The 221937-nt window shown below is 59.0% G+C and overlaps 24 protein-coding genes and 1 long non-coding RNA gene across 60 annotated transcripts in view; 7 read left to right on the top strand and 18 right to left on the bottom strand.

Moving 5' to 3' along the window:
- Positions 1-16419: 16419 nt before the first annotated feature.
- POLR2A (RNA polymerase II subunit A) lies at positions 16420-40608 on the bottom strand. Of its 2 annotated transcripts, none has more exons than XM_045045017.1 (29): positions 40100-40608; positions 29845-29977; positions 29593-29729; positions 29303-29476; positions 28910-29191; positions 28492-28653; positions 28174-28394; positions 27905-28037; positions 27299-27423; positions 26991-27201; positions 26185-26394; positions 25880-26048; positions 25616-25710; positions 25303-25506; positions 24955-25177; positions 24292-24475; positions 23747-23918; positions 23549-23654; positions 23248-23453; positions 21353-21577; positions 20969-21215; positions 20621-20721; positions 19631-19735; positions 19366-19548; positions 18974-19177; positions 18607-18793; positions 18399-18512; positions 18103-18252; positions 16420-17998 (listed from the first exon to the last, which is right to left on the bottom strand). In XM_045045017.1, the coding sequence occupies exons 1-29, from the start codon at positions 40190-40192 to the stop codon at positions 16842-16844; spliced, it is 5913 nt and encodes a 1970-aa protein (XP_044900952.1). In that variant the 5' UTR covers positions 40193-40608; the 3' UTR covers positions 16420-16841. The 2 variants fall into 2 exon arrangements, with proteins under 2 accessions (XP_044900952.1, XP_044900953.1); XM_045045018.1 differs by lacking the exon at positions 40100-40608 and adding an exon at positions 39776-39914.
- A 942-nt stretch (positions 40609-41550) lies between these two features.
- On the bottom strand, positions 41551-45435 carry SLC35G6 (solute carrier family 35 member G6). The gene is made up of 4 exons (XM_023244501.1): positions 45309-45435; positions 44460-44686; positions 43573-43767; positions 41551-43085 (listed from the first exon to the last, which is right to left on the bottom strand). Exons 1-4 carry the CDS (start codon positions 45433-45435, stop codon positions 42072-42074), a joined length of 1563 nt encoding a protein of 520 aa, XP_023100269.1. The 3' UTR covers positions 41551-42071.
- ZBTB4 (zinc finger and BTB domain containing 4) lies at positions 44773-59868 on the top strand. 4 transcript variants are annotated; one of them, XM_023243605.2, is made up of 5 exons: positions 44781-44909; positions 52640-52727; positions 52989-53059; positions 53452-54548; positions 55202-59868. In XM_023243605.2, exons 4-5 carry the CDS (start codon positions 53461-53463, stop codon positions 57186-57188), a joined length of 3075 nt encoding a protein of 1024 aa, XP_023099373.2. In that variant the 5' UTR covers positions 44781-44909; positions 52640-52727; positions 52989-53059; positions 53452-53460; the 3' UTR covers positions 57189-59868. The 4 variants fall into 4 exon arrangements, with proteins under 4 accessions (XP_023099374.2, XP_023099373.2, XP_023099371.2 ...); XM_023243603.2 differs by having other exon boundaries at positions 44796-44909; positions 52632-52727; XM_023243604.2 differs by lacking the exon at positions 44781-44909 and adding an exon at positions 47211-47242 and having other exon boundaries at positions 52632-52727.
- On the bottom strand, positions 59448-69619 carry CHRNB1 (cholinergic receptor nicotinic beta 1 subunit). 2 transcript variants are annotated; one of them, XM_003996172.5, is made up of 11 exons: positions 69475-69619; positions 69250-69389; positions 68611-68655; positions 67823-67932; positions 67625-67733; positions 66912-67059; positions 66368-66577; positions 62962-63185; positions 62284-62465; positions 61814-61961; positions 59448-61523 (listed from the first exon to the last, which is right to left on the bottom strand). In XM_003996172.5, the coding sequence occupies exons 1-11, from the start codon at positions 69533-69535 to the stop codon at positions 61383-61385; spliced, it is 1518 nt and encodes a 505-aa protein (XP_003996221.2). In that variant the 5' UTR covers positions 69536-69619; the 3' UTR covers positions 59448-61382. The 2 variants fall into 2 exon arrangements, with proteins under 2 accessions (XP_003996221.2, XP_044900955.1); XM_045045020.1 differs by lacking the exon at positions 69250-69389 and having other exon boundaries at positions 69475-69581.
- A 101-nt stretch (positions 69620-69720) lies between these two features.
- On the bottom strand, positions 69721-76251 carry FGF11 (fibroblast growth factor 11). Of its 3 annotated transcripts, none has more exons than XM_003996171.6 (5): positions 74908-76251; positions 73143-73253; positions 72833-72936; positions 71845-72043; positions 69721-71561 (listed from the first exon to the last, which is right to left on the bottom strand). In XM_003996171.6, the coding sequence occupies exons 1-5, from the start codon at positions 75098-75100 to the stop codon at positions 71491-71493; spliced, it is 678 nt and encodes a 225-aa protein (XP_003996220.1). In that variant the 5' UTR covers positions 75101-76251; the 3' UTR covers positions 69721-71490. The 3 variants fall into 3 exon arrangements, with proteins under 3 accessions (XP_003996220.1, XP_006939818.1, XP_019672656.1); XM_006939756.5 differs by having other exon boundaries at positions 73143-73209; positions 74954-76251; XM_019817097.3 differs by lacking the exon at positions 73143-73253.
- Positions 76252-77127: 876 nt separating this feature from the next.
- On the bottom strand, positions 77128-81109 carry TMEM102 (transmembrane protein 102). The gene is given in 3 exon segments (XM_045044434.1): positions 77128-78460; positions 78587-78778; positions 78781-81109. Coding segments are annotated over 3 exon segments (1530 nt in total). The 5' UTR covers positions 78800-81109; the 3' UTR covers positions 77128-77141.
- A 154-nt stretch (positions 81110-81263) lies between these two features.
- Positions 81264-85168, bottom strand: SPEM3 (SPEM family member 3). The gene is made up of 3 exons (XM_019817096.3): positions 84955-85168; positions 84775-84832; positions 81264-84674 (listed from the first exon to the last, which is right to left on the bottom strand). Exons 1-3 carry the CDS (start codon positions 85090-85092, stop codon positions 81277-81279), a joined length of 3594 nt encoding a protein of 1197 aa, XP_019672655.3. The 5' UTR covers positions 85093-85168; the 3' UTR covers positions 81264-81276.
- A 621-nt stretch (positions 85169-85789) lies between these two features.
- On the bottom strand, positions 85790-89293 carry SPEM2 (SPEM family member 2). 5 transcript variants are annotated; one of them, XM_019817093.2, is made up of 4 exons: positions 87681-89293; positions 87455-87566; positions 87301-87358; positions 85790-87011 (listed from the first exon to the last, which is right to left on the bottom strand). In XM_019817093.2, the coding sequence occupies exons 1-4, from the start codon at positions 87714-87716 to the stop codon at positions 85862-85864; spliced, it is 1356 nt and encodes a 451-aa protein (XP_019672652.1). In that variant the 5' UTR covers positions 87717-89293; the 3' UTR covers positions 85790-85861. The 5 variants fall into 5 exon arrangements, with proteins under 5 accessions (XP_019672652.1, XP_019672653.1, XP_019672651.1 ...); XM_019817094.2 differs by having other exon boundaries at positions 85790-86873; XM_019817092.2 differs by lacking the exon at positions 87301-87358 and having other exon boundaries at positions 85790-87159.
- A 149-nt stretch (positions 89294-89442) lies between these two features.
- Positions 89443-90768, bottom strand: SPEM1 (spermatid maturation 1). Of its 3 annotated transcripts, none has more exons than XM_011288861.4 (3): positions 90553-90768; positions 90398-90455; positions 89443-90189 (listed from the first exon to the last, which is right to left on the bottom strand). In XM_011288861.4, the coding sequence occupies exons 1-3, from the start codon at positions 90694-90696 to the stop codon at positions 89471-89473; spliced, it is 921 nt and encodes a 306-aa protein (XP_011287163.1). In that variant the 5' UTR covers positions 90697-90768; the 3' UTR covers positions 89443-89470. The 3 variants fall into 3 exon arrangements, with proteins under 3 accessions (XP_011287163.1, XP_019672654.1, XP_023100472.1); XM_019817095.3 differs by having other exon boundaries at positions 90562-90768; XM_023244704.2 differs by having other exon boundaries at positions 89443-90214; positions 90553-90637.
- A 378-nt stretch (positions 90769-91146) lies between these two features.
- On the bottom strand, positions 91147-105829 carry NLGN2 (neuroligin 2). Of its 3 annotated transcripts, none has more exons than XM_023244702.2 (8): positions 105084-105828; positions 101972-102670; positions 99069-99119; positions 96781-96930; positions 96422-96607; positions 96095-96287; positions 95147-95743; positions 91147-94245 (listed from the first exon to the last, which is right to left on the bottom strand). In XM_023244702.2, the coding sequence occupies exons 2-8, from the start codon at positions 102423-102425 to the stop codon at positions 93372-93374; spliced, it is 2505 nt and encodes an 834-aa protein (XP_023100470.1). In that variant the 5' UTR covers positions 102426-102670; positions 105084-105828; the 3' UTR covers positions 91147-93371. The 3 variants fall into 3 exon arrangements, with proteins under 3 accessions (XP_023100470.1, XP_044900339.1, XP_023100471.1); XM_045044404.1 differs by having other exon boundaries at positions 101972-102104; positions 105084-105824; XM_023244703.2 differs by lacking the exon at positions 99069-99119 and having other exon boundaries at positions 105084-105829.
- A 737-nt stretch (positions 105830-106566) lies between these two features.
- Positions 106567-107638, top strand: TMEM256 (transmembrane protein 256). Its single transcript, XM_003996169.4, has 4 exons — positions 106567-106706; positions 106948-106979; positions 107230-107310; positions 107405-107638. Exons 1-4 carry the CDS (start codon positions 106622-106624, stop codon positions 107546-107548), a joined length of 342 nt encoding a protein of 113 aa, XP_003996218.1. The 5' UTR covers positions 106567-106621; the 3' UTR covers positions 107549-107638.
- Positions 107639-114552: 6914 nt separating this feature from the next.
- Positions 114553-119415, top strand: PLSCR3 (phospholipid scramblase 3). 2 transcript variants are annotated; one of them, XM_011288867.3, is made up of 8 exons: positions 114553-115080; positions 115301-115477; positions 115736-115971; positions 116086-116128; positions 116228-116448; positions 116694-116855; positions 118401-118562; positions 118765-119415. In XM_011288867.3, exons 2-8 carry the CDS (start codon positions 115471-115473, stop codon positions 118819-118821), a joined length of 888 nt encoding a protein of 295 aa, XP_011287169.1. In that variant the 5' UTR covers positions 114553-115080; positions 115301-115470; the 3' UTR covers positions 118822-119415. The 2 variants fall into 2 exon arrangements, with proteins under 2 accessions (XP_011287169.1, XP_019672649.1); XM_019817090.3 differs by having other exon boundaries at positions 115297-115477.
- TNK1 (tyrosine kinase non receptor 1) lies at positions 119372-126122 on the bottom strand. Of its 6 annotated transcripts, XR_891038.3 has the most exons (14): positions 125993-126106; positions 124711-124937; positions 124463-124533; positions 124154-124348; positions 123862-124017; positions 123486-123769; positions 123030-123303; positions 121836-121930; positions 121341-121505; positions 121032-121111; positions 120430-120728; positions 120253-120348; positions 119937-120169; positions 119372-119841 (listed from the first exon to the last, which is right to left on the bottom strand). XR_891038.3 is itself a non-coding variant. In XM_011288864.3 (13 exons), the coding sequence occupies exons 2-13, from the start codon at positions 124871-124873 to the stop codon at positions 120056-120058; spliced, it is 1992 nt and encodes a 663-aa protein (XP_011287166.1). In that variant the 5' UTR covers positions 124874-124937; positions 126055-126122; the 3' UTR covers positions 119372-120055. The 6 variants fall into 6 exon arrangements, 4 of the variants coding, with proteins under 4 accessions (XP_011287166.1, XP_003996216.2, XP_011287165.1 ...); XM_011288864.3 differs by having other exon boundaries at positions 119372-120169; positions 126055-126122; XM_003996167.5 differs by having other exon boundaries at positions 119372-120169; positions 124711-124875; positions 126055-126113.
- Positions 126123-134321: 8199 nt separating this feature from the next.
- On the bottom strand, positions 134322-136409 carry TMEM95 (transmembrane protein 95). 3 transcript variants are annotated; one of them, XM_019816989.3, is made up of 7 exons: positions 136044-136409; positions 135859-135915; positions 135573-135653; positions 135450-135470; positions 135230-135310; positions 135012-135099; positions 134322-134878 (listed from the first exon to the last, which is right to left on the bottom strand). In XM_019816989.3, the coding sequence occupies exons 1-7, from the start codon at positions 136249-136251 to the stop codon at positions 134845-134847; spliced, it is 570 nt and encodes a 189-aa protein (XP_019672548.2). In that variant the 5' UTR covers positions 136252-136409; the 3' UTR covers positions 134322-134844. The 3 variants fall into 3 exon arrangements, with proteins under 3 accessions (XP_019672548.2, XP_019672550.2, XP_044901000.1); XM_019816991.3 differs by lacking the exon at positions 135230-135310; XM_045045065.1 differs by lacking the exon at positions 135573-135653.
- Positions 136410-136673: 264 nt separating this feature from the next.
- On the bottom strand, positions 136674-138560 carry KCTD11 (potassium channel tetramerization domain containing 11). The gene has a single exon (XM_045045064.1). It carries the CDS (start codon positions 138528-138530, stop codon positions 137832-137834), a length of 699 nt encoding a protein of 232 aa, XP_044900999.1. The 5' UTR covers positions 138531-138560; the 3' UTR covers positions 136674-137831.
- Positions 138561-140036: 1476 nt separating this feature from the next.
- Positions 140037-152800, bottom strand: ACAP1 (ArfGAP with coiled-coil, ankyrin repeat and PH domains 1). The gene is made up of 22 exons (XM_023244544.2): positions 152283-152800; positions 151672-151729; positions 147496-147615; positions 147254-147307; positions 147104-147162; positions 146657-146840; positions 146499-146543; positions 146278-146373; positions 146088-146162; positions 145888-145997; positions 144308-144359; positions 144116-144216; positions 143635-143758; positions 143324-143535; positions 142735-142804; positions 142496-142590; positions 142242-142411; positions 141631-141803; positions 141080-141189; positions 140887-140997; positions 140514-140563; positions 140037-140221 (listed from the first exon to the last, which is right to left on the bottom strand). Exons 1-22 carry the CDS (start codon positions 152333-152335, stop codon positions 140121-140123), a joined length of 2223 nt encoding a protein of 740 aa, XP_023100312.2. The 5' UTR covers positions 152336-152800; the 3' UTR covers positions 140037-140120.
- Positions 152801-153056: 256 nt separating this feature from the next.
- On the bottom strand, positions 153057-156416 carry LOC102899307. 2 transcript variants are annotated; one of them, XM_006939750.3, is made up of 9 exons: positions 155853-156416; positions 155387-155494; positions 155180-155251; positions 154863-154951; positions 154511-154765; positions 153974-154180; positions 153745-153882; positions 153343-153499; positions 153057-153191 (listed from the first exon to the last, which is right to left on the bottom strand). In XM_006939750.3, exons 1-9 carry the CDS (start codon positions 156275-156277, stop codon positions 153188-153190), a joined length of 1455 nt encoding a protein of 484 aa, XP_006939812.2. In that variant the 5' UTR covers positions 156278-156416; the 3' UTR covers positions 153057-153187. The 2 variants fall into 2 exon arrangements, with proteins under 2 accessions (XP_006939812.2, XP_006939813.2); XM_006939751.4 differs by lacking the exon at positions 153343-153499.
- Positions 156417-156475: 59 nt separating this feature from the next.
- Positions 156476-169674, top strand: NEURL4 (neuralized E3 ubiquitin protein ligase 4). Of its 8 annotated transcripts, none has more exons than XM_045045061.1 (29): positions 156476-157803; positions 158731-159175; positions 159411-159476; positions 159628-159926; positions 160094-160205; positions 160290-160378; positions 161161-161233; positions 161350-161614; positions 161863-162044; positions 162366-162451; positions 162573-162735; positions 162831-163029; positions 163120-163196; positions 163296-163374; positions 164173-164342; positions 164436-164567; positions 164956-165101; positions 165202-165426; positions 165523-165621; positions 165705-165866; positions 166061-166225; positions 166772-166930; positions 167334-167513; positions 167619-167706; positions 167792-167899; positions 167988-168132; positions 168295-168407; positions 168491-168656; positions 169035-169674. In XM_045045061.1, exons 1-29 carry the CDS (start codon positions 157522-157524, stop codon positions 169237-169239), a joined length of 4680 nt encoding a protein of 1559 aa, XP_044900996.1. In that variant the 5' UTR covers positions 156476-157521; the 3' UTR covers positions 169240-169674. The 8 variants fall into 8 exon arrangements, 7 of the variants coding, with proteins under 7 accessions (XP_044900996.1, XP_011287170.2, XP_044900994.1 ...); XM_011288868.3 differs by having other exon boundaries at positions 164173-164348; XM_045045059.1 differs by having other exon boundaries at positions 162557-162731.
- Positions 169675-169798: 124 nt separating this feature from the next.
- Positions 169799-172501, top strand: GPS2 (G protein pathway suppressor 2). Its single transcript, XM_023244734.2, has 11 exons — positions 169799-169928; positions 170089-170251; positions 170609-170718; positions 170797-170909; positions 171039-171118; positions 171210-171292; positions 171495-171648; positions 171749-171838; positions 171926-172005; positions 172102-172197; positions 172327-172501. The coding sequence occupies exons 2-11, from the start codon at positions 170158-170160 to the stop codon at positions 172408-172410; spliced, it is 984 nt and encodes a 327-aa protein (XP_023100502.1). The 5' UTR covers positions 169799-169928; positions 170089-170157; the 3' UTR covers positions 172411-172501.
- A 192-nt stretch (positions 172502-172693) lies between these two features.
- Positions 172694-177419, bottom strand: EIF5A (eukaryotic translation initiation factor 5A). 4 transcript variants are annotated; one of them, XM_003996163.6, is made up of 6 exons: positions 177278-177419; positions 175213-175398; positions 174001-174105; positions 173700-173831; positions 173528-173601; positions 172694-173368 (listed from the first exon to the last, which is right to left on the bottom strand). In XM_003996163.6, the coding sequence occupies exons 2-5, from the start codon at positions 175375-175377 to the stop codon at positions 173539-173541; spliced, it is 465 nt and encodes a 154-aa protein (XP_003996212.1). In that variant the 5' UTR covers positions 175378-175398; positions 177278-177419; the 3' UTR covers positions 172694-173368; positions 173528-173538. The 4 variants fall into 4 exon arrangements, with proteins under 4 accessions (XP_003996212.1, XP_006939810.1, XP_019672647.1 ...); XM_006939748.5 differs by lacking the exon at positions 177278-177419 and adding an exon at positions 176957-177086; XM_019817088.2 differs by lacking the exon at positions 177278-177419 and adding an exon at positions 176914-177049.
- A 13124-nt stretch (positions 177420-190543) lies between these two features.
- On the bottom strand, positions 190544-191545 carry LOC105261155. Its single transcript, XR_891039.3, has 2 exons — positions 191403-191545; positions 190544-191021 (listed from the first exon to the last, which is right to left on the bottom strand). It is a non-coding gene; the product is annotated as an uncharacterized LOC105261155 (long non-coding RNA).
- Positions 191546-193170: 1625 nt separating this feature from the next.
- Positions 193171-198641, top strand: YBX2 (Y-box binding protein 2). The gene is made up of 9 exons (XM_023244733.2): positions 193171-193475; positions 194074-194137; positions 195534-195567; positions 196428-196517; positions 196786-197070; positions 197214-197317; positions 197608-197785; positions 198109-198193; positions 198277-198641. Exons 1-8 carry the CDS (start codon positions 193211-193213, stop codon positions 198157-198159), a joined length of 1071 nt encoding a protein of 356 aa, XP_023100501.1. The 5' UTR covers positions 193171-193210; the 3' UTR covers positions 198160-198193; positions 198277-198641.
- A 357-nt stretch (positions 198642-198998) lies between these two features.
- SLC2A4 (solute carrier family 2 member 4) lies at positions 198999-205043 on the bottom strand. The gene is made up of 11 exons (XM_023244732.2): positions 204760-205043; positions 203367-203483; positions 203078-203250; positions 202866-202990; positions 202632-202747; positions 202368-202530; positions 202045-202232; positions 201769-201873; positions 201554-201655; positions 200643-200846; positions 198999-200160 (listed from the first exon to the last, which is right to left on the bottom strand). The coding sequence occupies exons 1-11, from the start codon at positions 204790-204792 to the stop codon at positions 199954-199956; spliced, it is 1533 nt and encodes a 510-aa protein (XP_023100500.1). The 5' UTR covers positions 204793-205043; the 3' UTR covers positions 198999-199953.
- A 10249-nt stretch (positions 205044-215292) lies between these two features.
- Positions 215293-217611, top strand: CLDN7 (claudin 7). Its single transcript, XM_011288873.3, has 4 exons — positions 215293-216043; positions 216787-216951; positions 217048-217132; positions 217228-217611. Exons 1-4 carry the CDS (start codon positions 215821-215823, stop codon positions 217388-217390), a joined length of 636 nt encoding a protein of 211 aa, XP_011287175.1. The 5' UTR covers positions 215293-215820; the 3' UTR covers positions 217391-217611.
- A 263-nt stretch (positions 217612-217874) lies between these two features.
- ELP5 (elongator acetyltransferase complex subunit 5) overlaps positions 217875-221937 on the bottom strand; it is a 5738-nt gene continuing 1675 nt past the window's right edge. For both annotated transcript variants that reach the window (XM_045045055.1, XM_006939746.5), the window contains 5 exons: positions 221265-221485; positions 219742-219923; positions 219119-219214; positions 218864-218964; positions 217875-218245 (listed from right to left, as the gene is read on the bottom strand). In XM_045045055.1, coding sequence (XP_044900990.1) covers positions 218131-218245; positions 218864-218964; positions 219119-219214; positions 219742-219923; positions 221265-221485 — 715 coding nt within the window. In that variant the 3' untranslated portion in view covers positions 217875-218130. The remainder of the gene's footprint in view (positions 218246-218863; positions 218965-219118; positions 219215-219741; positions 219924-221264; positions 221486-221937) is intronic.

Raw genomic sequence — 221937 nt, 5'->3', positions numbered from 1 at the left:
GGACGCCGTCCCGGAGGCGGAGGCGGAGGCGGAGGCGGAGGCGGGCTCTGGCGGCTCAGGCCTCTGGGTGGACGTGGGTGCCGCACGGACAGGGAGCCGCGGACCCCGGGGGAGGAAGGCATTGCAGACAAAGGCGCTGTCCTCTGCGAGATCTGGCCGGCACCCCGGGTGTTCCGGGCTGCAGCCAGGCTGAGGGTAGAAGCGATATTTTAAATACATGGCATTTAAAGCCCAGGGAGAGGATCAAGGGGGGCGGGGAGAGTCAGGCTGAGCTCCCTGCACCCCCGGGAGCTCTGAAAGCCTGGAAGGGGGGGAGCAGTACCCCCACCCCCACCAGCAGAGGGAGGCAGGGAGGGGGAGGGGTCCGCCGTGCAGATCTCACAGGCCGGTGAGGACAGCCTGGGCGCAGGTGGGGAAGCAGCGGTTGGACCCCAAGGGGAGAAGGTGGCAGATATTGGGGGCAGGGGGTAGCCAAAGGGCCCCCCCCCCCCCGCCCCTGGGCCGGTGGGAGGGTGTTATCTAGATCTGATCAGTTTGTTGTTGTTGTTTGGGTTTTTTGATCAAATATTTAAAATTCTCCCCTTCTGTTTTACTTGCAAAAGGGACGCATGCTTCTGGGAGATGGCGGGAACCCCAGGGCCCTTCATCATAGAGGAATTCAAGGGCGCAGAAGGTCTGCACTGAGAGGGGACCCCATCCGGAGTTTCCGGGGTTGAAGCGCAGTTTTGTGTATTTGGGCTGTTGGGAGCTTACGTGGGAGGGATCAGAGCCGGGCTGTGGGTTGAAGGCGAGGGCCTGCAGGATTGGAGGTCTGGAGGGGGGGAAGGCTAAGTCCAAGCTGACAGCTGCGTTTTTCAAACTCTGGAGCCCGAGGTGAGGTCCTCAGGGGAGAGGAGACTCCAAACAGGCGGCCGGCTGGCTCCTGGGGTCCCAGCATTGGCCTCCTGTGGCTCCTGTCCCGCCACTGACACAGCCCTGTCTCCCCGCCTGTTCCCGACCCAGCAGCCAGCTAAGCCTCTAAAACATTCCGTGAGATGACATCACTCCCCGACTTCAGATCCTTCCTCTTGTCACAAAGAGCGCCTCGCAGGGCCTCCCTGCCCTAGGTCGGGTGGCCCATCCCCTCCCAACTTGGCTGCTGTTGTCTCCCCCCAGCCCTGCGGGCTCTCAGCAGTTTTGCAACCACCAGGTACGTGAGCCACAGGCCCCTTGCACTGGCTGCTCCCTGCACTAGGCCAGAGTCTCTCAACCTGGGCACTACTGACTCTTTGGGCCAGATGATTCCTTGTTGTGGGGGCCGTCCTGTGCATTGTAGGATGTCAAGGGCCCCTCCCTACTAGACTCTCCTCCAGCCTCAGTCGTGACAAGCAAACACATGTCTTCAGACATTGGCAAAAATCACCCCTTTGGGGTAAGAGGGCAGAATCGCCACTGGCTGAGAACCACTGGCCTGGGGCAAGCTTTCACTAGACACTCACCTTACGTCCTCCTCTTTCAAATCAGGGACACGTGGCTGGATCAGTGGGTACAGCATGTGATTTTTTTTTTTTTTAAGTAAGCTGTATGTCCAATGTGGGGCTGGCTTGAACTCACAACTCTTGATCTTGGGGTTGTGAGTTCAAGCCCCCCATTGGGCGTAGAGGTTACTTAGGGAAAAATCAAAACACAAAAAAAATTTGGGGTGCCTGGGCGGCTCAGTCGGGTAAGCGACCAACTCTTGATTTGGCTCAAGTCATGATGTCATGACTTGTGGGATCGAGCCCCACATGGGGCTCTGTGCGGAGCCTGCTTGAGATTCTCCATCTCCCTCTCTCTCTCTCTCCCCCTCCCCTGCTCGCACGCTCTCTCGCTCTCTTTCTCAAAATAAACAAACATTAAAAAAGATGGAAAGGGAAGGAGAAAAAAATGGGCAAAAGATTTTCACAGACATTTCTCTAAAGAAGATGTGAAAACGGCCAATGAACACAGTTCCTCAAAATGTTAACTACAGGCTTCCGTACGACCCAGCAATTCCACACCCCGGTGTCTATCCGAGGAAATTAAAAACATGTTTACACAAAAGTCTGCACATGGAATGTTCAAAGCAGCATTATTCACAACCGCCAAAAAGTAGAAGCGACCCAAATGTCCATCAACTGACGAAAGGATACGTAACACGCGGTGGGGCCCTACAACGGAGTATGATTTGAGCATAAAAAGGGACGAAGTCCTCATGTGGGCTACAACATAGATGAGCCTTGAGAACATCGTGAAAGAAACCAGACCCAAAAGACCGCATATTACGATTCCACTTATATCACACTTCTGGAACAGGCAAATCCATAGAGACAGGAAGAGCGGTTGCCTAGGGCTGGGAGAAGGGGGAATAGGGAATCGATTGCCCCTGGAGTTTCTTCCTGGGGTGATAAAAATGTTCTGAAATTGGCTGGTGGTGACAGTCGCACAACGTTGTGAATATCCTGAAAATCACCGAGTCTTAACACCCCAAAAGGGCAGAGTTGATGGGATACGGGTTACGTGTCGGTAAAGCTGCCATTCAAAAAAAGAGAGAGAGACTTCCAGTTTCCCGTCCTGCGTGTTAAGGAGCTTGGGGGTTGTCACTCCAGCCTAACAGGTAGAAAGCTGAACAGAGCAAACACCGACAACTCTTAGACTCATCTGAGAACTGAGGTCACGGCAGCAAACTGCTGTCACCTCGAAATGGAGAGATGGACGGGCAGATACAAAGAATTACAACTTGCGTCTGACTTCCGCTCTCAGGTCACGATCTCACGGTGTGTGAGTTCGAGCCCGGAGTCGGGCTCTGCGCTGACAGCTCGGAGACTGGAATCTGTTTCGGATTCTGTGCTTCCCTCTCTCTCTCTGCCCCTCCCTCGCTCTCTCTCTTTCTAATAAATAATAAAAAAAAAAATTTTTTTTAAAGAATTACAACTTACCAGAGCAGAAACCTCCATCAGGTTGGGGGGCAACTGAGTGGCTCTTGAGGAATTGCTGGGGGCTCAGTGTAGACAAGTCCGAGAGTTAAAAACCCCAGGGAGAGGGGTGCCCGGCTAGCTCAGTGGGAAGAGAACTCAACTCTCGATCTCGGGATAGCGAGTTCGAGCCCCCCTCCAAGAGCCCCGCTAGGTTCTTACAGTGAAGATGGGGAGGAAATCCCCCTCTGCGCCTCGCAAGGGAGGGAAAAGTAGCCGTTTTGAAATTCATCCGGAACATTCCGTCCTTCTTGCCAAGGCCTGGCCTCCAGAGAAGCTATTTTACCAGAGCCTAACCTACTGAAATGTAATCACAACCTAACTCACCTGGCAGAAGGGAAGTACCCACTCCCAGCCCTCCCTGGTGGTTCTGGCCCTCCCAAGGGGGAGAAAGAACTGGAAGCTTGCTGCACCTGAAACTAATGTGTGTGATACATGTGGGTCAACTAGGCTCCAGGGTGGCTAGAGTATGCGACTCTTAATCTCCAGGTCGTGAGTTCAAGCCCCGTGCTTCAGGGCCTGGAGCCTGCTTCGGATTCTGTGTCTCCCTCTCTCTCTCTGCCCCTCCCCCACTCGTGCTCTGTCTCTCAAAAATAAACATTGAAACAATTTTTTGAACAAACAAACTTGGGGCGACCGGTTGGCTCAGGGGGTAGAGACTCTTGAATTTGAGGTCCTCAGTTGGAGCCTCATGCTGAGCGTAGAGATTATTTCAATAAATAAAACTTAAAAAGTAATCAACGAACAAACGAAACTCCGGTTAAAAACAGTAACTGAGAAGCACCTGTGAAGCTTACAGCCCAGGGAACCCAGGCTCGCTAACAGGGCTCCCCTCCCCCACCCCTGGCGGCCGCATCACTAAAGGTCTATTTATAGCCGTCTCTTTCACCCCGTGCCTGCTGTCTGGCTTGCGGACAAAAATTTACAAGCCGTACTAAAAGTCAAAACACAGTATGAAGATAGACTCAGATACGGCAGAGAGGAAAATGTAAAACTGCGGCCGCCACTCGGAACCCTGGCTCTCTTTCTCTGCTTCCAAAAAGGATTCGCGTCTGATGTTGCAATTTTGGAAATTTGGACACAGAGTAGACAAGATCACATTTTTGGTGCCTTCCGTGGGAACCCGGCAGAGGCCTGCTTGGCAGGGGGCGTGGCTTCTTCCCGAAGTCACCCTTCTGCTTCTCAAGTTCCCAATGTCCTTTCCTGCCTTTCACAAATGGGATCTTTTTCAGAACTTGCCAGCAGAGGAGGCATTTAGGGTTTGTGGGAGTCTGGCATTCTGGTGTCTCTGTCGCGCAATTCACATAAAGGTCACGAAGGAGTCTGAGCAGGCTTTTTTCTTGGAGAATGAAGGCAACAGAGGCCACACTTGTCTCATTCCAGATCTTAAAAAGAATGTTTCTCCAGTCTCTTTTTTTCTTTTTTCTTTTTTTTAAAGCTTTTCTTTTTAAGGGAAGCCTGAGTGGCTCAGTAGGTTGAGCGCCTGACTTCGGCTCGGGTCATGATCTCAACAGTTTGTGGGTTCGAGCTCCGTGTTGGCTTTGTGCTGACAGCTCAGAACCTGCTTGGGATTCTCTCTCTCCCTCGCTCTCTGCCCCTCCCCCACTCTCACTCTGTCACTCTCAAAAAAAAAAAATAAATAAATACACATTTAAAAAATTAAAAATAGGGGCGCCTGGGTGGCTCAGTCGGTTGTGCGTCCGACTTCGGCTCAGGTCACGATCTCGAGGTCCGTGAGTTCAAGCCCCGCGTCAGGCTCTGGGCTGACGGCTCAGAGCCTGGAACCTGCTTCCGATTCTGTGTCTCCCTCTCTCTCTGCCCCTCCCCCGTTCATGCTCTGTCTCTCTCTGTCTCAAAAATAAATAAATGTTAAAAAAAAAATTAAAAAATAAAAATAAAAATAAATTAAAAATAAGTAAAAAATAAGAAAACACTGATTATAACTCGTGTCTACCTATGTGCCTCTCACCAACCAGCTTCCCTGACAGCCCCAACATACAGTGATCACCATCCTGAATCTTGCATTAACTCTTTCTTGCTCCCCCGCCTTTATTAAAGTATGATCGACAGATTAAATTATATATATTGAAGATATACAGCATGGGGGCACCGGGCTGGCTCAGTCAGAAGAGCATGGGGCTTTTGATCTCAGAGGTCATGAGTTTGAGCCCCACGTTGAGTATGGAGGTACTTAAATAAATAAACAAAACAAAATTTTTAACGTGCACAACACAATAATTTGATATATGTATAGGCTGCGAAATGATTACCCCATCAAGCCAATTAACAGATCCATCACCTCACGTGTGTGTGGTGACAACAGGCGAAATCTGTTCCCTTGGCAAATTTCAAGCACACAATACATCGTTATCAACTCTAGTCCCCGTGTTGTACATCAGGTCTCCAGAATTTGTTCATCTCATAACTGTAAGTGACCAACCTGTTCCCATTTCCCCCTTCTCCCAGCCCCTGGCCACCACCATTCACCTTTTTAAGATGCCACATGGGAGTGAGATCGTGTCGCTTTTACCTTTCTGCAACTGGCTTCTCTTAGCATTGCGTCCTCTAGTCCCATCCACGCTGTTGCAAATGGCAGGGTATCCTTCCTTTGTGAGGCTGAAGAATACGCCATTGTATATACGCACCCCATTTCCTTTATCCATTCATCCATCAATGGACATTTGGTCCACTTCCCCGCCTTGGCGATCGTGAATAATGCCGCCGTAAAGATGGGGGTGCGGCTACATTTTCGAGAGTGTGATTTCATTTCCTTTGGGTATATACCCAGAATCACGAGTGCCGGATCATACAGTGGTTCTATTTTGAAGTTTTTGAGGAAACGCTAGACTGTTTTCCACGGCAGCTGTAAGCAATTTACCTTCCCACCAAACGCACACCAGGTCGGCCTTGCTCCACGCTGTTGTCCGCACTTCATACCTTTTGCGGTTTTGATAGTAGCCATCCTAACAAGTGTGAAATGATGCCTCGTCGTAGCTTCGGTCAGCATCTCCCTCAGGTTCAGTGACGTTGAGCGTCTTTTCGTACACCTGTTCTAAGCGGCGTGGGGACAGGCCTCCCGACGGATGCCTTGAACACTCTGAGGTTGGCAGCCCTTTGCTGACTTCTGAGCCTCGGTTGCTGTGCTCTCGGCCTCTCCCCCCCCTTCTCCTGCCAATACCTCAGGATTGCGGGAGGGGTGGGGAAGTAGAGTGTCCCTTGGGCAGTGTCCTGCACCGCTGAGGGAACTGGGTACCCGCTCACCATGCGTTCGCCTTAGCCCCTGGGAGACATCGCGGGCTGGGGTGGGAGGGTCTCTCTCCGCGCTGGGCTGTGCTGCCTTCGGGAAGGCGCCATGAGGGAACGTGAAACTGATCATCTTATCCATTTCAGCGTGTCTCAAATGTTTTCTTCCAACAGGGTGCTGGAACTTCGCTGGACTCCTGGACTCCCACAAAGATACTCTCATCCCTGGCTGGTTTCCAAAATCAATATTCTGTGCCGGGATGATGTAGGTAACCCCTCTTCTGCCAACTCGTTGACATCACTTGGCGTGGCTGTCTCTTGCGTGTATCACATACGTGCGTGGTGCTAAAATATTGCTTAATTTTAGTTAACTATTAGCTTTATAAAAACGCTATCAAAAATAAAAATAAATAAAAACAGTATCTTCTGAGATTTTTTTTTTTCGTTTAATATTCGATGTCTAAGATTCAACCATGTTGTCGTGGTTCAAATGACTGTATAATATTCCATTTGGCGATTACGCCATGATGTACATATTCGTTCTCCTGCCTGTAGGCACTTGAGTTGTTCTCATGTGTTTGCCATTATAAACGCTGCTGTCGTGAACGTGTTTATACATGCTTCCTGGTGCTCAGATGAACTCTGAGCACAGAGTTAGGATTGGAATCCGAGGTCCGAGGGTGGATAACGTCCAACTTTGCGAAGTGACGTCAAACTTTTCCAAACAAATTTACACTTCCTCCCTTGAGCGGGACCCACCCTCTTGATCCTTATCCCCTCGATACTCGCTATTTTGCAAAATTCCTTATTCTGCCAGTCAGTTGGATGTAAAATAGTATCTAACTACAATTTTGATTTGAATTCCCTACTTACAGAGAAAGCTGAACATCTCATTGTTTGTGGCTTATCTCTGAAGTGGTGAGATCTGTGTTTTTGTCCATTGTTTCTATCGGGTGATTAGTTCTTTCCTTATTCACTTCTAAAAGTGAATAATTTTTATCCGAGCTGTCAGCACCGAGCCTGACGCGGGGCTGGAACCCACGAACCATGAGATCATGACCTCAGCTGAAGTCGGACGCTTAACCAACTGAGCCACCCAGGCACCCCATTTTTAGAAGTTTTTAATGTATACTTTGTCAGTTGTATGGGTTGCAAACCTCTTTCCCCAGCTTTGCAACTTATTTATTCACTTTCCTCATGGCATCTTTTGATGAACAGATGTTCTTGATTCTAATTTTTCTAAAAGTGATCTCTGCACCCAACATGGGGCTCAAACCCACAACCTGAGATTGAGAGGTGCATGTTCTACTGACTGATCCAGCCAAGTGCCCCCTTAATTTCAATTTCTTCGAATGTATTTTTGTATTAGTTTGCACTTTTTGTGTGTCATATTTAATAAAAGTTTCCCTAGCCCAACCTCAGAAAAACATAGTCTATTTTAACTACAAATTTAAACTTTTTCTTTTGACATTTCAGTTTTCCATCCATCTGGGATTGTTTTTTTTTTTTTTAAAGTTCATTTAGTTATTTGCAGGAGGAGGGGCAGAGAGAGAGGAAGACAGAGAACCCCAAGCAGGTTCGGTGCCGACAGCACAGAGCACGATGTGGGGCTCGAACTCATGAATCGTGAGATCGTGACCTGAGCTGAAATCGGGAGTCTGATGCTTAACCACCTGAGCCACTCAGGTGCCCCTGGGATTGGGTTTTGGAGGTAGGATCCAATTTCATCTTTTTTCCCCATTTGGCCAGTTTTGTCCCCTCGTTAATGGAATAGTGCCTCTCCTCCCCACTGATCTGCCATTCCATTGCTATCGTGTGTCATAATCTGTGCACGTGTAGGTCAATTAAGTAGGCTCTTAATTCTACTCTAGTACGTCTAACTCTCTGAGGGTACTAAGCCATTTTATTTACAATAGAATAGAATAGAATAGAATAGAATAGAAATAAATCTTGTTCTTTGGGAAGGTTCCCCTTTCTTACTCCTCCACCCGGTGGGTGTCCGGGGTTGGGAGAAAGGAGAGCAAAGGTACAGGGTTTTCTTTTGAGTGACGAACGTATTTTGGAACGAGACGGAGGTGGTGGCCGCGCCACCCCGTGAACGTACTGCACGCGCCCGGCTTGTATACTTTAGTTCATTTTAAGCTTTGTGAATTTCGCCTCAATTAAAAACAAAAACACTTGGATTCCTGATCCACAGAAACTGTGATATAATAAATGCTTTTAAGCCATTAGATTTGGGGGTAATTTGTTACACCGCAATAGATAATATAATACACTCTGGTTACATTATTGGACTTCAAAAATATAGAAATAAGGGACGTCTGGCTCAGTTGTAAGGGCATGTAACTTTTAACCTCAGGGTTGTGAGTTTGAGCCCCACGTTGGGTGTAGAGATGACTTAAAAATAAACAAATAAATAAACGAGGGGCACCTGGGTGGCTCAACCGACTGGTTGAGTGTCCAATTTCTGCTCAGCTCATGATCTCATGATTCATGAGCTCGAGCCCCACGTCGGGCTCTGTGCTGACAGCTCGGAGCCTGGAGCCCCCGCTTCGGATTCTGTGTCTCCCTGTCTCTCTGCCCCTCCCTTGCTTGCTCTCTGTCTCTCTCTCAAAAATAATAAACATTAAAAAAAAAATTAAAAAAAAAAAAAAAGATACTCCTGCAAACCAACGGGACAGAACTGAACTGGTTTTGATTTGCATTTCCCTTCAACTTGTGATGTTGACCATCTTTTACGTATATATACCCGTTGGCCAATCATATATCTTCTCCGGGAAAGTGTGTATTCAGGAATAGAACTGAGAGTCCAGAAATAAACCTATGTTTTATATCATCCATACAATCTATGGTCACTTTCGGTGTCTTTAAACAGACACACATAAAAACCCAGGTTATATATTGACCAGTGGATGAAAATGTTGTGACCAGAAGCTTTTAGGAATCTAACCCTGCTTTTCTCATCTGAGTAAAAGTTCAACATTTGCTAATTCAGTGTCCGTGGTGACTTCATAAAACATAATTATCAGGGGCACCTGGGTGGCTCAGTTGGTTGACCGTCTGATTCTTGATTCGGGCTCGGGTCATGATCTTACGGTTTGTGGGTTTGAGCCCTGAATTGGGCTTTGCACAGGCAGTATGGAGACTGCTTGGGATTCTCTGTCTCCCCCTCTCTCTGCCCCTTCCCTATTCATGTGTGCTCTCTCTCTTTCTCTCTCAAAAATAAATAAACATTTAAACAATAAAAATATTGGGGCACCTGCGTGGCTCCGTTGGTTAAGCATCTGACTTCGGCTCTGGTCATGATCCTGTAGCTTGTGAGTTCGAGCCCCATGTTGGGCTCTGTGCTGACAGCTCGGATCCTGGAGCCTGCTTCAGAGTCTCTCTCTCTGCTCCTCCTCAGCTCACTCTCTGTCTCTCTCTCTCTCTCTCTCTCTCTCAAAAATAAATAAACATTCAAAAAAATTTTTAAAAACCCAAAATATTAGTAAGAGCCTCAGAGACATATGGGGAGAATCAAAAAGTCTAATGTGCATATTAGTGACTACCAGAAGGAGAGAAAAGAATGGAACAGAAAAAAAAAATATTTGAAAGAATAATGTCTGAAAAGTTCCAAATATGGTGAAAGACACACATTCACAAGATCAAACTTTTCTCAGGGAAAGCCAAACAGGATACATTTTTAAACTATGCTTAGGCACACCAGCGTCAAATGGCCGAAAAATCACAGATTTAGAAAGAAAAAAAAAAAAAAAAAAGGCTTGAAAGCACCCAGAGGGAAATAACACGAGGAAGCAATAATTCTGCAAATTTATCACAAGCCATGCGAGCCAGAAATCTAGGACATCTTCAAAGTGCTGAAAGATGAGCCCCAAAGCACAAGCAACATAATACAAAACAAGCAGAACCACATCAAACCAAAAAGCTTCCGCGTGGCAAAAGAAACCATCCACACAACGAGGGGCGCCTCGGGGGCTCATTCGGTTAAGCGCCCTAGTCTTGACTTCGGCTCAGGTCATGATCTCACTGACGTGGAATCGAGCCCCACATAGGGCTCTGTCTGAGGGTGGAGCCTCCTTGGGATTCTCTCCCTCTCTCTCTGCCCCTTCCCTGCTCTCTCTCTCTCTCTCTCTCTCAAAGTAAATAAATAAAAATAAATAAAGAAGCAATCAGCAACATGAAAAGACAGCCTACAGACTGGAAAAAGTGTTTGCCAATCATACTCTGATAAGGGGTTCATATCCAAAATACATAAAGAACGCATACATCTCGATAGCAAACAAAATAAAACCCAAATAATCCAAGTAAAAAATGAGCAAAGACCCAAATAGACATTTTCCTGAAGAAGATATATGACTGGCCAACAGGTACATGGAAAGACGCTTGATCAAGATCACCAGTTGAAGGGAGATGCAAATCCAAACCACGGTGAAATTGCCTGTCAGGCGTATCGGAGTGGCTATCATCAAAAAGACAAGAAATAACAAATGTTGGCCAGGACGCGGAGAAAAGGGGATCCTCACACATTGCTGGTGGGATTGTGAATTGGTGCACCCACTGTGGAAAACACCATGAAGTTTCTTCAAAAAATTACAAATAGAACTACATAGTTCCACTTCCGGGAACATATCCAACGGAAACCGAAACACTATGTAGAAGAGGTGTCTGCACCCCCGTGTTCATTGCCTCATTATTTGCAATGACCAAGACATGGAAACGACCCAAGTGTCCATTGGCAGATGAATGGAAGACAGATAAAGAAGTTGTCGGGATATAGAGATAGATAGATAGATATAGATAGATATAATGGAATATTATTCGGCCAGAAAAAGGAGAAAATCCTTCCATGTGCAACAAGATGGGTGCATTAAAAAAATTTTTTTTAATGTTATTTATTTTTTAGAGAGAAAGAGATACAGAGCACAAGTAGGGGAGGGGCGGAGAGAGAGGGAGACACAGAATCCCAAGCAGGCTCCAGGCTCCCAGCCATCAGCACAGAGCCCAACGTGGGGCTCCCGCCCATGAACAGCGAGATATTGACCTGAACCAAAGTCAGACACGTAATTAACCGAGCCACCCAGATGCCCCCAGATGGGTGCATTTTGAGGGCATTCTGCTAAGTGAAATAAATCAGAGAGTAGAAACTGTACAATCTCACTTGTATATTGAATCTAAATAAACCAAAGTCCAGACTCATAGAAAAAGAGATCAGATTTGTGGTTATCAGAGGAGGAGGGTGGGGTGGGGGATTGGATGAGGGTGGTTTAAGGATACAAACCTCCAGTTATAAGACAAATATGTACTGGGGCTGTGATGTATCAATGACTATAGTTACCACTGTATGGTATATTTGAATGCTGTGAAGAGAGTAAATCCTACGAGTTCTCATCACAAGGAAAAAACTTAAAAAAAAAATCTATGAGATTATGGATGTTGAGCTAACGTACTGTGGTGATCGCTTCCCAATATATGTAAGTCAGGTCTTTATGCTTTAAACTTCTATATGTCGATTGTATCTCAGTAAAACTCGGGGGTGGGGGTGGGGGTGGGGAGAATGGGAGCAAAGAAAAAAAAAAGGGCTAAAATTAAAAAATAAACCTCACACCAGAATCTAATATCCAGTGAAGATACCTTTGAGGAATTAAGATGAAATAGGCAGGGGCGCCTGGGTGGCTCAGTCGGTTAAGCGGCCGACTTCAGCTCAGGTCACGATCTCGCGGTCCGTGAGTTCGAGCCCCGCGTCGGGCTCTGGGCTGATGGCTCAGAGCCTGGAGCTGGCTTCCGATTCTGTGTCTCCCTCTCTCTCTGCCCCTCCCCCGTTCATGCTCTGTCTCTCTCTGTCTCAAAAATAAATAAAACGTTAAAAAAAATGAAATAGGCATTTGCGGATAAAAGAAAACAAAGATCACTCGTTGACAACAGCCTGACTCTTTAACAAATACTGAAGGAAGTTGTTTCGGCTGAAGGGAAGACACCAGAAGGAAACTCACACTTTGGGGCAAGGAATGAGAGCTTGGGAAATGCTAAATCTCCAGGCATAAAAATCAATTGATCAAGCAATCAATCAATCAATCTCTAAGTAAATACAAGACTCTTGTTTTTCTGTTCATTTCTTTGAAATACGACATAACTGTTGACAGCAAAAACAAAAACAAAACAAAACAAACCCCAAATTAACGAAACCATGACAATAGTGGAATGAATCCAAAGAAAGTAGGAAACAATAACTAAACAGAGAAATTAATTAGAATTCAAACGTGTAAAAATCAACATGGCCAAAAATTCATTGTTTAGAAGTAAAGAGACAACCCTACGGCAAGATGGCTAAACGTAAACGAAGAATAAATAAACAGTACAAGGCACAAAATGGTAGAACTCCAGAAACAGAAGAAATTAAGCAGATAATAATAATAAATAAAGATGATGGAAATAAGATAGAAATAACTTTATTTGATAACATGTTCCTAGGGAAATATGCCATTTACTAAAACTAAGTCAAGAAGAGGGGCACCTGGCTGGCTCAGTTAATGGAGTGTGCAATGCCTGATCTTGGGATTATGAGTTCGTGTCCTGTGTTGGGTGTAGAGATGACTTAAAATAAAATCTTTATATATACATATATGTACTTAAAAAAAAAAAAAACTAAGTCAAGAAGAAACAGAAAAGATGACTAGTCCTATTGATAAGGAGACTGAATGGATATATATCTGTCTTCCCACAAGGAAAACACATCGCAGTTGGCCCTGACTATTTAAGGAACAGTGTTGCCAAATAGAGGACAGGTAGTCTTGTATTATTCTGAAAGGTCAGGAAGTGAGGAAATAATCCCAAACGCTTTTGAGGCTAGGAAAGCCTTGGACAAAAAAAGTTTCATAGGAGTGCTTGGCTTGTTCAGTCGGAAGAGTGTGCAACTCTTGACCTCAGGGCCGTGAGTTTTAGCCTCACCTTGGGTGTAGAGATTACTAAAAAAGAGAAATGAACTTAGGAAATTTTTAAAAAGAAAAGACGTATGTTTCATAAAATTTGATATTTATTCATAGTTAGATCTTACGGCAAACTAGATGTAGAAGGATACATCCTTAACTTGATAAATGTTTATTTAAAGAAAAATAAAACCAGGGGCCCCTGGGTGGCTCCGTCGGTTGAGCGTCCGACTTCAGCTCAGGTCACGATCTCACAGCTCGTGGGTTCGAGCCCCACGTCGGGCTCTGGGCTGACGGCTCGGAGCCTGGAGCCTGCTTCCGATTCTGGGTCTCCCTTTCTCTCTGCTTCTTCCCCACTTGCACTCTGTCTTTCTCTCTCCTTCTCTCAAAAATAAATTTAAAAACATTTAAAATATTTTTAATAAAAAATAAAACTATAATGTACATCATACTCATGGTGAAATAATGAAAGCATTCTTTTTAAGATCAAGAGCTCACGAAGGTGAGTCATTCTAGTAAACAACTTGTGCAAATTCGTCAGAGTACATAGAGTAACACAGGGAGTAAAGGGTTTTTTTTGTTTTCCTTGTTTGTTTTTTTCTAAGTAGGCTCTACACCCTACAGGGGGCTTGAACTCATGACCCTGAGAGCAAAATTTGCATGCTCCACTGACTGAGCCAGCCAAGTGCCCCAGGAATAAAGGTTTTGATAACTGGGAAGATAGAAACAGAATCGGCATCATGTGTATATGACATGACTCTTTATGTATGGAGCCAAAGTACTACATATAAATTAAGAGATTATTGCGAGATTACGGAGTTTGCTGGATATAAAATCAATATACAGAAATTATTTCGTTTCTGTACATCAAGATGTGAGAAAATGAGGTATGACAAAAGATACTGTATTATATCTATAAAAAATATAAAGAATCAGAAATATAAAAAATATAAGACTAGAGAGAATATAAAGGTGAGAGTCTGACTCTTGATTTCGGCTCAGGTCATGATCCCAGGGTTGTAGGATCGAGCTATGCGTGGGGCTCTGTGCTGAGCAAGGAGCCTGCTTGAGATTCTCTCTGCTCCTCTCCCCTGCTTACATGCATGATCTCTCTCCCTCTCAAATAAAAACCATTAATACACACAAACTATGATATATTAACTATATATAAATACATTAATTACATGAGCTATAGATTTAATGAAACTTTATTTTAAATGTTTATGTATTTTTGAAAGAGAGAGAGACAGAGCATGAGCAGGGGAAGGGCAAGAGAGACAGGGAGACACAGAATCCGAAGCAGGCTCCAGGCTCCGAGCCGTCAGCACAGAGCCTGACGCGGGGCTCGAACCCACGAACCGTGAGATCATTGACCTGAGCCGGAGTCGGACGCTCAACCGACTGAGCCACCCAGACGCCCCCCGTTTACTTTTTTAAACTGAAGCATAGTTGGCAGTGTTCCACTGAAGTCAGGTGCACAGTAGTGAGTGGACGTGTCTATACGTTATGTTGCCTTCTCCACAAGTGTGGCTGCTTCCTGCCCCCGCAGGATACCGGGGGCTAGAATTCCCATGCAGCTTTTCATCCCCCAGGACTTCTTCATTCCAGAACTGGAAGCCTGGATGGGCCTCTCACCTCCCCTCCACCCACCATCCCCTTCCTCACCCCCTCTGGCCACCATGTTTGTTCTATTTATGGGTCTGATTCTGCCTTTCGTTTATTCATTCGTTTTGTTTTCACACGTATGTTAATGGGGAGGGACCTTTTAGGAAGATTTCTCGTGGAGATTTATGAATTCGCCGAAGCGTTTTCTTCTTAAACATGATTGAGTTTATTAAATAGTATGTGCCATGTGCTGAATGTTGGTCTCCCCCAAATGCCCACGTTGAAAACAAATCCGTTAACGTTATTTGGAGGTGGCGCTTTGGGGAGGTGCTTAGGTCACGAGGGTGAAGCCCTCTTGGGAGGGGTGTCTCATAAAAGACCCCCAAGGGCTCCCTGCCCCTTCTGAGCGTGAGGACGCAGTGAGAAGATGGCCATGTATGAACCCTCCTTGGGTACCAAATCTGTCAGTTGCCTTGATCTTGGATTCCCCAGCCTCCAGAGCTGTTTCGAGAAATCGCTGTTGCTTATAAGCCAGTCTGCGGTATGGTTGTAGCGGCCCAGATCCAGACAGTATGCAAACAATCCTATTCTTACATGACTTCTGTGCAACCTCCTATCTTCCTACGCAACCCGAGAGACGTCTGCACTTACATTCACCAAGTGCTGGCGCTCAGTTTTTGGTGGTGGGATTTGGGAAGATTTGGCATTTCTTTCTACAGTGTTTCGATTTTGATAATAAACGTATACCCTTTTTATAAAAATAAGTCATTTCTGGGCGCTTGGGCGGCTCAGTTGGTTGAGTGTCCGACTTCGGCTCAGGTCACGATCTCACAGTTTGTGGGTTCGAGCCCCACGACGGGCTCTGTGCTGACGGCTCAGAGCCTGGAGCCTGCTTCAGATTCTGTGTCTCCCTCTCTCTCTCTCAAATATGAATGTTAAAACTTAAAAAAAAAGAAGTCATTTCTTTCAAAACAACTTAAGATTGGGGTTAAATATACCCCAATGGCATCTACATAATCTTGGTGATGTTAATAGATCTTGGTCATAATACTTTCGATACCGTTCTTTGAAATACTTCAATTTAAAAGATGAATTTAAAACATTCAAAGTGAAGCGGAAATAACTTGCAGAGGACAGAGGAATGTTGATCTCCAAATGAACAAGAAACTAATGAAAAAAATATGAAGTGGCCAAAAACAATAAATTATTCCCAAATCCTTTAATTTTAGTTTTTAAACGTATTACAGCATCCAGAACCTTCTCATTGTTGGTTGGAGGCCAAAACAAAAACTGGTCGGTAGTGACTTGAGAAACGTGTAGAAAAATACCAAAAGAAAACGTGCCTCCTGGTGGCGGCTTGAAGGGCAAGACGTTTTCTGCTTCTGTGGCGCGTACGTTGCCGCACTTGTCCAAACTCCGGACCGGGAGAGGCAGACGGGTTAAAAAGCTGTCATGTGGAACACGCTTTAAGCTAAGGCAAGGGCCTGACCTGCTCGCCCAGCAAGCTGGTAAAAAGCACCACGGAGCACGTGGTAGTATTTGTTCAGAGAATACGTGTACCCTCGGGGGGCATCTCCCCGCCTCTTCCCGGTCTGGGCAGAGGTCCCCACACTCAGCAGCAGCCCAGGCGAGTGGGCCAGACACAGCTGCCTCCCAGTAAAGCACTCAACGTCACGTTTTTGGCCAAAATTAGTAAACTTTATTTGAACTTCAAAAAAATAAAATAACAGACGAAAGGCAGCTTTAGCTTTGTTCTTCCATAGGATCAGATAGAATGACCCAAAGCAGGAACTACCCCTAAGAAGTTAAAATACCCTTTACCCCCAATCAAGCCACAGGCAAGGAGGGATCCTCAATTTGGGGACGGGCCCGGGGTGGGTGGGGTAGGAAGACCACCAGAGCCAGGCGAGTGGATTCTGAGACAGCACAAGTGGAGAACGAGACAAGAAGCCCCAGCGGAAACAGAACCAGAACGTCAACGAGGAACTTTGTCACAAGAACTATGTACAAGGGAGGCGGGCCGGGGGCCTGCGCCTCGTGAGGGCACCCCCCGGGCTGCCCTTCGCCCTGGCCGATGGCCGCTGCGCCCCGCTCACCCTCAGTTCTCCTCATCACTGTCGTCTGGGCTGATGGCCGGGCTGGTGAGGCTGTAGGTGGGGCTGGTGGGCGAGTAGCCGGGGGAGGTGGGCGAGTAGGTGGAGCCTTTGGGGGAGGTGGGCGAGTAGGTGGGGCTGGTGGGCGAGTACTTGGGGGAGGTGGGCGAGTAGGTGGGGCTGGTAGGCGAGTACTTGGGGGAGGTTGGGGTATAGACCGGAGAGGTTGGCGAGTAAGTAGGAGACGTTGGGGAATATTTTGGGGTGGTAGGTGAGTAGGTGGGGCTGGTGGGTGAGTACTTGGGGGAGGTGGGTGAGTACTTGGGGGAGGTGGGTGAGTACTTGGGGGAGGTCGGGGTGTATTCTGGGGAACTGGGGCTGTAAGAGGGACTGGTGGGGGTATACTTCGGCGAGGTGGGGCTGTAGCTGGGGGAGCTGGGGCTGTAGCTGGGGGAGCTCGGGGTGTAGGTCGGAGACTGCGGTGTGTATCGTGGGCTTGACGGGGAGTAGCTGGGCGAGGTCGGGGAGTAGCTGGGCGAGGTCGGGGAGTAGCTGGGAGAGGTTGGGCTGTAGTTAGGGCTTGTCGGTGTGTAGTTGGGGCTCGTCGGGGAGTAGCTGGGTGATGTTGGGCTATAGCTGGGGGACGTTGGGGTATAATTGGGACTGGTCGGAGAGTAGTTAGGGCTGGTCGGGGAATAGCTCGGGGATGTTGGGGAGTAGCTGGGGGATGTGGGAGAATAGCTGGGGGATGTGGGGGAGTAGCTGGGGGATGTGGGGGAGTAGCTGGGAGAGGTCGGGGAGTAGCTGGGAGAGGTCGGGGAGTAGCTGGGAGAAGTGGGAGAGTAGCTGGGAGAGGTCGGGGAGTAGCTGGGAGAGGTGGGAGAATAGCTCGGGGAAGTTGGAGAGTAGCTGGGAGAGGTCGGGGAGTAGCTGGGAGAAGTCGGGGAGTAGCTGGGAGACGTGGGAGAGTAGCTGGGGGAGGTTGGGGAGTAGCTGGGTGACGTGGGGCTATAGTTAGGACTGGTGGGAGAGTAGGACGGAGAGGTCGGGGAGTAGGAGGGCGAGGTAGGGGAGTAGGAGGGGCTCTGGGGTGTGTAGCCCCCGGGGGAGCGAGGCTCGTAGGCAGGAGACGTGGGTGAGTAGCTAGGAGACATGGCACCACCTGGAGGAGGAAAAGCCGAGAGGAGCCACGTGAGGGAAAGTCACCGGAGGGAAGGACCGGGACGAAATGAACTTGGCCCCCACAGACGGACAGGGCCTGCTCACCTGGTGAGGGGATGTAGGGGCTCGAGGGGCCCGGGGAGCCCGGCGAGCCTGGCGTGGGGGACCACGCAGGGGAGTAGCCTGGACTGAAGCCGCTGGCATCCGAAGCAGCGCTAGGGGAGAAGCCAGCTGCCCCCGGGGTCATCCCACTTCCTGTGGAGTGACAGAGGAAACAGGCATTAAAACCAGAGCTGGAGCCCCCCCCCCCCAACTTGCCCCACCCCACGCCTTCCGACACGGAGACTCCTCACCCTCCTGTGACCCCCCAGGGGGCCCCTCTGCCAGCCGGGGTCACTCACCGACACTGGGAGACCAGGCGCCATAGGCCGGAGTGGCACCCTGGTTCCAGGGAGTCATGGCCGGAGAAATCCCTCCCATGGGACTGGGCGCTGAGCCGAAGAACATGCCAGTGGCTGTGCGACGAGGATGCAGAGGGACTGGTGAGCACGGCGTCTGGGGACCGGCCTGTCCCTCCCCCCCCCCCGCCCCCCGAACCCTCCTACTCACGTCCGGCGGCCCCCAGGCCGGGGATGTTGGTGGGGATCTCCATGCCGTACTTGCACTTCTCCGCGTCGAGCAGGAGGTCGAAGCAGCCGGTGCCGGCCGGAGCGAGCTGGCCCAGCATGATGTTCTCAGACACCCCCTTCATGGGGTCGCTCTCTCCGTGCGCGGCCGCTTCCATGAGCACATCCACCTAAACGGCCGGAGGACGGGGCCCCCGTGAGACCCGCCACTCCCAGTGCTCCGCGGCCGCTCCGCCCCCGGTGCACACATACGCCCGACGGGGCAAGGGCAGCGGCAACGCCTCCCCCTCTTCCCACGGCGCTCCCTCCTCCTGCCCCCTCTGTCCGCCCCTGCTCCGTTCCGCCATTACCGTTTCCTCAAAGGAGCATTTCATGAGAGGTCCCGTATCCTGGCGGTTAACCCCGTGTCGCGTGATGGCCATCAAGTGGCCCCGACAGGTCATGGTATCACACAGGAGAGCCAAGTGGCGGTAATTGACGTAGGAACCGTCAAAGGAGATGACGTGGTAGAGCTCTCGCTCCAAGGCCTTCCGCACGGCTTCGATGCCCAGCACCTGGCACGGGGTTGGGGGTGAAGGGTCAAGACCGAGTGACCGTGCTCTCCTCTTGCCACCCGCCCCCCGCCCCCCATCCGGAGGGACAGTCGGGAGTCGGTGCGGCCCAGACTCAACAGTGGACTCGGGCACGGATAACCCTGAGCGAGGAGATGCGGTGCGGGAGCTTCCGGGCTCGAGCGGCTCACCGTGAAGATCTCCACGATGTCGTTGGACGTGGTGCGCACAGGGTCCACGTCCTTCTCACTCAGCACCCGCATCAGGCTCACACCGTCGGTCTCGAGGATCCACTCCTGCAGGGCCTTGAATTCTCCGTCCTCCGTGATGATGATCTTCTTCTTGTTGTCCGTCTGCGGCAGGTGCATGTACACCTGCGGGGACGGCGTGAGCTCACTGGGGGTGGGGGCCGGGGGCGGGAGCTCACTGGGGGCGGGACGGGGCGGGAGGGCCGACCTTGCTGATCTGCTCAATGCCCTGCAGGGTCATGTCCGTCAGCATGTTGGACTCGATGCAGCGCAGGAAAACGTCGTCGTCCATCTTGTCCACCACCTCTTCTTCCTGTGCCAAGAGCGAAGCCAGAGTCTCGGAACCCTCATCGCGCCCTGGGCTCCCTCACGCCCAACCTCAGCGCCCCCAGGGAACCCACAAGTCGAGTCAGGCGCCAGACCCTGCCCCCCTCCGTCCCACTGAGTTCCCTTTTATTGTGTTTTTACGATCCTAGTGAAAGAAACCTAAGGAAAAGCACCCACACTCCACCCTCCTAACACAATTTCCGTGTGTGTGTGTGTGTGTGTGTGTGTGTGTGTGTGTGTGTGTGCGCATCTGTGCACACACGGCCCCAGGACTGTAACTGCACAAGCAGCACCACCCCCTGCCTTAATGGCACTCACTACTTGCCCAGGCCGCTACTTCCTGGACAAATGAGCTCGTTCACGGAGATCTACAGCATAAGATGTCGAGACACGTCAAAATCCTGGAGTCTACTCTCCGATAGTTCGACAGTAAGTTCTGAGTTTTTGTTATTAACGCACCAGGCACCCCACATGCTGAACAGTATTTTTGGAGCGGTGCTCAGGAGGGAAGTCACCGGTCCAACGTTTCCTTGGGTCTTGTGATACCCGCTGGCATGCCCCTTTCCACGGGACACGGCAATTTTGCTGTCAACCTGCCCCTGGCTCTGCCCTCATGCGGGAGCCTCCCGGGAGGAAAGCCCAGTGACTCCCCTGCTTCGACACCATCTGTTTTTTCGACAGGGCCGCTGCCCCGGTTTTCCAAGGCTCCTGCGGCTAAAAGTCTGGGAATCCCTGCTACTCCCCCACTCCCCATCCCTACGGCAGCCAGCGTGCCCGGTCCCTCAACGCTTCCATCGGGACTTCTCTGGCCCGAACGAGGCTTCACAGCCTTCCACACCCGACGCTGCCGATCCCCTAGGGCGTCCGTTACCTCCTGCATCTTGTTCTCGTCGCTGTTCATGATGCGGATCCGCAGCACCAGCTTCTCCGCGTTATCGTCGTTAAAGATGCAATTCAAGTCATCGCCAAAACCTGGTGGGGAACAAGAACCGTGAGAAAGACGGCCGCGACCACAGCTCGCAGTCACTGTTCATCCACAGCTCTCCCAGATGGGGCTCCTTCTGGCTTCTCCTCCCTCTCACAGAACCGTCTAGAAGGGGGGAAACACTGAGCACAGAAGGCAGAGAGGGAGGGTGGCTCGCTGGGGATGGGCGGGCGGTGACGTGACAGACGGGGAGCCCAGGCAGGACCCCGAGCCGGCCTGCCCCCGCCGCCTCACCAGCATTGATCTTTTCGGCAATCTGCTCCATGGTCAGCTTCCGGTCAGTCATGTGCTTCCGGTCCAGCTCCACCCGCAAAAGCCAGGGGGAGATTCGCGCCACGTCAAAGTCAGGCATCTCATAGTAGACGTTCACCCACTCCTGGTCCTCGGCCACCACTGTGCTCTGGGGGTTGGGGTCGTAGTAGATGGCTGTGTTGGCGGTCACCTTCCTCAACGTCGTATGCTCCAGGCGGCACAGAATGTCCTGGGACAAAGAGGGATTGATGACACGGCACGTGGGTGGCTCCAAAGACCCCTCCAAACCCTCTGTAGAGAGGAGTTATTCCAGGATGAGAGTTCTCCTTTTCATCCTGCCAGGAAGTCCATCGACCCACCCCCTACCTTGGCCCTCTCGGCGTCCCGAGCAGACTGGCCCAGCAGGAAGACCGTGAGTGACGGGGTCTTTGGTTTCTTGGAAATGTTGATCAGCTCCTTGAGTCGCGGCACGCCCAGGGTCACGTTCTTGGCAGACACGCCGGCGTAGTGGAAGGTGTTCAAGGTCATCTGGGTGGCGGGCTCTCCAAGGGACTGTGCAGCCAGGGCCCCCACCATCTCCCCGGGATGGGCCTGCGGAGTAAGAAAGGCCAGCATCAGAATCAGCAAACCCCTCCCTTCTGGCCGAGAACGAGACGCAGTCAGGACGGGGACAGAGGCGTCTGCCCGAGGCAGAGACTTAAAGTGGAGTCCCGCGTACCCCTCCCTTCCTCAGTGCCTCAAGTGACACACGTTCGCCCCCAAGGGGTGCACACCCAGAAAAAGGCTCTCCCATCCAAAACCCCCATTTCTAAAGTATGCCAACATTACAGGCTAAATGTTCACTCTATAGCAGTTTTCCGAATAGGAAGCTCCCGATGGTCGAGGTTATGAGCACATAAAATTTAACCTTTCAACGCGAATCATACGGTACGTAGCCTTTTCAGACCGACTTCTTTCGCTTAGATACAAGTTACCGTATCGTCTTCTGATGGCCGGGCCCCTCACGGCTTTCATCACAGAATAATATTCCTTTGTACGGGTTTAGCAGTTTGGTTTACCCATTCGTCAGTGGATGCACTTTCGGCCTGTTTCCACCGCCTGGCTATTAGGAATGATGGGGCCCTGAACACCTGTACTGGGTCTTGTGGACACACACTCCGCCGTCTCTTGGGGACACTCCTAGTGGGACTGCTGGTTCAAAGGGGAACTCTGTGTCCCACCTGGAGAGGAGCAGCGGGCCCTGATCCCCAGCAGCGGTCCAGGAGACTTCTGATTCCTCCACATCCGCGCCCGCCGTCCCTTTATTCCCCACTGTAGCCATCCTAAACTCGTGGGGCGTGAACCGGTAGCTCACCGTGGCTTTCACCCACAGTTCCTCGACGGCTGAGGACGTCGAGCGTCTCTTCACGTGTTTACCGCTCGCTTACGTGAACTCTTCGGGGGAAAGGTCTACTCGAATCCTTTGACGTTTTTCTTTTTGTTGCTGACTCTCAATAGTCCTTCGTGTATTTTTCATACACAACCTTATCACGTATGCGATTTGCAAACGTTTCCTCCTATTCTGGATTGTCTTCTCATTTTCTTGCTGGTATCCTCGGACACTGGATTTACGTCAAATATATTCGGAAGTACGCCTATAATTATAACGTTTCTCTCTTCCCACTACTCTGTAAAATCCTTAAAGACAGTGATGGTGTGGCGCCTGGCTGGCTCAGTCAGTCAGGCGTCTGACTCTTCATTTCTGCTCAGGTCGTGATCTCACAACCATGAGTTTGAGCCTCACGTGGGGCTCTGTGCTGACAACGCGGGGCCTGCTTGCGATTCTGTCTCTTCCTCTCTCTGCCCCTCTCCCACTCATGCTCTCTAAATAAATAAAGTTAAAAAAAAAAACACTGGTAGTATACCTAGTTGCTGTCCTGCTCACTCTCCCCGATCCCCTACCTCCACCTAAACTGGAATTCGGCACACGGCAGGCACTCGAAGAAAATAAAGAACAATCCTCCCATTTCATAGCACAACCACACAGCTTCTTTCCTGTACAACTGCCTGTCCTAGAGTGGTCACTCTGTCCCTCCAAGGCCCAGTGTTCGTGTCTGAAACATGGGGCTCCCAAGTTGCCGGGTGGTCTCGAGACCGCTAAGAACTGAAGCAGCCCCTCCGTGAACAAGGGCCATCATCGGCGGGGGGTGGGGGGGCTGCTCTCAGAGCCCAGACGCGTCAGCAGGTCAAAGGAGAAGAGCAAGGCTGAGAACACCACTCACGATGGCTTGGTTGAACTTGGACTCGATCTCTCCGAGCAGCCAGTCGAAGGCCTCCCCGCTGAGCCGGAACTCCTCGGCCATGCGGCGGGAGCACAGCGTGGAGCGCAGGTGGATATTGAAGAGAAGCGTGGCGTTCTCCTGGGCTTGCCGGCTCAGGGGGTCGTCCCCATTCACGATCACCAGCTTCTTGCTCAATTCCTTGACTCCTGGGACGGCCAAAGGAGGTAAAGAAGTTGCAGACCGGGGCCCAGCTCCCTCCTGTCCCCTCGCCCGGCCCGGAGACCCCAGAGCAGCCACTCACCCTCTACGACCTTGATGGGGTGCAGGTCGGAGGGGAGGCGAGGGTTGATGTGGAAGATCTTCTGCGCGTTCCAGATCATGCGCAGCAGGTTGCAGGGGAGGACCACCTGCGGGAGGACGAGAGGGAGCGAGGATCGCGAGTGGGCACAGTCTCTCGGGGGCGGCAGCTCGCCAGCCCAGCCTTCCCGCCCACGCGTACCTTGCTGTCGCCGGTTGGGAAGATGACCCTGAGCACCTCCCGATCCTCACGCATCCGCTCGAATTCGCGCTCCAGCTCGTTCTGAATGTGCGCGTTGCTCAGCACGTCCTTCACCAGGTCCTCCTGCAGAGTCCGCCGCAGGGCCCTCTCGTTGGTGTAATCGAAGCGGAACCTGCACGCGGCAGGAGGTGGCGTCAAGGGGCAGGCGGGCCCAGGGCCTGACCCCGGCCCGGGGCACCGAGGCTCCCAAAGGGGCAAGGTCTGCACAACGGGGCTGTGGAGGCGAGACTCTAGGGCAGGGAAACTGCAAAAAGGACCTGGGGCGGGGCCGCCCGTCTGGGTTTGCTCTGTCGGGTCATCGGGCACGGGCCGGGTCTCAGGTCTGTTCCCCACCCACCCACTCCCACCACGCGGCGTCCGTCACCCGGGTGGGCGCGGGGCTCTGGGGGATCGAGCTGCCTGCGAGGCACAGTCCAGGCGAGCAGTCTGTGTGCAGGGAGGGGGGGCCCCCAGGAGGCGAGAACCACCCCCTGCCTCCTCCTCACTTCTTCTCAAAAGCCTTGTTGGACGGCTTGAGGGTGGCCAGGTTCTGGAACTCGACGCTCTCGCCGGCCAGGCCGTCCTCGCCGTAGCGGAGCTGCACCACCTGGTTGATGGAGTTGCGCACGGTGGCGTCGTACTTCACCATCACCGACTCCATGGACTTGATGAGCCGCCGCTGGATGTACCCTGCGAGGAGGTCACCGGGGCCTCACCACAGGCCGCAGGGCAATGAGGCGAACACGTGGCCCGAAGAGCCTCTCTCAGAGCGAGCCCTGCCGGCGGCCCGAGGGCCTTAGCCCACCTGAACCTCAGAGGAGGCAGCCGGTAGCCCCCTGGTCCCCGAGGCCTCTCCGTGAAAGCCGAGCCTACCACCGACCGGAACCGGGCCCAGAAGAGTCCCTTAGGAACCAGCCACCGGACGGGGCCCAGAAGAGTGCCCTAGGAACCAGCCCCCGCCTCACAGTGCATGACAGAGACCCCGAGCTCCTCCCCTGCACATGGAAGGCTGCAGGGCCGTCACACGGGGGCGGCTCCCTGGCTGTGGCTGTCGTTCCCCCCACGAGGACAAACCACATGTCCAGGAGAACGCCTACCCCTCCCTCCACGCCCTGCACCCGGCCCCCCTGCCCCCCCCCGGCCGATACGCACGGGCCCGAAGGCCTCACCAGTCTCAGCTGTCTTGACAGCGGTGTCGATGAGCCCCTCGCGACCCCCCATGGCATGGAAGAAGAACTCGGTGGGCGTGAGGCCGGCCAGGTAGGAGTTCTCCACGAAGCCTCGGCTCTCGGGCCCGTAGTCGTCCTTGATGAAGTGGGGCAGGGTCCGGTGCTTGAAGCCGAACGGGATCCGCTTGCCCTCTACGTTCTGCTGCCCGACGACGGCGATGACCTGGGAAGTGAGAGGCGGGGTGCACCTGGCGCCCTCTGCACCAGGAGCGGGGGCTCCCAGCACTACCCCCTCCGCCGCTCCCAGCCTTCTCTGCGGCCCAGATCTGGAAAGACAGGGCTCCCCACCTGGGAGATGTTGATCTTGGAACCTTTGGCCCCGGACACGACCATAGACTTGAAATTGTTGTATTCAGACAGGGACTTCTGGGCGGAGGAGCCGGTCTTGTCTCGGGCGTCGTTGAGAATGCGGTTCACCTGGTTCTCAAACGTCTGCCGCAGAGTATTCCCCGGGGTGGGCTCCAGCTCATTGTTATGAGCCTTCTCGATGACCTGGGTACGTGGGCGGGGGCAGACCTCAGTGCCCGTCCTACTCCCCTTCCCTCACGCCCGCTGGGCTCGCGCGGACATCACGTTCAAAGTCTCTGAGTGTTCTGCCCACCTCTATCACATCCTGCTTGGCCTTCTTGATCGTGTTCTGAATGTCCTGGTAAGTTTTAGAGTCCGCAATGGAGTCCCCGATGCCAATGGTATGACCTAGGGAGAAGGAGAAGCATCAACACCCTCTGAGGGCTCCCCAAAGACCTGGGATGGAATCACAGCCAAGAGAGTGCCAAATCCAAGCAGGGAAGAGAAAGGGCTGGAGAAGAGCAGTAAAAAGACAGAGTAAGGATCCAAAGCCGGTTTGCTAGAGCCTTCTACTCACCCTCGATGAGCAGCCAGTTGTTAATGACGGTCTGAATGTTGGAGTAGAAGAGGCGAGTGATGTCGTGACCCATCTCCAGGTACGAGATGTGGACCAGCGAGCCGGCAGACGTGCCCAGGGACTTCTTACACAAGATGCCCATGATCAGCTCCCCGTTCTCCACCACCACCTGTGCACAAAGCACCCTCTCAAGGCCCCTGCAGTGGCTCCCCTGGAAATCCCATGGATTTCAGCCAGAAGGCCAAGAGGCAATGTGGCGGCCAGGTCCGAATGCTGTTCCCACACACGCAGAGACCAGGTCCTACCTTGGTGTCCCCGGGAGAGATGTGCTTGTAGGGACCACTGTCCTCATCGTCGGGATGGGTGCTGTGGGTGCGGATGCAGTTGATGTGGCCCGGTATGATGAGGGAGAAGATCTGCTTGCCCGTCCAGAGGGGACGGGGCTTCAGAATGGCTGGCTGTGGGACCTTCCCGTCCCACGTGGACAGGAACATCAGGAGGTTCATCACCTCACCCTGGGAGGGAAGAGCAGGCCAACAGACTTCAGAACTGCAGGCCCCGCTCTTGGGAACGTCACCTGCCCAAGGGTGACAGCCAGATTCTGGAGGCAGAGAGATGCCAGGAAGTGCTTTCCAAAATTTTAATTGAAAATACAATAGCTAGATTTTGGGTTTTTCTTCTTTTAAACAATAAGCACAAATTACTTTAAATAATTAGGAAGTAACCGGGGCGCCTGGGTGGCTGTCAGTTGTGTCCAACTTCGGCTCAGGTCATGACCTCGTGGTTCATGAGTTTGAGCCCCATGTCGGGCTCGATGCTGTCAGGGTGGAGCCCTGCCTCGGCTCCTCCGGCTCCTCCTCTCTCTGCCCCTCCCCACTCATGCTCTCTCGCTCTCAAAAATAAACGAGCAAAAAACGAATTGAACAGCGAGTTAAAGTGGTAAACGTTTCGGCCCGTGATCCGCCTGACCCCATTTTCCTTCTGCCTCACACGCAGGTCCATGTGACGCGAGTCAAGGCAAGAGTCCTGACTCTCCCTCCTAATCATCCCCTCGCCGCCCTGGGGCCCCTCTGCCCGTCCCAAGTCGGGCTCCCTCCCCAGGGGCACACACCCGCTCCAAGAAGACGTCTCTCTTTGTGAATTTGCGCACTGCGGTGAGCGTGTCCTGCACGATGCCCATGACGGGGCGATTGCTCTGGGGGGTGACGATCATGCGTGGCACCATGGCGAGCTCCTGGATCTCCGCCCGGGTCTCCAGAGACTGTGGCAGGTGCAAGTTCATCTCGTCCCCGTCAAAATCAGCATTGTACGGAGTGGTCACGCTGCGGTGACAGACGGAAGCCGGGGTCAGGGAGACGCCTGCAGGGAGGCGTCAGGGAGCAGCCCGGCTCGCCTGCCTCCCTCAGCCAGGGCGCTGACCTCAGATTCAAGCGGAAAGTCGACCAGGGCAGGATGCGGACCCGATGCCCCATCATGGACATTTTGTGCAAAGTCGGCTGACGGTTGAAGATAACAATGTCTCCGTCGCACATGTGCCGCTCCACCTGTCGGGGGAAGTGTGGACAGGTCTTAGGGAAGGCGCTGTGAATGGGAGGACAGGACCGTGGGCCTGAAATGCTCTACACGTGGCAACAGACGACACTGTGGGGTTAATTTCACACGGAACACGTGTCAACCACAAGCTTCGGGCCAGGTTAACAGCGATGACAAGGCACAGTTATCCACCAGCCTCCGGGAACTCAGCTGTGGGAGAAAGCCCAGAGACCCTGGACACGAAGCCTCCTGTTCTGTTCCTCCCCTGGATCTCCCTTCCCTGCCACATACACCCCTCGTGCTGCGCTTGGGTTTATGCGACCCCCAACCCCAGATGCCCACGGCCAGCAGCTCTGGCTCCACTAGGAGGCGGCAGTCTCAGAGTCTCCACGCACCTGGATCCTAACCAAGAGGACAGGATCCCCCCGCCCCCAGGGACCCCTGCCAGAGAGCTTCCTGCTCAGGGGACAGAGGCCCTGGCCTGTCACGTGCCTTGTAGCCGGTCTGCAGGTGAAGGTCACTGGGCTTGGGGTGGAAACGCAGGTCGATACGATCGCCGTTGTCCCGGATGATGTACTTGGCGCCCGGGTACTGGCTGTTCCCCCTGCGCACCAGCTCCTGAAGTCTAAGGAGGACAGAGGCACGATGAACACACACCTCCCAGGAGCCCCCGCCGCCGCACTCAACCGGAGCTCTCGGTGCAGGCCCACTCCCCTCGTGTGTCCACAGCCCTCCCGGCGGGGTCCCGACGCGGAGCCCACCTGTCGATGTTGAAGGGCGTGACGATCTCCGCAAAAGTCATGTTGGCAGCGATGGAGCGGGGCACGCCGACCTGGTCGATGGAGAGGTTGGGGTCGGGGGTGATGACGGTGCGGGCCGAGAAGTCCACTCGCTTGCCCATCAGGTTCCCCCGGACCCGGCCTTCCTTGCCCTTCAACCGCTGCTTCAGGGACTTGAGGGGGCGTCCGGACTTCTGCATGGCCTGTGAGGACACGCGGGGAGGCGGCCGCGGTCAGCACGGCCCCTCCTCCGGGGCAGGGACGCGGGGGCGCGGGGCAGGCGGGGGCGCGCGGACTCACGCGGGGCAGGCCGGGCAGCTCGTTGTCCACCATGGTGGCCACGTGGAACTGGAGGAGCTTCACGTCCTCGGCGATGACGTGCGCCGCCGCGCCGTTCTGCTCGTTCCGCCGCAGCTGGTTGTTGATCTTCACGATGTCGGCCAGCTTGTGCGTCAGGTCGTCCTGTGGCGGAAAGTGGGCGTCCTCGCCGCCAGGCGCTCGGGGTCTCCCTCACCCCCGGGCGGGCGGGCCCTGCCCATCCCTCCTCTCCCAGGTCCAGAGGCACCTCTGTGACCGTCACCGCATTAAGGGCCTCGTTGAAAGGCGCACGGCTAGCAAGCGGCGGTCACCCCTGCACGCCCGCACCCGCGCTGTTCCCTGTCCCCCCCCCCCCCGCCCCATCCCCCCCCCGGACAGGCAGGGTCCCCGGGCCGCCGACCTGGTTGCGGGCGGAGCCCTGCATCACGACGGCGGGCCGCACGGACAGCGGGGGCACGGGCAGCACCGTAACGATCATCCACTCGGGCCGCGCGAAGCGGGGCTCCATGCCCAGCACGAAACACTCCTCGTCGGAGATGCGCTTGAAGATCTCGTGCACGCGCTCGGGACTCAGCAGGATCTTCTTCTCCTGCGAGTCCTCGTTGACGTGCTTCCACTCGGCATACAGCTCGAGGCCGGAGCGCCGGATCCTGGGCTGGTACCGCCCGCAGCCACCGTGGCCCTTCCAGACAGAGGGGGGCCGTCAGAGCCGGGAGGTGCCGGCGCCTCTGCGCCCTCCCGGTGTCTTCTGCCGCCCCCCCCAACCCCGCGCGGCGTCCCCGACGGCCGCTACCTTCTCCTTGGCCAGGTCCTCGTCGCCCTCCGGCTGCTCCACACCGAACTTATTGTCCATCTCCTCTCCGCCCTCGCAGATGTTCTTGCCCTTGCACAGGTCGTACACGTGTGTGAGCCGCTTCTTGGGCTGCCCCTTGGACTTGGCCAGAATGTCCTTGATCTTCGGGTTGTTCTGGGGACACGGCAGAGCAGGGTCGGTTGGGCCTGCTCCTCGGCCTCCCCAGGCATCCCCCTCCTCCGGGGCCGGGGCCAGGGCCGTCCCCCCCCCCCTCCCCCGCCCCCACTCACAGAGTCCACAAGAAGTTTGGAGCAGAAGAAGCAGACACAGCGCAGAACTTTCATCGTCTTCACCAGGAAGCCCACGTGAAACACAGGTTTGGCCAGCTCAATGTGGCCAAAGTGGCCAGGGCACTCTGTCATGTTTCCTGTGGGGACACACACCTCAGAGACAGGTCCCCAGGTGTCCACCCTCAGGCCGGGGTCCAAGGAGCCCAGCCTCCTGCTCCCTTTGGGGCGCCGCCCCAGCCCCCCAGCACTCACCTGCACAGGTCTGGCAGCGGCCAGTCCGCTCGATCACCCCCTGCCTTGGATCCATCAGCCCCCCAAGCTTGGGGCGGCCTCCCTCAGTCGTCTCGGGGTATTTGATACCCCCCTCGGTCACGGACATTCGTTTCTACAGAGAAAAAGACCAATAACAACTAAATAGGATTCCTACTTTTCCAGCTTTCATATGCTAAGGCCTCGAAGAACCCCAACTACCCAGAGCAGAGAGAGCCGGGTATAGCCCGGGGTGAGGGGAACAGGGCATCAGTGTGTGTGCTCCTCTGCGAGTGACAGAGCCAGAGTATCGGGGTCCCAGCCACTGCCAGAGTGGGAGGGGGCGCTCACACTAGCGGGCCGTGGACCCCAGCCCCCAGAGAAGCTGGCTAGCTCTTGGACTCAAGCTCCAGACACCCCTCCAGACCGAATTCCTGGTCTCTGGCATCCACGGGATGCATCCCCAAAGCTGAAAACAAGCCCAGAATCCGAGCCCCTGGCAGGAACCCCTCTGTACGGCACCCCGCCGTGACAGTGCACGTGTCCTGCCCCAAGACGTGGCCTGCCGAATAACCGGCTCTCATCCTTGTCACCTCCTCCTCCCCAACAAGGGCCTGGCCAGCTCTTCAGAACCCTTCGTCTTCAGATGGAGAGCTCGTGGTAAGACGGGAAAGGCAGGTGTGGGAGCGGAAGGTCGGTGAGAATGATCTGGAGAAGTGTACCCAGGCGCCCCAGGAGAGGGAGGCAGAACCCGGGGCGGGATGCTGACAGGGGCGGGAGCGGGGGACAGAGGAGTTGAGGCCTGTGTGTGTTAGAGAAGAGATCTCTGCCCTGGGCGAGAGGCGGGCTAAGGAAACCTTTACTTTTCACACCCTGAAAACCAAGGGCTTTGCAATGAGCTGGGTTTGGCCCCCTCGACTTCCAGAGCGAACTTAAACCTAATAAAAGCTTTGATCAGCACGTCAACTTCAGGCCGGCACCAACCGCGCTCCGTGCACCTTGTCTGTCTAACCCTAACTGCTCACCTTCCAGGAATGAGGTCCTGTCCTTAGACAGGAGAAACCTGAGGCTGCGTGAAGGGACTTGTCCAAGGCCTCTACCTCCAGGAGCCACCGGAAGTCGGACCCAAGCCTCTGTGGGCCAATCACAGTCCGTCCCGCGGCCCGGTAAGCACCTAAGCTCTGGGGTACAGCTTCTGGGTGGCAAGCACAGCACTGGCTGACTAGTCTTCTCTTCACAGCTGACCGATAGGCACCACAGTCCCATTTTACAGATTACAACACCGAGGGGCCCAAGGACACGGGGCTAGAAAGGAACGGGGCCAGGATCACCTGTGCGTCCTTTCTGGCGCATCATGCCGAGAAAACGGACAGTGGGTTCTAACTGGCACAACGTGGCGACTCCACCTCCTTCCACTACGGCCACCACCAAGTCCCCGAAACCACGCCAGACGGACCAAGGAGCCGCACTCTGCCCAAGCCAGCGGAGCCGGCCAGTCTGAGCTTGTGGGCCTGGGACACTCGGCAGGTGGGCCGCTTCACCAAGCCTCATATCCTTCCCACCTAAGAGGGGGCACTCACGTCAGAAGCCAGTACCTGCCCTTCCTCACCCTCAGGCACAAAATGGTTGAGAGAGCACGGGCTGGGGCCAGAGACCTCTGGTTTGCAATCCTGGCTCCACCATTTACCAACTACGCAACTTCATTTACCTGCTTAAACCCAGCACGTGACAGGTGCTCAGTAAATGACAGCGCTCATGATCTAATCACTCAGCAAGCTCCTAAACGGGTTCTGAATCTCGCCCCTCTTCTCCAACCCCACAAGCCCTGCCTCAGGTCAGGCCTTTCCTCTGCCGTCTACATCAGAGCATTCCTTCAGTGGGCAGCCTGCCTCTCGTCAATCCGTCCACACACGTGGGGTGCTCCTCTTAAAATGGAAATCTGATCTTTGTACCCTCCTGTCCTCGGAATGACATCCAAGCTCAGTAGGAGTAAGCAGAGCTTACAAAATGGGTTTTATGATGTTTCTACCTTCCTTTCTTTTCCCACCTGGGTAACAGACTCCCCTGCGGTCTCCCCATCTGCCAGCTCGCGTGCTGCCCTCCTCATTGTCTTCTGGAAGGCCCTTCCCCATAAGGCAAATTGCTATTTAAAGACCCAGCTCAGGCATTGCTTCTTCCAGAAAGCCTTTCCAGAGCCTCTCCAAGACAGACCGGCACCCCTCCTCTAGGCTTCCATAACCCCTCTCCCACTGCACCTCTCCTAATGCAATCAAATTACCTACTGGGCGGGGGGGGGGGGGGGGGGGGGTCTGTCTTCCCACAGATTATAAGCATCACTCGGCAGACAGCATTTCTCTCTCGTCCTGGATCCCACGGCCCCTAACGAATGTTTGTGAGACGGAACTCCACCGCTCAGGACCCTCCGGTACAGGGAAGTGTGTTCAAAGAACTTGGAAAAAAAGACTGGCCCCTGCCAGCCAAGCCCGCGATCCCCTCATAACGGGTCTGACCAGCCATGCTGAGCAGAAACCTAGCAGTCTACTGATGTGAGGCTTAGAAGGCTCTGAGCACCCACAACGTTCATCAGGAAGACAAGGCTGGGGTGACTGGATTCCCAGAGCCGGAACCTCTTCAGCTGCATCGTGTCTTGTGAGAGAACGAAAGGCTCTGCTCACCTTGAAGGAAACACAGGAAAGCAGAAGCAGGCCTGACTCTGGCTGCCACAAGGGTCACTAGAGAGCTCAGGGCGATCAAGCTCAAAGCTCTGTGGCTTTCTCTGCTCCGAGCCCAAGCCCGCCAAGCCACCCACCTGCAAGGACTATTCTGTCTGCAGGTATTGGGAAGCAGCTGGGGGCTGTCCTGGAATGTTCTGGAATATCTCTACCAGAAGGTAACACACTTCATTTTGAATTATATATATACATGACATCAGCCCGCAGCCTTTCATCCAAACCCTGGTTCTCATGACCTACGTAAGGGGTAGGCTCCTGAGGGGGTGGCTGGTCCCAGAGGGTGGCCCTGAGGTCACAGAACAGAAGCCTGCCACAGAGTCTCAGGAAACACTCATTCTCTTTTCTCTGCCTTTAGAGAAACACACTTGGAGGGGCACCTGCGTGGCTCAGTTGGTTAGGCATCTGTCTCTTGATCTTGGCTCAGGTCACGATCTCATGGTTTGTGAGATTGAGCCCCGCGTCGGGCTCTGAGCTGACAGTGCAGAGCCTGCTTGGGATTCTCTCTCTCTCTCTCTCTCTCTCTCTCTCTCTGCCCCTCCCCAACCTGCATGTGTGCTCTCTCAAAATAGATAAGAAAGAAAGAAAGAAAGAAAGAAAGAAAGAAAGAAAGAAAGAAAGAAAGAGAGAGAAAGAAAAAGAAAGGAGGGAGGGAAGGGAGGCAAGGAAGGAAGGAAGGAAAGAAGAAAACACTTGTCCTTGGAACTGGGCTTTGGGCCACTTGTACAGATGCGGTACCCACCCTGCCCCCGCGACATCTATGCTCCAACCACAGAGATCTCTCAAAATTCCTTTCCTTCATATGCCCCCTTCCCGGTACACTTCTTTCCGTTAAGATCCAATCCAATGTCCCCTCTCCGTAATGGTCACTGAGCTGTCCCTGGCCTCATCCACACCCCAAGAGGTGCTCGGCCGCCGTCTTTCCTTGTTTCCTCCGGTCTCTCGCACCGGCCCGCAGTCCTTGAGGGCAAGGATCATGTTGCACAGTGGCCAGCATGTGATAGGGCTCAGCAAGTAGCTGCTGCAAGTACAGGAAGTCCTTCCTTAGATTATAAATAACGTGAGGACGAGAATAAGCTTCTGATCCGCCGACATAACCCACACGTATCAGAATCTATTATTGTTTTAAATCCTTCTTGGAGTAAGTTGGGGTGTAAATAAATAAAGTTACACTCTTCCTGGCAGATGGCTGCTTTTAACGAAAAGGAGCCAATCTCGTCACATGTAACAGAGCACCCATCTCCTCTGACTTCGTACCGGCTTTGCAGGAAAGTCCCAGCGCCAGCCCTCCTTGCGTGCTCGCCCTCACTCCGCGACATCCAAACCCGCCACAATGGCCGAGAGAGCAGCTCTATCTTACGGCCATTTTTTTTTTAAGGTTATTTATTTATTTTGAGACAGAGACAGCATGACTAGGGGAGGAGAAAGAGGAGGGGGAGAGAGAATCCTAAGCAGGCTCTGCACTGTCAGCACACAGCCTGATGTGGGGCTCGAACTCACAAAACCGCGAGATCACGACCTGAGCTGAAACCGAGAGTCGGACCCAGGCGCCCCGTCTTACAGCCAATTCTAAGAGTCCTCAGTACCTCGACACACAGCCCTACTCTTAAATACTACCTGTTCCATAAGAGGTCCCTTGCCCGCCGGTCCTCCTACCCAAAGTGGAGCTGTTATTCCCTCAAACTACAAGAGCACTATATAAACTGCAAGCCATGCAGGGTAAAATCACTTTCCCATAAGCCTGCCCACCAGAGATGACCCCCCGACCCCCGTCCAGTTTTGCGAGCAGCTGGCCTGCCACACGCTTTTTAAAATGCAAGTATACGTCAGGCTCTGGGCTGATGGCTCGGAGCCTGGAGCCTGTTTCCGATTCTGTGTCTCCCTCTCTCTCTGCCCCTCCCCCGTTCATGCTCTGTCTCTCTCTGTCCCAAAAAAAAATAAAATTAAAAAAAAAAAATAAAATAAAATAAAATAAAATAAAATAAAATAAAATGCAAGTATGTTCCGGGGCACCTGGATGGCTCAGGTCACGATCTCTCAGGTTCGTGCATCTGGCTCTGAGCTGACAGCTCAGAGCCTGGAGCTGCTTCGGATTCTGTGTGTGAGTGTGTGTCTGTGTGTGTGTGTGTGTGTGTGTGTGTGTGTGTGTGTGTCTCTCTGCCCATCCCCCAATCACGCTCTGTCTCTCTAAAATGAATAAATCCTTGGCACAAAAACAGACACATAGACCAATGGAATAGAACAGAAACCCCAGAACTAGACCCGCAAACGTATGGCCAACTCATCTTTGACAAAGCAGGAAAGAACATCCAATGGAAAAAAGACAGCCTCTTTAACAAATGGTGCTGGGAGAACTGGACAGCAACATGCAGAAGGTTGAAACTAGACCACTTGCTCACACCATTCACAAAAATAAACTCAAAATGGATAAAGGACCTAAATGTGAGACAGGAAAGCATCAAAACCTTAGAGGAGAAAGCAGGAAAAGACCTCGCTGACCTCAGCCGTAGCAATCTCTTACTCGACGCATCCCCAAAGGCAAGGGAATTAAAAGCAAAAGTGAATTACTGGGACCTTATGAAGATAAAAAGCTTCTGCACAGCAAAGGAAACAACCAACAAAACTAAAAGGCAACCAACGGAATGGGAAAAGATATTCACAAATGACATATCGGACAAAGGGCTAGTATCCAAAATCTATAAAGAGCTCACCAAACTCCACACCCGAAAAACAAATAACCCAGTGAAGAAATGGGCAGAAAACATGAACAGACACTTCTCTAAAGAAGACATCCGGATGGCCAACAGGCACATGAAAAGATGTTCAGCGTCGCTCCTTATCAGGGAAATACAAATCAAAACCACACTCAGGTATCACCTCACGCCAGTCAGAGTGGCCAAAATGAACAAATCAGGAGACTATAGATGCTGGAGAGGATGTAGAGAAACGGGAACCCTCTTGCACTGTTGGTGGGAATGTAAATTGGTGCAGCCGCTCTGGAAAGCAGTGTGGAGGTTCCTCAAAAAATTAAAAATAGACCTACCCTATGACCCAGCAATAGCACTGCTAGGAATTTATCCAAGGGATACAGGAGTACTGATGCATAGGGCTACTTGTACCCCAATGTTCATAGCAGCACTCTCAACAATAGCCAAATTATGGAAAGAGCCTAAATGTCCATCAACTGATGAATGGATAAAGAAATTGTGGTTTATATACACAATGGAATATTACGTGGCAATGAGAAAAAATGAAATATGGCCTTTTGTAGCAACGTGGATGGAACTGGAGAGTGTGATGCTAAGTGAAATAAGCCATACAGAGAAAGACAGATACCATATGGTTTCACTCTTACGTGGATCCTGAGAAACTTAACAGGAACCCATGGGGGAGGGGAAGGAAAAAAAAACAAAACAGGTTAGAGTGGGAGAGAGCCAAAGCATAAGAGACTCTTAAAAACTGAGAACAAACTGAGGGTTGATGGGGGGTGGGAGGGGGGAGAGGGTGGGTGATGGGTATTGAGGAGGGCACCTTTTGGGATGAGCACTGGGTGTTGTATGGAAACCAATTTGTCAATAAATTTCATATATAAAAAAATAAATAAATAAAATAAAAATAAAAATTAAAATTAAAAAAATAAAATAAAATGAATAAATCTTAACATTTTTTTTTAAATTTTTTTTCAACGTTTTTTATTTATTTTTGGGACAGAGAGAGACAGAGCATGAACGGGGGAGGGGCAGAGAGAGAGGGAGACACAGAATCGGAAACAGGCTCCAGGCTCTGAGCCATCAGCCCAGAGCCCGACGCGGGGCTCGAACTCACGGACGGCGAGATCGTGACCTGGCTGAAGTCGGCCGCTTAACGGACTGCGCCACCCAGGTGCCCCAACATTTTTTTAAATAAAAACATAAAATGCAACTATGTTCCTATTTTTACATAAACAGGGTCTCATTCTGCACACTGTTCAGTAACATTTATCCGATTCCTAAACTTTATTGGTTCCTCGTGCCCTTGGTGTGTCAATAATTTTCACAGCACTCCCTGGGCCAAGAGAGATCCACTTACTAAGTACCTAAATCCAAACAACTCACTAAACATCTATATCCTACCGACTCAATAGCCATTTGAAACGATACACATAAATTGAGAAAAAGATTCCAATATTTTAGAAAGAAAAATATTTTTATTTCCTAGATAACCACAATTACTTACGACACCTGTTGGGCACGGTACTACTTGGCAGATCTTGGAACCAGATTGGTCAGCACCACCCCGATTTCTTGCTCTAGACTGATTTTCCCCCCTGTATCTATTAGCAGCTGCTAAAAACCCAGCTTCCCAAAGATATGACGTCACTGAAAGGGATCTGGCGCCATCTAACGCTGAAAGGCAGCTACCAGGAACTCCAAATTCCCAAGACCTCAGACACATGGAGCTGAGCTCTGGCGCTTCTCCTGAAAACTTAAAACCCCTCACTGGGCCCCTGAGAGTTCGCCGAGGTGGCTCAGCGCAGTTTGGGGAACGGGGAACTCAGCCTAACGGGAAGATCTTTTCTCTTCTAGGAATACACGCCCAGAGTTACTCCCTAAGATTCCTATCAGTAAATATCTAGGCAATTTATAATTTCAAACAATATCCTTGTCAAACGACGTTGTGATAAAAATCCTCCCACACATATCTTTGTGAACTTGGCAATTATTTCATTCTCTCATTCATTTAACGGGCTCTAATTACACACCAGGATTATGTGCTGGGCACGATTTGAGAGGCTGACGTTACAGAGGTGAATACAAGGTCCCTCACAAAATTTACATCCTCCTGAGGGAGCGAGGAACAGAAAAACTAATCCTTTCAGGTTGTGACAGGCTATGAGGTAGAATAAGGTCAAGACCAAGGGTTAGAGGGGTGCCTGGCTGGCTCAGTCGGGGGAGCACATAACTCTTGATCTCGGGGTTGAAAATTCGGGCCCCACATTGGGTGTCGAGATTATTTAAAAATAAAAAAAATGAGAAAGCCAAGAGCCAGGGGTTAGAGAATGCACAGGTCAGGAAAGCACCCCGTAACAATAGGCTATCTGAGCAGAGAACACACGGACAGAAAGGCAGAAGCCTGGGGAGCTGCGGGCAATGCCCTAAGCAGCAGGAGCAGTGAATAATAAAGTCCCCGAGGCAGGAATGAACTCCTACTGGTGGAAGAATGGGCACATGGGTGTGGTTAAAGAGCGAAAGAGGAGTCTGGCGAGGAGCTGGAGAGGCAGGCAGGGGGCAGGTAACGCAGGACCCCGCGGGTCAGAGTAAGCCGCTCGGACCCTTCGGAGAGGACTGGGCGCAGGGAAGAGCCCGGGGAAAAAGAGCTCTCTAGCCGCTCTGCGCACCGCAGAGGGAACAGCTAGCAGCCGGGGCTACTGCCCGGAAAGACGAGGGCGGCGCGGACCCTGCCGGTCCAGATGGAGATGGTCACAAATGGCTGGATTCCAGGCCTATTTTGAAAGGCAGAGCCGACAGACTGGCAGATGGACCAAGTGGAAGTTGTGAGAAGGCGAGGAATCAAAGACGGCTTTTGGGTTTCTGGCCCGAGGAAGTGGGTGAATGGTAGAGGCGCTTGGCGAACCGGGCAAGACCCGGGGAGGGGCACGCTCAAGAGGAGAAATTAAAGAGGTTTTCATTTCAGGATACGTTTTTAGAAGCGGTAGGGCCGGAGCAAGGTATGTGCATATTAAACAACATCAACTTGGGGCGCCTGGGTGGCGCAGTCGGTTAAGCGTCCGACTTCAGCCAGGTCACGATCTCGCGGTCCGGGAGTTCGAGCCCCGCGTCAGGATCTGGGCTGATGGCTTGGAGCCTGTTTCCGATTCTGTGTCTCCCTCTCTCTCTGCCCCTCCCCCGTTCATGCTCTGTCTCTCTCTGTCCCAAAAATAAATAAACGTTGAAAAAAAAAATTTTTTAAACAACATCAACTTGTCAGACGGTCCTCCAAAAAGGCGACACCAGTTTATTAGCCTCCTACCAACAGCGGCTAAGCGTGCTCACTTCCCAGGATTTGGGCCAGCAGAGAACAAGCAGATAAAGAAAAAACACTTCATCTAAATTTGCATGTTTTTATTAGTAAGCTGAATATTTTTTATTGGCCACTTGCACTACTTCTGTGAACTGTCTGTATCCTTTTTCCGCTTGCCTAACAGGTGTGTGCTTTCCTTACTGGTTTATAAACGTTCCTTGTGTATTAAGAAATCTGACCTTGTCTATCACCGTGCAAATACTGTTTCCCAATCTGCTTTTTAGCTGTCCCCGGTGCCTCCGATAACGAGAAGCACCTCTTATTTTCAAGTAGTGAAACGTGCCCGGCTCTTCCCTGTATATAAAATGCTTAGCTCAGTGCCTATCATGTGCCCCGCCTATAATTCATTCATTCCTATTGAGGGATTCTGTCCCCGGAATCGGCCCCCACAAGGCTTCTGTATGTCTCTAGGGCTTCCTAGTTTATCTTTCTAGACTTAAACCTTAACTCTACCTGGAATTTCTTTGGAATGGTGCGTTTACGAGGTCCTGACTCCTGACACAACTTTCAATCCTCCAGCAAAACGATCTCCATCCACAAACACAGCCATTCAACTCCATTCTCTCCAGCCCACTGGCTCCCTCCAGTTCCCTCCACAAAGGAGTCCAAGTCACCAACAGTTCTCCCCCAGAACTCCCCTCCTCCCTGATCTCTCCTGCTTCCCTTCTTAGCCCTCCTCTTCCTTGGCAATGGGTTCTTCACAGGGCAACCGAAGCAGTAGTCCGTTTTGTTTTTTGTTTTTTTTAACGTAAACTCGATGTCCCTCTCCTACTTCTAATTCTCCAATGGTTTCCTATGAAAAATAGAATTAAACCCCAGGATTCCTTACCATGATTTCCAACATCTCACCTGGCCTGCCCGGTCTCATGCTTCTCCAGCCCATTTCCACAACTGTCCTCACTCGGCTGAACCCCAGTCACACACGCACAATTCTTTGAAGCCCCTGGGGCCACACCAAATTCATGCCTCCCTCAGGCCCTTTGCACCTGCTGTTTCCTCTGTCTGAAGAGCTCTTGTCCCCCAATTTGTGGCCTAGACTACTGACTGCTTCTCCTCATCCAGGTAATGTCACCTCCCCAGGCAGGGCCTGTGGACCCTGCCACTACCCCATCTACAGGAACTTCACACCTCGTGGCAGCACGCACCGCTTCACTCCATTCAAAGTACTCGCCATTAACGGAATCCCCTCGTTCATTCATTTATGTGTTTAGTGTCTGCTCTGCGTCTATCCCACGACAGGCGTTCAATTCATACTTGCAGAAGGGGAGAGGAGAAAAAGATCTGGGGTCCGGCTTCGTATCCAAACTTGAAAAGCCCCCCCCCCACCCCCCCAGAAGTCCTTCTGCATCTACTCCCTCCCGGCTGCGACCAGTCCGCCTCGGCGGCCCGTGCTCGAGGCCCGTCCCCCAGGCCACCGTGGAGCCCCGCCCGCGGCGCGGCAGAGCGCAGAGGGAGGGCAGGCCGCTTACCAGTTCATCCGGACTGAGGACTCCGAACTGCACTCGCTTGATGGTGCGCAGCGGGCATGCGCTGTCCCCGGAGGGGGGGCCACCCCCGTGCATCGCGGAGGCGGGCGCGCTGCGCAGGCGCAAACCTCTCTACAAAAACCCTGCGCCGCCTCCGCCTAGGTGCTCAGACCCCGTCGGGGCGGCCACCGGGAAGGACCTCCCCGAGTTGGGAGGAAAAAGCCGGAGGAGGGAAAGGTGGGGGAGGGAAGAAGGCGGGGAAGTGAAAAGGAGCGAAAGGAGCTCTCCTCCCCCTTTCCGGAGATTTTTCGTCTCCCAAAAAGGAAAAAAAAGAGGGAGGGGGAAAGGAAAAGGTTTCGGGGGGAGGAAGAAGAAAAAGGGTAACGAATAAATAAGTAACCAGGCTCCTGAACGGCAGAGGTTACGGCAGTTTGTCTCTCCCCCTTCCGGGAGCCGCCTTCTTCTCCAACCGTCCCGGCCGCGCTCTCGGCGCTTCTGAGGAGCGAACTGGCCGAATGACGCCCTTTATAGATTCGCCCCTGCATCCCCGCCCCTTCCTTTCCCGCCCTCCCTTGCGCTACGGGGTCGACTGCGCTGGCCTGCACGGAGCGCGCGCTCGAGTCGTTCGTCCTCCCTCCCCGGCACCCGGGTTGGGCGGCCTTTTGAAGCGACAAGGGGGAGGGGGACTTTTTTTTTTTTTACCCAGCCGCCTCCCCTTTCTGCTTCCCTCCCGGCCGAGATTTAAGCTGTGAAGGATCTAGGGGAAATATAGGCCGCTTTTATTCTAGTTTGGACTGTGCTTTCGTCTTCAGCAAAAGTCTCCCCCCCCCCTCCCGCTGGAAAATGGTCTGTTCGGCGAATCGGTAATGAAGGAGGCGGGGCCGGTCGGGTCCTCCCAAGAGGGTTCCTGGAGGGGGGGGCGGCGGGGAGAGCGCTGGGACCGTCCTTGGTCATGAATATGCAGTAACCACGCTGAATATGCATGAATCGATCAAGATGGCGAAGCCAATCGCCTGTCCGGAAGTAGCTGATGTTTGTGGAGCGGCCTCCTGGGACGGGTGGGCACCTCCGGGCCTCAAATGGAGCGCCGCCCGGAACTCGGGTCCTGGGTCACCCCCCCCCTCCCCCCGGCTCTGAGCCGCTCGAAGAGGCCTGGACTCTGGGCTCGGGAAGCCTTCTCCGGAAGGAGGCTGGCCACTGTCCGGGAGAGATCACGGGACCGCCACAATCCAGGAAAAGCAGATTAGCCACGGGGCGGGACACAGAAGTCCTGCGGGATTCGGGGTCAAGGCATCTGAACGTTAGGACATCCTCCCCCTTCCAGAATATTTCAGAAATAAGACTGGCGGGGGGAGAGGGGGGAGAGGGGGCAAGGATCCCAAGGGATTCTCCAATGAGAGCCGAGTAGGGCTCTCGCTCTCCTTCCGAAGCAGAGATGACACCAACGGCACAGCCACATTCAGAGTGATCCTTGTTTGATGTCAATGTCACGTCACCACCCCGGGGGTGGGGGGAGCATAACCATGAGGAAAGGAAACTGTCTCTCAGGGAAAAAGGCACACTCCCTCACGCCGGCCGCTGGCTCTGTCCGCTGGCCTGAAAGCCCCAAACAGCCCAGCCCCAGTGCTCTTCTGTCTGCTACTGAGGGGAAAATCCTCCCCGTGGTTCACCGCCGGCCTGCCTCACCCCTTTGATGTGCTCCTCAGACCTTACTTACCCCACAGTCACGTCCTGATCCCCAAGCCCCAGCCTAGACTCCACATCTCTGGATCCCCACGCTCGTCCCAGCTCTTCCAGACAGTCCCTTCTCCACTGAGTCCCCAGGTCACCCTTGACTCCCAAGGGGTGCCCCTCTCCCATCTCCAGTTCTTTCCCGGTCACGTGCCCTCCCCTGCTTGCCTGCCAGTCTCTCCTTCTCCTTCTATTTCCCCCTGCCCCCCCCCCACCCCCAACCCCCAGGCTTTCAAGTTCGATGTCACTCCTCCACCTGCCCTTCCTTCTCACAGCTGAGGTTCTGGGCGGTGATGATGGCAATGCTACCCAACACCACCCCTGCCCCCATGATGTCAGAAGGTGCCACTGTCTCATAGAGCACGTAGTACTGCAGCATCAGGGCCACCACCACCTCGGAGTGCAGGACGGCGCACACCAGGGCGGGGTGGACCTTGGTGACTGCGTAGCTCACGCACACAAAGGAGACCAGGGCCAGGATCCCCACCGCCCCCGCGCAGCTCCAGCTCAGAGGGTCGTTGGGCAGCACAGGGGTCTGCAGTACAAAGAGGCCTGGTACAGAGCCCACCAGCCCCACCAAGCCAAACAGGAAGGCCACCGTCGGGAGGCAAGAGGGGAAGTCCAGAGAGCGGTATACCAGCAGCCCCAGCGACAGCGCCAGGCCGCCCAGGAAGGCGAGCACGTAGCCCAGGGCGGTGTAGAGGCCCGTGGTCCCCTCCTGCAGTGTCCCTAGTCCCGGTCCCACAATGATGATGAGTCCCAGGGTGCTGCCCAACAGGCCACACCAGTCGTAGCCGCTGAGACCCTGGCTCTCGAGGCAGAGGGCGAGGAGGGCAGAGCACATTGTGGAAGAGCCCTTGCGGACCGTGGCAGCGTTGCCGGCCGGCACCACCTGAACCGCACTGTAGGCGCATCCGATGCTGAGGACGTTGAGCAGGGCGTGGAGGCAGGCCCGGGCCCGGAGGTCGGGAGGTCCCAACAGAGGGTCGCCGCGCAGTTTAAGTAGTAGGGCAATGGGGAGGTGGAAGACACATCGACAGATGAGCAGCTCCAGCGAGGGGAAGTGGGAAGCCTGGTAAGCCATACGAAAGAAGGGGCCCACGAAGCCAGCGGGCAGGCCCCCACCCAGCAGGGCCACAAGCAGGCCCTTGGTGGCATCGGAGGGCCGGCAGCGCTGGTGCGAGGGGAGGCTGGGCGGAGTGGAGGGCGGCGATGGCTGGGTGAAGTCGGGCAGGTTGAAGTAGGGGTGACTGCCGGCCTGTTAGGGAGAAAGGAGCTCGGGCATTAGGGCAGCCACAGCCCAGGGGACCGGGGGCAGGGCGAACGCCAGGCTGGGCTGTGGGACCCGTCTCTCGGGACAGTAGAGGGGCGGGCCGTCTCGCTGAGGAGCTCTTGGGAGCTAGAAAGGGCCTGAACGTGGATGAGGTGATACAGCGTGGGCCTTGGGCCTCTAAAGCAGGAAGCAGGGGGTGAGCGGTCCAGGGGCATCGTGTTTCTCTGGGTAAATTCCTGGGAGAAGAAAAGGAGGACCCGGGGGGTGCCCTGTTGGTCTGGGGAAGGGGAGGCAGCCTCAGATGCCGTGCGTCTGTGTGATGTCACAGGTTCCAGGGACGTCTGGGTACACCATTGTGAGTTTCATTTGGGGGTGTCTCTAGCACAGCTGGGAAGTTTGGGGGGAAGAGACCAAAGGGAGCAGCCGGGAGCTACAGGGAAGGGGGCTCTGTCTCCCTGACCCCCGCACTCACCATCTTTCCTCGGACCTCCTCCTCTATGCCTGGCTCAGGGGGCCTGGGCCCTTCGGAGCTCCAGCCCTTGTGACCTGGATGGAGTGGGAGCGGGGTTCTTCTCTGGAACCTTCCTGAGGTGGGGGCGGGAGGTTCTCCCCTGGAACCTTCCTGAGGCAGGGGTGGGGGTGGGGTAGGGGTGGGGTGGGGGTGGGCCTAGTTTCTCTCGTGGTTTCCAGCCCTGCTTGCTTTGTGTCTGTCTCTGCGCCTCCGAAGTGGGTCTCCTTCTCTTTTTCTCTGGAGGAGTAGCTCTGTGATGAGACTTGTTTGGTTTTAAATGAACTCGTTTATGTCTCACCTTGTTTCCAAAGAAAGGTTTTGCGGGAGGGAGCTGAGGGCCGACCGCTCTGTCTCCCCCGAGTTGTGGATTTTTGAACACCAGGGAGGAGTCTCAGGGACTGTCCCTCTGGAGTTTCAGGAATGTGTTTCTTGTGTGTGCTTTTCACCTGGTGTTTTGTCGGTGCCGCCCGGGGAGGCGCACACCAGGGCCTCTGCATTTACGCAGAAGTATATAGATGTGGATATTTCTGCCGGTGGGGACAAAATACCAAGCTGCGTGGTCATCTGCACTGGTAGTCATTTACGTGTGTCTGCTCCTTAGGGCTGGGGCCTGCCCGGGCCGCGGCCTGGTGGGGGTCCCTGCGCCTTACTGGGAAGGGTGGGTGGGCACGTGCGTGTGTCCGGGGCTGCCCCTGTGCGTGTGCTGAGCCCGGGTCTGAGGGACCCACCCGGCCGGATCGCGAGCCTGCCATGTTGTGTGTCCGCGGAGAGGGTGTGCGTGCTCCGGGCGCTGTGCCCCGCCGAGTGAAGGGCGTGCAGGGGGCGGGAGGGAGGGGGGCGTCCCTCGCTAGGCAGCGGGTGGTCGTGCGGCCCGGCGGGGGTGCCGCAGCCAGCCCCGCGCCCGCTCGGTGCCCGCCCGTCCGGCGGCCCTGCGCCGCGCGGGTCCCGTCCCGCGATCGGTCCGGGCCGAGGCCGTCGGGCGCGCTCGCCCGGAGCCCGAGCCCGGAGCCCTGCGTCGGTGTCGGCTGCGCTGCGCCGGCCTCCTCTCGGCGGCGGCGGCGGCGCTGGGGGGGTACTGTTTCCGGGGGTGGGGGTGGGGGTAGGACCGGGGCGGGGGGAGCCGATGATGTCAGCGGCGGCGGCGGCGGCGGCGGCGGGGCCGGGCCGGGGCCGGGCGCTGGGGGGGCCGGGGCCGGAGCCGGAGCCGGAGCCGGAGCTGGAGGCGGGCGAGAGCGGAGCGGCCGGGGGCGGCCACGGGGATGAGCCGGGCCTGGCGGACTCGGCGCCATCGCAGTCAGGTGGGCCCCGGGGCGAACCGGGCAGGGCCAGGGCGGACCGGAGCCAACAGCCGGGCCCCCTCCCCGCTGCCCGGCGCCGCGGGGGCCCGGGCCGCGCCCCGCGCCGCGACCGCTCCCTTTGGGGTTGACCTGGGGGCTCCGGGGTCGGGGGCTGAGCCTAGCCCCGCCTCCAGGCGCGCGCGGCGCTGGGGGGCGGCTAAGGGGGCCCCGGTGCGGCGGCCGGTCCGGCGGCGGCGGCGGCGGCGGCGGCGGCCGGTGGAGGGGGGGGCGCGATCGCCCGGGGCCGGGGAGGGGGGGCCCCGCGCCCTCCCCTTCGGAAGGGTTAATTCTGCAGCCCGGTGCCCCCCTCCCCCCCGTGGGGCAGGTTGGGGGTGGGGTGGGGCGGGTGTGAGCCCGGGCCGGCGCTGCAAGCTGCCGGGAGGGCGATGGCGTAGGAGCCAGGCGGAGAGGGGGAGGGGTGGGCCGCCCAGCGCCCCAGAGTTGGGGTGTGCGGGGTGCGCGGGGCGGGCAGGGGCCCCGGAGCCATCGTGCCGTCGGGGCAGGGTCGTGGCTGTGAGTCCTGGAGATTGTGTATCTCCCGCTGTGTTGCGGGGCAAGGTAAACCTGTCCTGGGCACCACTGTTTGCTGGTCCGGCAGCCAGGGGTCCGGGTAGGGCCCTCCGTGGGCCACGGGGACAGGAAGCCTCGTGGAGGGGCGTCCGATGGTGTGGGGGGTGGAATTACAAGATGCGGCCCGGTGGCTTTGGGTGACAGGTCCGCATTGGGGAGCGGGGCAATGATACATGCTGCGGAGTTTGTCAGATGGGTGGTTTTCTGTAGGTTTGAGACCCGCGTGTGTTTTCTTGCACGTATGTGTCTTTTGCTGTACACATGAACTATTTCTGAACTGTTGTTTTCTGCATAGCTGTCGTGGTTAGTGTGCGTGCTTGTGGAGGGCACCAGAGTGCAGCGTGCACGCGCGCCCCTTTGGAGGGGGCGGTTGTGTACCTTTGAGTCAGAAGGCGTCACGTCCGGGTCCCCTTTCTGTGGCCCTGCTGAGGTGTGGTCCGGTGTCAGCGAGGTCGCCCCCCCGCCCCCCGCCCCCCCCCGCAGGTTGGGTTTGTGTGTCTGTGTATGGAGTGAGTTGTAAGTGGAGAGCACGTCTAGAACTCAGGTCCCGAGGATCTGTGGGGAGTGGGAGCCCCCAGGGTGTGTCCCAGGTACTTGTGGGGCAGCGGGCACCGGCGTGCGAGGGGCTGGGGGGGGGTGTGTGTGGAAAGTGCAGGTTGTGTTTATGGGATCGTGGGCAGCCGAGCGAGGGGAAGGCTGTGTGTTTATAACGTTCTCTATGGGATTCTTTTGTGACGTTGTTTGTGGGAGCCCGTCCGTGCTGTTGGACCAGGAGGCGAGCTGGTCAGAAAACACTTGTGGGGAGGGAGGTGGCGTGACAAGGGCAATGTGGGCCTCAGACTGGAGAGATCAGCCGCCAGCCTTGTGTGCAGCCTGCCTTCCGCGCCGGAGTGGCCGCGTGAGGCTGCTGTGGGGATACGGGAGGAGGAAGGCCGGGAGATAAATATGGGGCAGACAAGGGCAGGCCTGGGAGCTGTCGGGTGGCCCAGCTGGTCCCCGTGCGGGGTCTGAGCGCTTGGCCCCTCAACGGCCCGCCCGGCGTGTCAGGGTCACCGGGAGGAGAGGCCTGGCGGCCGCAAGGAAACCAAGCTGGGACGCAGCGCCTTCTTGGCCGTGTTTACGTAAAGGCCGGGTGTGACTCTTGTCACTGAAAGGAAAAAGAAACACGAAGTTTGCAGTCCCCTCCTCCTGCTTCACCCTCTCTCTGCCCCCCTGGCGGGGATCTCTGCTTTTCCTGTTCTCTGTGACGCACACTGGGCCGCTCCCGCCACTGTGGAGGGGTCTGGGAATGGAATTCGCTCGCTAGGCAGATTGCTCAGAACAGGTTTTCCTCACCTTTGGTGCCTGGGCCCTTCTGTAGATGTGTGTGTGTGTGTGTGTGTGTGTGTGTGTGTGTGTGTGTGTGTGCGTGTGTGTGTGCTGTGCCTGGCCTGGCTGGGGGGAGGGTGATTGTGCAGGGGGTGGGTGGGGAGGGCACCACAGCGGGGGCCCTCTTGTCAGATGGGAGTGGGGGGTGCTGTCTGCTGTGTGAGGCGTGAACAACAGGTGCACCATGGCCTGGTGGGGGGGAAGGAGGCCTGGGAGTGAGGAGTTCTGGCCCTGCCTCGACCTCACCGGCACTTTCCCCGAGTGAGCCTCAGGTCCTCACCTGTAAAATAGGGCTAATTACCTGCCCTGCCTATCTTCCAACAGGGGCGTAAGTGGCACTATGGGAGATGTACCTGGTAAGTAGCTACGGCTTGGGGGCTACGCCTGTGCCAGCCGCTGGGGGTCCCCTCCTCGGGGCTTGGCTGATGACAATAGTAGTAAGCCCGTATTTGGCGCTCGCTGGGTACCAGGACGCTGTCCTCTGTGCTTTCACATATGATCGTTCATTTACTCTCTGCAAACCCCCATGGAGGTAGGTGTCCTGATTACCCCCCTTTTTCAGATGGGACAGCTGAGGCCCAGAGAAGTTAAGTAATTTGCTCAAAGTTACTTAGCTGCTAAGAGGTAAAGCTGGATTTGAACCCTGGCCGTCAGCTTCTAGATCCTGTGTGCTTACACACTGTTTTCTGCTGCCTTTCTGAAGCTTTCTGCAGGCCTCTCTGTGCACCCCCCACCTACACACACACACACACACACACACACACACACACACTTCTCCCCAGTTTCTCCAGAATTTAGCACCTGTACCAGTCGGTGTCGTGTCGGAAGACCAGTGTGCTGAGACAGTGACTCGGACAGTCCTGGCCTTGGGAGTGAGAACCTAATCTAATATCTGCTGCTGGGTGCTGGCCATGGGGGCACAGAATGTTGATAAGCCAGGCACAGGAGGGATTGTCCTTGCCCTGTGGGTCAGGGAGGGCCGAGAGGGAGGTGGCATTTGAGTTACATCTGCACATTTTGGAGGGCTTTGGGGAAGACGTTAGGGAAGGTTGCATTTATGCCAGGAGGGTAAAGGCAGGGGGCTGTGGGGCGCGTTGGGGGGGGGGGGGCGGAGCGCCCTGGGTGCTCGAGGGGAGTCCAACACCGGGCAAGATTGGGAAGGAAGATTGGAATTGGACCCTTGAGTGTCTGGCTGAGGAATCTGAACCTCATTCCCGAGTGAGTGGAGACCAGCCGAGGTTTCTGGGGACGCGGACCGTCAGGGAGAGGAGGCCTGGAGGCGGGAGAAGAGCCTTGGGCCACGCAAGTGTTAACTGGGGCCTGAGCTTGCTCGGGGGCCAGAGGCGGGTTGAAGGGAAGGTTTCCAGAGCCATTCCCGAGCTGGGCCGCAGATCCGACCCAGCCTGGTGACGGCTGGATGCGGGGAGTGGAGGAAAGGGCGGGGTCAGTCGTGACACAGTTAGCACTCAGCACGTGAGCCCTTCTGTGATTTCTGTAACCCGCCGGCCAGCCGTAGGCCCCTCCAGAGCAGGATCAGGGCCGTGGCAGGGGGAAAAGACTTAGCATCTGGGTTCACATAAGCCCAGATTTGAATTCTGACTCTGGTGCTCGCAAGCTGTGTGACCTTGAGCAGGACGTGCCCCTCCACGAGCCTCGGTTTCCTCATCTGTCAAACTGGGATCATATAAATACTGACTCTGGGTGGCTGTTTTGAGGAAGTCGTTCCGTGAGACAGCCCACGGAAAGCACTGGAAGCATATCAGGCAAAGCGTGAGGGCCCCAGAAGGGGTCGAGTTATATGCGTCATCCCGGCTGCTGGCCAGCTCAGTCTGGCACTGAGGGACGGCTCCTTTCCTGGGGGTGGACAGACCCCAGGAAGACCCTGAAGAAGGCAGGTTCATTCATTCACCAATTTTAAATCTCCCCTTGTACCAGGCACCGGTCTAAGCACCGGTGACAGCAGTGAAAACAGCAGTAAGAATCTCTCTCCCTTGGAGCTTACGTTCTAGAAATACATGAATAGTACGCCTTGCTAAGTGCCAAGGAGAAGGGGGAAGGGAGGGGGTAGGAAGTCTGGGGAGGTGGGGGTGGCCACCAAGGCCTCCAGGAGATGGTGACTTGAGTCAAGGCTTCAAGGAGGTGGGGCGGCGAGGCCCGGGGCTGCCCGAGGGAAGAACATTCTGGGCAGGGGGGACAGCAAGAGACAGAGCACGTCTGGTGGCGGAGCACAGAGCCCCACGTCAGTCACGCCGCCCAGATCACACAGCTGGTCAAGAGTGGAGGGACCCGTGAAAACAAACAAAAAACTAAAAAACCACAGAGCCGCCAAACTTCCCATGAAGCTGAATCTCTTCTCTACGGCTTCCCCCTGCCCCCGCCCCCCATTTTCCGGGACTGAGTTCCGAGATAATAAGAACCTACATTAACTGAACTTTCAGCACGTACCTAGTACTGCCCTGGGTCCTGCCGGCCAGGAGCGCGTTCGTCCTCTCGACCCTGCCAAGTGGGAACCGCTCCTTATCCCCGCCTTACAGACAAGGAAACTGAGATACAGAGGGGTGAAGCGACCGGCCCGGGTCACGTAACTGCCGTCTTCACCTCCCGTCAAACCTCGTAGGGTAGCGGTTGAACTCCGGGGAGCTGGGTCCAAACCCCGAGACCGGGGGCAGGTCGCCCCCGGCACCGCGTTCTCTCCACTCCCAGGTGAGGGGGTTGGCGTATTTCAAGCCTCAGTTTCCTCCTCTGTACAGCGGGGTTGACGATAGCCCCCGCTGCGGCCATCTGGGGGCCTTGCAAGTGTCGAAATGACACTTGAGTGCAGATAAAATGCTTCGCACTGTGCTCCTCACAGAAGGATGTCACACACAGCAGCTACAAGTTCCATGATGATGATGATGATGATGCGTCCGGCCGGTCGCCGAGGGCCAGGCCAGCTTGGGACCTCCGTGGTTCTAAGAAGCCCTCACGGGCCTCGTCCAAACATTTCGGCAGTCGGCACACAGCCACGCCTCAGGAGGCACCAAGCCCGCGTGCCCGTGCAGGTGGCCAGGCCTGGCCGAGGGGGGCCGGGGGGGCTGGAACTGAACTTCTGTCATGCTTGCCTGTACAGACAGGCCTGCCACCTCCGGAGGAAGGGGCCCCTCCTTGAATTTTTTTCCCTTCCTCTCGTTTTCACAAAGATACTAGATGGGCCGGCGGGGGCCCTAGCGGGTGCTGTTTTTCTATCCACTCTCCTCACAACACTGGCGACAGCAAATGCGTGGGGTTTTCCCACACCGACCAAGGCTCTGACGCCAGCTGGGCGTCCTGCAGCTCAGCTCAATTCTGACCCTGTCTCCCTGGAGGTACCGTCAGATCCCACAGGTTAAGGACTCAGTCCCGTGCGACCGCCAGCTTCGGATGTCAGTCACCCACAAGCCTGGGCCTCTGACCAGCTGTAAATCGGGGTTTCCCATGACCTCCCCCCTTCAGCCTTGACAATTTGCCGGGGTGGCTCATGGAACGGAGGGAGACGCTTACTTAGGGTTTACCGGTTTATTGTATAATAAAGGATACGGTAATACAGGCGAACGGCCAAATGAAGGAGATACATAGGGTGAAATCTGGAGAGGCCCTGAGCACAGGACCTGCCGTCTCCCCGGGTTGGGGTTCACCACCCTCCTGTCCCATGGATGTTCACCGACCTAGAAGCTCTCTGAACCCCACAGGCTAGAGATTTTCATGGAAGCCTCAGCACGTAGTCACGATCCGTGATTAATTCAGTTTCCAGCCCCTCTCCCCTCCATGACGGATGGATGTGGGCTGAACGTTTCAAGCTTCCACTCGTGGTTTGGTATTTCTGGTGACCGGCCCCCGTCCCGAAGCTTTCCAGGAGACTACCAAGGTCACCTCATTAGAACAAAAGACGCTCCTGTCACCCAGGAAATTCCAAGGGATTGAGGAGCCCTGTGTCAGGGCTCAGGGTCAACCACCAAATGTTAGCAACAAAGATGCTCCCAGCACCCTTATCACTTGGGAAATTAGAGGAGTTTGAGGAGCTCTGTGTCAGGAATGGGGATGAAGACCAATTATGTACGTATTTTTTATTGTATCATAAATATCACAGCTATAAACTGGTCCTTCATCGTGAGGGGCACAGAACACTGGCTTTGTTTTTTGGGGTTGTTGTTGTTGTTAATGTTTATTGATTTTTGACAGAGCGTGAGCAGGGGCAAGGGCAGAGAGAGAGACAGAGAGACAGAATCCGAAACAGGCTCCGGGCTCTGAGCTCTCAGCACAGAGCCCGATGTGGGGCTCGAACCCATGAACCATGAGATCATGACCTGAGCTGAAGTCGGACACTTAACCAACTGAACCACCCAGGCGTCCCCAGAATACAGACTTTGTCACCACACTTTTCTGGTATCAGATTTCAGCCCTCCTATTAACTGGCCACACGTCTCTAACTCAATCTGTCCATTAAAAATGGGGAAGCCAGGGCGCCTGGCTGGCTCAGTTGATGCAACGTTTGACCTCAGAGTTGTGAGTTCAAGCCCCACGTTGGGTGTAGGGATTACTTAAAATCCTTAAAATGGGGAAGCTAAGCACTACCTTGTAGGATAGTGATGAGGAGCAGAGGAGGTAATACAAGGAAGGTACTGGATCTTAAGGGTCCCGGGGGCCAGCGGCTGGCTACCTTGGAAGCGAGTGGGAAGCCTTTCTCTCTTGTCACTTTACAGCCAGAACTGGACCCCAGGCCACATACAGGGCAGCTGGCGGGGGCAGGGGCGTTTCTGCAGGATTCCTGACCCCTGTGCAGTGTGGCAATGTTACGGGGAACACCTGGCCCAGTACTGCTGTGTGCCTAGCACTTGGGGCTGTTAGAACTTTTGAATATCACCACCCCCCCCATTGCCACCTTCCTCCTCCAGGAGGAATCAGAGCATGAAGTGGGCTGTGGCAGGGAGGCCTTTCAGCCCAGATGCTAAAGAGCCTTTTGGGGGCGGGTAATGAGGAACCCCAGATGCGGTATATCTCAGAGGACATGTGTGACCCAGGGCATTTGGAAGGAGAGTGTTCCTGGGTTTCATGCAGGGTGGATGAGGGGCCCAGAGCTCTGCCCTCGGGTCTGTAGGTCTGGCTCTGTGGTCAGCGCCCCCCCCCCCCCCCCGGTTATTATCAGCTGTGTGTGACTTTGGCTATGTCACCGTACGGCTCTGGAACTTGGATCTTCGACTGAAAAATGGGACCCCAAAGCCCTGACTGTGCCCACAGTGGCTGTGAGGTGCTTTCTGTGCGGTGACCACAACGGCTCAAATTTGGGGTGCCTGCTATTCCTTTCGGATGAGCCTTCTGGCAAGAGGTGAGGTAGGGGGTGTCTTTCTCTCCCCCCCCCTTTTAAGCCAAAGTCCCAAAGCCACCAGCTTTCAGAGTAAGGAGTGGGACCCAAGCCTCCTCACTCTCGGTCTGGCGGCCTTTTTCCAGTGCCCTCCAGAGACGGCAGCGAGCTGGCACGTATGTATGAACCCATGGTCTTTGGTGGTCACCTGGCACCAGAAACCCCCTCTAAGATTTGTGGGCCTGGTGTGTGTGTGTGTGTGTGTGTGTGTGTGTGTGTGTGTGTGCGTGCGTGTGTGCAGTCCTCTCCTAAGTGGAATATCTAGCAGTTTGGTCCAATGAAAAAAAAAGCTCTAGCAAATCTATTTTGATGTGGAAATGAGACTCTTATAATGAAAGACAACATGCAAATCTTTGATTTTCTTTGAGCCCCGAAGATTGGGCCAAAGGGACTTGAGACTGATCCGAGAGGCTCCCCTGGACCTATGGGACTGAACTACGCCACCGCCGTCTTGTTGTTTTGAGGTGAATTGGGACTATGCAAATTGCCTTGTGCCTGTACTCTGGGCCGGCAGGCAGGGGTCTGCAATTATCTGCGTGTGACCTCCTAGGTCCAATCGGATGCAGCTAGACAAATAACCTGACAGGTCCCCGGAAGGGTCAGGGTCTCCAGAGCAGCCCCCGGCGTCCTCTTTGACCCCAAGAGCTGTGGCCGCCCCCCCCCCTTCCTGGGGTCCTTTCCTTCCCGGCTCCCTTCCTGAGAACACGGTTTCTGTGTCTCCGCAGAAGGAAGAGGCCCCACAGAAGGGACTCGCTGAGCCAGCCCCCGCTCTGCTCCATGTTGACTGTGCCCTCAGGTGAGACGTTGCGAGAGTCTGAGGCTGGGAGAAGTCGGACGGGAGGCAAGGGCAGTCATGTTTTTCTAGACGCGGGCGTCCTGTGAAGGGGTCACCAGTCCCCGTGGGGGCTCCCTCTTCCTCCCGCCAGGAGAGAAGTGGCCACTGCTTTCCTCTCTGTCTGTGGCTTTGGAGGCTTTCACCCTTGACCTTCATCGTGACCTGAGCCACTCCTAGCCTCTTCCAGCCCCAGAGGTTCGACGTACTACTGTCGGATGCCCGCCAGACTCGCGTGGCTAAGATTAACCCCTGCCTTCTGTGACCGGAAGGTTGTCAGTCTCCCACTGGTCTCTGACCAACAGCCTCCGCTGCCCTCCCCGCTCACCCCCCCCTTCCTGTTCTCGTCTGTCTAGGCTGGCGCCATGCCCCCCCCAGCAGAGGTGACGGACCCGTCCCATGCCCCCGCCGTCTTACGCCAGCTCAACGAGCAGCGGCTCCGTGGCCTCTTCTGTGACGTCACCCTCATAGCTGGAGACACCAAGTTCCCCGCGCACCGCAGTGTCCTGGCCGCGTCTAGTCCTTTCTTCAGAGAGGCCCTGCTTGCTTCGGCTCCGCTGCCCCTCCCACCAGTGACTGGGGGCCCTGCCCCCAACCCGGCCACCACCACAGCTGCCTCTTCCTCCTCCTCCTCGTCCTCCTCGTCCTCCTCTTCTTCCTCTTCCTCCTCGTCTTCTTCCTCTTCCTCGTCTTCTCCCCCTCCGGCCTCACCCCCCACTTCCTCCCCACCCCGGGTCCTGGAGCTGCCGGGGGTCCCAGCCGCCGCCTTCTCTGATGTCCTCAACTTCATCTATAGCGCCCGGCTCGCACTCCCAGGCGGCGGAGGGGACGGGGCAGCGGTGGCAGAGATCGGGGCTCTGGGGCGGCGTCTGGGCATCTCCCGCCTGCAGGGCCTGGGGGAGGGAGGCGATGCCTGGGTACCTCCTGCCCCAGCCCCCATGGCCAGCTCGCAGCCTGAAGACGACAGCTTCGGGCCCGGGCCTAGGCCGGCAGGGGACTGGGAGGGCGACAGGGCCGAGGCCCAGGCCTCTGACTCCCAGCCCCCGCTGTCCCGGCGGCCCCTCCCCTGCCCCCGATGTGGGAAGAGCTTCATCCATCCCAAGCGGCTGCAGACCCACGAGGCTCAGTGCCGACGGGGGGCCGGCCCTCGAGGGCCTGCGGGGCTGGGCTCCGGGGGCTCCGGCCCCAGTGGTCCTGCGGGAGTGGATGCCTCAGCCCTGCCCCCGCCGGTGGGCTTCCGAGGTGGCCCTGAGCACGTGGTGAAGGTGGTGGGTGGCCACGTGCTGTACGTGTGCGCGGCCTGCGAGCGTTCCTACGTGACCCTGTCCAGCCTGAAGCGGCACAGCAACGTGCACTCCTGGCGGAGGAAGTACCCCTGCCGCTACTGTGAGAAGGTGTTCGCCCTGGCTGAGTACCGAACCAAGCACGAGGTGTGGCACACTGGGGAGCGCAGGTGAGCGCGGGGGTCCTGGAGATCGGGGCGCGGGTGGCGGCGCAGGGTCAGGAGGCCGCGACAAGGGAAGGAGGGGGGCCCGAGAGAGTCGTCGAGAGGCTGGCCTGCTCACCCACTGGCCCCTGCTCGCCTGCTCGTGGTCGCTCACACACCTGCCTCCCCCCTGCCTCCGCTCCCTCCGTGAACGCTCACCAGCGCCCCCAGATGCTCCGGGTGGGGTGGGGCCTGGTGCTGTGCCGGAGGCCGAGGAGGGCAGAAGAAGCTGTCCTCCCAGGACAAGACTGTGGGGAGCGCGGGCCTGTCCGGTAGTTGTGACACGTGTCTCCGTAATACGTCCCCGTTCATAAGACGTGTCCCCGTTCTGTCCCCGGAGCTGTGAGTTAGGCGAGGTGCGTGCTTCTTCCCGGTTCACAGATGGAGCCGCTGGGGCCTGGTGACTCCCAGCCACCCGGAGGGGCCCTGAGCTAGGACGAGGCGGGGGTGTTCCTCCCCGGAAGCTGGCAGGACAGGACAGGCAGCAGGAAAGGAGGGCGAGGGAATGGCTGGGGGAGTTCTAGGTCTGAGCGGAGGACGTGGGAAGCTGAGGCCCTGGCTGCCGGGCCCCTGACTCCAGCGTCTCTGTCCCTGCCCTGTTCCCTGCTGTCCCGGCCCAGGTACCAGTGCATCTTCTGCTGGGAGACCTTTGTCACTTATTATAACCTGAAGACCCACCAGCGAGCCTTCCATGGCATTAGCCCCGGCCTCTTAGCCAGTGAGAAGACACCCAATGGAGGCTACAAGCCCAAGCTCAATACCCTCAAGCTGTACCGCCTGCTCCCCATGCGGGCAGCCAAGCGGCCCTATAAGACCTACAGCCAGGGAGCCCCCGAGGCCCCCCTTTCTCCAAGCCTCAACACGCCGGCCCCTGTAGCCATGCCTGCCAGCCCACCACCCGGCCCCCCACCCGCCCCCCAGCCCGGCCCCCCACCCTCTGTTATCACTTTTGCCCACCCAGCTCCCTCGGTCATTGTGCACGGGGGCGGGAGCGGTGGTGGAGCAGGGGGGGGCCCGGCCAGCACCGGGGGAGCCCAGGCTGCCTCGGTCATCACTTACACCGCTCCCCCGAGGCCCCCCAAAAAACGTGAGTACCCGCCTCCTCCCCCTCAGCCTGCAGCCACACCGACCAGCCCCGCCACGGCCGGCAGCCCGGCCACAGCCGCGGGGCCGGCCACAGCCACGGAGGAGGCCAAGGGCCGGAACCCACGGGCCGGAAGGACACTGACCTACACGGCCAAGCCAGCCGGCGGGATTGGCGGGGGTGGGGGTCCCCCCGCGGGGCCTGGCCGGGGCCCCTCTCAGCTACAGGCTCCACCTCCACTGTGTCAGATCACTGTGCGAATCGGGGAGGAGGCCATTGTCAAGCGCCGCATCTCAGAGACTGACCTGCGTCCCGGGGAGCTGAGCGGAGAGGAGGTGGAGGAGAGCGAGGACGACGACGACGACGAGGACGACGACGACGACGAGGACGACGACGACGAGGACGACGACGAGGAAGCGAGCGCCGGCGGGGAGGACCAGCTCTGGAGGCCCTACTACTCCTACAAGCCCAAGCGCAAGGCCGGAGCCGCGGGCGCGGGCAGCACCGGGGGCAGCGCGCTGCCCAGAGGCCGCCGGCAGCCCCGCTGGAGACAGAAGTCGGAGCGCCGGAGCTGGGAGGACACCCCGGCGGCGGCGGCGGCGGCGGCGGCGGCGGCGGCCGAGGGCCCCGCGGGGCGCGCCCGGGGCGAGCGGAGGCACCGCTGCGGGGACTGCGCCCAGACCTTCGCCACCCTGCGGAAGCTGCGCAAGCACCAGGAGGCGCACGGCGGCGGCGCGCACGGCTCCCGGGCCGGCCGGCGGCCCTCCACCCGCTTCGCCTGCCCTCACTGCGCCAAGGTGTGCAAGACGGCGGCCGCCCTGAGCCGCCACGCGCAGAGGCACGCCGCCGAGCGGCCCGGGGGCACCCCCACGCCCGTCATCGCCTACTCCAAGGGCAGCGCTGCCACCAGACCCGGGGATGTCAAGGAGGAGGCCCCCCAGGAGATGCAAGTCTCCTCTTCCAGCGGGGAGGCAGGGGGCGGGGGCGCGGCCGCGGAGGAAGCTTCCGAGACCGCGTCTCTCCAGGACCCTGTCATCTCCGGGGGTGAGGAGCCCCCGCTGGTGGCAGGAGGGGGCGCCTATGCCTATCCGCCCGTGCAGGAATTTCCACTGGCTCTGATCGGGAGCGGCAGGGAACCTGGTGGTGGGAGGGGCAAAGCGGGGAGCGAGGGGCCGGTGGGGGCCGGGGAGGGGGACCGCGTGGAGGGGATGGGGGCCGCCAAAGTCACCTTCTACCCCGAGCCCTACCCACTGGTCTATGGCCCCCAGCTCCTTGCCGCCTACCCTTATAACTTCAGCAACTTGACCGCACTCCCGGTTGCTCTCAACATGGTCCTACCTGACGAGAAGGGTGGGGGCGCCCTCCCCTTCCTTCCAGGGGTCTTTGGCTACGCAGTCAATCCTCAAGCAGCACCCCCTACGCCCCCGACTCCACCTCCCCCGACTCTTCCTCCCCCAGTCCCCCCTAAGGGAGAGGGGGAAAGGGCGGGGCTTGAGAGAACCCAGAAGGGAGATGTGGGGTGAGCTCTGGGCCCACCTCCCCCCTTTCACCAGATGCCACCCTCCCTGAACCCCCTGCCACTACCAGCTCCCTGGCTTCCCTGCCCCTTGGGAGCCCCTCCACACTCTTGTGCAGGGACTTGGGGGCCCCTGGAGCTCAGGGGTCAGGCTGCTTTGTGTGAGATTGTAGTTTTCCCGTCTCCTGGGGAGGGATCTTTGGTGGCTCCCCTCTCGGTTCTCCTCCAGGGAATGGCCTCCGCGAGGGGCAGGGCCAGCCCCCATCCCTTCTTCAGCCCTTGGGGCAACTGAGCAATATACTTCTAGGAATCTCTACTCACGGCCCCCACCAGCTCTGAATGTCTAACCCACCCTCCTGATTCGTAAACCCGGGGGAGGGGGGGGAACCATCTCTCTCGCCTAGTGACCTCTCCTCGTTGTGCAGCTTTCTCCAAGCCCCTGCCTAGATGCTTCCTAGCACATTCCATTCTCTGTGGCCCAGGGCCTGGACCAGACCATTGTGATACCCGACACCCACCCATCTGGGAGCTTGGCTCCAGGTTCCATTCTTCCCAGGGGTGGGGTTCTGTGTCCCTGTTCCCTTCACGTTAAGACGCCATGCCTTCTTTGGCTTCCATGCCTTTGGATCTTCCACATTCCTCCTCATTCTCCTAGACTCTGGAGATGGCCTCTTCCCATCCAGGTCAAGGAGGTGTTGGGGGGGGGAGGGCTACCCATCTGTTCCACGGCTGAGCACTTCCCCAGCCCAGGGCAGCACTAATCTCAGCCCTATCTTGACCCTCAAATCCAGTGAGCCCCAGATTCTTCTTCCAAGGCAAAGAGGTGAGTAGATCACACCTCTCCCTGCCTCTACCTATGGCCTCTTCTGGGCTAAATCAGATTTGGGGGCCAGGAGGGAGGAGCTCCATATGGGATGGGGAAGAGAATCTACTTTCTCCCTGGTTTTTTTTTTTTTTTTTTTTTTTTTTTCCTGATGGTTTCTCCCAGACTAGACCAAATAGCCAGAAAAGTGATGGGGGGTGGATGGGTGGGTAAGCCCAAGATTTGCACATGACCTCCCGTCCTTACTTTTACCTCCATCTTCCCCAGTGTCGCTTCCCTCACCATTCACTCCAGGTGGTTTTTGGGGAACCATCCTACTCCCTTGGTGGGCTTTGGGGTATCCCCACCAGTCTCTCCTCCAAAATAGCACCTTACACCCCATCTTTGACTCAGTTCCCCACACCCAAAGATCCCAGCCTAGGGATGGGGTGCAGGGACCCGAAACAGTCCCTAATCCCTAATTTGCACTAGTTAACCCTGGTCAGGGGTCCGTATGTTTCCTTCCAGCGGGGGAGTTGAAGAAACGTTTGCTCCTAATTCTCTTTGATGACCGGGCGTCCCCACTCTGCGATTGGATGAACATTTCCCATCCCACCCACCTCCTCCCCCCCCCCCCAATAAAAACAGCTCACAAGGGGAGAGCCAGTTTGGGGGAGGAAATTTGACAAATGGGAATTACAGGAGTGCAGTTTAAAAAGGGGAAAGGCTGCCGTCACCTAAATGGCAGCTTTTTCCCAGCTACTGTTTTCTGGGGCCAAGATGGCCGCCCTCTCAACGATGCTGAAAGGGCAAGACCATGGCTTTTGGAGGGAGGTGAGCTCGAGGGAAGGACCAGGAGCATCTGACCCTCCTAGCATACAGGAAGGGGGAGGTTTCTGCCAGGCTCCTGAATGTTAACCATGGAGGAGTATCACTCCTCCACTCCTCCTCTGTCTCTTTGCACTTTTCTTGGTCTTGGCCACAGTCCGAGTGAAGAGTTTCCTACTGAATGTACCAAGTTCCAATTTTTAAGGGGGAAAAATGCTTAAAACGGGAAAATGCAAAAAAAAAAAATCACTAAAAAATTCCCACAAATCTTGTTTCTGGCACTTTAGAAAAACTGCGAAAAAAGAACATAATAAAAAATACATATATATATCTACACACAAATTTTATATATATATCTACACACACATATATATATACACCTACACACACACACACACACACACACACACACACACACACACACATACACACAGCGGAACCACAAGAGAGACAGAAAGGCCTTGGAGGCAGGGAGCAGATGCTACAATTGCTTCCCCTAGATCCTTAACCTGCACTCCTCTGAGGCAAAAAGGCACAGGAAATGGAAGGAGTTGAGGGTGGACCGGGCAATTCGAATTTCAGAACAGGTCAAAATTCCAAAACTGTGGACATTTTGGGAGAACTGAGATTGTAGACTTTTTTTTTTTTTTTTTTTTTTTTAATGACGATTTAGGAAAATAGTTTCCAGAATGTGGTCGTTCTGGGCAATCAATGAGATTGTGGCAAAATCGGAGATTAAAAATATGTATCTGAGCTGGGGAACCTGAATATTGTGAATTTCAGAGGTTGGAAATTTGGGATTTTGCAATCTCGTCTTTTGAAAGTCATCCGGGTCTTGTCAGTTTGTGCCCTCTTTCCCCATGCTCCCTGGGAAGAGGGGTGACGGAGGAATGGGAAGGCCACTGGTTCTGTGCCACAGCACGCAAGGTTTAGAATTCTACAGACTATAGCTCTATATGTAGTGAGGACCCAGATTTAGAGAAACTGACCAATATTTATCTCCGCATCTGTGTGTGTGTCCAACTCTCTAGGCCAATAAACCAACAAGACAAACAAACTGTCCTCCTCAGTAGTACGCCAAGCGCACTTGTTTTCGTGGCTGGTGGGTCGGCCGGACAGGGACACGCTTGCCCTGTCCCACAGGGATCCTGGGAGCTGCAGCTGTATTATCCCTCTTGGGGCCACAGCTTCCAGCAACCGAGGAAGCGTGAGGGCCTGGTGACCCTACATGCTTCACCATAATGGCCGCAGCCACCAGGCTCAAGCTGACTTTGGTCTGACCTCCAGGCAGAAACATGAACTCAGTCCAGTTCACACAGCCTGCTGGGCACCAGATCCTAGTGGCCCATGCGCCTTAAACCAGGTGCAACCCTGTCTCCAAATTGAAAGGAAACCGACGCACAAAACAAGTGACAGTCATGGGATACGGCAAGCTTTCTTTTTCCACTCCTAGCCCCCCACTACCTTCGACTCCTCATGCCCCCCCTCCCCTCCCCTTTACTTTGTCTAATGGGACAGGCAAGTAAAATGGGGGAAGTCGTGGGGCAGGTGGGTGGGGGCTTTGGAGAATTCTGGTACAAATAACCTTGACCAGACCAGGCAGCCACTAACCCTCAGGTTGCTGCCAACAGGGGAGTCAGGCCTGGTGTTACCATACTTTGAATTTCCCTCCCCCAGGGGAAGCCGGAAATCCAAATTTCTCTGTGCACTATCCAAACTTTTAAAGTAGCGAACTCACACTGAAACCTGTGAGGTCAACAACACAGGTCAAACGAAACACACCAGTTGGCAACCTCTGGTGTCTGCTGTGTCGTGCGTTTGCTCCCATCTTGTCACATGACCCTCAGACTAAGGGAGTAGGTCCTGTCATTCGCCTCATTTTATAGATGTGGAAACTTAGGCCCAGAGCAGTTCAATAGCTTAGCTTATCCAAAGTTTGAGCACCAAAGCTGAAACCTGAAGGAAGGATTTTAAAGGGCTCTTTTTCCCCCCCTTATTACAAATGCATCCTTTTAGACATAACCTTTTTTTTTTTATCCTAAAGATAATACTTATTACAAAAAAATAAATTACAGAAAGGTGAAAACAAAGATCACTAGTCTCAACATGCAAACATAAGCACTATTATTTGGTGCATTTCCTTCCAGGAAAAAACAACAACAACAACAACAACAACAAAACCCCTATTCACTCAACAGACGTTAAGCACCTACAATCCTATAGGTCAGGACCTGTGCTAGGAGCTGGGGATATTACAGTGAACAAGGCACAGTTCCTGCCCTCAAAAGGCTTACAGTCTAGTTCTTTTTCTTTGTTCCGTTATACTGGGAAGCTAGTGTTGCTATCCAAAGGAACTTCTACAAGAAACCAAAGACTAAACTGCTAGTGCATGTCTAGTGGGGCCCAAGGCTTCAGTCGGCCCCGTCCCACTTCGGCTCGCTCCCTATAAAGGCAATGACCTGGGAGGGCCGGATTCCTAGTGGAGTTGAGAGGCAGAAAGGGATAGGACTCGAGAGTACCGCCGGACTCTCAATGCAGCCCTCAGAGGACCTGGGTCTTGGCCCTCTGTCCTCAAGGAAAGGGGTCGGCAGGGGGCAAGTGGTACGAGGCATCCAGGAAGATGACGAGGGTCCCAACGCTCGTGAAGATGATGAAGGTCCAGAGGAAAAGGCGATCCACTACCATGGCCACAAATTGCCAGTCTTCCTTCAGCTGGGGGTAGGCAGAATAAACTGTTCCTGAGCTGCAGACCCCCAGGGAAGGTCTGCCCGCTACCCTTACCCTGTCCTACGAGCTCTGAGACACGGGCGGGCGGTGGGACAGAGGAAAGCGAAACTGCGGGCGATGGATGGAGTGAAGAGCCAGTCGGAAAACAGGGGGCGGAACCAAAGGAGGCAAGCTTCCAATCAGAAACCAAGCCGAGTGCTAGGGGCGGAGCCTGGATTGGCGGGTGGAGCCAAGGCCACCCAGGCCCTGCCCTGCTCCACCCTCATTGGACTTACCGCGTCGTGGTCCTCCTGTTCCTGCAGCTGTCGAGCGATGTAGCTGATCGAGGAAACGACCTCCCGCAGCTCGGGAGGCAGGCCCACAGCCCGGTTTGGGCCATCGATAAATCGCCGCAGGTCCGGGGCAGACAGTTCAGGCTGGAACCTGGAAGAGGCGGGACAGTTTGGCCACGCTCTAGGCTCCATCCCAATTCCCTCCTCCAACATTCTTGTCAGTTTTCGAAACGTGAGAGGGCCCTCTAGGCTCTCCCCGTCAGCGACGACCTCTCCAGTCTTCCGCAATTCCTCCCATCCCTCTACGCTTTAGTTTCCGCCTTTCCGCAAAGTAGGCGGCAGAAGGGGTACTACACTTCCCATGATGCTCAAGGGCATCTTCCGGGACCTTAAGCCGCCTGCCTCTGCACAGCCTTCTGGGAACGGTAGTTCACGCTCTCCCTTCCTTGTAGGCGACGGAGAGTAGGTACTACCTGTTGGGTTTGGGGAAGAGAAAATCGTTCGGTGGCTTCCGGATGAAATATTCATCTGTTCCTCGACCCCAGCCACTTGCTGGAGAGTCCCTGAGGGCTACAGGAGGTGGCTCCGGCATCAGGTCTCTCTCAGGTTTGGGCCTCTTCAGACCCAGGTATGGAGGGAGTTTGTGGATGAAGATCTGCTGAGTAGAAAGGCATATTGGTCGTGGGGGGCTGGGGGGGGGGCTCTCATGCTTTCAGACGGGAAGGGAAGTAGCTCACCGTCCCCAACCACCTGCCCATCCCTGCGCATGCGTGCGCGCGTCCCCCAGCTGCACAGCGAGGAAGTGCAACCACACGGCCTTAACTTAAGTGGGTTGGAGGCATCCTGTCCCGAAAACAAAGTTCCGAGGGCTTCCACCCTGACAGGACCTGACCCCGAGGATGTTTCCCTGCGACCCAGGGATGGGCAGTATTGATGAAGCCAATAGGGGATCTAGGACATGATAATGTCAGGAGGGTAAAGTTGACTGTGCAACCTTTCAACACCCAACTGGCCTTGGCACTTGAACACTCTACCAGGGGTTGTAGTTATCGCTCAGGTCTGTGAAGTTGGTAGGAGAGAGGAGTGGCACCTGCACAAAAAGACGAATGCTAGGACTGAGAGTTAACACTGGTTGGAGAAGGACATCTTACCTGACGGACCCAAATGGGCATTTGGTGGGTGTGGGGTGAGCGATGGTGCAGGTTGAGGACTACGACGCTAAGGATGACTGAGAAAGTGACGAGCACCATGGTGAACATGAGGTACTTGATAATGATGGGGACAGACAGGGAGGTCTCAGGAACTTTGTCTGCCAGCAGCAGCAGGAACACAGTCAGGGTCAGCAGGGCAAAGATCGAGAGCCCCATCTTCTCTCCTTGCGGGGCAGAGAGGAAGGTGGAAGGATTAGGCTTTGTCAGAAGGCGATTTCCATGGCATAATCAGTGACCATGTCTCCAGCCCACTCAAGGACAGGCTTCTGGAAGGGCCAACTGCAGGCAGATGAGTCCTACAACGATAACCTCCAGCTCGGACTCACTCTCCTACACTCCAGATTTATAGCCACCTGCCGATTTAACTTCTCCACCTGGATGTCCAAGAGACATCTCAAAATTAACCTGTCCAGAACCTAATCCCTCGACCACCAACCCCTCCCACGGCCTTTCCCACTTCAGAAGTGACAAATCCATCATTTCTGTGGCTCTCAGTCCTGCTCAACTCTCCTCCCTCTCTCTTAACCCATACCCAATCCATAGCAAACCCAACTGGTTTTCCTTTCAAAATATATCCATACAAAGTACCATTACCTCAGGTCTGAGTTATTAGAAAGGCCTCCTCGGGGCGCCTGGGTGGCTCAGTTGGTTAAGCGTGCGACTTCTGCTCAGGTCATGATCTTACGGTTGGTGAGTTCGAGCCCCACCTGGGGCTCTCTGCTGTCAGCCCAGAGCCCGCTTCAGATCCTCTGTACCCGCCCCCCCCAGATCTCTGCTCCTCCCCCACTCACACGCACTGTTTCTCTCTTCTCAAAAATAAATAAACATTAAAAAATAAAGAAATTAAAAGAAAATAGAAGGCTTCCTCTTTGCTTCATTGTCTTTACCCCTGCTGACTGTTCTCAACAGAGCAGCCAGACTGATCCTGTTAAAATGGAACTCAGATACATCCCTTTCCTTCTCAGAACCTTCCAGTGGCTTATCTTCTTCAGCATAAAAGCCAAAGTGTTGGGGCGCCTGGGTGGCGCAGTCGGTTAAGCGTCCGACTTCAGCCAGGTCACGATCTCGCGGTCCGTGGGTTCAAGCCCCGCGTCAGGCTCTGGGCTGATGGCTCAGAGCCTGGAGCCTGTTTCCGATTCTGTGTCTCCCTCTCTCTCTGCCCCTCCCCTGTTCATGCTCTGTCTCTCTCTGTCCCAAAAATAAATAAACGTTGAAAAAAAAATTAAAAAAAAAAATGCCAAAGTGTTTAGTATGGTTGACAAGGCCTTCTGCTAACTCTCTGACTTTATCTCCTACTGTTTTCCTTCTCACTTACTTCATTCAGTCATTCTGGCTACTTCTCGAATACGCAAGGCTCACTCCCACTCCAGAGTCCGCATTCACTGCTAACTCCACCTGATACATTCTTCCCCCCAGATATCTGCCAGGGAACATTCTCTCAACCCCTTCACTCTTTGTTCAAATACTGATCCAATATTTCCTTTTTAGTGAGGCACTGGCTGACCATTCTATTCCTTAAGATTTTATTTTATTTATTTCTTGGACAGAGAGATAGAGATAGCACGAGCAGGGAAGAGACAGAGACAGAGAGAGAGAGAGAGAGAGAGGGAGGGAGGGAGAGGGAGAGAGAGACAGGGAGGGAGAAAATCGTAAGCAGGCTCCATGCTCAGCACCAAGAGCCCGCCATGGGGCTTGATCCCATGACCCTGGGATCATGACCTGAGCTGAAATCAAGAGGTGGTCCCTCATCTGACTGAGCCACCAAGGCGCCCCTTAAGATTTTAAGTAATCTCGGGGCGCCTGGGTGGCGCAGTCGGTTGAGCGTCCGACTTCAGCCAGGTCACGATCTCGCGGTCCGTGAGTTCGAGCCCCGCGTCAGACTCTGGGCTGATGGCTCAGAGCCTGGAGCCTGTTTCCGATTCTGTGTCTCCCTCTCTCTCTGCCCCTCCCCCGTTCATGCTCTGTCTCTCTCTGTCCCAAAAAAAAATAAAAAAAAAAAAAAACAAATAAACGTTGAAAACAAAATTAAAAAAAAAAAAAGATTTTAAGTAATCTCTACACCCCCCATGGGGTTTGAACTCACAACCCTGAGATCAAGAGTCATGTGCTATACCGACCGAGCCAGCCAGGCACCCCTGACCATTCTAGTTTAAATTACAACCCCTGCCCCCATTCTCATCCTCCCTAACCGCTTTTCTTACTTTATTTTCCTCTTTAGGACTTGTCCTCTCCCAGTATACACCCTAATAGATTTATTTATTTTGGTTGTTGGCTGTTTCCCCCACTAGACCATAAACTCCAGGAGGGCAGAGATTTTTGTCTCTTTTATTCACTGAGGTAGCCCCAGTGCCTCGCACGTTGTAGATGCTCAACAAATATCATTGCACGAATGAACAGACCAACCCTTGTAGCTTTTTTAAGGAACGAAATAGCAATTTGAAGGATCTAAAAATGAAACAAAGTATATAAGGATGTGCCAGGTGGCTGATTATTCTCGGGGCATACAACAGGCACCTCAAACTTCAAGGAAGGTACGGAAATAAATAACTTTTATGGTCTGTTCTACTTGAGTCCTATAATACTGGGTTCCAAGATTTGCCCTGCTCAGGGAGGAAGTAGAAGTTAACATTTGGAAGTGTCTTCTAGAGCTGGATCATTCTCCTTCTCTAGACGGAGAACTCAATGCCAGAGAGAAAGAAAGAGTGCTTTAAATACCAGAGTTGAGGATTTCTGTCTGTGAATCAGGCTGGCATCAACTCTCTCTGACTGCCTAATATCGGGCAAATGACTTAAACTCTCTCAGCCTCTTTGTCTTCCTCCGTAAAATGGGAAGGCAGTTCAGTACTTATCTCACGGAGTTGTAAAGATTAGAATTGAGTTAATATCTGCAACATGTTCATTATACTACTTCTAGCAAGGCTCAAAAATTGTAAAAGTAATACTAATGCTTACACAGAACTTACTTGGTGCCGGGCACGGTTCTATTAACTCAATTCCTCCTCAGAATAATCCTATCAGGTCGAGACAACAATTGTCCCCATTTCCAGATCAGGAAATTGAGACACAGAGAGAGGAAAGAATTTGCCCAAGGTTACTCTGCTGCCTCCTAGAGAAATGTCACTATTGTTTCGAAGGGGGATAGGAGGCCAAGGGACTGGTAGGTGTCTGGAAAAGAGGGGAGTGAGCTGGGGAGGATACCAGGAATGGGAGAAGGATAAAGGAGAATTGTCTAATCCCAGGAGCTTGTTGGTCCCAAGAAGGAGATCCTAGGATTCTGAAAGGGAAGAGGCAGAAGTTACTGGATGCAGAGAAGTGGGGAGGTTGGCAGGGCCCTTCCCTCCCTTACCTGCATCTGGAGGCAGGTAGAAGACGAAGATGGCCAGGAGAGTGATGAGGATGCACGGGGCAATGACATTGACCAAGTAGAAGAGAGGCTTCCGACGAATGATGAGGTAGAAGGTGACTTCTTCCCGCTGTCCTTCCCCGCCTCCCCTCAGATCCGCCGGAGGCTGGATTAGCCGAGAAGGCTTGTGGATAATTTCCCATTGGCCATTCTCTGGGAGGAAGGAGAGGGGAAGAGAGAAGAACGGGACACAGATGTAGGACCTGACCTTACCGATGCCAGATACGGCTTGATCTGCCACATCCTAACCCTCAGGTGGCTGATGTGATAAGGGCTAGCTGTGGACACCGGGATGGGCAGCCCATCTCTGATAAACGTGAACAAGTCTGTTTTCCATATCTGCGAAACTTGTCTTGCTGACCCCACAGGCTGTCCCAGGCATTGCTGATGGGGGGTGGGGGGGGGGGGGGAGAGGGGGCGGTATTTATCAGCCTGTTAGAAACCGGAAAGCATAAAGCCCATGGACGTGGGAGCCATGCCCGCTCACCAATGAAGGTCCCTTCATGAATGTACACTTCCTGCCGTTTCTGCTTGTCAGGACCCAACGCGGTCTGCAGGCTGACCTCTGAGCTGTCATAGCTGTAAGAACTGAACACCATGGTGCAGTTCTGCCAGTCGAAGGGGAAGTAGGTGACCTGGATGGAGGGGGGGGGGAGTGAGGTGGGGGGGGGGGTGTCACCAGGGCTGCCAGAGAACTGTTGCGGGGGGGGGGGGTGCTGGGGGAGTTGGAAGGTCACAGACGAATTGGAAGGTTATTAGGGGAGGCCTTGGCCAACGGAAGCGGGATCACTGAGAAAGACTGGAAGTCAGGGACAGTGACGGGAGGAGAAGAAACAACGGAAAATCGGGCCACCTGGGTGGCTCAGTCGGTTAGGTGTCTGACTTCAGCTCAGGTCACGATCACGTGGTTTGTGGGTTCCAGCCCTGCGGCAGGCTCTGTGCTGACAGCTCAGAGCCTGGGGCCTGCTTAGATTCGGTGTCTCCCTCTCTCTCTGCCCCTCCCCCGCTCACGCTCTCTCTCTGGCTCTCTCTCAAGAATAAATAAACATTAAAAAAAAAAACCACACACACAACAACGGAAAATCAGGAGGGCGGGAGAGATGTGAGGTTGAGGGCATATGGGAGGAGGGAGGGGCGTCAGCCTCTGGGGAGAAGCAAGGTTTCTGTGAGCCCTGAGCTTCCCAGGGGGAGCCCGGCCACCTCGATGCTGCAGCTGCTGCGGTAGAGGCCTGGAGGCTGCCAGCGAACGGAGCCGTCGGAGGACACAACCACGTTCAAGTCCAGAGCAACGCCAAAATTTCCGTCGTTGCTGCGGGTGAAGGGTCTTCTCAGCTGCCAGGATCAGGACCCCGCCCCCCGGAGACCCCGCCCACCTCCCGGTCTTTGGGAAGGCCCTACTTGTTTAGGAGCACCACGTCCGGTAGCCACACGGATGCAGCCGCGATGCGCAGTGAATCGATGCCCTCGTGCTCCGCGGGGTCCCAGCTCAGCCTGTAGTCAGTCCACCCCTGTGGAAGCAGAGGCCGAGGGGCTGTCCGGGGCTGGAGGCTGGGAGGGGACTGGGGACGGCCGAAGGAAGCCCGGGAAGGGAGTGCCAGGGAGGGAAGCCGGCAGGCAGGGACTAGGGTTCTGGAAGTCGGTGTTCTGATCCCGGCTGCACCTTTACTGGCTGGGACCCCGTCGGCTAATTTCCCCCTCCCCCACTGAGCAGGTGGCACTAGCTAGCCACTAAAACAGTGTTTTTCAAACTACAGCTGGCGACCCTTCAGCGGGTCTGGAATCAAATAAGCGGCCCCTGGGGGCTTAGTTAAACGTCAATCTTTGGCTCAGGTCATGATCTCACAGTTCGTGAGTTCCAGCCCCGCGTCAGGCTCTGGGCTGACCGCTCAGAGCCTGGAGCCTGCTTCCGCCTCTGTGTCTCTCTCTTGTCTCTCTGCCCCTCCCCTGCTTGTGCACACACACTCTCAAAAATAAATAAAAAACTTGGTGTACCCAAAGTGTGAAAAAAAATTAGAATATGGAATGCAACTCTAATAGTAAATATACGTATTGTTTCCTGAAGCTTCCCTTTGGGTCATGTGCTCCGAGGTCGTGATTCTTAGAAATAATACTCTTACTGAGCGGGACGTTGGAGGAAATTGTAAAGGCAGCGGGACGCCCTTTCCCACCCCACGGGGTCTCCGTACCAGGTCTAAGTACACCTTTGTGCTCATCTCTTCATCCTTCTCGTTCTAGAAGGGAAAAATTTCAAGGGTAGAGGTGACGTGAATAGAGAGCAATGAAGGGGCTCGGAGGGTCAAGCTCCCTCTGGAAACCCCTCTTTTTCCGGAGTCCCACTCTCTCGGGTCCAAGCCCTGCCTCCAAGATGCTGCCCTGGTTTGAGCCCCGCCTCTATCTCAGAAACTTCCGGCCGTCTACCCGGCCAGCCAATTCATCTACGAGTCCGCCCACCCCCCCCGGCCCCGCCCACAGCCTGAAGTTCACCCAACCCTGCATCTCCGGCAGCTGTGGTCTCTTGACCCGGTCCCGCACCAAGCTCCGCCCCAGCCTGCGACCCCGCCTCAAGACCCGCCCCCCAGCGCGCCGTGGAGTCCCGGCTTCACTTCAGGATCCGCCCGCAGTCCGGCTCGCCGCCCTAGCCCGCCCCACCCCTGGCCTGTCCGGCGGCCACGCCCACAGTTTGTCCATTGGTCCGATTTCGACCCAATCTCGGCTCACGGCCTAGCTCCCGGCCTGGCCACGCCCCTAGACGGCCACGCCACGCCCCAGGCCACGCCCCCAGCCGTTCAGCAAGTCGGACCTCGAACCCCGGCGTGCGCCCTCACCAGGCTGATGAGCTGCGCCAGGCTGAGGCCAATGCTGACCCCGACACGGTCTCCCACCTCCCGCGCCGGCCGCACCGAGCTATCGTAGCCCGAGAAAAGCTTCTCGAGGAGCCGGCCCTCCGCCTCCGAGCCATGGGCGCCTGGAAGAGGAGGGCACTGAGTGAAGCCACCGTGCCCTGCCACGACCCCTGGTCCTGTCACTGCTCCTCTGAGGCCCGCACTTACCCGGGGCGAGCGGCGCCCCCAGCGCCCCCAGCAGCAGCAGCAGCAGCGCCCCAGAGGTCATAGCCCGGCCGCGTAGCTCAGTGACTTCGCTCCGTTCGCCAGCGCAGGGGAAGTGACGAGGCGCCCAGGAATGTGCACCTGTTGTTGGGGGGCAGCCGCCAGCCCACCCGCCCCGCCCCTGGGACTTGGTCCCGCCCCAAGCAACTGCCAATGCCCGCCACCCACAGATGACAGACAACGTGTAAATCGTTGTACAAATCGTCTTTAATTGAGAAAGCATGGAGTGGAGACCCTGTCCCCTGGGAGCAGAGCCAGGAGACGGGTGGAGCCTGAGCGGGGTCTGTGTGGGTGAGGGGAATATGCGCCCCTCTTGCAACAAGCCAGAAATAGAGCCTGAGGAAAAGTGACCAGCCTCTGAGCCCCAGCCCCTCCCTTTAGGGCCCTCTCCTCTACCCTGCCCAGGTCTGAGGCTACTCAGAGTGTCCCTCCTAGTCACTGGTGGCTTCCTGGTCTTTTCCAGGCCTGCCCCAAGCTCTCCACGCTTTTTTGGGAAAATCTAGTCAGGCCCTCTTTGGGTACCTAAAACTTAGCTGAGGTTATAAGCTGTAAGTTAAGCAAGTTCTAGTCAGTTAGAAGCTCTGGGGGTATATGAGGTCTAGAGCCCCGAGAGGCCCTCGCCCTCCTTGGCCTGATTTGTAGGGGAGTGGGGTGGAACTTATTGCTGAACTGGGGTCTCTGCACTGGGGGATCAAGGTTGTGTCCCTCCTCTTATCCTTTTTATTCTAGACTCATTACCCTAAAGACCTCAGCTTTAAAGGGGACCTGGGAGGAATTCCTGCTGAGGTAGCTAAGTGTTCATGTCCCCCCCCCAACCCAAGCACAGCCGAAACATGCCATGGTTGTGGCCCCCTGCCCATCCCAACCTCCCTACTATGAGCCAAGGATTCCTGCCCAAACTCCTCTGCCCTTCCTCAGACTCTGTTTCCCCGGCGGGACCCCAGCTGAGTTGCAGGAGCTAGAAACTGCATGTATAAATAAGGTTAGCATTCATTCTAGAGGAAGAATCAGATTTTTAGAAAACCTAGGAAAAACAAGAAGTGTTTCTTGATTCACCAAGAAACGCATTACTAGAGAAGGTAGGAGTATGGGTCTAGAGCTTCCTCTATATGAGCATTAATATGGCTATTCAGGCCTCGTTTCCATCCTGGAGGAAAGGGCTGAGTCCTGGTCTACGTCCTAGAGCCGAGATTCAGGAGGAAGTATGGCTCCATATGTGTCTAGAACACCACGCTCTAGCAGTGGGTGTCTTTGGGATAAGAAAGTTAAAACTGTGGTGTTCTGGGACCGGTCCTAGTTCAGGCCAAGGCCAGCAGCTGGACAGGGCTCATACCCAGCCCCTCTCTACCTGGAAACCAGGGGGTCCATCTGGGTCAAGGACAGAAGCCTGATGGATCCAGAACAGAGCCTGGCAGCATGCCAGCATTCCAGCCCAGAGCCTGAGTGCAAAAAGGGCCCTGGCTAGGGTGCCTGGTGTTCCAGAACCTGTCCAGAACAAGGCAGAAGGTGGAGGAGGGAAAAAAGGAAACTGATCCTGAGCTCCAGTAGACCTATAAATCTATGGTTCAGTGGCAATGAAAAGGGCATAGGGCTCCAGGAACTGGCTGAGCCCCGGGGTGGGGAATATTTATGTCCTGGTTCTGTCATTTTGGGAACCCGGGCGCCTTCTTGGGAAAAGGCTTTGCGGGGCTGTGAGTGTGGAAGGAAAGAAGGGATCAGCCAGGACCACTGTCAGCCTCCCCCTCTCTATACTCCCAGGCCCGAGGAGCAGGGAAGCCTGGGGAGTCACAACCAGCCCCTTGGCTCCCTCAGGATCGAGCACCTGGTGGGACCTGGCTGCTCAGGGCATGAGTGTGGCGGCACGGGTGGGGGCGGGGCCGGGAGCAGGGCTGGGAGACAGGCTGTGGCTGTGGCTGGCTCCGTGCAAGTGCCAGGAGCCTCCAGTCCACGGACTACATTTCAGGGGGCAGGGGGACTGGAAGGGGAGGTCTCAGGGACACTGTGGAGAGATGGCTCCCGGTACATGGCCACTGTGAAGGGAAGAGAGAGGAGCAGGAAGGAGAATTAGGCACGGAGAGACGTGGGAAGTATCAGCTTTGAAAGGGCTCCCATCCCCTACACCCGTCCTCTGGGAATCCCAACCCACAGGAGAAGGGCTCCCCAAAGTCCCGGGGGCCAGGGGCCGGAGCCTTCCTGGTTTGAGCCCTCATAACAGGTGTCCTCTTTAGTACCTTAGCTGTGTGTCACTCAATGTTCACATCGAGGCCAGCACCCTCCCCCCGACGTCCTTTCCTTGAGTCCATCCATACTCACCTTCCAGGAGCTTGGGCACAAAGTGGGCCGCTGCCTTGGTCTTCTTGACTCGATTTCCCTTCATGACTCGGCCCTCCTTGTCCAGGCCCAGGTACCAGGCCCGGCCAGAGCGGCGCTGGCGATAGAGAGCAGAGGCGTACAGGACGTAGTAATTCTCGAAGACGCATTCCTTAAAGCGACACTCAGCTGTGAAATGCGGCTGACAAGACAAAGAGCCAGAAAGGCACACAGAGACAGAGACGAAAAGACTTATCACTGGACAGAAGGGAGCCCCGAGAAGAAGCAGCCAGGGGGCGCCTGGGTGGCTCGGTCGGTTGAGCGTCCCGCTTCGGCTCAGGTCATGATCTCACAGCTCGAGATTTCCAGCCCTGCGTTGGGCTCTGTGCAGACAGCTCGGAGCCTGGAGCCTGCTTTGGATTCTGCGTCTCCCTCTCTCTCTCTCTCTCTCTGCCCCTCCCCTGCTCTCTCTCTCTAAAATAAATAAACTTAAAAAAAAAAAAAAAAAAAAGAACCAGTCAGGATACAACCCCTGCGTTTTGGGCTGGAGGGCCGACTTCTTACTCCGTGTAGAAACTAGGAGAAAGGGGGAACGAGGGAGCATCTGGTCAGCGCCCACCCCCCCCACCGAGGAGGTGGGGGTGGGGCCCGGAATAAGAAGATACCTGCTCTCTACTCTCCTTCCAGCCTCTCTTGCCAGCCCCTCTCCGGGCTGAGTCTGGCGAAGTTCAGTAACCATGAAATCTGGAGGGAGTAGGATGTGCAGGAGTTCCAAAAGGCCGGAAGAGTTGGCCAAAGAGCCTGGTGGTTCTTGGGGGGCTACGCAGGCAGCGGGGATGGGGGGGACCCTAGCGGAGGTGCTCTGCGGTGGGCAATAACAGCACATCGGCAAGAGCTGGAGGGAGAGGGAGTCCTAGCGGTAGGTAAGGCTGTAGCTGGGGAGCCCTGGCAGGGGCGGCGATCCCCTGGCCACTCGGCCTCAGTGTCTCACCGAGCTGTAGAGCAGCCCCTCGGCGTTCATGGCCATGTAGTGACCCAGCTTGGCACTCTGGATGGTGACCACACGGAGCCCCACGGGGATCAGGTTGAAGTGGGCTGGGGGTGGAGAGAGGGGGCATCAGTGTCCCGAGCCTCAGACCCCCATCCTGGCTCCCCTGCTTCCCTTGGTGGTGGTGGTGGTGGGAGGGGGGGTGTCAAAGAGCCAGACGGAGAATGACAGCACTTGAAGCAGGCACAGGATGGCCACCTCCTAGCCCCGCTCTCCCCTCCCCTCCCCCCCAGCAGCTGGCTTCCTCTCTCACTGAAAGAGCTGGTGTCCTCTGGGGTGCCCTGGATGGTCCCGTCAGGATTCGCCTGGAGGTAGAAACCCTGGCGGCAGAACAATTTGGTGACGATGCCTTTGAGCTGAGGCTCTGGAGAGAGAGACATTCATCTTTGAAAATGACATCTCTGTTCCCAGAAACATTCCTACACTTGGCGGGATCAGAGGAGAGAACCAGGGGAGAATGGAGGGGAGGACGCAGGTCCCAGGGCCCCAGCCCTCAGCCCCTCTAAGCACGCTCTCAGCCACCTCTCTTTGACTCGGGAGGAAGCTGGGGGGTGGGGCCCTTCTGCTTCCTCTAACCCCCAGCTTTCTGTTTAATTTATTGAAATTTATTTAAATGGCTTAATTCCTACCCTACAGCTCAACCACCAGTGGGGGAGGGGAGAAGAGTTGGAAAAGGAAGGGGAGATCCATCCAAAGGCAGAGGGCGGAGGGCGCCAGGCTGGACCGCCGAAGGGGCAGTGTGCTTGCGGCCGTGGGGGGCGGCCAGGTGACCACGGGGTAGGGGCGCCCCCTCGGGAGTGGGGGTGGGGCTGGGGCTGACGCTGACTCAGCACCTGCTGCTGCGGCTGCCGCTCGCTTGGCGCGGGCCTTGCCTTGGCCCAGTGCCGGCCTGTCTGACACTGACCCATCTGTCTGTCTGTCTGTCTGTCTGTCAGTCTGCTGGCTCGCGGGGGGCCCAGCCCTCCCCGAGGCTCAGCCTCTCCCTTTCAGCCAGGTAACCCGCCTGAGGTGGGGGACGTGCGGTACCAAAGCGAGGAAACCGGAGAAGGGGGCCGGGGAGCTGGCGAGGCAGGCTGAGTCACGTGGGGGCCGGGTCCCACTCAGAGGGTGGGCTGCGGACTGTACCAAGCGGAGGGCCGGCGGCGGGGGGAGGAGGGCACGAGGGGGCTGCCCCTGGGGGAGCTGGGAGCCGGCGGGAGCGGGGCCAGAGGGCCTCCTGCCAGCCGCGCCTGGACGGGGACCACGCGCTAACCCTCACAACTCTCCTTCCCCCGTCGCTTGCGCTCGGCCGACTTCCCTGTACCCCCTTGTAGGTGGTACGACCCCCCAGTCTCCCAGCGGGTCTCCAGCCCTATACTGGGTCGGAGCTGCTCGCGCCGGAGGGTCCCCCGATCGTGTGGGAGCCCCCTTCGGAGTCGCGTAGGGGGTAATGGGGGGGGTGGCCGGCTCCCCTCTCGAAGCGCAGGTCACAGAGGCGGGCGCACAGAGGGGCGGGCTGGCGAGGTAGCTGCAAGGACACCCGGGGGAGAGCTGGGGAGATTGGCGCCGCGCCAGGCAGGCTCGGCCAGCGGGAACCGAGCCAAGGCGTGGAGGGGCGGGAGAACCGGGGCGGGGGCGGGGCTGCCAGAGCTGCAGAAACCCTCGGGGTGACCCAGGCGTCCGGAACCCCCAGGCCCCTGCGCTCGGGATTGAAAGAATCGCGAGAGCCGGCACGTAGGCGGCGGACGGTGGGGGTGGGGACTCCTGTGTTGGGGGGGAGGAGTGGGGGGCCGAGCCGGAGCCGCGAGGCTTCGGAGCGCCAGACCTAGCCCCTCAAGCCTTCCCCTTGCCCTCGACAGCAAGGAGACTCGGGGGTATGGGCAAAAGAGAAGGGAAACTGAGGCACGATCTGGCAGGAACTGTGTCGTCCTGGCCCACCCCACCTCTCACTTTCGGGGAGCCCCCCTCAGTCGGGCCCCATCCTTCGGCGTCCCTGGCCTCAACCTCCCAGACCCGGAGACCCCGCTCCAGCCACTCACCAGGGCCGCGGTCCGGCCGCGCGGGCCGCCCCCCGCACAGTCGCACCTTGGACAGAAGGATGACGAGCTGCTTCTGGCAAAGGGACTTGGTGCCGCGGGGACACACGCGCCGCTGCGCCGACACCGGCCGGCTGCCCCCGGGCTCGCGGACCTCCCGCTTCTGCCGGATCAGGCTACTGGCCAGCGCCGCCATGGCGCCCCGGGAGGAGACACCCCCAAACCGGCAGGCGCCCCCAGCGCGCTCACCGGGGCATGCTCTTGACGCTGGGGTCCCAACTCACCGCCCCACCCACTGGAGCTGAGGATAAGCCCCAGGGCCCCTGCCCCCCGCCGCCCCTCGGCCGCCAGCTCCCACCCTTGGGCCCCGTGCTAGCCCCACTGGACCCAGCAGCCTATGTATCTCTGTTGACCCCACCCTGGACTTTTGCCCCCTACTGAAAACTACCCCCTTTCCCTGTTCTCCGGTGTCCCTGTCCCCTCTTCCCTTATCCCAAAGTCAAGACCCTCAAAATTTCCAAGATGTGGTTGCAATACCCCCAAGCACCTTTCCACCCTATTTTGGGGACCCGCACTCCTGCCAAACCCACCCTTGTAATCTAAAGGGTGTGGGTCCTTAGCTTTGACTCATCCCTACTGGGGCACTGCCAATGTCAGGGAGGAACCCAACCTTGGTGTCTTTGCCACCTTCTAAGTGGGTCCCCACTTTTTTCCCCTGAAGTCCCCAAAACTATGTCTGGGAAAGCCCAGGCTGTCCCCCGCTCAGCGATTAGGGGTTCCCCGACCCTGTCTCTGGGCAATACCTTTTTTTCACATGGTTCCCAGCTGCTGAACCCCCTTCCTCACCTTGTTACCCCCCACTCCTTTTGAAGTCACCTCCAAATCCACCCTTCCTAGTGGGTTCACCAGGTAGGTGGTTGTCTGGAGGGCCTCTGTCACCTCGCCACAAGGAGCATCCGTTGTTTCCCGCTTCCCCCCCCCCCACCCCCGGGTTGCCCCTTAATTTCCTCGGGGACAGCTGGTGCTTGTTTAGATCCCACGCCCTCCAATCCAACCAGCCCCCCGAGAGGCGTGCACCCACGTTATCACCAGTCCCCGAATGTGAACAGGCTCCCTACAAGTCAGGGCGCCTCAGAGCTTTCTGCGACAGGGCTTCCCCGGGACAGCCTATAGCACCCTCTTCCTTCCCCGACGCCCCTCAACCTGTCCTGTCTTGTTGATCCGGCGACGGGTGGCTCTGGCTCTGGTTCCAGGCTCCTCCCTCCCTGTCCCTCGCGAGCGGAGCCTCCCTCCACGCCGGGCTAGGCGCCCCGGACCCCCAGGAAGGAGGGAGGGTGTCTCCGCAGAGCGCCCTGGTCCGGCGAAGTCAGAGCCCCGGGCCTGGCGGCTGGACCCAGCAGAGCGGCGGCGGCGGCGGCGGCGGCAGCGGCAGTGGGGAGCTGAGGCAGCGGCGGCGACAGCGGCTCCCCCTCCTCCGAGAGCCGGCCCGGGGGCGGGGCAGGGGGCGGAGACGCCGGGAAGGAGGAGGGGGGGGTGAAGCCGGGCGGGAGGAACCCCGGGGTTCCTCGGAGGCAGGGAGTGGGGACGGTCTCAGAGGCAGGCGGAGCCGAGGCAAGGCCGCACGTCTTGGGGTTCAGAGGAGGAGGGGCAAGGAGGCGACTCCACTGAGCGGATCCCTGGATGGGAGGAGAGGTTGGGCTTAAGATGGATGGAATGGCGGACGCTGGGAGAATGGAGAAGGGGACCCTACTGCCCCGGATGGGAGAGCAGAACTGAAGGGGGAAAGTGGGGGAGAGTAGGTAGAGGTGGTGGTGAGGTCTAGCCTGGGGCCGAATCCGGCCTTCTTAATCTCCGATTTTGTGTGAGCCAGATTGGTCAGTCCCTGGTCTCCGTGCCTTCTTTCTGCGTTTTGTCAGCAATATGCCCCCCTCCCCCTTCCCTATTGACTCCTAAGAGAAAAGACCATAAGAATTGGGGAAGATGGTTGCCTGAGGAAGCACCGGGCGGGGAGGGGTGCTGGCCACAGATCTGGGGAGCAGAGAGGCCAGAAGTGGGACGACCACAGGTCAGGGCCCGGGGACGGGGCAGGAGGGTGGGGAACGACCCGCGAGGAAGCCTTCTAGACTGATCTTCGGGCCCAGGACGCTCAGCCTGCCTTCCAGGCGAGGGGCCGGCGGCCCCCCACCACACCCCGCCAGCCAACAGAAGCACTTTCCACGCGGGTAGGAGCAGCGTCTTTAATGGGCCCCGCCTCCCACGCCAGCTAAGCCGCCCCCCTTGCGCGCAGCCTTGGCCTCCTCCACCGCGGCGCGCAGGGCGCGGGCAGGGTCCCCGCGGAGCCCGGCCAACGCCCCGAGCAGCCCAGCGGCGCCATCCCCCGCACGGAGCTTTCGGCCGCTCAGGAAATAGTGGGGCAGCGTCCCGGCCTCGAGCACACGGCCCAGCTCATCCAGCAGCCCGAGGCAGCAGGCGCCCGCGTTCTCCGGCCGCGCGAGATAGAGCGCGGGCAGCCGCTCGCACGCCCAGTAGAGCAACGTCCGCAGGAGGTAGGGCGCCGCGGCCCGGGTCCCGGCCACCAGCGGGCGCAGCAGCGCCTGGGCCGCCGCGTGCGCTTGCAGCAGCGGAGCGGGTATGCGCGCCTTGAGCGCCAGCTCCTGGCGGGCGAAGCAGAGCTGCCAGCCGGAGGCGCCTGGCTGCTCGCTGTGGCCGCCAGGCACCAGGTAGAAGGATGACGACTCGGAGGCCAGCGGGCCGGCCCACGAGTGGCTCCGAGCGCCCTCGGGCCAGCCGGCCACCGACACCACGGGAATCAGGTCGAAGAGCAGGAGGTGGCGCGGGGGCTCCGGCGTAGCCAGGAGGACGGTGGTGAATCCCGCGTGGCGGGCTGCGTGAACCAAGCGCGGGGCACCCGGGACCGGGCACAGGGACTCGGCGACCGCGGCCAGTGAGGCAAAGAACCACGCGGCCACCTGGGCGGGGCAAAGTGTGGGCCATGCCTCCCACCCCTCCGTCTGCTGCAGGCCTGGGCTAACGACGGCTGCTTTCGTGACGTCACCATTCAGGTTTTCCAGCGGGGTGGGAAAGCCAAGATCCATGATGCCTTGCCCAGGCGGCTCTTGCCCCGAAACGTTAGGAGGTGATTTTTCCAAAGCCACGTTTGGATCAGCCTCAGTGACAGAACCGTGCGGCTGGTCCACGGAGCTTTGCTGGCTCTTGGGACTTCCTTCACTTTCGGTTCGGTGGGTGGAATCACGTCCTCCTGGGACTGGAGGTCCTAGGCAATCCTGCCATGCCTCCCGGACCGAGGTTCCGCGTATGCGCTCTGGGAGGCACAGCCACGCGTAAGAGGAGTCCACGTCCAGTCGCAGCTCCTGCCCGGTGCCGTCTAGCGAAAACACGGGCACTAGGAGTGTAAAGCCGGCGTCGTAATGAGGTCCCCGGACGTAGGGACCTAAGGGTGCAGGTCCCAGATCCAGGGAGCCCTCGCGAATCCCGCCACGAAGCAGCAAGAGCTCCGCTTGGGGAGGAAAGCGGGGATCCCGGCGGTGAATAAGACCTACAAGAAAAGACAGGATCGGGAGGGCACGACCCAAAGCCGGGCCAGGCCGGGGCGGGGCGGGGTGGGACTGGACGGGGCAGGACTGAGAGCTGCGAGCACCCGAAGGCAGGGAGAGTTACTTACCCAGCAAAGAGAAGACAAAGTCCTTGGCCCGGAGGAGGTCTGGCCCCGGCTTGGGCGCGTCACTCCAGCTTTCCTGCACACCCAGCTCCTGGATCAGCTGGGTTAGTTCCTGCAGCTGCGCCCCAGAGCAAAAGTCGATGTCCGTGAGCGGCCGGGCGGGGGCTGGGGGCGGCGGGCCCCACCAGGGCGCACTCCCCAGACCGCGGAAGCCATGCAGCTCAATCGTTTGGGGCTAGGGGAAAACACGGACGGGAGGAAGCTTAGACGGGCCGTTCCTTTGCTGCCAAAAAGTCGCCCGCGTTCTTCTCGCTTCCCCAGGCGGAGCGAGCCCAAGCACAGTTCGTCAATGGGTCTGCAGATGGAGGGCTCTAAATTTAGTCTTGAAAACGAACCAGTAAATACCTCCTCCGGCGTTGCCCTTTTCTCACACGCTGGTCCCCGCCCCCGTGGAGCGGCTCACCTGACTCAGCAGGTAAAAAGTAGCCGTTAGGCCCCTCCTGCGGGATGAAATAGTCTCCGCCGCCGCCCCTTGTCTACCTCCACTCACCTATTTGGGAAGGGAAGAGGCTTGTGGCCTGCGGCTTCCCTCTCAGGGGCAGCTGCAAGGGCTGGGAAGGGAACGGATGGAAAGGTTCAACAGGTGTCTTCTTCCTGTAGCTCCTAGGGCCACGCCCCCCATGGCGACCACGCCCCCTTCTGGCGGCCGGCCTGGTGGTTCCGGGCCGGCCTCGCCTCCAGCCAGAGCTCAGTCACTCTTCCCTCTGCTGAGATCTCGCGCTGTCCTGGGGGTTGTAGTTTGTCTTCCGAGCTACCAGGGCGTTGGGGCCACGCCCCCACATCCTTTCCTGTTCCGCTGAAGTAGTGCCTGATGGAAGTTGTAGTTTCTATGGAGATCAACTGTTCGTGACTTTCGAGCCCAGGTCAGCCAGGCACAAAAAGATCCCGTGGGGTTGGGACAGAGGATGGATCTGAACAGCAGATAATAGTGGGGGACACACCCCAGAGCCCGGGGAGAAATAGGGGTCTCCGGATCCCTTGTGTGAGTGGAGGAGCCCTAATCGCTTAGACCTAGGAGGGTTCGCCCATGCGATCCTAACCGCATTTTATTTTATTTTTTAAGTTTATTTTGAGAGAGAGAGAATCCCAAGCATTGTCGGTGAAGACCCCTCAATATGGGGCCGGAACTCACAAACCTCGAGATCGTGACCTGAGTGGACTGGCGTGCTTAGCCGACTGAGCTACCCAGGTGCCCCCCATAACTGCATTTTAGAGAAGAGACTGCAGCCTACGAAGGTTGCCCATGATAGAGCTGAGCCAGAGGGGTGTTGGAAAGCGGCTCACAGCTGGGTGGGGAGGCATCTCTTTGGAGTCAGGGGTAAGCAAGAACACACAGGAGGTGACCCAGGAATACACATCTGGCTCAGGGAAGGGACCTGCATATTAATGATGCCCACCTCAGACACGAGTGAGGGCAGGGAAAAAAAAAAAACCACTTTGACATCTGCCAGCTCGTGTATGTACATGGAAGAGTTATCAGGACCAAAAAATCAAGTCCAGAGGAAAATCCCAGCTGGGCTGGGGCAGGGCAAGGGGAAATTATCAAGAGAAAAAATGGCTTTCAGTTACCACGGCTATCAGAGGCACAGCTTAAGTCGGGGATGAGACTAGGAGCCAGAACGAGAAGACAGAGCCACAGGAAACCAGGGACAGGCTCACAGCTCAGAGCGACCCATGGCTGGACCAGGTGCCCTCCCCTCTCCTCCCACCCTGGGGACTGGGTCTGAAGTGAGATAAGCCTGAGTCAATGGCAAGAGAATGAAGCAGAGACACCGAGAAAAATTATAGTGGCCCGTGGAGGGGACCTCTCAGAATCCAGAGCTCAATTTGGGGAGCCCAGAAATCAGGGGTTCCCAGTCATTGACAAAGAGAACCCTTCTCCCTCGGCCACCTCGAGCCCCAAAACACAGCCCAGAACTGGGGAGGCAGGTTCCCATATATCTGGCTGTGACCCAAGAGACTTGATTGAGAAAACTGAGGGCGAGGCTCTATCTCACAGTTTTGGGGTGATCAGGCAAAGGGTACCCCTACACCTTCCCTCCTCCCCAGAGGGTGACCTCTCAGTCACACTAAAAACAACGAAGTTCTCCGGGTTCTGTGGGAGCTTTGACGATGGTGGGTTTGGGCGACGAGGGAAAGGAAAAGTTTCGCTAAACTCTAAATAAAGCACTGCCGTCCATCAGGATTTTCTGCGACGATGGAAATGTTCTGAATCTGTGCCGTCCAATATAGTAGCCACCCGTGCCTATTGGGCCCTTGAAATGTAGATGCTGAGACTGAGGAACAGGATTTTACTCTTTTTGTTTTTGTTTTGCTTTCATTTTTTTAAAGTGGGGGGCTTGAACTCATGAGCCCGAGATCAAGAATTACGCGCCCCACCTAACTGTGCCAGGCGCCCCTGAAGTTTGTTTACTTTTCGTTAAATTACGTTTTAATCGCCATATGTGGCCAGTGGCTACTGTATCGGACAATGCAGCTCGAGGGCCTTGGGGACAATGGGTTTCGCTACGTGGCAATGCAGGAGCAGGGACAAGGCTAGCGCCAGTCTTCCTGAGGCCCCGTGGCTGGCCAGCGTCGGGAATGGGGCTGGGGTGGATGTCCTCAACCAACCACAGAACGCTTCTCTTGTCTCTTTATTCCCAATGCACCTTTGTCCCCTCTTTTTCCAGGGTCCTCACCACACACTGGTGTCCCCACTCCCTGATGGTCTCCGGTGAGTTGCTGGGTGCCTCTTGGCGAACGCGCCTGGGAGACAGAGCTTCGCACTTGTCCCTGCCCAGCTGTCTTTGGCGGGCGTCAAAGACCACGTGCCCTACCCGGGTGCCCGACCCAGGACAGTAGGGCTTCCAGTTGTTTGGGGGAGGCATAGACTTCTGGCGATAGTTCTGGCAGGCTGAAGGGATGGTGCCCACAGGACGATACACCCAGTCTTGGCTGCCTGCTCGCCGGGGGGATGGCTGCAGCTCGATCAACACGGGTACCTCTGAGAAGGTGTGCAGGTCACTGTAGACCACCTGGGGTTTGGAGGAGTAGGAGTTCTGACTCAGTGGAACAGAAATCCATGATAGGTGCTGCTCTGGACCCTCCTTCCGAGGAGCCTCCTCGGGTACAAATGACTTTGTCATTTGTGTTGTCTTTGGGGTCTGAGGTAGGCCCGAGACCTGGACAGTGTCAGTACCTAGGACAAGGCCTGGGTTCTTGTGGTGGTGGGGACTTGGGGTAAGGCACGAATCCTTGCAGAGGCCCGATCCCCCAGTAAGGCCTTGAGTCCTGGGGAGGCCATGGTCTTGGGTAAGGGCTGGGCCCTTGTGGGGGCCAGGATCTTGATTGATTCCTGGGTACTTGTGGAAGTTAGGGTCTTGGGTGCGTTCTGGGCTCCTGTGAATTCCAACATCTTGTATATGGCCGCATCTCCTTTCGACTTCAGTGGCTTGTGTAAGGCCTGGATTCTTATGGAGATCAGAATCTTGAGTAAGGCCTACGCTTCTGTAGACTCCAGAATCTTGGGGAAGACCTGGGTTCTTGTAGTCTCCTGAGTCTTGGGTAAGGCCTGAGCCCTTATGAAGGCCAGAGGTTTGGACCAAGCCTGGGCTTTTGTTGACTCCAGAGTCTTGGGCAAGGTATGGGCTCTTACGTGGGCAAGAATCTTGGGGAAGGTCTAGACTCCTAGAGACTCCCGACTCGTTGGCATTACCTGTACTCTTATAACCTCCAGAATCTTGAGAAGGGCCTGGGCTGTTATGGAGACCAGTTGTTTGGGAGCAATCTTGACTTTTATAGAGTATAGTCTCTTGGTTTTGTTCTAGATTCCTATAGACTCCAGAGTTTTGCCTAAAGCCTGAGCTCCTCTGAATGTCAGAAGTTTGGGGAAATGGTGTGTTTTGGTGGAGGTCAGAAGGTTGGGTGAGACATGGGCTCCTAGAGATACTTCCATCTTGAATAGGACCTAGATTCTTCTGGGGGCCAGACTCTTGGGTAAGGACTAGATTCTTGGGAAGTCCAGAGTCTTGGGAAGGGCTTGGACTCTTGTAAAGATAGGGGTCTTGGGGAAGGCCTGGGGGCTTGTTCAGGCCAAGATCTTGAACAAGGCCTGGGTTCTTGTAGGGGCCTGGATTTGGGGCAAGGCCTGGGTTCCTAGGAACTCTTGAGTCTCTTGAAAGGTTTGGAGTCCTTTGGAGGTCAGAGTTTTGGTTGAGGCCCGGACTCTCGTGAAGTTCAGGGGCCTGGGGTTGGATTGGGGGTTGGAACGTCTCGGAGAGCTGGGGAGGGATGGGAAACTGGGAAGAGTGGGTGGATGGAGAAGACTTGGAGGTTGGGGGATTTTGATGGTTGGAGAGTTGACGGAGGACAAAGGATTTGGGAGGCATAAGAGGCAGAGATAGAGTGCATGGTGGAGGAATAGTGCCCAGCACACTCTGGCCACCGGTTGGAGAATGAATGCAAGGTTGTGAAGGTATGGCATCCTTGGAGTAGACCACGCACTTGGGGTAGACTGGAGTCTGGGAGTCTGTGTGTTTCCTCTCAGAGCTGCAAGGGTGGAAGCTGCAGTAAGGGAAGGTCTTGGGCTGTAGGAACTTGTCTTTGGCGTCATTTGAGATCTTCCATTCCATATTCCCCAACTCCAGGTAACCCAGTATGGACCCTGCGGAGGGCTTGGCACTGTCCCCACTATGTGGCTTCGGTGTTTGCTCCGCTGCACCAGAACTGCCCAGACCCTGCCCCTCTTGGGCCCTGGGGAGGGTGCCCAAGTCCTTTCTGGAATACCCAGAGTTCTGGGGCGGGCACACGTGGCATAAGTTCTGCTTTGCCCTGCGGGCATCGTAGACCACCTGGCCAGTGGAGAGGCCTTGGCTGAAGGCAGTCGGGGTAGAGGGAATAGGAGTTAGGATGGGGGTAGGTATGGTGGCAGAGACAGAGATAGGAATAGGGACAGGAGCGGTAGTCAGGGTCATGACCAGAGCTGAGGTTGGGACAGAGATTGAGCCAGGGGCTGGGGTAGCAGTTGGGGGAGGCACTGGGGCAGAGGCGGGAGCAGGGAGCAGGGTGTGAGGGGTGGGCGTATAGGTCACACGAGCATGGGCCGGAGGGAAGGCTGGGGCATGGGCTATTGTGTGCCCGGGACTGTGACCCAGGGAATGGGCTGAGGGGTGCTCAGGGTCATGGGCCTGGGCAGCAGTGTGCTGGGTGTGCTCAGGGGTGAGGCCTGGGGGATGTGGAGGGGCCTGGGCTGAGGCATGCTCGGGGGCAGGGGCTGGGGAGAGGATCTGGGCTTGGGGGTCGGGGTGCTCAGGAGTGAGGGCCGGGGAGGAGGGCTGGGCCTGGAGGGGGTTGTGCTCAGGGGTGTGGGCTGGGGGGTAGATCTGGGTCTGGGCCTGGGCCTGGAGGGGGTTGTGCTCAGGGGTGTGGGCTGGGGGGGAGATCTGGGTCTGGGCCTGGGCCTGGAGGGGGTTGTGCTCAGGGGTGCGGGCTGGGGGGGAGATCTGGGTCTGGGCCTGGGCCTGGAGGGGGTTGTGCTCAGGGGTGTGGGCTGGCGGGGAGATCTGGGCCGGGGCCTGGGCCTGGAGGGGGTTGTGCTCAGGGGTGTGGGCTGGCGGGGAGATCTGGGCCGGGGCCGGGGCCTGGGCCGAGTCGTTCTCTGGGGTCTTAGTCTCGGTCTCGGGCAAGTGGAGAGGAGCCATGTCTGCCTTGCTCATCCTGGGGAACTGGGAAGGTGTCTCGTGCCTGGAGAGGAAGGGCGCCCGGGCCTCTGAGGCTGTGACCTGAGGGGCCTCCCCGGCTCCCATCACCCCTTCCTTCCACAGTCCCCATGGCGCGTCCACAGGACCCCCTGCGTGTCCACCCCGAGGCGGCATCCAGCGGCACCCGGAGGCCTTCTCGTCTTTTGTGTCTACTCTCCAGGAGTCCAGGTGGTCGGAGCGCCCCGGCAGGAAGCGACGATGGTAGCCGGAAGAGACTCTCGAGCACAGGTTCTTGGGGTCCTCGGAGCAGCACGCGCACGTGGGACGGTTGCCCACGCCTCTGGCTTGCTTGTCTGCAGGGAAATCGGGATGGGACGAGGCCCGGCTTCCTGAGGGGCCCGAGAAAGGGGGACAGGCCCACATCCCCTTGAGGCCACGCTGGGGCCCGCTCACCTTTGGGGAAGAGGTGACGGAAGAGGAGCCGCAGGTTGCTCTTCAGATGCCTCCAGAGCTGGGGGACGCGGGGAAAGGGGGAGTCCGGAAGCGCGGTGAGCCCCGAAGGCCCGCTGCCCTCCCGCCTCGGCCCCTTTGAGGCCCCCGCCCCCCGCCCCTGGTGCCCAGCCCTGCCCTGACCAGAGTCACCACGTTGATCCCCACGTTGAGCAAGATGAAGCTGCCCAGAATCAGAAGAATTGAGTCTCCGAGGTCCTGGCACTTCCTGGGGTGGGTGCCAGAGCACCCCGGCGCTCCGGGGTGGGCTCGCTGTCCCATGGCCGGGGGTCCCAGGACTGCCTGGGCCCCCTGGCCCCCACATACTCGCTCGGAGCCAGGCTCCTCTGGCGGGGGAGGGGGAGAAGGACTGGGTCATAATGGGGCCGGGCGGCTGGGGTCACAATGAGGGAGGGCCGGGGACAGTGTGCCCTGGTAACTAGGTCACCTGAGCCCGGACGGTCAGGTGGGGCCTGGAAGCCGGCGTGCCTGCCCCGCGGCCCTGGCTGGGTCCCCCACTGCCCGCTGCCTCACTCCATCAAACACGCACATTCCATCCCCTTGGCGGCTCCTGAGGCCGGGGAGACCTTGGCCTCAGAGCCCTGGGGAAGGCCCGGCTGGACCCCAGAGCCCTGGCATGCTTCCTGCCCTTTGCTGGGCCGTGGTCCCGGCTCTGCCCACACGTGGAACCCACGGGTCTGGAATCTGACCTCACGGTCTCGCGTGGGGCTGTGCCTCTGAGCCCACTTTGGGATCAGGGTGACAGGGACCCAGCGTAGGTGCTCAGGGACCCGTGGTTTGGAGTCTGCCGCTGCAAGATGTCCTTAGTGCATGGCACTGGACGGGGGGGGGGGGGGGGGGACGGGGGGGTGGCCGCCGCCGAGAAGGGGACACTGGCTTCTCGTGTCAGGAAGCCAAGAGCAGGGCCCCGGGCTGGCAGGAGGAGGGGGCGATTCCAAGCCACAGAACATCACAGCGCTTCCTGGACTTGGTTGCTCTTTATTCCTCTCTCCACGCCCCCCGCCCCCCCACCGCCCGTGTTCCCCGCCGGTCAGTGGAGTTTCCCGTTCCGGCTCCTGTGCAGGGAGGGCCTGGAGGCCGAGGTGCAGGGGGGCGGCAGGGAGCTGGCCCGCGCTCTGCTCTCCTGGACCTGCCGCTTCAGCTCCAGGCTGTCGTATACCTGGTAGCTGCCATTGGCCCCCGGGGTCCGGCTGAGTGGCCTGAAGGTGGGCTGAGCTGGGGGCGGCTCGGGAGCCTGGACTTCGGGCAGGGGCTGGGAGGAGCGGGGCAGCAGGGCTGAGCCGGGAGCCGGGGCCCGTTGGTGGGAGGTCTCGCCCAGCACGGTGAGGGATGCGGTGGTCAGAGGGTGCCGGGCGGGCGTTGCCTCGGTGCATTCGCCCGTCCGGCGCCGAACCTCGTGGGGGTCCCGGGCGCCGTAGCCCAAGTGCCCCGTGGATGGGTGGGGGCTGCGGTTGGACTGGCTGTGAGCGTGGCCAGGGAGGCTCTGCCGGTGGGCCTGGGGGGAGCAGGGCTCCCGGGCCTCGGGCCGGGACCCCCGGGGCACCAGGGCACAGGGTGGTCCGGAGCCCTCCAGACGCCGCCGCCGCTGATCCCGGGAGTCATGGAGTAGCTGGGCCCCTGAGGGGTAAGGGCTGTGTCCCGCGGGGACCCGGGAGGGGCCGGGGGGCGGCCGGCGGACGGGTGGTGGAGACGGGGTCCGCTGCTCAGCCTCTAGATTGCCCCAGATTCGGGACTGGGGGCAGTGGGGCCCGTAGGACTGCAGCCTCAGCTCCGACTTGGCCTCCACGCGCTTGGGCATGCGGCGCAGCTCAGGTGACAGGTACAGAGAAGGTGGTGGCAGGCTGGCCAGGATCCCACCCTGGCGGCCCCACAGCCCCAAGTTGGAGGGCAGGCCCACCGGCTGGTAGAGCCCTCCGCAGCCCCGCCGTGGGTACTTGGGGTGCGGGAAGGATAGGTCATCCTCCTCTAGGCAGGAGTCTAGGTTGTCCTCATCGAAGGAGGGCACTGGCCGCAGCTGTGACATCTTGCGGTTGTGACAGTGACTGTGGAAGACAGAGCGGTTGGGGGGGAAATGCCTATGGTTCCTCAGTCCCCACTGGTGGCTGCAGGGGCGGTGGTGGCCGGGGTGCCGGCCACGGCGGTGGCTGCAGCGGCGGTGGCGGCGACAGCTGCAGCGGGGGCTGCGGAGACAGCGGTAGGAGGAAGAGCGATGGCAGGTGGGCCGGGCCATCTTCACTTCTACAGGGTCCAGGGCACAGTGGATGTGAACGTCTTGGGTCTTGGCCGGGGCATCTTTGGGGGAACCTTCGGAAGCCTGGAGGATTTCATCTGGGGGCGACGAGAGTCCGTGAGGACAGGGTGAATGTCAGAAGAGCTCGGGGTTGGGAACAGTGTGGCCTGGGTTTCTAGGGTGGTGACGGTGGCATCGGGGGGAGGGGTGTCCCCTACCTCTCTTGCTGCCATACTCACTTTTCAGATGAATCCAATGGATCATCTTGTCTAAGGCATTCTGGAGTCCATGCCACATCTGGGGTACGGTGGGGTGGGAGTGAAGACCACGCCCGCCCCCAGCCCTCTCCACCCCGGGGGGGACGGGGTGGCCCACGGCCGTGCCGTCACTGACCGCAGTTACCACGTTGATCCCAATGTTGACAAGAATGACAAGACCCAGCAGCAGGAGCAGTAAGTCGTTGGCACCCTGGGGAGCTTCTTGGTATGGACTGCAGGACCCCAGGCTGTCATAATAGAGCTGGTTTTCCATGGTGGGGGGGTCCTAGGGCCACCTGGGCCACCGCGCCCCCCCCCGCCCCGCCCACACTGTGCTCATGCCAGGACCTGGGGACACCTACCAGCTGGTGAGGCTGTTGGGTCACAATGAGGCACATGGCAGGGGAGTCACAATGAGCATCTGGCAGCTCCTTTATCCACTCGGCTTGCTCTTTATATGGCCGTCTCTGACCTTGGCTGCGACCTGATGGGAGTCCAGTCCCCAGATACCCCAGAGCTCCCTTTGTCTGTCTCCATAGGGCTTTGCTTAAGTCAACATCTGATTGCGGTTTTGCAAAATATGGTAGCTGTGGTTACAAGACAGTCTTCATAGGGACCGAATCAGCCAGAAAGGATTTCCTCCAGTGCATTGTTCTTTCGAGACCTTAGGGCAGCTTAGTAGCCTGATGGAACGCTCCACCCGCGCCCACTTGGGGCCAGCAGCTAAGGTGACAGCGAGAGTCCCCTCTAGGGTTGCAGTTTTCTCTCCCTGTCCTGCCAGTGGCTGCAGCCATAGGCGTGGTGGTCACTGAACCCAGCGACTGCTTCGCTTCAGAGCAAGACTGACCACCGCCTTGCCGGGGTCGCTCCGCCAGGGACCACCGCCAACCGTGGTCTCTCCCCTTCCTAACCAACTGCCCTCGCACTGGCCCATCCCTCCAAGTTGAAACACTGTTGGCTCCCACCTGAAGAAAAAACTCATGAAATACACAAAGCACCGCTCGGATGTAATTGTCCATGTGCCAAAAGGAGTCTTCTTTTAAACCAGGTTTGTCGCTGGGGGTCCGTGCAAGTGGTGCCCCAGGGACCTCTAGTCTTTTGTTGGCTTGAGGAACAACTCAGCAAAAAAGGAAGAGCCGACGGGCAGGGCGTTTCCCCTCCAGCCTCCAAACGCCTAGTAGGGACATACTCACTGAAGGGAATCAGCTTAAAGCAGGCTGATTCACAAAGGGCCTTCCAGGACTCCACCTGCTCCGGAAGGTGAGGTCCAAGCTGCTTCCGCCTGGGCGCCTGCCCTCACGTGGCTTCCCTTCCCTAAGGTCGTGCCTGTGCACGTGTACGCGGGTGCATGCCTGTGACCCCAACTGTCTAGGAGTGGGGTAGGGCCTGGGTTTCCCTGCTCTCTGTGGATGGAATATTCTGATGAGTTCACACGGCAAGCTGAGGAAGGTGGGAGATTCTGCTGGGCCAGGCTGACTCGGTGGCCGTGAAATCTACCCGCGGGAGCAGTGCCCGGAGCCTCAGGGGCCGTGAGGTTGATCCCTGGTGTCTGTGTGACCGCGAATAAGTCCCTTATCCTCCCTGAGCCTCGCTCGCCTCATTGTGACAGGCAGGTGCTAATCAGAGGAGCGAAGTCACAGAGAATGTCCCCAGGATTTCATCCTCTGCTCTGAGCCTGCTCTGGGGTACGAGAACCTCAGGTCCCGACCGGGAAATTCTGAAGGCCTGGATCTCTCGGTCGGCCGGCCACCCTCCAAGAAACCAGAGCTTAAGAGGCAACCACACCGCGCCCTGTGGCTGCAGCCTACCTCTGGCGGAAACCAGGCTGCTCGAGGGCTAGGGCCATGGGGCTGGGGTCCCCCTCTAGTGCAGGTCTGCCTGAGGATCCGGGGAGGGATTTGGGGGGCCTGCTCTGGGCACAAAGGGAAACAGGGGAGCTACAGGTGGGAACGTTGGAAGGAAGAAAGAGCTGCGGGCAGGGCCCAGGGCAGCCAAGAGGTGGATGAGGGTCCTTAGGGCTCTCTAGGCCCTGTTGCCAGGGAGAGCGTTGTCTTAGCGACCAGGGCTTTTGGGTGCCGTGGGGGCCCTGGCACCCCCCTCCCCCCCACACCATCACAAACCACCTCCTCTCTTCCTTTTATTTGTCTCCCGGTCACCTCTCTGCCAGGGAACGGTATACCCAGTCCTTGCCCGTCCCTTCGGCATTGCTGGACTTGGAGATCAGCGGGTAGCAGTGGGACAGGGCCTCCACCTCGCGGGTCAGCTCCCGGAGGCGCCGCCTCACTTCTCGGGCGTCATACAATACGCGGCGCGAGGAGGGGCGCCCGGGGAGGTCGGGGACGATTGCGGGGCCCCGGGCAGGGGGCGGGGCCGGAGGGGCAGGGGCGCCCTGCTCCTGCTCGGCCTGGGCCCCGGCCCCTGCGCCCGCGCCCGCCCCACAGTTGTCGTGGCTCAGGGCCTTTGGGCTCGGGGGTGGGGGGTTCACCGGGTACACGTAGGCCTCCAGGCCCAGCTCCGACGGCATCTCTCCTTTGAGGGGCTTTCCTTCTACGGTCTGCTGGAAGCGAATGGTGTGGGGAGCCCAGAGCCCCTGGGTGGATCGGAAGGTTTCCCAGTCTGCGCAGTGATCCCAGTTGTGGGAGCAGACTGCTGGGTGCCGATGTGGGGGCTTCTCCTCGTCGTCGGTGTCGGGGGCCCAGGCGACCGGGTGGTGCCCCCGGCGCCTCGAGGAGCCCCTGTGGCGATGGCGGCGAGTGGGTGGGGGGGTCACGGTCATTTTCACGGGGTCCATGGTGCATCGAAGGTGGACCGCAGGGGCGCTCTGTTTCAGAGGCTGGGTCTGCTTCTCAGGTGAGGATGGCTTAGAAGCTTCTGTGGATCGAGGGGAGGCGAGAGGCTGGGGGGGGGGGGGGAGGCTGGTTCCTCCAGGGATGGGGAGGGCAGGGTGCGGGGTGGGAGGAGAGGGGGCACCGCCGTGGGGTCTGAGAGGGGAGAGCTGGAGGGGAAGGGGCCGGCTCTGGGTCAGGCCTGGAGACCCCTGGGTCCTGCCTCTCCTATGCCCCCAGCAGCCTCCGCTTACCTTTCTCATAAACGACATGGAACACCCGATGTAAGAAGGCGCGGAGTCTGCGCCAGAGCTAGGCGATGGAGAACACAATGACCCCAGGCAGGCCCCAGCCACCAGGCCCTCCCCCAGCCCTCCTGCCGTCCCCCTCCCGCCAGAACCGCCCTGACCAGCGTCACCATATTGATGCCAATGTTAATGCAGATGATGAGACCCAGCAGCAACAGGATGGAGTTGCCCAGGTCCTGACAGCTGTTGGTGCTGGAGCTGGGATATGAGGCCCACCCAGGCCGTGGCCGCTCAGCCATGGCCATGGGGGTCCCTGGGGCCACCGGGGCCCCTAGGCCCCCAGCCCACTGTGCCCACAGCGTCTGCCCGCCCGCCCGCCCGCCCGTCCCAGAAGCTCCTGGGGGTAAGCGGGTCACAATGATGCCGGGGCTCTCCCTCACAATGTGCCAAGAGGGAGGGTCTTGGGCCCGTGGCCGACCCTCTGGCCTGTCTGCTGCCCGCCCCCATCAGCCCCTGCCCGCTCCTCCTCTACACCAGGCTCATCCCCTGCCCACACCTGGGCCCCGAACGGAACTCCCCAAACAACCCTGCCACCATAGCAGCCTCACCCCAGCACCCTCTCCCCCTTTCTCTCAGCCTTCGAAGCCATCAGCCGAGATGGGCTGTGGGCTCCGACTGCCTCCCCGGCGCGGGCAGGGGGGCCTCCCGACGGCTCGTTTCCTCGGGCCCCCACCCCCATCAGAGCACGCACGAACAACAGTTAAATTTTTATATTTACAATATTCTCTTCATCTTTTGCCAGGTTTAAAAATGTGTACAGAGCCGCGAAGGGTTGGGGCAGGGACATGGGATTGTCAGGGGGTTGTTCTGGGGAGAGGGGCTGGGCATTGGAGTCCGTGGCTGAATCATGGGGTCCCCCAGCCCCCCTCCCGTGCCCCAGCTTGGGGGGGGCATCTGTCTACAGGGTTTGGGGCCCAGGTCCCTAGCATTTAGAGGACGTGGCTGTTTGGAGAGGAGCTAGACCAGGCAAGGGAAGGGGGCAGAAAAGAACTAAGTCTCCATGGGGGGAGGTGGGAGAAGGGACAGTCAGGAGGCAAGGGCTTTGGGGAGCCAAGGCCAGGGGTTCTGGACCCGGGTGTGGAAGACGGCACCCCACCCCCTACTCAAGTTTGGCACAAACCCGCAAAATGCCAGCAGGCGAGGATGCTCCTCCTGCTGGTGTCCCTTCAAACCCTTCCTGACGACGTTCCTGTCCCCAGAGGCCCAAGCCCTTTGTCCTGGGGCACCTCCTTCCCGGGCAGTCACCTCACACATGTCCTTTCAGATTCTCCCTGCTGCTGTCTGCCCAGGCCCCGCCCCCCACTGCCCCTCCATCTGTTCCTGGGCACGGCTGACCTCATTCTCTCCCCAACCTGTCCCTCGAAGCCTCGCCCCCCTGCTCTCCCCCGCGCCTTTCCTTGAGCCCTGGCCGGCCGAGGGAAGGGGGGGGCCAGGTCAGAGAAGGGGAGGACATCCAAGGGGAGAAGGTGGTCTGACATCGAGACGGGATGGCTTCAAAGAGGGAGACAGGGTTGGGGGATTAGGACACCGAGGCACCGAGGGAGGGGATGAGACACAGTGAAGAGCGGAGACACGGGCGGGACCCTTGTAGCTGCCGCTTCCCCTCCCCCCCCACCCCGTGTCCCCCCCTGTCTCCACAGTTACCTGCCCTGGCCCAGGACTGGGGAATCCTTGGCACGTTTTGAGGGTCTTCCCCCCACCCCACCCCTCAAACCCACCTACGCAGTTTGGCACGGATAAGCAATGATCTGAGGACTGAGGGAAAGGCTGTCCTCAGACCCCAGTGAGGGCTTTGGTCAAACATGCATGGCCTCTGTGGGTGGCACGCCATGCCCCCCCCCAACTTAGCATCTCTTGGAGAGGGGCAGAGCTCTGCCCCCAGGAGTTGTACATCCCCCCACCCCCACCCCCAGCTTCTGTCTGTCTGGAGTCTGTCCCCACCTGCCGGGTGGGGAGGAACGGGGCGCTAGGCCTTCTTGGACCTGGCGGGGAGGCCAAGGAGCGCCGGAGAGCCGGGGGCCGTCCGCATGGGAACACACACATCCACATGCAAGAAGGCGTTTCCACCAGGAGAAATGTGTCCCGGACCCGTGGGGAAACAAGTTCCCCGGGGAGCACGGGGGTGCACGGATCTCCTCCCTCCCTCCCCCTGGCAGGGAATCTGTGTCTGTCGTCTGCGAAGGCCAGGCCCACCCAGAGAACGTGCTTCATCTGACATATGCCAGGGGTGGGGGGAATAAACATGCTTGGCTGGGGCAGAGGGGGGTGGGGCAGGGAGCCGGGGTGGGGGTGGGCGGGGGGACTGTGATTTCCTCGCTGCTTCCCAGGCACCACCCTGCTGTGTCTGTCCGGTGGCCAAGGGTCACGGGTCCGTGAACACGCCATTTCCAGGGTCTCCATGGGGTGGGGGAGGGGAGGAGGTGGGAGAAGGCAGGAGGGAACGGGATTCTGGGGTACAAATCCCCGCAGAAACTCTTCGAGGGGGCCAACATGTGTCCAGGGCGGCAAAAAAAAAACCTCACCCTGCACATGGCAAAACGCACCCCCTCGTGAGAAAGCACACCTCCACGTGGGAAAATACTTCCACGTTTCCGCACACCTAAGACTGGTGTCCCAATGGAGGGGACGAAACGCCCCCCCCGAGTTGTTCCGAGGCCCAGGTCCAGAGAAGAGAAAGGGCCTCTCGGCATCCTGGCGAGGAAAACCCGTGTCCACCTCATGCTCCTCCGCGCGTGACGCCCACCGCCCCCCCCCCCGCCCCCGCCCCCGCCCCCGCCACTCCCCGCGCAGGAAAAGCCTGTCGCCGAGCGGTCCTCCCTGCCTCCCGAGCGGCACTGCCCGCCGGCGGGGGGTGGGGGGTGGGGGGTTGGTGGGGGTGGGGGGACGGCTGGGGAGGAGGAGGGCCTCCCCCCGCCGCCCCCTATACCCGAGTGGTGGAGTGGGGGTGCGGTAGCGTGTTGTTGTGGCTGGTAGCGGTGGGGGGCGGCGGGGGGAAGGGCCCGAAGGGGTGGAGGGAGGGGGGCGGCGGCGGCGGCGGGGGCCCCAGGCCGCTGGGCAGCAGGGTCAGGGCCCCGGGGGCCAGCAGAGGCACGTCGTCCGGCGCCCGGCGCAGGGCCAGGGTGTAGTCGGGCGGGCAGGCGGGGCGCAGGGCCTCGGCGGGGTCCGCCCCGACGCCGCCCGCCCGCTTCAGCTGCAGCGACACGAGCTCCTCCTCGGGCGGCAGCTCGCGGCCGGCGGCGGGCAGCAGGGCGCCCCCTCCCGGCACGCCGGAGCCCGAGCCGCCCGGGGGGCTGAGCCGCCGGCACCGCAGCTCCTGCCGCCGGTCCCGCTTGTAGTAGAGCGCGGCGAAGGCGAGGATGTTGAGGAAGAGGAGCGAGGCGCCCACGGCCACCGTGACGCTGAGCTCCGTGGAGTAGTCTCGGGAGTCCCCGGGGAAGCGGTCGTAGGCCCGGGGCCCCGGCTCGGGCTCGGGCTCGGGCGGCAGCGTGGCGGGCGGCGGGGGCCGGCGGGTGCCCGGGGCGCCGGGCGGGGGGCGCGGCGGCCAGCGCGTGGCGTAGGGCGGCAGGCGCGTGGTGGTGGTGAAGAGCTCCGTGTGCAGGTTGTGCAGGTGCGGCACGAGCTCCAGCCAGAAGGCCACCTTGTTGGCGCGGTAGTTGTCGCGCACGCGCGGCTTCAGGCCGATGTGCAGGTACTGCTTCTCCTTGCTGTTGAACTTGCTCCACACGACCTCCTCGAAGCGGTTGGGCTTGGTGTGGATGAACTTGGTGTCCTGCGGCACCGGCTGGTTGGGGTCGCTGTGGGCACAGGAGGGCAGGGAGAGGGGGAGTGAGGGGGAGGCCCCGAGGGGGAGGGGGTGGGGGACGGTGTGTGTGTGTGTGCGCGCGCGCGCGCGCGCGCGCGCCCCACAGAGATGCGGAGAGCCCGGGACACGGAAGGAAAGCCAGAGAATGCGAGACAGGAAGAGAGACAGCCAGTGAGAGGGGCAGCAGCTGCGACTGAGGGAGAGGGACACATTTTAGAGGGGCGCCTGGGTGGCTCAGTAGGTTAAGCGTCCGACTCGGCTCAGGTCGTGACCTCACATCTCCTGGGTTCGAGCCCCGCATCGGGCTCTGGGCTGACAGCTCAGAGCCTGGAGCCTGCTTCGGATTCTGTGTCTCCATCCCCCTCTCTCTCCGTCTGTCTCTCTGCCCCTCCCCTGCTCGCGTTCTGTCTGTAGCTCTCAAAAATAAATAAAAAAGTCAGAAACCGAGAGTCGAAGACACAGGAGAGAAACCAGCAGGCAAAAGGTAAACAGAAGAGAGAGAGGGAGAGGCATCCGTGGATCCGAAGAAACGGTGAGAGAGAGCCGGACAGACACAAGTCCCCACACACGCTCCCATACACAGCCCAGAGCATCAGACCGAGAGCAGAGTGTCGGGAGAGAGGGAGGAGGGCGGGAGAGACCGACCCGGAGCCAAAGCCGCCAAGCGAGCCGCCCCACCCCGCGAAGGACAGGGCCCTCTCTGTCGGACCCCGCGGACGGTCAGTGCGTGGCACTGAGGAGGCGTCCAACAGGTGCCTGGGCGGAGAGGGGTCAGGGTTAGATGGCGGAATGACGACTGTGGAGGGGGGGCGCGAGGGAGACCGCGCGGAGGATGGAGGGTGTGCGCGCCTTGGCCTGCAGGGGGCGCCCCACCCGGCCCCGCCGGCCCTCACCCGGTCTTGGCGAAGTTGGTCCAGTAGGTCATGACCACGGCGCTGAGCATGACGTCATTCTTGGAGAAGTTGCAGGGGAAGAGGTCGGTGGCGCCCACCATGGGCACGCCGAAGACGTAGGGTAGCTCGTCCCCGTGCGCTGCGTCCGCCCACTCGGGCCGGCCCTCCGCCTGGCAGTGGTGGTAGAAGGTATAAAAGTAGACCGGGGACTGGTAGTCGGCGTGCAGCTTGGCGGTGGCCACGGCCGGCGCCACCCACTGGTGGTCTGTAAACAGCGCAAGCAGCGTCTTTCGGCGCATCTCGCCGTTGTCCCGGTCGGCCCAGTCCGTGTACATGAACTTGATGGTCTCTCGAAGCACATCCTTGCCCTCCGGATAGCCATACAGGTTGTCCACGAAGTTGGAGACGGTGAAGTCGAAGGCGCTGGCGGAGACGCCGTCCTCGCTCTCCGCCGAGTCCTCTACGAACTTGAGGCCTTCTCCTTGGTTGACACCAATGAGCATGTCATAGTTGAGGAATTCTCCCTGCTGCATGAGGATCTCAGGGTCATCGGGGACGACGTCACCGTCCACCACGGGCCCGAAGGCGATGTGGTAGCTGGGGAGAAGGGGTCAGGGTCTCATCACCTGCCCCCTGGCCTCCTCTCAGCTCATAGCCTGCCGAGCCCTGTGCTCGCAAGACCCTTCTCCCCTACTTAAAAATCTCCTGAGTCCTTCAGGGCGCTTGGCCTCTCGGGAAGTCGTCCCTGAAGCACCTCATGGCACCGTGCGCCCCCTCGCTCTGTTTGGGCACCTCCACCTAGGGACGGCTTCCGAGAGAAGAAGGTGGGGCCGGTAGGGGGGGCCCGAAGCCCACCTCTCCTTGCCTGCGGGCACCTCTCACCCTCAACCTCCTTGGAACCAACAAGGCAAGTGAAGGCCTGGCCCGGGCCCTCTCCCACCCCCATACCGGGCGGGCTGGACATCCTGGTCCACCAGCTCCCGGGAAGGCTTCCGGCGCAGACACTCCACGGCCTCGGCGCTGTCCTCGCGGTCGCAGCCCACCTTGGCCGCCAGCAGCCGCGTGTACTTGAGCGGCTGGTAGTTGACCGACCAGCTGGAGATGGCGGTGCCGCTCTGGGCGATGGCCTTCTGGAACAACCCTGGCAGGGACAGGCAGACCTCAGGCTGGGCTGTGTTAGCCCAAGGCGGGAAGGGGGGGGCGGGGCCCGGGAGCATCCGAGTGTGGCAGGCAAAGGGGACGGGGAGAGGGGGCAGGCGGCGGGGTCGCCGGTACCTTCCGAATGGTGAGAGAGGATCAGAAGGTTGACACAGGAGGCCCCCGCTCCAGATCCAAAGATGGTGATGCGCTCGGGGTCACCCCCAAAGTGGGCAACGTTTTCGCTGAGCCAGCGCAGGGCCTGGATCTGGTCCAGGAGGCCGTAGTTCCCTTTCGCAGCCTGGTCCCCGGTGCTGAGAAAACCTGGGAGGAGAGGAGGAGAGGGCCTTCCTGGGGGTGTCGCAGCACCCCGGCCCCCTCTCTGGGCAGCCCAGTCTAGCCCAGAAGCCCTTCCGCTTCTGCCGGGTCGAGGGGAACACCGCCCGCCAGGGCCCCCTCCCAGACTCCAGCCCCTAGAGTTGGCCGTCCACCCTCACCGAGCACCCCAAGTCGGTAGTTGAGCGTGGCTACAATGACGTTCCCATAGGCGGCCAGGACGGAGCCGTCGAACATGTTGCCGGTGCCCTCCATGTAGGAGCCGCCGTGCAGAAACAGCATCACGGGCTTCTTCCCAGAGTCCCGGATATCTGCGTGGGGAGGGGGCGGGCGGTGGGCCAGGGTCGGGGGACAAGAGCACAGTCAGACCAGAAGCAGCACCGCCCAGCTCCCGGGGCTACGGAGGACCGGGCCCGGAGCTCAGGGGACGTGTCGCTCCCATCCCTGGGGGGGCAAGACCGGATTCCCCTCCCCCCCCTCCCCGTCTAGCCCTGGCCGAAGGTCCCTCCTCACCTCCTGCCAGTCTGCCCCACGGCACGTCTCCCAATGCCACACAGACCTTCCGAGAAGCCTAAGAGGCCGGGGTGAGCGGGGGACCCTCCCCAGGGCATCTGCTGGACCCGGGGGACCCCCCAACCCACACACACACGCAGCAAATCGCCTTCCCGCTCCTAGGGAGACCAGACTCCCAAGTCTGGCGCTAGGGATGCTGGGAGGGTCCTGGCCGCTCCTCAGACTCAGGCCTTGGGCCTCATGTCCACGTGGTAGCCTGGTCTGTGGGTGAGGGGGTGCCAGCCTAGGGTCCCTGGGGGCTTGGTCTCCTCCCCGCCCTAATTCCTTTCTAGGTCACCTCCCCAGTTACCATGGCAACCCCCAGCCTAATTACTGTGCAGGAGGAGGCAGGGTGGGAGAGAGCCTGCCTGATAAAGCCAGGGCCCGGCTCTGTACTCTCAGAGCCCCCCCCCCCCCCCCCCCCCCGCCGCCCCGCAACAAACTGGCCTGACCCTGGGTTCTGCACCGGACATCCCTCTTGCCATGTCCCTAAAGGATCCCGTCAGTCACTGCCACGTGCGGTAGGCCCTTGAGGCCCTCCAGACCACACCGAGGAGTGACAGATTCCAGAAGAGGGTGGGAGCCTGGGAGGGCCCGCCACAGTGGTCCCCAGGGCTATGGCAAGTACCCTCCCTTGCAGCCCCTCCCACACGATTCAGCCACAGCGCCGGGCTGGGGTCACCCATGGCCCCGCGGGCCCTCCTCCTTCTTGACGCCTGCCATGTCTGAGTAGCCTGGGCATTCAACAAACGAGAGCCGGGCCTGGGCCTCCACAGCTCATCCCCAGGGCCTCTGCTCACCTCCCTCCTGCTGGAAACTTTGCTCCTGCCACGAGGTCAGCCCGCAGGCCACTGAGACACTCCCCTCCGCCCCTACGGACAGCTTTCCAGCCTCCAGTCTCTCAGGACCTTCTCTGCCACCTCCCCCTGCCCCTTGGGCTCTGCCCTGTCTGCGCCCTCTCCAAACCTCGTCCTTCCCCTTGCTCCAGACTCGGGCTGGAGTCCGCCCTGCAAGGCTCTCTCTTAAAGTCCTCAGTTCTCCCCCTCCTCCCCACCCGGCACCTCCACTCCCAGTGTGGGAGGAGGGGGGGGTCAGAAAGGGAAGGAGCAGGGAGGGGAGCTGGGGGGCGACAAGAATTCAAAACCAACAACAAAAAACAGGATCAAGAAAGAAGAAAGAAAGAAAAAAACAACAACCAAAAAACAAGAAGCTCTCGGGGGGCAGATTCGACAAGAAAAGAAAAAAAAAAAAAAACCCAAAAACCAAAAAGATCCATTTTTTTTTTTTTCGGAAAAAAAGAAAAAAAGAAAAAAGTTCTTTGCATTTTTTTTTCCTTTTCAAAATTTTGCGGTGAAACTCCAAGATATTGGGCCCTGCTTTCAAAAATTTCCAAATTCTTTCATTTGCTTCGAATGTTTGCGTTTCCTGCATCTGCTAGGCTTTTGGAAATCGCAGCAGGCTTTTGGTTCTGCCGTTTCAACTGGGCCACCAATTTGCCAACTTTAGATTTGTGTCTGTTTCAAATGGAGTCTTGCTCCAAATTAAAGTTTGTGTGGCTTTTTTGTTTTCTCCCTCAAATGTTACTCGTCACGAGTGGCAAGCCAGCCCAAATTTCTGTCAAACGCTAAGCATCCAATTGTGGTTTCACTTTCATTTTTGCTGCGTTTAGCTTTCCTTGCAAGTTCGCTACTGGGTCCAACATGGTTCGGATTGCGTTTGCAGCTTTCGCAATTCTCGTTTCCAATTATTACAAATTTTTCTTTTCTTTTCTTTTTCGTGTTTAGTTGGGGACAACGACTTAGGGGCCTGGAGGGCTGCGGGGGCATTTAGTTAGGGGCAGGGCCGTGACCGTCCTCTTATCAGCAACCACATGCAGCAGCCGGATTTTTAAATCTACCTGTGTCCGGCGGATTGAGCGTCGCCTCGTCACGTTTTTTTGTGAGCGGACCTAAGACCGGGAACACAAAACAGAGAAAAAAGGACAATTTTGTGGGGAAAGATGGGGGTCGGGGGGAGGTGGTGGATGGGGAGGGGAGGGCAGAAAGCAGAAAAGGGGAGGGTGGGGGCAGAAAAAATAAGCCGAAAAAAGCAAAATTTGGTCGCAAGAAAAAGAAACCAAGAAAAGAGAAAAACGTTTCTACAACCCGATTTTGTTCCCCTTCCCGGAAAAAGTCATGCCCCGAAGAAAAGGCTGGTTTTGGAGGTGGGCGGGGTGGGGGGGGGGCCGGGGCCTGAGTGGGCTGAAGCCTGTTTTAAAGACATTGACTTGGCTTGTCGAAGTGTTTGCTAATCGCTGGAAATTAAGCGGTGTTAGAGGTGGGGGTGGGGAGGGGAGGGGAGGCCCACCCGAGCCCGGGTCACCAAGGCCAGCTGTACCACGGGGCCACCACTCGCACAGGCCCTCTTCAGGGCCCGCGCGGCACCTGCCTGCTCCCCCAGACTGAGAGACGGGGGCTGCAGCGGAAAGGACCGATCCGGGGGGCAGAGCAGAGACCCCCCCCCCCCCCAGCTCGCAGCCCCTGGAGGCCCTCAGCTGCCCACCGGAGGGCTGGGGGTAGGTCAGTCGGGCCGCCCGCCGCCTGCCCAGCCTCTCACCCGCCAGCACGCCTCTCCCTTCCGCACTCACGGGCCTGGCTTCTCACCCCACCTCCCCAGTGTGGGGCGAAGCAGGGAAAGGGGTCATCAGGTCTTGCCCTCCATTCCACCTCTTCCCTCTGCGCCCCCCAACCTCCCCCCTTACCCAGGCCTACTCTCCCCCACCCCGGTCCAGAACGGTAAACTTCCCACCGGGGTCGTGAGCACCTTCCCCCACCCCACCCCGCCACTGCTCTAACGCCAGAAAGCGCCCCCTCCCCAGTTCGGGGTTCGGTCCCCACATAGGGAACAGGAAACACAGTGCCCTGACACATAAGGTGCCAGCCAGAACGTGCCGGGAGGCACAAAGTGTGCCCCTTGTCAAGGAAAGGCCCCAGACTGGGCTCGCAGTTTGGTTTCAGGTTTCTTCCAGACTGGGGAATGGTCAGGGGAGAGCTAGAGCCCAGGAATCGGAGGGGTCCCCCCCGTCCCCCCGCTGATTAATCTCTCCGCATTGACATAAGGACCAGCGCGGGGAGGGACGGGTCCGCAAGGCCTAAGCCAGTCTCTGGAAGGCTTCTCCCAGCTACCGGTGATGGCCCCATAGGGACCCAGTAGGATCAGGAAGCGACTGGGGATGAAGTCAGCAGGGCACGTGTGGGCGTGAGAATGTTGTGCGTTCGTGCCCGCGCGTGCGCGAGCGCGAGGGCGCGCCTGCCTGAGTCAACCTCTTCCTCCCAGAGCTGATGTGAGGATTCAGTGAGATCACCTGAATGTGTCAGGCCCAAGCAGGTCTGTGATAAGAGACGGTTAAAAATACAGAAGGTGTGGGCGTGGGTGGCGTGGGGGCAGGGTGGACAGCCCATTGGTGGGAAGTACCGGGTGGACGACTCACAGGCCATCGTTAGGGGTAGGTAGGCTGTCGGGGTGGGTGGCCCGTGAGAGGGCAGCGGGGCGGGGGGTGGACGGCCCTCACGTGGAGGGGGTCGCGGTATTGGGGAGGAGGTGTGGGGTGCATTGAGGTGCTTGGAATCTGGGTAGGATTGCGGTAGATGAGACTTCTGAGCGTCGTGGGCATGGGTTGCTAGGAGGCATGGTTTCTATGGGAAGGGTGGTTACGGTGTTGGGGTGCATGGCTGGTACAAGGAACACAGGGTGGCTGGAACGGAATGTGTTGGGCGTGAGGTGTCCGAGCACTGGATCTGTGGGTAGGGGAAAGGGCCGCTGGGCGCACTGTCACAGCCTGAGTCGTGATGCGAGTCCCTTCCTGGGACTAGGAAGGGTCGGGGTAACCGACGCCTGGGAAGTGTTGAGGGTGCTGGGGACTGTGGTGTGAATGGCCACGTGCGGGGTTACTCGGGTAAGCGCTCTCGCTAGGTCACGTGATCCATAGGTGGCGGTGTGGGGGTGTTCTGGAGTAATGATATGGGGGTGTTCGTGGACATAGACGGGAGCAGTGATACAAGGATATCATATAAGGACAGCTGGAAGGTACCCTGAGAGATACCCCGTGTGCTGAAGGCTGGCCCGGGGAGAACTTTCCGGGCAGTGTGCTGGGGGCCGTGTGCCCTGCTGGGGCGCACCTCACGAGGGCAGCCCGCTCCAGAGCCCTGAGGGAAAGATGTTCTGATGGGGATGGGTGTGCTGGGCTCTGAATGGAGGGGCCCCTGGCGAGGCGGGGGAGGGGGGGTCCCTGATCCTTCAGGGGTGCACAGGGGTCAGGGGACAGAGCTGTCTGAAGAGGAGACGCTGAGCTCGGGTGAGGCCCTCTGGATGCGATGTGGGAGGTGGCAGTCTGTCCAAGCACACCTGGAGGAAAGGGAGTCTCTGTCTGTCTTGAGGGGCAGAAGTCACTAAAGTGGGTATTCCTCGGGAGGAGCCCAGGCCTGGGCGTGGGAGGTGGCACAGAGCTGGAGTGGGCGTCTAGGCGGGTAACAGGTGCTTCCGATGCCTGGTCACCCTCAGGGGCCACTCTGTGCGCGCCTTTGCGGGGATGGGGTCGCTAAGCCCCCCAGAGAACGTCCGGGGTGGCTGTCTGTGGGATGCGTTCCTGGGACTGCCCGCCAGGCGCCCGGGGCCACCCTCGGAGGGCACTCGGCGCCTGCAGGCACACAGCGCCTCTCACGGCCCCCCCACAAAGGCCAGCAGGTGCCGGCGCCCGAGGGTCCGCATGCGCGTTTGTGGCCTGCGTCCACGGGGTGCCCCGCCTGGTGCCCGCGCCCTTACCGTCCTCGGTGGGCACGTAGAGGTTCAGATACAGGCAGTCCTCGCTCTGGTTCTGCACGTAGGTGGCGGCCGCCTCCAAGTTGTCGGTGAACCACACAGGCAGCATGATTGCGGGCAGCGCCCCGTGCAGGTTCTGCGGGCAGGCGGGCGGCAGGGTGGTGGCGTTGCGCACGCCGGGCCACGAGGCGGGGGCCTCGGGCGGCTGGAAGCGGCGGGCGCCCAGGGGTGGCGTGGCGTAGGGTACGCCCAAAAACTGCACGACGGGGCCCAGGATCTCGTTGTTGAGCTCACGGCGCACGCCGCGCACTCGCCCATAGGCCGTGTTCACCACCGGGAAGCGCTCCTCCCCGAGGCTGCTGAGGCCCAGGCCCGGGCCACCCGGGGAGCCGCCAGGACCCCCTCCCCCCCGTTGAGCCCCTGCCAGCCCCACCAGACACAGCGCCAGGAGCCACATGCTGATCGGGGGACCCCCCCTCCCTCCCCGGGACCCCCCCCCTCGGAGAGAGAGAGAAGGGGGGGGAGAGGGAGGGAGGCCCCCCTTGCCCCAGGAGGGGGGAAGGGGGTGGGGGAAAGGAGGGAGGAGGGGGGTGGGGAGGGACCTGGGTTAGACTGGACAGAGAAGGGGTCTGTTCCTCTCCATGGAGGGGGCGAGGGGTGGGGAAGGGGAAAGAAATGGGAGAAGGTGAAGGCAGGCCCGACCTGCGGGGGGAGGAGGGACGGGGTATGCAAGAGACAGACAGACAGACAGACAGACAGACAGAACAATACGGAGAAGTGGAAGAAGGGAAGGGAAATTGGACAGGGCAGACAGAAGGGAATGGGGAAAACAAGAGACAAGTGGTTAGTGACTTGGAATCCACACCAAGTTGCCCCCCTTCTTCCACCGTCCGGCCCCCTAGCGCCTCCCCCTCCCACCCCAGCACCCCACCCCGAAAGCAGGGACCCAGATAGAAAAGTCTAAGGCTAGGGTAGGGTCAAGATGCGGCACAGGTCCAGGACAGAGCCAGAGGAGAAGCAGGCCAGCTCCCCAGAACCAGCCTGCCCCCCACCCTTCCAGCTGCTTTGTCCCTCCTAGGCAGGCGTTGCTGGGGGACTCAGGAGTCCCAGTTCCCACCTCCCTGGGAGGGACGAGAGAGACAAGGAAGAGAAAATAAAAATACCAAGTCATTAATTAGCAGGAAGTGGCGGGTTTGTTTATACGTGTTAATTACTCCTCAGCTGTAATTTCCAGGCACTGAACCCCCACCCCGGCCAGACTCGGGCCCTTCTTGGGACCGCAGGAGCCCAGCACCTTTTCCTTCCTTCCACAGCCCATCCCCTAAGAATCTGTGCAGCAAGGGGGGGGGGGATCCCCTTTCCCCAGGTGTTCCTCATTCCTTCCATCAGGAGTTAAGGTGCCTTGAGGCAGGGCCTCGAGTAGGCAGGGGATGCTGGAGGGGCAAATCCGGGGACAGATGCGTGATCCTGCGGCCGGTTGCCGGGCGACGGGATGCTGCCCCGCAATGTTACCTCGGCAACCGGCTGCAGCTTTAACCCTAGAGGGGGGTCTGGAGGAAGAGGGGAAGGGGCTGGCTTGGTCGCGGGGTACATTCAGGGCATGAGGGCAGAGGCGTGAGTTTTCCCCAACCTTAGCATAGAGAAAGAAGTGTATGTGTTGAGGGGAGCGGGAGATTGGGGCCTGGAGAACCCTAAAAGATCCGCCTCTTGCCCCTTGTGGGCCAATCAGAGCCTAGCCCTAGTGACCAGGCCTCTGGCTGGGGAGAAGGGGTGCTGAGGTGGGTTTGGAGGGCATCACATGCGTCCACCCACTGCCCCCCTCCCACAGTCTCCAACAGCCTTGGACCCCAGACGCCTCTTCCACGCGTGGCATTTTGACCTCCGTCCTGGGGGGGGGGGGTCAAACCTCGGCTTTCTGCTCACCCCATCTCAGCTACTGATGTCCCCTTCCCCTTGCCAGCCCCCCCACAGTTGCTGCTCTGATGCCTGGATGCTCAGGACAGCAGGGACAGGACAAGAGACAAGATCAGACCAAAGGGGCAGACACCCAGGTCATTCCAGCAGGCGCCCCCTGTCCCCCCCCCCCCAACAGCCGCCAGAGCTGTTTGCTGACGCGGGGTTTTCGGAGCCAGGCGCCAGCCCGCGGGTGGCTCTCTGCAGGTGTCAATTTATTCCAGAGCTGAGGACACAGGAATCCTTACCACACACACCCAGTCGTGCCCTCCCCCTCTTCAGGTCCTCTTAAGCTCCTGTTCCCCCATCACCAGGAGGGGGCTTGGGGCTGGCTCCCTCAGGATCTCCTCTGTCCAAGCCAGGCTGGGTTCTGCTTCCATGGCCCTGCCTCCCCCTCCCCCTCCTACTAACATGGTCTGTTTCTGCCACCCCCCCCCCTTTAAGGTACTTTGGGCCCCTGGCCTCCTCACTGCCAGCTTCTCTCCCTTCCCTCCCCTCACCTCTCTCCTCTCCATGATGCTCCCTCGGAGCATCTTTCCCGGCCTCTTCCAGCTTGCTCTTGTTTCTGCCTTCAGTCCTTTCCCCTTCTCTCTTCCACGAATCTTTCCACATCTCCCTCCTCGCCGTGGCTCATCTTTCTCTCTCCTTCAAACCTCTTCCCCAAATTTCTCCCTTAAGCCCCTTCTACTTCTCTCTCTCTCTCCCCTCTTTCCCTATCTCTGTCTCCCCCATTTTCTCGCCCCATCTCTGTCTGCCACATCTTTCTCCCCCTCCTTCTCCCTATCCCTCTGCCTTGCTCTCTCCATTCCTGCCCAGGCCTGACTCCCCCAGCCGGGGAGAATTGAGGGAGGGGGGCTCAGGCCGCAGGCCCCCCCCTCTTCCTGCAGTGGGGAAAATGGCTTGGCCGGGAAGGGGAGAAGGAGGGGGAGGGGGAGATGGGAACACACGGGGTCTGTGGGCCCATTCAAAGGATCATTCATGGGCTGGAGAGAGGCAGAGACAAAGAGACCGAGACGCAGAGACACGGCGAGAGCATCCCTAGGCGGAGACACGCAGACAGAGCAGGCTGGGGGGAAACCAGGCGCAGGGAGAGAGATGGGGAAAAGGAGACCCCAGTGGACCGCCACGCACCCCCCTCCACCCGGCCCGGCTTAGCTCCTACCTGGCTCAGCCCTGGGGCCGTGGTGCCTCCATCCAGGGCTCCGAGTAGGGGGCGGATGGGCTTCGGGAGGGGGGCGGCGGCCTCTGAGCCCCCGCGGCCCCGCAGGCCCAGCCCCCGCCCGCAGCGCCTCACCGGGCGGGGGAGGGGGATCGCCCCAGCCCCGGGGGGCGGGGCCGGGATCCAGTCGATCCCCGGGGAAAGGAGAGGTAGGGGATGGGGTCAGGAGGAACCCGAGAACAGGGAACCCCGCAGTGGGGCCGGCGGAGCGAAGAGGGGGCAACGAGACAGGACTGGATTGGGGATCCACTGGCTCCGTGGGCCGGCTTCGAGGGACCAGAAGGTGGTACAGGCGGAAGATCCTAAGGGATCGGGTGCGGGAGGAGGTGTCCACGGCAATCCCCAGGGGCCCGGAGCCCGGGAGCGCAGGATCCGCGGTGCAGGGGCAGGGATCCAGCCGGAATCCTCGGGGAGGGGGAGGGATCTAGTCGATCCCGAGGGCGGGCGGGAGGGGGAGGTCCAGGGAGTCAGAGGAGGGCGGGAGCCGGGTCTGGAGCCCCGGGGTGGGGGTCGGCAGGGCTCCTAGGAGGGGCAGCGGGGGTAAAGGGGAGGCTTCGGGAGACGCTCAGCAGCCAGGAGGCCCGGACTCCTGGCTCCGCGCGCCAGGGCCCGCCCGCCCCGCGTCCATCCCAGCCCGAGAGTGATGATCCGCCGGCGGAGCAGCCGCAGCAGCCCCGCGCGTCACCGCGCGGCCGCCTCCCCCGCCCCCTGCGGAGAGAGCGGCGCACACCCCTCGCTCGTACCCGCCTGCCCGCCCGCCCTCCAGAGTGTGGGGGGATTGGAGACGGGAGAAGGGGGCGGGAGCGGACAGACCGACGGATGAACGAAGCGGGCCGGGGCAGGGTGGAGACATCGCCCCCACCGGGTCTCCCACCCTCCGGGCTCCCGCGGTTGGTGGGTTGGGGGCGGGTGGGGGGGAGGGGGAGGGTGAACTCAAGGGGGCGGGGCATCACACGAAGAAGGCGGGGCCTTGGGTCCGTGGGAGGGGCCATCTAGACAGTGGGCGGGGTTTTGACGGCGGTGGGTGGGGCTTGGTTACCCGAGCGGCCGCCTCCTTGTGAGAGTAGGCCTGGTTTAAAGCTGAAAAGGAGGAGCCAGTGGGGAAAGGGGCGGAACTCCGCGTGGGGACCGGGATCTTTGGAAATTGGCCGGAGGTGGGAGGGGGTAGGTATCGGAAGGAGCGATCAACTTTGAAAGTGGGCCAATCCGTGACGCAAATCCTCTAGTCCCGCCTCCGCGCCCCGCCCCTCACTGCTCCGCTCCTCCGACCCTGATTGGTTCTTGTTTCTCCGCCCGCCACGCGGCTTCGCCACTCAGCAGAGCTTTTACAAAGGCGCAAGTACCCGGGTGAGGACCTGGACGCCGGAATGAACACGTCCCGGATTGGGCACTTTTGGACATTATTTGCATGGGAGATTGGGATTGGCTGGCCTCTTGGGTGGCCTGGGCGGTGTTCCTCCGGCGCGTGACCATCCACTGCCATGGCCGGGCCGGGGGCTGCTTTCCGCCGCTTGGGCGCCTTGTCCGGAGCCGGGGCCTTAGGCTTGGCCTCCTACGGGGCGCACGGTCAGGGGGCTGGGGTCGACCTTCGGGGTCTAGTGCAGGGGCGGGGTCTATGGGAAGTGCCGGCTTTCCCCTCCACCGGACAGCCCTCTGCCTGGTCCAGTTTGGTCCCCAGAAGCGCCCATGTGCGTTTGCACCAATGAGACGCCTTCTCGGGGCATCCACCTGGGCCCTCCCTCCACCCGGGAGTCGGGGCGGTGGAGGCAGGTGCTCGGACTGGTAACCTCTGCCTCTCCTTCCACAGGCGCCCAGTTCCCGGATGCCTACGGGAAGGAGGTGAAGGGACTTGGGGCTGCCCAGCTTCCGGGTCTAGGAGCGCCCCAAGTCTGGGGTCGCTGAGGGAAGTAGGGGAGGGGCGGAGCACGGAGGGCGGCGAGCATGTGCCGTGGGTGCTGGTGGGACAGGCGAGCCGGGACTTTAGCGGGGGGACGAACTTTTTCCGATGTGCCCCCACGGGATGCAGGCACCAGCGTTGCTTAGGAAGTGCCTTCCCCCACCCCGCCTTCCATTTCTCTTTTTCTTACAGCTCTTCGACAAGGCCAACAAACACCACTTCTTCCACAGCCTGGCTCTGTTAGGGGTGCCCCATTGCAGAAAGCCCCTCTGGGTAATCCTACCCCCATGCCCAACCCTGACCATGCCCCACCAGCTCCCTCCGTCCGCCCTGTTCTTACTGGCCTGTATTCTTGTATCTCCTTCAGGCCGGGTTACTGCTAGCCTCTGGAACCACCTTATTCTGCACCAGCTTTTACTACCAGGCTCTGAGTGGAGACCCCAGCATCCAGACTTTGGCCCCCGTGGGAGGGAGCCTGTTAATCTTGGGCTGGCTTGCCTTGGCCCTTTGAACTTCTTTGTAATTGATTGCTGGGTACTTCTTTAAGAGTTGGAGCAGGGAGGGGATTAAAAGGGAAAGGCAAATAAAGAACTCGAGTCTTTGTTCGTCTAACCTCTTGGAGAAAGAAGGGTAAGCATTGTCCACCTCTGGACTCCTTCCCTTTCCTGAGACGGAATCTTGGGTCTGGGGATTCTGTTCATTCGAGGTTAGCTTGTTAGGAGGTCCTGAAACCGGTGGGCGTCAGAGTCCTAAAGAATGTTGGAAATACCGCAGAATCTTTCGGAAGCACTCTTTGGGCCCAAGTCACCGTGCGGTTCTGCTGCCCACTAGAACTGAAGGTTCCTGTAGGGTAAAGTTTTCAGGCCTGCCAGGCCACACATTTATTGAACATTCACTCTAGAAGTCAGAGTTAAGGCAAGGCAGCTCAAGAGTAGTGCCATTAGTTACAAAATTCTTTGGGGTTCAACGCAGGGACAGATCATCATGTATGGGGGGGCGCATAAAAGGCTTCAGTGCTTGAGATGATCCTTAAAAGAGCTCTGTTGTGGGGCCGCCTGGGTGGCTCAGTCCGTTAAGCGTCCCAACACTTTTTTTTTTTTTTTTTTTAATTATTTTTTTCAACGTTTATTTATTTTTGGGACAGAGAGAGACAGAGCATGAACGGGGGAGGGGCAGAGAGAGAGGGAGACACAGAATCGGAAACAGGCTCCAGGTTCTGAGCCATCAGCCCAGAGCCTGACGCGGGGCTCGAATTCCCGGACCGCGAGATCGTGACCTGGCTGAAGTCGGACGCTTAACCGACTGCGCCACCCAGGCGCCCCAGGCGTCCCAACTCTTGATCTCAGATCAGGTCATGATCTCACGGTTCATGGGATCGAGCCCTGCGTCGGGCTCTGCACTGACAGCACTGAGCAGGGTTGGGATTCTGTCTCCCTCTTGCACTCTCTGCACTCTCTCTTCCTCTCGCTCAAAAACAAACTTGGGGGGGGGGGGGCGCCTGGGTGGCTCAGTGGGTTAGGCGTCCGACTTCAGCTCAGGTCATGATCTCACAGTCTGGGGGCTCGAGCCCCGTGTCGGGCTCTGTGCTGACAGCTCAGAGCCTGGAGCCTGCTTCAGATTCTGTGTCTCCCTCTCTCTGACCCACCCCCATTCATGCTGTCTCTCTCTGTCTCAAAAATAAATAAACATTTTTAAAAAAATAAAAAAAACAAGCAAACTTAGGGGAACCTGGGTGGCTCGGTTGGTTAAGCGTCCTGTCTCAGCTCAGGGCATGATCTCGCGGTCCGTGAGTTCGAGCCCCACATCAGGCTCTGTGCTGACAGCTCAGAGCCAGGAGCCAGCTTCCCATTCTGTGTCTTCCTCTTTCTCTCTGCCCCTCCCCCCCCAAAAATAAATAAACTTAGGGGCGCCTGGGTGGCTCAGTCGATGAAGCACCCTATTTCCGCTCAGGTCATGAACTCGCAGTCTGTGAGTTTGAGCCCCACGTCAGGCTCTGTGCTAACAGCTCAGAGCCAATAGCCTGCTTCTGATTCTGTGACTTCCTCTCCCTCTGCCCTCCCCTGCTCGCGCTCGTGCACTCCCTCTCTCAAAAATGAACATTAACAAAAATTTTTTTAAATAAATAAACTTAAAAAGAAGACTCTGTTGTGGAGGAGACCGTGAACAGAGACAGAGGTGGGGAAGGGGGGGCAGAGGGGGGCTCCACGATCTGTGTGGGCCGAGTTTCAAAGTAGTAAAAACGGGCTTTAACAGCTCAGCATACAAATGGATGGTTGTGAGTTGTGCTCTGAACGCGCAGGGAAAGAGCAGGGAGGCAGCGGGCCAGTGGGGTCGTGGAGGGTGTGTCCCCCCTCCGATGGGAAGGCCTCACAGAGGAGGGCCCATTGAAGCTGGAGCTAACCAGGTACAGAGTTGGAGGGGAAGCAGGTCCTAGGTGGAAAGGCAAGCTGACGAAACGGGCTAGAAAGGAGCAGTCCAAGATCATTGAGGCAGGAGAAAATCAGGCAGGGGGGAGGGTGGTTGGAGAAGGACCAAAAACCATGTGGCTGATGGGCAGTGATGAGGGCCCCCAGGTAGTCCGTGCAGGCCTTGCAGGGAGTAGTAAAGCGCTTGACATCTGTCTGTAGAGCAACAGTGAGTTGTTGAAAGGTTCCAAGTAAGAGAAGGCTAGGCTCTTTTATACATGTAATTTTTATGGATTTATCTATTTAGAGAGAGACAGGAGGAGGGGCAGAGAGAGAGAGAGAGAGAGAGGATCCTGACTTGGGGCTCGAACTCATGAAACCATGAGATCATGATCTGAGCCAAAACCAAGAGTTGGATGCTCAACCCACTTAACCCAGGCGCCCGTGATTTGTACGCTGAAAAGATCTGGAGGAAGCCAGGGTGGCCACAGGCCAGTCAGGAAGGCCAGGGATGAGATGATGGTGGTGGCTTGGCTTAGGGTGGAAGAGGTGGTGGAAAGGGTCCGATCCAGGATATATTTTGAGGGTCGTACCGACAGGAACTGCTACTGGGTTGGATGTAAGGGCGAAACGAGTGCGAGGTTTCCGGTTTACACACCTAGTGGTTGGAGGTGCTGTTACTCAGATGAGAAGAACGGAAGGAGGGGGAAGATGAGGGGGAGGCAGGCAGTTTGGGGCAGGTTGCTTCTGAAATGCCTGGGACACATCCAAGTAGGTTGTTGGGGAGCTCGGGGAAGTGTGGGGGCCTGGGAAAGATCTGGACTCAGGTTTACTCAGCACCCCTCTTCTGGCCGGTCTCCCATCCCCTCTCTTCCCCACGAATGCCCTCGGCAGGATCCATGGATCGCTTAGAGGTCTTGGTTGCCTGATCCAACGGACGATTTTCTTTCTTTCTTTTTTTTTTTTCTTTCTTTCTTTTTTAAAATTAGGCTCCACGCTGGGCGTGAAACCCAACAGGGGGCTTGATTGCAGGACCCCAAGATCAAGACCTGAGCTGAAATCAAGAATCGGACCCCAATCAACTGAGCCATCCAGGCACCTCCCTTTTTTTTCTTTTTTTTTTTTTTTTTTTTAAGTAGGTTCCATGCTCAATGTGGGGCTTGAACTCACAACCCTGAGATCAAGCGTCCCACACTGTACCGACTGAGCCAGGCTGGTGCCCTCAATGGTTGACTTAATCTTGTCTTTAGCCTCTGCAGCATTTGACACAGTTGGCCACACTGTCCTTAAAATACATCCTGTTGTTTCTAGGACACCCCTCCTGGTTTTCCCTCCGGCTGTGACTGCCTGGCTGGCTTCTCTATCCACTTTAAACCAATGGTTTTCAAATTTTAATGGAAAAAAGTTAGAGCTCCTAAGTACACAAATTTTTAAAAAAATTTTTAATGTGTATTTTTGAGAGAGAGAGAGAGAGAGTGTGAGCAGGGGAGGGGCAGAGAGAGGGAGACAGAATCTGAAGCAGATTCCAGGCTCCGAGCTGTCAGCACAGAGCCTGTGTGGGGGCTCGAACCCATGAACTGTGAGATCATGACCTGAGTGAAGTCAGACGCTCAACCGACTGAGCCACCCAGGCGCCCCAGTACACAATTTTTTTTTTTTAATGTTTATTTTTGAGAGAGGGGAGGGGCAGAGAGAGGGAGACACAGTATCCGAAGCAGGTTCCAGGCTCTGAGCTGTCAGCACAGAGCCCGACGTGGGGCTCGAACCCACAAACTATGAGATCGTGACCTGAGCCGAGGTCAGATGCTCAACCAACTGAGCCACCCAGGCGCCCCTATGTACACAAATTTTCACTTCTGTCTTTTTACTTTTCATTTTTGTGTACGTCTCATAAAGTTCATATCTGTGTGATATATCAGAGGTGCATGCTTAACTTTTCAGAAAGTTGCATTCAAAAAAGCACGGACCAGGGGCGCCTGGGTGGCTCAGTCGGTTGAGCGTCCAGCTTTGGCTCAGGTCACGATCTTGCGGTCTGTGAGTTTGAGCCCCGGGTCGGGCTCTGTGCTGACAGCTCAGAGCCCGGAGCCTGCTTCGGACTCTGTGTCTCCCTCTCTCTCTGCCCCTCCCCCACTCATGCTCTGTCTCTCTCTGTCTCAGAAATAAACAAACAAAAAAATGGACCATTTCTGTAAATGAGAGGGATACTAGAATTTCTGTCTCCCTTCCAACTAGTCCGTACTGAGCTCCAGAGCCTCGGAGCAGCTGCTGGGTGCCAGAATGTTCAGTGGGGACCTTGAAGGAGTTCGGTGATGCAGAAGGGGAAGGGGTGTGTTCCAGACCCGAGGCAAGAGCTATCCGGGCAGCCCTGAAGCCAAAGAGAGCCCGGGGCATTTGAGACGTCAAAAAATTCCTGGTGGCTGGCTTGAAAGAAAATTCCTGGTGGCTGGCTTGACAGACCTTGAGAGGGTCGTAGGGAAAGATGGCAGCAGGGGCAAATGATGGAGGGCCTTGGGCTGAGATGTTGGACTCTCTTCTGAGGGCAATGGGGAGCCACTGAAGCATTTATATCCAGGGAGGAGGCATGATTTGAGGTGTATTAGTAGAAGATCACAATATTTCATTTTAGTGATGGCTGAAATACAGCCTCAGAGGAAACCTCCAGGTGGGGGAGGCGCCAATCTTCTCGATAGTCCTGCGTGGGAACTAAAGCTCACGGAGGTGAAGTAACTTGTTCTGTATCGTAGTTGGGACCAGCGTGGCCTGGGGTTCAAATTCTCCTCTGCCCAATTCCCAGAGCGAAGCTCTTTCCTTCCCGTGAGCACCAAGAAACTCCAATCTTCCGCGGCGAAGACCGATCCTTTCAAGAGATAGTTTGGTACGGCCCAGGTGGGCTCCTTTGGTTTTTGGAGCCTGGTACAGACTTCTGTCCATCTGCCAGCTTTCAGCGTGACTCGTTCGCCAGAAGAAAAGGGACACACCATACTGGTGACAAGACGAGAGAGACAGAAGTGCCTGGAGCTCAGGATGGAGTGGGCAGACAGGAAATGACCAAACAGGAAGAGCAGGGCCCGCTGGGAATGGCCTCCTGGGCCAAGCCTGAGTCAACTTTGCCCTTTTCCTCACATCCTGTATCCAAGCCATTGTCAAGTCAACACGTCATTGGCTGAATGCATAACCAGAATCTGACCATTTCCCGCCACCTCCATTGTTACCGCTCCGGCCCCTGGTCCGTCACCATCACATCCCCCCTTGCTTTTTGCAAGAATGTCCTTCTGCCCTTGCCTAACTATAGCCTGCTCTAGACAAAGCAGCCTGAGAGAGAGAGAGACCCTGTAACAGTGCTATTCAGCCTTAGCTGCACATTAAAGTCTTTGGAGAAATTCCCAGAAAGTTCTGATATCTGCACCTTACCCCAAATACTCTAATTAAATTGTTGATACGACATGGGGCCCGTGCAGAGGTATTTTGTGAAGCACCCAGATGATTCTATCTTGTGGCCAGAGCTGAGGACCACTGCGTGTGTAAGGCTCACGTCTCTATCCGAACCTTGCAACACTTCCTGTCTCGCTCAGTATAATCCAATGGTCTGCAAGGCTGTATGTGATCTGGGCTCCTGGGATCTCCATTCCTTCTGCCTGGTTCGTTCCATCCCAGCCACACTGGTGTCACTTTTGTTCACTGAATGACTAAGGCACACTTTGCCTTTCTTGTTCGCGCTGTCTGAAACTTTTTTTTTTTTTTTTTTTTTTTTATGCCAGAGGCCGGCCTGGTTCCATCCTTGACCTCCTACAGTCAGGTCTTGGCTCAACTACCACCTTCTGGGTGATACCTTCCAAGTTCACCCTCTGCAAAATTGCAACCCTTGCCCACCACTCTCTGTCCTCCTCATCTTGCTCAATTTTTCTCCATAACACTTGTTACCCTCTGACTTCTAGTATATTTTACCTTACCTGTCTCTTCTCTACTAGAACGTAAGCCCCAGGAGATCAGCAATTTTGGTTAATTTTTTTAAAAAACTGCTGTATATTCCTCTCAAAAGCTGTCTGACATATAGTAGGCGCTCACTAAATCTTTGTTGAGTAACTGAGTTTCTGTATGTTGATGTTTTGGTGGATGCCGGTGCCTGGTTTGGGCCACGTAGAATCTGGGGTACTTAAGCACCCCCGGGGTGACAGGTCAGGCACTTGGGTCCAAAGCTGATGATGGCCGAAGCTGTGGGAGCAGCTGACCAGCCCAGAAGAACTTGGACCCATCTCTGAAAACCTGCTTCTATGTTCATCTTTTTTTTTTTTTTTTTAACATTGATTTATTTTTGAGAGAGAGAGCACGCGCACACAAGCAGGGGAGGGACACTGAGAGGGCGACAGAGGATCGGAAGTGGGCTCTAACAGCAGACACCCCAATTCGGGGCTTGAACTCACAAACCGGGAGATGGTGACCTGCGCCAAAGACAGACACTCAGCCGACTGAGCCACCCAGCCGCTGCCCCTCCCTGTATGTTCATCTTGGTGGGTGACCCCTCCACCTGCGTGGTCACCAGACAGGGACCTGGGGTCATCCGGAACGCCTCACCTGCACATGTCACCCCTCAAACAAGGTCTAGGTTTGCTGTGTAAGCATCTCCCCGATCTACCACTCCTGTGTGCACCTAGCACAGCACCCGCTCCTCCGGCCGCCGTCCACCACCCAGCCCCGGGCGCCTTCGTGGTTCTCCACCTTGTGGTTTAGATGTGTCTTTCTAAAACCCAAATTCGACCTTCTCTTTGGAAGATCTTTCGGTGGGCCCCCCGCTGCCCCTGGGGCCAAGTCCCAGCTGCCACCAGGCCTTCCGTGCAGGTAGGTGGGTGGCCTCCCTCTCTCAACTCTTCTCTCGTTGCTCTGCCTATAGGGCCCCAGGCTCAGCACCTCCTTACACCTGCGGGCCTCTCTGCTCAGGACCCAGAAGAAGCGACTCCTCTGGCAGTGGGGACGGGGGGAGGCTTTCCTGCTAACCGCGCCGCGTCCTCTGGCCACCCCCGGACCTCACTGCGCGCACGCTCACTGTTGCCACCGTTTGGCGGCCTGTCACCCACGTGGCCAGGGGCTCCTGGAAGACGTACTGTCGTAGCAAGGTGTCTGTGTGGATGACCGCAGCGTCACGGCGAGCAGCCGCGGAGGCAGCCCCCCGGGGAGGTGGAAAGGGAGCCGGGGGGCCAGTCCTAGAAGCCAAAGAAGGAGTGTGGAGGGTGTTCCGCTGCGTCAGCGAGGCCCGAACCGCCCTCGGGAGGAGGAGCCTGGGGTCCAGCGCCGCGCCAGCCGCCCTGGCTTCCCACCCGGGGACACCGAGCGCTCTGCGCCCGCAGACCCGGCGGGGGTCGCCGGGCTAGGTCTGGGCCGGCGGCCCTCCCCAGACGGGCCTCCTCTGGTGTCGAGCGGCGGGGCGGAGCGGACGGGGACGCCGGCCACGCCAGCGAGCTCCCCGGCGCACGGCTCGCGGCCCCGCAGGAGAGCCGGCTTCCTTTGTGCGCACGCGCGCCGCCCGGGCCGGGAGGGGCGGGGCCTGGACGGGTCGAGGGGCGGGGTCGGGGCCCGGGCCCGCCTCCCCGAGCTCCTGCGAGCCGCCGAGCGCTGGGCACGCCAGCTCTTCTAGGGGCTTCAGGTGAGCGGAGGGGGACTGGGGCGCAGGGGGGCCGGGAGGCCTCCCTCGAGGCCGGGCCGTCGCTCGGACCGCGGGTCCATCCATCCGGCCGTCTGCCAGCAGCCGCCTCCGCGGAGAATGGGAGAACAAAGGGAGGGGGCGGTTCTGGGGCCCCCGAGGGAATCCAGGGTCCCAGGTACCCGCCCTGCCCGCTGACACTTTCGGTTTCTCCCTGAGTCAGAGGCGCCGCCCAAGAGACCCTGGGCCCGCGCCGCGCGCGGCCGCCTCTCCGCGTTTGCCTGTCCGTCTTTGTGTCTGTCTCTGTGTCTGTCTGGCTGTGTCCGAACTTGCCACCACCTCCAAAACTAAGCCTCCCGGACACTGACACCGGCGAACTCTCGCCCCTTTCCCATGGCAGGTAAGTGGGCGCGAGGCTGAGGGTCTCCGTTATCCCCCCACGGACTCGGGAGCTGGGCGTCGAGCACACCCTGCGGGAATGTGCTCCGACTGGCCGTGTGGGGCCCCTCCCTTCCTCCCGGGGAGCCGCCGCCCTGCTCCCCCGCCCCGTCGTCCTCAGTCTCTTCCCATCTCATCGCCCTGCAGCCTCGCGGCCCGAGGGGAGAGGGGATGTGGCCGCGGGTCCCCGTCTAATCTACCCCTGTCCCCCCACCAACAGGCTACTTGCCCCCCAAGGGCCACGCCCCTTCACCCCCTCCTCCCTACCCTGTGACGGCTGGGTACCCGGAGCCGGCGCTGCACCCCGGGCCCGGGCAGGCACCAGTGCCCCCCCACATGCCTGCCCCTGCGCCCGGCTTCTCTCTTTTCCCTTCGCCCGGCCCCGGGGCCCCAGGGCCTGCTGCCCCGTTCTTGCCACTGCCCGGGGTGCCTTCCGGCCTCGAATTCCTGGTGCAGGTGAGTGGGAGGGCGCGGGGTGGGGGGGTGGGGGGCGGGGAGAGTGACGAGGAGGGGACCCTGGCGTCCAGACCAGCCAGCTGACATCGGGCGCGGACCTTCCTGCCTTTCCAGATTGATCAGATCTTGATTCACCAGAAGGCCGAGCGAGTGGAAAGTGAGTGGAAGGAGTAGGTTGGGCCTCGTGACGAGGGCAGAGACAGGGGGCTCTTGGGCAGGTGGCGGGGCCTGAGCCTCAGCGTGTCCCCCTTGGCAGCGCTCCTGGGCTGGGAGACATGTAACCGGTATGAACTGCGCTCGGGGGCCGGACAGCCCCTGGGGCAGGCGGCCGAAGAGAGCCACTGCTGCGCGCGCCTGTGCTGTGGCGCCCGCCGGCCCCTGCGTGTCCGCGTGGTGGACCCCAGTGATCGAGAGGTGCTGCGTCTGCTCCGCCCCCTGCACTGTGGCTGCAGCTGCTGCCCATGTGGCCTCCAGGAGGTGGGCCGGGAGGGCTGGGGCCAGGGACGGGGTTGGGTGGGGGGAGGGGCAGGCCGGAATGCGGAGGACCAAGGATGGAACGTGGTCCGCTCGTGATGAGGCCTGGGATGAAGCTTAGCTCGGGTGGGGGTGGCAGGCGGGATGGGAGATCTAGGGGGGAGCGGGGCGCGTGGTAGACCCAGAAGCTGAGAGCTCGGGCCAGGGTGCCCTGGCTCGGCAGTGACCCTGCCTGCCCCTGGCTCCAGATGGAAGTACAGGCCCCTCCCGGCACCACCATTGGCCACGTGCTACAGACCTGGCATCCCTTCATCCCCAAGTTGTCCATCCAGGATGCCGATCGCCGGACCCTCCTGCGCGTGGTGGGGCCCTGCTGGACCTGTGGCTGTGGCACAGACACCAACTTTGAGGTACCAGGAAGAAGGGGAGATGCCTGGGAACTTCACAAACCAAGATAGCAGCTTCTGTGAGGCGCGATGGCCAACACTAAGGGCAAGACCCTGAGCTCACTGATCCAAATCCACGGAGGCTCCTAGCACATCTCCAGTGTTCTCCATTCAGAAGGGGGTGGCCCGGTGGCCTTCTGAAAGCTTGGCAGGGAGGCTTTCCTCTGAAGGACCAATGCTGATTGTCACCTGCCGCCCCGTGTTGAGGGGGAAACAAGCTAAGGCCAGGCTTGGTTTGGGGCACAGGATGACCACTGGGTCTGCTGCGGGCTAGCTGCTATGCATGAGCGTGTGAGCCCGGGCCCTGGAGCCAGCACCAGTGTAACTTGTCAGCATCCTGCGGCTTGCCCCCACCCCACGGGTGATCTACGTCCTCATCATCAGAACCCAAGTGGTGACAGTGCCAGGGGTGAGGCCTGGGAAGCGCTTTCGTTTCCAGAAGACAGAGGCACCTCCCCGACACTGTGGTTCTTTAAGGGATAATCACCAGGGCAGATAAGGGAGAAATCACAGGGAGAAGCCCGTAGACTTTCCAAGGCTTCCGATGAGGTGTCCTACCTAAGCCTACTTTTACAAATCGAGTCACCTTGGGAGCTGGGTGGAGGCTCTGTGATAGAAAGATGACTGGGTGACCTCTGCATGGGAACGTGCAGCCCGTGGGGCCCTGGGAGACCCAGGCTCCCTTTTACGTAGTTATGAGCAGCCCTTCTTTGGGGCTGCACTGGGGATGGCAGGGCTGGCTGGGAGAGGCCCTGCCCAGCCGGAGACTGGTCTGCAGGAAGTGCCCCAGAGCTGTCAGTGGGGGAAGGGGACCGGGAGGGCACAGAAGGCAATCACTTCAGTTCTAGCCCCTGAAAATAAGCATAGGAAACGATCAGGAAATCACAGTGAATTACCTCCTCCGTCACCAGGGCCTGTTGTTCTTGGGCCCGGAGAGGCCAGTGGAAATCCTGGTCCTTAGAGGCCACTTACTGCTGCCCCTCCCCCACCAGACGGGCTTGGATCCCCTCTGGATGAAGCTTGGACAGGGCCCTTGCTACTTTGCGGGGTAAAGGCACCTCTTTGGGCAGGCACAGCCTTCTAGGCGCCTGGCTGGTTGGTCGAGTGCAGCCCCCTAGCCCTCTTGGACCAAGGCCACTCTGTTCAGGGCGCTGACTTCACCAGCTACGGGCGGCAGGTACTTTGGTGACCAAAACAAACCTGGGAAGCAGCCCTACACGGAGATGAGTACTCGGTGCTAACGTTCCTGCCGCTACTTATGTTCAGTTTTTCGCGTATGGCCTTTCAGGAGCAACAGATGTGAGTCTGAACTCAGATCTGCACTATACACACGCAGCGTGACCGAGGGTGACTTGGTTTCCCCGGATGCCACCGGGAAACCCGCCGGAAGGATTCGCTCCGGACAGAGCCGGCGCCGCTCATACGCGGCGACGGTGGGGGGGGGGGGGGGGCCTGGCGGCAGGGGAGGTCAGCCACGTCCCCCCCAGTTGGCACCTGCCTTCCCGACAGGTGAAGACTCCGGATGAATCACGCAGCGTGGGCCGGATCAGCAAGCAGTGGGGGGGGCTGCTCCAAGAAGCCCTCACCGATGCAGATGACTTCGGCCTGCAGTTCCCGCTGGATCTGGACGTGAGGGTGAAGGCGGTGCTGCTGGGAGCCACGTTCCTCATTGTGAGTTGGCTGCCTCCCCTCCCACCACCCCGCTCTCCATCAAGGCTCTGTGCGTGCGCGTCTTGGCCTCCTGCTAGATTAGAGACACGCTCTATGGGGGCGGGGGGCGGGGGGCAGGGGGCGGGTGCAGGTTCCGGACCCGGGTTGTGAGAGCTGAGCTAGGCCAGCCCCGCCAGCCCCGTTGACCGTGCCCTCCCGTCAGGACTACATGTTCTTCGAGAAGCGAGGAGGCGCTGGGCCCTCTGCCGTCACCAGTTAGAGGCCACCTCAGGGCGAGGAGACCATCACCTCAACCAGAATCCAGGATGGCCACCTGTCAGAGGCGGCCGCTTTCCGCGACGTTTGCCGCAGGGGACAGACGGGGATGCCCGAGAGTCTAGGGGCCGCGGCGCCCTACCCCTGCCCCGATCCCCTGGCCTCCTTCGCCTTGGCTCCTGGGGAAGGGTATGTATGAGAACCCTTCTCCCTCGCACCGCTGTCTCTCCGATCCCTTGGCACACAGGCATATCAGCTTTACCCTCCCTTCCCCCGGCCCCCTTCCGGGGCCTGTGCTCCAGATCCGGCCTTGGGAATCCAGGGCCCTCGGGCTTTCTGGCAGGAGCTGGGGTGGGCAAGGGTTTGCAGCACCAAAGATGGCTGGCGTGACCGCTCTCGCCCCGCATCAGCTTGGCCAATCGGTTCAACCTCAGACCGTGGCGCTCTGAGGGGATCCCCGCCTCCCCCAGGCCCTGCCCACAGCCGGTGCTTCGTGCAGCTTCCTCCGGAGCCTTAACCACCCCATCCTGCCCTTTGCCTTAGGAAGGAGGCTGTATCTTTGTATGTTATATTCATATAAACTTTGTAACTTTTTGGATTTCGGAAGATGTATGTGATGGGAGCGAGGAGAAGGGAGTTGGTATGGGAAGACACGATGGGAAGTAGGACAGCCGGGCTGGGTGGGGGCTGGCCCGTTTCATAATCCGTGCTGCCAAGATCCAGCGTCTCTGAGTTCAAGAGGGCGACTTCATCGTCCATTATGGCCCCGGACCAAGCCAAGGCAGTCTGGGCCACGTAGCCCAAGTCAGCGGGATCGCTTCCGTCGTCCGAGATGACTGCTCCCACAGAGACCCGTGTGGCAGCTGACGGCAGTTCGGGATGGCTGTCCCCGAGGCCCAGGATGGCCATTGGATCGCTCTCCGTAGCAAGTGGAAGCTTCCTGTGGGTGCGACGTGTGGCAGCTGTGTCCCTCCGAGTTCTCCTCGTGGTTGGCAATGTGGGAGGCAGAGCGGAGGAGATCCTTCTATGAACCAGCCGAGGGAGCGTGAGCCCTCAGAGGCCAAGGGGCGGGGCGGGAGGAGACATTCAGCAGTGCGCGACCCCGGGCTCCTCCCGTACCTGCCAACGATCTCCCCAGGTGGGAAATTCTGCCCTGATGGGACCTGTCTGGGTTCTGCTTGGTCCCACGTGGCCAGGCCCTTGACCCAGGCTAGTATCCACACCCAAGGGAGCAGACCTCAGGGCCGGGCCAGGACGTAGCGGCTGGCGGCCGAGAGGTCCCACTGGTAATGCTCCAGGATGCGTCGGCAGTCGGCCCTGGACCGGCTGCTCAGATGGAAGAGCTGGTCCACCTGCGGAGGCAGGAGGGAGGGCAGTGGCTGCCACAGGGCAGGGGCGGGAGGGGTGGGAACCCGAGAGAAGGGTCTGGCTTTACCTTGAGATTCCGGATGGCGGAAACCACGTCTCCCCCAGTGGCCCTTAGCGCCGCCTGGCACTCCTGGTGGGTGACTCCGTGAACGCTCAGCTCCACCTACGGGGCACGAAGTCCGGCTTAGGCCACGGTCCCGCCTGTAGCCCCTCGGGACACCAGGCCACCTCAGGGAGTTCTCACCTCCATAATCCTCCTCTGCAACTCGGGGTCGGGCAAGAGGCCTCCGGAAGGAACGGTGGCTTTGCCGGCTCCAGGTTTTCCCGGGGGGTGGCTGGGGAGGGGTTCTCTTCTGGGCCACGGAGGCCGCTCCCTGGGGGGCTGGCTGGGCTGAGAAGGACTGGAGGCAAAGGGAGGGCAGGATGGCAGGCCAGGGGGTCCCCGGGTCACGGCTCTGGCATGGCGAAGTTCGGGAGGGCTGGAACCACCCCCTGTGGGGCGGGGGCCCAGGGACAGAACAGACTCCAGGCTCTTGGAAATGACTGCACAGTTGAGAAATAATCAACCTGAGAGGAGGTCCAGATGCTGGGCCCTGCCTTCTCCCCGTTGTGTCTGTGCCGTGCTCGTGGGGGGCCCTTGGTTAGGGGGACAGGAAGACAGGTGTGCGGAACAGACACCCCAGCCCAGGCAGCTGAGGCCCCGGAGAACGGAGAGGGCGGGCGCTGCAGGGGGAGACGCACAGCACTAGAGAGGGCAGATGGGGGGCCGCCGCATCGCCGACACCAAGGTCAGGACTCAGAGCGGAGCAGAATTGCGAGAAGCCAGGTCCCCGGCACCACACCCACCTCTCGCCCTCTGCAGGGGCACGTTCCTTCTCTGGCCCCGTGCCGGAGGCAAATCCCGAAGCTTGGCCTTCCCTCTGTCCCTGTTGGAGAGCAATCCGGTTCATTCTCCCCACCTGGCACATCAGTGTGCCCCCCACACACACACACCAGAAACTCGGGGGGGGGGGGCTCCCAGGCAGGCTGAGCCCCAGAGTGGAAGCCCCGGCTGGGAGGCAAGTCCAGCCTTCCCTCCAGCTGCCCTCCCCCCCCCAGACCCCCTTCCCAAGCTTCCCTTCCAGAGGCATTGCTGGGCTTGTGTCCCCCACTCACCCATCCGTGCTTCCCTGGTGCAGCTCTCCCCGGGCAGGGGACACTCTGTGGACCGGACGGGTGGCCGGCGAGCCCCCCGAGTCTGCCAGTGTCACTGCTGAGGCTGGGAAGCTGCCCACTTTGAATGTGCGGCCATTCTGGCCCTTCCAGGTCGTGGAGTCCGGGCTGTGGGAAGAGGCACTGTTAGAGGGGACGGAGGGGGAGGGGGGCTGGGCTCCGGCCCACATTCAGCTCGCGAGCTGTGTGCCTGCAGCGGCAGCTGCCTGGAAGAAGGGAGGCTCTTTTCTCCCTAACACAAAAGGGCTCTACGGGCTTGGTGGCTCCAGTGGGAGCCACGACTTTAGTGGCGCTCCCGGGGCCCAGCGGGGAAGGGAGGAGGCAGAGGGTCAGGGTTCAGGGAGCTGGGCGGGGGGAGCAGCAGATTGGGACCAGGGTCAGGCAGGTCGGGTGGGAGTCCTCCTCCTTGGGGACGTGTGGGAGGCCCGAGGCTGTCACCTGCCCTCGATGACGGTGATGGGGTCACCAGTCTCCATCCTTAGGGCGCCTGGCTCTGTGACCTCCCTCACACAATGTGCCTCAGGAGGCCACGCCTGCAGAGACAGGAAGAAAGGGTGGCAGGGCTTGTGGCCTGAGTCAGAAGGGCAAGATCACGTGAGCAGGAGAGGAAGGAGACTCCTGTTTACGCATCCACCCATCAAACCCATACCAGGTATGTCCTCTGTCCCGGGCCCAGGGGGGACTGTCCCTATCCCCCAGTAGGGGGTGGCAGATCTGGGTTCCACACCAAGCCGGACGTACCCCAGGGGTCAGGAAGCAACAAAGGGGGGGGGGCTGTCTCTGCCTAGGAGAACCAAGGGAGGGTCCTCCCACGCACCGCTCTGCCTCCCAGTGTCTCTGGAAATATTTTCCTTTTCTTCCCAGCCCCGCTGACTTGACCCTGACCGCAGACATCCTTTCATTTCTGCTTCATGACCCCTGTCGGCCACCTGCTCTTCCCTTGTTCAGTCTCCTTCCTCTCATCCCTCCTTGCCCCAAGCCAGAGTGAGAGAACATGTAAAGTGACTGGGAACTCCCCTGCTCAAAATCCCTCCATGGCTCCCAGGTGCCTTCAGGGTAAAGACAGAGTCTTCAACAACGCAGTTTACCGATTTAGGGGACGGCGCTCTTGGGTCAATTGACTGCTTCAAGTCCCAACTCCTCCACTTAAACTGTCACTGCCTTAACCGCCTTAAGTGCCCCCATCTGTAAACTCCAGATAATAATGGCCTTACGGGGTTGTTGTGAGGATGAAGCGGGCCAACGTGCAAGAAGGAGACATGTGAAGCACTTAGCACGGTGTCTCCCAGGGCTGGCCCTGGTTACGTATCATTCCTCACATAGCCCTCCACGGGGCACCTGAGATGCTGGGCCCGCCTTAGCTGTATTTCCCAGTCGCATGCAGACCTTTCTTCCCTCTGCCTGTCAAACCTACTGCTCTCTGTTCCGTGCTCCGTCCCCCAGCCCTCAGCATCCGTCTCCGCAGCCCTAAGCCGTCTCCCCAGGGCTCTGGGCCCCGCTGCAGGTAGACACTGGATCCGGGTTATCCAGAGCCGGTCCCTGACCCCAGCCCAGGAGTATCCGTCACTCCTGTGCGCGGAGCTCTGGGAGAAACCAGAGACTGGGTGCATCTGGGGAGGTGGGGGCTCCCACCTCTTGGAGCAGCCCCTCCAGGTGGGGAAAGCTGGGCCGGTCGGCAGGGTGGGGGGCCCAGCAGCGCAAGGCGAGGGCGTAGAGAGCCCTGGGGCAGAGGGGAGGCCGAGGCAGCCGGGCTCGGTCCTTCTCCAGCCGCTGCAGGATGAGGTACGGCGGGACGCCGGCCCAGGGCTCCTCGCCCCCGGAGAACATCTCCCACAGCGTCACCCCAAACATCCACACGTCAGACGCAGAAGAGAAGGCCCCGTGGCGCAGGCTCTCTGGGGCGCACCTGTGGAAATGCAGCTGAACGGGCCGCACGGGTCCCTCCCGGAGGAGCTGGGTGATCTTCTCGAGGACTTCCGGGGGCCCTCCCAGAATCCTCGTCCCAGCCTCCCCCGGAGGGAGCCGTCCACACCGCCCCAGCCCTCTAGAGCCCTCTAGCGCCCGGGGATCCCGGCTCCGCGCCCTCACCAGGCATAGGGGATGGGGCGGGGTCCGCCCATGACGTAGCGGCCCCGGGCGCCGCGCAGCGGCCGCACCAGCCCGAAGTCGGCCACCTTGATCGTGCGCGGGGAGGCCAGCAGCAGGTTGCGCGTGGCGAGGTCTCGGTGCACCAGCCCCCGGGCCCCCAGGTACGCCATGGCCCCCGCCAGCTGCCGCAGGAAGAGGCAGAGCAGGGCCACGGGCAGCGGGGGCGTGGGGGCCGGGGCGGCCAGGCGCGCGTGCAGGGAGCCCAGGGGCGCCAGCTCCATCACCTGCGGGAGCACGGCGCCGCGTGAGCAGAGGTCCGGCCCCAGGGGACCCCGCCGCCCACCTGCCCTGGGAGCCGCTGTCCGGGTCTGCTCACCATCTGCAGAGGCTGGCCCAGGACGAGGCCGTGAAGACGCAGCACGTGTGGGTGCTCCAGGTTCATCATGATGGACACCTCTCGAAGGAAGTCCCCCAGCTCGGTGCCCACGGGGCCTTCAGGACCCACGCGGAGGGACTTGACAGCCACTGGGACCTGGGAGGAGTGGGGGGGGGGGGTGGGAAGGACGCTTAGGGAACAGCTACGTGGGGGCCAGAGCACAGAGGGCACGCGGAAGAGACGGGCAGCCGGCCCCAGAACCCAGAATGCACTGGGTTCCCTGGGTACTCACACTCTGACCGCTGGGCAGTGTCCATAACCCTCGGTGCACCACTCCAAAGCAGCCAGAGCCCAGCAGCTCCCCTCTGCACACAGCACCATCCGGGATCAGACACTTGAGTCCCCCCTCGGGCTCAGGGAGGGACAACAGGGGGCTGTCTGAAGGGGGGGTGGTCTCCTTCTGCTCAGGTACAAAGCCCCCAAGGATCTGAAACAGGGGTGGGAAATTAAGTGGGTGCCCTCCTCCCTGACACTCAACCCACCCCATTCCCGGGCCTAAGCTGGCCCTTTAAGTCCACGGCCCCCACCGGGAAATGCACACCTTGTAGACCCAGTTCTTAGACTTAAGCCCGGAACGGTGTCTCTTCAGGGCTTCGGCCAGTCTGCGCTGGGCTGGGGAAGGTCAGAATCAGAGGACTTGGTGGTACGTGGGGGTGGGGGTGGGGATGGAGGTTGCAGAAGGATTTATAGGCAAAGAAGAGGGTTGGTGTGTCAGGGGGTGGGCAGAGGGGGTTCGAAACTACGAGGCTGGGGACCAAGAGAGCAGGACCTCTGCGCAGGGTCTCTTACCGGGCCGGCCCATGCCGATGCCGTCCAGGTCCTCAGGCTTTACAAAGTCGAAATGCTCCGGCCGAGTAACATTAAGTTCCTCGAGGATGGGTCGGTAGAACTGGGCCAGCTGGATGTCCCGGAGCAGGCGCAGCAGCCACAGCGAGCTGGCCTCAGGGAGCATGTCTGGAGAAGGAATCCCTCAGGATGACGCAGTCACCTCCAGACACATAGCCCAAGGAAGGCACCTGAGACCGAGACCCCAGAAACACGCTCGCCAGCCGCCTCCACCCTCCACCCATCAGAAACGCTGGGGGGGGGGGGGGGGGGCAGAGGGAGGGACACACCCGGAGCAGCCAGGAATCCCGCCGCTCCCACAAACCCCAGGGAGAGCGCCCCCCATGCCTGAGATCCACTACCCTACCCCCCTCAGCAGTGAGAAACCCGCCCTCCTCACACCTGAGAGCTGAGCACCCTGGAGACCCCAGGGACGTTCCTTTGCTCACTCCTGAGCTGTGAAGGCACGCAGCCTGTGCATGCTTAGTGCACCCAGACCAGACGCCCAGGGACCTACCAGACATGCCCAGATATGCTAACCACACACACACAGGTACAATGCCTCCCACGCTCAAAACACTGCCACACGCACAGAGATCTACAACATGCTGCAGAGGGTGTCTGAGCCACCCAGGTAGGTGGCCTCGCAGATCTGAGACACTTCGGGACGCTGCCATGAAACGCAGCTCATACTGCCACATACCCTCCCTCCTGTGCCTACTTGTGACCGCCTGGGAGATACGGCCGTCCACGTGTCCGAGACCCGTCTGTGATTGGCGGTCAAGTGCAGGCCAGCTGAGCTCGGGCGCTGCCTACAGAGGCAGGTGCTGCCAGGTGCACAGTCCCTTCCACACCCACCTGAGCTCAGCTCCAGGTAGCGCCCGGCCCGCACCCCTGAGTCACTCAAGCCACCTTGAGCGTCACCAACCTAACTCCACCAATCTTTGCTCGCTAAGGCCCGGTGCTCCGGGCGCCCGCTGCCTGCACAGCGCTCTCCCTGACACACGCCGGGACCTCTCCGTCCCCCCACGCGAGGGAGACCTGGAGGAAGGGTTGAACGAGGAACTGGGCGCGAGGAGGGGCGGGGGGGGGGGGAGAGGCCACGACACTGAGAGACCCGGGACCACCTGCCAGGTGAGAGGGAGAAAGCACGGGAAGGGGGACCGGGGGAAACGCGGCCGCGGTGGGGGGAAGGAGAGGGGGAGGAGGGAAGGAGGGAAAGCGAACAGGGCACCCGCGGACGCACCCCAAGTGACGGCGGCTCCGCCAGCCCCTGCGCGGGGCGTCCCGGCTCCTCCGGACCCTCACCTGGAGAAAGCGGAAACGGCGGCTGCGGAGCCGCCCAGGCCGCCAGCGCTAAATCCTGGGGAGGGCGGGGCCGAGGCGGCGGGGCGGGGCCTATGGGGCGGGGGCTGGGACCGAGGGGCGGGGCCTGGCGCGGGTCCCGGCCAGCCCACGCCATGCCCGGGTCCCCGGGCCCGACTCTTGGAGCCCCGCGACCGCGGGCTGGGGGCCCCTCCTTGGCCCGGCCAGACCCCGAGAAACCCTTCTCCGTCCTTTCCCTCTCCCCTGCTGCACACCCTCTTTCCAGCCTCTTTCAAAGAACCTTTCGCCCCTCCCAGACTTGGTCCTCGGTGTCCTGTCTCCCATGCTCCCCTCTCCCCAGATCACCTCTCTCAGCCAGAGCCCCACCCCTCGAAGGAATCAGCCTCAGATGGAGATAACGGGCCCGGGCGCTGGGAGTATAAGGCTAAACAGGACAGAGTCCCCGGGTCCCAGCAGGGGAGAGAGCTTCCTAGCCCCCACGTGGAGAAAGGCAAGGTGCACAAGTGCTTTGAAATGGAGCCAGGGCAGGGGCACCTGGGGGGCGGCGGGGTGTGGGGGGGGGGGGCTCAGTCCGTTAAGCATCCGACTTTGGCTCAGGCCATGATCACGGTTTGCGGGTTCGAGCCCCGCGTCAGGCTCTGTGCTGACCGCTCAGAGCCTGGAGCCTGCTTCGGATTCTGTGTCTCCCTCTCTCTCTGTCCCTCCCCCAGTTGCGCCCGCGCGCGCGCGCTCTCTCGCTCTCTCTCTCAAAAATAAATAAACATTAAAAGTTTTTTAAAAAAACAAATGGAGCCAGGGCAGAGAGGTGCTGATGGTGCAGGAAGTCAACCCCCAGCCTAGACAGAGTCTAAAATTGGAGGATTGTCCGTTTCCCAGCTCTGAACCTGGGTCCAGTGTGCTGCCCCTGAAAGGGACGTTTTGGGGAGCATGTGGAAGGTCTTGTGTGTGGGTGCAGGGTGGGGAGAAGTTGGGAGTGGGCTCCTAAGCCCCGTCCCATGGGACACCCCTCCCCATCACTGGCATTTAAATGGCCTCATTCTGGCATAACCCTCCTTCCCCCCATGTAGCCTCTGTGCACTGCTGCCTGGACTGTGGCCACAGGAGAGAGTCTAGGACTTTGAAGAAGGGTCTGAAGAGGACCATCCCTCTCCCTTTCCTCCAGGGGTCCAGGGAGGAAGTCACCAAGTCTTCGGAAGGATGTGTGAGCTGCCCCCAGAGTCCCGTGGAGGAAAAAACCTACCCCATCTCGGTAAACACACAGGGTATTGTGGCACCGATGAGAAATTTTTCCCAGTTCACAGATCTACCCGTTTGATGTTTTTGCCAATTCTCGTGCCCTCCAGCCAGGCCAGCTCATCACGATATAATTGCTTCCTCTGCGTCTGCTGTTCCTGATAGACCGTGGGCTCCGTGTGGTAGGGGCCGGGGCTGTCTTGTTCACCCTAGCGTTCTTAGCACCTGGGACAGTGTAGGCATCTAACAGGTGCATATTGTTGGGGAAGACGTCTGCTCAGTCACCTTGTCATTCCTTTGTGGGTGATCTGCCTTTTTCTCCCTGCTTTCGAGATACCATTGGTGGCGCACCTGGGTGTCTCAGGGAGTTAAGCGTCCGACTCTTGGTTTTGGCTCCGGTCATGATCTCACAGCTCGTGAGTTTGAGCCCCACGTCAGGCTCCACACTGTGCAGAGCCTGCTTGGGGATTCTCTCTCTCTCCCTCTCTCTGCCCCTACCCTGCTTGTGCTCTCTCTCTCCCTCTCTCGAAATAAATAAATAAACTTTTTTTAAAAAAGTGTCAACATTTCTAAAAAAAAAAAAAAAAGAAAAGAAAAAAAAAGAGCTATCATTGGTATTCATTGGTATTTTGTAGTTCTTTACCAAGTATCCAGGAAGAGATTCTTTTTTAATTTATTCTCTTAGTATTTTGTATTTCCTGTATCTGTGAATTCATACCTTTCATCAGTTTGGAGAAATTCTCAGCTAGTATCTCCTCAAATATTCTTTTTCGTCCATTCTTTGCTCCTTTGGGGACTATGGCTAGAAGTATGCTAGACCTTTTAGGGGCGCCTGGGTGACTCTCGGTTAAGCGGCCAACTCTTGATTTTGGTTCAGGTCATGATCTCATAGTTTGTGAGTTCAAGCCCCATGCTGGGCTCCGTGCTGACAGCATGGAGTCTGCTTGGGATTCTCTCTCTCTCTCTCTCTCTCTCTCTCTCTCTCTCTCTGCCCCTCCTCCACTCGCTCTCTGTCTCTCTCTCTCAAAATAAATTTTAAAAAAAGCATGCTAGACCTTTTCAACCCGTCCTCCATGTAATCTGCCTCCCTTCTATATCTTTCAATCTTTGTGTCACTGTGATGCCATCTAGATAATCTCCTTGGGTCCATCTTCTGGATCATGGTTCTCTCTTTGCTTACATCTGATGTGCTCTTTAATCCAGACACTGAGGGTCTTTCGTTATTGTTATATTCATGCGAACGTTACTCTATTTTGTATACTGACAGTACTTTATTGAGGTATAACTCACATTCAGTAACGTGCCCAGATTTAACCACGTGGCTCAATGCACGTCAGCCAATGTACAAAAAGACTCGGAACATTTCAACGATCCCAGAAACTTGCGTCGTGCCCATTTTTTGCCAATTCCACTTTCCAGAGGCCACTACTATTCTGATTTCTATAGCGCAAAGATCACTGTTGCTTGCTCCCAACCTTCTTATCCACGGAGTCACATACTGTTTATAATTGCACTTGGCTGCTTTGACTCAGCGCGTTTTTGAGATTCGTCTTGATGTTGCCCAAGTTCTTGGTGGGAAACACGTGGCTCCATGAGCTTCTTCGAGGAAGAGCGTGTAACGCCTGAGTTTTCTCTGAGTCCGGTGTCTTCACAGATCCGGGTGCACTGGAGGGGTCCTCTGGGAGTTGAACGTGTGCGTGAAGCACGCTTGGGGGTATATGAAGGCAGGTGCAGCCAGAGAGGTTGGTGGAAGCCAGACCGGGCATCAGTTCACCCCTCAGCAAGCTCGCACCATGCCAGGTTTTGGGGACCCGAGTGAACAAGCAGCCATGACCATGGCCCTGGTTGGATTTCTGCAACCCTTTGGAGAACATGGTCAGGAGCTTGGGCCTTGCCTGAGGGCCCTGATAACCACTGAAAGGTTTGAACAGAGGAGTGACAGAACCACCCTGCTGCAGGAAGGGGCTGGGAAAAGGTGAGGGAGAAGGAGCAGGGAGTTCAGGGAAGGGGCTCTTCCCATTGGTTCCGGAGACAGAGACTGGCCCTGCTTCGGCCTTGGCGACGGGATGGAGAGGCGGTGAAGAGAGGGGGCATTATTGACCGGACTCCCGGCCCAGGTCCTCTGCCCCAGCAGGAAACCAGACACAGACGCTCAGCCCCACCTTCATCTGGGGCTTGGACAAAACCCAGGGAATCAGAGAGGCCTCTTTATTCCTCCCCTTGTCCCTATTCATCTCTTACTTTTGGAGTGAAGCTTCTGTCATCCCCACCTGTGTGGGGAAGCACAGTCTGACCACCCTCAGGGGCGCCCCTTCTAAGCCACGATGGGGGGGGTCCTGCTCACCCTTAAACCTGGAGGCCCAGATCTGGCATCACTCCCGCTTCGTCTGCTTTTCCCCAACCTCTGCCCTGCCCTGCGGGCTCCGTATCCGGGAAGGATGAGCACATTGGCACCACCGGCCAAGTCTTTCCCCACAGGCCAGGGAACCAGAAGGGTAAGCAGAGAGGCCTGCTGGGGTCCTCCCCATCTACTGCCTTGGGCTCGGGTCGGGGGTAGGGCCCATCCGTCTGCGGAAAACTCCCCTCTCCTTTGGGGAACCACGTTCGCTCCCCCTTAGCTCCCACTTTCCTGCCCTGATCTTTGAAGTCACTGGGCTCTCCCCTTCCGCCTTACCCACGCCAACCTCTCGACGAGGGAAATCACCTCTCTTCAGAGCCTTTGTGTGGCTCTTCCCTCTGCTTGGAAGTCCTCCCGCCCTTATCCCATTCTGGCTGAGCGCAGGAAGCCTGTCCCTCCCTGATCTGCTCCCTTCCCCCGAACCCCAAGATCCCTGCGCCTTCCCATCATCGTACTCGTTGTTCTTGTAGAATTTGCCGGTAACTTGTCTGTCTCCCTTGCTAGATTCCAAGCTCCAGGTAGAAAAGGACTTTATCTCGCCTGGGTATTGCCACGTCCCTCTTGCCCAGTCCTGTGCCTGGGCTCGTACAATAAGTGCTCAGTAACCTTTGTTGAACAAGTGGGTGAGACAATGCCATCTGGGTAGGGTGAGGCCAAGGAGACTTTTTGACGCCAAGAGCTCCTTTGCTGGTAGTGATGGGGACAGGAGTGCCCAGACCTCACCGTAAGCATTCTCTGGTCCACCCGTCCCTGCTTCCTCACTGTTTGGGCCCCCAAGTTTGGCTCTCCCTAGACCCTTGGGTGAAACCCTCCCGTTCCATCCCCCCATCCCCAGGTCCCATCCTTCCCAGGCTGCATTTGTCTTGCTAGTTTTTGGAGTCACCAGCCCACCACCCTGTACGCGTCTGTTGGTTGGCTTTCTGGAGTGGAAGCGGTCCTGGATCCACCCTGTTCCTTCCGGGTCACAGAGGAGGTGAAGGTCTGTCTTCAGGGTCATGGTAGCTTAGACCCCGCCTTGGGAGCCTGACCACCTGAGTTGGCATCTTGTGACTCTATCACTTACCCCCCTGTGAATCTGAGCATGTTACTTCCCATTTCTGTCCCTCTGTGTCCTCCTCTTCGAGATGTATCTGTTTGCAGTACGTACCTTCGGTGTCATCGGAGAATTAGCTGTGTCTACACAGCTGGGTGGTCGCCAGCCGGTAGCCAAGCGGCTGCCGATGAAACTCCTTCCCGGCACCAGCACTGTTGAATGCGGTGCCTTCCCACAGTGACAAGGGCTCCTCTGTGGCATCAGAGGGATGTCGCAGAAAGGATGGTGTGTGGCTTCCGAGTGACCTCGTACGAGACTGCGAGGATTCTGCCCCGCTCTCTTGGACCCCTCGCTCTGGGGGAACCGAGGCACCAGGTCATGAGGACGCTCAAGCAGTCCTGTGGAGGGGCTCCGCAAGTCAAAGGACTGAGACCTCTTGCCAACAAGCCAACGCCAACCTGCCAGGCACGTGAGTGAGACATCTTGAGACATGATCCTCCGGCCCCGGTCAAACCCTAGACTTCCGCAACCCTGATGGACGTCTTGAAGCACCCTCATGGGAAACCATGAGCCAGAACCACCCGGGGAAGCTTCTCCCGAATTTCTGACCCACAGAAACTATGAGATGATGTTTATTGCCTTAGACAATTAACCTTTGGCATCATTTGTTACACAGCTTTAGCTAACTGGCTGTGGCTGACACATCGTCTCCGTACATTAGCCACCATTAACATTGACTTTGCAGGTAGGGGGGCGCCCAGGTGGCTCAAGAGTTAAGCAACCGACTCTTGGTTTCCACTCGGGTCATGAACTCACAGTTCATGAGTTCAAGCCCTGCATCGGGCTCCACACTGGTAGGAAGACTAAGGCTGAAGCTGGTGAGTGATGTTTCTCCTGCACGTAGCTAGATGGTGACACAGCCAGTTGTGTCGTGAGGCCCTTAGGTGCCCAGTCCCAGGCTCCTTTCTTCTGTCCCCACTGTCCTCGACTGCTGAGTAGTGATATCTAGTGGCCTGAACCAACCACTTGATCACGCTCCTGGGCTCTGAGAGTCTGGAACTCCAAGAGGACAAGGTGGGGACAAGTTCTCTGCCCTACTGGGTCTGGGGCCATCGTTGGAAAAACGCAAAGTCTGCAGGTGACCTGACAGCTGGGGGCTGTATTATCGCTCCCGTGGTAGCAGAAGATATTGCCTTTTGACTGAAACCCGCCCCCCCCTCCGCCGCAGGGTGGACTCTCCCTGTAGCCTGCACATCGTCACAGCATGGTCACTGGCTTTCAGAGTGAATGTCCTCAGAGGCAGAGGGCAGAAGTTGCCAGTTTCTCAAGGCCTTGGCCCAGGGAGTGGCCCAGTTCACTTTGCCTCATTCGGTTGGTCAACCCGTCGTAGAGCCCACCTTCAAGGGAAGGCTACAGAGACCCTACCTCTTGATGGAGGAGGCATGTCAAAGGCTTTAGGGTCCGTGGTTTAAAACTGCCAGAGCCCTCGTGGCCCCTCTTATTTTGTGAGGGGCTCAGAAGAACCAGCCTTGCCCTGGCAGGCCGTCGGCCTTCCCTGCACAGAAAACACCAGCCCCGCCGGCCTCCTGTGTCACAAGTTCATGAAAAACTCATGTGCGGGGGGGGGGGGGTGTCACCAAGGTTCAGAAGAGGAGGGATCAAGATGGCTAGAGATGCTTCCTGCTGTCACCGCGGGCCCGGTTCTGGGGAAGCAGAGACAAAACTTCAGGTAGCAGCTTTATAGGGTAGCACATGGTTGAGAGGGAAGATTTTTAAGGAACCCCCCCCCCACCTGACGTTGGCGCCCCATGACAGATGTCTGGAGAAGGGACATTCTACTCTGCCTCAGGAGCTCCGAGAAGGCTTCTCAGAAGAGGTGATGTCGGAGCCAAAGGAGAAGGGCATCCCGGTTACAGGAACAAGCCTGGGCAGAGGCAAGGAAAACAAAGTGGGCAAGTGATTCAGCGGGGCTGCGGGGCGGGCAGAGCTGAGATAAAGCTCCGGGGACACATGGGGGCCAGATTCCAAAAAGGATTACGAAGGTGGACGGCTTACTGATGAGAAGCAGGCAGGCGGCGGGAGAGGAAGGGGATGTCCCTTCGTCCCGGCACCGCCATTAGCCCAGAGGGAGGTCACGAGGAGGAGGCGGGGTCGGGGAGGAAGGTGGGTTTGGACTCGTGACTCCGACAGGCTCGTGGGGCGTTCGGGTGGAGATTCCACTTAGGGCCAAGATGGGTGAGCTCTGGCACGAGGACCAAGTAAGACGTGGGGAGCTGCTGATGGAGAGTCTTGAAAGTCAGGGTCAAGGGCCAGGCCTATTGTATTCCACAGGCAAGAAGGGCTAGGGAAGGGCTGCTGCAGACCCGAGGGGGCCGTGGTTCCCCGGGCGGTCGGCAGTCGTGCCTTCTCACCCCAGGCTGGGCAGTGACGCTGCCTGGCGCCCGACGCGTACTCGCTAAGCGTCCGTCAGATGAATGGACGTGACTTGTTGTATGATCTTGGGCAGGTTGTAAGAACTTGGCATATGATCTTCAGGTCTTGCTTCCTTCCTTCCTTCCTTCTTCCTTCCTTCCTTTGTCTTTCCTTCCTTTCTTCCTCCTTGTTCCTTCTTCACTTCCTTCCTTCCTCCTTCCTTCCCCCTTCCTTCCCCTTCCTTCCTTCCTCCTTCCTTCCTTTGTCCTTCCTTCCTTCCTTCCTTCCTTCCTTCCTTCCTTCCTCCTTCTTCCTTCTTTCCTTCCTTCCTCCTTCCTTCCCCCTTCCTTCCTTCCTCCTTCCTTCCTTTGTCCTTCCTTCCTTCCTTCCTTCCTTCCTTCCTTCCTTCCTCCTTCTTCCTTCCCTCCTTCCTTCCTCCCTCCTTCCTTCCTTCCTCCTTCTTTCCTTCCCTCCTTTTGGTATAAAATGAAAGGATTGGACCAGAATGTGTAAAATAATATCGAATGTACTTTCCTAGAAGGAGTAGGCACCTCCCCATCCCCAGGACCCTTATGGACACCCCAAAAACAACGGTGCTAGCCCTGGCTGGTTGTAAGTTAGATTCACTGAGGCCCCACCTCACACCGCTAAATTCAGAATCTCTGGACCTAAGGCCCAGGTGACTTCGATGTGCAGCCGGATGAGAACCTTTGCCCTGGAGCCTCTAGATACCCAGTTTGAAAACCACCGGGCTAGGTGTGTGTCAGGATCCCTTCCAGGCCCAGCCCCTCCGACGGAGACTTGGGGTTGGCGACCGGCCTCTCTTTTTACGTTTCCTCGTCCATCTACCCAACCCAAAGCTCCTGATAGCCAGCGGACTAAACGCCAGGGTCTCTGAACCACACACGACGGAGGTGTCGGGCAGATCAACTCTGTGTCGCAGAGGACGCCCACGTTCATCATAAGGTGCCAGCGGCATTGCTCGTGTGTACCCCCTAAAGGTCAGTAGCACATCCCCCGATCGAAGCAATGAAAAATGTCTCCGGATGTTGCCGAACGCCTCTTGGGGTGTGAAATCCACCCCCCACCCAGTTGAGGACCCTTGTGCTACACCGAGTCTCCCGTCCCCCCTCTGCCCTCCCCAGTTGTAGACAGAGGCCAGGCCCGGGCGGAGGCCACCGAAAAGCAGGTTTACTTGATCTTGGCAGGAGGGAGGCCTCTGTGGGAGGCCAAGGCTTCACAATGTTAAATGGAGGGATAGCATGCCAGCAGGCTGACTGATGTGGTCGCCACTCCAAAGGGAGGGAGCTTTCCAGAACCCTCGTTCCCGGATTCCCAATCAGTCAGAGGAGGGCCAAGAGCAGCTTCTGGGGCAAACAGCCCCCGCTTTCCGAGAACAGGCAGAAGGGGGTGTGGGGGCGGCGGGGTGTGTGTGTGTGTGTGTGTGTGTGTGTGTGTGGAGGGGGTTCTTTCCTCCTGTAGCCATTTTCCTGGAATCAGTGACTGCTTCTGGCTGATTAGTTGAGGGCCGGAGGGGAGGAACTTTCCAGCTGTGGGTGCCTGGGCCCCTGGAGGCCATCTGACACTGGGATCACGGAGGCGGCTGGGTTTAGGGTCTGGAAGGCTGAGCCTTTGGGATTGGAAGTGAGGGGCTGGCGGGTCCCTTCCAAAGGACGTGGGGGCTGGGAGGCTGTCTTCACATGTCGCTTTTTGCTTTGAAGTGTCTGGACCTGAGGGGACACAGAGAACGGGGGGCCTGAGAGGGGCAGGGCAGGCAGCTGGGAGGAGAGGGCACAGGGACGGTGGTAGAAGGTGCTGGGGGGTCAAGGGTGGCGAGGCCACACCCGCCACCTGCCCACTCACTCCACCACGAGGCTCAGAACGCCCAGGAGCAGGACAGTTATGAACACAGAGAGGAGCAGAATCCTGGCTTCCCGAAGATCGTGACTTCCTGCAGGGAACCCAGGAAGCAGTGAGTGATCCCGGGGACCTCGCTTGTCCTTGTGGCGGGGCGGGGCGGGGGGGGGGGAGCCCGAGCTCAGAGATCTGAGCAGGGGTGAGGCGAGGGCGGGGAGCGGAACCTGGGAGGCAGCGCCTTAGAGGCCAGCAGTGCACGGCAAAGCTCTGGCAGGTGGAACAGTTGTACAGGACGGTGCTGCCCCCTGCAGGAGACGGCGGGGCCGGAGCTGCGGCGGGGGAGTCCCGGCTCCCACCTTCCAGAGTACCCCACTCCCTCCGGGACCACCGCCAGGCTCTCCTCGGGTCCCCCGTCCTCACCTACCCCTTCCCTTTTCTACTCACGGCAGGCGGGAGCACAGAAAGCTGAAACCAGAGACAAGGAGGGGTGGGGGGAGAGGAGACACTCAGCCACACACCCCTTCACCGGACAGCCCGGGTGCCCCTGGTCCCTGCCCGCGTCAGTACCTTCCCTGGTGTACTCGGGAAACTTGACCTTTTGCAGCCATTGCCAATATAAAGGGAGTGAGGAGGGAGACCCTTTGATCTCTGCGGAGACAGAGGGCAGCTGTATTGCCCAGGGCCTCCCCAGGGCAGGCGTACCTCCCACGCTTCACCCAGCACCTCCCCGGTTACACCTTCCCGTCGTCTCCACCTGCCTTGCACCCTTCCCCGCCTCCCCGGGTCCCTCCTCCCATCCCCCTCCCTGGTGCCCATCGGAGCCCCTAGGTCATGCCTTCGCCCTTGATCTCACCCATGACCCTCAGGACTCTGTGAGTCTTCTCTATGACTTTGTTCGTGGACACCTCATCTGTGGAGACAGGCAAGGACCTGTGACTCTTTCCTGACTTTCCCAGGGCTGGGGACTCAGGTGGTGGCCGAGGGGCTCAGCTGGGAAGCCACATGCTGCCAGGCCGGGCCCTGGATGTCTGATCCTACCTAAGGCAAAGGCCGGGAAGGTCCAGGAGGCCTCACAGGTCTCCCACCGAGCCTTCACCTGGTTGCAGAGTCGAGCCAGGCGGCCCGACAGGTCACGGTCTGAGAGGTGACAGAGGACACAGGCCTGGGCGGTTGCCAGGAAGACCCCACCTAGTGCCAGCGTCCACATGAGGCCCGCTAGCGGGTGGCACAGGGAGGCTGGCCCCATGTAGGCTGGGAAGGCCTGGAATGCTTCGATCCTGGATCCAACCCTTTGCCCGGAGGTTCTAGACTGTTCCGGAACAGCCGGGGTTTGGGGTTCTAGAGCATTCTGGAACAGCACCACCGCTCCGTCTCTGGCTAGGGCAAAGCAGGGGCCCAAGGAACTGGGGGCCAGAAGAAGACTGGGCAGAGAACGCAGGGCTTCTGCTGCAAAGGGGGCAGTGCCCCCCACCCCCACCCTGGCCCTCAGCAGCAGCCTTTACAAGTTTGAGGTTCCAAAAAGCAATTTTATTTTTCTTCTTGTAAGTTCGTGACCCGCGATAAACAGCGAGTGAGTCCGCCCCCCCCCCAGCCCCCGCCTCCCACCGTGAAGAACTCGTGCGTGAGGATCCCATCCCTCGGGGACCCAGAAACCACATCCTCCCCCAACCCTCCCGGCCTCCTCTGTTCATCTCCCCTCTGCCCTGGGCCGCCTTGGGCCTTCCCAGCTCTCTCCTAGCAACAGGCCCACGGTCGCCTTAGCAACCAAGAGTTCTACACAGGCCTCCAAGGGCCGGCGGGGCCCAATGACTTCTCTTACCTTTCACCAGGAAGCCCCTGGCGACCCAGGCCTCCACAGGCCCCTCGTGCCTATGCGGGGAGGCGAACACACATGTGTGCACGCACACACACACACATCCCCTCGTGATTCAACTACTAATTCTCAATCTACTCACACCCATACGGCAGACATACCCAGCGCCAAAGCAGTTGCTGGGCAACCCCAAACAGGCCTGCACAGGCAGAGACCACGGAGAGACTGTCACACGGACGGGAGCCTGGATGTGAGAGGCCCAGACGTCGCTCAGACACACTCTGACTGACACGCGTGCACACATGAAGGCAGTAAGGCCAAGGCCCAAGAAGATGCCACCCTCTTCCCAAAGGCCAGCTCCACCATCAATGGAGGGTCCTTTAAAAACTTGGCTTTCTCGAGTGTGGGGCTCCAGCCCCATAGTAAATGGGGATTCTCCCCGCTCCCTTAGGCCACCGTGGGGTGGGGTGTGGCCTTTCTGTCTCCCTCAGGAGGTGACTCGAGACAGAGCAAAGGACCCCCTTCCCATATTCCAGAATGTTCTGGTCTGTCTTCGGTCAGGCCTGGCCAGGCCATCCAGCCGCAGGAGAAGCCACGGTCCAGGAGACCACATCAGAGCAGTTCAAAGTCCTCCTTTCTCCCACACTTCGGTGTCCCCCCCAGGGTTCTGCGAGGCCTAGCCTGGGCAGAGAGGTGTCCCTATTTCTCTAGACCCTTGAATACTGAGCTCCAACGGGGAGACACTGCAGGCCCCCAGCCTCGGGCAAGAGCAAGCCAGGGGATCTTCCCCGCCCCTCCCAGGATTAGCACCAAGCCAGACCCTTTGCACGGCTCAGGTTCGGGAGCTCCTGCCCACATCTGGGCTCCAGTCAAGGTGCAGCCCTGACCCTCACAGCTCCAGAGGCAGAGCTAAGAAGAGGCTTCGGAGGTGGTGGTGGTGGTGGTGGGGGAGTCTCTCATTCTCTTTGCTGTCCGTTCTCTCCCCATCCCGGGCAGACGGGAGGGCCGCGTTTTCAGTGCCTCACAAAGCGCAGAGATCGGGAGTTGAGCAGGTCCTCGGGGTCAGGGAAGACGGAGTCTAGACGGAAGCCGTGCTCCAGAGCCACCCGCAGCACCTCCTCCAGGAAGCCTGGCGTGCCCACCACCTCCCGCAGCTTCCCCGGCCCCCCAGTCCACAGAGGCTGTAGCCCCAGTCTCCTATACTCCACCTCAGGGAGCTCTGCGGGACAGGGGGCCCACTCCAGACGAAAGTGAGGGCCTCCCTCTGCCCTGTCCTCACTGGCCACACCAAATCGGGCCCGCATGGCGCCCAGGCACTCGGGGTCGGTGCAGAAGATGTTGGCTCGGAACGTATCCACCTGCACAGAGCTCAGCTCATAGTGGTGTGGGCCCCGGCGAGCGGAGAAGTGCACCAGGCGGGGGCTGGCGTCTACATCTGCATGGAGCAGGGCAGCTGTGGGCACGGGGGTCCCCCGAGAGGCCTCCAGTTCCCGCAGGGCATCCAGGAGGGGCTGGATCTGGTAGAAGTCCGCCTCTGCCCTGAGCAGGGCCGTCTCCCCGTAGCCACGGGGCAGGTCCAGGCGGCCCAGCCGCAGGAAATTGAGGATGTGCCGGAAGGCCTTGCCATCTCTGTCGATGAAGTAGTGGCCACCTCCCTGGGGGTTGAGGTTGGGGGGGATGGGGGTGCCCGCCCTAAACATGGCCCCCAGCATGGAGTCTGGGAAGCGAGTCAGGGTCTCCAAAGTGGTGGAATAGAGTGTGCCCCCCACATTCAGGGTCACAGGGCCCCCAAAAGAGGGGGGCGAAGAGGGCACAGGAGGAGGCGAAATTTTGGGGAGTACAGGAGACACCGACAGAGAAGAAAACGCAAACTCCGCGGGCGTGGGCAGAACTGGGTCCTAAGGTTCGTTCAGACTCTCTCGGGGTTGGATGCACAGGTCGGAACACAAGGCAGGAAGATTTAGGGCTCACCCCAGCTACGTTGGTAGTGGGGGATGGTTTCCGGGCACAGACACGGCCGGCCGAAAAGAACAGAAGCCAGAGAGGGAAGGGAGCTTTCGGCCCAGACGCATTCGATGCAGGGCGGTGGGTCAGCAAGTCTCTTCTGCGGTCTTCAGACAGCGGGTTTCCGGACTCCAGCCAGCAGGTGACGGTGGCGAGCACAGGCCGACCCTCGGAAGGACCCAGCCTCCGAGTTCTCGGGTCGATGGCTGTCGCCGCGGGCGAGTCCGCGCACGGCGCCGGGGGCCAGTCGGAGGCCCGGCAGGGCCTGGCTTCGGCGCGGGTCTCTGGCGACGGAGGCGGGGCTGAGCGCAGCTGGCGGCGGAGCGGCTCCGGATCCGCTGGGGAGCGAGGGCGCACGCTCAGAGCGAGCCGGGCGCGCCGGAGGACTCTGAGGGAAGCCGCCCGGGGTTCTCGGGACCCGGGCGCCGCCGCCTGCACGGGTGTCGCCGCAGCCGCCGAAGTCCTCTCCGCCCCCAGGAAGTGGCCTAAGGGCAGCGGCTGGGAGCCCTTTAAGAGACAGCCCCGCCCCCTTGGCGCCCCGCCCCCCGCCCCCGCCCGGCTCGCGCGGCCCGGGCGGAGGTGGGAGCCGAGAGTCTGGAACCGGAGAGACGGGGCGGACGGGCTGGACGAGCGGACACGGGCGGACACGGGCGGACACGGGCGGACGCGGGCGGGGGTGGGGTCCGCAGGGTGACTCAGGTGCGTCGCTCCGGATGCGGCCGCGTCCGCCCCGCAGGCCCCGCAGGTGTGCCGGGCCTCACGTCCGCAGCTCGTCGAGGGCCCCCAGGCCCGGCGGTCCCCGGCTTGGAGGCGGTGCCCTCCCCGCTCGCTCCCGCAGGGAATTCCCGAGGGGGCGGGTGCTGAGCCGCCGCATTCCGGGGATGCCTCCTGGCCGGGGTGGCCGAAGCCAGCCTCTCCGTCCCGGCCCGACGCCAGCTACCCCCCACCCCCCACGGAAGGCCGGCCCCCAGCCCACGCGGGCGGCCTCTCCCCGGCCGGACTCGTCTGGCCACGTCGCCCGAGCCCGAGAGCCCCGCCTCGGGGCCGCCCGGCGCCAGGGCTGCGGCCGAAGCTACCACCTAGTTTGTCCCGAAGGCGCCCCTCGCGTGACTCGAGCTCGCAAACCCCAACCGCCCGCGCACCCTGGCAGCCGCGGCGCCCAGTCCCCGGCCCGGCCCGAAGGCGGCGCCCTGCCAAAGAACCACGACGGGAAGCGCAAAGCACGGCGGCTTTATTGACCGAGGGGCCGGCGGCCGGGGAGAGGGGACTGGGGGCTGCGGGCTCTCGAAGGCCTGGGATCAAAGAGTGTGGAGGTCGTGGCTACGCCGGCTCAGCTTCTCCGGGTCGTCCGACGCCATGAGGGAGAAGTCGCGGAAGATGTCCAGATACGTCTCGTCTCCTGGGTGGGGGGAGGGAGGGCTGGGCGGGCGCGGCCGAGCGCGGGGTGGGGGTGGGGGGACCCGCGGCCCGCAGGCGCGCTGGCGGCGTGGCCGGAAGGACAGCAGCGCCGGCGCGCAGCGCCCTCGCGGGTTCTCCGTTTTGTTCCGAGGACCCGGCGCACCAGCTGCGCCCCACACAGATTTGTTGCAAAAGTATGACATTAATCAGTGCAGCTGGGCGCGACGGGGACCGGGCTTCGGGGGCCAGAAGCCCAGAATTACAGTGTGGGGCGGGGGCGGGGGGTACGTTACCTGCCTGGCCCTGAGCCGCTTCGGCCTCCCTCATCTTTGCCAGTCGTAGCCTGAAGGGGAAGCAACGAACGAATGAATGACTTTTGCTTCACTCCCCCCACTCGGACTTCCCATCCTGTAAGCTGGGTGGTTTAATTCATCTGCTCCCCCGGGGTCCAGTGCTTAAAGGCGTTCAACAACATCGACGTCCCTCACTCAGGACGAACTCACCATCCCTGGACCCTACCCGGCCCCCTTCCTACTCCACGCCCCAATCTACGCTGGGGACAGCACTTCTCCAGCCCAGTCCCGGAGCTGGCCCAGGCCGTCTGGGCGTTAGCCCCGCCCCAAGGGGGCAGGGCAAGCTCTAGCCCCGTCCCGCAGGCCTCCTCACAGGGTGACGATGTCAGCGTTGGCTGTTTCCATGGCGATGGTCAGCGGGTCCTTGCCTTCTGAGTCCAGGGCTCCCAGGTCGGCCCCCCTTTTCAGGAACAGGCAGGCCAGCCTAGAAAGGACAGCGAGGGTCAGCCGGCCACTCGGCCTACCCGAGCCTTCTTTCCCACAGCCGTCATCCCCGCGGCCCCTACCCCGTGTGGCCGAGAATGGTCGCATGGTGAAGCGGCCCCCGGCCGTGGTTGTCCGTTTGGTTCACGTTCGCCCCGTTCTGGAGGAGAAACTCACAGGCCAGAAGAGAATTCTGCAGCGAGAAGTTGCGAGTGGGGAGAGAAGGTGGCATCTTCAGAAGCAGGCCAAAGATACTTTAGGATGGGATCAGCTGAGAGGGTGGGGTAGGGGAGCCAGGAGTGTAAGGGTTCGGCTGGGTCAGGCTCTGCCCTAGCCTTTTACAGTAGGTCATGCGTTAAAGCCACAGTCCAGCCTCACATGAGGTATGCTATCCCTATTTCCCAGGTGGGCAAACTGAGGCACAGAGAGGTTCACAGTCTCTGTAAGCGGTGGGAGCTTGGATTCAAACCCAGGTTGTCTGCCCCCAAATCACACACCCTTCGCAACCCAGTGTCTGTGGGTTATCATTATCACTCTCTCCAGGGTGGGAGGAGGGGTAGGAGCAGGGCTCAGACTCCCCGAGGGAATGGGAGAGGAGCCTAACGGTGGGGGCGGGGCAGTGGGCAGGACTCACAGCAGCCGTGGCCTGGATCAGCGGAGTGGCATTCTCCTGACCCCCGTTGACCCAGTTGACGTCAGCTCCGTGGGCAAGGGCATCAGCCATGGTGGGCAGGGAGGGAGGATGCCCAGCAGCTCGAAACAGCAGGGCCCCAGGGTGGAGGGCGCCCAGGTCATCAGAGGGGGGCTCTGTTAGGGGGTGGGAAGAGACCCTCAGCACAGTTCGCAGATGCTCTAATGGGACAGGTCATTTCTCAGTTCTGGGAGGGCCTTCAGGACGCTGGGGACTTCGGTAGGAGGTGCAGGCGGGATGGTGCGGGGGTGGGAGGTGCATGTGTGTGTGGGGTCCCTAGGGCAGGGGGGGATAGACAGCGTCCCTCACCTCTCCCTGTCCAACCACCTTCTCCAACCCAAGCGTCACTCGCCCTCAGCAGCCTATTCCCAGCCCTACACTCCTTCCCATTCTTCCCTTAACCCCCAGACTCTTGCCTGGAAAAACCAGTGTTGCTGTGGTCTGCCCCCTCCCCCACCCCCCAGTACTGGCGAGGGGAAGGCTCGGGCCTCCGTACTCTGCCCTCCTCACGGGGCACACGGCCGGGCTCAGTCGATGCCCCAGCAGCCCTCTACCTGGCCTGGATCTGAAGCTCCCGGGCTGGGGCCGGACGGAAGGCTTTGGGGGCACGGGAGGCTGCCCCCTGGGGGGCCCCCGGCCCCCTCTCCGCCCGCGAATCTCCGGAAGCTTGGTCAGGAACTTCTTTTCCACGTATTTGGCATGAATCCAGGCCTCCTTCTCCTGCCTGTGAGAGTGTGGTGGGGAAGGAGGGGACCGTCTTCCCTCCTTCCCCACAGCGGGCAGCCCCCCACACACACCCCAACCTCACCGGGAGCAGCTGGGCCCAGGTTTCTTCACGGCCATGGCCTCCACCCGGGCCTCATAGATCCGGTTGATGACTACGTTCCCCAGCTCGCACATGAGCTTCGGGTGGGCCCAGGCAGAGGCGGAGATAGGTGGAGGGGAGAGGTGAGTGTCTGAGTCCTCAGGGCTCTGCAGCCCCTGGACTCAGCCCCCCCCCCAGTCCCCCTTCCCATCAGGAGACCTCCCCCCCGCCCTGCCAGTCACCTTCACCAGCTCTGGTTCCCACGAGTCAAGGGTCAGGGACCGGACTTTGGAGAAATGAACTCCAAGGCTCCTGGAGGGCCAGAGCGGGGGTCAGGCCCCTTGCGGGGAGGCAGCAGCCGCGGCTCCCCAGGAGGACTTGGAGGCAGGGCCCCCCTGCAGCAGAGGTGCTGGCCAGGTGGGGGCAGGGCAGCGGGCCACCGTCCCGCTTCGCCCTCCTACATTTCACGTTCAGGGCCTTCAGGTTCCCTCCTCTGGCCCTGCCGCTCCCCTCCTTCCGCCAGGCTGACCCGGGCGGAGGGCCTCATAGACTCGCTGGGGCCTGGTGACCTCTTCTCTCTCTGCTCTCCATCGGCTCCCCCACCCTCAAGACCTCTGACCCCACGGTCAAGCCACTAAGCGTCTCTGGCCAGACCAGGACCCTGTGCCCAGGGCCGGCCAGGATCTAAGAAAGGAAGCCAGGACAGGGTGGGAGGGAGGGGTCTGTGTGATGGGCTCAATCCCGCCCCCTCCCAACCCCCCCTTTCCAACCCCCCCCCCCCCCGGAGCCAGAAGGAGAGCAGCCCCCGGCGCTCGGGTCATGGGTGGTGACCTGTGGATCCCGGAGCACTGGATGCAGAGGGTGACACCAAGGTTGATGCTGGCCCACTCGGGGGCCGGCTCTCGGCAGTCACAGCACTGGGCGTTGCCGTCCACGCTCTGCACCTGGGCTGCCACGTGCCCAGCACCGCCGGATTCCCGTCCCCTGGCGGTTCCGCCACAGCCCAGCGTGGCGGAGGAGCCCACGGCCAGGGGTCCTGAGCCCTGGGGGAGACGGGGGGAGACAGAGTGGCCATGGGGCCCGGGGAAGGGGTGCCTCGTCTCCCTGGGCAGCCGGGCCCCCGCACCCTCCTGTTAAGGCACCTGGCCCGGCCCCCGGGGGCCGTCGTCGAGGCGGGCCTGGCTGAAGGCCGTGGCTATACTGCTCTGCACGGCGTTGATCCACAGCTGCAGGAGGCGCTCCGAGTCGGCCTGCAGGAAGCAGGACCTGGGCAGGAGGGGACAGTGGGGCGGGGAGGCTTCTGAGGCCGGGGGAGCCACGTGGGGGGATAGGCGGGCTGACATTCACCTGCCATTCAACTGGTACCCGCCGTAAAGAGATACGAGATACCAGCCGGATAGAAATTTGGCATCAGTTGGTCCCATCTTTCTAAATATCCCCCGTCACCCCATCCCCTGCCCCTAAAGGCACCCTCCCCCCCCCAGGCTGCCCCCCAATCCAGCCACCAAAGCATTAATGCCTGGTGCTACACAGGGGCCCCCAAGACGCCCCTGCGATTGGCCTGTCTTCCTGTCGGTAAAGGTTTAGCTGCATCAGGGCATCGCCCCCCACGTCTGCACTCACTTGCTGGGAGACACCACCTCAAAGCAAAACCGCCTTTCCGAGTCAGGGCAGAGCTTCACGGTGCAGAGACGAAGGTCGTCAACCACCACAGTCACAGGGTCCTGGAACGGGACGGTGGTGAGGGCCAGCCGGCCGGCTGCAGCCAGGGCGGAGCATCCCTGGGCCCGGGGCAGCCAGGACGCGTCTCCCTACCTTGTACTTCTTCTGATAAACCAGTTGGTTGCTCTGAATAGTGAACCAGCGTCTGAAGGAGGTGGAAAGAGAGTTGTGGACACGGGCAGCCCTGGGATGAGCTCGAGACAGAAACAGCACAGAGGCTGTGCCCTCTGCCCCGTAAGGATCTTGCTGGGAGGGTTGGGCTGACCGTCCCATCCAGTCAGATGCTCCAGAACAGGGCCCCGGAGCCGTGCAGGTCAGGACCCGGAAGGCGGTGCTGTTCACAACTCCAACAACCCAGATTGGATACATTTGGGAAGACAACTTTCCAGCAGACGGCAGTAAAATGCTTTTCCGATAAAACTGGTCGACGGCTCCAATTTTTAAAATGTGTACAGTATGTATATTTCTATATATACTTTTAAGCTTGTTTATTTTGAGAGAAAGAGAGTGAGCAGGGGAGGGGCAGAGAGAGAGAGAGACACGGAATCCAAAGCAGGCTCCAGGCTCTGAGCCGTCAGCACAGAGCCTGACATGGGGCTCGAACCCCTGAACCGTAAGATCATGACCTGAGCCGAACCCAGATGCTTAACCGACTGAGCCCCCCCAGGCTCCTCTGCAGTATATTTTTAAATAGTCGCTACACCCAGCATGGGGCTGGAACTCACAACCCCAGAGACCAAGGGTTGCGTGCTCTACTGACTGAGCCAGCCAGGCGCCCCAAGTCTATTGCCACAACTTTTTGACAGATGGAAGTTTCTTACGGAAGGGGCGCAATTTTCTACTTTGCACAAATATCCTGCATGGGCTGGCAGTGGCCCTGGAAGGGGAAGGAGCGGAGTCAGAGCAGGTGACACCCCTGCCCCACACCTGTTGCGGCTCCTAAGTCCCTACGGAAGCCGGAAGCCAGTTCCTACGGAAGCCGGAAGCCGACAAGGCCCTATCGTGGCTCACGTCTCTGTGAGCTCCAACTGCACCTCCGACCGCACCCAAGTGCCCTCTCTGTTTCTCCAATGCCCTGGGCTTTTCAAGGGCCTTGGCACTGGCTCCTCCTTCTGCCTAGAACATTCTCCCCCCAGATATCTTTCAAGTCTTCACTCAGAAGTCACCTTCTCACGAAGCCTTTCCTGACCACCCTCTTTAAAACTGCAACCCCGGGGCCCCTGGAGGGCTCAGTCGGTTAAGCTTCCGACTTCGGCTCAGGTCATGATCTCGCGGTCTGTGAGTTCGAGCCCCGCGTCGGGCTCTGTGCCGACAGCTGGGAGCCTGGAGCCTGCTTGGGATTCTGTGTCTCCCTCTCTCTCTGCCCCTCCCCCACTCGCGCTCTGTCTCTCTCAAATACAAACATCAAAAAAAATTTTTTTTAATTTAAAATGGCCACCTCCCACAGCTCTCTGCATCCCCTGCTTTATTATTTTTCTCCGATGCCACTCTTACCTTGTAACGTAACATAACTCACTGTCGTGTTTACCGTGTGTCTTTGCTGATGGAACAGAAATTCCCCGAAGGCGGCGGGTTTTGTCTGTTTCCTCACTGCGCTTAGCACACAAAACCACTCAAGAAACATTTACCTGAGCGGGTGTGGGTGACGGGGGGGGGGGGGGTCCTCTCCTCACCTGCTCCACGTCTTAAATGCGTTGCTGGCCCGTTTGAAGAGGTGTCCTTCCATGACCAGGCCGCCAGGCCCCTCCTTTAGGCTGGGTTCTGGCTCCTCCCCGCCCAGCTCCTGGGGGCACAGGAGGGTCCCGGGCAGCTGACAGGCAGAGGCCGGGGCACGAGGCCCCGCGCACCCTCCTGCGGGCGGGGAGACCCTCACCTTCTGCTTCAGCAGCACGTGCCTCTGTTCCATGTCCCTCCTCTCGCGAGCCGAGTTCAGGACCAGCTGGTGCAACTGGGCACGGGAGGGGCGTTTCAGATGTCCCCAGCCCCCTCTCCTGAACCGGGCCAGGAGAGGCATCTTGGAGCGCCCCCCTCTCTCCACCACCGCCCGCTGCCCGGACCCCCACCTGGGCACCCAGGTCCCTGCGATACTGGGCCAGCCTGCCCAGCTCCTCGTGGCCCTGCTGGAAATGGGTAGCCTGGGCCTCCACCAGACGCAGCACCTGGGCGACAGGGTGGGCAGGGGGCAGAGGTGACGAGGGACCCTCCTGTCTTTCCCTCTTCCCTCCTGCCGCCCTCGGCCCAGCAGGCTCCTCGTCACGTGGCACTTGCCGCCCCCCCAACTCACAAACTCCATGATGTCAAACTTCCTCTTGTCCTCGATCACGTTGATCTGAGGGCCCCCGAAAGACGTCAGGTGAGTCTCGAAAACATAGCGCCCCCGCCCACCGCACACCGGGGCCTCTCCAGCCCCGAGGGGTCCTGGGGGACAGGCCGGGCGGTCACCTGCAGTGCGTAGTCCAGTGCTCGTCCCCGGTACCCGGCCCGCGCAGTCTTCAAAGCGGCTCCGGCCTCTTCGGCCTCCTGGGCCCGGCGCCGGGGGACCTCGGCATTGTGGATGAGAGCAGCCTCCAGGCTCTCAGCCCCCTTCCAGAAATCCCGGCGAGCCTCTCGGAAAGCCCGGAGATCCCTGCGGGATGGAAGGACAACACACAACCACAGGTGCCCCTCCTGTACCCCCCCAACCCCGGCCCAGCAGAATGGTCCCCGGCGGAGTGGTTCCCGCTGGAGGCCCGCTCGCGGCCTTCCGGACGGGCCTCCGAGGAGGTGTCGGGATGGGGGACAGCTGTCAGGCCACCCGAAACCCCCAACCGCACGGCTCCTGCCTCGAAGGAGGCCCCCGCGGTAACGGGACGAGGGACGGAGGACCGGGTCCCCCCCACACACACTCACTCCTTGACCAGGGTTTGGATTTGCTGCTGCAGGGTGTGCTGGGTAGCGTCCAACAGCTCCTGCGGGGAGGGGAGCAGACACTGGCAGGTGAGGGTCAGGCCGCAGACAGCCCAGGGCTCCCCCAGCCCAGCCCCACCCGCTTCCGCTCACCGCATGGCTGTCCAGCTTGTGGCTGAGGCTCTCGGTGAATTTGTCCAGACACTCCTGGGCACGGAGAGTCAGAGAGAGAGCAGGCGTGGGGCAGCTGGGCCGCCGTCTCCGGACCCAGCCCCGCTCTGGCCTGGGCCCTGCAGACCCCAGGCCGACCCTCCCCTCCCCTCCCCTCCCAGAGGATCTTTGCGTTCCAGGCCCCCCACCCAGCCTGCTGGGGGGGGGGGGGGGGCGCTACATACCGCCATCATGGGCTCGGGAGGACCCAGACGGGCCAGGTCACAAATGCCAGCAATGAAGGTGCGGCCGGCCGCAAGGTAATGGCGGCCACTTTCCAGGAGGCCGTTACCCAGCTTGAGGAGCTAAGAAGCAACAGGGGGGGCGCAGGGAGTTGTGTGACCCCCTCACAGCAGCGCCCCCTCCCTCTCCCTTCCTTCCCAGCCTCGCCCGAGCAACTCTGCGGCCCAGCCCAGTACTCCCAGTGTCAGCTGGCTCCAGCCCATCTTGCTGCGTCCACTTCCATGCATCCCTCCCTGCCCTGACCTGGCTGCCTGGATCCAGAGCTTTCCAGAAACTCCAGTTGCTCACGCAACCGTCTGCCCCACAGGATGGATGTGCTGCCTGGGTGGCCTTGAATTCTAGCAGTCTAGGGCGCCTGGGTGGCGCAGTCGGTTAAGCGTCTGACTTCAGCCAGGTCACGATCTCGCGGTCCGTGAGTTCGAGCCCCGCGTCAGGCTCTGGGCTGATGGCTCGGAGCCTGGAGCCTGTTTCAGATTCTGTGTCTCCCTCTCTCTCTGCCCCTCCCCCGTTCATGCTCTGTCTCTCTCTGTCCCAAAAATAAATAAACGCTGAAAAAAAAAATAAATTCTAGCAGTCTAAGGGCGCCTGGGTGGCTCAGTCGGTTAAGCGTCCGACTTCAGCTCAGGCCGTGATCTCGCGGTTTGTGGGTTCGGGCCCCGCGTCGGGCTCTGTGCCGACAGCTCGGAGCCTGGAGCCTGCTTCGGATTCTGTGTCTCCCTCTCTCTCTGCCCCTCCCCAGCTCATGCTCTGTCTGTCTGTCAAAAATAAGTAATCATTAAAAAAAAAAATTTTTTTTTAATAAATAAATAAATTCTAGCAGTCTTTACTGTGAGGTGTTTTCCCATTCGTGAGCAATTTCCCCACGAACAGGAACAGACCAGGACAAGGACAGCACGTTGGGGTGTTCCCAGAGCCCATTTTGTCTGGCGCCTTCGACTGACAACTGAGGAGGCTTGAGAAACAAGGGACAGTTGGGGCACCTGGGGGGGCTCAGTCGGTTGAGCCTCCGACTTCCGCTCAGGTCATGATCTCGTGGTTCACAAGTTTGAGCATCGGGCTCTGTGCTGGTGGCTCAGAGCCCGGAGCCTGCTTCAGGTTCTGTGTCTCTGTCCCTCTCTGCCCCTCCCCCGCTCATGCTCTGTCTCCCCAGAATAAACAAATGTTAAAATTAATCAATTAATTAAATACATAAATAAAAGAAACAAGGGGACAGCTGACAGGCCTGAGCAAGGTCCCTCTGGTAGGGCCAGGTGGCTGAGTCAGAAACCAAAGTGAGATCTCCTGACCTCTGGCCCTTGTTATCTTCGGTCACCAGTCACCGCATTACATCCTGAGGTGACACGACTTGGCTCTGGCCTGAGTCACCCCAACAGGGATGGAACAAGTGTCTGTGGAGCCCCTCAGGTCAGGCCCCGGGGACAGGAGACCACCAGGGAACCTCTGTGGAAAAATCCTGGGCAGAGGGGGCTCAAGAGAACTTGGGCCACGTGGGTTCTCAGTGGGTTTTTGAAAACTGAAAAACACTTCCTAGGGCTCGCGAAGGCTGCAGGGAGGTATGGCTTCACCTGAAGGTGACTGACAGGGTCAGCCACGATCAGGGAACTAACCACAGCGCAGCCTCTTCGGGGGTCCATGCAATGGAGTAGCACTGAGCCGCGCAAGGGAAGGAACTATCCACACGTGAACTACTTGTGCTAATGTGTAGCAAACCGAACGAACTTCGGGGGGGGGGGGCGTTATCCCGAGAGAGAACAAGGACAAAAAAGGCTAATGTTGAGAGGTCACACAGCGTATGGCTTCACTTAAGTAACAGTGTAGCAATGACAAAAGTCCGGAGAAGGAGAACGGATGAGCGGATCAGAGCAGGCAGGGGAGGGTATCTCAAGGGCTCCTTGCGGTGAGTTTAAGGGCTTGAACGAGATGCCGGCATGTGACAGAGCGCTGTTGAACGGTACACACAGACTTTGTTTTGTTTTGAAAAAAAAGGACAGTCGACCCTCGCACAGCAGGGGTTTGAACCGCGCTGGTCCGTGTAGAAGTGGACTTTTTGTGATAAATACAGTACAGTAAATGTTATCTTCTCTTGTTTCTGCTTTTTTTCTTTCTTTTAGACACAGAGAGTGCGTGCGTGTCCGGGTGTGTGAGGGAGGGAGGGAGGGGCAGAGACGGAGAGACAGAATCTCAAGCAGGCTCCACACTTAGGTCTGAGCCCGGCATGGGGGGCTCGATCCCATGACCCTGGGATCATGACCTGAGCCAAATTCAGGGTTGGACACTTACCTAACTGAGCCATCCAGGCACCCCTGATTTTTTAAAAATTTAATTATGTATGTATGTACGTATTTAACTCTACACCCAACGTGGAGCTTGAACTCATGACCCTGAGATTAAGAGTCACGCACTCCAATGACTGAGCCAGCCAGGTGTCCCTCTTCCTTATGAGTATTTTTTTTTTTAATGTTTATTTATTTTTGAGAGAAAGAGAGAGACAGGCAGAGTGTGAGTGGAGGGGGGGGGGGAGAGAGAGAGAGAGAGAGAGAGAGAGAGAGAGAGAGAGAGAGAGAGACAGACACAGAATCTGAAGCAGGCTCCAGGCTCTGAGCTGTCCGCACAGGGCCCGACCTGGGGATCGAACTCATGAACTGTGAGATCATGACCTGAGCCCAAGTCAGACGCTTAACCGACTGAGCCACCCAGGAGCCCCCTTATGATTTTCTTAATAACACTTTCTTTCTTCTAGCTCCCTTTATTGTATGGACGGCATACGATACACATATCACATAAAATACGTGTGAATTAACCGTTTACGTTATCGGTAAGGCTTCTGGTCAGTGGCAGGCTACCAGTAAAGTTTTTGGGGATTTAAGAATTATATGTAAATTTTCGACTGTGCTGGGGGGGGGGGGTCAGTGCCCCTAATGTTCATGTTGTTCAAAAGTCAACTGTATATGCAAAACAGGTAAAATCCAGGTAAGGTCCACAGACAGTCATTGTACCATGACGACATCAATTTCCTGCTTTTGGTAAAGTACTAGCATTACCCCAAATGCCACCATTGGGGGAAGCTGGGCGATGGGTCCATGGGACCTCTACTGTCTTTGTGACTTCTTGTGAGTCTGCAACTAACTCAAAGGACAACAGTTTAATTAAAAAATATATGTTAATTTGTCATTGGGGCGCCCGGGTGGTTCGGTCGGTTAAGCTTCTGACTCTTGATTTCAGCTCAGGTCACGATCCCAGTGTCATGGGATCAAGCCCCTCCACGGGCTCTGGACTGAGTGTGGAGCCTGCTTGAGTTTGTCTCTCTCCCTCCCTCTGCCCCTCTCTCCCACTTGTGCTCTCTCTCTCTCTGTCAAATAAATAAAATGAAAAAAAAAAGTTAGAAAGCTCCTCCAGCTGGCCTTGAGGAAGCAAGCTGTCTAGGGGCAGGGCCACATGACAGGGCACCGGGCAGCTTCGAGGAGGTGAAGGTCTCAGTCCCACAGTAGCAAGGAGCTGAAATCGGCCAACAACCACGCGAGCTTGGAAGGAAACCCTGAGCCTCAGATGGACTGCAGCCCGTGGGACCCTGAGCCGCGCCCAACTCCCGACCTACAGAAACTATGCCAACAAACGTGTGTTGTTTTAAGTCACTAAATTCGGCACAACTTGTTACACGGGCGGTAGAAAGCTCAAGCACCAATACGTATGTAACACTTGAGACTGGGGTAAATGCTACAGAGAAAAACCAAACCCGCTGAGGGGGCGGGGAGTGTTCACACGTGCGTGTGCCCATTTTATCGAGAGTAGCCACGGAGGGCCCTACTGTCCCGTGTTTAAGTGTCCCACTGCTTTGTCTCCCAAAAGCTGCTGTGAGCTCCCTGGGGGCAGAGCGGTCTTGCGGTCCTGAGGCCCGGGCTCACAGCTGACCCGGTAAAGCCCACAAGTGAGTCTTGTCTTCCAGGACCTCGAGCTCTTTGAGGGTGCAGAACTTCCATCTGCTTCTCTATGGCCCCCAAAGTATTTACCCCGCACGGTTAGCATTCAAAAACCCCTGGAACTCCTTCGTGGTCTCCAATTTTCTCCCTGGCCTCGCTCCTCTCATCTTTACCCCATCCTGGGTCCCCTGCCCATGTCACCTTTTCCAGCCGGGTCTCCAGTTCTGACACCTCGGCTTCCACCAGCTCGATAGAGGCTCTGGGAAAAGAGGGGTCACGGGAACAGAGCTTGGGTCCGTCTGGTCTGTGCGCCCCCGAAGGGCTGGGGCTGGGGTGAGGGGATAAGGGCGTAGACAGGAAAGGCTGATGGGGTCGGGGACCTGTCCGCAAGCCCTGGCCGCCTCCCTCACTCCGCGCAGTCTGAGAGCTAGTAGGGCCCAGGCCAGAGCAGGAAGGGCAGAAGGAGGGTGGATGTGGCGAGGGCAGGAAGTTGCTAACCGCCCCAGCAGGTGCTGGGGGAGGGGCGGGGGTACCAGGAGCCGAGGAGGTAGTGTCCGCTCTGGGGGTAAGAGGGGCTAGAGAGGCCCCCTCTGCATGTGAAGGGGGCAGAGAGCATCAGAGTCTGGGGGTTTCATAGTAGAGGTGCTACTAAGTCCTCCGAGTGGCCTAGAAGCTCCATCTTGTCCCGCTGAGAGTCGGGAAGGACATCTGGCCTGGGGAAGGGCCTGTGTGTGTGTGTGTGTGTGTGCGTGTCCATTGGGGATGGGGGTCGGACCTCACCCCCTCTGCCACCCAGACCTGCGCACACTTACCGGAAGCGGGGTGAGTCTTTGAGACACTCCTCGAAATCCAGCTTGACCGTCATCTTGCTCCGCTGCACGGTGGGGGGGTCAGACGGGCAGGGGCTGCAGGGGGAAGCGCTCCCTGCCCCAGGAGGGGTTGGTGAGGAGGAGGAGGGGGGGTCCTCTCCTGGGGAGAGCCTGGGGGTGGGGGAGGGGGCTCAATCCCTTCCCTAAGGGTTAGGGGTGTGCAAGGAGGAGCTCTCACCTCACACTTGCAGGCAGTACTGGGAGGGGCAGAGGCGGGGCCAGGCGGAGAAGCCACAGCCCCACCCACACAGACTATCTGCAGTCCCCTTCTTACCAGAGTCCCCTTCCCCGATTTTTTCTCCTTTAGCCGTGCTGGGGGCTGGGGGTGACTGGCAGATACAGGCTCCAGTCCTGATTCTGTCACTCAGAGACTGTGTGACCCTGGGCAAGCTCTCTGATTCCTCAGTTTCCTCATCTGGAAGATGGGCATGACAACCTCCCCCCCCACCGCCCCGCCCAGAGATGTCGTAGGAATTAAAGAGGACATTGGTACATTCGTGGTTTTGGGGTCCCACCAACCACCGTCCCCCTGCTGCAGTGGGGGCGCCTTCTGGGCCTCCCAGGCCCTCCCTGAGTCCAGTGCCCCAGGCTGTTCCAAGCTTTCTTCTCCGCTCCTCTGCCTGCTGTGGTTTCCTGTATGCAGACGTCCTTCCCTCCGCCCCTCTCCTCTGTGGCTGAGCAGGCCCATGCAGGGCCAACGACTCGGAGCACCCAGACTCCCACACTTTTCTTTATTGTCCACCTTGAGGACAGTGGGCAGGGGGAGGCTGGGACCCGCCCCATCCCCAGCTGGCTACATTTTCCATCGATTGGCTTCCCCCTCTTGTGTCCATTGAAGACGCAGGGTTTCATCTGGGGAGAAATGACTGGGTTACTGGCTTCCTTGCAGGAGGCAGGAGATCTGGCCCACGTGACCCTGAAACTCCCTGGAGCCCACCCATTCAGGCCCTCTCTCCGGGGCTGGTTCAGGCGGCCCCCTTGCCCCCCACCCGCCCAGGCTCACGCCTGCTTTGGTTTTGTTGTGGGGACTTCCGGTGGCTGCCAGGCTGCCTCTCCAAGCTTTCTGGCCTTTGCCAGGTGAGCCCCTTGGATACCAGGCACTGACTGACACCAGCCTGACTCTGATCTGGACCCATTGTCTTTGGAGGACAGGGCGGTACCTGGAGGGGGGTGGGGGCAAAGGGGAATCAGGGGGAGGCGCGGGACCAACAGCTAGTGCCAAGCTGGAGGGGGTCCCAACCCCTTCTGAGCCTCCCTCGTTCCTCTCTGTACAACGTGGGCCCTGCACACCAGGATGCCCGAGGCCGCTCTTAGCATCTGTTGAAGGTATACTGGTATGCAAAGAAGGTGGGGTGGGGGGATGGGAGCTTGTCAAGAGCCAGCTGTTGGGGCCTGGGGCCCTCACCAGGTTCCGATTTTGTCACTGTCACTTTCAGGCGGTCCTTGGTGGCCTTGTGATCCTGAACGGGGCTTCCTGGGTGGCCCAGCAGACGGACCTCAGTGCTTATGGGATTCTCAATCACCCAGCTCAAGTTTGCAGAGCCTGGAAACACCACAGGGTCAAGGCTGGGGCACCCATCAGTCTGGGGTTGTCAGCACCCCCCCGCCCCAGGCTGACCCGGCCCAGCTCTCACTGTCCTGCTCCTCATGCTCATCTTCTGTGTCCTCCTCGAGCTCGGGGTGGGGGGAGCTCCTCAGGTATCTTCCTTTGATGTAATACTCCTTTCCTTGTCGCAGACCACTTTCCTGGCCTGACCTGATGATGGCTGAAGCTCGGCACTGATTTCTGAAGGCAGGGGGATCTGCCGAATCATCCGAGTCCATCTGGGTCTTATGGCCACCTAGGGTATCCAGGACCCCCAGGTGTCCGTGATGGCCCCCTCCACAGGGGAGAAGTTCCAGCCCTGGGTTTTCATCTCACTTCTCTGGCCTCTTCCCGTATTAGAAAATCCCAGTGACCTCTCCATCCCCCATGGTTCTCTTGGGCTTCCTGAGGACTATTCTGATGAGGCCCCCACCCCACCCGCCTTCCGTCTTCCCTGGGGGTCACCTGCCATTACCTCCCTCCCAGGTAGCAAGGCCCTGGGCCAATGGCCACTGAGAAAGATAGGGTATGGCAAAGACTCTGGACTACAATTCCCACAAATCCCTGGGGCTCCACCATAGCTAACCCTTGGCTTCTCGGATGTGGTTCCCGGTGACCAGGTCAATCTCATCGCTGACTCCTCTGGCCAGTCCTCCTGTCCGGCCTCTCTCCACAGGCCTGGGCTCTGGGTCCAGCATCATGCCCCGACCGCCACTGCCCGTATTGGCACGGCCTGCTTTGTTGTTGTGCTTATTATCATTGAAGGAAAAACTTTTCTGAGTCTCGAAGACCTTTCCTTCATCGTAATGTGTCTTTCGGCGGTTTATGAAGTCACTGGAGTCTGCGGGCCATTGTAAACAGCTTGGCTTTCCGGCCAGGCTCTCGCTGACGGTTCACTCTGCCTCCCCTTTCCGCTCAATCCCCACCCCTCATCTCACGTGTCTTGGAAAAGTGGTCTGGAGCTCCCAAACTTCTGGTATCACCATACTGGAGGACCTTGGGATAGAGATTGTCCATTTTTGCCAACCTGAAGAGGAGGGAGACTGGTTGCGGGCACCAAACAGAGAGAACGAGGAGGGGCAGGTGGTAGATGTAGCTGGCTAATTCCCCCACCTTGGCCTTGGTCAGTCCAGATGGGAACTGTAGTGCCTCCCATTTTGGTGGCCAAAAAGCAGAGCTGGCTCAGACCTCAGAGCTCAGGGGTGGAGGGAGAAAGAGGCCCCACATCCCTACTGACCTCTGGCAGGACTCTCACCTCTTGGCCAGCACCTTCGGAGTCACTGAAGGAGAGGATGCCCCAGGCAGGTCCTTATCACTGTCCTGCAGCCTGCAGACGAGGGAGTAAGCAGTGGTGAGGGGCAAGCATCTGAAAGTATCCAATCCCTGGGGCCTCTCTGCCTCCCCCACTGCCTTTGAATAGGGAAGGGTCTGGGCTAAAAGGTTAGGGCTGAGGGCTCAGCACCTGTGGTAGGGAGTGCTGGGTTCATCCACCTTCATAAATCCATAGTCCTTGTCAGCAGGGTGGTAGGTGACTAGGATATTCATTTCGTTCCACCGCTGAGACTTGTTCCTGGCGTAGGAGGACACAGAAAGGTGTAGGAAAACTTTCAGCGACCTCCTCCTCACAGCCCTCCCACTTTCTTCCATTCAGAAACTTCTTGTACCGCTCGTAGTCTCAGAGGCGTAGCAGTGAGGGCGGGGGTCACGCCTAACGATAATCACACACGGCGTAGCCAGCGTTTACCCTGTACCTGCTCTCCCGGAGGCCTGGAAGCTCAGATTCCACCCCCCCACCCCCCCAAGCCCTCAGCGACTCTCTCTTCTAGTTCTCAGGACCCCGCCCCTTCCTCCTAGCCCCGCCCCCTCCAGTGTCCGAAACCCCTCCCTCCGGGCTCCGAGCCGGGTGCCAGCCGAGCTGAACTCTTTACTTCTCCGCAATGGCGGATTTCTGCATCAAGACGGAGCCGTTGCTTTTTAGGATGCTCCGGGGCCGGTCCTCACAAGGTTTGTGGGAGTGCAAGCAAGTTGACTTGGAGCGCGGACTGCGTCCGGAGTTGTACGCCCCAGACCCCTCGGACCCGAGCCTGTAGGTCCCGGATACTCTAGTTTCAGGGAAGGGGCCATGTAATCCGCTTGGGTACGGGCCGGACCCAGTGCCGAGGTTCGCAACCTCCCCAGGGTGCTGGTTGGGTCCGGAACCGAGGACTGCTACGCCCCCGGACGGCCGGCTAGATTCAGGACTGCGAGTTACGATTCCCCCGGGGTGCAGGGAGGGCCCAGAACCGTGAAACGGGACTACGCTGGAGGGCGGCCCGGCGTCTGCCTCGAACGTGATTCCTCCGGACACACCCATGGTCGCCTCTCCCGGGGATTCCCCACTGCGGCCGCCGGCAGCCCCCAGAGCCTCGGGCTTCTCCCTGGCCCCATCCGGGGACCTCTCTTAGCTGCCCCGCCCCGCTCCGCCTACTTGTTTCTCATAGCCCCGCCCCGAGGCCCCGCCCCCACCGTGGCGTTGGGCGGAGGGGCGTGGAGGTCGGGGGCTCGGGCTGAGGCCCGGGTCCCCTCCCGCTCAGCTACCTGGAGCCGCGGCCCCGGCATCGAGACTTTATATAGGGACCTCGGGCTAGGGGCCCCTCCGGCTGCCCCACCCAAAGGCCTTCTTTCTTTGTCTCTGGGATTTGTTCCCGCCCTTCTTCCCCATCACCGCCTTCATCCGAATTATCCAATCATAGTCAGGGGTCCCGGTCATGGGGCGGAAGCCTTCATTGTGACGTCATAGTCCTCCAACCTCGGCGCGAGCTCGGACCGCTGGGCTGGGGGGCTTGATAGCTCGGGGTTTTGGGGGCAGGACCGTCAGTGCCATTGCTTGAATCTGCCTGCCAGGGTTTCATTGGACTCTTCATCCGTGGCTTTAAAATTTAAGGGTTTGGCTAGATTGGAGTTCAAGTGGGCTTGTTTAGGAATATCACGAGTCCCTTCCCTGCCCCCCCCCCAAGTCGACGCGCTTTGCCTCTCACGAGAAGTGCGCTACACAGTGGAGGGACTGCGACAGTGTCGCAAAATATATCCGGTCTCGGTGCGAGGGCAGAGGTTTTTATTTATAAAGCTACCGGTTCCCTTCTCTGGATGCTCCAGACGCCGCTCTTACGGCGTCGAAGGGTGTAGCGCGAAGGGAAGACACCTCCTCCTGTTGCCGTAAAGCGAAAACTTCAAGGCGTCGCCTGCCTCGGCGGGGGCGGGGTCGTTGGGGCCGCTGTCGCAAAGCTGAAGGTGGGGGCCAGCACCCCCTGCGTCGTAAAGATGCCTGAGGCGGTCGTTTCTTCTACTGTCGCAAAAGCTCGCTGCCCGAGTCTGCACCCCACTCTGAGCCACTCCGTCACCTGGCCGTGCCGTAAAGCAAGCCTGCCCGACCCCGTCGTCCTTCTGTTCCCACCGCGGTGGTCATTAGTTCCCTAGCCCGGGATGCTTCGTTGCCCGGCAGTGCCGTAAAGCATACCTGGCCCCAGCCCCGAGCCCTATTCCCTCCGGGTGTGTGTGCACCGCGGTTGCCACGGTGCCGCCAAGCGCGGCTGTCGCGCGGCCCGGGTGTCAGCGGCGATGGCGGCGGGGTCGGGTGGGAGCGGGGGCTCTGGGGGAGGCCCCGGGCCGGGGCCGGGTGGGGGTGGGGGCCCCGGCGGGAGCGGCCCAGGGCCGGGGTCCGGCGGGGGTCTGGGCAGCGGCGGGGAGCTGCACCCGCGCACCGGGCGCTTGGTGAGCCTGTCGGCCTGTGGGCGTACAGCGCGGCGGCAGCAGCCGGGCCAGGAGTTCAACCACGGGCTGGTGTTGAGCCGGGAGCCTTTGCGCGACGGCCGCGTCTTCACCGTCCGCATCGACCGCAAGGTGCGGAGCTGGGTCCGCGGAACCGAGATGTGGAGGGTGGTGGGAGGGGGAGAGCGAGAGGCGGGATGGGGGACAACCGGGGCAGCCCCATCGCCGGGCACCGAGAGGGAACCGACGGACCTTATGGGCACCCGGTGACGGGCAGGAGGGGAGCGGGAAGTAGAAACATTGAGTCTGGAGGGGAAACGGGTAAGGAGAGCTTGATTTCCTCCGGACCCAGGAGCAGGGAAGGGACACGGGCTTCAGCCACTAGAATGGCTGGGGAACAGGTCTCCTGGAATGGCTTGTGGCAGGCGGAGGACGGAGAGATGTCAGGGACCTGACAGGAGGAGAGAGAACCAGGCGAAGTACAACCATCGGAGGATAAACTCAGGCCGGAACGATGGGTGGGGAGGGACACTCAGGGAGAGGGAGGTGTGCCTCTTGTGTGTCGTTTGGTGACGAGGCCAGGGGCACAGAGGTGGAATTTGGGAAGTGAGTGAATCTGAGTGGAGCCAGGGCCTAGGAGAGAAACGGGCCAGGGGAGGAGGAGAGCGGTGTACAAGAGCAGGGAGAACGGACTCGGAGAGCTGTGCATCTGGGTGGTTGGGAAGTCACAGACACCGGGCACTTAGAGGAGGCAGGGGGCTGCAGCCAGGGAATTTAGCCCAGACGGTGGGGACAGGCATGGTGTCAGAGACACCGAGCCGCCAGAGTAGGGAGCAGAGTTGCTAGGGGACAGCGGTGCCCACGGTCCCTGAGACAGAGTCCAGGAAGTTGCTTGTAGGACCGCACCTCTGGGTTAGTGTCCCGCGTCTCAAGAGAGAAGAGCCAGCTGGCTGGGACGTGGCAAGAGGGGGGACACGGTGGTCTGTGAAGTGTGGTTTCCTAGTGGTGGGAGACCCGTGGGGGCCCTTCCTGAGTCCCTGTCCACCACTCTCATCGCAGGTCAACTCCTGGAGTGGCTCCATTGAGATTGGGGTGACGGCACTGGACCCCAGTGTGCTGGACTTCCCAAGCAGCGCCACGGGGCTGAAGGGGGGCTCATGGGTGGTGTCGGGCTGCTCAGTGCTGAGGGATGGACGTTCTGTGCTGGAGGAGTATGGTCAGGACCTGGACCAGCTCGGTGAAGGGGACCGTGTGGGCGTGGAGCGCACAGTTGCCGGGGAGCTGCGGCTCTGGGTGAACGGGCGGGACTGCGGGGTGGCCGCCACGGGCCTCCCCGCGCGTGTCTGGGCCGTTGTGGACCTTTACGGCAAGTGCACACAGATCACCGTGCTACCCCCTGAGCCAGGTTTCAGCCCCCCTGCTCCCATCCCTACACCCCCCCTCGAGCCCTCCGCACCCCCTGAAGATTCTGCCTTGACTGAACAGGGGACCCCGGGGGACGAAGGTGAGAATACAGCTCGGGCAGTGGTGGAGGGGCGGGGCAGGGGGACCGGCTGAAGGAGTGGGTGACGTGTAGTGACACATGAGGCTGGGTGTGGGCAGGGCCTCTCCGACCCCTTTCCCCCCCACCCGAGTCTGTTGAAGGGGAAAGCAGGGGCTAGAGGAGGGGGTCTCCTGGCTGTGGGCCCCTGCAGCAGGGGCCGAACCCTCATTCCCCTCCCATCCCGCCTGGTCCCCAGCCTTCATGGTGTCCCCAGCGCAGGCCCGGCCGGAGACGTTTCCTAACAGCCTTGAGTCGCATAATGGTGAGGGCTTCCGGGAGGCTCTGGGAAGGGCAGTGGGAAGTGAGGTGGCCCAGGCGAGGGGAGGGACCTCAGGAGAGGGCCAGGGGGCGAGTGGCGAGCCAGAGGGGGTACGGCCTCGTTCCAGCTTCCCTCCCCCGCCCCGCCGCTGCAGATTTTGCCAGCATGGAGCTCTCGGAGGTGGTGGGCAACGCCATCCTGTCTGCCTACAACGGGGGGCTCCTAAATGTGAACCTGAGCTCCCCCCCGGCCGGGGAAGGACCGGGGCCCAGCGGCGCTGCCACCTCGCCTGTCCTCACTTCCAACGACGCCCTGCTCTTTCACGAGAAGTGCGGAACCCTCATCAAACTCAGCAACAATAACAAGACGGCCGAGCGCCGCCGGCCCCTGGATGAGTTCAACAATGGCGTGGTCATGACCAACCGTCCGCTCCGGGACAACGAGATGTTTGAGGTGTGCGAGATCCCGGGCTCTGGTTGGCACGTCACTCTCCGGGGGCTCGAGACCGGGCTTGACCCTTGACGTTAGAAGGGTGGGGCCCGAGGAAGAGCCGGGGACCGAGGGGCCCTGTTCTGTGCTCACGTTCCCCGTCTCTCCCTTCTGTCGTCGCCCCTCCCAAGATCCGCATCGACAAGCTCGTGGATAAGTGGTCTGGCTCCATTGAGATCGGCGTCACCACCCACAACCCCAACAGCCTGGAGTACCCGGCCACCATGACCAACCTGCAGTCAGGTACCAGCCCCGGGCAGGGCGGGGGGCACCTTCCTAAGGCGGAGGAAGCCCGTGTCCCGAGCGGGGTGTCCGCTTCCCCCCCAGGCACCATCATGATGAGTGGCTGTGGGATCCTGACCAACGGCAAGGGCACCCGCCGGGAGTACTGTGAGTTCAGTCTGGATGAGCTACAGGTGAGGGTGGGCGTGGAGCCTGGGCCCCTCTGTGGGGCAGCCCCGTTTCCCTGTGCCCCTGCCTGTGCACCACGGTCTCCCCTGTGACCCAGAGCAAGGCCTGTTAGCGCTTTTTAAAGTCTTTTTTTTTTTTTTAACGCTTATTTACTTTAAACGTTAGAGAGAGGCAGAGTGTGAGTGGCTAAGGGGCAGAGAGAGGGAGACACAGAACCCGAGGCAGGCTCCAGGCTCCGAGCTGTCAGCACAGAGCCCGATGTGGGGCTCGAACTCACGAACCGTGAGATCATGACCTGAGCCGAAGTCGGACGCTCCGCCGACTGAGCCACTCAGGCGCCCCAAGGCCTGTTAGCTTTTGCCTAGAGGTTCCTTCTGAGAAGGCAGGGCTGCCTAGTAGTTAGGCACTCAGGTTTCCAAGTCAGAGTTTTACTTTTTCTTAATCGCTTGGCCATTTGTGGTGGTGACCAGAGGCAACAAACTCGTTCTCTTTGGTAGTTTGGTGGGTTTTTTTTTCTTCCCTTCTAACGTTTAAAACGAGCCTGTTAGTATTTTCTAGACTCCTTTGGGAGGTAGATGGGGTGATGTTTATGAGATGGCTTAATGCAGCGCTGGCCTCGGAGTGAGCGTTCGGGGCGGCTCTGTGACTCCGGCACCTTCGGAGCAGTTCCCCTGCGGCCTGGGCTGGCGGGCAGGCTTTAGGACCGCGTTGTTCCAGGGTCCCCGGGACAAGTCTGGAGCCCGACCGGGGATAGATTCCAGACTTTCGTCTTTTCTGCTTTGACCAGGAGGGCGACCACATCGGTCTCACGAGGAAGTCCAATTCTGCCCTGCATTTCTTCATTAACGGCATCGATCAGGGTAGGGGCTGCGCGGCCAGGGCGCTCGGTGCAGGGGGTCTGGTCCTCACACTCCTGTCTCTCTTTGAGGCTGGTGTCCCCGTGTCTGACCCCTTCCTTTGCCTTCCACCCCCACAGGCGTGGCCACCCCGCTGACGCCCCCGGTGGTGTATGGAGTGGTGGACTTGTACGGGATGGCGGTGAAGGTGACCATCGTCCATAATAACAACCACAGCGACCGTCTGCGCCGGAACAACGCCATCCTGCGGGCCCTGTCTCCCGAGGGCGCCCTCCGCCGCGCCGCCCCCGCCGCTCAGGCCGAGCCCGAGCGCCTGCTCTTCCACCCGAACTGCGGGCAGAAGGCGGCTATCACCCACGAGGGACGCACTGCCTTGAGGCCCCAGTATGGCCCAGGGGGTGGGGAGAAGCCCGCAGAAGGGGCTCTAACGGGCTTGCGGGAGGGGCGCGGATGCGGGGGGCGGCGGGATTCTGAGCGGGGCCGTCGTGACAGAGAAGGGGGGAGCCTCCGGGAGAGCGAAGGTCAGCAGGTGGATTGGGGGCAGCAGGAGTCAGGCAGGCACCGACCGGGCCGGGGTGCGGCGTGCTCAGAGCGCGCGCTCGTGCCTGAGGCCCCACGTGCTGTGCCCTCAGTGCCACCGATGACTTCAATCACGGCGTAGTGCTGAGCAGCAGAGCCCTGCGGGACGGAGAGGTGTTCCAGGTGCGCATCGACAAGATGGTAGACAAGTGGGCTGGCTCCATCGAGATCGGTGTCACCACCCACAACCCTGCCTACCTCCAGTTGCCCTCCACCATGACCAACCTGCGCTCGGGTGAGCCCCCCGGCGGGGCGGGGCCGGGACAGGGTCTGCGGGAGGAAACCACCCCCTGGAGCCCGGATGCTTGTGCTCCGGCCCTTTTTTCGCTTGTCACCCTTGTGACGACTCATCCGGTGGCTGAGGCCTGCCTGTCACGTGGACGGGGCTTATGGCTGGCTTGGGACGTGCAGGGTTTTCTTGTTCAGCTCTGGGAAGAGAGCCGACCGTCAGAAAAGGCAGGCCGGGCCAGCGGCTTTGGGGGGTGGACGCGGGCACCGCTGCACGACAGGAGCCCTGGGCCCCGCTCACGTCCTCTGTCCCCCCTCGTCCCCCTAGGGACCTGGATGATGACCGGGAACGGGGTGATGCACAACGGGACGACCATCCTGGACGAGTACGGGCACAACCTGGACCGCCTCAAGGTGGGAGAGCGTGCGTCCGGCCGGGGCCCGGCGGCGGGAGGCGGGCAAGGCGGGGCTGCCGTAGGACCAGCCCAGGCGGGAGCTCTGCCTGACTCCTCACTCCAGCCCCCCTTCTTCCAAGGCAGGGGACACGGTGGGCGTGGTGCGGCGGGAGGACGGGACCCTGCACTTCTTTGTCAACGGGATGACTCAGGGCCCCGCGGCCTGGAACGTGCCCCCGGGTGTCTACGCAGTCGTGGACCTCTACGGCCAGGCGGCCCAGGCCACCATTGTGGACGACGTGGGTGAGGGCCGGACTGGGCAGGGGCAGGGGGTCGGGGTGGCCTTGGGGGGCCTCCGAGACCCCTGTGAGCCTAATGGGTGATGACCACTCATGCAGAGGTGCCCCCAGTCCCCGAGCCACTCCCCGAAGGGAACAACCAGGTGTCCCCGAGCTCCCCGTCATCGGGGGCCGGGGGCTCCGACCTGCGTTTCCACCAGCTACACGGCAGTAACGCAGTGATCACCAACGGGGGCCGCACCGCGCTCCGCCATAACTGCCGCAGCGAGTTCAACGACGCCATCGTCATCTCCAATCGGTCAGTGCCTGGGCCTTCGTGCCCCCAGCTTCCCGCTGCCCAGCCTCGGCCACCGAGCAGGGCCTGTCTGATTGCCGCTGTCCCTGGCAGGGCCCTGCGGGATGGGGAGCTATTTGAAATCGTCATTCAGAAGATGGTGGACCGCTGGTCAGGCTCCATCGAGGCCGGTGAGGGCACCCGTGTGTGTGCGCGCACCGGGGGCGGGGGCGGTGGCTGCTGGCTGCCCACTGCTGGGCGCTTGGCTCTGACCTACCCCTGCCTCCTAGGAGTGACCGCTATTCGGCCAGAGGACCTTGAATTCCCCAACACCATGACGGATATCGACTATGACACGTGGATGCTGAGGTCAGATTGCCTGCTTTGCGGGCCATGCGGCCGGCTAGGATGAGGGAGGCGAGGTTTGGGGCCCGCGGTGGCCCTGGACAGTGACAGACCGGAGGGCTTCTGGGCAGCCTTCCCACATCGCCCCGCACCCTGCAGCGGCTCAGCCCCCTCTCCTCTCAGGGAAGCTCCCGCTGTCCCGGAGGCATAGGAAACGGGATTGGGTCCCAGACCCCAGATCGAGATCCCAATCCAAGGTGCTAGAAGGTTCTTTTTAAAAAAAATTTTTTTTTTAATGTTTATTTATTTTTTTTTTAATTTTTTTTTCAACGTTTATTTATTTCGGGGACAGAGAGAGACAGGGCATGAACGGGGGAGGGGCAGAGAGAGAGGGAGACACAGAATCGGAAACAGGCTCCAGGCTCTGAGCCATCAGCCCAGAGCCCGACGCGGGGCTCGAACTCACGGACCGCGAGATCGTGACCTGGCTGGAGTCGGACGCTTAACCGACTGCGCCACTCAGGCGCCCCTAATGTTTGTTTATTTTTGAGACAGAGACAGAGCATGAACGGGGGAGGGGCAGAGAGAGAGGGAGACACAGAACCGGAAGCAGGCTCCAGGCTCTGAGCCATCAGCCCAGAGCCTGACGCGGGGCTCGAACTCACGAGCTACGAGATCGTGACCTGAGCCGAAGTCGGACGCTCAACCGACTGAGCCACCCAGGCGCCCCATCGCTGGAAGGTTCTGATGAGCAGACACCGAGCAGGGGCCTGTGTGGGAAAGAGCCGGGAGACTCACCGGCCCCTTCTGTCGCCCCTCCAGTGGCACGGCCATCATGCAAGATGGAAACACGATGCGCAACAACTACGGGTGCGACCTCGATGCGCTGGGCACAGGCGCGCGCATCGGCATGATGCGAACGGCCAAGGGCGACCTGCACTACTTTATCAACGGCCAGGACCAAGGCGCCGCCTGCTCAGGCTTGCCTCCGGGTAAAGGTGACTGCGCTGTGGCTTTCGGCCTGCCCGCCTCGTGCCGGTGCCCCGCGGGCTCTCGGACTTCTGACCCCTTCCTTTCCCACCCAGAAGTGTATGCGGTCGTGGATCTCTACGGCCAGTGCGTCCAAGTCTCCATCACCAACGCCACCGGCCCCATGGACAACAGCCTGGCGACCAGCAACACGGCCACTGAGAAGTCCTTCCCCCTGCACTCCCCAGGTGCGGCCGGCGGGGCGGGCTCTGCTTCCTCACCGTGGGCCTGAGGGGGCCGCTTCCAGCTCAGGGAGCTGGGTCAGGACAGGCTCGCCCCTGAAGGGAGGGATGAGCCCAGGGTAGGCGGCGGCCAAGAAGAGGGGAGGAGGTCACGACTGGCTGGAACGACCGAGGCTCTTCTCGGCCACCAGGAGGCCAGGAGCCGGGCACGCCCGCTTTGGGAACGGGTCTCTCGTGGGGAAAGAGGCGCCGGAGGCTCTCCGATGGCAAACAGAGGACTGATGGCAAACGGGGCCTTTCCGGCAACTTCCCGCTTCCCCCGAGAGCGCCGCTCCGTGTCCTTTCTGAAGCCTGCTGTCCCACTGTCCCCTCCCGCTGCGCCTGTTCCCCACAGTGGCTGGAGTGGCTCACCGCTTTCACAGCACGTGTGGCAAGAACGTCACTCTGGAGGAGGACGGCACGAGGGCGGTACGCGCGGCCGGCTACGCTCACGGCCTGGTCTTCAGCACCAAGGAGCTCAAGACGGAGGAGGTGTTCGAGGTGGGCGGCGGGCCCCTCGCAGCGAGGCGGGCTCCCCCCCGCCCCCCCGCTGTCCCCCTGTCCCTGGCTAGCGCCGGCCGCCGCCTTCTGTCTCTCTCAGGTCAAAGTGGACGAGCTGGACGAGAAGTGGGCGGGCTCCCTGCGCCTGGGACTGACCACGCTGGTGCCCGGGGACATGGGGCCCGGCACGGGCGGGGGCCCGGCGCTGCCGCCCTCCCTGCCGGAGCTCCGGACAAAGACCACCTGGATGGTGTCCAGCTGCGAAGTGAGGCGCGACGGCCAGCTCCAGAGGATGAACTACGGCCGGAACCTGGAGAGGCTGGGGGTGAGGCAGCCGGCTCCGGGGTCGGGGTGGAGGTGGAGCGGGGGCGGCGGGGGGGAGGGAGGCCAGGCATTCGAGCCCGTCTCACCTTGGCGCCAGGTGGGCAGCCGCGTGGGCATCCGCCGGGGGGCGGACGACACGATGCACATCCTGGTAGACGGAGAGGACATGGGGCCTGCGGCCACCGGCGTCGCCAAGGTAGACCCAGGGAACCTTGGGCTTGGGGAGCGGGCTTGAGGCCTTCCGCGGACCCCTGACTCCCGTGTCGTGTGTGCCCACAGAACGTGTGGGCCGTGCTGGACCTCTACGGGCCCGTACGGAGCGTGTCCGTGGTCAGCTCCACGAGGCTGGAGGAGTCGGAAGGCACCCAGCCTCCCTCTCCCAGCTCGGACACCGGCAGCGAGGGTGAGGAAGATGATGACGGGGAGGAGCACAGCCCGAGGGTAAGAGGCCACGCGGGGCAGGCGGGGCCCGTGAACGGGCGGCTGGGGTCGGTGGTCCGCGGGACACCAGGCTGTCCCGGGGCTCTCTGACCCAACCCCGGGTGGCCAGTCGCCTGTGCGCGAGCCCCGTGTAAACGCCCGCGGGGGGTGGCTCGTACTGGCAACCCAGCAGCTCGGTCTCTCCTCCACACCAGGGCCAGAATCAAGTGGCCATTATGCCCACAGCCCTCGAGTTCCTGGAGAACCACGGGAAGAACATCCTCTTGTCCAACGGGAACCGCACCGCCACGCGGGTGGCCAGCTACAACCAGGGCATCGTTGTCATCAACCAGCCCCTGGTGCCCCAGCTGCTGGTCCAGGTGGGCCTCACCTTCGCCGCTCCTCTGGCTCGGGGTGACCCAGGGCCAGCCCTCCTGGAGGAACCCCTTTCCAGCTGAGGACGAGGTGGAAGGCAAGCCCCTCGGATGAGCTTCCCGGGCTTGGGCTCGTGTCCGCGGTGGGGTTCGTAGGTCGCTTATCAGGAAGCCTTACTTGCCGACCGGTGGGGGCGGCGGCAGCGGGCAGGGGCTGGGGGAGGCCAAGAGAGACGCCGGCCCTACGCGTGGGCGCGTGGACGGCTTTGCCGAGGAGGAGGCCTTTCTGCTGTTTGCCACAAACGGAGAGATTTAGTTAGGAAGCCGGGGCACGGGGACCCTTACTGTCCCGACAGCGCCGAGGCTCACGTGGGGAAGGAAACAAGCGGTTTGTAGTTTGCGGTCCCTCCGGGCGAGGGAAGGGCAGCATCCCCGGCCACGCCGTGGGAGGTCCTGTCGCTCCCACCCGGCAGGGGTGAGGAGCCTGGTTCTGCTGGGGGGCGGCCTCTTCCCAGCAGGCCGTGACTGGGGAGTAGTTGCCCTTTTCCCCAGGTGCGGATAGACTTCCTGAACCGGCAGTGGACGTCCTCCCTGGTCCTGGGCGTCATCACCTGCCCGCCCGAGAGGCTCAACTTCCCCGCTTCTGCCTGTGCCCTCAAGCGGGCAGCCTGGCTGCTGCGGGGCCGTGGCATCTTCCACAATGGTCTCAAGGTGAGTACGGGGCAGAGAGAAGAGGGAGGGCTGGGGCTTTGAGTCGGGAGGGTCTGGCCAAAAGGGTCCCCGGCTCCGGCAGTAGGACTGCAGGCGTAAAGGGGCCCCATAGTGGGGTAGACCCCATGGTGGGTGAGCGAGAGTGTGGGGGGCCTTGTCTGGACGCTCAGGCTGTCACGTTGTCCTGGGTTCCTGCCACTGAGCATGTTGTGGGGGGGAGGGGAGTGCGGGGGTTGGCGGGGAGGTGGACTCCAGATGTTTGAGGAGGGGGGTGGAGCCCGGGCAGCAGGCCGGCGTGGAGGCCAAGCCTGGGGCCTGGCAACCGGAAGCAGAGTGAAGGGCGAGCCTGGCTGTTGCCTGTGGGCGTCTGATCTCTGGGAAGACAGTAGGTCTTTCCTCCTAGATCTGTGAGAAGTTTGGGCCAAACCTGGACACGTGTCCCGAAGGCACCGTCCTGGGACTGCGGCTGGACAGCTCTGGGGGGCTGCACCTCCACGTCAATGGGCTGGACCAGGGGGTGGCCGTACCGGACGTGCCCCAGCCCTGCCACGCGGTGGTGGACCTCTACGGCCAGTGCGAGCAGGTCGGCTGTAATGGAGGAAGGGTGGAGGGGGCGACCGGTGAGGGCACGGGCAGGCCCCGGGGGCTGGGGCACGCCCAGGCTGATTTCCGCCCCCCTCCCCTGCAGGTGACCATCGTGAGTCCTGAACCAGGGGCTGCCAGTGGCAAGAGTGCGGGAACCCAAGGGGACATGGAGAAGGCGGACATGGTAGATGGTGAGCCAGCCCGCAGAGCCCCGCCCCACCCACCGTGCCGTGCCGCCCCGGCTCCTGTGACCTGTGCCCCCTCCTGCCCGCGCAGGTATGAAGGAGAGCGTGTGCTGGGGGCCGCTGCCTGCCGCCAGCCCTCTCAAGAGCTGCGAGTATCACGCCCTGTGCTCCCGCTTCCAAGAACTGCTGTTGCTTCCCGGTGAGTCCCCGGTCCCCCGGGACCCGCCTCGTTCCCCGGGGCAGTGTTGGGCACCTCGGCACCCAGCCTGCCCCTCGCTTTCCCGCAGAGGATTACTTTATGCCTCCGCCCAAGCGAAGCCTGTGCTACTGTGAGTCTTGCCGGAAGCTTCGAGGGGACGAGGCCCACAGGCGCCGGGGAGAGCCCCCTCGGGAGTATGCCCTGCCCTTCGGCTGGTGCAGGTTCAACCTCAGGTGTGCGCAGGGCGGGGTCACGCGGCTCCCTTACTGTTCTTTTCCCCCTAGAGGAAGGAGGTTCCCCAGGGGGTGCATGGAAGACGTGGCAGAACTTCCTGTAGAGGGGACAGTGTTGGGGAGCCAGCGACCTTTGTCCGGTCTGCCCTGTCTACATCCTAGGGTGAATCCCCGTCTGGAAGCTGGGACGCTAACCAAGAAGTGGCACATGGCATATCACGGGAGCCACGTGGCAGCCGTGCGGAGGGTGCTGGACCGAGGGGAGCTGGGAGCAGGTACCGGGGCGGCAGGGGCAGGGCAGGGCAAGGCTGGTGGGCCCGGCCCCTGGAGGGCGGCCCTGACGCAGCTCTTGTCCTAGGCGCTGCCTCTATCCTGAGCTGCCGGCCGCTGAAGGGCGAGCCCGGGGTGGGGTTTGAGGAGCCCGGCGAGAACTGCGCCCCTCCCCGGGAGGAGCAGCCCCCTCCGGTGCTGCTCTCCCCGTCCCTGCAGTACGCTGGGGCCGAGACCCTGGCATCCAAAGTGCAGTGAGTACCCGGGGGACACGCCCGGGGTCTCCATGTTTTGCCTTCCCTTCTCTCACCTGTGCCACTTGGGTCTTCTCTCGCTCTAGAACATTGTTATATAAGAAGCATTTTCTATTTTTAAAGGTGACAAAAAGGGGGGTGCAGTGGGTCAGAAGTGCGGGTGGAGCGGGCACGGGGAGCAGGGTGGGCAGCGGCCTGCACTCAGAAGCGGGGAGCCGGCTGAGCAGTCGTTGGGGAAGGCGGTAGGGAGGGGAGTGGGGGGAGGGCAAGGCCCCTGCAAGGTGGGGGTGCCCCCGCAGGGCCTGTGTGGCCGTGCAGTTAGCAAGGGGAGGAGAGGGACCAGAGGCCTCACGGCCGGATTTCTTCTCCCCTTGACAGATTCCGGGACCCCAAATCCCAGCGGACGCACCAGGCCCAGGTGGCGTTCCAGGTGTGCGTGCGCCCCGGCTCCTACACCCCCGGGCCCCCCTCGGCCGCCCTCAGAGAACCTCCGGACCCTCACTTCAGCCCAGCCGAACTCGAGTGGGTGACCAAGGAGAAGGGGGCCACGCTCCTCTATGCCCTGCTGGTGCGGGTGGAATGAGGGGCCGCCTGGCGATGACAAGCACAGCGGGGCCCTGGGCCCGGGACTCCGAGTGACGACCGACGACGATCGCCCCGGCACGCGCGCGCGGGGCCCGGACAGGCAGGGGGCCCTGGAGCTCGAGTCCTGCCTCCCGCGCCCGCGGCAGCAGAGCCATCCCCGACCGCGCGGCGGACGAGCGGGAGCCGGGCCCGGCAGCCCCCCCTTTCATGCACTGACTTGGGGAGCACGACTCCCCGGACTCCCTCCCCCGTACCACTTAATTTATTTCCGTTTTCGTTCCTGTTACTGTGAATCCCGAGCAGCCCGGATCCCCCTCCGGGCCGCCGCTTCCCGGGCCGCCGGGTGGTGGGAGGGCGCTCGCGGGGAAGGCGGGCCTCTGTACAGTTGTTACGGACGCGGGTTTCCAAGCAGCCAATAAACGCCGTCCCGGAGCGCGCGCCTCGGCCTGTTTCTCGCGCGCGCGCGCGCACCGCCCCCGCGAGCCCCGGGCCCGCCCCGCCGGGGGCGCGGGCCGCGGCGACGGGGTTTGACCGCCGCCGGCACCCGTCGCGGCCGCTTCCGCCCTTCCCTGCGCCCGACCCGCGAGGCCGGCGGCCGCCCCGGCTCCGGAAGGAGTCGGCCCGGCGGCCGGATGTGACGCGCGGCCGAGGCGCGCAGGAGCCGCGGAGAAAGCGCAGAGCAGGCGGGTAGGGAGGGGCCGGGGGGCGGGCAGCGCCGAGGCTGGAGACCCCGGCCCGCCGGCGCACGCGGGGACCCCCGGGGCCGGCCGGGCGGAGGGGGGCGGCGGGAGGGCTTCCGCCTCTGCCGGCCGGGCGCGATTCGCCCTGAGCGCCCGCCTCCCGGTAGGCCCGGTCCGAGGTCTGGCAGTCAGTGACAGAGCCGGGCGCCCACGGCCCGAGCGCCCCCGGCGGCATCATGCCCGCGCTCCTGGAGCGCCCCAAGCTTTCCAACGCCATGGCCCGGGCGTTGCACCGGCACATCATGATGGAGCGGGAGCGCAAGCGGCAAGGTGAGCCGGGCCCGAGCGGGAGGACACAGGGCCCCGGGGAGGCGCCGCTTCCCCGGAGCAGGCCTCCACCCCGGGCCGTGCAGCGCGCCGCCGCGGCCGCGCCGCAGGAAGGATGAGACAGCCCTGCGGGTGGTGGAAGCCGGAGGCCGGGTCTCCGCTCCAGAACCCTTGGGTCGGGAAGGACCTTGGAGAGCACCTACTAGACCCACCCGCCTGCCCCCTCCGCGGGGAAAGAGCCATTGCCGAGATAGGCACGAGGAGCATCGTGGTGACCAGGCCTCGCTGGCCCGCGGTGCGCAACAGGCCGCTTTGTTACCCACCCTGCCGTTTTCCCATTCTGCCCGACTCTCTCTCCAGAAGAGGAAGAGGTGGACAAGATGATGGAACAGAAGATGAAGGAGGAGCAGGAGAGGAGAAAGAAAAAGGAGATGGAAGAGAGAATGTCTCTGGAGGAGACCAAGGAGCAAGTGAGCGAGTCCCCTGATCTCTCACAGCGCTTTCCCTCTGGCCCTCTTGCCTTCATCTCTGCTCCCCTTGCTTCTCAGATCCTGAAATTGCAGGAGAAGCTCTTGGCCTTACAAGAGGAGAAGCACCAGCTTTTCTTGCAGCTCAAGAAAGTTTTACACGAGGAGGAGAAACGGAGGCGAAAGGAGCAGAGGTGGGACTGGAGAGCTAAAAATAAATTTATCGGGGCAGGGTGTAACTGGGATCGGGTGACAACGACCGGCGTCTAGGGGCAAAAGGGGGCGCTTGTCCCCGACTCTGACGCGCCCGCCTTTCGCCCCAGTGACCTGACCACTCTGACATCAGCTGCGTACCAGCAGAGCCTGACCGTCCACACGGGAACGCACCTCCTCAGCATGCAGGGTGAGGAGTGGAGAGACCGCGTGTCCAAACGGGCCCTCCTGGGGGTCACAGCCACCCCTTCCGGCCTCATGAAGCCCCTGTCCCTCCCTAGGGAGCCCTGGAGGACACAATCGCCCAGGCACCCTCATGGCGGCTGACAGGGCCAAACAGATGTTCGGGCCCCAAGTGCTTACAGTAAGGAGTAGGATGGGGCGTCCGGCCCTGTTCTTCCCCGACCTCTCCCACCCACACCTAGGCGCCCTTAGTGACCCAGCACTCAAATGATGGGCGTTACTGGCGTCGGACCCTTCACGGTGTGGGGGAAAGCCGGGCACGGTGGGCCCCTGAGGTCCCGCCTCGGAGTTTACAGCGGCCAGCTCTCGTCCTCCCTCCTCAGACTCGGCATTACGTGGGCTCAGCGGCGGCTTTCGCAGGGACCCCAGAGCACGGTCAATTCCAAGGCAGCCCCGGCGGTGCCTATGGGACCGCTCAGCCCCCGCCGCACTATGGCCCCACGCAGCCGGCCTATAGCCCTAGCCAGCAGCTCAGAGGTGAGTGGTGGGCCCGGGGCGGGGGGGGGGGGGGGGGGGGGGCACTCTGGCAAGACCCAGATGAGGAGGCTCTGATGGCCGTGCGTCGTCCCTTCCTCAGCACCTTCGGCGTTCCCCGCAGTGCAGTACCTGTCGCAGCCCCAGCCACAGCCCTACGCAGTGCACGGCCACTTCCAGCCCACCCAGACAGGTGACGACACCCCTGTGCGAGCACCCTGCCCTCCCCGCCTCCCCCACCCCCGGCGACTGCGTCACACCCCCCTCCTTCCCTCCCTAGGATTCCTGCAGCCGGGTGGCGCCCTGTCCTTACAGAAGCCGATGGAGCACGCCAACCAGCAGACCGCCTTCTCGGACTCTGTGAGTATGGAGAGCATGGGGTCTTGGGAGTTCGGGGGAAGCGCTGTGCTCAGGGGAGCCCCCAGCTGCCTCCGGTCCTGACTCTCCTCTCCGCAGTCCTCCCTGCGCCCCATGCATCCCCAAGCTCTGCATCCAGCCCCTGGACTGCTGGCCTCTCCCCAGCTCCCCGTGCAGATGCAACCGGCGGGAAAGGTAAGGTCGGGAACCAGGTGCGCCCAGACCCCCACCTTCCCACTCTCGGGGGGGGGGGGGGGGCGGGCTCAAGGGCTTGGAGGGAGAGGGTGCTCGCTGACCGAACCCCCCTCTCGTCCCTGCCACCAGTCGGGCTTTGCGGCTACCAGCCAACCTGGCCCTCGGCTCCCCTTCATCCAGCACAGCCAGAACCCGCGATTCTACCACAAGTGACCGTCAGATTTTATCTTCAGCCTCCCCCCACCCCCTGCCGTGGGTGAGGGTCCCCGGTGTGTCCCGGTCCAATAAAATCTACCTGCCAGTGCCCCTGGCTGCTGCTGCTGCTGTTTGTGTGGCCTCACCCGGAGGCGGCCAGGGCTCTCTGGAGGGGCGGGGTGGCCGGCAGATGCACAGCAAGTGAACGCTTGCCGGGAACGGATGGCCGAGTTTGGTGGACAGGATTTCTCATCTCCCCTCCAGTCCGCAAATGCCCATTCAATTCAAAGAAGCAACTGAATTGGGGCCTTCATATTAAACTTGTAGTTTTATTCAGGTTTGATTTTAACAAATGTGTCGGGGAGAGAGCCCACAGGAAAGGGTGAAGCCCGTGGGGGCAGGGCCCTCCCAGATGCCTGAGGAGGGGGCAGGTCCCCTCCCCTCTCCTCCTCTTCCCTCCCCAGCTAAAGGGATTTGGGGAGAGACATAGGCAGGAGAGGGGGCTGGTCCCCAGTCTGTGGGGTGGTGCTTGGGGTAAAGGGCCAAGGGGAACAAGGGACCAGAGCAGGGATGAGTGGGGGAAGGGCACAAGGACCATTTGCCAGAATCCACAGCTTTCTGATTCCAGATTGAATTAAAAAAAAAAAAAAAAAAGAAAAAAAGAAAGAAAACAAAAACCAAACAAAACCCACTAAACCACAAGCAGCACCCGCCCCCTCTCCCCGACCAGGACTGTAGTGCGAGGGGAGAAGAGGAGGACAATTTCGCCAAGGCCATGGGTCACTCACTCCTGGCCAAGGGAGCAAGATGAAGGGCAGGGGCTCCCCGACAGATTGAGGGGGTGTGGGGGAAACCAAAATAAAACGTCAAATAAATCGTGTAGGAGGAGTCCAGCCCGGGGCCGGGCCGGAGCTGGGCCAGGCTGGGGAAGGGGGCCTCTGCAGGCTGGAGGATCACTGCTTCCGCCACCGCCACCCTGGGGAGGAGAGACGCCTGGTGAGACTGGGCTGTCCTGTCCATGGTGGGGGGCGACCCTGCTGGGGCAGGAAGGGGAACCTGGAACAGGACCGAGGCAGGTTTTGTCTGGGACGCGGAGCACGTGCAGGGGCTGGGGACGGGCAGCCGGCACACTCACCTGGGAGCCGCTTATTTCGCCATGGCCTTGATTGCAACTGCTGCCTCCTCTGTCATGGCAGACAGCACCGTGATCTGGGGGGGTGGGGGAGGTCAGACATGAGGTCAGAGGAAGCAGTGTGAGGAGAGGAGCTGGGCACAGGCCGGGGGGGGGGGGGGGGGGGGGCGCGTACCAGGATCTCTTCTCCGCAGTCATACTTCTGCTCAATCTCCTTGCCGAGGTCTCCCTCGGGCAGACGAAGGTCCTCTCGCACCTCCCCGCTGTCCTGGAGCAGCGAGAGATACCCATCCTGGATGCCAATCAGCTGGGGGCAGAGGAGGAAGGAAGCTGCAGGTTGGCCCAGGCAGGGGGGAGGATAAAGGGTCTGAGGACAAACTGGTGGCAAACCTCTAACACCAAACCCCTTCTCCGGCCGTTCCCCTCTCTCCCGGTCAGTCTCTGGCCACCGACAAACCACTAACCCACCTACATACCTGGAAATCATTCCTTTTGATGTTGGGGACATCCATATTATGAGTCGACGGGCAGATATCTTCGTATTTCTTGCCAGTAAAGATGTCAATACCAACCAGGTGGACCTGTATGTGTGCATCACATGAAAGAGAAACCCGACCAAGCTCTAGGATGGAAAAGAGAAAGGCTCGAGGTGCTCCTGACTGGTGAGGGAAGTCCGACGAAGTTGTCAGGGAAAAGACCAGGGGAGCTGGAACTAAACCAATCAGCCCAAAGCAGCACTAAAGCCTTTAAGAACGGGAGGCAGAAAGACTGCCCTTGACTTTGGGGTTGACAGCACAAAGAACACAGGAGGGCAGGCTCCAAGCAGCCAGTTACCCTGAGCTACCAGAACACGGACCGACGTGCCCAGGGGACTGGGAGGACTCTAGGCGGAACATGTGGAAGAGCATCTGGACATCAGCATAAAAGGTGAACTTGGGAAAACAGGAAGCAACAAGAAAGGAAGAGCGCGGAGAAAAAAAGGCTTTGGGGACAGAAAATTGTGCAAAGGGAATAAACGCCACAAAAGAACACAGACGAGGACGTAGACGTTGGGGGTGACCCCGGGTGAACCCCGAGCCAACAGAAGACAGACCAACCAGGGAACAAAACCACAAGAACCCCAGCAAGGATGAGTCAGGTCGAGTTTTGGGAGGGCAGGAAAAACTGACAAGCACTAGCCACAACGTCCAGATCCAAGAGAGCGAGGTGGAGGCTCAGGAAACTCCGGGAGAGGGGCAGGCGGAGACGCAGCGTGACGCTGCATCGGAGATCGGGGGCGTGGGGCAGGAGGGGATCTGGAAGCTCAAGGTACGCTGGCCCCCTCCAGGGGAAGCTGCTCTGTAGTGGGACTAGAGAAAGCCTGGGAACTAGAACCCCAGGCAAGAAAAACCACAAGTGAAAGCCAAGAAGGAAGGAGCTGCTGACCAGACCACCTGGCAAAGTTAAGAGACTCACCAGTGGGGAAGAGGACCGGACACAAGGCGATGACGGGGCACAGGAGGTAACGAAAGGCTGAAGGCCGGGGGAAGGTGGAAGGCAGCCAGGGCTGAGCACTACACAAGGAACTGGGGGGTAAAAAGAGAGCTCCGGGAACGGAGAGGACTAGGACTGAGGGCAGCTTGCTGCCGGGAGCCCCACGGATGAGGGAAGTGTGGGGAAGGCGAGAGACGGAGAGACCCGATTCTAACCTTGGCATGGCCGTGCTTGCCAGTCTTGGAGGTAGACATCTCCACGATCTTACAGGGCCGGCCTTTGAGCACCACAAAGCCATTCTTACGTAATGCTGAGCACTGCATCGGGAAGGTGGCTGAGGCCCCTGCATCTCCTGTCTCGAAGTCCAAATCATCTGCCATTTTAAGAGGCTTCGATTCCAACTAGAGTCAAAGAGAAGCGGAGTCAGTAGAGGTGGAGGTCGACAGAGCTCTCCATCTGCCCCACTGCTCTCTGGAAACAGCCCTCCGTTCCATCACCCGCCTAAATGAAAGTCAAAGTGCCCAGGTTAAATACGGAGTTGGGACCACAAACCCTTAAGATGGGGCGTGTGTATGAAGTGGTGGGAACACGAGCCGGACCCCTAGCCCAACTGAAAGCTAAAGGGGTGGCCCGGGAACAGAAGGCTCTGGGGAGTTAGGATGCCAAATCTCCAAGATGGGCAAACGCCTAATTCCTGGGAGGCGGGGGGAGACTCAGGTGTTCCTGGCCGCTGAAACCAACCACCCCTCTTCCCCACACAGAACAGGGCTATAATTAGGTGAGCAGCCGCGAGCCAGCAAAAGGGCGGGGCTACCGTAGCGGGGAGAGGGGAGGGTGGAGACCGGAGGACAGGGCCCCACCCGTCTGTTACACCCCCCACCCGATCCACACGCGCCAGTCACTGGTACAGGAAACCACAAGGCCTCTTTGGGGGATTCCCGCCTCTCCAACAGGCCTTTTCCGACACAGCCGAGGGAGAGAAAGTAAAGCTGTTCTCTAACTTCTCCCCCTGCCAAACACCTCCATCTCGTTTCCCAAAGGGAACCCGGGAACCCGGCCTCTCCTCGAGGGCCCTCCCCCTTTTCCCAGGATGCACCGGTCCTGTCGGCTTTTCAGGCCGGGCCTGTGCGCTCAGTGGAAAGTGGAGGAGTGGGCAGCGTGAATGACAATAAAATGAAAGCAAAACGCTGGGAGTAGTGAGTAGCAGAAGTTCTGTTAGGCCGGCAGAGTTGGGGCTCTGAAAGCAGGAGCCCGCAAATCAGACACAAGGAGGAAGACCGTGACAAGGTGAAGAGCACCTATCACAGCGGGGAGCTCCTCTGCTCGGGACTTTAAGGCGCTGTCGGCGCGGCCGAAAAGAGCTGGGCTCCCGTCCAATCGCCCTCAGTCTCCCCGTCTCTCCGGCCACCCAGCACGGGAGAGCGCTGCTCGCACCTGGCTGGCCGCCTCACTTCCCAGGGGAGTCGGGGCGGGGGGGGTAGCGCGCCAGGGGCCCATGGGGCGGGGGCACGCTAACATATGTCCGCAGCGGGCTCTCCGGGGAGATCAGGTGCGGGCCTCAGCCTTCGCCCCCTCCCCAAAATTCCAAGCTACCCTGGGCGCCCGCGAGGACCGACCACCTCTCTCCGCGCTGGGGGTTGCCGGCTCCCGCCCACCATGTGGCCTCCCGGGGCTTCCGGTGGCCGGGATCTGGGGGGAGGGGTCCCCGCGCTGCCATGCGGCCCCCGTCCACGTTCGGCCATGCGGCCTCCGACCCAGAGGGCAGCCTCCGGTAGGGGGGACACTTCCGGTGCCGCCGCCACCCCCTCCTCAAAGGCCGCGCCAGGCCGGAGCCACGCCGCCTCCCCTCCCCCCCTCTCCGGCCGGCCGCCAGCCCCCCCCCACTTGCCCTCTCACCGAATAGCCCCCTCCCCCACCTCACGTGGCCGCGCGGCGCCCGGTTCTCAACGGCCCCGGTACCTTGGCCCTTCCGGGCCGATCTGGCCCCCGGCCCTCGCCCCGGCGTGGCCGCCCGGCGGCCTCTCCCGCGTGGCGGCCTCGCGGCTCGCCGTCCCCCGCCCTGCGTCGCTCCAACGTCACCCGGCCGGCCCCAACCGTCACCCCGCGCGCCAACCGGGGCGCGCTCCCGCGCCTCTCCGCACCTCGCGCCGCTCGCGGACCGAACCCTGTGCGGCGGCCGCCGCCGCTCCCCTTTGCCCCCTCCCCGACCCTCGAGCAGTTCCATCTCCGCTCCCAAGCCCCAGCCGAGGTTCCGCGCACGCGCGCCCTGCCCGCTCTCACCTCGCGCGAACGCACTGACTCGACCCGGTCCGCCCGCCGCGAGCCCAACCGCTGCCTCCGAGCCCGCTGCCGCCGCCGCCGCCGCCTCTACCGCCGCCGCCGCTGCTGCACACGGGTCTTAGTACGCAGGCGCCGACTCCCCACTGACCAACCAAGCAGCCCTGTGACAGCCGCGCAAGCGTGCTATCTATCCCCTCCGCCCTCCACCCCCGCACTGCGCAAGCGCACAGACCCTCCCCGATCTCCACCCTCCCTCCCACCTTCCCATCCAATGACGCGTACGCGTGACCCCGCCCCTCCCCAACCCAGAGCGCTTCCCACCAGTAGGCAGTGCGCAGGCGCACCCGGTTTTTTAAGCCCTTCAACCTCCTCTTCCCTTCCCGTGATAGACCACTACCCCTACCGGACGGGACTCGCGCCTGCGCAATAAGGAGCCCTGCACTCCACACCCTCCGGAGGGAACGCCTCGGCCTCAGAGCGCATGCGTGTTGGGGATCCTGACCGCCCCTTCCACCTCAGACGTCGTCTGTACGCCGGGCGTTGAAAAGACCACGCCACTGTAGCGCTGGGCTCGGCTAGGACGCATGCGTCTTGGGAACGCCCCACCTCGGCTTTAACTGGACTTAAACGACTCACACGTTTCAGAAAACTTGCATTGCGGGGTGGGCCCCTCGTCTCAAAGCCCATCCCCCCCCCCCCCCCCGTCCACGCATGCGCGCAAGAGCTCTTTCCGCTCACGCTTCCTAGCGCGCTAGTGTGGTCGGGTTACCGCCCATCTCAGCTTCACCTCCCGGCCTCGGGCCTGCCATAGAGTTTCGCCCGGGAGCTAGAGCGCCCGGGTCGCGGCCACCATCTTGTCGATTCCCTGGGTGCGGGGCCGCCTGGGCGGCTGCCGTACGGCTGAGCTCTAGGGAGCTTCGCAAGGCATTTATTTCTCCCCGATCCCGGCCCCCCGGCTGCTCCACAGCAGTTGTCTGCGAGCACCCTGGGAAAACTCTAAAGCAGACTGGCGTGTTACGGTCCGCTGACGCTCTCCAGGTCGTGGAAGGCGACCACGAAGCAGGGGACAACCCGTCTCTCGCGGTTTATTTCTCTGGCTCTCCTCCTAGGGAAGAAAGCTGCCGCTTTTCCCGCAACTCTGTGGTCTTCTTCCAGTTTCCAGGTTTCCGGCACTACCCTCGTGGCCACCTGCTTTGCTTCCGCAAACCAGGCGGGCAGCAGTCCTGTAGAGAAGACGAGCAGCCACATACCTGGGCTGGGAGTCCCCAACCCTGGATCTGGTTCTTGTTTTGTTTTAGAATCCCGTGACCTGGTAGACGCGTACCGCAAACACCGGCTTGAATTAATACGTTTATGCGGCGTGGTCCACTGTCACTCCCCGTTCCTTCCACTCAGCTTTCTGAAGTTTCCGCCTTTTCCTTTGTAAAACGCAAAACCACCACTCCCCTCCTCCCCCCCCGTAAGGGTCTGGGCGCATTGTTTAAAGCCCCTACCTGCTCTTCTCAAAGATGTGTTTGTCCATATGATCCAACAACTCTCCTAGGTGTATGCCCCAAATCATTAAAAAAAAAAAAAAAAAAAGCTACTTAAATCTTTGCAGGAAAATATTCACAACAGCGTTATTCACAGTAGTCAGAAGGTAGGAACAACCCAAGTATCCATCAGCAGAGGAATGGATAAAGGGGGGGGGGGTGTACAATGGAATATTATTCAGTCACAAAACAGGAATGAAGTACTAATACCTGCTTCCACTAGATGAACTTCAAAAATATTATGCTAAGTAAAAGAAGTCAGACAAAAAAGGTCACATACCCTATGATTTGAATGGCAAGAACTATCCAGAATAGGTAAATCCTAGAGGCAGAAAGTAGATTGGGGGTTGCCAGGTGCTGGGGGATGAGGGGACCAGGGAGTGGGGATAATGAGCAGGGGGTTTTATTTTGGAATGATGAAGCGTTTCAGAATTAGGTGAAGGTGGGGATTGCACAACACCCAGTGCTCTAACTGGCACTTCATTGATCTAAAAATGGTTAGTGTTGGGGCGCCTAGGTGGCTCATTCGGTTAAGCGGCCGACATCGGGTCAGGTCATGATCTCGCGGTCCGTGCGTTCAAGCCCCGCGTGGGGCTCTGTGCTGACAGCTCAGAGCCTGGAGCCTGTTTCAGGTTCTGTGTCTCCCTCTCTCTGACCCTCCCCCGTTCATGCTCTGTCTCTCTCTGTCTCAAAAATAAATAAATGTTAAAAAACAACAACAACAACAAAAAATGGTTAGTGTTATGCCATGTGAATTTCACTTCAATTACCAAAACTTGTACAGGAATGTTCAAAGCAGCGTTATTCATCATAGCCCAAAAAGCAGAAACTCCTGGAGCCCATCAACTGATGAATAGATAAATAGAGTATGGTGTATCCATACAACGAAATATTACAGGGCAATAAAAAAGGATGGAGTACCGGGTAAATGCTACAACATGGATTAACCTTGAAACGTGTTAAGTGAAAGTCGGTCACAAAAGACCACATAGTATAGAGTTCCACTTACATGACATGTCCACAATAGGTAAATCCATGGAGACAGAAAATAGATCAGTAGACACCTAGTGTTGAGAAGTTAGAGGGAAATGGGGAGCCAGAGAGGGACTGCTAAAGAGTACAGGGAGGGGCAGAGTATGGCTTTTGTGCTGAAGAAAATATTCTAACACTGATTGGAGCTATGGTCCCATTCTTCAGATATTAAAAAACACTGAATTGTACACTTTAAATAATTGAATTGGATGTTATGTGAATTATATTTCAATCAAGTTATTCCTTAAAAAAAAGTGCTGTCGTCTTTGTGTGACTGTACCTCCCGTGTGTCATGTGCCAGTCTTAATTGATTCATTTCCCTGAGACATTGGTGAAGTGTCCTCACTGACCTAAGGCACAGGCTCCATGATATGACAAGGGCACTGAGTGGTAACAACCCTTGCCAACTTCCATCCAAAACTCAAAAAAGGCACAGATAATCTTAAATTTGTTTTTTGGGGGCGCCTGGGTGGCTCAGTTAAGTGTCTGACTTTGGTTGTCATGATCTCACAGTTTGTGAGTTCGAGCCCCGCTTCCGGCTCTGTGCTGACAGCTCAGAGCCTGGAGTCTGCTTCGGATTCTGTGTCTCCCTCTCTCTCTGCCCCTCCCCTGCTCGTGCTCTGTCTCTGTCTCTCAGAAATAAATGTTAAAAAAAAAAAAAAAGAATAAAACAAATTTTGTTTTTTAAGTTTATTTTGAGAGAGACAAGACACTGTGCAGGTGGGGGGTAGGGGTGCACGGAGACACAGAGAGAGAGAGAGAAAGAGAGAGAGAATCCCAAGCAGGCTCTGTGCTGCCAGGGCAGAGCCCAATGCAGGGCTCGAACTTCTCAAACCATGAGATCATGACCGGAGAAGGAACCAAGAGGTAGACGCTTAACAGACTGAGCCATCTGGGCACCCCAAAAGGCACAGATAACCTTGACAGAAGACGGAGTTCTACATACTCAGAGGAAGAAAAGGGCAAAATACTGTTCAGTATTGTAGGGTGATGAAGTACCTGGTACCCGGCCGAAGCACCACAGCATTGCCTGTGTGGAGTCCCCACGGTCCAGGGCAGAGTCCTCAGCTTTGGGAGCCCTCCCAGTTTACGTGGCCAGTCAAATCACTTCTTGAGGGACACCTTTCCTGAGCTACAAGACTAAGTGGGCTTCTCATGTTATGTCCCCTCACAGCAGACATAGAGCCTGTCACATACTGGTGACATCCATTTATGTGTGCAATTGCTCTACTCATGTCTGGCTTTCTCCACTGGAATATAACCTGTGTAGGGTTGGGAACCTGTCTGGTTCGTTATTGTGTTCCCAGCAACTAGAATTGTGCCTGGCAGATACACGGTACGCTATCGATCCTAATTTACCGTTGAGGAAAGGTACACCGGGCTCTGGCTAATCAGACTCATGATAGATTGACCAAAAAGTGGGAATATCAGCTTCTCTATAAATGAACTGAAATGGGGAAGGGCAACAGAACGTCTATGTTGGCTGGCCCAACTCTCCGTTCTTTTCTATAAGGAAATGTAAGTGGAAAGACAAAATCTAGTCAAGGAACCTTGACATCGGACAAAGGAATTAGCTACGTGTCCTCCAACGTTTGGTACCACACAGCTCTAAGAACAGAAGAACACAGTGCATCTGTCCTCATTGCGAAAAGGCCAGTCTGTCTCCCCTTCAAAAAGAATCCTGGAAAGGGAGCCCGGGTGGCTCAGTTAGGCATCCAACTTTGGCTCAGGTCATGATCTCACAGATCGTGGGTTCGAGCCCTGCGTTGGGCTCTGTGCTGACAGCTCAGAGTCTAGAACCTGCTTTGCATCTGTCTGTCTGTCTGTCTCTGTCCCTCCTCAGCTCACTGTCTGTCTCAAAATAAATAAATATTTTTAAAAATCCTTTAAAAAAAAAAAGAATCCTGGAATAGTGATGATCTTGGATCAGAACTCCCCTGAAAATCATTGGAGAACCTCTCTGTCTTTTTTTTTTTTTTTTTTTTTTTTATGATTTACATACCAAGCAACCCCCTTTAGGTCACATAGAAATTTCTTTCTTGAGAACTGATTTGAATGCACTTGATCAGATTCTATCTTAAGATGGCATTTCTTTCCCACCTTCTGTGGTTACACCCACTCACCAAGATTAAAATTCAGATATTCGGGGAGAACTCCCCGGCTACCCATCTATAGATTTTCAATGCCTTTGGATACTGTCCTGGCAATCCATCTGATTCATTATTTTCTCATTTCTTTCTCAGAGGGTAAGAGTTTAGCGTTCTGCTGAGAAAGAAGTTTGCCAAATAAGTTTGTATCTCTTCTGGTAGACTTTCCAAACCTTCTATTTTGGAATAGTTTTTGCTATGCAGAAGAGTCGCAACAGTGGTATGAAAAATACTTTAAGGAATACCAGTGAGGTTTTGTGTGTGGGGTTTTTTTTTGTTTGAAGTTTTTAAATGCTTATTTATTTATTTATTTTTAATGTTTGTTATTGAGAGACAGAGGCAGACGGTGAGTGGGTCTCAGGCAGACAAAGGGAGACACAGAATTTGAAGCAGGCTCCAGGCTCCGGGCTGTTAGCACAGAGCCCGACACCGACACGGGCTCTCAAACTCACAAACTGTGAGATCATGACCTGAGCCGAAGTCGGACGCTTAACCCACTGAGCCCCCCGGGCACCGCAGCAGCAGTGAGGCTTTGGAGGGAACCAACAGTGTGGTGGAGGCTGCACGTGTAGGTTTGTAAGAAGCAATTGTGCACACCTCTTCCTAACAGCACATTCAGTAATGTCTTCCTGGAAGCTTGAAATTGACCACAGTGGAAGTGTTTACATCAGGGAAATTGGCAGATGTTGTTTTCCATCTCCCAGAGCTGGTTGGTAACATTTAGCAGCACACACTGATTGGGAAGGAGGTTCTGACATATAGAAAGTAGTGTTAGGTCAAGGTAGTCTAACACTAGGGGCGCCTGGATGGCTCAGTGGGTTCAGCGTCTGACTTCGGCTCAGGTCGTGATCTCACGGTTGGTGAGTTCGAGCCCGGTGTCGGGCCTGCTTCGGATTCGGTGCACCCCCCCCCCCGCCCCTCCCCTGCTGGTGCTCTGTCTCTCAAAAAAAATAAATAAATGTTTAAAAAATAAAGGATTCCAGGATTCTGAGAGTCTTGGGAAGCCATCAGAGCGATGGGGTGTGCAAGCCAGTCACAAGCAGAGCTGGACTTGGGAAGGTGGGTGGCACTGGGGTTGAGGACAAGGCCGCTGTTTTTAGTGGCACTGACCCTCGCAGACAGGAAAGGGGCTCCAGGCATATCAAGAGGAATGGTTTTACATGATAACAAAGATTCTGTCAAGTTTTCTTTATCATGAAAATACAAGTCTTTGTGGAAACATTTGGGAAAATCAGAAAAGAAAGAAAAACAAAAACAGAACCCCCAGGACCCAGAGGCAGCTACTATTAATGATTAATGTTTTACCATATTTGCCTACAAACTTTTTTCTATGCCTTTTAAAAGATACATCTGAAACAAAATACTGGGGAAAAAAAAAGATACATCTGGGGGGGGGGGGGCCTTCAGGTCATGATTTCGTGGTCTGTGAGTTCGAGCCCCGCCATCAGGCTCTGGGCTGGCGGCTCAGAGCCTGGAGCCTGCTTTGGATTCTGTGTTTCCCTCTCTCTCGAACCCTCCCTGCCTTGCGCTCTGTCTCTCTCTCTCTCTCTCTCTCTCTCTCTCTCTCTCTCTCTCTCTCAAAAATAAATAAACATAAAATTTTTTTTTTTTAAATATCTGCGTCTGTTAGGTGCCACATACTGGAGACACAGGGGTGGTGACCTTAGCAGTATGGCCCCTTCCCCACAGCTGGGAGGGGGGAAAGCAATCGATAATCAACAAAACATATAACATGTAACGAGTGTGCAGGCCACCTGTCTACCACCAGTGAGTGATGGGCTTATGAACGGCAGTTATGAGAGTCAGAGGAGCTCCTGAGAAGAAGATACCACAGGGATCTTTGTGACTTTGACCTCGCCTCTTTGGAAGCTGAGAAGAAGAGAGTGGAGGTGGGGAAGACGGAGGCAGGCCTGGTTCTGGGTCCGGAGGAGAAGCCCTACCCAAAAGCCCTCCTCATCCCCCATTCTCAGAGGCCTTGCTGAACCTGGGTGCTAGAGAGAGAAGTTGGAAAATGCCGTAGACGGGGGACCAAATGCGGGGAACGTGGGGGCTGAGTGAGCGCCAGGACCGGGCCGAACCCAGCCCAGAAGCCGGTCTTTTGGCAACAGAGAAGCCAGAGCCTAGGAACGTGAGGGAAGCCGGCCCTCAGCAGGATGAGGGAGGGTCTACGAGTTCTGGGGACAGCGGATAAAGAAAGCTTAGCTGGGTACCAATGCTTCTTGGCGTCGATAGACCAGCTTCTTGGCTGGTCTAGACCCATGAAAAGAATATCTCAAGATGTGAGAGAGGAGGTGAGCGGACAATGACATCCATGTTCAGAGAAGAAAGGTCCAAGGGCAGACGGGGGCCTCACCTCCGACAGGGACTTGCGCGCTGATCTCGCGTCCCAGGCCTGTTCACCTGCCCCCAACCCCGATGCCAATCCCATTCCTGGCTACCCTCTGGCCTCCTGGCCAGAGCTGGGATCTGGCTCCGCCTCCTGCCCCCGCCGGGCTGACTTCGACGGCATCTCGCCTGCTTCGCCACCCCCGTGCTCACCTCTGCCCAGCACCTGTCCCACAGAGCGCGTGGCCGTCTAGCCCACTGGACCGCGACAGCCGGGTCTGGCACGTGGTGGGTTGTGAATCCCTTCTCCCTCCCGGGCTGCCTCCTCTCCTGTTCAGGATGTGCGACCCAGCCTAGAATACCAGATTCTTGGGGTGCCTGGGGGGGCTCAGTCACTTGACCATCCGACTCTTGATTTCGGCTCAGGGTTCGTGGGTTCGAGCTCTACATCGGGCTCTGTGCTCACGGTGCGGAACCTGCTTGGGATTCTCTCTCTCCCCCTCTCTCTCCCTCCCTCTCTTCTCTCTCTGTCAAAATAAATAAATTTTTATAAAAAAAGAATACCGGACGGGACTCGGACAAGCAAGGAGATTCCCCCGCTTGGGGCCCAAGTCTCCTGCCCCTTTAGAGAGGAGGGAGTCTCTCTTCCCACCAACCCTCGGTGCATCCAAGCAGCCGGTCTTCAGGGTTCCCCTGGCCTCCCAGCCCGAGGTGTAATGTCAGAGTTTGCTCTACCTCGGTGCCTTCCGGAGCCTGGAGCCTGGCGGCTAGGCCTACATCCCCATCAGTGGTGTCAGTCCTCTGGGACCATTCGATTCAACCAAGAGCCCAGTGAAGGGCTTTAGATCACCATTCAGGGGCCGGCTCGGTCGGTGGAGGACGAGTTCCCGCCTGGATTCAGGCCCTACCCAGCCCACCGCTTCCCTACAGGGCGCGTGCAGGCCCCCTGCACCCCCCACAGACCGCATCACACCTTCCCTGCTCCTGGGTCACTCACTGTCTGGGGGCGGCTTCCTCAGCTATGACAATAGAGAGGAACCCTCTACCTCCTAGAGAGCTCACGTGACCCTGCCCGCGTGTGTGGGCAGATTCCCAGGTGGATGCCTCTGGCTGGGATTGTCCCCAGCCTGACTCGACTCTCCTCCAACCACCCGCCCCTGCTCTCCTGGCCGGGGTCTCCAACAAGCCCCAAACCAAGCCCCTGCCTGTCTGCGCCTCCCCGGGGCTGCTCAGTGAAATCAGCATCGTCACCCACGGTGGGAGTGGGGGGAGCGAAAAACCCAGATTTCTTGATTCCTTTCCCCTCACCCCCACATCCAGCCCTCCACCAAGTCCTGCAGACCCTGTTTCCAAAACGTATCTCATACCGGCCCCCATTCCTCCCCCCTCGCTGCCGCCACTCGAATCCGCACCCCCATCACCTCTGCCTCTGGCCGCTCTATGTCCCACAGGGCAGCCAGACGATGTTTTAAAAACAGATGGAGTAGGCCCCCCCCCCCCCCCGCCCGGGGGGCTCAGTCGGCTGAGTGTCGGACTTCAGCTCAGGTCATGATCTCAGGCTTCGTGAGTTCAAGCCCCGCATCAGGCTCTGTGCTAACAGCTCAGAGCCTGGAGCCTGCTTCGGATTCTGTGTCTCCCTCTCTGTCTGCCCCTCCCCCACTCACGCTGTGTCTGTCTCTCTCTCTCTCTCTGTCTCTCTCTCTCAAGAATAAATAAGCATTTAAAAATTTTCAAAATAAATAAAATCTTTAAAAAAAATTGGAGGGGCACCTGGGTGGCTCAGTCAGTTAAGCACCCGACTTCACTCAGGTCATGATCTCATGGTCCGTGGGTTCCAGCCCCGTGTCGGGCTCTGTGCTGACAGCTCGGAGCCTGGAGCCTGCTTCCGATTCTCTGTCTCCCTCTTTCTCTGCCCCTCCCTCGCTTGTGCTCTGTCTCTGTCTCTCAAAAATAAATAAATGTTAAAAAAAAAACCCACAAAAACAGATGGAGTAGAGGTGTGGGGGGTATGGAGTAGAGGTGTGGGGGGTATGTGAGAAATCTGCGTATCTTCCGGTCAATTTCTCTGTGACCCTGAAAGTGCTTTAACAAATGAAATTTATTTCATGGGGCGCCTGGCTGGCTCAGTAGCTGGAGTCTAGGAGTCTTGATCTTGGGGTTGAGAGTTCAAGCCCCTCCGCTCCCCCGGTGTAGAGATTACATAAAAATGAAATCTTTAGGGCCGCTTGGGTGGCTCAGTCAGTTAAGCTTCAGTTTGGCTCAGGTCATGATCTCATGGTTGGGGAGTTTGAGCCCCTCACCGGGCTCTGTGCTGACAGCTCACAGCCTGGAGCCTGCTTTGGATTCTGTCTCCCTCTCTTTGCCCCTTCCCCGCTCACCTTCTGTGTCTTTCTCTCTCTCTCAAAAATAAAAACAAGCAAACAATAAATAAAATCTTTAAAAAATAAATTTCTTAATTAAAAAAATTTGTTCATTTTTCAGAGAGAGAGAGAGAGAGAGAGAGAGAGAGAGATCATAAGCAGGGGAGAGGCACGAAGAAGAGAGGGAGACAGAGATTCCCAAGCAGGCACCACGCTGTTAGCGTAGAGCCTGACGTGGGGCTCGAACTTACGAACGGGGAAATCATGACCTGAGCCGAAATCGAGAGTCAGATGCTTAACCGACTAAGCCACCCAGGTGCCCCTATTTAAAAAATATATAAATAAATCAGGCCATATGACTCACTCCCCCTTTTAAGACCCTCAAACGCTTCCTATCACTTCTGGAATAAAATCCAGATTCCAAAGCTTTCATTTCTCAGGCTTTGCCTTTCTCGCCCTCCTCTTTGTCCATTAAACTTTTTCCTCCAATGGGCTCAAGCTTTTCTGCCTCAGGGCCTTTGCACTAGTGGCTTCAAGCACCCGGAACCCTCTTTCCCTCATCCTTTCCTTCGGCTCTCTTCTTCCCATGCTTCAGGTCAGCGCATAGACTGTGACACCTCCCCTGGCAGTGGGGGCCTGGTGGCCCGATTCTAGAATCGCCCCCCCACATCTTACTCTCTATCACACCAGTCTGTGCCTTTCCTTCACGGCTTGTTATCATATCTGTAATTATCGTGTGCATCCATTTCCTTATTTCATCGTGGGGCCTTCTAGAACGTGAGCTGTCTGGGGGCAGGGAACGCGCGTGTCTTGTCCACGACCGTATCCGCAGCACCTTTTATTTATTTTTTTTATAGCGCCTGGCACACAGTAGGTGCGCCACAAACGTTTGTTTGGGAGACGTAAATGAAGAGGCACATTTGACCGTAAACCACCTGACGTCTTTAGGAGATTTGCAGAGTGGTCCGCGAGCACTGCAGGGGCCGTTACAGCTGCTAGTGCCCTTGCCTCCCTCGCTATGAGGCCAGAGGAAGGTAGTCCGTAAGTGTCCGTGGAATTAAGGCAAGGCAGGAATCCCTGGGCTTTGGGGACAGATTTAGCGTCACGGAAGCTGCGATGTACAGAGAAGCACGTGTAGCCACGTTGCCTGCTAGAACTCTCCGTGACGACAGAAGTGTTTGTTCCGCAGACGTGTTCCATCCCTGTCCCAGAGCCGAATGTGGATTTCGTATTTCATTTCATTTTAACTGGACTCAAATGGCCACAGGTCGCTAGCGGCTGCTGCATCGGCCCATTCAGACAATGGGAGGACCCTCCAGGAGGGAGTGAGGGGCGGGGGTGAGTAGAGACTCATTGGCAACAGGAAGAGAGAGGGCTGGATGGTGGGTCTTTAGAGCTAAGTTCACCTTGGGTCTTTGAATGTCACCCGTGAGCCTTTAATGAGAAGTCACGGCAGAATAGAGTATTTCATTCATTCGTTCATAAGTTTGCTTGGTTATTTTGTTAACCTCTCACCCCCTTTTACCCTGCCTTTCTGTAGGGAATCGTGCCCTTGTGTGTCTCTTTAAAGTTTATTATAAGAGAGAGAGGGCGCAAGCAAGGGACAAGCAGAGAGAGAGAGAGAATCCCAGGCAGGCTCCACGCTGTCAGTGCAGAGCCTGATGTGGGGCTCGGTCCCGCGAGCGGGGAGATCATGACCTGAGCCGAAATCGAGAGGCGGACGCTCGACCGACTGAGCCACCGAGGCGCCCCTCCCTTCTGGTTTTGACGTATTCTGACCAGATGTGACTTGTTGTTTGTGGGGCTGTGTTTTTTTAAGTAAGTGAGACTGCGGTCTTTCTCGTTTGGTTTCCTATTCTTTTTTCTCTAAGGGCCGTGTTGTGAGGGTCTGTCCTGTTGTCACAGAGCACGGAGCCTGTCACGGGGTCACTTCTAAGTGCTGCATGACACCCCAGGTAGACACCTACCACATTTTACTCAGCACGCGCCCGGCGATGCATGCGCGGGTGGCCTCCCCGTTCCCAGGCACGTCTACGTGCACATCTGTGAAAGGAATCTCTTTGTGTCGTGTGCCCCGCGGATGAGTTGCTGGCCATCGCCAATGTGCACGTGGAAGGTGCCTGAGTATGGCAAAAACCAAAATGCATTTCAGAAAGATGTTTCGGAGGGCGCCGGGGTGGCTCGGTCAGTTAAGCGTCCGCCTCTCGGCTTCCGCTCAGGTCACGCACGCTCTTCCGGTTGGTGGGTTCGAGCCCGGCATCGGGCTCTGTGCGGACAGAGCAGAGCCAGCTTGGGGTTCTCCTCTCTCTCCTCCTCTCTCTGCCCCTTCCCTGCTCGTGCTCTCTCTCTCAAAATAAACTTAAGGGACGCCTGGGTGGGTGGCTCAGTCGGTTAAGCGTCCGACTTCAGCTCAGGTCACGCTATCGCGGTCCCTGAGTTCGAGCCCCGCGTCGGGCTCTGGGCTGATGGCTCGGAGCCTGGAGCCTGCTTCTGATTCTGCGTCTCCCTCTCTTTCTGCCCCTCCCCCGTTCATGCTCTGCCTCTCTCTGTCTCAAAAATAAATAAACGTTAAAAAATTTTTTTAAAAAAAACCTTAAAATAATAACAATAAAAGATGTTTCTGGCTGTCTTCATGTATCCCGTCAAGTAGTTACCGGTCACCTACTACGTGTTGGGTACAGTTTGAGGCACTGAGAATACAGCAGTGGACAAGACAGACAAGATCCGAAGCTTACAGATTACAAACAAGCAAATGTCAGGTACGAATAAATACTACGGTGGAAATCAAGCAGGGCAGCATGACGGCGGTGGCACAGGCTAAGCTGCTGGGAGGTCCATTGTGCAAAATGGACTGGAGAGGGCAGTTCTGAGGGCGAGGAAACCACGCAGGGGGGAGGCCGCTGAGCTGATGCGGGTGAGAGATGCCGACGGTGTGAACCAGGTGGGGGCGGTGGGGTTCACATCTCTGTGCCCCGATATGGTGGAGCCTTTTCCCCAGGCAGGGGGCCCTGGAGATTTCCTGCTGGCAGCCGGCCATCGTGGGTCTGGGGCTCAGGTGGTCCGGGCTGGGGGGTCACTGGGTTCGGGTTGTCTTTGCCTCCCTAGGGCTGGCATTAATGAAATGCCACAAGCTCGGTGCTTAAGAAGGTAGACCCCTAACAGGTCATATTTGAAGCAGTGGGGGTGGAGGGGCCTCCACGGGAGGGGTCACAGAGTCAGAAGAAGAGAAGAACTGGGGGGCTCTGACCTCGAGGAAGGGGCGAGGGAGAGGCTGAGGAGTCCCCGAAGAAATCTGAGAGCCAAACGGTCTCCGTGGGCATCTGCCACGTGGACGGAGGCGGAGGAACGGGGGCAAGCAAGGGTCCGTCGAACAAGGTAGTGCGACCGACATCAACGCCGGTCCCGGATGCCGGGCCTGGGGAAGAAGCAGAGCCTGCGCAATGCAGGCGGCCTCTCAAGACACTTGGTTGGGAAGGAAGAGCCTGACATGTGGAAAGTACTAGAGGGGAGGAGGAAGGTGGAAAAGTGTAGTCCCAGCGCGGTGGCAGGAGGCTGGTGACTCAGAAGAAAGGTCCTGGAGTCAGGCTGCTCTGCGTCTGAACCCCCCGCTTGGCCGGTTCCAGAGCTGTGTGGTCTTGGGCTGCTGGCTTACCTCCACTCTGCCTCAGTCTCCTGATCTGAAGAGTGGGTATAACGATAATAGTAGCCACTCCCCAGGGTTGCCGTGAGGAATTAATGACCGAAGTCCCCTAGGCTGCTTAGCACAGTGTGTGGCACATAGTTAGGTGCTAAAAAAAAATCTCAACTCTTACTGCTCTCGGGTAAAAAAAAAAAAAACCCAAAAACCGAAAAAAACAACAAGACAAGGAGGAAGTTTCAAGAAGGACGTGTAAATAATATCCGATGCGGCAGATGGGACAAGGAGACAGGCAGAGGGCGGAGAGAAGGTCAAGGATCTGGCAGTCCTAGCAGAGCTTGGAAGGAGGGGAAGACGGAGGCAAAGGCCGCGGAAGAGTCGACCGGAGAAGAGAAGGCCGTGGGGTCTGTGGCACTTTCTGGAGCAGCCGAGGAGAGAGAGAGAGAGAGAGAGAGAGAGAGAGAGAGAGAGAGAAAGAGCGAGCGAGCAGGTGTTAGAGGGGAGAGGGCGGAAGCTCTGGTTTGGGCTGCGAGGAGACGTGTGTCGCCAGGAGCATTTGGCACCGGCTCTTAAATCTTTCAAACAGCGTCTCCGTTTGACGTCGCGCATCTTCTTCTCTGCAGGAGCCGCGAAGGGCCACAGTGAAGGAGGCGTTGTTTTTCGCGTTTTGTTTGGTTTTAAACCCGTGAACCAGACGGGCGAGACAGCGACCTTCAAGTGGACGGGAGCAAACGGAAAGAGAGCGACAAAGGAGGACCCTTTTTGCCGGGATGCCCAGAGCCCTGGCCACCTCCAGCCCCTAAGCATCTGTAAATCCCCAGAAAATCACCCGTGCAGACCCTTCAACGCAACAGGGAAATCAATTGCTTCTCTCGGGGGCAGCTAATTCCTGACCGTGGAGATAGGGAGGATGTTACTGTTGTAGGAGTAAGCGTCGTTTCCTGTCGCCAGGCGCCTGCCCCTCAGCGCCCTCACCCAGGGGTCTCCTGACGTCTTTTCTTAACAACTCTTACCGCAAACAGGGCTCATCTTTCCTATGAGCTTCCTCTCCCGTCACGGTTTAACCAGCCCACGCCTGCCCTCTCTCTGTACCTTCTGCGTGCTTCCTCTGCTGCCGGGGCCGCACTGGGAGGTCTCCTGCTCGCCTTGCCCCAGCCCTGCCCTCGTCTGCTTGCCTCGATCTCGGGGCTGGACACAGGTACACGGGTCCTTAACAGTCCGAGGGAGAGTGGTCATTTCTGCATCCTTCGCGGCCTTGCCTCTTGATTTAATTGTTCTCCCGCTTTTTTCTCTTTTTCTATCCGCGGTGCCGGCTGCGCGGGGACACAGAACCGTCGCCTCGGACAGGGCCGGAGGGGTGGGGCGGGCGGAGTAAGCCGCAGGTGGCAGGACCGCGAGGAAGGCGGCGCCGGCGCCTCCGGGAGCGGCCGGCAGAGGGCGCGCCGGGACCGGGATTGGAGCACGGCCGCCGGAGAGTCGCCGCCGAGCCTGGCGCGGACCCCGGGGCTGGAGAGGCGCGCTTGGGGCCCGCGGCGCGTAGGGGCACGAAGGCTGGTCCACGCGCACCGTCCCGGCTAAAAATACGCGCTGCCCGGGTCCGGCAGCGGGGGCGGGGCGGCGGCCCTCGGGAGGAGCGACTCTGGAGCCGCACTACTCCGGGAGGGAGATCGCAGCTCCGGGCCGAGCACCCGGGCTCCGGGGAAACCTGGGGCAAGCTTCGCGCCGGGGCCTCAGTCTTCCCATCTGTGCAATGGGGACCATCCGATTACTCAAGAAACAAGTGAGCGTCCACGTTGTGCCAGGCAGTGCTGCAGGCGTCAGGCACGCCCACCAGCTCCGTCCAGCGCAGCGGGGGCACAGGGCGAGATACGCTCATATTTTCAAAAACGCCCCGAGAAAAGGAAAGGATGACGTGATGGTGAGGAGTGATAGGTCAGCCGGTACTTGAAAAGGTTGCTCTGCAAATCACGGAGGTGCGTTCTAGGTGGCGGCAAGCGCAGGTGCAGGCAAAGAAGGAAGGCGGGGGAAGCTGCGGGGAGCCGGACATCACGGCGGCGACGGTCCTTGGGGAGGCCGGGGATGCCTGGAAAGGGCTCGGGGGGAGCTCTCTCCTTTAGGGCGCTGACTGCGCGGACAACAGAGTCGTGCATTCCGCTCTCCGTGCGTCCCACCTCAAAAATAAAAGTGGGAGCAATTGCGAGCTGGGAGAGTCGTTCTTCCGCGGCGCCTGGAGGCTCGCTCGGCGGGCGGGGACCCCGGCCCGGGGCGTGCGGGGCATCCCCCGGGCCGGGAGGAGGCGGTGTGCGGGCACGTGCCGTCTCGAGGGCGGAGATGAGCGGTGCGGCGCGCAGCCAGAGCGGAGGCTGCCGGCGCCGGCCGCGCACCCGGGTCGTCAGGGGCAACCCCGAAGCTGCGCCCCCCGCCCCGCCCTGCGCGCACAGGCCAGGTGGCGGTTGGGGCGCGACCAGCCCGTTTGATTTCCCGCGGCCGGTGGAAAGGGGCGGAGGGGGAGGGGAAAGGGGCCGTCGGCCAATGGGCTGGGGCGGGGAGGTCACGTGACGGCCTCGGGGCGGGGCCCAGGTGTACTTACGAGGTGGCGAGCCCGGGTCGCGGCCTCCTTGCGAAGCCCGGGAGGCGTGGCCGGCGTGCGGGCCGGGGCGGGGGGCTGCTCCGCTGGGATTGGCCCGGGGGCGGCAGGCGGGGCCTGCGCGCGCCGCGGCTGCGGGCTGCGATTGGCCTCGTCCCGGGGCCCGCTGCCGGCGTGCGGGCGAGGCTCGGGGCGCGAGGACTGAGCGGGGCGACGGGTTTGCGAGCCGGGGGGAGGGGCCGGGGCGGTGGCGGCGGCGGAGGAGGCGGTGGCGGCGGTGGCGGCGGCGGGGGCCGGTACTGGACCCGGCGGGATGAGCGAGGCGGAGGCGGCAGCGGTGGCGACCGCGGCGACGGTGCCCGCGACGGCGGCAGGGGTGGTAGCGGTGGTGGTACCGGTGCCCGCGGGGGAGCCACAGAAAGCAGGCGGCGGGGCAGGCGGCGGGGTCGGAGCCGCCTCGGGCCCCGCTGCCGGGTCCCCCTCGGCGCAGGGTCCCCGCACCCCGGGCAACCCGGCGACGGCAGCCTCGGGGACCCCCGCGACCCCGGCCCGGAGTCAGGCGGACAAGCCGGTGCTGGGTGAGGGGGGGCGCGTGCCAGAGCGGCTCTGAGGGTGTCGACGGGCTGGGGGAGGAGTGTCGTGGAGCCCACAGAACCCAGAAAGCCGAAGGCGGGCCTGGCCCCGGAGGCTCGAAGGACTAGCTGGGCTGGGGGCAGCTGACCCAAGCGTGTTCCCCTGGTGGGAAGTCCTGCCGCGCCTCCCTGGCAGCAAGGACGCGGTGGGTGGGTCCAGCTAGGGTCCGGGGCACGTCCCCGCGGTGGGAGACTTGGCCTGGTTGACTCAGCCCGGGCAGCAGGTGCGCTAGGAACCCCTAGGGCAGGACTTGGTGGGCCTGGTGAGTACCTAGTTCTAGGTGAAGGACCCGGATTTGTAGCTCACGAGGAACAGGACGTAGGGATGGAAGGGTCATGAAAGCCTGAGCCCTGCTGTACGGGCGCTTCAATTTGGGGGAACCGGGTCAGGATTGCCTTGAAGCCACTGGGCGAAACTGGTGGCTTCAAGTGGCGCTTCGTAGGTCATGGGGAGGTAGGTTGGATCTGGAGTGCCTCCAAACTGAGTCCAGCTCTCTCTCTCTTCCCCCCATCTTCTTGTCCCCACTGCCCTTCTGCCTGGCAGCGATCCAGGTCCTGGGCACCGTCAAGTGGTTCAACGTCCGGAACGGTTACGGATTCATCAACAGGTATCTGAGAACCCCAGGTGTGGGGGGGGGTTGGGGGTCGGGTGTTTTCCAGACTGGCCTGTGGGGCTGGACACCTTCCCAGCCCCATCTCTACCCCTGCCGAGGCACGTGGTTGCAGTGTCCAGCTGACGCTGATTGAAAGTCTTTAACCACAGCACAAACGTGGGCGGGATGGAGCCGCCTCGGAATCTTCAAGGGCAGCAGAGAGTTAATGATCTAGGAACTTGGCCAACCTGGCTCCGGGCCTCCCGCTGCTCGTCTGTCTCACCTTGTGCTTTGGTTTGCTTCACCTCTGGGGCCGAATGTACCTGCTGTCTGCGCCTCGGGGCTCGGGGCTGGAGTCCTCACTTGTTTCCCGTGCAGGGCGGCTCCCAGCACGGTCCCCTGACTCACCGCCCTTAGAAAGGGCTGCTGGCTCATTTGAATCCCCCACCTGACGGCCCGGGGGCCGGGCCGGAGGCCGGTGCCGGCTGGGGGCTGGGGCCGAGGCAGGAAGCCAGCCCCGCAGACAGAGGCGGCTGCTTGCTGCTTCTCTTCGGTTGGGCTGCTGGGAGCGACTGTGGTGGCTGATTGTGAGCAGAGCCAGGTCTCCCCCAGCGGGCCCTTCCCCAGCCCGGGCACCCTGCCCAGCCCAGCCCTCCTGGGAGGCCCCAGTTCCCTCTTAGCAGGCTGACCTTTGTACAGATCCAAGTGCTTTAAAGCTAGAACATTTGATCTAGGGAAGGATCCCTCCCTAATTCTGGAAACTGAGGACTCCCGGGAGGTTCTGAAGGAAAACCTTTGCGTTCTCCCCTCCCCGCCGTGGGATGCTAGGCTAAACTGGGGTGACGGGCGAGCAGGCAGAGAGAAGGATCGAGTATGATCTTGTTTCTCATCCTTGGTCCCTGGGTGTGTTGAGTGGGGGCCTGACCCTGGGGTTCCCCTCTGGGCTGAGGGCGAGAATAAAGTCTTGGGGATGTTCAGAGCAGGCTCTTGACAAGTTGTCCCCTTCTCAGACATATTCTGCTCCTCTGCCTGCACCCCACCTTCCTCCTTGACTGTAGGAGGGAAGACACGGGGATTTTCCAGCCGGGATGGGGGTTGGAACAGAGGGGGTGCTGGCCAGGGACAGTTACACCCAGTCCTGCCAGGTCCTACGGTGCCCCTGGGGTGGAGGGTTGCGTCCTCGGCAGGTAAGAGCTGGCCCAGCTTCTTCAAGGTGACTTTGCACCCCTCCCCCCGCCCTTACAAAGCCCAGACTTTTCAGGGAGGTTTTTGGAGCTTCCAGCTCCTGTCCCCCCATGCGTCCTGTGTACCCCCAAGAAGCCAGGGGATGCTGGCCTGCTGCTTTGAGGAACAGGCAGCTGGGGAGGCCTCACCAAGGTCACTCCCTCTGACAACCCCTCCTGTTCCGCAGGAATGACACCAAGGAGGATGTCTTTGTTCACCAGGTAAGTGCTGGGTCGTCTTTGGGTGGGGGGAAGAACCCACCCTCTCCTGGAAGGCCTGTGCCATAATCCTTAGCCGCACACAGCGTTTCTCCTGCCTTCCCCTCGCACAGCGTGCCCCGCAGGAAATGGTCCCCTTCCACCCGCCTCAGGTGCCTGTGTTAACCACCATGGGCCCCACTTGTGTCAGGGTGTCTTTGTGAGAAGCAACTTGTTGCCCTCTGGTCACGGCATGCTCACTACCTACATCGGGACGCGTTGACACAAGAAGGAATCCTAGGCAGTGTTCAGAGGCAAAGGACACAGGCTAGCGATACTTGGGTGCGCTGGTTCTCAAAGTGCGGCCCCGCGGCAGCAGCATCACCTGGCGGCCAGATTCTCGGGCCCCACCCCAGACGTGCCGAATCAGTCAGGCTCGGGGGAGGAGCCCGCCCACCTGTTGTACGAGCTCTCCAGGTGATGCTGATGCGGCCCCAGTTTGAGAACCGCTGCCGCGGCGGCCGGAGCTCCCAGGTAAGAGGCGCGGCGCGTTTTACCCACTTTGCCACTTCGGACGCCTCCGCTGTGTGTTCTGCCTTGAGTTCTAGTCTCTGGCCTCCCTTTCGGAAACCCCTGCGGGGCGAAGGGAGGAGGGAGTGCGCCCTGGGGCGGTGCTGAGGGCACAGGCTGCCGGGAGGCCCTAGTTCGCGGCTTCTCCCCCGCTAAGCTGGGCCTGCCTCCGCGCTCACCCTGCGGCCCGGCCACGAGGAAGGAAGGTGCTGAAGACCGAGAAATGGGGTGGCGGACCCGGCGGGGGTGGGGGGAGGGGGGAGGGAGGCCTCGGGCCCGCTGCCCTCACCTTCGCGTGGCCTTTCCCCTCCCAGACGGCCATTAAAAGAAACAACCCCAGGAAGTTCCTGCGCAGCGTGGGCGACGGGGAGACGGTGGAGTTCGATGTCGTGGAGGGAGAGAAGGTTCGGGCGGCGGGGGACGGGGCCCGTTAGCCCGGGGCCTCCAGACCGCATCCCTGCCCCGCACCCGGTGACCTCCGGGCTTCTCCGTCCTGCACCCGGCACTTGCCGGCGTCTGTCGTCCGGCCCCCACCCCCCGAGGGTCCGGGAGCCGCTCTTTCCTTCCCCGGGGGAGGCAGGAGCCGGAGGGAAGCGGGACGCGGGGAAGGAGGTTCGGGACCGCGTGTGGCTGGGCCAGGGTCTCACGGCGCGCTCCCCGCCCCCTCCCCAGGGCGCCGAAGCTGCGAACGTAACTGGGCCGGGGGGCGTGCCAGTCAAGGGCAGCCGCTACGCCCCCAACCGACGCCGGTTCCGCCGCTTCATCCCCCGGCCGCGCCCGGCCGCCCCGCCGCCCATGGTGGCCGAGGCCCCGTCGGGCGGGACGGAGCCAGGCAGCGAAGGGGAGCGCACCGAGGACTCCGGGCAGAGGCCCAGGCGGCGGCGCCCGCCCCCCTTCTTCTACCGACGGCGCTTTGTGAGAGGCCCTCGGCCCCCCAACCAGCAGCAGCCTATAGAGGTGAGGGGGCCTGGGGACGTGGAACCCGCTACCACCCCGGGAAGGGCGCCCGCGAGAACAGAGACCCCCGGAGGGCTGGGAAGGGCCGCCGACGCCCGGCGACCTCGTTCCCCAGGCTCCCCCAGGCCTTCGTGTGTTCCTAGGGCACCGATGGGGTGGAGCCCAAAGAGACAGCCCCATTGGAGGGGGACCAACAGCAGGGAGACGAGCGGGTCCCCCCACCCAGATTCCGGCCTAGGTACCGAAGGTGAGAGTCCCTCTCTGGGGCTGTCTTCCCTCTGCTGTCCGGCATTGGGCCCTCCCGGGAAGGGGGAAGAGCCAAGTTCTAGGAGAATCTGGAGCCGGCGGTGAGGGGCTGGCAGCTCCGTGATGACTGATAAGGGGCCCAGTGGGGGAGGGCGTAGGAAGCCTGGCTCCTGGGGCGGGGGCGCAGGATGGGGAGGCACCATGGTCCCCCTCTGCTGGGGGAACCCCGGGAGGGAGGTGGGGCACACTGGGTCCCTGCTCCCCCCACGGCCCCCCTGCTCCTCTCCCCAGGCCTTTCCGCCCCAGGCCGCCCCAGCAGCCTACCACAGAAGGTGGGGATGGTGAGACCAAGCCCAGCCAGGGCCCCGCGGACGGGTCTCGGCCGGAGCCCCAGCGCCCGCGAAACCGGCCCTACTTCCAGCGGCGGCGGCAGCAGCCGCCCGGACCCAGGCAGCCCACAGCCCCGGAGGTGAGCACCTGGGCCGCTTGGGGGGTGGGGGGCAGGTAAGAGGACAGGCTGGGGCCCACTCGCCCTCTTTCCCTTCCCCCTCACCCAGCCCCGCCCCGCCCCCCACCTGAACCAGAGGGCCCAGACTGCAAGCCCCCCCATCCTCCAGGCCGCGCAGCCCAGGTGCCCCCCCCCCCCCCGACCCCAAACCCCCGCAGACCCCTCTCTTGCGCTGCTTGGAGCCACTGCGGCCACTCGTGGGTGTGAGCTGGGGAGGAGCGGAAAGAAAAAGGGTGTGTGCGAGAAGGCTGGGGTCGGGGGCTGACTGCCCCTGTTCTCTCTAGACCTCAGCCCCCATCAACAGTGGGGAGCCCCCCACCACCATACTGGAGTGACCCCAACTCGAAGGACACGTAGAGCTATCATCTGGTGAGCGGCGGCCCCGGCGCCGGGCGGTGGGGCGCTGTGCCTGAGGAGTCCCCACTCACGATTTATCCGTTTCTCTCTCTCAGGTTATCTGCCAGTTTTTCCAACTGCTCTGTACCCCCCCCAGCACCCCCTCCCCCCTTCACCCAGTTCCTGACATCGAAACAGCGGCTTTCCCCTTTTCCTTGAGACTCAGGAGGGCCCAAACAACCGCCTTTTGCTTTCTCTCCCTCCCACCGTGGGTGGAGGGAAGGGACCCAGCCTTCTTGTTCAGAGGCCCCACCGCCCTCCCCTGAATCAGGCTGAGAAGGAACCAGCCGGCCCTTCCCTCCTCCTGGTTGTTTTCTTTCCCACCCAGTTTATTTTTCGTCTCCCTTCCAGCTCGTCCCTCTGAAGCCATTTTATGAACCGTCATGTGCCACCTGAGCCTCCAGTAAAAACGAAAACAGGCTTTTCTGTGGTCTTGTCTCTGCCTCTTTTCTGTGGAGAATCACTGCTAAGGCCCCGTGGAAGGGGAGGCAGGGCCAGGCCTTGAGCCCTCCTCCTGGCGTCTCTGGCCCGTGAGAGTCCCTTTCCCATCTGTAACCTGGGGCTGGTGTCTCTCCTGCAGGATGAATGGTCTGGAAAGTCCCGAGAGCAGCTCTGGCACTTTCGGCTCCAACTTACTGCTCATTCGCCGTCGATAAGAGCAATGACTGGGGGCGCCCAGCAGGCTCGGTGTAGAGCGTGTGACTCTTGATCTCAGGGCCATGGGTTCAGTCCCCATGTCGGGTGTGTGTTTTGTGTTTTTTAAAACATGACTAGAAACAAGTGGGGGCGGAGTGACCGCCTATGGAGGATTCTTTGGCCTTGAGCTAAGGCAGGGTGAGAGAGACAGCGGGGGGAAGGGGAGCTGTGCTCACTGTCCAGCCGGTCCTTGGGCACCCCCACGACAGGACGCGCGTCTTGTACGGCGACTTTATGTCTGCATCTCCTATATACACGTCGTACAACGGACCTTTGGTTCCTTCTCCCTGCCCCTTTTCCAGACACATACAAAAGTATCGAAAGGCTCCTCCCACCCCTGTTTACAGGCCGCCTTTCAAATTCCTCTTTCCCTTAGTTGGTCAAAAGCTTGTGGGTACAACACCCTTCGGGACGGGAGAAGAGACCAGAGCAGGGCCCCCTCTCCCCGCGCGTTGGCCCGTGCTCCCCTCTTGCCCCAGAAGGTTGGGCCCAGAGGGCTGAGCCTGCCAGGAGAGGGGAGCGTAGGCCCTGGGAGGGGGCGTCCTCTGGGAGGGGTCGAAACTGGACCCGCTTGGCCCAGAGTCTATGAGGCAAGAACCCAGAGCAAAGTGCCAGAGGAGGAGAGCGAGTCCGAGGTGGCAGGCGCCACGGCTCCGGTCCTCTCCGCTTCAGTCTGCCCGCTGAACGGTCCCCGGGCCTCCCCTCCCTGCAGCCCCCCTTCTCTAGCAAGGGAGCCACGTCTTCTGGAACTGAGGGTGGGGGGTGGGTGGGGTGGGCCACGGAGGAAGGAGGGGGCGAGACGGGAGAACGGCCCACCCTGACGGCCACAGCCTAATCACACCACATCAATAATCCACGAGTCACACGCGTTGCCAAGACCGCCCTTCCCTCCAGCTTCCCGACCCCCCCCAGGCTGCGGGGGCTCCTCCGCCCTGGAAGTAACAGGGAAGAGAGGGTTAAAGTGCACAGGTGAGGAGGGGGTCTGGGTGGGGGTGGGGGTGGGCGAGAGCACGGCCCTCCCGCCCCTGCCAGGCCCCTCAGTCATTCTCATCGTCCGGCCCCAAGTACTCCAGTTCCGTGCTGGGCTTCACCTCCTGCTCTAAGAGAGAGGGCGTCCGGCGGAAGTCGGCAGAGATCTGGTCAAACGTCCGGCCTCGGGTCTCAGGCACTCTTAGGAAGGTGAAGGTGAAAAAGCAGAGCAGAAGGACCGCGAACAGAAGGAAGACGTACGGACCCATCGCCTCCTGGACAGGCGGAGGAAGAGGTGTTGACGGAGGGGAGGGCGGGGGGGGGGGGTGCTACACACACAGCAGGTGGTTCCTTCGTGGGGCAGGGGGAGCAACCAGGAATGAGAGCGGAGGGAGGAAAGGCTTCTCCGTTCCCCAGCCTCTCTCGGAATTCTTCGCCGCCTTTACCATGGTGAGGGCCAGAGCGTTTCCGCTCGGCTTGGATCCCCAGCCACCTGCAGTGTGGACGTGAAGCTGGGCGCGTCACTCTGCAGTTACACCACAGCTCGGAGGCCCTTCTGTCGTTACCCCTTCAGCTCCCTTGTCTCCTTCGACTCTAGTGGAGCAGGTGGTCTTCAGGGCCCACGTGGTCCACCAGAGCGACCCTGGGGTCGGGGATGGGGATGGGGGTGGGGGGCTGGAGGAAGCAAGGGGGCTGGCGGGGACCTGCCCCACCCTGGCCTACCGGGTAGGAGGTGGGACGGGGGCAGGGCACCTACCGCTATGTACTGGAAACCCATGCCGATGATGAAGTTGCACGTCCAGTTGGAGAAACCAGCCACGGCCATGGCCGCCGGGCGGGGGCCCTGGCTGAACAGCTCGGCCACGATGAACCAGGGGATGGGCCCGGGGCCAATCTCAAAGAATGCCACAAAGCCAAAGATGGCCACGATGGAGACGTAGCTCATGGCTGGAACCCGCTCCTGGGGGACGGGCAAGGAGAGGAAGGAATTCAGGTTCCGTCTTTCTGGATCTTCCTTTGCTCTCAGTGCAGAGAACTGACATCTACCCTTCCCGGCAGCTCACGGAAGAGCCTGCCACCCTAAGTTAGAACAGGTCTTGGAGCATTTCTGACCACTGACATCCAGCTGGCTGCCCAACTGCTACTCCATTCAGGGCAGAGAGAATGTTCTACGTTCTCAGCTATCAAGGTGGTCGCTTCTCCGGGCGCCTGGGTGGTTCAGTCCGTTAAGCGTCTGACTCTTGATTTCGACCCAGGTCGTGATCTCATGGTTCTGTGGGTTCGGGCCCCGCACTGGGCTCTGCACGGACAGCGTGGAACCTGCTGGGGATTCTCTCTCTCCTTCTCGCTCTGCCCTTCCCCTGCTTGCGCTCTCTCTCCCTCTCTCTCTCAAAAAAAAAAAAAGGAAAAAAGAAAAGAAAAGCTAGTTGGTTCTCTCTTGGTTCTCAAACTGGGTCCTTAGGAATTGTTGTTCCTAAAACTAGACAGTGGCTCTCCTCCCTGGCTGCCAGGGTTCTGCCCGAGCTTCCTCCCAGAGCAGGAAGAGGTGCAGGAACAAAGGGGAACGCGGACCATGGTCCTGGCCCGAGGCTGGCCCCAGAGCTCCTCGGGGTCGGGGCGGTGCCCTCGGGCTGGGCCGCTGGCTCCCTCCCCCTCCCCAGGCCTCACCAGCAGCAGCAAAGCTATGGTCATCAAGATGGCGCAGCCACACATCCCCGCCAGGCCCAGGAGGTGGAGGGTCCAACGCCCCGCGCGCTCTACCAAGAACACCTGCGAGGAAGAGTCACGGCTTGGCAGGGGGCCTCCGGGCACAGGAGTGGGAGGGACCGGGCGGGCGGGGGCTAGTGGGGGACACGAAGGCGATGGTGGGCGCCCACAGTTACCGAGACCAAGGTGAAGACCGTGTTGACCACGCCGGCCCCTATGGTGGCGTAGGCTGGCCGTCCTACCCCTGCTGTCTCGAAGATGCTGGTTGAATAGTAGAACACCTAGGAGCGGGGGAGAAGAGAAGGGGATGGCAGGGGTGACCCTCTCCCCCCTGGTGGCCACACCAAGCCCGACCGACCCGAGTTTGAACGCGGGGAGCCTGCGCCCTTCTTCTCCCCCTCCTCTTGGGCCGGGCCCCGCCCCCCGCCCTTCCCGGAGGCTGCGGCTCGTACAGCGTTGATGCCCGAGAGCTGCTGACTCAGCTGCAGCACCACAGCGATGGCCAGGGGCTGCCGGTGGGTGCGGCTGCCCAGGAGCTGGAGCAGGGACAGCGGCCGCTCACGCTCCAGCTTCCGCTTCTCCTCCTTCAGCTCAGCCAGCGCTCCGGACACGTCGGCCCAGCCCGTGAGGCGCTTCAGGCCTGGGGGCGAGGAGGGCGGGGCCTGAGAGGGAGGGCGGGCGGGGAGGGGCGCGGGGAGGGCGGGGAGGGGGACGGCGGGGGGGGGGGGGGGGGGGGCCTGGGAGGGCGGCCGAGCAAGGTGGGGCCCAGGCTCACTCTTTCTGGCCGGCCCCTCCAGGTTCCGGCTGATGTAGAGGTAGCGGGGGCTTTCCGGGCACAGGGGCAGTAGGACCAGCTGCAGGAGGGCAGGCAGCACCGTGATGCCCAGCAGTAGTGGCCACAGGGTGGCGGTGCCCAGCATGGACTCCAGGCCCAGCACCTGAGGAACGAGGGTGGGAAACGGGCCAGGCCATTCAGCCCGGAGCCCCACCCAGCCCCCCGCCCCCCCGCCTAGCCACTCATAAGGCCTGGCCCGGTCACCTGGGCGATCAGAATGCCAATGACGATGGCCAGTTGGTTGAGCGTCCCCAAGGCGCCCCGCAAGTGAGTGGGGGCGATCTCCCCCACGTACATGGGCACCAGCCCCGACGTGAGCCCTGGGCAGAGGGAAGAAGACAGGGCTGAGGGCAGCTGGCCACTCCCCCCTGCAGGTTCAGTGATGGTGAACGGACAAGATAGCAGGGCACCGGGCAGGGCCATGGCGCCCGTCGGTACCTGAGTAGGCGCCAATGAGGAACCGTCCGAGAATGAGCATCTCGTAGGACGCAGCAGCATTGGCCAGGCCCATGAGGGTGCCCCCCAGCACCGCCAGGATGTTGTTGACCAGCATGGCCCTCTTCCTGAAGGGCAAAGAGTGGGGCTGGAAGTTAGGGTGCCATGCTGTGACCCCTGGTCCTGTCCCTCACCCCTGCCCTCCGGGCCCATACCTTCCCAGCCACTGAGAGACGACACCAATGAGGAAAGAGGAGATCATGCCGCCCACAGAAAAGATGGCCACGGACAGAGCCCAGAGGGTGGTGAGGGTGCCTGGCGGGATGGAGCTGGGTCCCTCCGGCCCCTGCCTCCCCAGCCACGTCTCATTGTAGCTCTGTTCAATCACCTGGGGGGACAGCGTAAGAGTGACTGCCTGCAGAGGCGTCTCCCTCTGCTGTCCCTTGCTGTCCCCTGCCCTCCTTGTTTAGACAGTCCACACCCTGCCAGCCACAGACCCCTCACCTTCTGCGGGGCATTGATGACCCCAATGTTATAGCCAAACTGGAGGGAGCCAAGCACAGCAGAGAACACGGCGAGGACCAGGGTCCCAGTTACTCGTTGCCGTGGGGGCTCCCCGTCCTGGGTAGGCAGAAGAAGAGACGAGGCATGTCACACAGAATCATGCTTCCTTTCTTTCCTCCAGGGGCCCGGGCCCAGCCGGAGCTTTAAGATGCTGGGTTCTATCCAACATGTTGGGTGAGGGAAACTGGGCCATATTAGGAATAGAGCAAAGATCTCAGTGTAAACAGTAGTAGGAAGAACCCAACAGTGATCAGCCATGAAAAAGAAAAAAAAAAAAAACAACAAAAAAAAACCAAACCAAAACTGGGTCTTTGGGTCCAGCAAGCTGAGAAATGTTTGAGGACCTCGGGCCTCACCATTCCTCTGTGACCTTGGGACAGGCTTGGCCTTAAGACTTGAGTTGGAATTTGGGTGACCTTGGGTGAGTCCCTTCCCCACTCTGAGCCTAGGTTTCCACTGGGTTGGGGGGGGGGGGCGGGTAGGGGTGATGTTGCCTGCCTCTGCCCTCTTTCCTCTCCCCCTCTGGGGGCTCCCTCAGCGGGCTCCCAGAGGCGCCCAACAGGCTCAACAAAAGACAATTCCAAAAAGGACATCGCGGTCATTCCTCCCCGCATATGGCCCTTGGGGTGGCCTTCTCTGTCCCCGCCCCGGCCTCCCTTCCCCCTCCAGGCTCCGACGAAGGGCGGGGGCCGTGCCCGGCTTCTGCCTGGGGGAGCCAGGCCCAGGGGATGGGGGCGGGAAGGTGGTGTGAGGGGCGGTGGCGGTGGTGGCCGCTCGCTGGCGGTACGGAGTGTCTCTAAGCGGAAACCTGAGCTGGGGGAGGGGGGGGGCTGACACTCCCCTCAGCCCCTCCACCAACCGTGGGGCTGAGGGAAAGTTCAGCGTCCTGGAGGACGGCCAGGGGTGGGGGTGGGGGCCCACGGAGAGCCTCCGGTCCTCGAAAAACTTCCCGAGAGAGCCGGGACAGACGGACAGCTCCAGGAGGGCACGGCTCGCCTGGATCTGCTTTCTCAAGCTGGATCGAGGGCAGGGTGTCCCCGATCCCGGCGCAGCGCGCCTCGTACTGGAGAAAGGAGCGAACCCTGGACTCGGGAAATCCAGTGGTGGCCCGTGTCCCCGAACTGTCCCCGAGACCCACTCAGCCTCTTGGAAGGACTGGAATCCGACAGTCACGGGTTGCCCCGCAAGGGTATAAATAGCCAGGCCCCCACCCCCACCCCCCCTCCCCCCTGCGCCTGCGCAGGGACCGCCCCCTAGCTGACCCCAAAGGCGACCCCAGCCCTAGTAAAGAGGGCCCTGTGCCCCCGTCCCGCCCCCTCATGCTGAACCCTACTTCGGAGCCGATCTGTTGGAAACCCGACGGCATCTTGTCTCAAGAACCCGAGGCGCAGGAGCAGCAGTTAACGGGGAGGCGACTGGGGGTCGGCGGTCCCGGCCTGGCGGGCCGAGGGCGCGGGGCGACGGGCGTCCCGGAGCGACCGCGCGGAGGGCGAGCCTGGCGGGACCCACTGCCGCCAGCCAAGGATGCAGAGAGCGGCAGGGCTCCCCGGGATCTGGCGCAGCGGGGCTGGGGGGAGAGACCCGAAGAGCCCCCGCAGCCCCCACGGGCCACGCCCTTCGCAGCACCCATTGGCCAGGAGCCCGCACACCCCAGAAGGCCACGCCCCTCCCTAAGCCTTGTGTTCAGAATTTGGCACCGGGGAGCGGGTGGGGCCGGCGAGACCACGCCTCCCCGACGTACCCGACGGGACACGCCCCGCGGGTTCCCGCCCGCCTCCCGCGGGCAAATTTGGAGACCAGGTCCCAGGACACAGCGGCCCCGCCCCGCCGCGTGCGGAGACTCCGCCCCGCAGCCGGGGTTGGGGCCGAAGAGGCGACTTGGGTACCCTGCGCCGCGGGTTGGGACCGCGGGGTCCGGGAGGAGGGGATGCGGCAGGTAGGCTGGGCCGGGAGACAAGTCTGGCGGCCCGACGCAGCGCGCGCGAGGTGGCGCGCGGGGTGGCTGGGGAGCAATGGCCTGGAGTAACCCCCCCCGCGGCTATTTTTAGCTCCCACGTTGGGAGATGCCAAATGTCAGGTCCCGGGTGTCCCGGCCTGTCCCGGGCGGGGGAGGGCAGGGAGATGGAGCCTTAAAGGCTCCGAGGCGCGCTTCCCACGCGGGGACGGCCCGGGTGGGAGGAGGGGGACAGGAAATTCCGCTCCTAGAGGGTGGCGTGTGTGGGCCTGGAGGTCCTCCTTCCGTGCACCCCTGCACCTATCTGGCCCTCCCCCTACACCCGTCCCGCACACTGGCTCCTGGAGGCGGCCTGAGGGACAGCTGTTCACACCAGTCACGCCACCAGCCTGAGGTTCCCGAGCCGCCACCAGTGTGCCGGCCGCGTGGACGACTTGGACACGCTCTCCAGAGGCCGCTCCGGGTCTGAACCCCCAGCCAGGAGGGCGCGACCTAGTGTTGGCGCGCCGCGCGTTCCGCGGAACGCGCGGCGCAGCCCTCGGGTCCCCGAAGCGCGGGGCTGTAGCACCACCTGCGGGGCGAGCGAGGATCCGCAGCGGATCCGGGCACAGTCGTCTCTGGCCCCCTGTCCCTCGCAGGTCCGCCTCGGAAAGGCTTCGTTACATCCAGCCCAGGCCTCCTTCGGGAGCTCCGGACCCCAGGATTCAGCTACCGCCTGCGCCGGGCGGCTCGCATCATCAGCATGCCCACACCCGCTCTTCCTTCTGACCTCTTCATCCCAGTGGATGGTCCCGTTGGCCACCCTGGCACTCCTGGGGGAATCCCGGAGGTCCTGCTTGCTTCCTCCTCCCTTGCCCCTTCCCCTCCTCCCCTTCCCGCCTCCCGCCTTTATCCGGTGCGTTACCAGCTTTGGTGCGCTGGCCTCCTAAATTCTCATTCACCAGATTTTCTCCACCTGCCTTGCTGCCGCCTTGGTCCAGACCACCATTAACCTCCTGCTCCTTACTTTCCCTGCCGCGGAGGACGGCGTTCAAGGCAAAAAGTTCAACCTCATCACTCCTGCCCCCAAACTCTCTGGTTCCTTGTTGTCCCCACGTCAAATTCAAACCCCTTTTCAGAGCGAAAACTCCTGCTTTTCTTCCCTCTGCCTCACCTTCCCTTCTTTTCCCTCGTGTTCTAGGCAATACCTAACCCCTTGGTGGTGGTGGTGGTTTTTAAGCTTATTGATTTGTTTTGTGAGAGTGAGCACAAGTGGGGCAGGGGCAGAGAAGGAGAGGCAGAGAGAGAATCCCAAGCAGGCTCTGAATTGTCAGTGCAGAGCCCATAGGGGGGCTGGAACTCACCGACCGGGAGATCGTGACCTGAGCCGAAATTGGACGCTTAACCCACTGAGCCACCCAGGGGCCCGATACCTGACTCCTTGTACCCAGAACACATGGTGTCATTTCTATCCCGAGTGCCTTTGCTGTACGAATCTCTCAATCTGGAAGACCTCTGTTCACCCTTCAAAAAATGCCCACCTCCTCTCTGAAACCTTTCTTGGCCTTCCTCTGGGGGGCGGGGGTAGAGAAAGAAAGCCCCCTGTCCCCAGCGTAGTGGATTGTCATTTGTTTTCTTCCCTCTGTACTTAAGCCGTGAGCATAGAAGTTCACCTTGTTTCCCTCTGTGCTCCCAGCACCCAGCCTTAGTGGCGGGCACTCAGTACGTGTTGGATGAATGAATGAATGAATGAATGAATGAATGAATGAAGGTCTGGCCTTATGGCCAAGAGCACAGGCTGGAGAGCCGGCACAAAAGAGGGAACTATCAGGGGATTGGCTCCACCTATCTGGCCAAGGGGGCGTAGATGAAGAACTAAAGTGTCAACATTGAGGAGTACCAATCCTTTAGGAGCGGAGGCCATTGATAGAAGCAGGGAAGGGCCAATGAGGAACCAGGGACTCGGGGATGCTACAAGGGGAGGAGGGGAAAAGCCAAGCAAGGTGCCTAGAACAGAGGGGTTAAAGGGGGGCGCAGACTGGGGGCAGATGGAAAGTCAGTGTAGCAGGTGAGGTTCTGGGCTCCGTTCTACGAGGGCACATTCCTGCTCTCATTCAGATGCTGTGTTTCCAGTGCTTCTCAGCGACCCTTCTAGACAAGAGAGAAGTCAGGAGAGCTGGGAGGGAGAAAGAAAGGTGGCCTGGAAGGTGGGCAAGGGGTTGTTGATAGAAGATGGAAGGAGAGGAGAGACACATGACATTGGGGGGGGGGGGCTTTACATCGGAGCGCACACGCGCGCGTGCGTGTGTGCGTGTGTGTGTGTGTGTGTGTGTCTTGCTTCTTGATAGACAGCTGTAGCCCTTCCCAAACTCTGCCCTCTGCCACGGGGAGTTCATCCCTGCAGGCTTTTGTTTCCAAAGCTCCTGTGACCACTGCCTTCTGGCTGGGTTCAGCCCGTGATGGGTAAGCGATGGAGGTGGGAGGGGGCAGGAGAAAGCCAGGACGCCCCCGCCCCCGCCACACACACACACACACACACACACACACACACACACACACACACACACTAGCTTCTGCTCCTACTTCACAGGACCATTTGGCTTCCAGGTTCTGGAAGACAACCTGGATTCCCAAGCTTCAGCAATGCTGTCTCCCCTGTTCACTCCTTCGCTGCATTTTGTCTATAGATCAGGGTCTGAGGTGCAGAGGATTGAATTAATGACACAGTTCTTGGTGCATTGTCTGTGTTGATTGATGTCTTGTTTTTATTTTATTTTGAAATGTTTATCTACTTTTGAGAGAGAGAGAGAGAGAGCGCGTTCGAGCAGGGGAGGGGCAGAGAGAGAGGGGAACAGAGGATCCGAAGCAGGCTCCAGGCTCTGAGCTGTCAGCACAGAGCCTGACGCGGGGCTCGAACTCACGAACTGTGAGATCATGACCTGAGCCCAAGTTGGATGCTCAACCCACTGAGCCACCCAGATGCCCCATACGTCTTGTTTTCATTTTAAAAGCTATTCTCTTTTGGGGCGTCTGGCTGGCTCAGTTGGTACAGCATGTGACTCTTGATCTCAGGGTTGTGAGTTCAAGCCCCACGTTGGGCATAGAGCTTACTTAAAAAAAAAAAAAAAGGAAAACAAAACTTTTTTTGGATTCACAACCCATTTCCCTTTGTCCTCCCTCAAAAGGCAGCCATTCCAATGCATTTCATGCTCACTTGTGTTTGTGCTCTTGCAAAACATCAGTTGTTTTCTGTGCAAACATTTCTTTATTTTTATTTTTATTTTTTGACAAATCCTATTTTGTTATTTATTTTATTTTCTTAAACTCACATCCAAAGTAGTTAGCATATGGTGCAGCGATGATTTCAGGAGTAGATTCCCTAATGCCCCTTCCCCACTTAGCCCATTCCCCCCCCCACCCCCTCCAGCAACCCTCAGTTTGTTCTCCATATTTCTGAGTCTCTTCTGTTTTGCCCCTCTCCCTGTTTTTATATTATTTTTGCTTCCCTTCCCTGTGTTCATCTGTTCTGTGTCTTAAAGTCCTCATATGAGTGAAGTCATATGATTTTTGTCTTTCTCTAATTTCACTTAGCGTAAGACCCTCCAGTTCCATCCACGTAGTTGCCAATGGCAAGATCTCCTTCTTTTTGATTGCCAAGTAATACCCCATTGCATATATATACCTCATCTTCTTTATCCATTCATCCATCGATGGACATTTGGGCTCCTTCCATCCTTTGGCTATTGTCGATAGTGCTGCTGTAAACATGGGGGTGCATGTGTCCCTTCAGAACAGCACACCTGTATCCCGTGGATAAACGCCTAGTAGTGCAATTGCTGGGTCATAGGGTAGTTCTGTTTTTAGCTTTTTGAGGAACCTCCATACTGTTTTCCAGAGTGGCTGCACCAGCTGGCATTCCCGCAAACATTTCTAATTTATGTAAATAGCATCTTGTTATATATTTCATTCTGATCCTACTTACTGACCAGAAGCACTATGGTTTGTTTTTTTTTTAGTTTATTTATTTTGAGAGAGAGAGAGAGGGAGAGTGTGTGTGTGTGTGTGTGTGTGTGAGAGAGAGAGAGAGAGAGAGAGAGAGAGAGAGAGAGAGAATCCCAAGCAGGCTCCCTGCGGTCAGTGCAGAGCCCCACGCGGGACTCGATGACCTGAGTCAAAATGGCGAGTCCCATGCTTAACCGACTGAGCCCCCCAGGTGCCCTTGTAAGCACCATGGTTTCCGTCCTCCTTCATGCTCTGTGATTACCAAGTCTGTTGCGTGGGGGCTCCACGGTGTCACTCAAGCCACGTGTAGTTGCTCGAGGTCCCGCTGATGAACACCCATCAGTTCCCAAACGCAACAAAAGAATGTGTCAACACACATTTCCTACCCGGCTTGTTACCGCTTCCTGTGAGAACTTCTCTGGGAGAGACATCGCTGCCTATCCGTATGTCTATTATTAATTATATCTGTCTACACAAGTGGAATTTCTGAGTCATAGGGCATACTTAACACCTACTTTGACTAAGTACTACCAGCTTGCTCTGAGGACTGACTGTCCCCGGCTCCGCGTCCATCAGCAGTGCGAGAATGCGAGAGGCTTCTGTTACCGCCCCAGCCTCTCAGCAAACGGCTAGATGCAGCAGTTAGGAGTATGGACCCTGGGGAGCGTCTGGGGGGCTCAGTTGGTTGAGCGCCTGACCTCGGCTCAGGTCTTGATCTCACGGTCTGTGAGTTCGAGCCCCGCGTCGGGCCCTGTGCCGACAGCTCAGAGCCTGGAGCCTGCTTCGGATCCTGTGTCCCCCTTTCTCTCTGCCCCTCCCGGGCTCATGCTCTGTCTCTCTCTCAAAAACAAATAAACATGAAAAAAAAAAAAGTATGGGCTCTGGGCTCACACTCCCTGAGTTTGAGTGCCCTTACCAACTTGCTAACTTTGCCCTTGGGAAAGTTACCTAAGCTCTTTGTGTCTTATATACCTCATCTATAAAACGAGAAGGAAGATAATAATAGCATCTACATCTTAGGGTTTTCTTTTTTTTTTTTTAATTTTTTTTTCAACGTTTATTTATTTTTGGGACAGAGAGAGACAGAGCATGAACGGGGGAGGGGCAGAGAGAGAGGGAGACACAGAATCGGAAACAGGCTCCAGGCTCCGAGCCATCAGCCCAGAGCCTGACGCGGGGCTCGAACTCACAGACTGTGAGATCGTGACCTGGCTGAAGTCAGACGCTTAACCGACTGTGCCACCCAGGCACCCCAACGTCAGTTTTAATTTTTAAAAAAGTCTTTAAATGTTCATTTACTTTTTTTTTTAATTTTTTTTTTCTTCAACGTTTTTTATTTTATTTTTGGGACAGAGAGAGACAGAGCATGAACGGGGAGGGGCAGAGAGAGAGGGAGACACAGAATCGGAAACAGGCTCCAGGCTCTGAGCCATCAGCCCAGAGCCCGACACGGGGCTCGAACTCACGGACCGCGAGATCGTGACCTGGCTGAAGTCGGACGCTTAACCGACTGCGCCACCCAGGTGCCCCTACATCTTAGGGTTTTAATGAAGGGGAATAATGGAACACTCATATGGTGCTTAGAGTAGATCGAACCCAGTTATGTTTTTGTTTTTGTTTTTGTTTTTGTTTTTTTTAACGGCTTTATTGAGGTATAATTCACAAACAATAAACTGCACATATTTCAAATGTACAATTTGGTAAGTTTTGACCGATGTCCACACCCACGAAACCATCCCCGTCATCAAGATAGTGGACATATCCATCATCCCCCGGGGTTTCCTTTACCTCTTGTAATCCCTCCCTACAGCCCTTTCCACTCACCCCTGTAGGCAGCCAGTGCCAGTCTTCCTAGAACACTTTGCATTTTCTGGAATTTTATGCAAACGGACACATACAGGATGTATGGGGGGGGGGCTGGCTTCTTTCACGACGTAATTATTTTGAGATTCATCCATGCTGTTGTGTATCTCAAGAGTTCATTCCTTTTTGGGGCGCCTGGGTGGCTCAGTCGGTTAAGTGTCCGACTCTTGGTTTCGGCTCAGGTCATGATTTCCCCGTTTGAGAGTTCGAGCTCTGAATCAGACTCTGTGCTGACAGTGAGGAGCCTGCTTGGGATTCTTGCTATCTTCCTCTCTGTCTGCCCCTCCTCCGTTCACGCTCACGCACTCTCTAAAGAAACATTTTTTTAATTGGATTTTACTGGTAATATATAAAATTATTTATTCTGGAGACAACTGATGTCTTTATAATGTGAAGTCACCGCATTTATAAGCGCAGGGGCTGTTTCTCTATTCTTCCAAGTTATCTATGTCCTTTATTTGAATTAAACTGTTTTTTTCTCCCACTGAGGTCTTGTCAATACTTGGTTAATTCCTAGGCGCTTTATAATTTTGATGCAAATCGAATGTTATTCCCAGCCGACCAGCTCATTTTCCCAGGTATCTCGCTCCCTTCTCTTCGTGGGGAGAGACCTCCACACCATCCACCCCCAGTTTGCCACTAACGCCCAAGCCTTTTGCGTTTACTCTTCTTACGACCCGATTTACATCCGGGCTCGAACACCTGCAGCACTCTCGTGCAAAAACCTCAAACTCCTTCCTCTCCTTAGCAAAATCCCAACCGTGGTCAAGTCCAATCATCCGTCTACTCGCTCCTTGTACCCGACTGTTTACTGGAGGCTAACCAGAGCAAAACAGCCACAGTGATGCTGCCTGGCCACGCTTGAAATCGGTGGCTCTTCGCCGGGACCCATTTTGCCCCTCTCGTCACCCCGACATCCGGCAACGTCTGGAGCCATTTTGGATTGTCACCTTGGGGCTCAGCGGAGGGCTCTCCTGGCATCTAATCAATAGAAGTCAAAGATGTTATGCTAAATATCCTATAATGAACAGGACAGTCACCTGCAGCAAAGAGTTATCTGGCCCCAAAGGTCAATGGTGCTGAGGTGGAGAGCTCCTGCTTTAAAATTAGTACCATAGGAGCACGTGGGTGGCTCAGTTGGTTAAGTGCCTGATTTGGGCTCAGGTCATGATCTCACGGTTTGTGGGGTCGAGCCCCACGTCGGGCTCTGGGCCGACAGCTCAGAGCCTGCATCCTGTTTTGGATTCTCTGTCTCCCTCTCTCTCTGCCCATCTCCTGCTCACATTCCGTCTCTCCGAAAAATAATTAAACGTTAAAGACAATTAAAAAAAAAGAAACGAATACTACAAAATCGCAAAGGGGCAGCCCACACAGGGTCTCGGCCCTTTCCACTTTCTTCACCCAACATGGTTTTCTCTTGGCTGGTTCCTTGCTAGTCACTTCCTAGAAAGGTCTCCCTCCAGTGGACCCAACCTCATCACATTGCCCTGTTTTATTGCCTTGATAACATGTGGCATCTTGTTTCTGCCTTTATTGTCTGCTTCCTCCCTCTAGCATCCGAGTGACCCGAGGAGGGCAGTGTCCTCATCTGGGTCGTTCCAGCTGTACGTCCGGAGCAAGGTCTGGAGCCATTTATACGGGCCCTCGGGAAACATTTGTTGAACCAGTGGATGAAAACATCGTTAATTTGTAGTTTATTTTTTCATTCATTCATCAAATATTTATTGGCGATAAACCCGGAGGCATCGACAGGGGAAGACTGACACTGAGTAAATAGGCACGCGAGTAAATAGTTTCTGTGATAAGAAGTCATGCAGTTAAAGCACCAAGTAGCGGTGAGTGAGCACATCCACCGAGGGATATGACTCAGTCTGGGGCGGGGTGGTCAGGTCAGGCTTCCCAGGAGAAGCGAGACTCCAGCTGATTGCTGAAGGATGAGTCGGATGCGTCGGTCAGCAGGGTAGAGGAAGGAGGGGAGGGGACAGGGACAAGAGCATCCAGGCGTAGAGAACAGAGTGTGTGAAGGAAAGTAGTAAAAGAGATACACGTCGGGAGCAGAGAGAGGGCTCGTATGGCCGAGGCACAGTCCGGCGAGCCACACACGGCATTTATTTTGCCAAGCCCAGTGTAGCAACACTGGAGCGAGGAGAGACTTTGGAGGCTTTTAAGGATTTTGTTTCATTTTTATTTTTTTAAGTGTATTTATTGAGAGAGAGAGCGAGAGACAGAGAGAGAGCGCGCGTGCGCGCGCATGCACCGGCGCCCGGGAACGAGTAGGGGAGGGGCAGAGAGAGAGAGGATCAGGCTCAGCGCGGTCAGCTCAGAGCCCGACAGGGGGCTCGAGCTCACGAACCGTGAGATCAGGCCCTGAGCCAAAATCAGACACTTAATTTACTGAGCCACCCAGGTGCCCCCTGCTTTAAGGATTTTAAACAGAAAGTAACGGGACCCCAGTCTGAAACAAACAAACCAGTTCACTTCCGGAGAATAGATTTCAAAAGGACAAGCGGGGAAACGGGGCTGTCGGTTTGGAGGCAGCTGGGGTGGGCAGGCAAGAGGCAGATGTGGCGGGTCAGACTGAGGTGTGGCAGTGAGCTTGCACACAAGCTGGATATACTTCCGTAATGAGAAACATAACATTTTGGAGCTGGAAAGCACCTTAAAAAAAACAAAAACAAAAAAACAAAAAAACAACAAAAAAAAAAACTTGGGGCACCTGGGTGGCTCAGTTGGTTGGGCTTCTGACTCCTGATTTTGGCTTAAGTCACAATCTCACTCTTGTGGGTTCGAGCCACATCGGGCTCTGGGCTGACAGTGTGGAGCCTGCTTGGGATTCTCTCTCTCTCTCTCTCTCTCTCTCAAAATAAATTGTAAGAAAAAAAGATAGGTTAAAAAAAACAACAACACCTCACCATGAATCAAAAAAGGAGAGCCTTACAGAGAAATGTTTGAGAGGAGGAAGAAAAATGGGAAATGTGGGAGAGTGGAGGGAAAAAATAGACATGGAGAGGGGGGCTGGAAACACGTGGGTCTGGGAGCGGAGAGGTGGGTGGGGAGGACTCCGGGCCAGGGGGCAGCAGAGTGGCGCTGCGGGGCGCAGGGGCAGGGAAGGGGCTGGGAGGTAGACTCCCGAGGGAGGAAGCCCTGCATGACGGAGAGGGTGCACAGAGTCAGGTCCAGGCTCAGAAAGAAGGAAAGGGAAATGTGTTTAAGACGGGAGGGAAGGAGAAAGTGGAGTACAGGTTTGGAAAGTCTCCAAGGGAAGGGAGCGACAGGTGTGGCCAAGAATGTCACCTAGGCCTGACCCCGCTCCCCACCCTCTGCTGACTTCTGGCCTCAGTGCTTTCTTCCTTTTGCTAGGAAGGACCCTCGTCGCAGGTGGGGGATAGTGACCCCCTTGAGGTGGGGTGCCAAGGGTCCAGGCAGGTCAGGGATAGGGATTGGAATGGACAGCCAAGAAGATGGGGCTGTGGAGGCCGGGGCCTGGGAGCCAGGTGTCAGCTGGAGGGCGGGACAGGAGGGTGGCGGCCAGGGGGCACCGGGCATCGGGGTGCTGCTGGGCTGGTGGTTCTGGGAATGCAGACTCCAAGGAGGCTGCTGAAGGGGGGCAGTTCTGAGGGACTGGAGCTAGGGTTCCCCAAGGTGGGGACGCTTAGGAGAGCCGACTGAAGAAAAGGAAGCAGAGGGGTGGGGACGAAAGTAGGGCAGGACAAAGAGCGCCTAGAGTAGAAACCAAGAGTCCCAGCGGAGGGGAGGGGTGGAGGGGGTGCGGAACCGAGGGGCCCAGGGTGTCCCCCGCTCTGGGGCCGCAGTATCCCAGGCGCACCTGCCGGGGAGAGGAGAAGGGGCATCCCGCCGCCCAGGGAAGTCCAGTCTGGAGGGGCTGACTCCAAGCTGGGAACTCCAGAGAAGCCGCCGCCTCCTCCCTACCCGCAATCCAAGCCGGGCAGGAGAAGGGGCGTGACCCTGGGGCTCAGGTTTCTTCCTCTTCACCTGGGCAAGGAGGGGTGGGGGCCAGGACTTCCGGCTCAGGTGAGTGTCCCTTCGGTGACGTCAGGTCACCCTCGGCCGCCCTCTGGTCCCGCCTCCCCCCCGCGCTCCCGGTGCCCGCGGGGGCGCGCCCCTGACGCCCTACATATACTCAGGTGCGCCGCACCTGTCCGCCAGCACCTGCCCGCTCACCGCCGAGCCACCGGGCACTGCAGCCTCAGGCCGACAGCCCAGGGCACTTTGGGGGCTTCCAGTACCCAGGACCGCGCACACACCGCCCCTCCGCCTTCCGTCTGGGTAGGGTCGCGGAGAACGCCGGAGGGGACCGCCTGGCCTTCGGGGGATCGCTTTTTCGACCACCAGTCCCCGGGCGTGGCCTGATCCTTCTGTGAGACCCTTGCCCCGCCGGAAGGATCGATTTGTGTGTGTGTGTGGTTTTTTTTGTTTTTTGGTGTTTTTCTCGAGTGACAAAAAGATCTGCAGTCACTTGACCCCAACCTTCTCTTCGGGTGACTCGTCTCTTTCTGTGGGGCTGCCCCCCCGAGGTGGGTTTGCTGTACCGCAGGGTCGCCCGCCCGGCGTCCCCAGGCTCTTCCGAGGGCGAAGATGGCCAATTCGGGCCTGCAGCTGCTGGGCTTTGCCTTGGCCCTGCTGGGCTGGGTGGGCCTGGTGGCGGCCACCGCCATCCCGCAGTGGCAGATGAGCTCGTACGCGGGCGACAACATCATCACGGCCCAGGCCATGTACAAGGGGCTGTGGATGGACTGCGTCACGCAGAGCACCGGCATGATGAGCTGCAAGATGTACGACTCGGTGCTCGCCCTGCCGGGTAAGGCCGCGGGGCCGACGGGGCGGACGCGCCCGGGAACGAGGGCGCCGGGCGGGGTGCGGAGCAAGGGCGCGAGGCCCGACGCCCGGGGTTGCGGGGGTGCAGGACGCGGAAGCGGCCGGACCGGGCCGGGGGCGGGGTGGTGGGGGCTGCACGTCGGCTGCGCCCCCCCCCCCCCACCCCGGCCGAGACTCCCCGGGTCTCGTCGCCCGGCGGCCCAGCCCCCTCTAGGCCTCTCCTACCCCCGCCGCCCTGCGCGGCTGGCGGCCTCCGTCTCCCGCCCTTTTCTCTCGGACAAAAGGCGGCGCGGGGCGGAGGGCGCTGGGTCCGCGGAGGAGCCGTGCGCGCCGTCAGACGAGGGCCGCCGCCTGCGGCCTGTAATCTTATCGGCCGATTAGCCGAAGCCACAGAGCCGGTGGCCGCGATAATGGGGGTCAGGGCTGGGCCGCGGGCCGAGATCTGCGGCCCGTGCGGGGGCTCCGGCCGCCGCCGCCGCCGCCGCCGCCCCTCTCCGCGGGCCCCTTCCTCCCTGCCCCCCTCTCCCCAGCCGGGGCGGTTTCGCCGAAACCCTCGCGCCCCGGGCGGGTCCTAAGGCAGAAGGAGGGCGGGGCGGAGCGGCGAGGCCGCGGAGCCGGGAGGGGGCGGGATCCACCCGGCGCTGCGCGGGGCTCGGACGCCCCAGGGGCCCCAGCCCAGCGACCCGCGTTTCCAGGAATGAGGGCGTCCTTCCCCCTTCCCCGCAGCGGCCATCCAGGCCACCCGAGCCCTCATGGTGGTGTCCCTGGTGCTGGGCTTCCTGGCCATGTTCGTGGCCACGATGGGCATGAAGTGTACAAGCTGCGGGGGAGACGACAAAGTGAAGAAGGCCCGGATAGCCATGACCGGAGGCATCGTTTTCATCGTGGCAGGTGAGCTGCAGGCCCAAGGAGGGCCCAGGCGGAGCGTGGAGGCGAGCAAGGTGCCGGCCCCGGGCCTCCCAACATGCCAGTCTCTCTCGCCCCCAGGTCTTGCTGCCTTGGTAGCTTGTTCCTGGTACGGCCACCAGATCGTCACAGACTTTTATAACCCGTTGGTCCCCATGAATCTGAAGTAAGTATGGGAGCCCGGCCTCCTAAAGGGGCGACAGTTCCGGATCCCCCTCCAGGAAAGGCAGCGTTTCTGACCCCGACCCCCTCTCTCCATAGGTACGAGTTCGGTCCTGCCATCTTCATTGGCTGGGCGGGGTCGGCTCTGGTCATCCTGGGAGGCGCCCTGCTCTCTTGCTCCTGTCCCGGGAGTGACAGCAAAGCTGGGTACCGCGCACCCCGCTCCTACCCCAAGCCCAACTCTGCCAAGGAGTATGTGTGAGCCGGGGGCCCCCTGGCCCGGCCTGGCAGCCTGTGGTGTGCCCGGGGACCTGAACCGGCCTGGGGCAGAGCTCGGCCCGTGGGCGGGGTGCGGAGACAGACAAGCCCCGCCACCCCGCTCGCTCGCGCACCTTGTACAGTTCCCCCGAGGGGGTTGGGTGAGGGACGCAAAAAGAGGAGGGTGTGCTTTTTGTACAGGAATAAAACCGTATGTTTTGGAAAGGAGGCTTTTTTTTCCTCCCCCTTCAGGGTCTCTGCTTTCTTTCAACCCAGATCCTTGCAGGGAACCCGGAACCTTTAAGTGTATCTGCTTCAGTTTAAAACAACACACCCTGAGCGCTATCGGTGTGCAAGGCCCTCCCTGTGGCACCGCTGTCACTTGGGCCCCAACGCTAGTGACTCTCCAAGACTCAGGTGCCTGGCTTCCCTGCCTCTTCCCACGCAGTCCCTCCCACTGCCAACTCCCGCTTACACAGCTAGCAAAGTTTCTTTTTTCGTAAAAAAATAGATTTTATTAGGCTGGGAAGGGAGGCGTCTCTGTTCCCTCACCTTCCCCTCTGCCCCTTCCCGTGTCTTGTCCCGCCTGGAAGCCACTCCCTGACTCGGGGGTCACGAGGCAGGACCTCCGCACACAGGGAACACAGGTGGGGCAGGGTAAGGCCGCCGCAAACAACGAAAGGATGGTTACGCGTCCAAGGTCTCTCTCCCCCCTCCCCAGTACAGGCTAGTCAAGGCTCCCCGTCAAACATCCAGGTCACCATCTGGGTCTTCTGGGTCCAGGTCATCGAACGTGTCTGGCTCATAGAAGATGCGGCTGGTAGCAGGGCCGGGCCCAGGGCGCAGCAGAGCCTGCTGTCTGGGGAGAGGAGGGGGAGCGGGTGCTGGTCCTGTCTGGACACGCTTCCTGGTGACTGACTCCCTCTTTCTCGTTGGCTTTCGTGTTTTCTGGGTTCAAGTCCCTTTCTCTGACCTCCTCGTTTAGTCAGCATGGGAGCCGCATCCAGCACCGGGATAGACTGATGCCGCTCTCCTAACGATCCCCTACGTTCTTAGCAGCTCAAGGGCACGGATCCTGCCACGGTGTGGCTTCGCCCGCCCACACACTGAGCACGGAACGACAGGCATACAGAGGCCATTATGAACCTGTCCCTACCACACCCAACTGGCTTCCCGTCCTCCCAGTAACACTGTTGCCTAGAGAGGGGCAGGGCCACTTCCCCAGGGTCTGGTCTGGCTCAGCCCAGACCCGATTGCTCTGTGACCTAAGGCTCTAATGGCGAAAAAGGAGACATAGAGGCCCTTTAGCCTCGTTGGGGCAGGAGCGGGTAGAGAACCACTCCCCAGACTTGTCTTTGGAGGTGGACTTCAGCCCCTGTAAAGTCTGAGGTTAATCAATAACCTGCCATCACCCCACCTCTCAGGCCCGGACGCAGGGCTCTACTCAGGAACCCAGGCGCCCGGCCCCCAACCTTACTTTTCGGAGCTGAACTGGAAAGGCAGTGTCAGGCTATCCTTGGCTTCTCGCTCTCTCTTGGACAGGTGGAGGTTAAAGGTCAAGTGGGAGGCGGGGTCCACCTGCAGGCACGAGGGATACTGCCACTGCCTCATGGCTGCACCCCTGACCCCACCCCCACCCCCTGCAGTTTCCAGTCTCTCCTTTCACCAGGCCCACAAGCTCCGTTCCCCCGTTCCCTCGTTCCCTCGTTTCCGCCCCTGGCCTGCGAGATACCTGCGGTGTGTGAGGATCTGGGTGGGGCTGGGACTCTAGCGGGGGTCCCCCTTGGAGATCCAGGCTCAAGTCAGGCAGGACGGAGAACCACAGAGTCTGGGGGAGAAGAAAGAGTATTAACAGGAAGGTTGTTTCCACCTGACGGAACAAACCAGAGAGAAGAACTTGGACCACCTCCCCCCCCCCCCGCCCCCGGCGGCCCTGCCCCTGCCCACCCCTGCCCGCCCCACCATCAGTGTAACAGCTTCCAGCCCCCGCTCTTCCCCTCGCCCTCCTTCAAAGCTCTCCGAAGGGACTCGCTCCTTCTCCCCCAACAACCGCTCCCAGTCTTTTCTCCTTTGCCGTTTCTTGGAAGTCAAGATCTCCTCTTGGTTAAGCCCACGGGATCCGAATCAGGCAATCCTGCGTTCAAATCCTGGCTCTACCACTCACTGTCTGTAACTTGGGTAAGGGGACAACAAAACAAGCCACCTCCCAGGGCCGAGGTGAGGATCAGGAGGGAAATGACAAAACAAGGAGACAGAGGGAAGCGCTCGGCCACACCAGCTTTCTTACTCTTCTTTCCGCCAAGACTCCCCTTCCGTCTGACCCTGACCTTAGTGGTTCCCCGGGGTTCTCCTGACCTCGAGGGTTGGGCGCTGTCGGGGCCTCCGACAGAGGATGTGGGCCGAGGCCTGGCCCGCTGTACCACTCAGGGTCACCTCGGTCTGGGCAAGGCTGCTCAATGCTCCCATGGGGCCCGGGCCGTGGAGCTCTCGGTGCAGCAGGCCTAGCACGCACAGCTGCTCCGCTGCGAGGCTGCCACCTGGAAGGACAACAAGCGTGGGGCACAAAGGGCAGTGGGGGACACTCAGAGTGGAGGCCAGGGATGGAACAGTAAAGGAGGAGGAAGGAGGGGGTGCCCCACGTTCCGTTGCGGCTCCGCCACAATCCTGACTTCCCTTGGTGAGGCTGGGACTGCGGAGCTGCAGCCCTCACCTCCTCAGAGTGAATGTGAGCCAGGCCTACTCTGACTTGGTCCTTCCTCGGAGCTCCTCCCTCAGGGCCTTCGGGACGGAGTTAACCCCTTCCTCTTCCAGTCTCTGCTTACTTTCCAGCTTCATCTCTTACATGATGAACTACTTGAGGCTTTTGGAACTTGACCCCATCTCAGTCAGTGCCTTTGACTCCCTCCCGTTGTCTCTCCCTTTTGCGGAGCGCGCACACACACACTTAAAGAGCGTCAGCACTGTGCTAGAAGATGCCTTCGTGTTTTGATGCTTACAAACGTCGGCATGTTTGGGCTGAAGCATATGACATCGCTATCACTTGACCTAACAGCAATTCTAAATGGTTCCTCCTAGGCGCGCCTGGGGGGCTCAGTTGATTAAGCGTCTGACTTCAGCTCAGGTCACGATCTCACGGTCTGTAAGTTCGAGCCCCGTGTCGGCCTCTGTGCTGACAGCTCAGAGCCTGGAGCCGGCTTCGGATTCTGTGTCTCCCTCTCTGCCTCTACCCCACTTACACTCTCTCTCAAAAATAAACATTAAAAAAAGTTAAATAGTTCATGCTAATACTGTAATTTCACCCCTTCCCCCCACTCTTACAGAGTAAACTGAAACACTGAGAGACTCAAGCACCTTAACACAAAGTTGGGTAGCTGACTGCATGGTCAGTTCTAGAATCCACGGTATACTTCAGGGCTACTCCCAGGGCCCCTGGTCTGGCCAAATTTGCCTGGCTAACCCCTTCCTCTTCGAGACAGTTCTTTCCTTAGGACGCCCTGTGTATGTTCCTTTATCATCACGGCTGCTATCAGACTGTCTTGTAACTGCTAACTTGTCTGTATCCTTTCTGGCACTTTGAGCTCCTGGAAGACAAGAACCTGAGCACAGCTGGTCTTTACTCTCCTGGTATCTAGATTTGTGCCTGACACATAGCGCGTAATTTGTACTCATTGAGTGAACGAATGAAACAAATGAGTAAAAATGAACCCGGAAGAGGAACAAAAGCCTGGTTACGAAGAAGCCCAGAACTAGAATAAACATTAAATAGACGGAATAAGGCCCAACTGGCAATCCCTAATTATGTTCTTGCTCAGAATGGAAGAGGGCTTACTCCTTGGCAGGGGAAGGTACACGACGAGCAGTAATGAAGGGGGTCTCACCACGGCAGGCGTGCCGACGGCTCATGGCACAGAGGGCCTGGCACAGGGCGGCACAGGGAAGACGCAGCAGCAGCCAGCTCAGTGAATCGAGAGCCACAGTGACAGGACCAGGATCCGTCCTCTCGCACATGGCCTGCAAGGCTCCCAGGGGTCCCCCCGGAAGGGCTTCCCCAGTCTGTGCCCAGTTGAGCGGGTCTCTGAAGAGGTCATAGTAAACCAACCTGCAAAGGGAAAACAGGAGACAACTTATTAACCCTGCCCCTTCCCCTCAATCTTGAACTTCACCCTGTGATCTCTGTGGCTCTCTGTGACTTAGAGCTAAAACTGAGACACAGACTACCATGTGGGCAGCACAGGCTTTGGTGTCAGAAAGCCCTGGGCTCTGAGCGTGGCTTTACTACTTACCCAAGGTCACCTAACTGATAAGCTACTTATCCTAAAACCGTTTCTTCATTTGTAGAACAAATGCACAGATACCAACTGTTTGATCTTTAGAACGATCCTTAACGCGTATTACACGCTTGACAAACGTTAGTTATCGTCACCATCAAACGTTTCCCGAGTGGAGCCTAACTCGTGTCATTCCCTGGAGGAACAGGGAGGGGACAGGATGTGAGACACGGTTCCTGCCTGTAGGACGGTTTAGAGAAGATCAAGAATTAGATCCTGTGTT

The sequence above is a fragment of the Felis catus genome, chromosome E1, assembly GCF_018350175.1.
Source record: "Felis catus isolate Fca126 chromosome E1, F.catus_Fca126_mat1.0, whole genome shotgun sequence".
In the NCBI taxonomy this organism is placed as follows: Eukaryota; Metazoa; Chordata; class Mammalia; order Carnivora; family Felidae; genus Felis; species Felis catus.
Note: the sequence above shows the minus strand (reverse complement) of the source record. Positions and strands in the feature narration are given on the sequence as shown.

Bases quoted from the DNA above. Each gene is read 5' to 3' on its own strand.
- POLR2A (XM_045045017.1), bottom strand. From the start codon at position 40,192: ATGCACGGGGGTGGCCCCCCCTCCGGGGACAGCGCATGCCCGCTGCGC. The intron at 29,730-29,844 runs GTGAGTGCTGGG...GTGTCCCCACAG, and splicing joins CCGCTGCCAGACCTGTGCAG to GAAACATGACAGAGTGCCCT. The intron at 26,395-26,990 runs GTGTGTGCCCCT...CTTCCCTCCCAG, and splicing joins GAGACGTCTTCTTGGAGCGG to GGTGAGGTGATGAACCTCCT.
- SLC35G6 (XM_023244501.1), bottom strand. From the start codon at position 45,435: ATGGCTCCGGGGCCCCTGCCCGCCCCGCGCACCCCGCACACCCCAACT. The intron at 43,768-44,459 runs GCGAGGGACGCC...GAGAGAAACTAG, and splicing joins GCACGACCACCCGCTGCCTA to GCCCACCCCCACCCCACCCC. The intron at 43,086-43,572 runs GTGAGTGCGGGG...TCTCCCTAACAG, and splicing joins AGGAGGTCCGAGGAAAGATG to GCCGGCAGTCACCCCTACTT.
- ZBTB4 (XM_023243606.2), top strand. From the start codon at position 53,461: ATGCCCCCCCCAGCAGAGGTGACGGACCCGTCCCATGCCCCCGCCGTC. The intron at 54,549-55,201 runs GTGAGCGCGGGG...GTCCCGGCCCAG, and splicing joins TGGCACACTGGGGAGCGCAG to GTACCAGTGCATCTTCTGCT.
- CHRNB1 (XM_003996172.5), bottom strand. From the start codon at position 69,535: ATGACCTCTGGGGCGCTGCTGCTGCTGCTGCTGGGGGCGCTGGGGGCG. The intron at 67,734-67,822 runs GTAGGGCCTTCC...CTTCACCCGCAG, and splicing joins GACGTGGTGCTCCTAAACAA to CAACGACGGAAATTTTGGCG. The intron at 61,524-61,813 runs GTAAGTCCAATG...GCCTACCCCCAG, and splicing joins AACAGGAGGACCACGACGCG to CTGAAGGAAGACTGGCAATT.
- FGF11 (XM_003996171.6), bottom strand. From the start codon at position 75,100: ATGGCGGCGCTGGCCAGTAGCCTGATCCGGCAGAAGCGGGAGGTCCGC. The intron at 72,044-72,832 runs GTGAGACACTGA...TTGTCTTGTCAG, and splicing joins AGGGGCTGCTCTACAGCTCG to CCGCATTTCACAGCTGAGTG. The intron at 71,562-71,844 runs GTGAGTATGGAT...TTCCCTTCACAG, and splicing joins TGTGCCCAAGCTCCTGGAAG to TGGCCATGTACCGGGAGCCA.
- SPEM3 (XM_019817096.3), bottom strand. From the start codon at position 85,092: ATGGGACAGCGAGCCCACCCCGGAGCGCCGGGGTGCTCTGGCACCCAC. The intron at 84,833-84,954 runs GTCAGGGCAGGG...CGCGTCCCCCAG, and splicing joins GGATCAACGTGGTGACTCTG to CTCTGGAGGCATCTGAAGAG. The intron at 84,675-84,774 runs GTGAGCGGGCCC...ATTTCCCTGCAG, and splicing joins CCGTCACCTCTTCCCCAAAG to ACAAGCAAGCCAGAGGCGTG.
- SPEM2 (XM_045044405.1), bottom strand. From the start codon at position 87,592: ATGGAAAACCAGCTCTATTATGACAGCCTGGGGTCCTGCAGTCCATAC. The intron at 87,160-87,300 runs GTGAGTATGGCA...CGTCGCCCCCAG, and splicing joins CCATTGGATTCATCTGAAAA to ATGAAATCCTCCAGGCTTCC.
- SPEM1 (XM_011288861.4), bottom strand. From the start codon at position 90,696: ATGGCCATGGCTGAGCGGCCACGGCCTGGGTGGGCCTCATATCCCAGC. The intron at 90,456-90,552 runs GTCAGGGCGGTT...TCCATCGCCTAG, and splicing joins GCATCAATATGGTGACGCTG to CTCTGGCGCAGACTCCGCGC. The intron at 90,190-90,397 runs GTAAGCGGAGGC...CTCGATCCACAG, and splicing joins CCATGTCGTTTATGAGAAAG to AAGCTTCTAAGCCATCCTCA.
- NLGN2 (XM_023244702.2), bottom strand. From the start codon at position 102,425: ATGTGGCTCCTGGCGCTGTGTCTGGTGGGGCTGGCAGGGGCTCAACGG. The intron at 96,288-96,421 runs GTACCGGCGACC...TGTCCCTGCCAG, and splicing joins CCTCTCTCACCATTCGGAAG to GGTTGTTCCAGAAGGCCATC. The intron at 95,744-96,094 runs GTATGGGGGTGG...CCTTCTCCCCAG, and splicing joins CAGGATGTCCAGCCCGCCCG to CTACCACATCGCCTTCGGGC.
- TMEM256 (XM_003996169.4), top strand. From the start codon at position 106,622: ATGGCCGGGCCGGGGGCTGCTTTCCGCCGCTTGGGCGCCTTGTCCGGA. The intron at 106,707-106,947 runs GTCAGGGGGCTG...CTCCTTCCACAG, and splicing joins GGCCTCCTACGGGGCGCACG to GCGCCCAGTTCCCGGATGCC. The intron at 107,311-107,404 runs GTAATCCTACCC...TATCTCCTTCAG, and splicing joins ATTGCAGAAAGCCCCTCTGG to GCCGGGTTACTGCTAGCCTC.
- PLSCR3 (XM_011288867.3), top strand. The intron at 116,129-116,227 runs GTGAGTGGAAGG...CCCCCTTGGCAG, and splicing joins GAAGGCCGAGCGAGTGGAAA to CGCTCCTGGGCTGGGAGACA. The intron at 118,563-118,764 runs GTGAGTTGGCTG...CCCTCCCGTCAG, and splicing joins TGGGAGCCACGTTCCTCATT to GACTACATGTTCTTCGAGAA.
- TNK1 (XM_011288864.3), bottom strand. From the start codon at position 124,873: ATGCTCCCTGAGGCCAGCTCGCTGTGGCTGCTGCGCCTGCTCCGGGAC. The intron at 124,349-124,462 runs GTGTGCATTTCC...CCCCTGTTTCAG, and splicing joins CTAAGAACTGGGTCTACAAG to ATCCTTGGGGGCTTTGTACC. The intron at 121,931-123,029 runs GTGGGAGCCCCC...CTGTCTCTGCAG, and splicing joins TGGAGGGGCTGCTCCAAGAG to GCGTGGCCTCCTGAGGCACA.
- TMEM95 (XM_019816989.3), bottom strand. From the start codon at position 136,251: ATGGGGCCAGCCTCCCTGTGCCACCCGCTAGCGGGCCTCATGTGGACG. The intron at 135,654-135,858 runs GTGAGATCAAGG...CTGTCTCCGCAG, and splicing joins CAGAGTCCTGAGGGTCATGG to AGATCAAAGGGTCTCCCTCC. The intron at 134,879-135,011 runs GTGAGTGGGCAG...GTGTCCCCTCAG, and splicing joins GTTCTGAGCCTCGTGGTGGA to GTCCAGACACTTCAAAGCAA.
- KCTD11 (XM_045045064.1), bottom strand. From the start codon at position 138,530: ATGCTGGGGGCCATGTTTAGGGCGGGCACCCCCATCCCCCCCAACCTC.
- ACAP1 (XM_023244544.2), bottom strand. From the start codon at position 152,335: ATGACGGTCAAGCTGGATTTCGAGGAGTGTCTCAAAGACTCACCCCGC. The intron at 145,998-146,087 runs GTGAGGGTCTCC...CTGTGCCCCCAG, and splicing joins ACGTGCTGCTGAAGCAGAAG to GAGCTGGGCGGGGAGGAGCC. The intron at 144,360-145,887 runs GTGAGGAGAGGA...CACCTCCTTCAG, and splicing joins GCATTTAAGACGTGGAGCAG to ACGCTGGTTCACTATTCAGA.
- LOC102899307 (XM_006939750.3), bottom strand. From the start codon at position 156,277: ATGGGTGTGTCCGGAGGAATCACGTTCGAGGCAGACGCCGGGCCGCCC. The intron at 154,952-155,179 runs GTGAGAGTCCTG...CCTCCTCTTCAG, and splicing joins CCGAAGGTGCTGGCCAAGAG to GTTGGCAAAAATGGACAATC. The intron at 154,766-154,862 runs GTGAGATGAGGG...AATGGCCCGCAG, and splicing joins AGACCACTTTTCCAAGACAC to ACTCCAGTGACTTCATAAAC.
- NEURL4 (XM_045045058.1), top strand. From the start codon at position 157,522: ATGGCGGCGGGGTCGGGTGGGAGCGGGGGCTCTGGGGGAGGCCCCGGG. The intron at 166,226-166,771 runs GTGGGCCTCACC...CCTTTTCCCCAG, and splicing joins TGCCCCAGCTGCTGGTCCAG to GTGCGGATAGACTTCCTGAA. The intron at 167,900-167,987 runs GTGAGTCCCCGG...GCTTTCCCGCAG, and splicing joins AGAACTGCTGTTGCTTCCCG to AGGATTACTTTATGCCTCCG.
- GPS2 (XM_023244734.2), top strand. From the start codon at position 170,158: ATGCCCGCGCTCCTGGAGCGCCCCAAGCTTTCCAACGCCATGGCCCGG. The intron at 170,252-170,608 runs GTGAGCCGGGCC...CTCTCTCTCCAG, and splicing joins GCGGGAGCGCAAGCGGCAAG to AAGAGGAAGAGGTGGACAAG. The intron at 172,198-172,326 runs GTAAGGTCGGGA...CCCTGCCACCAG, and splicing joins AGATGCAACCGGCGGGAAAG to TCGGGCTTTGCGGCTACCAG.
- EIF5A (XM_003996163.6), bottom strand. From the start codon at position 175,377: ATGGCAGATGATTTGGACTTCGAGACAGGAGATGCAGGGGCCTCAGCC. The intron at 174,106-175,212 runs GTTAGAATCGGG...GCACACATACAG, and splicing joins GCAAGCACGGCCATGCCAAG to GTCCACCTGGTTGGTATTGA. The intron at 173,602-173,699 runs GTACGCGCCCCC...CCACCCCCCCAG, and splicing joins ACTGCGGAGAAGAGATCCTG to ATCACGGTGCTGTCTGCCAT.
- YBX2 (XM_023244733.2), top strand. From the start codon at position 193,211: ATGAGCGAGGCGGAGGCGGCAGCGGTGGCGACCGCGGCGACGGTGCCC. The intron at 193,476-194,073 runs GTGAGGGGGGGC...TCTGCCTGGCAG, and splicing joins GGCGGACAAGCCGGTGCTGG to CGATCCAGGTCCTGGGCACC. The intron at 197,071-197,213 runs GTGAGGGGGCCT...GTGTGTTCCTAG, and splicing joins ACCAGCAGCAGCCTATAGAG to GGCACCGATGGGGTGGAGCC.
- SLC2A4 (XM_023244732.2), bottom strand. From the start codon at position 204,792: ATGCCGTCGGGTTTCCAACAGATCGGCTCCGAA. The intron at 203,251-203,366 runs GTGAGGGGTCTG...CTGTCCCCCCAG, and splicing joins TCATCAATGCCCCGCAGAAG to GTGATTGAACAGAGCTACAA. The intron at 202,531-202,631 runs GTGACCGGGCCA...CTCGTTCCTCAG, and splicing joins TTGGCATTCTGATCGCCCAG to GTGCTGGGCCTGGAGTCCAT.
- CLDN7 (XM_011288873.3), top strand. From the start codon at position 215,821: ATGGCCAATTCGGGCCTGCAGCTGCTGGGCTTTGCCTTGGCCCTGCTG. The intron at 216,952-217,047 runs GTGAGCTGCAGG...TCTCGCCCCCAG, and splicing joins CATCGTTTTCATCGTGGCAG to GTCTTGCTGCCTTGGTAGCT. The intron at 217,133-217,227 runs GTAAGTATGGGA...CTCTCTCCATAG, and splicing joins TTGGTCCCCATGAATCTGAA to GTACGAGTTCGGTCCTGCCA.